The 278,544-nt window shown below is 39.7% G+C and overlaps 32 protein-coding genes across 44 annotated transcripts; 19 read left to right on the forward strand and 13 right to left on the reverse strand.

The window, feature by feature from the left end:
- Window positions 1-11,942: 11,942 nt before the first annotated feature.
- On the reverse strand, window positions 11,943-12,426 carry LOC108069886 (uncharacterized). The gene has a single exon (XM_017160148.3). The coding sequence runs from the start codon at window positions 12,351-12,353 to the stop codon at window positions 12,003-12,005; it is 351 nt and encodes a 116-aa protein (XP_017015637.2). The 5' UTR covers window positions 12,354-12,426; the 3' UTR covers window positions 11,943-12,002.
- A 337-nt stretch (window positions 12,427-12,763) lies between these two features.
- On the forward strand, window positions 12,764-13,599 carry LOC108069885 (uncharacterized). The gene has a single exon (XM_044395171.2). It carries the CDS (start codon window positions 12,919-12,921, stop codon window positions 13,465-13,467), a length of 549 nt encoding a protein of 182 aa, XP_044251106.1. The 5' UTR covers window positions 12,764-12,918; the 3' UTR covers window positions 13,468-13,599.
- A 9,036-nt stretch (window positions 13,600-22,635) lies between these two features.
- On the forward strand, window positions 22,636-41,460 carry LOC108069901 (MDS1 and EVI1 complex locus protein EVI1-A). The gene is made up of 2 exons (XM_044394873.2): window positions 22,636-24,260; window positions 39,328-41,460. The coding sequence occupies exon 2, from the start codon at window positions 39,539-39,541 to the stop codon at window positions 41,153-41,155; it is 1,617 nt and encodes a 538-aa protein (XP_044250808.1). The 5' UTR covers window positions 22,636-24,260; window positions 39,328-39,538; the 3' UTR covers window positions 41,156-41,460.
- An 830-nt stretch (window positions 41,461-42,290) lies between these two features.
- Window positions 42,291-43,072, reverse strand: LOC108069875 (odorant receptor 67a-like). Its single transcript, XM_044395015.1, has 2 exons — window positions 42,561-43,072; window positions 42,291-42,501 (listed from the first exon to the last, which is right to left on the reverse strand). The coding sequence occupies exons 1-2, from the start codon at window positions 43,070-43,072 to the stop codon at window positions 42,291-42,293; spliced, it is 723 nt and encodes a 240-aa protein (XP_044250950.1).
- Window positions 43,073-47,181: 4,109 nt separating this feature from the next.
- Window positions 47,182-50,490, forward strand: Irk3 (Inwardly rectifying potassium channel 3). Its single transcript, XM_017160163.3, has 5 exons — window positions 47,182-47,580; window positions 48,106-48,304; window positions 48,794-49,189; window positions 49,260-49,366; window positions 50,031-50,490. Exons 1-5 carry the CDS (start codon window positions 47,351-47,353, stop codon window positions 50,425-50,427), a joined length of 1,329 nt encoding a protein of 442 aa, XP_017015652.2. The 5' UTR covers window positions 47,182-47,350; the 3' UTR covers window positions 50,428-50,490.
- Grip71 (WD repeat-containing protein Grip71) lies at window positions 50,429-54,226 on the reverse strand. The gene is made up of 4 exons (XM_017160162.3): window positions 53,896-54,226; window positions 53,544-53,838; window positions 51,372-52,222; window positions 50,429-51,316 (listed from the first exon to the last, which is right to left on the reverse strand). The coding sequence occupies exons 1-4, from the start codon at window positions 54,083-54,085 to the stop codon at window positions 50,709-50,711; spliced, it is 1,944 nt and encodes a 647-aa protein (XP_017015651.2). The 5' UTR covers window positions 54,086-54,226; the 3' UTR covers window positions 50,429-50,708.
- A 130-nt stretch (window positions 54,227-54,356) lies between these two features.
- On the forward strand, window positions 54,357-58,716 carry Faf2 (Fas-associated factor 2). Its single transcript, XM_017160159.3, has 3 exons — window positions 54,357-55,019; window positions 55,802-56,866; window positions 58,090-58,716. The coding sequence occupies exons 1-3, from the start codon at window positions 54,897-54,899 to the stop codon at window positions 58,294-58,296; spliced, it is 1,395 nt and encodes a 464-aa protein (XP_017015648.1). The 5' UTR covers window positions 54,357-54,896; the 3' UTR covers window positions 58,297-58,716.
- A 599-nt stretch (window positions 58,717-59,315) lies between these two features.
- On the forward strand, window positions 59,316-60,451 carry Jwa (PRA1 family protein Jwa). The gene has a single exon (XM_017160160.3). It carries the CDS (start codon window positions 59,638-59,640, stop codon window positions 60,262-60,264), a length of 627 nt encoding a protein of 208 aa, XP_017015649.1. The 5' UTR covers window positions 59,316-59,637; the 3' UTR covers window positions 60,265-60,451.
- Window positions 60,452-61,036: 585 nt separating this feature from the next.
- On the reverse strand, window positions 61,037-62,533 carry LOC108069882 (RWD domain-containing protein 4). Its single transcript, XM_017160142.3, has 3 exons — window positions 62,326-62,533; window positions 62,149-62,258; window positions 61,037-61,631 (listed from the first exon to the last, which is right to left on the reverse strand). The coding sequence occupies exons 1-3, from the start codon at window positions 62,431-62,433 to the stop codon at window positions 61,211-61,213; spliced, it is 639 nt and encodes a 212-aa protein (XP_017015631.1). The 5' UTR covers window positions 62,434-62,533; the 3' UTR covers window positions 61,037-61,210.
- A 444-nt stretch (window positions 62,534-62,977) lies between these two features.
- On the forward strand, window positions 62,978-65,246 carry LOC108069893 (protein phosphatase 1E). The gene has a single exon (XM_017160157.3). It carries the CDS (start codon window positions 63,159-63,161, stop codon window positions 64,428-64,430), a length of 1,272 nt encoding a protein of 423 aa, XP_017015646.2. The 5' UTR covers window positions 62,978-63,158; the 3' UTR covers window positions 64,431-65,246.
- On the reverse strand, window positions 65,219-67,097 carry LOC108069892 (H/ACA ribonucleoprotein complex non-core subunit NAF1). Of its 2 annotated transcripts, none has more exons than XM_070216764.1 (2): window positions 66,850-67,097; window positions 65,219-66,791 (listed from the first exon to the last, which is right to left on the reverse strand). In XM_070216764.1, the coding sequence occupies exons 1-2, from the start codon at window positions 66,989-66,991 to the stop codon at window positions 65,272-65,274; spliced, it is 1,662 nt and encodes a 553-aa protein (XP_070072865.1). In that variant the 5' UTR covers window positions 66,992-67,097; the 3' UTR covers window positions 65,219-65,271. The 2 variants fall into 2 exon arrangements, with proteins under 2 accessions (XP_070072865.1, XP_044251026.1); XM_044395091.2 differs by having other exon boundaries at window positions 65,219-66,794.
- A 121-nt stretch (window positions 67,098-67,218) lies between these two features.
- LOC108069902 (RUS family member 1) lies at window positions 67,219-72,187 on the reverse strand. The gene is made up of 5 exons (XM_070219146.1): window positions 71,926-72,187; window positions 71,723-71,830; window positions 68,910-69,700; window positions 68,025-68,358; window positions 67,219-67,963 (listed from the first exon to the last, which is right to left on the reverse strand). Exons 2-5 carry the CDS (start codon window positions 71,787-71,789, stop codon window positions 67,902-67,904), a joined length of 1,254 nt encoding a protein of 417 aa, XP_070075247.1. The 5' UTR covers window positions 71,790-71,830; window positions 71,926-72,187; the 3' UTR covers window positions 67,219-67,901.
- A 3,122-nt stretch (window positions 72,188-75,309) lies between these two features.
- LOC108069895 (protein SERAC1) lies at window positions 75,310-81,456 on the forward strand. The gene is made up of 4 exons (XM_017160158.3): window positions 75,310-75,695; window positions 78,054-78,600; window positions 78,663-79,332; window positions 80,128-81,456. The coding sequence occupies exons 1-4, from the start codon at window positions 75,616-75,618 to the stop codon at window positions 81,189-81,191; spliced, it is 2,361 nt and encodes a 786-aa protein (XP_017015647.2). The 5' UTR covers window positions 75,310-75,615; the 3' UTR covers window positions 81,192-81,456.
- Window positions 81,457-82,734: 1,278 nt separating this feature from the next.
- LOC108069881 (protein TIPIN homolog) lies at window positions 82,735-83,871 on the reverse strand. Its single transcript, XM_017160140.3, has one exon. It carries the CDS (start codon window positions 83,762-83,764, stop codon window positions 82,841-82,843), a length of 924 nt encoding a protein of 307 aa, XP_017015629.2. The 5' UTR covers window positions 83,765-83,871; the 3' UTR covers window positions 82,735-82,840.
- A 634-nt stretch (window positions 83,872-84,505) lies between these two features.
- msl-1 (male-specific lethal 1) lies at window positions 84,506-89,437 on the forward strand. The gene is made up of 2 exons (XM_017160150.3): window positions 84,506-86,165; window positions 86,226-89,437. The coding sequence occupies exons 1-2, from the start codon at window positions 84,921-84,923 to the stop codon at window positions 88,377-88,379; spliced, it is 3,399 nt and encodes a 1,132-aa protein (XP_017015639.2). The 5' UTR covers window positions 84,506-84,920; the 3' UTR covers window positions 88,380-89,437.
- A 402-nt stretch (window positions 89,438-89,839) lies between these two features.
- Window positions 89,840-96,879, reverse strand: LOC108069889 (hydroxylysine kinase). The gene is made up of 5 exons (XM_017160153.3): window positions 96,739-96,879; window positions 96,600-96,682; window positions 94,780-95,099; window positions 91,170-91,294; window positions 89,840-91,115 (listed from the first exon to the last, which is right to left on the reverse strand). The coding sequence occupies exons 3-5, from the start codon at window positions 95,082-95,084 to the stop codon at window positions 90,295-90,297; spliced, it is 1,251 nt and encodes a 416-aa protein (XP_017015642.2). The 5' UTR covers window positions 95,085-95,099; window positions 96,600-96,682; window positions 96,739-96,879; the 3' UTR covers window positions 89,840-90,294.
- Window positions 91,190-93,852, forward strand: tos (Exonuclease tos). Its single transcript, XM_017160151.3, has 3 exons — window positions 91,190-91,306; window positions 91,389-92,351; window positions 92,405-93,852. Exons 2-3 carry the CDS (start codon window positions 91,548-91,550, stop codon window positions 93,773-93,775), a joined length of 2,175 nt encoding a protein of 724 aa, XP_017015640.2. The 5' UTR covers window positions 91,190-91,306; window positions 91,389-91,547; the 3' UTR covers window positions 93,776-93,852.
- Window positions 96,880-97,592: 713 nt separating the features above from the next.
- Window positions 97,593-99,303, forward strand: LOC108069883 (uncharacterized). 2 transcript variants are annotated; one of them, XM_070217955.1, is made up of 4 exons: window positions 97,595-98,359; window positions 98,441-98,604; window positions 98,657-99,027; window positions 99,086-99,303. In XM_070217955.1, exons 1-4 carry the CDS (start codon window positions 97,665-97,667, stop codon window positions 99,221-99,223), a joined length of 1,368 nt encoding a protein of 455 aa, XP_070074056.1. In that variant the 5' UTR covers window positions 97,595-97,664; the 3' UTR covers window positions 99,224-99,303. The 2 variants fall into 2 exon arrangements, with proteins under 2 accessions (XP_070074061.1, XP_070074056.1); XM_070217960.1 differs by lacking the exons at window positions 98,657-99,027; window positions 99,086-99,303 and having other exon boundaries at window positions 97,593-98,359; window positions 98,423-98,561.
- A 77-nt stretch (window positions 99,304-99,380) lies between these two features.
- LOC108069878 (uncharacterized) lies at window positions 99,381-101,169 on the forward strand. Its single transcript, XM_017160136.3, has 4 exons — window positions 99,381-100,169; window positions 100,235-100,398; window positions 100,453-100,838; window positions 100,897-101,169. Exons 1-4 carry the CDS (start codon window positions 99,505-99,507, stop codon window positions 101,074-101,076), a joined length of 1,395 nt encoding a protein of 464 aa, XP_017015625.3. The 5' UTR covers window positions 99,381-99,504; the 3' UTR covers window positions 101,077-101,169.
- Window positions 101,170-101,229: 60 nt separating this feature from the next.
- Window positions 101,230-103,006, forward strand: LOC108069879 (uncharacterized). Its single transcript, XM_017160137.3, has 4 exons — window positions 101,230-101,972; window positions 102,026-102,186; window positions 102,246-102,640; window positions 102,837-103,006. The coding sequence occupies exons 1-4, from the start codon at window positions 101,302-101,304 to the stop codon at window positions 102,924-102,926; spliced, it is 1,317 nt and encodes a 438-aa protein (XP_017015626.2). The 5' UTR covers window positions 101,230-101,301; the 3' UTR covers window positions 102,927-103,006.
- Window positions 103,007-103,128: 122 nt separating this feature from the next.
- On the forward strand, window positions 103,129-108,379 carry LOC108069880 (coiled-coil domain-containing protein 170). 3 transcript variants are annotated; one of them, XM_017160138.3, is made up of 5 exons: window positions 103,129-103,610; window positions 105,570-105,695; window positions 105,763-106,587; window positions 106,643-107,518; window positions 107,726-108,379. In XM_017160138.3, the coding sequence occupies exons 1-5, from the start codon at window positions 103,458-103,460 to the stop codon at window positions 108,281-108,283; spliced, it is 2,538 nt and encodes an 845-aa protein (XP_017015627.2). In that variant the 5' UTR covers window positions 103,129-103,457; the 3' UTR covers window positions 108,284-108,379. The 3 variants fall into 3 exon arrangements, with proteins under 3 accessions (XP_017015627.2, XP_017015628.2, XP_070074044.1); XM_017160139.3 differs by lacking the exon at window positions 103,129-103,610 and adding an exon at window positions 104,733-105,008 and having other exon boundaries at window positions 107,726-108,377; XM_070217943.1 differs by lacking the exon at window positions 103,129-103,610 and adding an exon at window positions 105,332-105,340 and having other exon boundaries at window positions 107,726-108,375.
- A 6,986-nt stretch (window positions 108,380-115,365) lies between these two features.
- Window positions 115,366-157,083, reverse strand: MESR3 (misexpression suppressor of ras 3). 2 transcript variants are annotated; one of them, XM_017160155.3, is made up of 4 exons: window positions 156,591-157,083; window positions 141,744-141,775; window positions 127,708-127,737; window positions 115,366-116,938 (listed from the first exon to the last, which is right to left on the reverse strand). In XM_017160155.3, the coding sequence occupies exons 3-4, from the start codon at window positions 127,708-127,710 to the stop codon at window positions 116,096-116,098; spliced, it is 846 nt and encodes a 281-aa protein (XP_017015644.2). In that variant the 5' UTR covers window positions 127,711-127,737; window positions 141,744-141,775; window positions 156,591-157,083; the 3' UTR covers window positions 115,366-116,095. The 2 variants fall into 2 exon arrangements, with proteins under 2 accessions (XP_017015644.2, XP_070070148.1); XM_070214047.1 differs by lacking the exons at window positions 127,708-127,737; window positions 141,744-141,775; window positions 156,591-157,083 and adding an exon at window positions 118,093-118,167.
- Window positions 123,824-126,050, forward strand: Cyp310a1 (Cytochrome P450 310a1). Its single transcript, XM_017160154.3, has 6 exons — window positions 123,824-124,615; window positions 124,674-124,790; window positions 124,854-125,035; window positions 125,096-125,326; window positions 125,391-125,660; window positions 125,730-126,050. The coding sequence occupies exons 1-6, from the start codon at window positions 124,125-124,127 to the stop codon at window positions 125,918-125,920; spliced, it is 1,482 nt and encodes a 493-aa protein (XP_017015643.2). The 5' UTR covers window positions 123,824-124,124; the 3' UTR covers window positions 125,921-126,050.
- On the forward strand, window positions 155,615-160,712 carry IFT46 (intraflagellar transport 46). Its single transcript, XM_017160145.3, has 4 exons — window positions 155,615-156,131; window positions 158,647-158,748; window positions 158,816-159,225; window positions 159,642-160,712. The coding sequence occupies exons 3-4, from the start codon at window positions 159,019-159,021 to the stop codon at window positions 160,704-160,706; spliced, it is 1,272 nt and encodes a 423-aa protein (XP_017015634.3). The 5' UTR covers window positions 155,615-156,131; window positions 158,647-158,748; window positions 158,816-159,018; the 3' UTR covers window positions 160,707-160,712.
- Window positions 160,713-162,527: 1,815 nt separating this feature from the next.
- On the forward strand, window positions 162,528-166,211 carry Atac2 (Ada2a-containing complex component 2). Its single transcript, XM_017160135.3, has 5 exons — window positions 162,528-163,007; window positions 163,067-163,218; window positions 164,261-164,432; window positions 164,500-165,758; window positions 165,821-166,211. Exons 1-5 carry the CDS (start codon window positions 162,598-162,600, stop codon window positions 166,174-166,176), a joined length of 2,349 nt encoding a protein of 782 aa, XP_017015624.2. The 5' UTR covers window positions 162,528-162,597; the 3' UTR covers window positions 166,177-166,211.
- Window positions 166,212-166,868: 657 nt separating this feature from the next.
- LOC108069900 (probable ATP-dependent RNA helicase DDX23) lies at window positions 166,869-169,574 on the reverse strand. Its single transcript, XM_017160164.3, has 2 exons — window positions 169,327-169,574; window positions 166,869-169,267 (listed from the first exon to the last, which is right to left on the reverse strand). Exons 1-2 carry the CDS (start codon window positions 169,491-169,493, stop codon window positions 166,972-166,974), a joined length of 2,463 nt encoding a protein of 820 aa, XP_017015653.2. The 5' UTR covers window positions 169,494-169,574; the 3' UTR covers window positions 166,869-166,971.
- A 934-nt stretch (window positions 169,575-170,508) lies between these two features.
- On the reverse strand, window positions 170,509-170,949 carry LOC108067616 (uncharacterized). The gene is made up of 2 exons (XM_017156726.3): window positions 170,754-170,949; window positions 170,509-170,689 (listed from the first exon to the last, which is right to left on the reverse strand). Exons 1-2 carry the CDS (start codon window positions 170,925-170,927, stop codon window positions 170,510-170,512), a joined length of 354 nt encoding a protein of 117 aa, XP_017012215.2. The 5' UTR covers window positions 170,928-170,949; the 3' UTR covers window position 170,509.
- A 902-nt stretch (window positions 170,950-171,851) lies between these two features.
- On the forward strand, window positions 171,852-177,829 carry LOC108067649 (solute carrier family 12 member 9). Its single transcript, XM_017156780.3, has 7 exons — window positions 171,852-172,239; window positions 172,326-172,460; window positions 173,132-173,466; window positions 174,650-175,917; window positions 175,978-176,169; window positions 176,231-176,410; window positions 176,498-177,829. Exons 1-7 carry the CDS (start codon window positions 171,972-171,974, stop codon window positions 176,937-176,939), a joined length of 2,820 nt encoding a protein of 939 aa, XP_017012269.2. The 5' UTR covers window positions 171,852-171,971; the 3' UTR covers window positions 176,940-177,829.
- Window positions 177,830-180,438: 2,609 nt separating this feature from the next.
- Window positions 180,439-181,883, forward strand: amos (absent MD neurons and olfactory sensilla). Its single transcript, XM_017156740.3, has one exon. It carries the CDS (start codon window positions 181,160-181,162, stop codon window positions 181,754-181,756), a length of 597 nt encoding a protein of 198 aa, XP_017012229.2. The 5' UTR covers window positions 180,439-181,159; the 3' UTR covers window positions 181,757-181,883.
- Window positions 181,884-183,479: 1,596 nt separating this feature from the next.
- Window positions 183,480-188,156, reverse strand: LOC108067651 (regulation of nuclear pre-mRNA domain-containing protein 2). Of its 3 annotated transcripts, none has more exons than XM_044394876.2 (8): window positions 187,679-188,156; window positions 187,495-187,621; window positions 186,268-186,718; window positions 186,051-186,209; window positions 185,221-185,991; window positions 185,040-185,163; window positions 184,869-184,976; window positions 183,480-184,809 (listed from the first exon to the last, which is right to left on the reverse strand). In XM_044394876.2, the coding sequence occupies exons 1-8, from the start codon at window positions 187,830-187,832 to the stop codon at window positions 184,247-184,249; spliced, it is 2,457 nt and encodes an 818-aa protein (XP_044250811.1). In that variant the 5' UTR covers window positions 187,833-188,156; the 3' UTR covers window positions 183,480-184,246. The 3 variants fall into 3 exon arrangements, with proteins under 3 accessions (XP_044250811.1, XP_070074079.1, XP_070074075.1); XM_070217978.1 differs by having other exon boundaries at window positions 185,221-185,994; XM_070217974.1 differs by having other exon boundaries at window positions 185,040-185,991.
- A 24,965-nt stretch (window positions 188,157-213,121) lies between these two features.
- Window positions 213,122-259,161, forward strand: Pde11 (Phosphodiesterase 11). Of its 6 annotated transcripts, XM_070219738.1 has the most exons (18): window positions 223,557-224,048; window positions 242,856-243,376; window positions 246,520-247,000; window positions 248,591-248,737; window positions 249,168-249,603; window positions 250,349-250,488; window positions 251,679-251,829; window positions 253,149-253,304; window positions 253,637-254,158; window positions 254,400-254,576; window positions 255,575-255,661; window positions 255,720-255,887; window positions 255,949-256,058; window positions 256,119-256,307; window positions 256,371-256,587; window positions 256,646-256,729; window positions 256,797-257,054; window positions 257,129-257,275. In XM_070219738.1, exons 2-18 carry the CDS (start codon window positions 243,187-243,189, stop codon window positions 257,141-257,143), a joined length of 3,528 nt encoding a protein of 1,175 aa, XP_070075839.1. In that variant the 5' UTR covers window positions 223,557-224,048; window positions 242,856-243,186; the 3' UTR covers window positions 257,144-257,275. The 6 variants fall into 6 exon arrangements, with proteins under 6 accessions (XP_070075837.1, XP_070075839.1, XP_017012232.2 ...); XM_070219736.1 differs by lacking the exons at window positions 223,557-224,048; window positions 242,856-243,376 and adding exons at window positions 213,122-214,156; window positions 219,980-220,051 and having other exon boundaries at window positions 256,797-259,161; XM_017156743.3 differs by having other exon boundaries at window positions 256,797-259,161.
- Window positions 259,162-259,570: 409 nt separating this feature from the next.
- Window positions 259,571-275,341, reverse strand: LOC108067648 (peroxidasin homolog pxn-1). The gene is made up of 9 exons (XM_017156778.3): window positions 274,642-275,341; window positions 265,006-265,586; window positions 264,203-264,938; window positions 263,411-263,686; window positions 263,130-263,347; window positions 261,535-263,067; window positions 261,063-261,471; window positions 260,182-260,335; window positions 259,571-260,120 (listed from the first exon to the last, which is right to left on the reverse strand). The coding sequence occupies exons 1-9, from the start codon at window positions 274,677-274,679 to the stop codon at window positions 259,881-259,883; spliced, it is 4,185 nt and encodes a 1,394-aa protein (XP_017012267.1). The 5' UTR covers window positions 274,680-275,341; the 3' UTR covers window positions 259,571-259,880.
- Between the last annotated feature and the right edge of the window lie 3,203 nt (window positions 275,342-278,544).

A 278,544-nucleotide genomic window follows, 5' to 3' on the forward strand; every position in this document is an offset into this window, starting at 1 on the left:
ATCTTCCCATTTAACAATCCATAAAATCCCACCTGCCAGGGTATTCCCACTTCCATCCGCTTGTGCCTTTCATGAGATCCCCACACTTTTTGCTCTATTTGCCATGGCCATTAATTTGTTGCTCTAATATTTTGTGTAGAAATTGGTTTGGCTCTGTGGGGCAGCTGGCTTCAGCTGGATTCACTTTTTAATGACTGCGTGGTGTGGTGGTGCCGTGGTCCAGCTCCAGTTTCAGTTCCAGCTCCAGATATCCTCCGACCAGAGACCACCACCCCCTCCCCAAGCCCGATGCTTGTTGTTACACAATTGCGGATATGAATGAGTAATCCGTGGGCTTTGGCCTGATATATGTCCGTTATACATATTCAGATAGGCTGACACAAAGAGTGAAGGACTGAATGGGATGGAGAAGAGGGTGGGGGCGATCATACAATGGCTGCACACGTGTCGTATACGTAACGCAAATTTGTTTGACGATTCTTATCGACCACGTGTTTGGTGATTGCCGCCTCAACGTCCATCGCTGCGTTTATTTGTTTGTTTGTTTGCCTGCTGCTGTTTGCTAGCTGGTTATGTAATTGCCCAAGCGAGCCTCTGTCGACTCATTAAGCCAACTTAATTTCGTGCAAATTTTTAACAGCTTCATGCTGAGCCAAGTACCTCGGACTCAGACTGAGGCCCAGACCATGTCAGGCCAATCACCCACGCGTCCGTCGACGGATGATTCATGGTGTCACGGTGTCAGTTGCTCCTACTCCATCCATTCCAAGCGGCAGGCTGCCATTCAAAGATCCCGCTCACCTAAAGAAAAATCTATGCGATTCTATGTTCAAAAGCCGCAAGCCAAGATACAAATACAATTATGGGAAGCACTTAACGGTAAAGTGCCAAAAACTATTAAACACTTTGTGATAAAGAAATAAAAAGTCACTTTAGTCACATGCTATTTCACAAAATTGAGTAAATTCCGAAAATTTTAAGATTAGAAAATACATAGAACAAAAACTTCTTATCGCAGAATGTTTGTATAATTTGTTTAAAAACGAAATTAAATAAACGGCATGTTTTTTGTAGCTCTGATATTTATTTGACATTTCTTGTTATCTAAACATTTTTTTTTTTTTAATTTAAAAACATGGAAAAGATTTAAATATCTTGCAAACTTATAAGATAATAATAATCTAGCATCCCTTACAATAGTTTTTTTTCTCTGTAAGCTCGTTTTAGAATTCGGTAGTCGTTAAACCCTGTTCGCTGAGCATCAGCAGCCAGAGACAACTTCAACCCCAAGTTGAGCGATCTTTCGGCTTCAGTTTTCAGCTCTGTAGGTGATCGTAAAACCGCTCCACACAGATCTTGCACGCCCATAAAAAGCGACTACAAAAGATCGGCTGGCGTTTAAAACTGCCGACGGCATTTTAAATGCCCATGTGGTGTTATATTATATCTTTTTGCCATGCGTGTTTTTCTTTGCCTTTGGGTGCGTTGGGTTTTAGGGCTTTGTTAATAGCCACTGTAACCGAGATGGCTAAGTAGCCTCAGGCCAGGACAGCTGAAAAAATGTGGGTGACTTGATAAATCGAAAGTAAGTGACATAACCGAATTCAATGAAGGAAGGTGGAAAAGGAGTGGGAGGAAGAGATTGTTAATTGAGTTGATCCGCAGGTGATTTCTATGGAAATATAAAATTCAAGGGAGGCAGATTCCAGGTATATTCATATGCTGAGATAAGAGTGAGTAGAGAAAAATAATAAAAAACCCATTTTTTGCATTATTTGCTTTAGCTAAAATAAGTTTGACTCTGCTACAGTTTATAACTGTTCAAACAAATATTAAAAAATCATCAAATGTATTTGCTTCGTTATAACACGGCAACCTTTTGCATAACATTCTTCGTATAAGCCACTATGAGGAAGTACATATTTAAAATTAATAACATCCATTAGGCCTAATACCCAACGCTATACCCACAAAAACCTATAACCCACTCAGCCCGATCCCATAAAATCTTTTAATAGCGTATTAATAAAAGCAGCATGCCATCCACACTAAAGATCCAACGAGTGAGATATGAACTAAAACAAGATATAAATTCACCGCTACAGCCAACTCTGCCATATTGAAATACAAAGCGATTAAATAATTAGTAAGAATTTGCCAATTGCGAATAGAATTATTGCACATATACTAAATGCACAGGCGCACAGAAGACGCGTGATAAGAAGTCAGGAAGGCGGCAAAGTGTTTTATAGGTATATATGAGCAGAGATCACATATATATATACTTATAGGCAACTTAGATCAGACGATGTCGCGCTACAGATAAAACAGTAACAACGAGGTGGTTCAAGAAAAACCAGTGCACTTAACAAAAATCGCGCAAAAAAATAAAAGTTGGAGCAAAAAACATCGTCTCAACAAAACGAAAAGTGACAATTTAATTGCGTCAAACGCAGCGTTCGATTGGCGGCGATAACTAGTGGGAAAGAGAGGTGGGGATACTCGACACAGAGAGGGATGCATCTATATAGACAGATATGTGGATATATCAGCGATGTCTGGCGACACTTTGCTCGAAGCCCCGACGATCGCGGGCTCGTTTAATTGAGAGGAGCTCATAAAAAGCGCTTATGACTTGTTTATAAGCAGGCGATCGAATCGGATCGGATTGGAATCAATTGCTCTATTCAATTCGGTTTCGGATCGAGCTGGGAGCATTTTTGGGCCGGTATTGGGGGAGATGTCGTCTGGCCACCGTAGATTGCTTGTAAATTATAATGAGATGCCAGTTACTTTTCGATATCTGTAACCTTCCGAGGTCTGACAGGCCGAGCGATATACTCGTACTTGCTGAAAGGCATTCCTAGGCCGGCAGCGGATCGGGGTGATACACTTAATGCATTCGATGTGAGCTACCTCACATTTTTGATTGGAGGTATTTTTCAGTCAAATGGCAGTGCTTGACTTTGCAACAATTATGTTGTATCCCTTTTAGTTGGACACCTTTGGTGAAGCTATAAAAGCTTAAGGATATAAAGCTTAATAATCCTTTTATAAAAATGAATAAACACATTCTGGTTATTATTTACTAATTACTATTTTTAAGGATTCCATAACAATGCGATTTATTGTTAATGTTATTATTCATTAAGGTCTACTTCTTTTATGCTCTTTAACCTTTCAAAACACTTTAATTTAATTACTACGAAAAGTATAACACCATATAAGAGTCAACACCCACTGCTCTAATTGAATACCCTTTTGAAAGGTACTATCTGAGGTCCGTAACACACGATTAATGTGTTATTTATTTTATCTCAGTAGATATAAATTTAAAAAGCTGAAAATTACACAACCTAAATCTTTTTTAAGACATTATTTTAAATGGGATAACAAATACAAAGAATAATATAGAACTTACAATGTAAGATAAGTAAATATAAGCAATGAATTTGAATCGTTTTTTTAAGACATAAATAAAGAAACATAAACAAATATAAAGAACAATATAGAACCTATAACGTAAGATCAGTAGTTATAAGCAAGGAATTTGAAAAAATATATTTTTTTAACAAGTATTTGGTGAGGTCGTTGTGTTTTCTTGTTAGGGTATTCCGGTATCTGCTTGATTTTGCAGTAAGGCTCAGACTCTCCTTAGATTTTCCACCGGCAAGGGTGTAAAAATCGCTTGCACGTTTTCATCAGATGCCTTTGCACGCTGGCCGCGTTTTTCACTCTTGTCCGCTTGTATATTTGACTCGGTTTTGGTGTGCTTTTATTGATTTATTTGCCGGGGCGACACAAGTTGGCATCATTAAGTGCCAGCACACACCGTTCTCTATTAGCCGACAAATTCTTGGCCTTCCCTGTCTCTTGGACTCTCGGCTGTTGGCTCTTGGCTGGCCTGGCAGATAATTCTTGTTCACAATCTAAATGGCCGTCTTGACACACCTTAGAATTTGTGTGTTACAATTTGAAGTTGTCGACAATGGCGGCAGCGGCAGCAGCAGCAGCAGCTCGTTGGCCCGAAGCTGACCAACTGCAGCGGCGGATTGTGAAAGTATCCGATGGATACGAACGCCGGAGGGTGGGGTTGGCATCCCAGTTGCCAACTGAAACTGGCATCTAGCATATAGCAACTGGCAACTATCAACTGGCGCATGTGCCACACGACGTATGCTTAATTACGAACAAGGGAAAACAAAGAGTCGGGCCAAGTTAAGATTTTGAGCCTGCCCAGGCTCTGTGAAGATTAGTCGCAGTGGGTCGCACATTTCGTTTCGCAATCGATTGCAACATGCAACACGGCAACAGCAACAACAACACCAGCAACAACAACAGCAGCAACATCAACGCGAAACGAATGTGGCTAGCTCTGCTGCTCTAAATCAACGATATATAAAACTAGTTTAGGTGGGTCCAATGGATATTCTTTTACTGCTATTTTGTTGCAACTGCTGCCCCGACTTCAGCTGAAGTTTGCTCGGTTTTTGCTGATTTTTTCAGCGCTTTTTTTTGGTGCATTCTAATGGCCGCCCAATATGACTAAGCACACTCATCGCGCACTCCTGCGTCCAACGTGTATGCAAATCAAAACCAGTTTAAGCCGCGGCAAGCAACAACAACAGCCAGCTAACTTTATATATAGCAGAAATATGGGTCGAGATCTGCAAAATGCAGCTGATCGAATTTTTGCATTAGGCGCAGCAGCAGCAGCAGCAACAGCAGCAGCAACAACTGCCATCCGGCCAGCTTGGAGCAACTGAATCGCTAGTCTGAGGCTGCTGCCTGATTATCTCTCAAGGAAGGCATGCCAGACTTCGAAGGAGGAGTTCCATGGGGGGTTTCCGCGGGAGGAGGGGCGGCCTGCAAACTGCAACTGCAACTGCAGCCGGCACCGGGCGAATATCGAATGCTATCTATATCTAACGAAGCAGGGCCATATAGCCAACATTTCGCTATTAGCCGCCAACAGAAATACTAAACACTCGTACACACGGGGAAAAGGGGAGTGGAAAACGTATTTTAAAACAGAAAACTCATATCCCTACCAATCTGCGTTCAACACATTGATTTTAATGCGAAAATTTGACAACAAATTCATAAAGCTTCTTTTAAAGGGGTACGCCTAATAAGCGGAGATGCGGAAGACAACCATTTATTTAGACCTTTATTCATTTCATAACAATGTCAAATTTAAAATATTTTCAGTTTTCCTTTTTCAAAAATATTGCTATTTTTACTTGCGTACACAAAGTTCATAAAAAAAAGGAAAATTCGAAAAACAATTACCAATTTTTTTTAGGTATTTTAAATAAAAGTCGCTGCTAGAATGATTCTGTACGTCCTTTATCATTGTTTAATATTTCCTATATTTTTACCAAATAGTTATCATTCCTAAAAGTATCCTATTCAAAAAGATAAAACTATTTTCCCCGGTACATTCGCAGACATATCTATATCTAAGTCTGGCCCAGGCAAACGCAAAGAAACGTAACGTATAATCTAGGAGGCAGCACAGCTAAAAAAAAGCGCGGCGGCTGCGCAAAATCAAGAGTGTGTCTAAGCCGTGGTAAGGCAACGGGCCACCAGAGCCACCAGGCACATGGGCAGTGGACCAGGCAGGCGGGCAGCTGCTCCGACTGCTGATGAAATGCATTGTGAGGCACCACCGCCGCAGTTGCAGTTGCACGTACGTGGCGTTTGCTTTCGGGGCGGCAGACTCAGCAGCCCAATGGTCCAGCAGGAAAAAATTAGGGCAACCAGTAACGAAGAAAAAAAAGGATTATCAAAACAGTTTTAATTGCTTTAATAAACTTAAAAAACAAAATTATTATCAATGTATTATATTCTTTATTTAATACTTTGTTCTTATTTAATGAGACTTAATCTATGAATCCCATGCTATATTCGATTATATTAAAAATCAAAATAACTATTGGCTTCCTCTTAAAGTTTACATGACTATTTATAACTTTAGGCCTAATTCCCTCATACATTTCCAATACCATTTATGGAAAATATAAATTAATTACCAATTTTGGTGATATTTTTCCCTGTGCAAATAGTGCAAGTCAAACTAAAACCAAAGACGAAAATATGCGATGCGATGCTCGCTGGACCCACAGGCCGCTCAACCCCAACTGCAAAAAAATCTACATTTGTCCAAAATACCACAAAATGCCAGCTGGGTGGTTGGAGGGGGAGGGGATGAGAGGGGTGCAGCCAGGAGAGGCTGCAACTGCGATGCTGTGTGTTGCATAAAAGCAACGCTCCAAATTGCTAACTGAGCGATCCAGTTTAAATTGCAATTGCTCGTTAATGGGCACTAAAACGTGCTAGTGTCGGTGTGAGTGTCTTTCTGAGTGTATGAGTGAGTGCGAGTGCATCTGTGTGCATTGCATTGCATCGTTTGCTTTTTTTCGGCATTTTTACAACTCGGTAATCCGAGCCGAAATGGCTGTCGTGTGGCATGCGAGGCGTATGCGCAACGAATCAGCTCGGACAACGCGCATACGCACAGTGACACCGCCAGTGACGAAGAACGATACAGAATCGATTTCTATAGAAAGGGAAATGCAGAAATTATATAATAAATTAGGATATTATTATATATTATGCAATTTAATAATCTAAACTTTTTAGTTAAATTTTATAGTAATACAACTAAAGAAAACTGTATCATAAGTATATGAAAAACTTAGATATCTAAAAAATGTATTAGCAGTATTAGCATGTATAAAGCAGCTCGAATGACAGTTCATAGGAGTCACGCCTATTTTACCTTAAAATCATATTACATTAAATTACCAGAACTTGTAAACTGAATTATAAATATATGAAAACATCAGATATATAAAGAATCTTTTAGGGAAAATAAATTAGGGGTTAAAAAATCAGGTCGAATGGCATTCATAAAAGTCACGCCAATCCACCCTTAAAATCATAACATATTTATTTACCGGATCTTGAGAAACATCTTATGGGCCGGATAATTTTAATAGTCACATTTGTATAATTAAATAAAGAATATAATACGAAAAAAATATTTTATGATCAAAAATATTTTATACGAGGCAACAAAAGCCTTTATTAATTAAGGTTGTTAAAGAATTCCGAGTGAATTTCAAAGAGCCAATCAAATCCGTTGGGATGTATTTTGGGTCTCATAAGAAAGCTCCTTCAATCGTACTCCCCCCAATCGTTACTCATTCAAACGAAGTTAAATTCCTTAGCACAATCGGAACATTGCCTTTCCCAGATCAAATAGAAGTGAAAATTCCCAGTGCATGTATGTACCACGCCCCCTCCATTACGCCGCCCCCGCATTTTGCGCAGATGCCACAGCCCTCGGCTAACTGTACACACATTTGTCGCATCGCAGCGGCAGCAACAACAAGTTAAAGCATAACAACATATTTTACAATTACGAAACAATTCGGCCCACAACTAAATACAGAAACCTCAGGCAATCGCAGCTCTTCAGCCAAACTGACTGAACAATGGACAAAAAATAGAAAAAATAGAAAACAAATACAACAAAATAGAAGAAAAATGTAGGAAAATCTGAAGCAGAGCTCGTAAAGATCAGCAGACGAATAGGCGTAGACGCCAGACCAAGAACCGTGTCTCCAAAACGCGGCCTACTGGGGCGGCATGCCAGCACTCACACACTCGCACCGATTGTGGCCAGAACGAAACCAGATCAAAAGCCTATAGCCTATAGCAATAATTATGAAAACACTCCGTGTCGCGGCGTCGTCGTCATCGACGTAATTTTCCTGTTCGTGCCTTAATAATCTGCGCAAACGGCGGCCGCATATTGAAATTCCCCACAGTAATAATAACAATAATCGCGCGGCAGCAACATCTATTAAAATATCGATGGAGCGACTGACTGACTGACTCTGTGACTCCCTGACTGACTTTGGTTTTTTGGTTGCTTTTTTGGCTGGTGAAGCGATCAAAAGTCGCTAAAAGCAAACGCACACTGACGGCGTTATTATTGATTTAAACATCAAGATAAATTACACCGGTTCCCCGCTAACCATCCGAACCTCAAACTCCCTCATGTTGGAACCTTTAGGAACTCTAGCTGAAACCCTGGCTGGAACTGAAGATTATACACTGGGAAAACAAAGCATACACTAGAATTAAAATTAAATCTATTCTTAATAACGTTTTTTGTGCAAACTATTTATTTTCAAATATTTAAGATTAACAACATACAAATTTACAAAAGTAAAAGAAAATATTTAAAATGTACAAGTTCGAAATATAAAATGATCTAACCCTGTTCTTGTTTCTATATAAAACAATTTAAAAATGTTAATCATCCAATTTAAAAATCGAATATTTTAAATTAAAATTTTGTTTGTAATCTGATCAACAAAAAATGGACACTAAAAAATTGAATGAAAAAACTTTACAATATGTATATCGAGTTTATTATATTGAAGAATAAATACAAACTTTTATGTCTTTACCCTTGAATGAATGAATTTATAAGTATTTTTTGAACTTGCAGCGTTAGGAAGAAATAAAACCAAAATTAAATTAAAATGCCTAGCTGTTTTTCCCAGTGCACTTTTGAGGCACCACATTGGATCTCTTTTTGGCCACTAACGAAGTTTCCTTTGGCCTGCGTTGTTTTTGTTGCTGTTTCGTTATTGTTGTAATTGTGGGTAATTGTTGTTGCCGTTGTACTGGCTGTGGTTGTTGTTTTTGGTGTTTTGGGCGCTACAAATTTCCAAACCCACTAGGCACATTTGAACTGGCGCACGATCGCAAAAAAAAACCGAACCGAAAATCCAATGAACGGAGCAGCAATTGTAACATCAACATGAGATGTGCCCTGGCTCCAAAAAGGAGCAACGTGCCCGAAGATGCAGAAAGAGATGGGCATAGCTGGATAGAAAGAGATGGGCTGGGAAGAGGTGGGAGAGGGATAGGGAGTTAGCTTGTGCCCGGGTCTTTTGCTACTTTGACTTGTCGCTCGTTCCAAAACGTCGAATGCGTCTAATTTCTTGGCTTGCTTTTGGCTCTTTTTGTGCCTATTTCTTTTTTTCGGGGTTTTTTTCTGTCCATTGCCTGGGTGAGCAGGGGGAGTTCTCGGTGGATGTCGTGCCACGGTCTCCAAAGTCTGGCTCCAAAGTCTTGCGATCCATTCGCCAACGTCTGCTCGCCGGCTGCCGCGTTTGTCGTTTAAATCGTACCACCACAGGCGACATAAAAATAATGAAGTGTGCGGGTGTGGTCGACTCGCTTTTGGCCAGGTCTGGTCTTCAGTCCTCAGTCCTCAGTCTACGGTCTACAGTCTTGGCTCTTTGCTCTGAACCTGGCTGGGCCTGGATTTCAGTCCGATTCGGAGACTGACTGGCCGATCGGGGCGACTGTCGACTGTCGAACGCTGCTACGTTTGCAGATTGCCGAGTCGTGTTTAGCCCAGCGGTGCGGTGTCTGCGGCCCATAACCAAATCAACATTTCGCGGGAGTAAAGGTTTTGGTCGGGGATCCCTTTTTGGGAGTTTTCGAGGGGAAATGGCAGCCTTAGTTGGCAGAAATGAGGTTGAAGAAGAGTAATTTGAATTTGGTTAACAAGGCATTAGGCGTTGTTAAACCAAATATTAGTTTAATATAAGAATAGAAGCGTTTGATAAATGTTATATATAATTTTTCACAGCGAATTTATTAGATAAAAAGAAAATCAAGAAAATTAGGGGACGAAAGTTATAAATATCTAATGAATTTCGTTTATGTAAAAATATATTAAAATATTAAAGTAATAATAAAAAAAACACTGATTTAATTTTAAACAATAATTTTGCCACATTAAAACCGATTTGTTCTCCTTTTACCTTTTAATTTTTACTCTATAACGATTGTTTTCAACGAAATTATAATCAAATATTTCTGCTGCAAATGCTTGCTGGGTAATTTGCTGAACACACGCCCAACCAACTGCAAAAATATAACGGTATCCAAGGTTGTGCTACGCTTAAAATGTAATTGTTCGACTTAAAGAGCCAGAGCAACAACATCGGGCAACAGCAAAAACAACAAACAGAAACAGCAACAACAACAAACAGAAACAGCAGCAACAACAGCAACGCGATCAAGTTTGCCGCCGTCGCCTTTTGCCGTCTAATCAAATACCAGACCAAGACCCAACGAAAAACACCAGAGACCGAGACTCTGAGCTACCCACCTATTCTGCCTCGGATACGTAGCGATATCCCATAACCACGAGATGCAAATATGCAGAGAAAATAATATGAATCAAATTGATCATCAATTCGACACTTTATCACATCCAAATAGTTCCCATCTTAAGTTTTAATAATGTTCTAAGTAAAAACGATGAATATTTGGTTAAAAATACAGATATAGAAAAAAAAACCAAATCTAGATCATAATTTTTGAAATAGATACGCGCAAAAAAAACACGCTGGGATCAAATCAACATGCGCATGGTAAATTTCTGGAATTTATACCATGTAAATATATATTCACCATGTAAATAATATAATTTTGACGAATCAGCGTGCAAAAAGCAAGTCCTTATAATTACGTGATTATTGTTTCATATCAATTTTTGTTTTTGTGTACTAAAATATAGGTATCACAGTTAACTTATTCTCTGTATATACGAACTATTTTAAAGGGCTAACATTAATCCACTTACATTGACTAGCTCTTAAATATTTTATAACAACACATATATATTTTTTAAAAATAGTATAACAACTACTGACTCATCTCGATAATAAATACTTCCGATACCATGATTTTTTCGAAGTGTCGATGCCTGGCATGCATGCATGGGCAGAGAGACCAACCAACACATGGTCGGATCCAGATTCAGATTCAAATCCAAGCTCAACGTCATCGAAGCGCCGCACTCTGGAGGACTCTGCGCAGCGGGTCTTTGGGGCTGGGGCGAAATTTTCACTTGAATATTCGACACACTTTGAGCCCGGGCTCACACAGCTGGATGTCGGCAAAGGTTTTCAGGATTTTCAGATTCAGGGAGGGGCGCCACAGCGCTTGGCTGTCTCAGCGATTCTTGGGGCTATGCATCATCATCATCATCAGCATCAGCATCGGCGGAGCCGGCGTCGAAGTTGGAGCTGCAACATGGCAACATGTTGCAATCTGCCAGCTCTGCATGCATAAAATATTATGCAACATTATGCCACAGACACAGGCCAGACGACACTCTTGGTTTTATTTCTATTTTCATTTTTTTGTTGTTTTTTAATCCCCTCTCCCAGTTTGTTGTGGGTTATTAGTGCCTGGATGTTGACAGCGTTTAGATCTAATTGAATCGCCCGGATCGCAGATTTTTGGGGCGGCCGTTTTTTGTTTTTGGGGCCCATAGAACATTTGGCTTGGCCCGCTCCCATTTGGCCCATAACCCATAAATCTAACACACCGGCGCAAGAGATTTATAGAGTTCAGATTGCGAAATGCGCAGAAGCACAGCGCTCGGAAAATCTTGAAAAATTAAAATGACTAGTGCCGGGGCACGATCAAGACCGAGCTGCCGTCTTGGAAGACAATGGCAACTCCGGAGGAGATGGAAAACCAAAAGCGAAACCTCAGCGGTAGTCAGCATTGGGGCGTCTGCAGTTCAACGTTCAAGTGGCACAGTACGCCCTAGAAAAATGAATTGATTCGATTGTTTTTCGCCGCAACTCGGGCTCCTCAACTTTATCTGCGAGTGCTGAGCGGAAAATATCTGAAAATGAACGAAAGAAAATCAGAGGCAGAGAGCGCGCCCCGAAAAGTACTGATGATACAATCGCGTTTTTGACTTTGAAAAGTCAGCTTCGAGTCAGCCAGGCTATTGTTCAATGGCCCAACTGCAGCAGCAGCGGCAGCAGCAGCAGCAGCCGACACTGATTGTTATGGTTTATGAGATGAAAATGCACTCGAAACAATATTCTGGGGCCAATGCAATTTGCGATTTTTAATCAACTCCTCTCGGCAGCAGGCAGCACTCAACAGCAGAAGAAATCATCGTATTTGGCCCCTGATTGCAGCTTCCACTTCGAGAATCGTGGCTCCGTCATCTGGCTTTTGATCTTCTCCCCGTCCCCAAGATCTTTCCCTTGGCTCTTGGCCAGCAGCCACTCGACCATCGCCTGAAGACCAGTCTCTGCGCCCTCCAGTTCGCCGCCCACTTTGCGGCCACAGTGCGTATGCGCGATGTAGCCACACACTCCCAGCTCTGTGGCTTTTTGGGCCACAATTGGCAAGAGGGCCGCAGCGGTATCTTCGGGTACACGCATTTCGTAGGTTATTAGGTATACCTTCTCCGGCTCAGACTGGGGCACCAGTTCCAGCGACATTTTTGTGAATTCAGGTTGGGATTTTTGAAATTTGAAGGGTAATGAAAATAAGACACTCTGATGATTCAAGTGTTATCTGTTAAATAATATAAATAACTATACAGTTATAAAACAAATATTCCAAAATATTCAACCCAGGACTGTGAACCATTCCGGAACAGAGTTACGGTTCAAAGCATTTCGAATAGAATATTTTTCGTATTTGAACCGAATCCGAACCGGATATATTATGTATTAAATCATCTTTGGTTTATGAAAAATGATACTTTTTCCGTGGTATTTTCTACCAATTGATAAACACTATTACTATTATAGCTTCCAAAAACTTATTGCGTGGTTCACGTGTAATTAAATACAGTATTATTATAGTTATAATACTCATACTGTGCGTTTTCCTTCATTTTTTTATTTTAAAACATACAAAGAAACCAAAACGACAGTCACATTTAAATTAAGCAAGCAGAACAAATACCATTTTACACAAACCAAAATTGTTACACTTAAATATTTTAATACTTTACCATATTTTATACACGATTTTTGCACTATAAAAACCAAGACAACAATGACTAATAATATTCCCAAAAATTGGACATTTGACAAGAATACTCGCTTCACGATTGAGTTTCAGCTTCGCAACATACTGCCAGGTAATGATTTTCGAGTTCGAATAGTCCATCGCTGCCGAAGAAAAGAGATAAACGGATATATAATATTCACCGACGACGGACAACGAGCTTTTGGGTTGATGGATGGAACACGGAAAGATTTAAACAGTATGAAGGACTGGATCTTGAGTTCCTGCATTCCGGAGCCCTTTGCCCATCGAGTCCATTTCTCTTTCTTTGAGTTGAGCTTCAGTCCGAACAAAGAGCCTTTTCATGTAAAATATTCCGTCCCCAAAAACGCTAAATTCCTGGGAGATGTGTACGAGAATTACTTTCGGAAGACCAAGTTCGATAAAAAACCTAAAGTGGAAAGGGAAGAACTCGGTGAATATGCGGATTTCTATAGCCCTCAGTTGCTTAACGATATTGAATCGGAATTAGACTCGGAAAACTATGATTACGAAACCTCAATGCCCGAGGATGATTCCAGCGAGTCATTTCTCTGAGTGTAGATGCGACTCGTGCTGTCCATTGTTCAACACTATTTGCGCTGCTCAATCTCTTAATTAAATATGCGACTAACTGGCAGCTCGAAGGCAGTCGAAGAGTGGCCCAGACATCGTCGTTTAGTGTCGAAATTGTGCAAGTTTTGATTTTCCTTTTGTTGTTATGGAAGTCGCTGGTTTTTTTCTTCGGCTTGGTTTTCTTGGTCTCTTGCTGCTGGATAATCACAGGCCCGGCGAACAGACGGCAGAAATTAAATCAGCCAAGGTTATCGCATTAATAAGCCCCCTGGTTTGGGCTTTACAGTTTTCTGAGCTAGTCAATTATTAAATTTGCAATTTCCGTAGCTGAACTTTTGGGGTCAGTAGACTGATTTAAATCAAAACCGTAATTGAGCATTGCCCGCGAGCAAGAACCAATCGCACCAAAGCCAAATACCAACCTCCGGGCAGGAAAATTGACAAATGTTTGATCGCCACTTCTTAGATTTCTTGTTTCACATACTCAGTTTTCAGTTTTCAGCGGATGTGGGAAGGCTGTGAATCCGATTCAGAAAAGTTAAAGAAAAAAATACAAATCGAAAACTCCCAGCTAAGTGGCTTTCCATGACATTTTACTGACACTCTTGCCGTTGAACTGGAAGACCTGTTTTCCCTCTTAGCGCAACTTAACACATTTGACGAAGATGTCTATGCCAGCAAATGACGTGTCATCAATGGAGCCCGCACTCCCACATAAAGATGCACAGCGTCCTCAACTCGATCTCGAGCCCCAGCCACAAATCCCCGGCACTTGAGTCGAGAGATCTGTTGGGGCTGTTGTATTAATAAGCCTGACATTTGAGCAGAGCATCCACTCGAAGCCATCGAGTTTCGGTTTTGCGTGTAGGCGTCTGAAAATAATAATTAAAAAATCGTTTCTAATGCGGAAATCTCGCGTTTTGGGCTGGGGTGAGCTTAATGCCGAAGATGTTAGACAAATATATCAGATTTCGGTTTTTTTCTCTGTCGCGCACTTCGGTTAATCTTCAGCGGAGGATTGTGGGGGGAAAGGCAAATGGTGACATGGGTAAAGATGGATCGATGGAGAAGCAATTGAATAGCAGTGACTGTAGCTGTAAATTGTGGAATTATATAAAAAAACCCTTAGGAAGTGATGGGTGTTGCTTTATATTTTTAATTTACAACCTCGACTAATCAGATAAATAAAATATATTCAAAGCTTTAATTAAAATACGTACGAATTTGTATTTACTTACTTTAAGGAAGTTAACTTTTTTTTCTATTTTTTTTTAAATAGAATGGCTTACAAAAACGTTGTAAAATTAATTAATAAAAATTAATATGATTACAAGTTAACGGAAGTGCTTTGTGGTCAATTGCTGTGTTTTTAAATATCTTACATTCCATAGCTATTATAAGTCCGTAAATTGTTAAGTCTAATAATCAATCTGATGTGAATGCTGTTAGCAGAAGGTGTTCTCCTCTAAATATTATTTAAAACCATTCGTACACAGCACTTAATCCAGTTTAATAGTTAACAATTAAACGAGTTTTTACAAAGAGAGATGGACACGGATTCGTCATCAGATATTAAGGCCAATAGGTTGGTCATGGGGCTGGGCTGTGGCCAAAAGCATTAGGCCAAGTGTCCCGGCCCGCCCAAGAATTCAAAGGCCTGGCCCCCGAATAATTAAATATGTAAGAGGCAAGCGCCCAAGTTAATAACAGCTGCTACCACAGAAGCCTTTTGCCGGCCAAACGCTGAAAATTTAATAATCGCCTGCGAGTATAAAGCAGCCAAATCCATTCAGGGGCCCAGATACAGATACAGATGCAGGCCCGGGCCCAGATGCAATATATTTTATATATACCTACTAGTACAATATACTCGAATGCAGGCTCTGCGAGAAGGTCAGACCCCGCACGTTTCATGGCTCATAGCGCTCCTATCGTATAATTAGAAACGAACGACGACAACACGACGACAAACAACGGCCACAGTTCGCCTTCGTATCCGTATCTATACCTCTGAATGTATCTGTATCTGGAAAACAGGGGAACCCAGCGGGAACATTCCTCTGGAAAATAACATATTTTCAAGAGGTTTCTCCATACAAGCGGAAGGGACAAAACCTCATTCACCCCTTACATTTCTTCCGTCTCTGGTTTCAAAATACACGGGGGTGACACAAAAAGTAAGGGGGGAATGAGGTTTCTATGTGGTTTTCCTTGGGAATTTACATTTTCCCTACACCGTCGCCTGCTGAAAGAAACAGGATTTCCAACACTTTCTGCTAAAAGGAACAGGATTTTCAGCACACAAAGAACCACCTTCTTACTTTCCCGGTGGGAAGGTCTCTGGATACGCAGCAAACGATTCTCAAATGAGCCAATTGTGGAATGCTCGGCGCTGTGAGTGTGTGTATGCTTTGTCTGTTTGTTTACATTAAGAGTGCCAGAGATCTGCAGAAACCGATAGCTCGTGTTTAACAAGAATAGAACAGTCATGAAAGATTTGACGTAAAAGAGTTCCTGGGTGATTTTAATTTTAGGTCACCTTACCCAATTGTATTTTTTCCAAACGACAAAAGTAATTGATGTCTTTAGATGCTGAAGGTTTATGAGCACTGGTTCGCATAACTGTGCATATACATATGAAAAAGAATTTAAATAGCACTGCCAATATCAAGAATTGCGATTCCAAAATCAATTTTTGTTTTGACCATTCATTTGGTCATTATTATGAGGTTTTAATATAGCAATCCGCTTGAAGGCTTTAATTTAAGGACCCCCAAAAATTGCATTCTCAAAATGTTAAAGTTTTTTGGGAAAACTTGTGTTAAACAAGAAAGGAAGCTACCTTCGGCCAGCCGAAGCTTATATACCCTTGCAGATAAAAGAATGCTCACTCCGTGCAGTTCCAGGGATTCCAGATTCAGCGTTTCTATTTATTTAAATTTTGTTTTTAAGTAGTCAAGAATCAAAACGCCTACTTCCTACAAAGTTACAATGAATTTTCTTATATTTGTTTAAATATTCCTATGGGAGCCCTAAGATATAGTGGTCCGATCCGGCTCGCTCCGACATATGTACTACCTGCAATAGAAAGAAGACTTTCGGGAAAGTTTCATCGCGATAGAAACGGACAGACGGACAGACGGACAGACGGACAGACGGACAGACAGACAGACGGACAGACGGACATGGCTAAATGGACTCGGCTATTGATGCTGATCAAGAATATATATACTTTATGTGGTCGGAAACGTCTCCTTGTTTGCGTTGCAAACATCTGACTGAAATTATAATACCCTCTACAAGGGTATAAAAATGTCCAAAATTTTTTTCTTCTGTTTTTTATCTAGGGTCCAGGAACTACCATTATCCTCCTTGGTGTATTTAAAAAAAATTATTTTGTAAAGAAGTGTTATACAAGGCCCGATAAAAGTTAGCTTTTCAACTGAGGGTACATTAAGCTTAGGGGAATATTTGTCTCTGTAAGTATTCTTTTCTTTTATGTAATTGTTCTTTAACTGGCTTTAGTATCGAACTCTGGCTACCAATAAAATTAGTTTAGTCAAAAATTAGTTGATAAGGACCCTGCCGATAAATGAATAAAATAAAAATGAATAAATAAAAATGAATAAATAAACCAAAATTGCATTACCAATTGTTTTTTCTTACTTTTCCATTAAAGTTAAAAGTGTTGGGGGCCATAAAGATAGCCATGTTTGTTACGGCTCGTCTCCTTGCCTCCATTCCGCATTCCTAGCAGATAGCCACCCAACTGAATCTCCTATGGTGGAGCACGCTCTCCACTTTAAAAGCCCAGTGGTGCAATGTGGAACCGACAACGATGGTGGTCACTGGCGCATTTACATGGTCCCGACCTCCATCCACGGGAAAAAATGGTCTACTAATTTAAGTTTCACAAGCCCAAATCGTAAATAAAGAATTTTAATTTCTTTTTGTTATTATTATATAAAAATATTTTATTAATTATTATTACAAATCTGCATTGACTTGATTTGCAGTAATTTCTTTAATAATTTTGTAAAGTAAATAAAGTATTTAGGGCAATTATTATAAAGGTTGAACAGGAACAGTACAACCAATATTACAATGTAAATACTTATTAAAGTGCCTAGGATGTATTTCCCCATGTGTACGATGCCATAGCCCGATGTGCCATGCGATGGTCGCCGGCCGATCGACCGGCCATGCAAAGTCTCTCGGAAATAGTGGATCGGACGGGGGGCACTACGAGTATATGGGGGATCGGATCGGGGCACTACGAGCGCTCTGATACGTCGACAACATTGCCGGGGAGCGCTTCGTTATATGCTCACTTTCGATGTGTTTCATTTTTTCTTTCGTTTTCATTCGCTGTGCGATTTGAAAACGTTTAAACAAAAAAACTCGCCAGCGGCAACAGCAACAACAACAACAACATCGGCGGTCCAAAGGCGGGCGGGTCTTCCACACACACAGGTACACAATACACACACTGACACACCTGCAACAAGTATACGAAAAATAAATGTTTACGATCGCTTCATGTTGTTGTTTCTTTTTTTTCCGTTGCGGGCCAATTATGTGCAGCAGCTGCCGTTGAAGGGTTAAAGGGGGCGAAAAGGGGACAGCGGTGGGGGCGCCGAGGTGTTAAAGCTCTCCTAAACGCTCCTAAATTTTTTTTGCTTTGGCTCATTTTGCTGCTCGATTTTCGCTTTTATTATTTCTCCGGCTTTTTTGTCGCAGTTCGCATAAATTTATCAAATTGTTTATTTGGCTTTACTGTTGTCTCGTTTAGTTAAAAGGTATAAGCCATAAACTAAACGTTTATTTAGCCATTTAACAGCGGCACTCTGCTTGTGTATTTGCTTATGGCTAATTATTGTATATGAACAATTTAATTATGCATAATCTCCATGGCATCGTGCCTGACTTATGGGAATCGACTGGCCTTATGCTAATTTCCTGTATGTATGGCTCCCAATCGGAGCTAAGCGGTGTTTATAAATATGTTGGTATTTATGTACCTGCTCGGCTGTCAATGGTGTAGCGATTCCCGGGGCAAAGTTAATCAGGAAATTCTTCACTCCATAGAACATGATTTGTGTGTTGACAAGGTTCGAAACATGGCGATCATCGATGGGAGTTACTAGGAAAAACTGAGCAATTAAATACTTAATTATGTGGAGATCGGACTGAGGAATTTTCTCAAGGTGTGGTGCACTTTGTTATTGATGCAACATTCCAATTAATCGATATTTTAAATATTTCTCGTATTTTTATATAATAAGTTCGTTGTAGAAAACGCATTAAAATAAAATTTAGGTATAGATATAACTTCAAGCTTTTCATACTTCCTAATTAGGTTACTCCCACTTGCTTTTCAACGTATAAATTCCCTTTTTAATTTAATTTAATTAAACTAACTGATTATTTAATACGAATCCTTTTAAAGCCTTCTCTTGATATATTTCTTCGCCAAGCAAACACTCACTCAAAGTAAAAGATTCAACATTCCACCGTCAATCACCTGCACATTCCACCACCCGATCGCAATCACGGCACAAAGGATGCCCCAATCAACCCACCGGATTCCAGAGCTGACCCACATTCCCCCGCCACGCTAATTAATAAAAGATAATCTTCAATTGAACTCATTTGCAGCACTGACCATCATAACAATCCTTTGCTCCACAGGGGCCTGGACCGAAAATACAGCCCAACCGACTTCATATTATCAAACCATCAATCAAGCGAAGACAACAAGGCGCTTCCTTCCCCGGAAAAAGCAAAAAGAGAAGAGGAAAATTCAGGGGGCATCGTGGAAAGCGGGAGCGGGAGAGCGGGTGGAAAGAAAAAGCCATTAAGGAAAAATAGAAAAATAGTTTTGAACTCATTGACTCAAATAAATAACCAACGACCGTGGCACGCGGCTGAAGAGATCTCGGCCTTCGTCTTCTGAGCTTCCTCTTCGTCGGGATGAAGATGATGGCAGATCATCAGCTAGAATAACAAGAGGAGAACAGCTACAATAACAGCTCAAGACGCTGCGAACCTCGAGATTTGCAAATATCTGAGCCATAAAGCTGCCAAGTGTTGGCCAGGCCGATCTAGGGATGTCAAATATTTTAAAAATATCGTATCGCTGATATATTTTCTTTAAGAAAAATATCAATATGATATATAATATATCGCCAAAAAAACATCGATATATCAGATACTTTTGATATTTTTTTTTCAGTTGAGTTTCAAAATTTTAGCCGCGTAAATAAACTAACAACAAGGACTTTAGCCCTTAAATTAATGTAAAAGCACTAGAAAAGTATAAACAATATAATTTCTTATTTTATTAGTTCCACACATAAAAGTGTTTGTTTTTCAAGTGGGATAACATATTTGATGTATTCCCACTTGTTTTAAAAGTTTTCAAACAAAGTTTGCACTTAGTTTGTATTTCTTAATTTCACCGAAATAAATTTTAACACGCTTCATTTTTTTGTGCACAGATGAGAGAGTTTAAAAAAAATTGATTTTAATTTTAATAATGGGCTTTTCTATTTACTCTTCCCAAGCTCTATTTTGTGTAAAAATATTGATTTTGTTCCATTTTTAGTTTTTAAGATATCGTTAAAAAACTGCCGTATTCGCTCGGCACAAAAATAGAAGTGGATTTCGGGAAAGTTCATTCAACAACAGAATTTAGTGAATTCTGATGAAATATTTGAATGCGATTTTTTTTAGAATGTTGTCCAAACATGTCGCTTTGAAATGGTTTTGGTTTTACTTAAAAATTGTTGCCGTTTTTTTTATGCAGTTTCAACCAGATTCGTTTGGGACATGTCGCTCGGGACTTTTTTCTTAGCGTTTATTTCTTAAAGGTGTATTTCTGTACCTCTATCCCTTAATTACTGGCTGTTTTGCATTTAACTTAATAGTTTAACATGTAAATTAAGCATTCAGTACAGAATAATGTCACATATTACCAACTGAAGACAGGTCCAAAAAATAATACAAAATAGCTAAAAACTAATTTTTGCGTATATTGGTGGGGTTTGCCAGAAAAATAATCAAACTGTACTCAAAAATTTTAGTTAAGCTCAGGATCAAACTATTTAGAAACTAATATCGGGGCAAAATCATGTGGAAATATGTTTTTTTCAAGTTTCAAGTTTTTGACTTGGTGGACCTTTTGGTAGAAGTGCCCATATGCAAATATCAAATAATATCGAAAAATAAAATATCGATATTGTGATATTTGGCTAAATAAATATCACGATATAAATATATTTTTTTTTGCAAAAAATATCGATATATTGATATTTTGATATATTTTTGACATCCCTAGGCCGATCATCAGCATGATGGCAGTGGAAAATGGACAACGGACAACGGACAGCGGGCATTGGACAAACGACCTGATGTGCATGGGGTGCGCTGTACCTGTAACGGTAAAATTTCTACAAGGGAATGTGCTTTCATTTTGAAGTGTTGTATGTCCATGGACTTGGACTTGCGCCAAAAAATCAAAGCAGCCAAGCTACTGTTAGACAGCCGCAGCAGCCGCGGCAGCAACATCAGCAACTTGCAACAGCAACAGCAACATCAGCAGCAGCAGCAGCAACTAGCAACGGCAGCTGGCAGTTAGGCAGTTAGTCACTTCACAAAGTCATTTTTGATTTGATCGATTTCGTGCAACAGCAACAGCACAAGCACAGCAGCAATAGCTGGCATCAAGAGCTGCAGTTGCTGCTGCATTTGCTGCTGCTGCAGTTGCAATTGCTGTTGCAGCTGTGTGAAGTGGCCAAGAAGAAGGCACATGACATGGTCTTGAACATGGACATGGACATTGAAAATGCCCGATTCCAGTCTCGTGCCAAGTAGGACACACAAGTTTAAGACTAGAGACCCTTCTCTGACCGTATGTTAATCTGCGATCAGTGAAAGAACCCGTTGAACTTTTCCATTCCCCCAAAACAGTTTGCACCAAGAGAAATTATGGGATATTTTTAATCGAGGTGCTATTCAGAGCTAATCATAGAAACAATTGAAATCTAATGATATTTAAGTATGTTATGATCGGGAAAATATTAAATAATTTTCTTGTTAAATCTAGAGAAACTATCTAACCTTATCTAAAAATTTCTTTTTCGTCTTTTTGTAACATACATAGGTGTAGTTAAAATCATCTCAAAATTTAGAACTTTATAAACAAAATTCGGAGAGAAAATAAAAACCAGATTTTTAACATGACCAGACCCACAAAAACTATATATTTTTGAGGTTTTTAAAAAGACATTAGCCTATAATTACTTAAGCCATAGTGAGAAGATACTAAGATAGTAAGATCAACGAAACTAATCTTATAATTTTTGGAACAATTTTTCTATTTTACGCGTTATTAACCTAACGACTAGCTATTTCTTTCTGTGCACCTCTCTCTTCCCAAATTACTAGAATGCTGTCCGCTTGTGGCCCGTTCGAGCTTCCAGCGGTGACTGCTTCACGCTCACTTTTCAGATACTGTATCTCGGAGTTTGTGGAACCCAAGTGGAGCGGCTTTGAGATCGGCTCCGATTCGGATTCGGCTCTGAAGCTCGGCTCTCGGTTCGTCGATGGGGCGGAAGATCTCCACCCAGTTTTTGGATGCAGGTCTAGCGCTTTTGGAATTTTCATTGAGTAAAACCAGGCAGGATGCATCTCGCGGATCGCTCGGTTGGCGGCCCCTCATTTACCGTTCGAAACTCGTCTAGGCCAGAGTATCTGTGTGTGGCTGAGTATCGGAGTGTGTGTGAGCACGTTCGCTGGATCGCTCTACATTAAGAAAGAAGTGTATTAGCTTCGATTTATTGCATCGTTGCCTTGCCTCGGTCTCTGTCGGCGTCGCTGCCTCTGCCGGCGTCACCGTCGACGTCGCTGCCGACCGTGTGGATTGTGAGTCTCGTGTGGAATCATCACTGGGGATCGGGATCGGTTTTATATCGTTGTATATTCATTCAGAGCACCCATACAGTCGCCGAAGACGTCGTCTATTTTGCGTTTTTTTCCTTCTGTTATGTTTCTGAGCTGTGCTGCTGCTCTTTTTTTAGCTTTTCGTTATTAGGAAATCGAAAACTGAAGCTGCGGCTGCGACTGGGTCTATCATCAGTCCGTGAGACGGTCTCAAAGCTATTGGTCGTGTTGTCGCTTTTGTCGGAAAAACAGCAGCACGTAACGCTGAGCAGAAGAGATCCACTACGTAAAGCGGTCGAGACGTAACGCCATGCGATCAGTGATAACGGTAAAACATTCAAAATGAAGCGTTACCGTTTATAGTGAAGTGAAGAGAGGATCAACCGAGGATTACATCCTGATTATACAAATTTATAATGTGTAAATTAAAAATATATACTTAATTCCTAACTGTGTGAATTCCTCACTTTCATCCTAGAAAAAAAAACAAAAAACTATTCCCAAACTTCAACTTTCCTATAGACAATAAATCTATCCAACTTTGCTTTAAATCTCCGATAAAACTTAGAATTTATGCTTACACAAATCAAATCACAAATTGCTAAGGAATTTTATGGACTACGCCCAGTAGATGATGTGATATTAAAAAACACTCACACTCCCAGGTGCACAGAGAGATGCATATCTATGGCCTATATATACCAGAGATCGGTGCTAAATCAATGATAACTACCCGCTTAGATCCAATTAATGCAAATTGTGACAGCGCGTAAATGCAAAGTGAGCCGAGCTGCACGGAAATCAACAACAAATGCCACTGAGACATGTGTACAGGCTGATGATTATGGGCAGACATTAAACAGACAATCCATAATGAAATTATAAAATTGAAAAGATTATAGCCCGGGCCGAGCGATCGTCGAGAGGAAACTGAAACGACTGGGAAGTGCGGAGAGATTGGATCGAAGCGGCTTGGCCGGGGATCGATGTCAACTCCGGGGAGAACTGCTCGCCAATTAAACCTAATTAAATAGAGAAATATAATAAAAAAGTAATTCTACTCAACTTGTATCATAAATCAGACCACGCTGACCAGCGCCAGTGATTGTAAAAAGTGTAAAAATATCAGTAAAATATATATCTCAAAGTGGCAACTTCCCTCGTATATACGTACAACTAAAGCTCCTAATTACCATAAATCTAAAAGTGTTAAATACGATAATTTATTAAATTCATTTAATCAAAATCTTTAATCTTTGATTACTGTTTAATGACGAATATTAACAAGCAATTGTAAAAAGCCTTTTTCCTGCAATAACATAAGAAACATTAAAAAGTTACAAAGCAAAAGCCTAAAAACCTTATAATATTTTAATCAAATATAATACCGCCTCAAGACTTTTTTCAAATATTCAAATCCATTTGGAAAATACAACCGCTACGTTAATTCCCACGCGCCGTCGGCTACCTTAGCTGGATATATGCAATATATCTTATATCTTGGCCCGATCACAGGATGACTTACGCTCCACAGCAGCGACAACAGCCAGCTGAAGCAACAACTATAGCCGCTAGAAGATCGAATTTGTATAGCAGCCAATGCCAGACGAGTTATCAACATCCGTAAGGCCGAGAGAAGAAAAAACGCAGCAATAGCCGAACGGTGCTCAAATGGTGATTTCTTCCTGCCAGCGGCCAACGGATATCCGTGCGGATTTTATACCAACAACCACAGCCACGACAACAAGTTGTGCAATTAGAGCAAAGCTGCTCAATAAACTAGAAGAGGCTGGCAAATTGATGCTACCAAAGCGATCAGAAAAATCAAGCATGTAAGTAGAGAGATCTGATTATGGTACAGAAAAATAAACCAAATGAGTGGTTCACTAAAATGTGAAGCACAATAAATAACCAGAAAATTTGAATTTAAACTAATGAAAAACAAAGCTAATTTAATTAATAAAAAGTCTTTAATACTACTTTTATTGCATACAATATATATAAAAATGTATCCTTCTCAAAAACGATCTAAAAACTCTCTTTCCTAAGACCGAAAATTTCCATACCCTTTTATCAGCCTTCAATATATGTTTCTAAAAATTAATCTCACAGTATCTAAGAAATTTAAACACACTTAGCACCATTTAGCCTAGTAAATGGATTCTTAAACTCTAATGAACCACAACGGCTTAATTTAATTGATTACAGTAAGCACCATCACAGGATCAACAAATATTAGACTTAATGTCAACTGAGGAACATTTACCACCAACAAAATTGATAGATGAATTTTAGTTTTTGTATCTTTTTGCCCCGATCCGCAGACCAACAGCGACACGTATCCAAAAGATTCAAGGCTTCCACCGCTCGAAACTGTATTTTTCTTGTATTGTAATTGATGAATGAATGAAATTGAAGTTCGAGTAATGACGCAGCGATTTCGTTCGGCGGCATTAAGATTTAGCCAGGCCAAAAGACGAGGCGAGCGAAATAGAGTTGTCCGCGCACACAGGCACACTTTTTAATTTGGCAATCAAAAGAAAAAATAAATTATATAATTTTTCCCTTTTGGCTACGCCTAAATTCACGCACTATTGGCCCACCGAAAGAGTGTGGAATGTATTTTCTATAAATTCGATTGTTTCTTTAGCCAAAAGAAGAGTGTTTTTTTTTTTTGGAAAGTGATTAATAGGTTTGACATGTTACTTTTACGCTAATTGAGCGATCAAAATCGAATCGAAATGGTGAAGGGCGAAAGGGTAGCAGCGGCGATAATGATAATCCCCGAACGGAATAAAACTGTCCAAAAGCGTTTATGCGTTAAATGCACGGAAATCGGCCGAATGTATCCGCCAGATGCAGATACATTGAATCCATAGGCATTGAGGCGATTAGTAGCGCCTTTCGATTTTTTTCCCCCGTTTTGGAGTGAATGTTTTGGGCGCGTCTCGTGCAGAGGAGGAGGAACCAGGGGGTGGGGGCAAATTAAGCAGGTTAATTTAATTTTAAATAGAAGTCGATGGTCGGTCGGTCGGTTGGATTTTTTTATTTTGGGAGTGCGGTGGCAGATGGGCGTAAAAGAAGCGCCCGAAACAGAAACATTAGATCATTAATTAAACGTTTGGAGGTTAGTGAGTGGCCAAAAAGCCAGACAGGTTGATAGAGCCAGTCCCTGTTCCAGAGCCCCAGTAATGAAGTCGCGGCTGCAAAGAGATCATTAGGCGAAGAACACGAAATAAAGCGAAGAGGTGACGAATCAAATGGATTGCGGACAGTTCAATGAAGTTCTCAAAAGGCGAGGTCCAATTTAGATTGTGTGAAGAGATCCATTCATCTATTTCCTATTACTAATATTGCTAAAGTCGTTTAGACAAGGAGATCTAATAAAAAATAATACGTTTTTCGAAAAATAATTAGAAATACTTTAGGTTTTTTCTATCATTAAGACATTGGTCGAAATGGATCATACATTTTATTAATATGAAATTTATCTACCTTGTTTCTTTTCATCTGTCTAAATTTCGTTTATCATATGGCTAACATAATACATTCCTTACAAACACATAACCTTCAATGGAAACATCTTCAATCGGATGTGCGAAATGATTAAAGGCGAGAAAATGGCAACAAAATTACCATAAAACGAGCATTGTTAAAGACCGTGAAAAACTTTCAAACCAATTCTCTCACAGACCATTTTTATGAGGTGGCGAGAAGAAATTATGACACTTAACCGTTCGGAGGCAGCGAGAAATTTGTTTACGGCATTAAAATGCCAATTAAGGAGTGAGCAGAAAACGCTGAAATGCTGGTGGCCCGAAAGGAAGTAAATCGAGTGAAATGAAATGTTTCAGAGATAATCTGCGAAATGATGACCATGACGCTATATATAGAGAAGTCGGGTCTGGGACGGGTCCCCGAACGGGCACTACAAAGCCTCAACCGCCAATTGCAATGGGAATCGCGTGGGGGGAGGGGGGAGATTGGGTTGCCCACTGGCAAGAGCGTAATCCAAGGCAGTTAATTGCGCCTTAAACCGGAAGCGATGGCTTTGATTGCGTTACACATTTTGCTTCGGCCGGAATGTGCGCTGATTTTAGCTGCCCTCTCTTTCTAGCCAACTCAGGCCCTCTCTCTCCCCCTATGCTACGTGTATTTTTCAATTTAAACTCTATTTTCGTTGGCTTTTCGATGACGACGATGACGGTGACTTCGATAACCGCAGAGCGGCGCAATCTGAAAAACAAATCACTTTGGGCTATACAAAGTCTTGGCTCGGAATACACTTAATCCACATTCAAGTCGGGGAGGGGAGGGGCCAAAGTGGCAGGGACAATGAAAGTTTGTAGAGCCATTACCGCTGCCCGAAATACGCAAATCGATTAAATGAAAAGCTAAGAAAAATCGGGAAAAGGGAAGACTAAGAGCTAGGCTCCCAAATATAAAGTATAATATTTAGTTGTTAATCAAAAGTTAGTAAAAAAACCATCTATAAAAAACTAAAAAATATAAAATGAAGTAACAAATAACCTATAATAATAACCTATAATAACCTATTTCTTTTAAAATATTTTCGCTATATACATTTAAAGTCCTGTATTAGTAAAAATGTGATAGGTAAAATTGACAAATACGATAAGTTACGTAAAAAAATAAAATAGTTGACTTCTTTTAAAAATAATAACGTATATTTCGTTTCTGCTTTAACTACTATTTAATAATCCTATTTTGTTGTTGTAAAAGTAACTATTTCTTGTTTCAAATAGACAATTAGTTGGTTGGTTATTTTATCCATTCGATTTTTTTGAGTGTGCATTTTTACCGGCGCTGTAAAAGATTTGCGAAGAAATCCAAGACCGTAGACAACTCAATAACAGAGTCTTATATAGATGCCTCGCCCTGACTTATGTAAGGCGCAATTTGCAATGCAACAATTTGCAAATGCGGCCCAGGAGATGAGTTGTATTTTAATTGGAGCGACAGTCAGCCAGAGCTTAAATGGATCGCATCGGCAAAAATAAAAATAAAAACAAACACAAGCAACAAATGCTAAATAGCTCCAGATATACTATTAGTACTTATAATATATGCATAGAGCAGAGATAGTGAACTATCGAGTTTGCCCAGGTCTAAAGGCAATTGTTGGGAACAGGGAAAGGTCGAGAAAAATATCATCTCGAGCAAAGTTGAGCAAATGAGTTACTAAAAGTCTATTTGGGATGGGTAATTAGACAAACTGTACGGATATTACAAAAAATCATTCAATTTATAGCCTATTTGTAACGTTATAATAATATTTTCTTTTTAAATGAAACAATCTAGTCAATTAAAAAGAACGATTGATTTAAAAAAAAATTCTTAGAAAATCCACACTGCCTTCGTTTCTTAATAAAATGGTCTTCAGATCAAATTTAAAACCAAATACCTAATTTCTTGATCACCTAATCACATCCATTCTGTACACGACTCCTATTATTACGCATACCCCTTCCCAAATCGCGCCATCGAAAGCCCAAGAGCCACCGATGAGATCAGATCATCAATTTAAATCACATTCTAAATGTGTTCGAGATCAATCACAATGCCCTGGCCACACCTTTCGATGGAGCCAAGCTGCCAATCATCGATCCTATCTAGCTGCCATCTCATCGGGCTTCTGCAACTCGGCGGCGCTAATTCTCTTTCTCTAGACACCATTTATATAGGTACATATATACCGAGCATTTTGTCGAGATCAAAACCTTAACGGCGCAGAAAATCTACTTAAACAACTTAATGATTACCCCACCCATTTGCAACAACAGCAACGCATATTTTGAAAGCAAAAGTAAAGTGTTTTGAAAGTAAACTACACTAATTTAAAGCTGTAAATTAACCAACTGAACAACACAGCGCTTCCAAAGATAACCTTGAATGCAATGAGAGCTTTAATTAATTGTGAGCGAGTGTGTGTTGGTGATAAAATAAAAAGGTGTAAGAAAAAGAAGTGGGGCTAATAGGCAGAGATTTCTAGCTAACCATTCTGAGGCTAAGAAATACCTAACGCATGGAATTTGTATAATAGAAATAACCCAACTAATGGGGGCAATTTTCATGCCTTTCAGATCAGTGACCAAAAATTCCAGCCTAAGGGCAAAAGTGCATTATTTTCGGAGAAGCGTAACTTGTACTTGAAAATGAGTTGACCAAATAAAAAAGGTGCTTCAAACAGAAGAAATAACAATTTTGGAGACGTTGTTTGGCTGATGATGAGTAAACACAACCGGAGCGGCGCGTTGATTACAATAGGAAATAATCCCACAAATTGCTTTAATATTCACTGCAAATCAAATGAAACGCCACCCCGCCACCGCCGAAAAAATAGGAAAAAAAATCTCAAAATCCCAGACAAAAGTCACCAAGTTTTGTGTCTTTCTGCCTTCTTTCTCGGCTCTTTTCTTGCTTTTCAGCTTCATTTTCGAAGCATTTAACCTTGGACCATAAAACTCGGCAGACAAAGGCAGCAGCAACAACGAAGACAACAACAACTGCACATAATATGTAATCACATCGCATTGAATCTTAAACTCCCTCCCCCCGCCCATCGCATGTGTGTGAAAATTCGCATTTTTCAAGACGACAAAAAGAGCTGAGCGCAAAAAAAAATTACAGAAATAAAAACCGTATATCTCGGCCTCTGATAATTGTATCGCATTTAGCTTTTGGCATATTGTTTAGCAGACGATGATATATGGGAACCCATTCCGCACAGACAGCAGGTGTACTATATGGATATGGCCAGCTCCTAACTTCTCGAGTTTGTGAATTTTACCTTTGATGCCGGCGACTTACGCTCTAGATATTGGCATAAGAGTCATAGAAGATGTGGTTCCATTGTCAGATCCTAAGTGGGCTAGTTTGTGGGCAATTTCGGAAGAATTCGCGTGGTTTGCCTTTGCCTTTTTTTGGAGTGTGGCACGGTCTGAATTATAGGTTGACATGGAAGTGCCTCGTTTGCGGTTACGAGATGTCCGAGGGGGAGTTTTTAGCAGATGATGAGTTGGTGGAATGAATTAAGGCCTGATTTGGTATCTCGCCCTTGACTTGAGCAAATTTTAAACGATTTTGTTGTGGCTTAGGGAAGATATGTGGTTTCCGGTTTTAGTTTCGGCAAAAAAAAGTGGTTCGGAATGTTATCATGTGGGGGAAATAAATATTTAATAGAGCGACATGAAAACTTGAAACCTTAAGAAAGACTTAAGAAATTAATATAACAAATTTTATAAAGAATATTTATAAGAAATATTTTTTAATAGAATATACCGTTTTTTTTTCCTTTCCATAACTCGTTAGCTTCTTAAGGAAATATCTTAGTTAGTTTATGCAAACTCTAACAAATCCCCCTTTATTGAATAAATTGATATGCAAATTAGAGTGTTCTGCCATGAGTCGAACCAAATCACTTAATATCCAATCACAAACATCTCCAGCCATTACAACTTAATGCGCCCTAATGTATGCAATTTTCGATGATAACCAGCTTCAGCTTCTTTGCATCTTGCACTGCAACTTGACGCTCACCAATTAAACAATCGCCGTTCGGGTTTTGTTTTTCCTTTGCGTTGACCGGAAGGAAATCCCATTTTGCTCACTAACAGAAATCTTGAGGCTGAGCTCCTCAAGCAATTGACCAACACTGGAGCCGTCAATTGTGATTGCCAGCGAGCTAATAGCGGCGCACTTGAAGCATCCAGTCATGGCAATTATTCCGCAATGTGCGATGCACTGAAAAAAAGTTAAGTGAGTTTATTCAAGTCATAAATTGTGAACAAACGAAAATTAAAATATCAGATTCATATTCGAAGCTGGTCAGTGTGCTGGTTAGTGTGGCCTTAATGTGTGCGAAAGAACAGAAAAAATGATTTTATGTTAAGTGTGTAATTTTTTCCTGTGCATAAAAAGAGTGGGGTTGGGTGATGAGATGGATGGATGGATAGGTGGTTAATCGCCTGGGTGGCGTGGCTTAGAGGAGGGTGCAGCGTGGACACAAACAACTTGTCAGCGAGTTTGCAGTGACTGAAAACCGAGGAGGAGTCAAGGCACTTGGCCGCATCCGCAGATGAAGCCGGGGTCCAGTCTCTCCTCAGTCCCAGCCGCAGCCCCAGCATCGTTGGCTGCATCGGCAATTGGAGCACTTTCACTTTAGGCCGGCAATAGCCAAAGCCAGATCGGTATTTGCTCTTTGATTGGTACTGTTGTTAGAGGGGCTGCTGCCGTGGCTACTGATGATACACTTCCTTGGAGAGAGTGAAGTGGATGCTCGTATGCATATTAAGATGCTTTGATAATGATTACGGCTGCTGTTGAAGATTGTCTTTTAAGTTGTTGAAAATTTAAAGAGGAAATAACAGAAGCAAAACCACTTCAAGTTAAAGCTACCTTTTCTTTATTAAAAAAAGGATTTATATTTTTTTGAAAACCATCATTGATTCTTAAGTTAAAATTTAATGGAAATATTAGTTTTAAGTTTTTAGTGACTAAACTATAATAGTTTTTCAAAATACTTAGTGATTTTGGTATCTCGCGCAAGTGGGTAAACTTACAATACTCTCAATGATTTTATTTTAAAAGACAATATTTTTTTTTCAAAAGTGTAAAATAATTTATTGTATCATAGGCAAGTTTATATTAATCTACAGTGTTTTGTTAACTTAGTCGAATTCGTCCTCTTGAGTCTGTTTAAACATTATTTTCTTTTTTATGAATCAAAGGAACCTTTTTATAAAATTTTAAGGATGGAAATTGTTGTTTGAATGCTGATCTTGCTCTAAGAATTTCTATCCAAGACCTAACTAGTGTATTGCAACTTCGTCCATCCTATGTAAAATCCACCTTCATTCTCTTGGCCAGGCTACTGTTTTTGTTATTGTTGTGGCTGCCACTGGTTGTCGTTGTTGTTGACTGTTGCCAGTTGTTGTTGCTGCTGTTGCTTGTTGCTTGGTGTTTTGTGTTTGTTGTTTTGTGTCGGGGCGCACGTGTTTGAACGGTAGCATGTGTCAGGCAATGATAGGTTGGAGCTCAACCTCCTCTCGGATCGGATCGGATCGGGCTGGATCGGGTCGGATCGGCGGCAATATAATTAGGCCTGCAGCGGATCGCTCCGACATGTGGACACTTTGGATGTGCGCAATATTTCATGCTTATGACCAAAAAAAAGGCGCTCGTTGCCTGCCATGTTACAGTTAGGTTTCCTTTTTTTTGGTCTTACCTCCATTGTTCCAACGCCCGCTAGATCGGAGGCTCCTTTGAGTCCGGCAGGCAGTTATATATATAGGTATAGATTGCAATATATATATAGAGTTATAAACAAAAAAAAAGAGTCTTGGGGCAGCGCAGTGCAAACACACAAAAATGGCCAAGACAACTTTCTTCTTCCTCTCTCAGGTGCAAACTGGTTTACTTATGATGTGAATGTTGATATGGTTTCTTTTCAATTTTTTTTTTCTTGCTTCTTTCTTTGGCCCCTGGGCTCCTGCTTCTATTTCGATGGTTTTAATAGAGCTTATATGACAAACGAAAAAGAAAAAAAGTAAACAGAAACTGGCCGAGGAGGAGTTGCAGTTCGGCTATCGCTTTCAACTAGAACAAGCTTGACTGGCTTGGATGTGTCTGCAAATGTTGGCTTATAAATAATTGTATCATTTGCCCGGGCTCCAGTGTGTGGTAATAAATCGAAATCAAACGGCTCACATGGATATATATATATACGTATGAACACCCATACAGACACTTTGCCAGCTGGCTGGATGAAGAAATAAAAATCTAATTAATTGCATCAAAAATGCTGAGCTGTTGAAAACGTTTAGGCAATCAAATGGAGCAGTTTATTTTCCCCCCTCTCTTATTTAATTTTATTTAGCCTGATTTGTGAACTGCTCCACTCCACTCCGCTACGCTGCGATCGATAAAGTCGTGAAATGTGGCATTATTTCGTGGCTGCTTTTTCAATTAAATATTTGAATACCTTGCCTGGATGAGTGTTTGTACTGTGTTTTAATTTTTTCTATTTTTTTTGGCTCCGTTGTCCGTTAGCCTGGTCATATGGGCACTTTCAAAAATTTCGCCATTCACTCTTTTGGCTCGGTCTGTGGTTCGGTGGTTGGATGTTTGGATGTTTGGGTGGGTGGATGTCGCGCTGCTTGCCGGCTATACGGATGCACATCTGGTCAAAAGGAGCTTTTCCTCCATTTACTCTTCTTGTTGACTTTCAATTAGTTACAGAGGCTTCATTAGGCTTCATTAAGAGTAACGTATTCAAGACAGACAAATAAAAGAAAACTATTGGGCTAACATTCAGAGCGCCCTTAAAAATACCCATTTTTAAACTGCTTCAAACATATTTTCCTTATAAAAATAAAAGCAATATTTGCATATTTATACCCCATCATAAATATTATTGCGCACCAAAGCTCAAAAATCTATTAAAAAATACATTTATCCTTTTTAGTTTATTTTAACAAATAAACTTTTTCTTCTTTTGGAAAAACCATAAACCAAGACAAGAAACTATTTCACAGAATGGCAAAAGACAAGCATTCCACCTTTGAAAGTATTTTCTTTTATCGCCCCACATAAGATAAAACATTGAAAATAAACTTTATCGCAATCGAATCATCGGAAATCCTAAGCCTTAAGCTCTGGCAAATATTTAACCCAGGCCAATCGCTATAAATCAATCCCGGCATCCGATAATTACCGAGAGTGGCCATTGATTATCTCTGGGCTCTTAACTGGCACCTCCGAAATTCAATTGAGCTGTATTTCATGCATTCCAAACATTTGCCCAGCGCACTGGCCATAAAAATAAAATCCAAAGACCCGCAAAACACGAATTTATGGGCTCCAGTGTCCGTTTGCTCGTCACTTACAAATGATCCGGAGCCCGAGCTTACAGGGACATAAAATTACCCAAGACTGGCTAAAACTAAACTGATTTTTGCACCTCCAAAAAAGCAAAAAAAAAAAGAGCAGAAGAAAATCTCAATTATTTAGTCTGAGCATTTAGCTGGAGTAGAGTTAACTGGTTGGTCGTCTGCATGTGTGCTAGTTATATAAAGATAAAGTAAGAAATAAAACATCGCAAACTATAACAAACAACAGGATGCAGTCAGCCAGCGGCGAGGCAGCCAACTGGTCTGTGTTTTAATTTTTGCCTTTTTTTTCTCTTCATTTTCCCCTGCGATTTTTTGGAGCATTGGGAAAGCACTTGCCTGGCATACGTAGAAAAATTGTTTTCGATACACTTTTCGACATTCATTCATTCGGCGGACCAACGACCGACCGGCTGGCTGCTCAAGTTGCCGATGACGATGGCAATTGCAATTGCGGCAACTTTTAGCTAGCTGCTAGTTTGTTGGTTTCGTTTGGAAAATTGAAACAATTTCCGATGTCACTCTCACTTTTTATTTCACCTGACGACGAGTTGCAGCCAATCTAGACAACCAGATATGTAACGGCGATGGACGACGACCACGGCAACGCTGGCCAAGACGTGATTTGGAGATGTGTTTGCTCTCTGTTGCAACTGTCGCTGCTGCTGCTGATGCTGCTGCTGCACTTGTTGTGTCCAGCGAGGAAAAAGTGGTACAGATTGCACTAAAGTCCCAGCTACGGCATCATCATCATTATCGCCGTCGTCATCATCTACTGACTCCCCAAAAACGCATCCACGGCAAACGACTGCAGCATCTGGAGCTGTGCTGTTGCATGTTGCTGCTGCAGAAGTTGCTCTCGTTGATGAGTTGCCTAGTTCGCCACGGCAACTCGGACATCTTAGGGGTTTTCGTGTGAGGAGCACTGCTCCTGACAAGCCATCAGTTATGCCTAGGTTAGGGAGCAGATTTAGCAGAGGACTTTACGAGTTGCAGGTGGAAAATCCCAGCATACGGAGTATAATTTAATATTTTGCAAACTCTATACTTTTTACGAGTATAAGTTTTAAGCTAATTTTTCCTAATTTGTCTTAGGAATATTTCGTTTTTATATTACCTAAAAATGGGTTAGGAGAAATAATATTATTTTAGTTAAGATATACAACAATGATTAAGTTTACTTCATCCATTACTAGTCATCAATTAGGAGGTAATAGGTAATAGGTAGGTAATATCATTTCATAATGTTAATTGTAGAACATGATTCGATATTGCTTAATTCTGTTTTATTTTGTCAGTTCGCAATAAATTAAGAAACATTTGAAAATAAATTGGTTACCATTTCTACTTCCATTTTCTATGGGCAGAATTACTCACTCTAACTATTATATTAAAAAACTTTTCAACTGTGCATTAATGGTACTATAAATATAGACGTTTTAATAATTCCATAAAAATATTATAGACAAATTCACAAGTTAATCCATAATTTTGTCGATGCCATCGCTCGTATATCAATAATTTTTGGTATTCCTCGAATTGGTTAAATATTCAATCAGCCAATAAATGCCACCACTGATCTTGTGAATGATCTTTGGTATTAATCTCTTCTATCTGAAGCATTTCGCATTAGCTTTATTGCCCGTGCGTGTCTGTCTCTTTCCTTTTCTGTTTGTTTGTTTGTCGCTGGATGTTTGTTGTGACGCTTTTGGTATCAGGTTGCCATTGCCTCGTTAGAGAGTCTGTGCGAATGTGTGTGAGCCGCTATCCTGCCAGCGAATATTTGTTGTCGCCGCATCGCAAGTTGCAAGTTGTTTCTGCTGCTGCTTGGACTGATGTAACAAGGTTTAATTTTCCATTTCAGTGAGCGGCTTGCTTTGGAGATTTTTACTCTCGTTTTTCATTGTGTGTCGCCGGCTTTGGCTTGGTTTTCCTTTTAGCCAAGTCTTAGTCTTGGCTTTGGTTGTGGTTTAGTTGCGCTTGATTATGCTTTTGGCTCTTGCTATTGCCGCTGCTGAAGCGCGACTGCATCCGACGATTGTCATGATTATAGCGATAATTATGCGGCCAGCATTTAATAATCATCATGCAGCTGCTGCATGCCAAAGTTAATTTTGGGGCTGCTCGTAGGATTCCTGCTCTATAACTAGGCTTCAGTTACGGTGCAACACTGGGGAAAATTCACAATTGAAATCCTCATAAAATGTGGTAGTACAATTTTATATTTCCTTTATAAAACTATATATTGAAGAAACATTTTTAAATTTTCCATTATGCGGACTATATTATTTAAACTTTTAATTTAAATACAATTATTAAATATTTTATTTATTATTTACAATGTAGCTTTAATCGCATATCTGGGTGAGGAAATTGTTATTTCCTATGGCCATTACTACACACAAACACGTCGTGGTCAAATCGATATGCGCATGGTAAGTTTCTGGCTTTGCATACGCATATTGTTTTACCAAAATCTCTCTCTTGGAGATTCTCTGACTTCAAAAAAGAGAGGAAGAAGCAATGTGGCGACTTAAATTACGTGGGAGTGAGTAGTACAAATTCTCTCAAGAAAGACACATTAGATTTGGGATTCGAATTGAGGAAGTCAAAATAACATCAAATCGATCATAGTTTCATATCAATTTTTTTTGGGTGTATTTTTTTAAAATTTTTATATATTTAAAAGAAGATAAGATGATTAGCTTTCTAGATTGATTAAAAAAAAAAAAACCAAGTAAAAATGTTTTTAAAAAAGTATTAGCCACAGGACATTTCCTCAGTGCAGTTGCAATGCCGTACTAGCAACATTGTCAACGGCAACAACATCTCCTCCGCTGGACATTTTTGCCAATCTGGAGCGCCGTTTTCCATCGTCGCCATCGTCTGTCTGCCTGACTGCGTTTTTCGCGGTTTTACAACTTTGATTTCACTTTTCTTTGCAACATGCGACGCCGCTTGCGGGATTTTATTCGTATTTTTCGTACTCGCATTTGTATCTGTGGCTTTGGCTGTGCATCTGCAGCCGTACCTGTATCTGAATCTGTATCCGTACCTTCACCGTCCGTTTCTTGAACTGTTTGCTTCATTGCTCTCGTTGTTGTCGTCCGCTGTCGCTTGGCCTAAACTTTGTTACTCTTTAATTGGTTTTTTTTTTACTATTTTATTTTCTTCTTGGCTTTCGCAGGCATCCGCTTAAAGGTGATCATCGCCGCGATGATCGCGTCTCTGATGATGATGCAGTGTCGTCCAGCTTAAGAGTCGGCTATAATTGTCAACCGCTTTGGCACGTCGGCAACAAATTAAAAAACACATCGCGGCTTTTTGGGCAGCTGGAAGAGCGGTCTGGGATTTTACTTTTGACAAGCAAAAATCATATGAAAGGTGTTGACGCTTCAGGTGCAACATGAGTTTAATTGGCTTTGTCATTCATTTTCTGGGATTCCACTCGCCATTCTTTGCACTAGAGCTGGTAAAAACAAATACTTTTAGCCACCGAAAATGTCTTTGTATTTGTGGGACTGCCTTCAAGTCGATCAAATAATTTCTATCATGTTTTGCCAGCTCAAATTTGCTCAAACTCGTTTCCCTTTAATTGAACATCAATAATTTGCCATTTGCCAGCTAAGAAAATATTTACAAACCTTGTTAATACAGAAGATACTTACATTTTTATGAAATTGGTATCTAAACAACGTAATGTTTACCTTATAGCTATAAAGTTGTGTGATGATGTGACAAAATATAATATTGGCCACAATAATAATTCCATTTATTTAAAGACTAAATAATACTGAAGTTCTGTAACTATATTCCTACTTTATCTTCCGAAATCTCAAAGTAATTCCCCAAGAACCTCCCATTATAAACCACCTGATTGCTGCGTTTATAAATGCAACAATCTTTCATGAGCTCTTAAGCTCTAATTACAATTCTGTAACAATAATTTTCAACTTTATAACACCGCAGACAACAAATCAAAGGCAGCAAATGCGGCTAATTAACTTTTTGGCAACACGGCCAGCCAGCAACAACAACAAAAAGGCAATTTGTTGTCGCCAGACGATCGCTAAATGCTGCAACAACAACAACAACATTGCAACAAAAGTAACAGCAACATCAGCGACGACAGCAGCAACCCACGAAAATGTCTCATGAAAAATTCTGTTCTAGATAGGAGAACAGAGCTCCATAGATCAACGCGCCCACCTGAATGCAAGTTGTCTGTTAAAGTTTTTGTTGTTTCTGTTGCTGTTGCAGTTGGCAAATATGCAACTTTTGTTGCTCTTGCTCTTGCTGTTGCTGTTGAGCTCGGTTCACATGATGGGTTGAGGAGTTGGGGATCTCTTTTAGGTCTTTACTTGGCGTGCCATCTGCCCAGAGTCGAGCTTAAGTTGATGCACAGCGAGAAAATCATTTTAAGCTTAGGTAAAGCTATATTAGACCCAATGTAGATTCCATTTTTTGAATTTTTAATTTTTCTTATTATACCCTTGTAGAGGGTATTATAATTTCAGTCAGATGTTTGCAACGCAGTGAAGGAGACGTTTCCGACCACATAAAGTATATATATTCTTGATCAGCACCAATAGCCGAGTCTATCTAGCCATGTCCGTCTGTCCGTCTGGCCGTTTCTATGCGAACTAGTCTCTCAGTTTTAAAGCTATCGCGATGAAACTTTTCCGAAAGTCTTCTTTCTATTGCAGGTAGTACATATGTCGGATCGAGCCGGATCGGACCACTATATTTTAAGGCTCCCATAGGAAAATTCAAACAAATATAAGAAAATTCATTATAATTGTAGGAAGTAGGCGTTTTGATTCTTGACTACTTAAAGACAAAATTGGACTTCCTGGAACAGCACCGAGTAAGCATTACTTTATCTACAAGGGTATATAAGCTTCGGCTGGCCGAAGGTAGCTTCCTTTCTTGTTTTTGATAATATATTTGAAACTTATACTTTTGCAATAACATGGTGGATTAAGATACATTTTGTCATCACATTCTTAATTCTACGATTTTATATTAAATGTTTCGTTCATTTGGAAACATATTTTTGTTCTGGTTCAATTGTAGATATTAGATATATTTGAAGAAACAAATTTCGAATTTTTTTATTGATTTTTTTGTAGTATTATTAATTATTATTAATTGATGACTATTATACATTTTGATCTTGGGATGTTGATTGAAAAATTCAATCGTTTATTTTCGTCCAGTGTAACCCGCCCTCCTCCTTTCGGCCCACGCATTTTCCGTTGCCTTGCACGCACCTTTAAGCGATGTCGGACGACCTCCACACGAGGTGCCACTGTACCCCACTTCCTACCTATCAGCTCCCCCCACCCCCCGCTCGAGGTGTGTGTTTAGATGTTTGTCTGCACGTCTGTTTGTCTTACATAATCGTCACTCTAGATACCGTTAAGTTTTTTGTTAATTTTCATGACTTCTTTTTCTTGTCGGTTTTCAAGTATTTTTCCACCCTAAAACAACAGACAATAGAACAATTGTTTAAACATTTCGGAGGCCCCCCTTCCTTTTCGAGGTTTTTGGCATTACGGCAAAAGAATTAAAAAAGAAAAAATTAGAATAAAATAACCAAAAATGGTCCAAAAAGATGTTCTTTGGGTTGCCGAACAGTTGGCACAGTACTATTATTAGTTTGCTTGGTATGTGGACAGGCCCATTATGACGTAGGTGGAAAAACCGCAGACATATAGAACATATAGACCTATCTGGCACAGCTGCGAAAAGTCGAACTCTGTGACGCACCCCGGGAACTGGGTTTATTTGGCCAAGGTCTGGATTTTGGTAATGGGTGTAAAGGCAGTTGTGATCTTGTAGGTATAAGTAAATAACACTTTTGAATGAATTTAACTTTATCCCAAGACAAGTTGAAATTACCATTTAAAATTCAAATTTTTTAAGTATTTTTAAACGATTGAACAAAACTTTGAGCTAATCATGTCACCTCTGCTTTTGCTTTCAGGTATATAGAAACTGTAAAACGAAGGCAAGCTTAAATCAGAACAATTTGGAGCGTCGTAAGCAGCATAAACTAAAGCGGAGAACTACAAACCTACAACCAGCAGCCTGGGCAATCACTCGAACCGCCAATCAATCAATCAATCAATCAATCATTCAAGCGGAAAGGTTCAGGAAAACGGAGAAAGAACTCGGTTACGGCCCGTGAGCGACTTATGAGAGTTATGAGAGAGAAAGACCACTCACCAAGAAAGATGCTTCCTAGCCCGAAACAGGGCTGCGTATACCCTGCCTTAGGATTAATACCCACATCGTATATATCACACGTACCTTATGATCTGGCCTCCTCGGCGGCGGCAACATCCTCAACGTCCTCGTCGTCCTCCTCGCCAACGACAACAACAACGACCGCTGGCAGGCTGCAACATCAACAGTCGCTTCAGCATTCCCACCAGCAACATCAGACGTTGAATCACCATGCCAAGGGCAAGAGAAGAGGCAGCTTCGATCAGCCGCTGGATCTGCGGCTGGCCCACAAGAGGAAGACGGATCTGGCGGACCAGGGACCTCTGGAGGATGAGAACAGCAACCTGATAATGTTCGCCAGCGAACTGGCGGTGGCTCAGCAGAAGGAGAAGGAGCTGAACAACAATCATATAGCTGCCTCGTTGGCCGATCTGGGTTTCGATATGAGCCGGAAAATGCTGAGGGCCTTGAGGGAGGGTGGAGGAGGGGGAGGACCACCCACTGCGCCGCCCCTAACACCACCGCAATGTTCGATTCCCGCCGTACATCCCACACTCCTAGAAGCCATGACCAAGAACTTGCCCCTGCAGTATCGCAATGTGTTCGCCGGGGTTTTGCCCGGCAAGGTGACGACGAGTCCGGCGGCCTCCAGCAGTCCCACGGGATCCGACTTTCCCTTCCGGCATCCGCTGAAGAAGTGCGAGCTCACCTGGCCACCGCCCACTGAGCAGCTGCAACTGGAGCTGCCCCTGCCGCATCCGAATGCCAAGTTGTCGCCGGTACTGCCGCATCCGCAGCTGCAGGACTATCAGACGCGGCGAAAGAACAAGGCCAGAACGGCTGCCACGGCGGGTGGCAATGCCACGCCCAATCTGCCGCAGCGCAACAAGGATCGTTACACCTGCAAGTTTTGCGGCAAGGTCTTTCCAAGATCGGCGAATCTGACGCGGCATCTGAGAACCCACACGGGCGAGCAGCCTTACAAGTGCAAGTACTGCGAACGTTCCTTCAGCATTTCCTCGAACTTGCAGCGCCACGTGCGGAATATCCACAACAAGGAGCGGCCCTTCAAGTGCGAGATATGCGAGCGATGCTTTGGCCAACAGACGAATCTGGACAGGCACCTCAAGAAGCACGAGTCCGATGCCGTGTCCTTGAGCGCCCTTTCCGGGGTGAGCGAAAGGATGCACTGCATACGGCGGTTCTGCGAGAACCCCACCGAAGAGTCCTACTTCGAGGAGATACGCAGCTTCATGGGCAAGGTCACACAGCAGCAGCAGCAACAGCAGCAACAGCAGCAACATGATCAGCTGCAGCAGCAGCAGCAACAGCACCAGTCAACAGCAACATCGGCGGCCAGTTCGTGTTCCTCGTCGCGTGACACGCCCACTTCCTCGCAGGAGGAGGCGGCGGCGGCGGACAACACGGCCGCACCCACTTCCTCCAGTAGAGACCAAGAGGAGCAGGAGGAGGAGGACTCGCAGCCCATTCTGGAGCTCAAGAAGACCCTGACCTCCAAACTCTTTCCCACGGCGGCAACGGCAATCACGCCGCCAACAACATCCATCAAGGAAGAGGAACCCTAACTACAGATAAAGAGCAATTTCTACAAGCAAATTTCCTATAGCAGAGCAGCCAGCAGGAGATCCCTAAAACTATGTCTAATATCTAGCTGTAAATAAGTATGCCTAAAACCCTAAATGTTCTACAAACGTGTAAATCGAATTGTACAAATCGAGAATTGGCAGATCCATAAATATATGTAAAAATACGAACGTATGTGCATAACTATTATTAGATTCGTCTTAAGCATTGGTATTCTTTTGTACATATACACACACGAGCGTGACACGACGAGAAATGTATGAAAAATAATGACAAACAAAACAACGCGCCCACTGTTTAAATAAAAAAAGTTACAAGTTTTTGAAATTAACCAAAGGGCGAATTTTAATGGGTTCCCTCGGTTATCTACATTTTTTCTACATTACAGGTAGAATGCTTTAGCATGGAACCAAACCTATGTGGTGTGTGCCTGCTAAATTTAAACCTTATCGGGGTAATCATTTCAACCATAATCCTTTATGGTTGTTACGTACATCCAGTGGTATAGCCAGGATTTATTTGAGGTGGGTGGGGCTTTCAGTATAAATTTTGTGTAGCATACTTTTGAAAACCATATATTGCATAGGACTGAACCGTCTATGGGTGGAAAAAAGATTTTTTCCACACCAGTTGTATAGCAAAAAACCTTTTTTAATTTTTTTTTTGTTTTTCTTTAAAAAGTTACTCTGAAACAAAACAAAACAAAACAAGTTTTACCTCAGTAGCAACTATTGGGTACCAGGAATCCGTATCCTCCTTAACATAGTTAATTTCAAAGTGTTTTGTTTCTATTTTACTTATTTACTGGTACATCATCCGGACAGCGCAGAAGAATTTATACGATACTTGCAGAAACTAAAATAACGATTAAAAGTAGAATACATTAAATTTTCCAGACTATCTTAGTTAACTTACCACACTCATTGTTTTAACGGACACGTTCATCATTACCGTAGCTTTTAGACAAATGGGCTTCCGAGCTCTCATAGATAGAAAAATGAGCATTTTTCGAAATTTTGGGTCGGCCTCTGTCCAATTCATATCATAGACTGCCAGCCTCACGTCTTCGCTCTGAAAATACTTAACTGCATAGAGTGAAAGAACTTAGACAATAGCTTAACAGACCGCATTGATCAGCATCTGACTGAAGCAGCACAGGAGATATATCTCGACCAAAGCGGAAACTAGGAGTAGCACCTGCTTGCAGAAATGTTCGGGGCTGAATTCGATGGTTAACTGAAAACCCACAAGGCAGACGAGCCACGAGGAGGCCAGAAAGTTAAGCAGCAACGAAATACCAAAGACCGCATTCATTATATCGGTGAGTCTACAAGATATATGTACCTTAAAATAAGAAACTGTGAGGTAAATTGACAATTGACCAACCCGAGTATTTTGATGTGATAGGCAATCAGTGATCGGAGCTCCTCCAGGTTCTTGCTCACTCCATCAACCTCGGTACGGTTTAGGATCCTGAACTCCCTGAGAGCCCTGGACAGCCTGTCAAAGTACATGGTGACCTGAAAGACCACGGCAAAGATAATGAGGTCGGCACACATGTTTCCACATGTGGCAGTATAGCCAGAGACCACCTGCATGACGTAGGTCATGTAGAATCGCCACGATCCGTGCCAGTTCCATAGCGCCAGGTCAACAAAGGGCAGAGATTGCTTGGCATCTGGGGATCGGAGCCACAATCTCTTAAAGGCGTATATAACGATGGCGGTCAGGCTGTGTGTAAAAAGCATAATCATGAGGAGTCCTGCAAAGCCTTTCGAGAAGAGTTGACAGCGTTTCAGGTAATTCTTCACATCATACTGCTCCTGCTCCATTTTGTTGAACCGTGGGAAGCAGGACTCTAGCCCACTTACTAAAGTGGACAATTTCTTTTTCTGCATCTTTACAGCAATTAATTTTAGCAAGCCCGTAACCGTAAAAGCAACGTATCCGAGCATGATACATCCCTCAAGAACGTTATCGTTCTTTTGGAAGGAAATAAACGCAAATAGAACTGCCGTTGTCAATTGTATGGCCGCGTTACTCATTAACAACAGAAAGTATAAATGCAACCATAAACCGGGAATTTGGTCAGTTTCGTATGGATTTATGCCCAAGGTTTCGTAAAAGATCACGGGCACTCTTAGGAAGTCACCGACGACGTAATACTCTCTTTTTAGCTTTTTTGCGGACTTAACCGTTCGTCCAAGAAATTTCTGTTTAACAAAATGTGCAATCATTTCGTATTTGATTTCAATACACAATGCTGTGTACGCAAAAAAGGTTCGAGCTTTTATAGGCTCTTACAAGCACAGAAACCACAAGCTTTAATTAATCCCTTCAATTTATTACACTTACTAAAAATGTTTTAAAAGCCTGTAAAGGGTTTCAAACTTAAAATTATAGTTTTTTTATGCACAAAACAAACTTTTGAAACTCAAACTTGCAAAACAGTTATTTAACATACGTCTGTTTTATATATGGGCAGTGCCCTAATGATATATTCTATATCGATTTATCAAAGACCGCGAATTCTTAGGAGCAAGAGGATTTATTTGTGTGGATCATACATAACTTAACTAAGAAACCTAATGGTATTTTATATATTGATTTTTCAAAAATCGCGAATTCTTTAGAACAATAGAAAATATGTTTTTGTGGATCATACAAATTATAATTTGAAGAAGTTCAAACAAATGTCGATATATCGTATCCTTTAATTTTAAATATTATATACAAATAACCATCTTGATCTTAAGAATTCGCGACGGGTCGATGAGCAGTGAAAATTGTGACCATCGTCTTATTTAAAAATCAATATGGGCACTTCCAAAATGTCGCTCGGGACATTTAAAGTTGAAAAAAAATTGTAAAACAATGGATTTTAATTTTAATTATGGGCTTTTCTTTTCACTCTTCCAAAGCTCTATTTTTGGTAAAAATCTTGATTTTGTACCACTTTTAGTTTTTAAGATATCGGTAAAAAACTGCCGTATTCGCTCGGGACAAAAATAGAAGTGGATTTCGGGGAAGTTCATACAACACCAGAAATTAGCGAATTCTGATGGAATATTTGAATGCGATTTTTTTTAGAATGTTGTTCAAACATGTCGCTGTGAAATGCTTTTGGTTTCACTCAAAAATTCTTTGCCGTTTTTTTTTTATGCAGTTTCAACCACATTCGCTCGGGACATGTCGCTCGGGACATTTTTTCCGACTGTTTTGTAAAGCGGATTTCTTTACCTCTATCTCTCAATTGCTGGATGTTTTGCTTTTAACTTAATAGTTTAGTATGTGAATGAAGCATTCAGTACAGAAAAATGTCACATATTAGCATTCCTATAGGATAAATTAACAATAGAAGACAGGTCCAAAAAATAACAAAAAAATAGCCAAAAACTGATTTTTGCGTATATTGGTGGGGTTTGTCATAAAAATGATCAAACTATACTCCAAATTTGTAGTTAAGCTCAGTATCCAACTAATTAGAAACTAATATCGGGGCAAAATCGTGTGGAAATATGTTTTATTCAAGTTTCAAGGTTTTTGGCTTGGTGGACTTTTTTTGGAAGTGCCCATATATACATAAGAAAGTTCTTGCAATAATTATATTCTTTTATTTTCAAAAAGGAACCCCCGTTTTTTAGTCTGCAGCTTTTGTTGAAAACTTTTGTGGTTAGTCATATGCGTTCTATTGGCAAAACAATTTCAAACGAACTTCTTTAAAAAGTATCCATGCTACTTGAGTCCTTGCAACCAACTGTTCCTGGTATAACCTGCAATTGAAAGACGATTTTTGAAAAGGTTTTATGCCGATAGGTTTAAAACTGTGACATGGCTTAATTGACTTGGTAAGTGATTCTGATCATGAATATAGGTATGTACAATGTACATATCAGCAGGTCGGAAATGCTCCCTTGTACCCGTTTAAATACTTTCCAACGAATACTCTATGAGAAAGACGTATACAAATAATGTTGACTTACTTATGTTTTTCTAAAGACGAACTTAAAAGCGTCTTCGTTCAGTCGTTCAGAACGACTTATAATGTAAACTGAGAGAATCTGGGACTGCAAAGCTTCTGATTTATTTTTAGACTTATGGGGTATCATTATGTTTGTTATCTATTTTAAGCTGGATAAATGAGGTCTGTTTAAAAGGCAATGTTATAACAGGTGCGAATGAAAGAATATGGTTAGAAGTGTGTAATGTAATTATATATCATCTGAAATGGTTTGGATAATGTTTAATTAATTGATTGAATTGTTCAGATTTTGATCTCCATTAGGAATGTAAGACCACGGTTGGCACTTCAAAAATTGTTTATGAGCCAAAAAAGGTTAAAAATGAGCCCATTTGAATAAAAAAGAGCCAAATTTTTACCATTTACCAAATTACCATACCAGCGGAACAATTTAGTTTCGATCTGGCACTTTTGGGTTTCAGCCATTAATCACTTTTAAAATTGCAAAAAAAAAAAGCATTTATACAAAAATGAAATCATTTTTTTCAAGTTTAAAATATTTGTATTGCTATTAGCAAAAAAAGAGCGAAATTCAATAAAAATGGGCCAAAGAGTCAGCGCGAAAAAAAAGAGCCAACCGTGTGTAAGACCGATAACACAGGCCGACAAAAAGTGACATGGGTCGGTGTCCAGGCCTGCCACCATTTTATTTCGATAAATGAGGCTTTTCTAAGCATAAGTTGCCACTACGCCATAGTCCATCAGCTCTGGTATTTGCGGTATCTTTAATTTAAGAAAATCACAAATTTTTTTCGTCTTTTGGGATATATCTTCAAGAGTGGTCAACCAATTTTGGTAATCTTTTCGGAATTAAATAGTTGCATGTCTCTTTTATACGGTCGTTTTGGAAAATTCAATCTAAATGAACCACAAGAGAAGGTGGGCGCATTTAAAATTTTAAAGTCACAGCGAAGTTTAAATATCTTCATTTGTGAACAGCGTTTAAAAATTAAATAAAAATATTTTCTTCTACAATGCATTTTTGATCCAAAGACACCTTATGTCCTTAATTTTTAGGACACTCATCAGGTTTTTGTGAATTGTTTTGGAATTTTTAAAATTGTTTTTCTTCCTTCCATCACAGTGACGATTTACAAACAGTGCCCAAACCTGTCACAATTTTAAATATCATAATTCTAAACGATCTAAGTAGTTTTGCTTTGAGTATAAGCACATGAGCGTAGCCTACTAATCTTTGGGGGCTGAAATGCTTGAAGTGTAATCCCCCTCCAGCTTTTAGCTTACGCCCATGTATATTTTTATTTAATTTTTAAACGCTGTTCACAAATGAAGATATTTAAACTTTGCTGTGACTTTAAAATTTTAAATGCGCCCACCTTCTCTTGTGGTTCATTTAGATTGAATTTTCCAAAACGACCGTATAAAAGAGACATGCAACTATTTAATTCCGAAAAGATTACCGAAATTGGTTGACCACTCTTGAAGATATATCCCAAAAGACGAAGAAAATTTGTGATTTTCTTAAATTAAAGATACCGCAAATACCAGAGCTGATGGACTATAGGCGTAGTGGCAACTTATGCTTATAAAAGCCTCATTTATCGAAATAAAATGGTGGCAGTCCTGGACACCGACCCATGTCACATTTTGTCGGCCTGTGTAATGAATGCAACGAAAGTGACAAAATTAAAAACTAACCGGACATTATGGCAAACAATAATTCTAGTCTTAGCCAAGCAGCACTATCAAGATCAGACTGCCTTCCTGGCGGATAAAGGTAGAATATTTGTTAGACTTAGGGCAATATTTGATCGTTCGCAAAATAAATACACTGATAACGGCTAAATTATACATTAAATCATGGGGCACATTTCGAGGCACTAATCTCAGCGGGACAACCTCCGTCGGACAAGCGCTGTCATCTGCTCCAATATCCAGATAATAAATAAATCTAAATGCACATCTTCATGGGGCGATAGTAGCCCGACTTAGTCAGTGTCAAGCGGTCAGGCAATCAAGTTGAGCTCTCTCTCCATCGCCATCGTCGGCCACTGCAGCCTAATTCAATTAAAATTAAAACGCAGATCTACGCGACGGAGTGAAATTGCCCCAAATTCCCGACAATTATAGGCCACGCTCGTCAGTAATCCCGCAGCTGCGTAGAATCTCGGAATAGAATATCAGAATTTTGGTCATGCAATCGGAAGCAATTCCCCTGGGAGCTGCTGGCACGGAATCCCTACCCATGCACCGATCTACATCTATGCCCGTGAAACCCAAGCCTCTGGAGCAGAAGCCCCTGTTGCGATCCTCCGAAAAGGAGACGGTCAATGCGGCGGACTACTATCCAGAAAGTCCAGGTTTCGTGCGGCGCAGAAAGTCGAAAGCCACCGGGGAACAGCTGGAAACACGCAGCGAACAGAAGTGAGTTGAACCATAAAATTTAAGACACTATCCAGGCCGGAACATTTCTTGTTCCGCTATCGTTTATACATAAATGTTTTATTACTTAAAAAGACTTAAAAACAAGAAAGGAAGCTAACTTCGGCCAGCTGAAGCTTATATACCCTTGCAGATCATTTCTATTAATTTACAAATCGCAAAATTGTTAAATTTCCTATTATTTCTTCAGCTATATGATATAGTGCTCCAATTTTTTCTGAATTTAATTAGAAATTCATTATTATTTGAAAAATAATATTCACAAGAGTGGAAGATTTTTTTTCCGATCTATAAGATATAGTTGTCCGATCCGGCCGATTCCGACTTATATACTACTTGCAATAGATAGAAGACTTTTGGGAAAGTTTCATCCCGATAGCTTAAGAACTGTTTTTATAATTGATTTTCTCCTTAGATCAAATTAAATATACGGATATCATAGTAATATGTTATATAAATTTTCTTAAATAACGTAAACTAATCATATGTTTTAAAAACTAACCTTAGCTTCCCATATACACACGACTGGGCCGGCAGTACAATAGAGCTAACACCAGATGTTGGCTCCGGCCAAGGAACCTCCTCCTCGGATGGACTGAGACGCAGCCTACACCGGGTAATGGAGAAGAACGGCAAGGAGAACGTGGTGTTCCGGCGAATCCCAGAGAAGTCCTGGCGCTATATGCGGGATCTAGTCACCACACTGGTAAGATCCTGGTTCGGCAACAAGAAAGCGACATCGTCTCAAGCCGATGCATCGCGATCGGATGTCTATAGCATAACGCCCAGCATACAACGCAGACTCGATGAGTTGGCACATGAGCCACCGCACCTGAGTCCCCATCTTTCGAAGTCTAATCCCAACCAGAGCGAACGCGTCACGTTTAGCATTTAGATTTTAAAACATTAATCGATCCATGGCTCAGTGAAATACTCATACATATTAATAAATACTTATTAACCAACCACATATTCGCTTGCATTGCTAAACTGGGAATTGTAGGGAAATTGTCGAAATATTTAAATGGGGCTATTGAAATATTACTCATTACCTCACCACTTACCATTTTCTGAAGTCTTGTTAAGAGTGACTGTCACTGTGAACGTTGTAAAAGTCCGAAGTAAACATTTCTAAAATGTGTCGACACTTTAATCTTAAAAGAGGTACAAAAGGCTATTTTTTCGAATCGCACAGATGGAACTGGAGTGGAAATATATGCTGACTTTGTTCTTTGGAAGTTACTTCTTCAGCTGGCTGCTCTTCGCCGCCCTCTGCTACGTGGTGGCCTACTCCCACGGAGACTTCATCTTTGATCCTGTGACTGGAGCACGGATGGGCGAGGGCGAGGATCCTTGCATTTACGGAGTGGGTAACTGGGTGGCCATGATCATATACTCGGTGGAAACGCAGACAACTCTTGGATTCGGCGAAAAGTACGCCAGTGAAGAGTGTCCGGAGACGATATTCCTGTTCGTCATGCAGATGATGAGTGCGGCCTTAATTGAGGGCATAATGATCAGCGTGATCTATGCCAAAACGGCTCGTCCGGCCCGTCAGCTTACCAAGCTCAAGTTCAGCGATAAGGCGGTGGTGAGTATGCTCCCCCGACGGAAAGGAGCCCCTGATTTCAGCAACTCCATCTACCGATTATCTCACGCAGATCTGTTATCGCGACGGACGTCTGTGTTTGCTCTTCCGCGTGTGCGATCCCCGCGAGCAGCAGTCCATTGAGTCCAAAATACGCGTCTACATTATCGTGGACAAACGGTGAGTCACTAAGTCACTTTCGGGAAATCACTGATCTCTTGGCTTATCTGTAGACTCGTAAATAAAGATTATGTCATAAGTTGACTAAAATTAAAGATTATTTTATGTATTAGGGAATCATATCTAATAGTAGGATAAACCAACTTAAACGTTTCACACAAATTCATATTGATACAAAGATAGTTAATTTATTTTTGAGGTTTTATAGTTACTATAGAGCCCTGCGTAAATCATTCAATTTTTGTTTTATCATAGTTTTTACCATGAAATTTCAGATTTGTTTAATTCAATTCTATGTGAAATAAATTGAATGATTTTTAATCATTTTTATGAATTTTTTGCATTTGGCAGTTTTATTGGTGCATTCTTTTGAGAACAAAAAGTGAAAAATATTTAACAAATCAATTCTATTAAACTCAAAAATCAAATTCATTCCATTCCATTAAATTCAAAATTATAATTAATTCATTCATATAAAACAAAAAGTTCAAAATAATTCATTGAATCCATTCATGCAGGGCTCTTATAGAAACCTTGAATACATTCTTATAAAACCCATTCACAACTGAAAAAATAATTGACCTACAAATTAGATAATACTTGCAGCTAGACAAGACTTGCAATTAACAGATACGAATCCTCATCTTATCTATTCCGCAAACAGCACGCGCGAGGGTGAGATTATAAAAACTCACGTGGAGCTGAAGCTGGAGGGAAATGGAGAACAGATAATTCTGTGGCCCGATGTGGTGTGTCATGTCATCGATGAGACAAGCCCGCTGTACCAGTTCACCACGGCGAAACTCTTCAATGCTGCCCAATTCGAGCTGTATGTGTCCATTGTTGGAACTTCCCCTGCCACCGCACAAATGACGGAGGCCAAGACTTCCTATCTTCCAAGGGAGATTTTCTGGGGCCAGAGGTTCGTCAATATTATCCATTACGATGCACAAAACGAATGCTACATCGTGGACTACGAGAATTTCAACAGGACCATTTCGGTGGACATGCCCATGAAGCTGTCGACCAATGATCAGTTAAAGCTGGAGTACAGAAAATGAATTTTAAAAGTATTACTATATTAAAAAGGGCACTTTTGCCTAGTGCCTTACAGATTTATGCACAAAATTAAAAAGATTATAATTTTATCACACCGTTTTTGACACATGTCTTTATCCATTTACGTAAGCCTCAGCTTTTAAATTAAATTTCATTTAATGCCTACAGCTTTTTTCTGTTTTTCTGGAATCACAATTAACAATCGATTAACTAATACAATACTAACATTAGTTCAATAAATTATGGACAAAATGAAAACTGTTGTTGCAGTACCAAATGTCTCTTATTCACCGCAGGATTCCGTTTGCTCTTGCTCCTGATAAAACTTTAATTTAGCCCTCAACATTTCGTTTTCGTGCTGCAGGCGGGAAAACTCGCACATGAAGCTGTCTCCTTGGAGAAGTAAGGCTAGGGCGTCGCGGATTTCAGATGAGTTCTCCAAATGCTGTTTCATGAAATTGGTCATCTGCGCGACCATCTGCCGTCGATTGCAATAGCCAATGTATTCCAATTCCCTCTCCACCTGTCCGCAACGCTGGTCGACGAACTCTTTCAAATCGCTGAACTCCTTGCGCCAGTCCGCATCTACTAGGGCCGACAATCCGCTGGAGGATTTGGCCAGCAACTGCTGGGGTTTCAACTGCGGATTGGACGATTGCGGTGTGACATTGGCATGATGCGGCGTACTGTTTCGACTGGCCGAAAGCAAGCGCAGCCGACGCTTCAATTCAGTGTCAACTGGCGGTGGATTCTCCTTGTCGCTGCCCGTACTGCTGGCCACGGAAATGTTGGCCGACTGCTCCTCGCTGTGCTCATCTGTCTCGGCGATCTTCATGAGTTTTCCTTCGCCAGACATGTTGCTTCGATCCTTGAGGGGTCCGCTTAAGGTTTCTGCAAATAATATTCCATAAGCTTGTTATTTAAAAACGCAATGTGACGGCCTTACGCTGTAGCGACTCCGTGGTGGAGCTGTTGCAGGAGTTGTCCACCGAGCTGAGATTAGATCCCACCGGAGGGCAAAGGCTCTGGCGGTGGGCATTATCATTCTGTATTGGCTTCCGGTTGAGGGACTCCCAATCAAAGCTGTCCCTGTATGAGGTGCCCAAACGCGTGGACATGCGATCCACAGCCTTGGGACCTTGAGCGTCCAAAAAATCGCAGAAGGAATCCCGGCGAGCAGTCGCCGGAGTCGGAATGCCGAAGCCCATTTTGCTTATGTTGTTCAGCTGCTGGTTGGTACTCAGCAAATTAGCGGCTATGGATTTGCGAAGCTCATCGCTGGGAATGCGCTCCACACGTGGAGTTTCCACGTCCAATCCAGTTGCATTCCCCGAGCTATTTATGCTGCCGTTCTGCTGGATATCCCCGCTGGGCATCGGCACAAAAGCCACCCTGTTCACAGCCGTATCGTGCACACTCCTAACGGCCAAGGGAGTCTTTGTGGTCCGCATATCGTACGCAATCAGCTCGCCCTTAAGGTTTCCAGCACAAAGGTAGGTGCCACATTCACTTAGTGCTACCGTTGACAGCGGCAGGGAGTAGGTCAAGCGATCCGTGGAGGCCTGAGCGCGATTACGCCGGATGTCGAAGATGTTTATCTTGCAATCGTAGCCCACGCTGACCAGCAGCGCAGGCTGGGATGCGCACATGCTGATGTCCCGGCAGGGAGCACTGTGCGCCTCGCTGGCGTGGAATATCTTTCGCATGCCCTGCACATCGTACACGGTCACAGCGCCCTTGTAGGAGGCGATCGAGAGGTGAAAGCGCTTGCTCGGACTAAAGCGTACCAGGGTGGAGCTGGAATAGACCGAAAAATAGAAAGATTTAACAAAAATCGACTTATAATTTTTATTATCTTGGAACAAGATTTTAGTTTACTGATAATATTAGTTAACAAAATAATTTTTTAGAAAATACACCAAGAAGGATGATGGTAGAGGTTGACACCTAGACCAAAACTAAACAATATAATATTATTTATTTATTATTATTTAACTTTGCCGAAGAAATGTATGGGATACATTGAGTATATTGTGAGCTACAGGTCGGCATACATTACCAATTTGAAAGTGTTTTTACCATTTTTGACTGTAAGGTAGTTTAACTGTCTGTTAAATTCATAAAAACTCAAAAAAATTGTTATTTTTAAAGTTCAAAAACCTTAAAAAAAAAATGAATCCATAAAAAAATTTTTGATTTCGTTTTTGTGATCTAGGGTTTGAACTCTACCACGAACACAATGATCCTTATATTTTAGCTGTTAATTAGTGTAATTAAATCACATCAGAGTGAAAAAGTCACATAAACATAGTTAAAAACAAGAGAGAACGCTATAGTCGGGTTGTTGTCCCGACTATCTAATACCCGTCACTCAGCTAAAAGGAGTGCGAACGCTGTGTAGGGTTGGTGTCCCGACTAATAATCGTAACTCAGCTAAAGGGAGTGCGAGGGAGATAGATATATAATTTTTGATTGCGTATAACTTTTTAATGAATGGTCCGATTTGAAAAATGTCTTCTACATTTCGATAGGTATAAATATACACAACAAAATTGCATTTTTACTTTTCGGAAATCTTTAAAGATGTGGGCGCAGGACCCTTTTTAAAATCGTTAGTGGGCGATTGTGGGCGTTAGAGGGGGTGTGGCGCTCGGCTAAAATAAACTTGCGCTGCGTAGGAAGCCAAAGAATATGTGTGGGAAATCTCAACCTTCTAGCTTTTGTAGTTTCTGAGATCTCAGCGTTCATACAGACAGACAGACGGACAGACAGACGGACAGACGGACAGACGGACAGACGGACAGACGGACAGACGGACATGGCTAGATCGACTCGGCTGGTGATCCTGATCAAGAATATATATAGTTTATAGGGTCGGAAACGCTTCCTTCTACCTGTTACATACTTTTGCACGAATCTAGTATACCCTTTTACTCTACGAGTAACGGGTATAAAAATATGAAAATTTAGTCAAAACAATAATGCATCATGTAAAATAGTTCAGAACGGAGTGGAAATTGCTATAATTATATTCTAACATACATATTTAATTTTTGATCAGCCTTTTTGAACCTTAACCTAATTATTTAAAAATGGCCAATATGTCTCTTTAACTCACTCGCCATCGATGGTGAAGGTGTTGGTCTTCTGCTTGGTCTTGGTGCCCAGGATGCTGATGTCCCCGCCATCGCCGACGGCGGCTATATACTCATCCGTGTTGTTGTAGTCCATGTAGAGAACAGTGCTTCTCTGGGGATCCGCTGGGAATCGGTGGATGAGCTGCGCCGTCCGGAAGTTGTAGAGCTTGACGCAGCCGCTCTGGCCCACGGCGATCTCCTCCAGGGATTGCTTGGCACAGGCCACACTGTAGGCATTATCGATGGTCAGTTTGCGGACTCGCTGAATCTCGGGAGCTGAAAATGGCGGATTGTAGCTTCCAGCGGGAATTTAGTTCCTAACCTCGTTCCTACCCTTTCCCTCCTTCTTCTCCTTTATCCGCATCACCGCCAAGCCCATTTTGTTCACCTCCACAAAGACGCGCCGCTGGCCATTGAACTGGAAGTCGGTCGGTTCTGCGCTTTGGTGCACATACTCAGACGTCGTCTCCAGATCCGCAAAGTCGGACAGAACGGTCTTCTTCGAGGTGGAAATCACATACATTTTGCTTTACTTCTGTTGAATGTCACACAATTCAAATTTGAACGCTATGCTTGTTGTTGTTGTGCGGAATGTCGAGTGTGACCGCCGCATGTTTCGCTTAATAAGTTGAATGTTGAAAGCTGTTTCCACTGCAAATACTTTGGTTCCACTAAGTGAGCAGTGGATACAATTTGCATTTCTTGTATCTTGTAGCTCTCAGTAATATTATTTCAATTGTCATATATTTTTTAATGCTGTTTGCTATTCAACTATTTTGTAGTAACCCATAACATTTCCTCTTTTCCTCTCTACTCAGGTTTTGACATAAATTCCAGCAATATCAATGATTTTGTACCGTATTTTACCGCATCAAACTTTACGTCCAAAAGGCATTAACTCGGTACTCAATTAAGTGAAGACAAATTGTTAGTGGGCACTTGGCTGCTGCAGTCGCAGTGTGAACGCGTCGGCGAGTGCGGTCACTCTAGTCATTCACAACCAAATTTATCGGATCATTGGCAGAAGGGCAAGAAGAAGAGCGAGCAATCACCTGCGAAAAAGAAATAAATTGCCGAGAAATGTTAAAGACCTTGTAGTGCGGCTGTTTGGCGTGCGTGAAATGATTCCTGGCGACCAGTAGAAGCATTTAGTGACCACGCAACTCATCTCCCATCCCCCCGCTGCAGCGGTTCAGCCACTGGACAAAGGCCAGCGCCAGCCTACAACACCACAGCCAATTGGCACCCACACCAACACACACACTCACGCACACACTGCGTAGAAGACAAAAACAACAACAACTGGGAAACGGAGGCCTTCGACTGCTGGAAAAATGGAAGCGGACGGACTAACCAACGAACAGACGGAGAAGGTGCTCCAGTTCCAGGACCTCACCGGCATCGAGGACATGAACGTGTGCCGCGACGTCCTGATCAGACACCAATGGGATCTCGAGGTATGCATATGTTTATATGGCCGCACAGTCGCGGTCGGAATAAAAGGGACACGGAAGATGGTAGCCGGCGTACAGTGATTACTATTAAACAATGACTGCTTAAAAAAAAATGTTTTCTACTTTTTAAAATTTAGTTACAATTTTTGTAATTTAAGTTATTTAATTTCTAGAGCTCTTCAGATTATTAGAACTTTGACCAAACCCCTTTACTGGTTTTTCTTTATTTTTTTTATACTTTTTAAATTTATTTACATTTCTTGTAATTTCAATTATTTAATTTCTAGAGTTCTACAGAATATTAAAACGTTGAATAAACCCTGTCCTTGTTTTTCTTAATACTTCTTAAAATTTAATTACAATTTTTGTAATTTAAATTGATTAATTTTTAATTTTTGTCCTTGTTTTTCTTAATACTTCTTAAAATTTAATTACAATTTTTGTAATTTAAATTGATTAATTTCTAAAGTTCTACAGAATATTAGAACTTTGAACAAACCCCTTTCCTTGTTTTTCTTTATTTTTTTTTGTATACTGTTTAAATTTGATTAAAATTTTTGTAATTTAAATTATTTAATTTCTAGAGTTATCAGAACTTTAAATAAACCTTGTCCTTGTTTTTCTTTATTTTATCAGTTAAACTACATACTTTCAAATGATCTAAGATACATTAAACCTGGAAATTTTAAAATTCAAAGCTCTTTTACCACGAATCACAACCGACTTTCACTTTGTAACATTATTTCTTCAAGTTTCTAAGGATTGGCTTCTTTTCCCCTTTTCAGGTGGCCTTCCAGGAGCAGCTCAATATCCGCGAGGGTCGCCCCACCATGTTTGCCGCCTCCACGGATGTGCGAGCGCCCGCTGTGATCAACGACCGCTTCCTGCAGCAGGTGTTCTCCGCCAACATGCCCGGCGGAAGGACAGTAAGCCGGGTGCCCAGCGGCCCAATACCCCGCAGCTTCACCGGAATCCTTGGCTACGTGATTAACTTCGTGTTCCAGTACTTCTACTCAACGCTGACGAACATCGTGAGTGCGTTTGTAAACCTGGGCGGCGGTAACGAAGCTCGCCTGGTGACCGATCCGCTGGGCGATGTGATGAAGTTCATTAGGGAGTACTACGAGAGGTACCCCGAGCACCCAGTCTTCTACCAAGGCACCTATGCCCAGGCCCTGAACGATGCCAAGCAGGAGCTGCGCTTCCTGATCGTCTATCTGCACAAGGATCCCGCCAAGAATCCCGATGTGGACTCCTTCTGCCGCAACACACTCGCGTCGAGGTCGGTTATTGACTACATCAACACACACACCCTGCTGTGGGGCTGCGACGTGGCCACGCCCGAGGGCTACCGGGTGATGCAGTCGATCACGGTGCGCAGCTACCCGCTGATGGTGATGATCAGCCTGCGTGCGAATCGTATGATGATCGTCGGACGCTTCGAGGGCGATTGCACGCCCGAGGAGCTGCTGCGTCGCCTCCAGTCGGTGACGGCCGCCAATGAGGTGTGGCTAAGTCAGGCGCGTGCGGATCGCCTGGAGCGTAACTTTACCCAGACTTTGAGGCGGCAGCAGGACGAGGCCTACGAGCAGAGTTTGCTGGCGGACGAGGAGAAGGAGAGACAGCGGCAAAGGGAGCGGGATGCCGTGCGGCAGGCTGAGGAAGCCGTGGAGCGCGCTCGCCGCGATGTGGAGCTGCGCAAGGAGGAGATTGCGCGACAGAAGATCGAACTGGCCAACCTGGTGCCATCGGAACCGGCAGCGAATGCGGCCGGCGCCATCGCAGTTGTCTTCAAGCTGCCCAGTGGAACGCGCCTCGAGCGGCGCTTCAACCAGACGGATTCGGTGCTGGTAAGCTAAAAATGAGGCTGATTGTTCATTTGAGGAATTACTCACCTTGTTATCGGCTTGAGCAGCAATTTTATTGCCTACCTATTTTTTTTTAGTATTATATATATAATAATATATATATATATTATTAATATATCTCGATTTGAGCTCTGCATGAATGGATTTATGAATCATTTTCAATTTTTTGTTTTATATGAGTGAATTAATTAGAATTTTGAGTTAAATAGAATTGAATGAATTAATGGAATTAATTCCGAAATAATTCAAACAATTTCTTTTGAAGAAGAAACCCCCATCATTTTGTGATTAAATCTGCCTGAATTTCATTTATTTACTAAGCAGTTAACATTGATTTGTTAAAAATTTTCCACTTTTTGTTCTTAAAATAAAACACGAAAAAAAAGGACAAATTCAAAAAATTTATAAAAATTATTCATTCATTTATTCAATTCGAAATTAATTAGAAAAACATTCAATTAATTTCACATAAAATTAAATTAAACAAATCAGAAAATTTCACGGCATACTATGATAAAACAAAAATTTAATGATTCACGCAGGGCTCTAATCAGCAATTTTATTGCCTACTTATTATACCCGTTACTCGTAGAGTAAAAGGGTATATTAGATTCGTGCAAAAGTATGTAACAGGTAGAAGGAAGCGTTTCCGACCCTATAAACTATATATATTCTTGATCGGGATCACTAGCCGAGTCGATCTAGCCATGTCCGTCTGTCCGTCTGTCTGTCCGTCTGTCTGTCTGTCTGTCTGTCTGTATGAACGCTGAGATCTCGGAAACTATAAAAGCTAGAAGATTGACATTTTGCATGCAGATTCTAGGAGTTCCTACGCAGCGCAAGTTTATTTCAAAAGGGTGCCACGCCCCCTCTAACGCCCACAATCGCTTATATACGATTTTAAAAATTTCAATATTTTGGAAAAGTAAAAATGCAGTTTTATTGTGTTTATCAATACCTATCGAAATGTAGAAGAAATTTTTTAAATCGGACCATTCGTTAAAAAGTTACGGCGGATCAAAGTTTTTCTCCATCTCTTTCGCACTCCCTTTAGGTGAGTAACGGGTATCTGATAGTCGGGGCACCCGACTATAGCGTTCTCTCTTGTTTTTTTAAATCTGGTCTGCTATTTTGGTTCGAAAAAATTTTATTTCTCTCGATTTTAGTAATGATTTTTGAATAACACTATCACTTTTATTTTTCAGGACGTTTATCACTATCTCTTTTGCCATCCCGATTCCCCGGATGAGTTCGAGATCACAACGAATTTCCCGAAGAGGGTGCTCTACTCGAAGGCGGACGTGGACGCCGCCGAGGGAGCAGACACAGCCAATACGACGCTGAACAAGAGCCTGCAGGATGTGGGACTCAAGAACCGCGAGGTGCTGTTCGTGAACGACCTGGAAGCGTAACCAAGCACCACCTAGAAATGATAGCATCATCGTGTTACCAGCTGCAACGCATTACCAAAACTTGAACCAAGTTTTAAGTAGTCGTAGTCAACGTCCAAGTCGGAGGATAAGCAGAGAAACTATTCCTAATTTAATCATGAATATTAATATAAATAATTGTTTAACAATGTTTAGGTTGATTCTCTTGTAATCTACGCACCACCACCACCCACCCGTTCCTTCCTCAAGCATTCACACACATAAGTAAAAGTCTTTTCCAGAATAATTTTCGTAAGCCACACTTTTAGTTTCCTTTCACCAAAGGATTTTTGTTATGTTTAGCTGTACTTATACTTCCGTCTATTTAACCAAAATAGAGCCAGAGTCTTGTTATTTGACAAAGAGTTTGAATTAAATCTGAATGTGGTCGAATTGAATAAATTGAAGTTAAAAATAATCATTTTCGAGTGATGGCGTTCAAATAAACAGGGGACAGTTGATCAATAAAACGTAGTTATTTAGATACTACTATTATTTGTTTTATTGTTTTTGAAGAAAGAAATATATATTTTTATTTTATTGTTTTTGAAGAAAAAAATCAATATTTCTGATTTTCTATAGAAATCTATAATTCTATTATTATTTGTTTTATTGTTTTTGAAGAAAGAAATCAATATTTCTGATTTTTACTGTGGAAGTAAGCATTTAATTTTAAAACATCGTTATCTAAGAACTGAATAATAAATTTAAATATTTGTATGGCAACGTCATCGCCTGAAAACATCGATACATTTTGGTGGTGAGCTTTTGGTTTGGAACTATTAGGCACTATTAGGCACGACTCACGCACGCTTAATTAAAAAATAGATTTTTTGGTTTGTCAAATAAATTCTTTCAAAATTTGAACTTGCAGCACCATGAAATTTGAATAAAAATTTAAATAAATATATATTCTTTATAGAAATTTAAATAAATATATACTTTAAGCACTCACGACAAAAAGCACGCTCCCATCTTCGGATTCCCATAGTCATTTTCATTGCTTGTTAGTCAGCACGAATTGTCACGACCGAGTCGTGTGAAAATCAAGGATTTACGCTGGAATTTCGGAGCTTGGAGGATTATAGTGACCAAGAAGACAACTGCGACTGGTTCACCGACGACGAGAAGAGACTTCTGCTGCCCGGGAAGAGCGGGAAATCAGGAAACTCTGGGTTGCGGCCGAAGATTCGGCAATTGACTTCTAATCTGCTCAACGTGGAGGAGGTTCGTAACATTGCACGTAGCCTACGTCAACCGAACTACCAGAAGCTCAGCCAGCAGGACAAGAACCACCAGGACACTCGCAAAAACCCAAAGACCATGTCAGCACCTTCGACTTCCTCGGTGGGCGATGCTGCGGCCGCCCTGTCCGGCAATCTTCAGCTGCCGCCGCTCCGGACCCTCGATGACTTCATCCTGGGATCGGCCCGATTCCAGCTGCCCAATCTCAAGGATTTCGAGAAGTGGGGCAATCGTGTGGTGAAGAATCTTCTCTACTATCAGACCAACTACTTTCTGCTCTTCCTTACCATCTATGTTTTGATGATATTCTTCAATCCCTTGAAGATTATTACTGGTCTGCTGGTACAGGCCTTGATTATCGCCGTCATCTGGCAGTTCTTCAGTGGCAAGTCGAAGAAGAACTTCATCGCCAGTCGTCTGACTGGGGGAAATGCCAATGCAGCCGAGCAGAATGCCCAGCAGAAGTGGTACATCCTGGCTGGAGCCCTGCTCGGGGGATATCTGCTCCTCCATCTGCTTAGCGCCGTGCTGCTGACAGGTTTCACCGTGCTGCTGCCCATCGCGGTAACCTTCATCCACGCCTCCTTGCGTCTGCGAAACATTAAGAACAAGCTGACCAACAGCATCGAGAGCTTTGCTCCCTCCACGCCCATGGGCTCCTTGTTGGATGCCCTAAATGTTCGGGCCGACGGGGTGTTCAATTAGGCTCAGCCATACTTGTCACAATTGGAAGTGCCGTTTTTATCGCTAGTTATCCTTGTCAATGTTGATCCTTGCTAAACAAAATCCCTGTATTATTATTATCGATTTGATCTTTATTTTTGTATTGAACTATGATTTTATTACCAATGTACGCAACTCTTACAAATGTCAATAAAGTTTTCCCAGGAAATTCGCCCAGTTGTTCGTTTATCTTATCTATAAGGGCCAATCCTTGAACTATAATTCTATTATATTTAGTGAGACATGTATATTGGTGATTTAACAATAACGACTCATTCATTCTGAAATTCCCCCAGCTCACGACCTATCAAATAAGTTAATCATAGCTTAAAACAAATTCATCCTATGGATACAAAGACTATCTATCTATGTATAAGGCCAATCCTTGAACTAGTTATCTAAATAATAATTATATAAAAAAAGACTAATTTATTTTAAAACTCCCCCATCTTTTGAAAAAATACCCATACGAAATAGAGTTATTTCTACCTTATTTCATATCAACAAAAAGCCGACATAATTTATGTCAAATTTAAGATTCAAACATATCTACATGATATTTTATCATATCATAAAAAATACCGAATTTAGTATTTTTTGAGCAAATAATATAAAAAAAGATTAACATAATCTTTATGCATATCAAAATGATATGAATAACTTGATCTTAAAAAAACCATTACCATTTTTTTCTGTGTATAAAATTAATTAATCTAAGCTTAAAACGAATTCATCCCATGGATACAAAGACCAATAAAATCAAAAGTTTTAACCTTTTAATAGTTAGTAAACATAATTCTGGGTTCCATGACAGACTTATTGCGCTAATTCGCCATTATCTGATCACATTAAAAATAGTATTGGCTTTTGATTTCGATTAGATGTTTTCTCGTTGTTGTCTTCTCCTCTTAAGTGATTAGGGTTTTTTTTAGTTGTTCAGGGGATGCAGAGCTGGAGCGTTTGACGCAGCGATTTCGGCGGCAGTTGGGGCATCATCGTGCTTTCCACCTGTCTGCGATAAATGCTTGACGAGATCCACCCAATCCCAGCCACGTTCGCGATCTCCTTTGTGATCCGTTCGCTCCCACTGCCGGCGCTTTTGTGCCTTGGTCAGCTGTTCCTTCTTGGGTTCCTTCTTCTTGGCATCTCCATCGGGATCGGAGATCTTCAGAGCACCAACGCCATCGTCTACGGCTACCACGGCGGGTGCGGATTCGGGCTGGCCAGCTGTCAGTTGCTCCAGGTTGTCCTTAAGGCATTCAAAAAGGGTGTAGGTCATGCCGCAGCCCAACCATTGAGTGGCTTCCGTATTGAGGGCGGTTTGGATCTCTTCCTTGACAGCGGGCAGTCTAAAAAGAATCAGAAAATATAGAATAGGTTTAGAAAAATCCGTTCAAAACTTTATACGGTTTTGGATAGTTGATTTCTAAGCTAATTTAATTCTTATAAAATTTTTAATCCGGCGTAAGATATTGGAAAAATTAAAAGGCAGTCTACAAAAAATTAGAAAATCGGAAAATGTAGAATAGGTTTTAAAAAATCCATTCAAAACTTTACACGGTTTTGGATAGTTGGTTTCCATACCAAATAAATCCCTCTAAAATCTGTAAATATTGTTCCGATTAAATTAAAAGGCAGTTCTTTTAAAAAGAAGTCTACAAAGAATTAGAAAATCAGAAAATATAGAAAAGGTTTTGAAAAATCCATTCAAAACTTTGCAGGGTTTTGGAAATTTGGTTGCTAAGCCAATTAAAGTCTTAAAAAATCTGTAAATATTCTTTTAATCAAATTAAAGGACTGCCTTTTAATTTTTCCAATATCTTCACACGGAATACAGATTTTCTTGGGGAATTCCAATCCACTTACAGATTCCTATTGTAAAATGTATTCATATTGATCGTTGGCGCCTCGTCTGGATAGTTTTCGCCCCATTTTAGCTCCACCAGAAAAGACTTGTAGTTGTCCTCTTCGCCGTACTGCAATTTAATTTATTAAGTAAGAAATTTGAATATTTCTATGTAATTTTTTATCCATGTGGCTTACTTTGTATTGAAATGTGACGCTGTCTATTTCCTTAAAGTTCGTGTCGCCCTCGTAGATCGACTGCAACGCCTCACGTTCATCGGTTTGCTGTTCCAGTGGCGTGGACATCTTGTGTTATTTAGAGCAGTTTCTGTTTGGGGCTTGTATCATATTTTGTTTTAACTTTAAGGTAACACAAAAATCACAAAACGTTTTGTAACAAAAACAAAAGCAACAGCAACAATCAGCTGGCACCGGTGGCATTGCCGTAGTTTTGGCAACAACATAATGACTTGTTTCCACTTTTGTACTCGACTTCCACTGTCGCATTTGCGTTTTTATTGTGGCCCACTGTATCTGGATAAAAATAATAAATAATTTGGCTGTTTATAAAAGGCAACCTAATTTATTTAAATTTGCTATAAAAACAAATAAATAAAAAATTATATAATTTTAAGTTTTTTAAAAGTATGCGGTATAAAAGTGACTGTAGTGATTAATTAATAAATTCAATAAAATAAATAAAAAACTGAATTGACCATAAAACAGCTCAAATTGTTTATTATGCTCTCTACTAGTAGTAAAGTTTTATTTATTGCAACGAGTAAAACGCAATAGAGGTGCTGGTGTGAACACCCTGGATGCACTCTGATAGGCACCGTGAAGTCACCCACTGTTATCGAACCAGTACAGTTCAGTACAGAACAACATAAAAGAACGCAAACAATAACAACATAAAAACACATAAAATGCCAAGTGCGCGGGTGAATCATCGTTGAGCAACAATCAAGAGTGATTAGCGCATGATCGCGCGACGTCATTAGCAACAACAATTGGGATACCCCGCGAGAAGTATGTCGGCAGATGCGATTCCCGCGTCGGAATGTGTGCACCTGGTGGAATTCAAGAGATTTCTCGCCTCGGCGGCGGAAAAGGCGGCCGCTGGCGAGGAGGTGGCCAGCCGGAGTTGTGTAACCCGCACCACCAGCGACACGTACAAGGTGTCCAGCGAGGAGCGTCATGCGGAGTTGGTCTCCTCCATTTGGCAGCAGCTAGGCTCCCGCGGCTGTCCGGAGCTTTTTCGGATGAAGCTGCTCCACCGGGCCACGCAGCAGCTGGAGCAGGATCTGTGCTTCGCCAAGGAGTGCGAGGTGGTCACCGTGGAGGGTCCGCCGCAGTACGATCTGCTAAAGCTGCAGAAATTTGTGGCCAGTGAGCTGGAGAAGTTCCTCCTCAAGCTCACCGACAACTCGGAGATGGAGCGGCTCAAGGATTTTGCAGATGAGGAGGAGTGCCACCTAGCCAAGGAACCGCTGCACACTTCCTCGGCTGTGAAGAACAAACCGAGGAAAATGGAGGACCGCTGCGTTTGCCTGGCTCGATTTGGCGAGATGTACGGCTTGCCGGATAGAAACACTCGCTTCTTTGGCGTCTTCGATGGGCACTCCGGTTCCTTATCAGCCAGCTATGCCACCAGCCAGCTGCCACAACTGCTGGCCGATCAGCTGAAGGCGCAGTCCGAACCCCCCGACAATTCCCCCGACTTTTATCGCAATGCCTTCGAGTCGGCCTTTCTGCTGGCCGACGAGCGTTTCACCCAGAAGAAGATCACCAGCGGCACAACCAGTGTTTGTGCCTTGATCACCAGGGATCACCTGTACATAGCCTGGGTGGGTGATTCCATGGCTCTGCTGGTGGGCAAAAGAACCCAATTGCAGCTGGTAAAGCCGCACAAACCGGAGAATCCAGATGAACGCAAGCGAATAGAAACAGCCGGCGGCACTGTGCTCCATGCGCAGGGTCAGTGGAGGGTTAATGGCATCCTGAACGTGGCCCGTTCCATTGGCGATTACAGCTTGGAGGCAGTCATCGCGGAGCCCGATTTTGTGGATGTTCCGCTAAGTGAGGCTCATGACTTTCTTGTCCTCGGCACCGATGGCCTGTGGGATCATGTGCCGGAGTCCCTGATCATCGAAACTGTTTACGAGTCCCTGGCGGATGCCACAACGAAGCTGGACGACATTCCCAAACTTCTGATAGAGGCTGCAAAGGAGCGGGATTCGCAGGACAACATCACCGCTGTGGTGGTCCTGCTAAAACCTCGCCATCAGATCGAACATCTTTAAAAGTTTGAGTCTGCGGCATTGGAACTCCAAGCAGCGAATTTTTTTTTATTGTTATTTGGGTTATTTTGTACAACTTACGAGTAGTAGAAGCGAAAAGTAATCTTGAATCATCTCTTTTTGCATGGGATAACGTATAAAAATCATATCAAGTTTTATATATTCAAAAGAAAAATGTGCCAAATAACTTTAAACATTTAAAGAACGCATTATTAGTTGGCTAAACAATACAAGAAATATCGTGATTTATCGTGATACAACGAATATTTGGTAGAACTAAAAGAAAGATCCCCGAAACCTTGCCCAATTTAAACCGATAGATATATCCAAAGATTACTTTCCGAAGCTACATTTATTAATCAACGATTAATTAACCCAAACCGGCCCGCATTGTTGTTTCGTTTACTTTATTGTTGTAATGTAAATATCTAAATATCCTTTATTGTCACATTCTCACGTGCCTACGTGGTCCTGGAAATGGCGGTTCCCACTCCCGGTCCACTTGTTTGGTTGCTCGAATAAGCTCAATTTAAAAAATATACAAAAAGTGCACCCGTACGCACAGAAACATGTTTATATATATATTTTAGATTAGCCTGCAAGCATATTTATACACATTGAAGTTGTTTTTCCTGCTGTATGATAATAAGCAAAGCCAGGTACACAAACAAATATTATAGACCTAGTACGTATTTACACCTGTAAACCATATTTAATGATCCCCCACAGATTAAGTACCTTTTTATACAAATCTAATGAACCTTTCATGCATTTTATCGAACAACCCAACACACATTTTAAGGAGATTTTTTATTGGAATAATAAAAATAGTTCACAGAATATTCTAGCTGGGTGGCGGTTGTCCTTGATGGTTGTTTGGAGGAGGAGGAGGATGGGCGAAGGGCGGTGGTGGCGGGTACATGTGAGGATACATTGGCGGCATGGCGTAGGGCATTCCGTAGCCATAATTGGGCACTGGGAAGTGCTGCTGCGGCGGCATATTGAAGTTAGCGGCTGCCTGATGGTAGTTTTGATAGTAGTTCGAGTGCCAGCTTCCTGGATTATAGCTGGGATGGTAGTTGTACTGTTGATCGCGAGCCTGATTGTGGTTGTCCTGCGAATTGTTGGGTCTCTGGTTCTGCCGGAAGCTCTCCCTTTGTCCGCGACGCCCGCGCTGGCGAGGAGAAGGCGAAGGAGCCACCGAAGAGGCCTCCGTGGCCGTTGTCGCCACTGAGGTTACCGTATCCACCGAGTCCGTAGAGTTTGTCCTATCCCTCTGACGGCGTTTGCGCTGCTCCTGCCTGGCTTCCCTTTCCTCATCATCATCCGAGTAATCTATGTAGCGCGAAGGCGGTTCCACGTCGTGCTCCCACGAGGCATCCGATCCTCGAACTTGCATCAGCTTGGAGAGGATCACAAACTGGGTGTGTTCGGTTTTCGGGGCGCAGTAGACGACATCGCCGATTTTTATGCCTCTATCCAAGATCTGTTGGTTGCTGTTGAAGCGGACGCAGTACAGCGGATCCGCCACCTGACCCAACACATCGAACACCTCGCCCAGAACCTTGCGACCCTTCTCCAGGAACAGCACCGTGTCCAGATCGAAAAGCATGGAATTGGGCAGCACGGAAACGAGAACGAGCTGATCCACAATGGACTGAACCTTGCCCAGCTCAACGCACTCATCCTCGGGCACAGTAATCTCCAGCTGATGGATGGGCGGCAGCTCATCGAGGAGCATTTCCCCGCGCACTTTTGGCGGCTGCCGACGCCGGGAACGATCCCCGGTGGCTCCATCTTCGTCCAAATCCTCGTCATCCTCATCGCACTCCACCGTGTTGATCCTCTTGTCGATCTTCTTGCGCAGCACAGTGAGGTATTCTCCTTCGGAGTCGGAATCCGAGTCGCTGCTGCTGCTGCTCTCTGAAGTTTCACCGCCCGAACTGACTGCCACCACTGGACGGTAGGCGGTGGAGGAGGCGGTGTCCGTCAGTGGAACTTCGACCACTTCGTTGTCGCTATCTTGGAGTGGGGTAACTTCCTCCACATCCGAGTCATCGGCATCGGAGCTGTAGGCAGCCAAAAGACTAAGGCCACTGGGTTGAGGATCTGGGTTGGCATCTGGAGCGGGCTGCACTGGAGGAAGTGCTTCACACTCCATTTCTTGAGGAGATTCCTGCTCCCCTGCTGCTGATGCCTCGCACTCCATTCCTGCAACCTGTTGGTCATTTTTAGGACTTCCAACTGAAACTGGAGAATTTTCCTGAACAGAAATCGATGGGTTTCCTTCTGTTGACTCATTGGCTGACTTATCCTCCACTTGGTGCTCCATTTGTACAGGTTCTACGACTGCGTTTGTGGTTTCTGCTATGGAATTTCGAGTTTTTATTGTGTTTATCGCTTACAAAGCTCATAAGCTCACCTGTGGGCGTTGTTTGCACCTTATCTGCTGATGGGTCTCCTTCCATGGCGCTATGTTTTCCGCTTTCAATGGGTGTTTCGCTGGATTGAAAGTCTTTAATTGAAGCTGAGGAATTCACAGCCGTTGGCTGCTCACTTTCCATAACTATTCAACTTAAATCTCGCACTAGATTATGTTGAAAACCACCGAAATTGACGAAAAACAAAACTCAACTGAAATACACGTTGAATGCGCGCACGTGTTGTCTTCTTCTACAAAAAAGACCATTCACTGGAATGGATACCAACTATACATTTCGTGGTGAATGGCTAAATGTCTATTCGCGGGCTGAATTCAAAAATATTAAAAAATAAATATTTAAAATTTAAGTTTTCTTAAAATTCAGTTTATTCATTTGTTTCATTAAAATCATTTGCGTGATGAGACGGTATGCACATAATTCATATTTTGCATTAATTGGAAAGCATTATGGTTAAGCTAAAATGGACGCCAACTTATTTCATAGATATTCGAAGCTAATAACTAACATAATATTGCACATTTAGCATAAAAGAAGCCTAAAACTTTGTACACTTTTTGCCTGTTTTTTTTCTGTAGTTCGTTGTGAGATTTTCATTGGCTATAATCTAAAAAAGTACGGTAGGCTCTCGAAATATCGAGATGCGTACTTACAATAAGTCCTTACAAAATAGATTCTTGTGTTTCCATCCGTTTCCCTTCTAGACCTAGTAGCAGCTAGTAATTGAAATAATGTCGTCCGATAAATTCATGGGTAAATGGGTAAAAGCAGGGGTAAAATATCTTATCAAATATCGGTTACAAACATTACTTTGTGCTAAGGCAGAGTTAGTTGGAAGATGTTCAAGTGCGAACGAGTTTCACAAAGCTAAATCTAGGTAATTATCAATAGCACTTAGTTAATATCAATGTTTTTGCTCTTGCTCTATGGTAGCCATGTGAGATATGTGAGAATGATAATGAAGTCCGAATGAAATCAATTGTTCAGGTCATAGCAAGCAAATCAAATTCAGCAATTAAAGTTCAGAATCGTCCTACACCTTCCAGTCCAAACGGAATTCGTCCACTAATAGCAAATGCTGATGGATAAGCCAACCTGTAGGTAATTGAAACAGTTATTAAATATTAAAATACATATTAAATGAGTTTATTCTTACCCTCCTGCTGCGCCAGCGCCAAGAACTCCTGCCACTTGGTCTGTATGTCCCAGTACTTCTCCTTGATCTGATTCCTATCCTGCAGGTAGGACACTGCAAAGAAGTACGCCTTGAGCACATCCTGCGGTCTCGTTTCAAAGTGCAAATATACGCCCAAGCATTTCTTTGTCTCCGCTATGATAAAGTGCTCGTGGGGATCGAAGGAGGATACTATGTTCTCGATGACGCTGCTGCTCTTGTACTCGTCTATTAAATTTTTTACGCTCAGTCCCAGCTTTATGTTCAGGGAAACGGAAACCGTCTGTCCAACTGTGACCCGTTCCATGGCGTTTACCTGAAAATAATTCCAAATTTACCGATTAATTGTAAATTATATAAAAATCACAAGAAACAAATGAAGTTCCCAGTCAATTTTTACCCAAACGACCCAAGTCAAATGGGTTTCAAGTAGATCAGTTCAAGTTTAGGGTTACCCAAAGAAAATAAAATTTATTTTTAAATAAGACGATGATCACAATTTTCACAGCTCATCGACCCGTCGCGAATTCTTAAGGTCAAGATGGTTATTCATATATAATATTTAAAATTAAAAGATACGATATATCGACATTTGTTTCAACTTCTTCAAATGATACATTTGTAGGATCCACAAAAACATATTTTCTATTGTTCTAAAGACTTCGCGGTTTTTGAAAAATTAATATAGAATATATCATTAGGTTTCTTAGTTAAGTTATGTATGATCCACACAAATAAATCCTCTTGTTCCTAAGAATTCGCGGTCTTTGAAAAATTGGTATAGAATATATCATTAGGTTTCTTTAGTTAAGTTGTGTATGATCCACACAAATGTATCCTCTTAATCCTAATAATAATCCAACTAACCTGCTGCGGACTGAGCATTCTGGACGACCTAAAGAACTCCTCCAAGGCAATCAAATAGCGCGACTCGTTGAAACTCCGCAGGCAAACCGCCCGTACCGCTTTGAGATTAGCGTACAAATGCAGACTGACCACCACGTAGAATATGGTATATAAAACAGCCTGGCTCTTGATCAGCGTGAGGAGATATAGTCCCACAAAGGAGGCCACCAGATTCACGCACGTCTCCTGCGAACTATCCTTTGAGGCCACATCCGCCAGATTGCCCCGCAATGCATGGTGCTGGGTCAAAGCCGATCTCGTAGCTCCTCCGGCCACGCCCACAATCGCCTTTAGCAGGGTGGAGCAGCAGAGGATTTGGGTGCTGAAATGCGGATACTTGGGAAGCACATAGATTTCGATGCCCATGGCCAGATCGTTGAGGAAATCGGCTCGCAGGCGCCATTTCTTTGAGTCCACATCCAGTTGGGAGCCCTGCCACCAGGCAAAGAGAATACGGCCCACATGTCCGCTGCCCTCTTTTAGAATCCAGGTGACTGTGGCGGAATACGCATTGATATTCTCGCTTCCCACGCCGATTCCTTTCAGGATGGCATGCGTGCAAAGGGTTCCACAGATCGTGCTGCAAAATGCCTGGGCCGTGTCCCAGATCTGATAGGCCGCATAATCCTCGCTCACACTATCCGGATAGCCCTTGGGCAGGAAGACCTTCTGCAGCACGCGGAACAGCAGGAACTTCTCCTGGATGACCAGCTTGTCGCCGCGCAGCGGGACCCTCACAATGTTGCTCTGATCTGGAATTTGAGTCGTTATTCAGTTAAAATTTCTTTAATCCTTGCAGAATTTATTTTCTATGTGGTACTATTTACTATTATCTATTATTTATTATCTATTATATACATTTTTATTTGTATTTTTTTTAAGTAAATAAAAACTAGCTATAACAAAAAAAGCCAGAAATTAAACTTTTTTTGAACTTTCACAGGTTGTACCTCCATTAATTGCGACCCGATCACAACGAGTAATAGCTTTTCGGAAAGGTGTATCTATTGCCTTTTAAATAGTTTAAGTTACAAGTTTATTGGTCTAATGGTTTTTAAGATCTGTTAGGTTTTATAAAAAAAGTGCCAAAATCTGGATTTTTGCAAATATCTCCAGAACGGTTCTTTGGGAATTTTTTTAATTTGTTCAGCGTGATTAGCAACTCAAAACTAATCAAAAAAAATTTTGTCTCAATGCTTACTTTTTTTGCTGTAAACTAGTGTTATTTATTACACCAGTTTACAAAAAAAAATCGATGAAATATACCATGAATGAAACCTTTGTTTTTCGGTAAAGAACGTCTTCCTGATTAAGAAAATGGCACTTAAAATTTTTTTTTATGGATAAAATTTTTTTTAAAGTGTAAAAAACGTTTTTGACCCTTTTTTAATTTCTAACTTGAGTTTTGGTTTACCGATTTCAACCATAAATCACTCATTTTACAGGTAATAGAATGCCCTCCAACTTTCTTATACATTGCATTGAGTTCAATTCATTAGTTTGGAAGCTACATTTCGTCAAAGTTGAAAAAGTTAGAAAAAATGCAAAAATGCTGGCATAAATGGCTTCGTTAAAAATACACGCCTAAAAACCCAAATTATTTTTATGACTTATTCTTAAAGATACATTTTTCATTCAACTAACAAGACCATCAACAAAAAAATCATTCAATAGCTCGATTTTATATCAAGTTTTTACGTTGGGAAAAACGGGTATTACAGCCCTGTTAGGTCAGTTAACAGCGGTCAGTTAAACGGCCAAAAAAACACCGTTGTCGCAAGCTTCAAAAATGCATATCAAATTAATTTGCTGGTGGATTCTAATGATCAATAGCTTGTTTCTTTTGTCAAAGCACCTTCTACCAGTAGAAGTTATAAAACTAATTTCGGTTTTTAGGCGTGTATTTTTAACGAAGCCATTTATGCCAGCATTTTTGCTTTTTTTCTAACTTTTTCAACTTTGACGAAATGTAGCTTCCAAACTAATGAATTGAACTCAATGCAATGTATAAGAAAGTTGGAGGGCATTCTATTACCTGTAAAATGAGTGAATTATGGTTGAAATCGGTTAACCACAACTCAAGTTAGAAATTAAAAAAAAGGTCAAAAACGTTTTTTACACTTTAAAAAAAATGTTATCCATAAAAAAAAATTTTAAGTGCCATTTTCTTAATCAGGAAGACGTACTTTACCGAAAAACAAAGGTTTCATGGTATATTTCATCGATTTTTTTTTGTAAACTGGTGTTATCTATATATTACTATTTACAATATTCTATTTTATTGTAAAACATGTTTTCTCTTATTTTTTATAAGCCTTTTGTAGGAAACTTTTTTTCGTACATAAAATTATGCTTTTTTTTATTTAATTATAGTTTAATCCACTTCAAGAATTGTAAATTATTAAGAATTAACAAAAAGTGAGAGAAATAAAACATAAAATAAGATTCCGATATCAATATTAAAATTATTGATTTGAATTTCTAAGAATGATATTAAAGTTTCTAAAAATGCTAATCATGTTGATAAGACAAATTTCCATGTCTCTCTATAAGAACAGGTAAGGCCAACTAATCAAATTCAACGTGGCAGATTGGCATTTAATGCGGTTATAGGGAGATTAGCTGATACTTACACAATTGGGGTTGAGTTAACTTAAAATTACTTCATTCCTTGAATAGTTATAAACATTTTAATCAAAGTCTACAGCTGCCATAGGAATAAGGGGTCTGCAAAGCTTGGTTTGTTGCCTAGTCGGTTTGATCGATTTGCTCACCTGCTGGCGTCACATAGAGGATTTCTTCACCCTTCCTGCCGTACTGTTCCCGAAAATGGATTTTCATCTTTCCCGTGCGTTTTTCTTTGCGGTGGTGTAGTGTGTTGTCTGGAAATTAAGTTTTATTGCCTTTCCGGGGCTGGCTGGCGTTTTCCCTCCAAGCTGCTTTTAGGGGGCTCCAGCAGCAAAACACCACCACCCACCTGGCACCACCCACCGCTTTTTATTTATGTCCGACGTCGGGCTGTCTGTCTCAAGCAAGAAATCAGCAAAAATCCATCGGATTATCCGCTACGGCAACTAAACTCGAAACAATCAACGAACGCGGCGCTGCGAATCAAACTCTAGAACATTTTACAAGCAAGCTGATGGGGCTGCCTTCAATTAAATACTAGCAACTAATTGTGGTTCAAAATAAATATACCCGAAAAAGAACTTCTCCCCACGCCAATGATTTTCCGCACTCCCTCCCCTTTGTTATCAGTCAGCTGTGAGCGGGCGCGCTTCGTTGTGAGTGCCAAAAGTTGAATGGTGTTCTAAAAACTCTGCGAAATGGTCACTCTTAAAATTTAAAAATTTTTACAAAAATAAACCGATTTATTTATGGTTAGTCTAGGGAGAAACATGGCCAAAAAAGCCAGCATTTGTTAGGGCATATTTTTAGTCACAAGTTTTCATTTCAGATATTTTAAGTGTTGAAAGTGCGATGGTCATGGTCTCCCTTATTTTCTTATCACTCATTGGGTTTTCTCTTAATAGCCAACGTCTCTTCATCTTAATCTTAAAAGAAGCTGTGCCATTGTCTGATCAGCTAATTGGGTTCTCCCATTGCTGGCCCGTGCTGATTTTGGGGACGACGACGACCACAGCTATCAGAAAGTATTCTCAAGGCAAATCGTTCGGTTATTTTCCATTAGCGAAATGGTTCCTTTAAATATACTGATCTTTTTGATCATATTCTTGCTGAACCTGGCTCAGCTTTTTGCCCGGCCTTCATCGGGTATGTACATATATATTTGTTAATGTATATAGTTGTATATAGTTGATTCAGGAAGAAATAATAGCTAGGTATAACTTTAAAGACGAATGTATTTTAATTTTAATTTGTCTGTGTTCTGTATTTATGTAAGTACGCTTCAAACGGTACCAATATCATCCCAATCGAACCGCGTATTCAAAAGTATATTTTTTGTAAGCTTTTGAGGCAATAAAAAAAACCAAATAGCTTTTGTTCGTTTTCACGAAATTTACAAAAGTCCAATGGCATGCGACAAACACAGTAGGTATTTTTTTCGACCACCAGGTCAAAATTTTTGGTTTTTAAAAACATTTTTTGACAATCGTAGCTAATTCGAAATCGTAGCGAAACTAAATCGATAGCGCATTTGAAAAAGACTCGCCCAAGTTTGGTTATAAACATTTATTCATATTTCAGCCTGAGGATACATGAATTTAATTTTATAATTTCATTTTAAGGTGGAAATGGCGTCGACTGGCATCAATGCCCATATTGTCGCGGCTAACAACCAAAGATGATGATTTATCGGGCTGTAATTCCTATCGCTGCCTTAACAGAACCCTTTTACTTCAAAATCAATACCTTGTTCTGTAAAATATGAACTTTATTGAATCATAATAAATGTAAAAAGCGATAGAAAAGTTCAAAGAAAAGTCAAGAGTTGTTTTAATATTTAAAAAAATAACTGGATATTCGATGATTCAAAACAAAACCCCAATTTTAATAAAGCACATAAATTACACTAGCTTACAAAATAATAGTTTTAATGTGCTCCCCAGCAATTGATGGCAAATTCTGTTAGTGTTAGACCCCTATAGCACGAGTATACCACTAATTTTTTTTTCGATGGCACAGTTTTTATACCCTTGCAGAGGGTATTATGATTTCAGTCAGAAGTTTGCAACGCAGTGAAGGAGACGTTTCCGACCCCATAAAGTATATATATTCTTGATCAGCATCACAAGACGAGTCGATCTAGCCATGTCCGTCTGTCCGTCTGTCCGTCTGTCTGTTTCTACGCAAACTAGTCTCTCAGTTTTTGAGCTATCGGGATGAAACTTTCCCAAAAGTCTTCTTTCTATTGCAGGTAGTATATATGTCGGAGCCGACCGGATCGGACAACTATATCTTATAGCTCCCATAGGAACAATCGGAAAAAAAAACTTTAAAAAATTCTAGCTTCGGTGTTTTTTGAAATATTACCTTCTACTTTTGGGGATGTTATTTTTTAAATATATCTGAATTTTGAATTAATTATTTAAAAAATCGGACTACTATATCATATAGCTGCCATAGGAACGATCGGAAAATTAATGGAAAAGTAATAGGAAATAAATTCTAGCTTCTTTGGTTTTTATTGTATTATCTTCTACTCTAGGATATGACTCTTTTTAAATATTTCCGAATTTCAATTTTAATTTAATCAAAATCGGACGACTATATCATATAGCTGCCATAGGAACGATCGGAAAATTAATGGAAAAGTAATAGGAAATAAATTCTAGCTTCTTTGGTTTTTATTGTATTATCTTCTACTCTAGGATATGACTTTTTTTAAATATTTTCGAATTTCAATTTTAATTTGATCAAAATCGGACGACTATATCATATAGCTGCCATAGGAACGATCGGAAAATTAATGAGAAATATTAGAAAATTGAACATTTTTGCGATTTGTTTATTAATAGGAATGATCTGCAAGGGTATATAAGCTTCGGCTGGCCGAAGCTAGCTTCCTTTCTTGTTTTTTTAAAGTTTGAAATATTAAATTTCTGACTTTTTTCGAATTTCTTCTTTTATCTCGGCAGATGTCATCCCGATTGGGCCAGTTTTCGTTTTATTTTAAAGTCAATAGATCAGAGCTTGACTTTGCCATACAGATCAATATGATTAGATAAGTAATGGCAGCGCAGCAGGAAATATCTGATTTAGCTATTTTTTGAGCCTAATGCCATCACCACTTATTTTTGTTTACATATCGCCGCCTGCGATAAAACTTAAATTTTAACTCTGTCGACTGAAACAAGTTGAAAAATTCGAACTTTAAAAATCCACCATAAATCCAATTTTCCATGGATTTAGGCCACATCTGGCTTGTTTTATTTGGTAGGATGTAAACTTTAGGTTTGTACCCATTTTGATTTTTCAAAGGATTTATTTCGAGTTTTTACGATATATAAAAAACACATTTTTCATCTTTGTCAAGCTTCTGCGCTCTCTTTACTTATCCAATCATATAATTCGAAAAAGTCCGAAATTTAACATTTCAACCTTTAAAAAATCATAAAAAAAAAAACTGTGCCATCGAAAAAAAAATTAGTGCTATTTTCGTGATCTAGGGGTCCAAAACTAACAGAATTTGCCATCAATTGCTGGGGAGCATTTCGGCTGTAAACTAGTGTTATTTACTCCTATCCAGAATTCCTTAATATTCAGGCCCTCCACAAATAATTTCCTCACCCACCCATGAATTTCCACCCACTCCCCTTCCGTTTTCAATCAGCTGTGTGCGTTTCGCTGCGAACGGCTTCAGCTGAGCGGGAATTGGGTCACACTGCGCAAACGGTCTCACCAACGGAGAAGTTTATAAAAACGAGCGTCCCGAAAGGTTCGCCAGCAATAACAGCTCAGCAGACCAAACAAAAGCAAACCACAAACTATAAACAGACCCAAGTGACAGCTATAAAGCTAAACAACAATCGCCCCAGTGATACAACTTGTTAGGGGCCAGTGAGTGTGATACAACCGTCTAAATTTAAAGTGTGAGAAACTGAGCAAACTTTTGGCAGCCGATTGAAAGACAAATTCCCGTTAGTGTGTGCCGAGTGCTACGCGAAAAACAAAGGAACACCAAACAGCCATCAGAAATCAGGCAATGTCATTGGAGGATCTCAAGTCCAAGTTGCGCCGTCATCCCAAGCTAGTGGGCCTTGGAGGAGTGGGCCTCCTTACTGCGTAAGTAAACCCAAATCACGCCATAACAACCCAAGAGAAACCAAAACCATAACAAAGTTTCTGGAGCAGCTGCTACAGGTCTCAAACATACAGAAAAAACGGATCGAATTATGTTAAATCTTGATATAGTATTCCCTTGCACCATTGCTAATAATAGCCAGTGACCCATTTATTTTTTCATTATTTCATTCTTAGAAAATATAACTTTTAAATGTTTTACATTAAAAATTTAATTTTTAAAAATTCGCATAAAATAAAATATTATATATCAACTTTTTCTTTCTATGCAACAACAAAGAAAAACTAAAAAAAAACAACTTTCAGTGACTCACTTACAATTTTTACATAGCTTACTGTGATTTAGGGGGCTCGGCCGCACACGTTTTCTTTATTTTGTTGTTGTCTTATTTTATATGGCGCCACATGGCTCTCTAAATAAGTCGTACGATCTAGATATACTATATGCATATATCGAGAAAAACAAAACAACAACAACAGATCTTGTTTTCCGCATTCCCTATACTAAACAGGCGTTGTCGGCACATGTGACGTCATTTGTTTACAACAAATTACGCGATGAATAATCAGGCTATAAGCTGAAATTCGTAAATGGAAAACTGTTAGCAAACAAAGGGTTTTTGGTGGTGTGACTTAAAGTACAAAAATTGATAAGAACTATAAGATTATTATAGAAGGTTTTAAGAAATTATTAATAACAATAAAAGTTTAAAATATTCAGTTGATTAGAAAAATTATATTTACCCTTAAAGAAACTTTAGATCTATACTTTAATTGTATAATTAATAAAATGCTTGATGGTTATTGGCTAATTATACATTTTACACCAAAATCCTTAAGATTCTTTCAAAAAAGAATTATGTTAAATTAAAAAATAAAATTAAAATAATTGATTGATAGAAGAAAAAAACATCCCAAGGAGAACTATAATTTTTGTAAGTTCACTTTTGATTAGAGTATTTCCATGGTCTTTAAATAACCCATATTGCTTGACTCTTTTATTTTCTCAGCAAAACACGATCAAAACAAAACGTACGATTTTGTAAAAGTGAGATAGCAAGCTGGCCAAGTTTTTTCTTGTTTTTGTTTTTGCCTCTGCTTCTTATTCAGCGTGTGCGTGAACAGCTGTTCAAGGCCTCCCCCCCAAAAAAAAGAAGCAGTGAAAAAAAAAACGGTTGCCAAAACTATCATGGCGCCATAATAGTGCGCAGTTTAAAATTATTTGCAAGTACCCCCCGCGAGCTTATAGTTCTTCTTATCACAAGTGATAATTTCGTTTTTGTTGTTTGTTTGGGAATTTTGCCACTGTGGCGCGTGTTTTCGACTTTTGGGAAATGGGGATAATGAAATAGTTGTTTTTGCAATCGGAGGTGACGCGCCCACTTTTTAAAAATAAACAAACTAGTCTTCGGTTTCGTTGTTGTTGTTTATCTCACGTTTATCTCAATAACAAATAGTTGGCAGCGATAGGTGTTGTTGTTAAGGTGTTGTTAAGGTCAATTAAACAGAAAAGAGAAGAACAGCAAGTGGTATAAAACGGAAGTTAAGATTGATAAGAATTTAAAAGCGCTTTAAACTAAAGGGGATTAACCACATTTTAGTACGAACTTCTTCAACTTTTAGGATAGAGATTGATTAGTTTAAAACGCAAAAATATTTATGCAGAAAAGAGAACAATATCAAGTGGCATAAAACGGAAGTTAGGATTGATAAGAATTAAAAGGCTCTTTAAAGTTTAAACTAATAAAATTCTAGCATAAACTTTCTTTAACGTCTGGGATAGAGGTCAATAAACTACACAAAAAAAGCACGTTCCCGTAAAATTGATATGGTCATGTAAATTTAAGGTCATGCAAAACCCATATCGTTTTTACATGAAATACTCTTTTCGATCAGGTCAAATTTACCTGGCCTCATATCAAATTAAAATTAATCTTAAATAATAATTATTAGTTTAAAAAACTTAAATATTTTGAAGCGCACTTTAAGTACGGACAACATGCTAAATAAAATTGTAAACAATAACAAGCTATAAATAATTGTTTGTTTCACTTTTATTGGAAAACAAATTTTTGGCAACTGCAATTGCTATGTGAATAGTATTTTATTAAATAACAAGTGAAATTACAAAACATAAAAAATGGCTAAAACAAACAAGTTTCAGTTTGAAATGAATTTTTAATTTAAATATTTAAAAAAAAAATATTAAAAATTCAAAAATGAATTAAATTTGATGGGATGAAATGGTGAAAATTATCTTAAAATACTTTAAAATCAATCGAAATCACTTATTTATCAAGTATTTATATTAACACACAAATCAATTATTTCCAATTGCAGTGCTGGTTTTTTGCTGTACGAGTCGCCGCAGGTTCGCCGCTTCCTCGCCCAGTATGTGGACAAGAAATCGCCGGAGCCGGACAAACGTCGTGCCGAGTACATCTACATCAAGTACCACATCTACCGCGAGTCCATGCGCAAGCTGAAGCAGAAGGAGGAGGACGAGAAGAAGTGGATCAGCGTGATCATCAATCCGATTGGCAAATGGTGGAAGGCGGCCAAGCACTCGGTGGCCTGGCGGCTGCTCAATATCGCCCAAACGGGAAGCCAGCCGGAGCGCCTAAAGGCGGTGCAACAGCTCATCTGCATGGATCACTTAAAGGACTGGGATTTCCGGCATCTGGCACAGATCTGCGATGCCCGCACCGCCGTCTCGTTGGCCCGCTGCAATGCCGACACACGTTGGTTCATGCCCGTCCACCGACGCGGCTGCATCAAGAATCCCAAGATGCTGCTCTCCGAGCTCCACGTTATGTTGGCTCGCCTGCGTCCCATGTCCTGCGTTGATCACTTCTTTAGCAAATACTTTCCCGAACAAGATCCCATTGTAAGTTTACTTTGTCTAATTAATTTTTCATTCAACTAAAATCTTGCTGTTGTTTTTTACAGGAGGACATCCACGAATACTTGACCCAGGAGCAGACCATTGTTCTTTCCACAGCCGACACGGATTTACTCAAGGAAATCATCTCTTTCCTGCACCACATCACCAAGGATCCCGAGGCCTCGGCCAGGCTCATCAGAGACGGAGGTCTGGTGCATCTCATGGAGCTGCGAAAGATTTTCAGCGATGACAACGAGACTCTATCGACGCTCTGCAAGGTTTTGGCCAATATGTCCCTAGTTCCCGATGCCGTGGAGCATTTCTTTTCGTCCGGCTGGGTGGGAGCCCTCGCCGAGTGGCAACAGTGCCCCGATCTGCGTCTCCAGGTGATCTCAGCCAAGACGATGGCCAATCTGGATCACGACGATCCGAATCAGTGCACATATCCACCGAATGTCTATCCGCTGCATCCACGAGTTCGCACCCGCAGGAAACCAAAGGCTGATATTGTTTTCGTTCACGGATTGCTTGGCGGGGTTTTCATCACCTGGCGGCAGCGGGATCGAAAGCCCACGGAGCTGGGCCTCTACGGGAAAAATGCCTTCTATACCAGTGAAACGGATGATGTGTTCCTGGTGGGCGAGCAGAAGAGAGTTAATGGCGGCAAGCAAAAGAAGGAACAGGGCGAAGCCTCCAAAAATGGCAATGCTATTCCCAAGACGGAAGCAATCAAAGGTAAATGATTATAAAAACTAGACCTCGGACTTTGCATATTTGTAGATTTTTACCAAAATTTCTAGGTAGGTGTCATATTTTTTAAAGGTAATAAATTCGGATGCATATCGGAAATATGCAAAATATAAGCATAAAATATATCCGAAATGCTGGAGGCTCTAATTTTTAACCTTTAGTAAACACGGCGAGCAATTTAAATGAGCAGTTTGGCCGATAGGGCCAAAAACTATTCTGCCCCTTTTACTATTTTTGCCCCCTTCTCGCCTACTCGTTGGAAATATAAATAGGAGTTTCCTTAAATTTGGGAAAAAATTAGATATCTCAGAAATGTCGAAAAGGAACAAACAATTTTCAATCTTAAATATATAAATATTTTATTTTATATTTTTCATATTTTATGCATATGCATTTTATGCAAATATGCAAAAAAAATAAAATATGCCATTAATTTCAAACTATATTTTTATTGAAACGAACTTTGGTGTTTTTTTCCTATAAAAATATGCAAATATGCAAAATTCGAGGTCTTTTGATAGTAATAACTAGACATCGGATTTTAGGTGAAATCGTTTTTTTTAAATATGATTTAAAGGCACATTTGATTGGTTAAAATTTTTTTTACAAAAACCTCAATGAGTTTGGCCTAAATCTAATTATAACTTAATAAATAAAATTTGTAACTAATCAAATGTGGCTTTAAATCGTATTTAAAGAAAAACGATTTCACCTAAAATCCGATATCTGGTAATAACTCTAGTTTCTCCTCAACTAATTCTTTTTCTTCCCCAACTTTAGATCCCGTCTTGAAAGCCAGCAAAAAGGTGGAGGAACAGCGGCTGAACATTAGCGATGCGGCCACCATGGAATTCGTCGAGACCCTGAGAAACGAGGCCGAGTTGGACTCCGATTGGGAGGTGGTTCACCCGGACGTTCCGCTAAATGCCAACGAAGAGTGCGTCGGAAAGTTCAGTGTATGCGGGAGTGAGTGGCGCAACCAGGACACCTGTGAGGAGTACACCAACTGCTGGCCGATGGAATGGCTGCCGGATGATTATCCGGACTCTAGGATTCTCGGCATTGATTACACTTCGGCGGTGACCGAATGGTCGGCCAACTTCACAAAGTACTGCCCGTGTGAAAAGGGACAGGGCCACATTGATGTGAGGGCCAGCACTCTGCTCGACAGGATCTCCGCTTCGGACGTGGGCAACGATCGTCCGATTGTGTGGATAGGACATTCCATGGGCGGCCTGCTGACCAAGCTGATACTGCTCAAATCCCTGGACTCGCAGGAGCCGAAGGTCCAACAGCTGGCCAAGAATACCAAGGGCATTGTATTTCTGGGTACCCCGCATCGCGGTTCACCCATTGCCAAATGGAAGCAGCACATGCAGGTGATACTATCGCCCTCGATTGAGGTCAAGGAAATGGAGGAGAACTCGCCGAAGCTGCTGGAGATGCATCGCCGATTTATGGGCTGCCTGCACACCTTCCTGCGCCATGTGAAGGTCGTTAGTGTGGCAGAGGGATCGCCCACCATGCTGACCACCTTCAAGTTCCCTTTACGCATTGTCACGGAGGAGTCCTCTAAGATAGACTTCGGGGATTTCTATCTGCTGAAGGATGACCATCTGAGTCTCTCCAAACCGATTTACAGGCAATCGTTCCTCTATCAGAGACTATTGCATGTGATTCGCGAGGCCGTGAAGGAGAAATCCGATCCCAAGGATCAGGATGGCCAGTCACAAGTGGCTCCCAATCAAGAGGTTGTGCTTATGAACATCGTGGCTGTTCTGCTGAAGGGAGCCAAGGGTCTCTTTGAATCGCTGCCCAGAGTCGCCCTAAGATTTAGCACTTAGGGTGGGCCCATCATCCCGCTACACACCAGTACCTAAATAGTATCCCGATTAGTCTAAGAAGACTTGCAAAGTATTTGCCCATACAGAGCTGAGCTCACAGTACGGGTTGTTGCTTTTCCCGCACGACGCATCACCATCATGACCAGGTCCTTGTAAATACTCTCGCACTCCATGTAGTTTCTTACACATGAATCCTAACTTATTTCCCTCGGCCTACGACTTAAACGTTTAAATAAATATATACATGTTTTACACTAGCAAGAAAGTCTTTTAATTTTGAGAAAGGATTAAAGTTGGAACTCATACAATGGATTTCGATCCCGAAATGGGCACTTCCAAAAAATTGGAATGAAATGAATTTTAATTTTAATAATGGGCGTTTCTTTTCACTCTTCTTAAGCTCTATTTTGTGTAAATCTTGATTTTGTACCACTTTTAGTTTTTAAGATATCGTTAAAAAACTGCCGTATTCGCTCGGGACAAAAATATAAGTGGATTTCGGAGAAGTTCATTCAACACCAGAAGTTAGCGAATTCTGATGGAATATTTAAATGTGATTTTTTTTAGAATGTTGTCCGAACATGTCGCTGTGTAATGGTTTTAGTTTTCCTCAAAAAGTGTTTGCCTCTATTTTTTTATGCAGTTTCAACCACATTCGCTCGTGACATTTTTTCTTAGCGTTTTGTAAAGTGTATTTCCTAACCTCTATCCCTCAGTTACTGACTGTTTTGCTTTTTTTTTTTTGTTATCAGTTAAAAATCATGTGGAAATATGTTTTATTAAATTTTCAAGGTTTTTGGCTTTGTGGACTTTTTGGTGGAAGTGCCCATATCAGTTATTTTAAGGGGGGAGATACATATAGAACTGCAGTTTTGTCATGTTTTTCGTGATTTTTTTTTACCAATAAGGAATAGTGCTGGGATTTCATAACTTTGCATGTTGATTACATTGTTCTTATATAATTTTAACCAATTTTTTTTTTTTTTTAAATCTTTCAAAATGGCGGCCGTGGGAATTTTTTTGTCAGGCTATATTAAAAAAAAGTAGTATGAAACCAAGTTTATTTTGTTAAGAAATAACGTAGAAACTGTCTGAACCTAACTTACATAAAATATCTGAAAAACTCTGGTTGTGGCACTCTTTCAAAGTCAAAAATATTTTTTTTCAAATTTTTTTTTGTTGTTTTTTCTTAACAAAAAATACTTAACCGTACAAATTTGTACATAAAGTAGGTTCAGACAGTCGGCAATTTCATTACAAACATTTTTGTAAAAGCAGCATGATGATCGAAGCATTACTTTTTGAGATACACGATCCGCAGCTACGGAAAACATGGTTTCGAGAAAAACGCATTCAAAGTAATGAAATATATCTACTGCACAAGGAAGGTGGGTGGCGTCATCCTGGTATAAGTTCCAAAATAGTTCGAATTTCTTCGTTAAAAATTCATAACAAAAAAAATGGAATTTTTTTTTTGTCTATATGTATCTCTCCCCTTAAAGAAGAATTACGCCAAACCTGTAAAAAAAATGCAGTTTCCAAATTTGCTTATAGAATAGATGTATTTTAAAGTATTACCCTTGTAAAAAACAACATTCTTAAAATTCTTAACATAATAAATATTTTTTCGGCGCACAAGTTTCATTGCTTTAGCTAGCATTCTGAGCCTCCTGCTGCTGTTTGGCCTTCAGTCGCTCCTGGGCCAATCTCCGGTTTTCGGCAATCCTGGCCATCTGCTCGTTGGACAATTTTTTGGCCGCCGGCGTTGGAGGCTGTGAGGGAGGCAGCGGCTGGCCATAGTCACTCATGTCAAGCGCAGCAATCGGAGCTCCATTTCGATCGAACGTTGGAGCTCCATTTCGGTCGAAGGTGGGAGCATTTACCGCCGAGTATGGCGTGGACATCACCGCATTGCCACGTGAAAACGAGGGAGTAACCAGCGTACTGTTGCTCGAGGCAGTGGACATTTTCCTCTGATGCGGCGTGCGTGGCGCCAGTCTGGACATGGCAATCTGTTCGCCCAGCAGGGCATCAAACTCATCGAAGGGCTCATCGCCAGCTCCGTCCTGCTGATCATCTTGTCCCTCCTCCATCAGCTCCGCCTCGTGGGCCCGGATCTCCTCCAGCTGCCCGAGACGATAGCGCGCCATGTGCACCTGCAGCGGCTTCTTCTTGCCCAGCCGCTCTATGTTGTTGAGCACATCGTCGAAGGTGTATGTGGGATACATCCGATGACCCCAGTGCTGCAGGCGACGCAACACCTCGTCCAGATCGGTTTTTTCGTGCCCCTTTCCCTTGAATTTTATGTCCTTGAAGTAGCCCTCGATGGTCTGGATTCCCCGGGGACCGCGAAGGGTTTCCACTGTAAGCCGGGGACGCGGATTCCTCACCGCCCGCTTCTTGGGCTCCACTTTCTGGGCATCTTGGCTACCCGGCTCTCCGTCTCCGGCATATTCCTCATCGTCTGCGAACAGTTTCTCGTCTTCGCCATCGCTGGGCAACTGATCCGGGTCCCTTGGGATATTGTCATTGAACAGGTCATCCACGCCATCGTCGCCGAACAGGGACGCCATAAAGGACTTAGTTGTAAATCAAGGGGCAGTCAAAACTAAACCACAACAAAGAAATCTAACAAAATTTTGCCGCCATTTTCTTCTTCTTCACCGTCTGGCATTCACAGGCAACGCTTGCATAAGTTACAGGGCTGCCAACTGAATGGCTCTTTGTTCTTTTAGTTTTCCCATTACATAACTATTTGTGTAATTTAAGAGATTATTTCGTTTAGTTTGGACTAATTTTCATGAGTGGGTGGCGTATAAATGGTTTTATACAAGCACCCGGCTTTTGCATTGGTGGCAAGCAGCCAATAGAGATGGGAGCGTGACATATTTTCCAGGCACGGAACAAGCCAAGCCCGAAAGAAATGTTGGTTTTGTTTTTATGTAATTTTAATATGTAAAAAAACAAATAAGGGGTTAAAAAAATTATATTATAAATATATAAATCATATTATTCTTAGTTTTTAACTTTAAAGCAAAAGGGCCATACATACATTTATCATAAAATATTTAATAAAACAATATTTTTATGCTATTAAGTTTTTAAGGGTAAAGATTTGCCTCCGTATCGTACTTTAGTATCTCTGTTTAATATATTTTTAAATCAGTTTTACCCAATAACTGTAACTATAGTTTAGATTTTGGCAAATATTCGCTATAAATGAGTACAGTTTCGTGAAAAACGAACTACCATAGGCACATCGTGATTTTCGTGCGCTTCACGACCAACTCCCACCTCTAGGGCCCAAAGCAACCCTGCAGACGAGGCCTGGCAACGCCACCAAAAACGCCATACTTCCAAGAGCATTTTTCGGGGCGAGTTTACATTTTGCGGATAATTGTGGAAAAAGCGGTAAAAGAACGTGCAAACACGAACCCAAAAATAGCTGCCTAAATGTGGTCACCACGTGCGATAACAGCGCCACAGTCAAAACGCTAAAAACCATCCGTTCCTGGGCGAAAAAAGAGCGGTTCTTTTGCGAGGGCGCTGCAGAGAAAATTAAGTGTGGTGGGAATCGGAATCGGAATCGGGATTCTACGCATTGTACGGCGTATCAGCTGCCGAAGATTGTGTGTGCCCCCCAAGCGAAACCAAAACAAAACAAATTTGCTTGGCCAGCAATGAGATCGTAGTACCGACTGCTGCAAGCGATTCAATTCGACGACCGCCATGGACAAGCGGTTCAAGTGGCCGCTCAAGCAGCGGGCCAACCACTCGGAGGCGCCCTATCACCACAATCCGTCGCGTGGTGGCTACCCGCGGCATCCGGCGGGTCATCCTATGCAGCCTTCGCTGCATCCGCATCCCCATCAGCTGGGCCATCCCAATCAGCATCCCGGCAAGAGAAACGCGCGCCAGCACTACGGCTACAAGGGCTACCGCAAGCCGCTGCCGCCGCCCCCGCCTCCCATGCAAGCGCAGATGGAGCAGATGGGGGGCGGGGCCATGCCGCCGCCGCCTCCTTCGTCCGGCGGATCAGTGGGTGCCACCGCCGATGTGGTCACCGTAATCGTGGAGAACAACAACCTGAAGCGCATGATTGTGCTCCACTTGAAGCTGCTGCAGGAGCAGACGGACAGTCTGACGGCCAAGGAGAAGGAACTCGACGAGCAGAGCGCCAAGATGGGCATGGTGATGGCGCAGAATCAGGAACTGAAGCAGGCGGTCCAACAGCTGGAGGCCGCCAACGAGGAGCTGCGCAAGCAACTGCGAAGAAAGAACCAGCGGCGGCACGACGATGATGATGATGATGACGATGATCACGCACTGCCACCAGCTGTTCCGCAACAGAAAATCATCCGCTGCCATGCAGAGACGCAAACTGTGATCAGGGAGCGGGAACAGTGCACCCAGACAATGGAGGCGATGGAGCCACAACTGGCTGAGGTGCAGCCCAGGATTCTGAGTGTGGAGGAGCTTCCCCCTGTGCCCCATCTAGTTGCAGCGGTAGCCAATCTCCCAAGCGGCAAGCGCTCCGAGAGCAAAGGCCGCGGCGAGTTCAATGGCAAGAAAGTGAGCACCTTCATCCTGCAGCGCATGAACCAGGACTCCAAGCATCACATCCACGAGGAGCAAACCCAGGTGGAGGAACAGGCGCACGAGGAGCAGCTGCAGCTGGAGGAGGTTCAGTTGCAGATGCAGGAAGTCCAAGCTGAAGAGGTCGTCGGCGGCGATATCTTCCACGATGCCTTGGAAACCTTCGATGTGGAGGTGGTCACCGAGGAGCTGGTTGAGTTGGAGGAGCAAACACATGCTGTGGATGCCAACGGCCATATGGAGGAGGAGGAGGATGAAGAAGATCAGGACGAGGAAAACGAAAACAGTGAAGAGGACGACGAAGACGAGGACGATCAGTCGGTGGATAGCGAGACGGACGTACACTTTCGAAACGAGGACGATCTCTGGCCGAACCAGGTGAGTTTGGTGAGATTCATCAATGAAAAGATCATGTCAAGCAAACTCATTCATTTGCAGATAAACTCCATGGAGTTGGACACGACGGCGGAGAAGGCGGTGGCGCCTTCGGCCCACTCAACTCCCAATCATCAGCAGAAGTATCTGCCACAGGCGGAGGTTAGAAAGGAGCCGCTCCAGGAATGGAAGCCTGAAAAGCGGCTGCATGAAGAGCCTGAAACAAAAGTGGATCAGAAAATAGAGGCCGCTGACCAAATGGAGGTGGACCGAGTCGAAGAAGCTAATCTTGCTCTTAAGACCTTGCAATTCCTGAAGGAATCGGCACTCAAAGAAAAGGAGACGGCTCAGGAAAAAGTCGTGCAGCTGGCGGAAATACGCAAGGATGAAGCGGCAATCAAACAGAAGGAGAAGGATCACGAAAAGGTCGTGGGGATGGCCGAAATACGTAAAGAGCCGCAGAGCCATCTGTTTGGAGCGGCCAACAAAGAGAAGGAAAATGATCAGGAGAAAGGCGTGGAGTTGGCAGAGGAAGCGGCAGCTAAACAAAAGGAAAAGGTTCCGGAAAAAGGCGCAGAGTTGACGGAAAAACCTAAGGAACCACAGAGGCATCATCATGATGGAGCCACGGAAGATCACAAAGCAATAAAGAAGCAAGAACCAACCGAGGACGATGTACGCATGGAACCGGCGGAGGATGCACTCAAGGAGCAAATAGAAGCACCTAAAAAGCAACGCATGGAACAGGCGGAGGATGTACTGAAGGAGCAAGCAGATGCACCTAAAACGCAACCACAGGATTCACCTAAGCAGGCGGTAAAAGCGGCAGTACCCAAGGTAGCTGCTGTCCCGAGTCCATCTATTGCAGAAACCAAGTTGCCGAAGGCAAACAACGCTTCTTCTAGTGCTCATAAACCTGTAGCCAACCATCAGTCCACCAAGACACAAACAGAGCCGGTGAAAAAGAAGCGGTTGCAGGTTAATCTCAGACAGCATGAGATGTTCTCCGGCAATAAAACCAACTCCTCCACCCCGCTCGATCCACGAAAACACAAGAACAGCGATCCAGCCGCAGGGCCCGAAACTAAGATCGCAAAACAGGCGACTGTCAATGATAAAAGGACTGCTCCGGAAAGGTCTCAGCCCGAAGATCAGGACTTGGAACAAGTGGAGGCCGTGAAACGCAAACTGCATGAACATTTGCGAAAGGAGCTACTTAGCCAGAGTCAGCTCAACCAGATTGCGCTTAAGAAAACGACAGCAACAACAACGATTAGGGAGAGAACAGTCACAAATCTAATCTATCCACCACCCAGTGCGCCATTATCCTCCACCACAATAACTCCAGCGCCCACGCCGTCGACGACACCAACGCCTACATCCTCAATGGAAACGGAAACGTCTGCATCGAAATCGAAGTCCAAGGCAGCTGAACAACAAATAGCCACTCCTCTGACACCGCAATCCAATAGCAGTGTCAGCAGTAGCGCTTCGACAACGCGGAAAACCCTAAACAACAACTGTTCACCCCACACGTACAGCAGGGCAACGGCGAGATCGGGAAAATCCAAGTCCAGGTTCCGCACCGCCACTTTTCCGTACTCCACAAGAACGTGGGAGGATCAGGACATTCACTGTGACAACGAGTTCTTCCTGGAAGAGGCCGACGAGCTGCTGGCCGATAATCCCAGCCTGGAGATACCCAAGTGGAAGGATGTCCCTGTGATGCCCAGCGAAGATAAGAGCGGTACAGAGCCACTGGACGATGCTGTCTTCGAGCGGCGGCATCAGAAGTATGTAAAGGATGAGATTGATCGCAAGTGCCGGGATGCACGCTACATGAAGGAGCAGCTGCGGCTCGAGGGGCTGCGGAATCGTCGCAACCAGGACGAGGTGTTGGTTACGCTGGATCCGCTGCCAACGTCCACCTTCTACCCGCTGCCCGAGGACATCGAGGGCGTGCAAATTGTCACCGAGGTGACGGTTCAGGCGTTCGGTGAGAATATGGTCAACATGGAGGCGCGTGATGATTTCGGCGTCGCCTGGGTGGATGCCGTCGAAGCGCCAACCTCCATCGCCAGGTCGAAGGCACTGGCTGAGCCGGTGGCCACGTTGGCCAGCAAAAAGCTGCCCACGACGGCCGCCGAGGCGAGGCATCAGGAAAACCACTCCTCCTACGTGTTTCCCAAGCGACGCAAGCGCCAGAAGAATCGTTAGCCAGGAGTCAGCCGCTCCTGGAGGATCTGCTACGGAAGCTGAGCTGGCGTTTAAGCGGAAGACGTTGCTGATGTTTTTCATTTACTAATTTTTAATTATTTCCTAAGCGTAAAGTGAAAGCACCAGAGTTAACAGTAACGAATCCCAGAGATCGTCAAGATGTCAAGTAATCCAGATCAGACAAAGTTCATTGTACATATGGTTCCAAAGAGCTGTCCGTGTTTATTAGTATAATAAAATAAGCGGAAAGATGACTTCTGGAACATTTTGAAAATTATTGTTGTTCAATCAATCTATCAATTTTAATCGTTCGAAATTTTGTAAGTTAATATCAAAGGCAAGTAATTCGAGCTGTATTATTTCAATTGAATTGATAATGTTTTTATTTCACGAAAATACAAGATTCGAATCTTTGTTAAATGCAGCTAAGATATTTTCAAATTTGTAATCTGGTCTGGAAACGATTAGTTTTAGTTAACCTTTTGCAATCCATTGAAATTCGACAGAGTTTCACTCTAGCTTGTTTCTAATTTACGAAACTTTACTTAGTCTCACCAAACATTTAATCTAATCCACTCGCTAAGTTAGATCGGATAATACATCTCAGCTTTATCCCCTTTAAGATCGCCCGCACTGAAGTGATAAAGAAACAGAAAGGATATAATGTTCAATGGGCTTTTTTCTTGGCGAAACAAATGAAATTCGTAGACTTCTATTTTTAAATATTTTTTTTCCTAGCTTGTATTACCCTTTTTTTTTCTTTATTTATACTATGTTATATCATGATGATGCTCTAATGTGGACAACGAGTGTGTTGCGAAGAGTTACTCAGGTATATCTCTGATAATTTTTGTCATTTTTTTTTTTGAGGGTTTGATTGTGTGTAAAAATTGTGTGCGAGTTGTTGTCTGCTTAGAGTCATCTAATTTTACATTTTACGCATTGTTTTATTTTATTAACTTCTAATAACTTGTTTCATGTTTACCAAAAAAACAAAAACAAAAACCGTCGAGAAACACAAACAAGATTTGAAAAATAAATATAAACCTGAATCCCAAGCTGTAAACATTTTTGGCCTCACAGGCGCAATATATTTTCCTTTAGCACGTCTTCTGTTTGACTTTCTGTCGCACTGATAAGGAGCCTGCCAACGTCCGGTGGAAATCAAATCCCCAGCTCGCCTTCGAGTGGCGGCTTTTGTTCATTTCAGTAGGTGTTAAGTCGGTTATATGTAATATAGCGTTAAGTAGACACGGGTATCCCAAACGCATAGAGAGATAATTATAAAGTAACAAAAAGAATATGATACATTGTACATTGTCCAGGAGGAGGAGAGTTCAACACCCTTTTTACACCATTCAATGTAATTAGCGTTAATTAGTTCAATTTACTGAAGCTTCAACTGAAAATCAATTCGAAATTAATTGCCACCACTGTAGAGCCGAAAACAAACACACACCTACTCTAAGAATAAATGTACTACATACAATGTATTTGTATTTGTTTAACAAGTTTTATTGTAAAGATAATGATAATAATATACCGGATAAAGTAAATTGTAAAGCAACAAAATGCAATCAATACTTGGACTTGCAACTTATTTTGCACAGGTGATATGTTCGTGAAATCCTAATAATTGACATAGGGGATTAGAATCGCTAGTTATCAGTCCCTTCCGGCTTTTCTGGTTTTCATAGTTGCCATTTTATACGGAAAATATCCATTTTACCTAAATCTAATTGGTTGAAATTTCATTGCACATGTATAATCATATTTTATATTGGCTGTGACAAATTCTGACATTGACTAATACTTATGGAGAAATATAACATATGTAAATTTATTTTATAACCAGAACAGCTCAATCCGTTAAAATATCTCTTTTAAAACCGGAAAAGGACAGCTAGGTTCTACATTATTTATTGCTCTGCGTCAAGTACTGATGTCCGGTGGTCGCCCACAGCTCATCCACATCCTCCAGGCTCTCGCGCCACAGCTTCTGGAGCAGTTTCCATCCCTGTTCCTGGGTCACCAGCAGGTAGTCGTTCGTGGGATGCAGCGTGTGGGTGTAGAGACCCATTACCAGGCTCTGAACCAGTCGGGCAGCCACGCAATATTTAAGGTGAGCCAGCTCGGAACTCTCGATGGGATTGCCACTGGTGTAACCGGCCAAAAAGATTCCTCCATTCGCCAAATCGTTGGCCTGCAGGATCATGTAGGTGAGGGCGATTCCGACCTCGAAAATCAGCGGTGATTTGCTCGTATCCCCGAAATCAATAACCCCATTGATCGTATACTCGGTCTGATTGGGGGCCTGTTCCACAACTATATTCTGTTCGTTGAAATCCCCGTGAATGATCTGTTGCTCTAGGGTGGGCAATATACTCAGAACCTTCGATTCGAAGGCATCGATGACTTCTTCGCAGATAAGCCGGTGTTCCTGATCCTTTACCACGTACAGAAATTTCCTCAGTTCCGGAACACTCTGCAGCATCCACAGGGTCTTGTGCGATTCGTAGGCCTGGTGGGTAAAATTCTTCAGGGCCCGATCCAATCTGGCCAAGTACTCGCCACTGCGGTAAAGCAAATGCTTCGTTATCGGCACCTGGTGGAAAATTTCCCCAGGTATAAATTCCAACAGCCGCACCACATTCGAATTCCCATTTAGTCGCTCCACCGAGTAATACTTTCCAGTGGCATTGGCTATCGGCCGGGGGCACTTTACACTGTGCTTTCCTAGTTAAAGAAGATATTAGTGGAATTTCAAATTGGTAAGATGACCATAGTTACCCAAATAAAGCAGCAGTTGATTTTGGCCATCCACAAAGTCCTCTTTCTTGGAGTCCAATGAGTTCAGGATCTTGAGGACGTAGCCGTGTGGACAATGAGTTACAATAAGAGGGTTCTTTACATTGCTGTAATGTATGGTAAAAATAGATAAATATTTTTAAATATCCGTTTGATTAATTTTAACGGTTAATACTTAATATTTAATTGGCTTAATTTCAGTGTTGTGAAATGAAACACCCTCCGTGAGAATGGCAATTTGGCGTTTTTTAGTTGCTCACTTTGGCCACACTATTTCATTGGCCATGCATTTTGGCGCTAAAACCTGTGATTTTATTGATTGTTTTTGTGTTTATTGTGTTATTATTGTTAGCCCAAACCATGGGCATCACCGGTTTGATACCCTTCGTGGGCAAGGCCTCCTCGCAATTGCAGCTGAAGGACATTCGCGGCAGCACCGTGGCCGTGGACACCTATTGCTGGCTGCACAAGGGAGTCTTCGGCTGCGCGGAGAAGTTGGCTCGTGGCGAGGAAACGGACATTTACGTCCAATACTGCCTGAAGTATGTGAATATGCTGCTATCCTACGACATAAAGCCCATCCTGGTGTTCGATGGCCAGCACTTGCCGGCCAAGGCGTTGACCGAGAAGCGGCGGAGGGACTCCAGGAAGCAGAGCAAGGAGCGGGCGGCGGAGCTCCTCCGATTGGGACGCATCGAGGAGGCGCGATCCCACATGCGCCGCTGCGTGGACGTCACCCATGACATGGCCCTGCGGCTGATCCGGGAATGCCGCAGCCGGAATGTCGACTGCATTGTGGCGCCCTACGAGGCGGATGCCCAAATGGCCTGGCTGAACAAGACCGATGTGGCCCAGTACATCATCACCGAGGACTCGGATCTAACGCTCTTCGGGGCCAAGAAAATCATCTTCAAGCTGGACCTCAATGGCAGTGGGCTCCTCGTGGAGGCAGATAAGCTTCACCTGGCCATGGGCTGCAAGGAGGAGAAGTATCACTTCGACAAGTTCCGCCGCATGTGTATTCTATCCGGCTGTGATTACCTGGACTCACTGCCTGGCATAGGATTGGCCAAGGCCTGCAAGTTTATACTGAAGACGGAACAGGAGGACATGCGACTGGCGCTGAAGAAGATTCCCAGTTATCTCAATATGCGCAATCTGGAGGTACGTTTCCAATCAGCTCTTGAATTTAGTAATTTAGAAAGCATTCCCCACAGGTAGAAGACGACTACATTGAGAACTTCCTCAAGGCGGAGGCCACCTTCAAGCACATGTTCATCTACAATCCCCTGGAGCGTCGCATGCAGCGCCTTTGTGCCCTGGAAGACTATGGCACCGATGAGCGCTACTGCAGCAATGCTGGCACCTTGCTGGACGACAGCGATCAGGCCTTGCACTTGGCCCTGGGCAACTTGAATCCCTTCTCTCTCAAGCGTTTGGACTCTTGGACACCGGAGAAGGCATGGCCAACGCCAAAGAATGTAAAACGCTCCAAGCACAAGAGCATTTGGCAGACGAATTTCCAAAAGGAGAACCTGCCGACGCCGAAGAAAGAGAATCCTTGTGCCTTGTTCTTCAAGAAGGTAGATTTTGTGAGCAAAACCGTCGACGAGGAGATCGAGGCTAATCAGCGATTGGAAAAGGCGAAGCACACAGAGGCCCAGGTGTTCAACATGTATAGTTTTAGATCGAAAAGGAGAAGAAGTCCGAGCAGGGATGAATCTTTGGACCGAGAACGCACACCCCCACCGTCGCCAGTGCTAAAGAGTCGCCACAATCCCTTTGCCAGGGAAAAGACTGCAGAAGAAGCCACCCAGCGATCCCCGGTGGTTTGTGAGAATGCCTCCTTGCTGCGTTTGCTCAGCCCCAAGAAGCCGAGTCCCTCAAGCGGAGGAGCCGATGATAAGAGAATAGCTTCCCTGAAAAGAAGCATTTTTGCCAAGGAACAAGTGCAGGTGCGAAGTCGATTTTTTGCCTCACAGGATGAACAGGCAAGGCTTCAAAACGAGCAGCCGAAAGATCAACAAAAGGATGACAACGACGAGCAGGAGCTGGGCTCAAGCTCGAGCCATAAAAAATTAAGACTAGCAAAGGGAGACATTCCAGGAGAGCAACAAGAAAGACGACGTTCTAGCTCGCTAACTAGTGAGCTTGAAACAGATACAGAAACCACTGCCTCTTGCCTATTGGAATCACAAGAAAGTTCCATTCCTTCGTCGCTAGAATCTCGAGAAGATTCCGCCAAATCTGAACCACAAACACCAACAAAAATACGCATTAAATCCTTGGACCTACTAGTGGATAACAGCCAAACACCCAGCGATTCCGACGGGAACAACAACGAAGCCATAATTTTGCTATCCGATGACAGCTGTAGTTCAGAGCAAACAGCGTCGTCCATCTCAACGTCTAACTTTCAACGCCAGAACTCACTGCCAGCTGGAAAACGAAGAATAGGACTGAGCAAACCCGCCACTGCCAAAAAGGGAACTCCCAAATCGAAGACAAACGGCAAACTGGGACCCGTGGATCAAAATCAAACCAAGCTTAGTATGTTTGGCTTCCAGAAGAGACCTGTGCTTAAATAGATTGCTATTTCTAGGTTGTAAGCTTTTTTGTTCTTTAGATTAATCTAATTTATTAAAGTGAAGACCTCAACTGACTACATCAGTGCTGAATGCCGTGAATCAAGATAACAATTGCGATGCTGGCAAGGTGACTGTCGACTGCGTCACACTCAACTGCCGCGACTAACAACTTTAATTAAACGGGGTATAAATAGATGCTATACCCCGCCGCATTTCTCCGGCGAATTATCATTTGTTTTTGTGTTGCACAGTCGTGCTTGGAACTGCAGCTAAAATTGCGGTCAGATTGACAGCACGGGGAACAAGTTCAGAATATTTTTTATAAAAATAATTATCAAATCTTAAAATTTGTAATATTTGTTTGTTGAATCTTGAACAATTCCTTGTAAAATCATTCAACAAATATCTTGATTTACTTTAAAATGTTTTGATCTTTGTGATTAACAGCCCAGGGAACAAGTTCTGAATATTTTTTATAAAAATAAATATCAAATGCTAAAATTTGTAGTATTTGTGTGTAGAATCTTGAACAATTCCGTGTAAAATCATTCAACAAATATCTTGATATAATTTAAAATTGTTTGATCTTTGTGATTAACAACACAGGGAACAAGTCCAGAATATTTTTTATAAAAAGAAATATCAAATGTTAAAATTTGTAGTATTTGTGTGTAGAATCTTGAACAATTCCGTGTAAAATCATTCAACAAATATCTTGATATAATTTAAAATTGTTTGATCTTTGTGATTAACAGCACAGGGAACAAGTTCAGAATATTTTTTATAAAAAGAAGTATGAAATGCTAAATTTCGTGATCTTTTTATGTTGAATCTAGAACAATTCCGTGTAAAATCCTTCAACAAATATTTTGATTTAATTATAATTGTTTGATCTTTGTGCTATTGCTCTGACTGCAATTGTATTTTCAGACTATCTAGTGTCTCCGGATGTAGTGATGTCTTGAATAATGGTGTCAACGAGATACTCCCTTCGTTTTGCTTACCTATCCTCCTTTACGAAGAAGTTGCGATCATCGTAGGCGATAATTTCCTTAACCTCGCTTATCGTGATCCCATAGAGTCGTCGCAGCAGGCTCTCCACATCATCGGGCTCCACTTTTGGACGCACATCCGATCCGGGCTTGAGAAGATCTCCTTCCACAGCTGGGTTCTCCGAACTGGTTCCATTTCCATTCGAGGACGTCGGATTGTTTTCCTTGTTCAACTTCTCGGCTGCATCGTACGCGTGATTCAGAGTGTACGACTTTTTGGACATATTCGTCAGCTCCACATTGTTCCACTGCTCCATTTTATTTTTGGGGCTCTATCGGAGACGCAAAAGATCAAAGGCCAAGAAACCGTAAGTAAACAAATATCAATTAGAAGGCGAATAATAAGAGCAGAGGTGGAAAATGTTTTCGGTTGCGCGTTCTCCAGCGAAATGAATTGTGTTTCAGTTTAAGTCTCAATTGAAACGAGTTCGTCGACGTCTTCTCCATATCTTATTCGCCAGTCTGTGTGCGTTCGAGCACAGTCAAGTATCGCTCATTTGAACAATTTAACATTTAACATTACCAGAATACGATTTTGTTTCTAATATTTTAGAAATAATTAGAAGTTATATTTCTTTGACCTATACTTTTAAACGTCCTTTATACTTAAGAGTTTTTTAAGTTAAGGACTTTTAAAACTTTTCGAATTTTACAAATACAAAAATAAATATTTGCGTTTCAAGATAAGGCAATTTATTATTATTATTTTCTTAAAAGTTTTTAAATGAATACGTTTCGGAAATATGTATTACTAATTGTGATACGATAAATAAAAATAATAATGGTATTACAATTTTACAAATAGTTTTTAATAACCTCTTCATTAAAAACTATTTGTAAAATTTTAATAGGGTTTATAGGGTTTTTGGCCCAAAATCCGTAGCTTGGAAAAACGCGGAAATAACTTTTAAAGACTTTTAAAGATCGAATTGAAGTTTTAAGAGTGTAATTTAGATATTTAAAAAAAATTTTAAATAAAAGATTTTTTATTTAACTCTTTTACGAGTTTTGACTGTATCTGCGTAAGATTCTGTCTCGTGAGTTTTATTTCGTGTAGGCGAGTGTGTGAGCCTCTGTCGCCACTTGCAGCGTTAGCTTGGCTATTTGCTTAATTTGTTAAAGCCAGGTATGTTTGCATTTTGATTGTGACTTCGGTGGTGCAGCGGACAGGCTGTATTTTCAACATTTTTCGGGTCTTATCATGGGTTTCATAGGAGACAGTGGTTGGCCAACCGTGGAAAAGTAAACTGGTTGTCGTGATCGGTTTTGGTTAACGCTCCAGTTGAAGGCACATCAATTATAAAGGCATATAAATCGTACAGATCGCGGGGATTACAAAAACGAATATGGGTTAGGCAGAAAAGCAAATAAAGTTCAGGTCATAAATTCGATTGTCAACGGAATGTTTTGAAGAACCAACGGAAGATTAGCAGAGATTAGTGAAGAAATAAATACATTGGAATGGAGAAAAGTGGAGATGTTAGTTGAAGCAAATAATTCTCAAAGTTAGCCAATCGAAAGCCAATAGTTGACCTTGACTCAATTGCAGTTTATTGCTCATACGCAACGATGTACGTAACTACGATTTTCTGGGCTCACACACACAGATACGGGAGCTCCCCGCTCACAGACACACACACTCAGTTGGGGGTAATTAAAAGCCAAATATATTGTGCATGTGAGACACGCAAATATGCACAGCTGACTGCTAATCAAGCACATAAACAAGCCGCCGAATACACAAAATATAATAAAACCCAGCTTATATTTACCTGTGCTCGGCAATGCACCTGTGTCTCTGGATCGGACAAAAAGTTCAACTAAACTGAGTGACTTAAAGCGAAGCGGCTGAAAACTGACCAGGCGTAAAAACGATTAGTTTTAGGCCCTTTTGTAATGGCACTACCTCACCTTCAAGTTGGCTTATGTAAAGGACAAACTTAGCAACTAACTTTGATAAAAACAATAGTAAAACACTTGAACAACAATGAGTAAAAAATAACAAACGAACACATTCAAAAACACAATTCAAAGCAATGTGCAGGCACGTCGACATGGGAATGGCAACTGTTGCTGCTTCTTTCCACCGACCATCAGCTGTTCCTTTATTTACACTGCTTCACTGCGTTTGACAACACTAGATGGCGGGAGATTTTAAAATTATCAATGTTTCTTAGAAGTCTTTAAAAACAACGCAAAGTTTTCTGCAAAATGTGATAAACTAATAATTGAATTAGTTGCAGGGGAAATAGGCAAAAGAATAGAATATTTAATATTCAAGGGTCTACAAAACAATAAAAGTACCTACATTTATAATGGAGGTTATAAGACCTCCATTAAATAGTTCTAAAACTGAAATAAAATGTGTCATTCTTTTGATTACCTTACTATTACCACATTATTCTTAATCTAAATCAAACAAAAATACCTCTAATCGAGGTAAAAAGGGCGTGACGATCGCACCTTTAACATACACAAGTTCTGATATCAACTTTTATGACGAAAAAGTATTATATATTCGACTAAATAAATACACTTTCTAAAATTCAAAATAAAGAAAAAATTAAAACTGAAATTTATTTGACTTCAAATTTTTTAAATTTTATTGTTTTACTTTAATCTGGACTGGACTTGAACTTTCGTCCAGACTGATTATTTATTTTTTACCCAACACCATTAAATAGTATACTTAAAAAATAAAATATATATAGAATGTAAAATAAAATAAAATATAATAGAATGTAAAATAAAATAAAATATATATAGAATATAAAAAGATACCCACAATAAAGACTTCAAAATATAGCTAAAATAAACAAAAAATAAAACACAGTAAAATGTCCCATAAAAAGACAAAAATAGACGAAGAGGTCAATCAGGATGGTATTAGGGAAGTCCTATCAGACTCAGACCCTTGGATGATTCCCTTTCCCTTGCCGGAGCACAAAGACCCGTCGATGTGCCGAGACGAGTTCCTCAGCTCCTTTATAAGGAAGCACGAAGCCAGGGCGGAGTCCCTAAGGCCCAGATCGACAGTCCGCGTCGCTTCGATTCCTGGAGTTCTGGAGGCCACGGATCCTGGGAACCCAAAAGGGGCCGAGGCCATGGTAGTGCTGCAGCTGGCCAAGCAACGCCAGGCAGGGACGACGAGGAAGACGGTCGAGGAAGTCATGGCTAGCATTCGAATGAGATCGACCCTATTGGCCGAACTGAACTACCAATGCCAGAAGGCGGCCATCGAGTTCCTATCGGTGCGTCTGCTGAAGCAATTGCGCCTCTTTTCGAATCCCTGGCCGGGAGAACGGGAGGGGGTGCCCCACAACTTGTTCAGTTGGTCGTTGAATGACTTCCTGATGCGCCTGCAGATGAAGCAGATCTACCTCGACGTCCTCCATCGGGAGCGAAGTTCCGAGGATCTCGACTGCGCAAAGTTCTGCAGGGATCTTAGCGAAATCGAACTCCTAATATACGAAATCCGACAGAATTACCGCGACGATAAAGATCTCTGCCAAAACAGCATCCAATTGTTAAGGTAACTTGATTTTCATTAATTACTTCATTCATTATAAATCATGAGTGATCTTAAATTGAATAGATAACATATAATTTTCAGGAATGCACAGTACACCATACATGCGCCATGGGTCAAGACCCTCAAGTGGAATCTTCAAGGCATGGAAGACCACACAAGAGGAGTATCGACTTTTCAACGATCTAGCGCCTTTAAGATGGATTTTCGTCACAGATCCGTAATGGGTGACTTCGAGAATGCATCAGGTGAGTGGGGTTATTAGATCGTCATTTGTCATCATATATTTTCCGCACTTAGCTTTGGATCCCATCGAGATGCGTTATCAAATCAACTGGATAAGGAGCTCTACGGATCAGCGTTTGCTACGCTTGAATGGAAAAGAGGAGTCGATGAGGGACGAACTGAGGGAAATGGAAGAACAAGCTTTGCAGGACGAATCTGTGCAGCATTCATGCGAGCTTATGTACTCGTTGGAGTTGGGAAAGCTTAGAGAAAGCATTAAGATGTGGCAGGATCGACTTGACACCGATCTGGAGAACGCCGACGTACTTTGCACCGTAACAAAGCTCGCTGTGCAAAAGGTAAACGACGATCTGAAGTTCTACATGGAACAGAAGGAAATGTATCTAACGAGATTGGACGAGGTGCAAGCTCTCATAGCCCAGGAGGTAAGTGCTCTTAAAAAATTCTGGTTTTCAAATCTTTACTAGATGACAAAAACACTAGGAATTTGCCGCTAATCGATTGTCAAGGAGGTCTACAAGGAAATCTGAGATAAACCCAGGGACTAAGTCTAACAAAATTTCTGAGAGGAAATCTGAAAAGAAGCCTAAAAGGAAATTAAGAAAATCTAAAGTGCAATAGTATATTCTTCGATTTGGACCATTTTACTTAGATATGCTTGTAATTTATCAAACGGAACATTAAAATACTTGTTTAAGTAATATATAATTTCTTAGGGGTTGGGTGGATGTAAAAAAAAAAAGTACAAAGCATGCAGGAGTGTTACTACAAATATGACACATTTACAAATAGTACCAAAACCCAAAAACACCAAGTAAAATCAAGACAAAAGCCTAAAAAAAAAACAAAAAAATATCTAAAACAAAAAAATCATAAAAGGTTCCATTAAAAACCAAACCATAATGAATGAGGCTAAAGAGCAGAAAGAAACAAAATTTGCACCCGATCCGTTTGAGATAGGTTTCCCGTTGCCTGAGCACCTCGATCCGTCCAAGTGCCGTGATGAGTTCCTCAGTACGATCATCGAGGAGCACGAGCGCCGGGTGAGTCCGCTGAGGCGATCAACAGCTAGGGACTCGTCGGTGATCGAAAATCCTCTGGAGGATGAGTATCGGGAGAGTGTGAAGGGGGCAGAGGCTATGGTGGTGCGGCAGATGGCCAGGCTACGCCAGAAAGAGACCACAAGGAGGACAGTTCAGCAGGTCATGGAAAGCATTAAGTTGCGGTCAAACATGATGTCCGAACTGTATCGCCAATGCCAGAAGGCGGCCATCGAGTTTGTATCGGTGCGTCTCCTAAAGCAATTGCGCCTCTTCTCGGGTCCCTGGCCGGGGGAGCAGGAGGGGATCCCCTACAACCTCTTCAGCTGGTCCTTGGATGACTTCCTGATGCGCCTGGAGATGAAGCAGCTCTACCTCGACGTCATCAATCGGGAGCGAAGTGCCGAGGATCTGGATTGCGTCAAGTTCTGCCGGGATCTCAGCGAGATTGAACTCCTAATATACGAAATCCGAGAGGATTATAGTCAAGATAGAGATCTCTGCGAAAACAGCATCGAATTGTTGAGGCTAGTATTTTTGATCTTTTTTTTCTTAATATTATAGTAACATTTCCCGTTCCTTTTCTTTATAGGAGCGCCGCATACAATATGAATGCACCGTGGGTGAAAAAACTCAATGAAAATCTCAAAGACATTCAAGACAATAAGTTGACCGCATTGTTATTGGCGCGAAGTAGCTCTTTTAGGATGGTTTTTCGTCAAACAACCGTCATGGGTGACTTTGAGAATGCATCGGGTGAGTGAGGCTACTAGATTCCCATATGCTGTCTAGCCGAACCTCTGCCCGCAGCTTTGGATCCCATCGAGATGCGTTATCAAATCAACTGGATTAGGAGTTGTGCGGATCAGCGTCTGATGCTGATAAACGGACGGGAGGAGGCGATGAGGGAGGAACTGAGAAAATTGGAGGAACAAGCGAAGCAGGACGAATCGGTGCAGTATTCCTCCGAACTCATGTACTCATTGGAGTTGGGAAAGCTCAGGGAAAGTATTACGACTTGGAATGATCGACTAGACAACGATCTCGAGAACGCTGACGTCCTTTGCACAGTATCAAGGCTTGCAGTGCAAAAGTTAAAGGACGATCTAAAGTTCTACACGGAAGAGAAGGACACCTATCTGAGGCGATTGGAAGAGGTGCGAGCTCTCATGGCCCAGGAGGCGATAACCCGTGGAGTAAGTTTCTACAGATCATTTTCTAATAACAGTGACTACTAGTTCACAATTACTATAGGAAATTACCTCTAACGAAAAGCGATTGTCGAGAAGGTCTGTGAAAAGGTCTGAGATAAAGACTCATATAAATCCTGAAATAATTCCCGAGAGAAAGTCTGAGAGAAAATATGAACGAAAATCTGTGAGGACATCTGAAAGAAAGTCGGAAAAAAAATCAAGAAATTCTAAAGTGCAATAGTGTGTTCAGCGATATTAATAATTTTACTTATGTACAAGAATATTTACGTTTGCAATTTACCAAAGTGAAAATTAAAAAGCTTGTTCAACATGACTTTCTACTTTTATTCGTTTATTAACTAACAAAAATCAAAAAACATACAAGCATAGGAGCCAAATTTTATTAAAAATGTGACACATACACAAAAACCACTGGAATCAAAAAAAAATAAAAAGAAAAAAAAATATGGAAATAAATGAGGGTAAGGAGAAGAAGGAAGCCACCTTTGAGTCCGATCCGCTTGAGATTAAGTTTCCCTTGCCGGACCACCTCGATCCGTCCAAGTGCCGTGATGAGTTTCTCAGTACGATCATCGAGGAGCACGAGCGCCGGGTGAGTCCGCTGAGGCGATCGACAGCTCGGGACTCTTCGGTGATCGAAAATCCTCTGGAGGATGAGTATCGGGAGAGCGAAAAGGGGGCTGAGGCTATGGTGGTGCGGCAGATGGCCAGTCAACGCCAGCGAGGAATCGCGAGAAAGACCGTGCAGGAGGTCATGGAAAGCATTAAGTTGCGGTCAAACATGATGGCGGAACTGAATCTCCAATGCCAGAAGGCGGCCATTGAGTTCCTATCGGTGCGACTGCTCAAGCAACTGCGTGTCTTTTCGAGTCCCTGGCCTGGAAAGCTGGACGAGATGCCCTACCGCCTGTTCAGCTGGTCGTTGGATCACTTCTTGGCGCGACTGGACCACAACCAGATGTACCTGGACGTGATCAATCGGGAGCGCAGCTGGGAAGATCTCGACTGTCTGAAGTTCCGAACTGATCTGAACGAGATCGAACAAATTATATACGACATCCGAGAGGACTTTCAGCGGAATGAGGACCTCTGCCAAAACAGCATACAGTTTATACGGTGAGAGTGTATTTTCTGAATTCAATTTAAGGTTCAACAACTATTATTTTCAGTGATTGCAAGTACATTACAGATGGTGGTTGGATAAAGGGTCTCCAGGATAATCGCCTGGTAAAGGAAAAGCTCAGCCGTAAAAGTCCAGTCGAAGAATCTAGCGTTCTCCAACTAGAAGACCGTCACAATGAGCTTAGGTTAAAATTTGAAAATGCCAGCGGTATGTGGAGGATTTCCTAGTTGTAAACGTCATCATTTATCAGACATTATTTCCCGCAGCTATTGATCCCATAGAGGTGCGTTACCAGATAAAGTGGGTAAACAGCTGTATGGATCAAAGGCTCATGCTTCTGAGCGATCGTGAGGAGATGCTGGCCAAGGAGCTGAAGGATTGGGAGACCAAGCTGAGCCAGGACCAAATGGTGCAACGCAACTCGGAGATAATATACGCCTGGGAGGTCGACAAGCTCAAAGTAGGTTGCAAGGAGTGGCAGGTCAAGCTGGATAATGACCTGGAAAACGCCGAGCTATTGTGCACGATAAACAGACTTGCTCTGCAGAAAGTCAAGGACGACCACAAGTTCTACTTGGAGCAGGAGGAAATGTTCCGGCGAAGAATAGCCGAGGAGAAAGAGCTCATGGCTGCGGAGGAAAAAATTCGACAGAAACAACAGGTGGGTTTACAGTTATGAGTTAAATCTATTGGATTAAAGTGAGGGTTCCTAAAATAAATAATAGAGTTTTCAGTTACTTATACCATCTTAAACACGTTACCAGAGTTTTAAAATGGCATTAATTAAACTAATGCAAATAGAAATTATTCAAAACCTTAAAATATCAAGTAATAACAAGTTTCTTTAATTTTTCTAGGTAAAACCGATGGACGTAAAAGCGGCAGTGGAGGCTATAGAGGGGGTTTTCAAGCCAAATGAACCCAAAAAGAAGTCAACGAAATTCTAAAGCTCATCAATACTCGACAAAATGTATTTATGTTGGCAACCCAAACAAAATAATCAAAATCCCGTAATGCATGAACTTAACCCCCAAAGGGTTGTTGCCTTCAAAGTCACTGTCAAAGGAGCAGGCAAAATGGGGGCGTTTGTTGGGTGGGAGAGTGAGTGGGAATTGGGTTTTCCGCTCGAAGTTAAGGCAAACATTTACCATATTCATTATTTTGGCGGGGACAAATGAAATTATAGTTTGGCTATTGCGAGTGGGCTCCCCCGCATGCCGATTGCAGTTTAGAAAATCGAATTATGTGCAGTTTAGTCGCCGTAGTAACACACCGGGAAAACCCCCTTCCAATCGGGGAACTAATATAGCCTCATGCATAGTTATTTTATGCGCCGTGGCAACCTGAAAGTTGCCGCATAACTTTGTCCATGCTTGTTGCCTGGCTGGGTGTATTATTTACGCTTAGAAAATAGAGTGTAGAAATTTTCCAACGCCAGTCGAAGGCGGATCGGGCTTACCCAGATAAAATCCATTGGAATGCCAACAAATCCGCGACCAACGACCAATGGCAATACTCCGGAGGACTGGCAGGTGTTTGAGGTGCTGTTCGGTGCTGATTATGACACGAAAACCAGAGCCGACAGGATGACCACAATGTCACCTTCGAGGCAACCACTTCCATCTTTCCAGGTAAGCAGTTTGTCTGTCGCTAAGGTATCCAAATCTAAAATTAGTCTCGCAAAAATCGTGCGCCAAATTGCCATTTAAACGTGTAGACATCATATCAGGCTAGATTTATGTGAGCTCGCAATTGAATAACGACTTTTGTTCGGTGCTTTTTATGTTTCAAATTTATGCGGTTGTTAGGGGAACTAATGATGTTTGTGGGGGTATTTGCATAAATTCGATGGGCCTAGGGGATACAGTGGTTGGGATTGCTAAAAGGATCGGGAGAGGTGCATAATCAGTGAAGAAAAATGTGCTCGATGTTAAAAAAGGGTTGTCATTTGTTCAAGAATAATTTGTGAAAGTAAAGAAAACAAGAGAGAATGCTATAGCCGAGTGTTTCGACTATCTAATACCCGTTACTCACCGAAATATGTGTAAGAGAAATGGAGATATGCAAACAGCATAAAAAAAGTGCGAGGGAGCTGGAGATATGCAAGCAGCAAATTAACTGCATTCCATTATTTTCTCATAACTTTTTAATGAATGGACCGATTTTTAAATTTTCTTCAACATTTCTATAGGTATTAATAAATACATTAATCAAGTTTTATAAAATCTAAAAGGATGTGGATTCTTTTTAGAATCCTTTAGAATACTTATTTATGACGATTTACAATTAAAAACATTTTTAATCATTTTACCTCACCCATAACAATTTCCTTCCAAAGCCAAACCCAATTGCCTGCATAATTAACTTGGCCAAGCTTATCGAATGTTCAACACATTTTCAGTTCCCATTTGTCTTCGATGTTGCCCCCTAGCTAAAGTGCAGACAATTGGCCAAAACTTGCACACCTCATTTTCCGTTTCCGGCCAGGTTGAAAATTTCCACCGTAGGACCAGTAAGCCACCCAAAAACCCACTCCTGTGGCATCCGCATTCGCGTGCGTGAGTCCGTTGTGGATATTGCATTTGATACCTCGCCACTTGGCACCATGTGAATGACCCAAATAATCCAAACAAACTGCAAAGTTTTCCGAATGTGTAAACGTGGCTACAATGGTGTAACTTCACCCGAGTCCGGCTCTTTCCCCTGGAACTCCCTTTGCCCCTGCCATTGAGCTCGTTTTCACTTGGAGCATAAATTTGAGCATTGTGTGATGTTATGTTGAGGTAAATTCCTTGGTGCCGTGCATCGGACAACCCTCAGTTGTTAGGTGGAGGTTGTTAGGCTGCCCGAAAGGAGTTTCTCCCGATTCAAAGCTCAGTTCTCCGACGGCTTTGACTGGGAACGGTTGGTTTGGTTTTCGGAGTGGTTGCAATCCGGAGTGCGAGGCTTTTAAAATGCCCAGTGAAAATCATCTGCATCACCATCATTTGGGTCACAGTGGTGGTCTGTCGCCGCATCATCATCACTTGGTGGGATACGATTGATAAGTGATAAGAAGTGAAATCCTAAATTAGACATAAAATTAGGATATTATTTTTCTGTTTGGAAAATGATGAAAAGTGCCAACATATAGGTTTACTTAAAGAATTATGAACAAAAAAAATACATTTTTTCAAAAATAATAAAGTTTCTTCCATTTTATTGTCAATTCTAAATTTGTTAAAAAACACCTTGAATATTATATAAAAAGGTTACAAAATGAAGGAATGGTTTTAAAACATCTATAAATACTTAAAATACGAGTTTTGAGTTAAAAATGGAAACTAAATAAGGTTTATAAGAGGAAGAAGGATTAATACATGTATTTTATATTCTCGTGGCTAAACGGGATAAACTTGTTTTCAATTTGTATTAAACAACCTATACAAAAATATTTTTCTAAATATAATACATTCATACATACAAAAATTTATATTTTTTAGAAATTATAAGTGTTTTTTAAACTTAAACTTGTTTTTATAAGCCGAGTGGCGACTTTTTTTGTAAAAACCTAGTTAGTTTCGTTATCCTAATATATGTGTGTGTTCCAGCTGGACACATCCTGTGGCAATGCGGGAATCACAGTCACGGAACACCATCATGGCCTGGACATGACCACCACTTTGCGCAGCGAATTGGCTGCGTTGTCCTACAAAAAGGAGCGACTTACCGGAGAGGTAAAAACTAAGAAGATTTCTTTTAAGAACTTAATTAAATGAAGAACACCTCTGTTTCTCTATACAGCTCGCTGAAACTCGCACTGCGTTGTGCAGCAAAGAGGCGGACATTGAGAATCTGCGCTCCCAGGCTGCCCGGCAAACTGCTCTCATCGGATCCCTCCAGAGTCGTCTGCAAAACTCCGAGAGCAGGGAGCAAGCCGTCCAGGCCAGATGTGATTCCACCATTCAGACGGTTCAGCGGGAGAAGCGCAGTTCCGATGAGCGGAACAAGGAGCTGATCTGCAAGATACAACACCTGGAAACCCATGTGGCCAGCGAGGAGTCGCAGAAGGATCAGCTCAAGGCCCAGCTTCACGATCTGCTGCGCCGGCTGAGCATTGGCTTGGGCATGGAGGTGTGCGATGGCAATCAGAATTCCCATGCTACGCCCGAGTGCATCATTTCCCGGGCCGAGGAAGTGATGGTCGAGCTGCAGAGGACCAAGGCCAAGGTCAGTTCCACCTGCGACACCCTGAGCTCCTGCGAGAATGAGCTGCTGAATATGAAATCGCTGGCCAACATCGAGAAGCAGCGGCTCACTGCCCAGCTCGATGGGGCAGGGAATCACAATCACGAGCTGGAAGGACGGTGTCGCCAGTACGAAAGGGACCTGCAAGTCCAAAGGGATCGATTAACCGAATCGGAAATCAATGGGGAGAAGCTCAAGGAAGAGTTGCGTGGCTTCGAGTCGCGTTGTCATCGCCTGCAGAACAACCTGGACAGGATTCAGGGCGATCGTCTGCAGTTCTTGCGGGGATTGAGCAATCTTTTGAATGTGCCCGAACCTTGCGAGACGCTCATCAAGGACAAGTTGCGGGAGACTCTGGCGGAGAATCAGGCCATGCATGCGGTAATAAAAATCGTTTAGCCTTTTATATATTATATTATAGCTTTCCCCATTCCAGCAAATGCATTCACTGCGAGATCAGCTGAGCACGGAGCACGAAAAGCTGAAGGAGACCCAACAGACCACCGAATGCCGCCTCCGTTCTGGGGAGGCTCAAAAATGCGAACTAACCGAGCGGCTGGAGAAGTGCCATGCTGAGATCCACACCCTGCGCAAGGATCACATGGGTCTGTCCGAGTTCCTGCAGCGCCTGGCCAATGCGATGAACTGGAGTGAGTGCTCGGCACCTCCGGCCCTGGGAACCGATACCAATCTGATGGCGGAGAACTTGCTCGAAAGAGCCGAGAGACTCACTGCCCACTGCGAGCACGAGGTGTCCCACCATCATCATCATCACAGTCCGGAGAAGGGTTGCTGTGATCATTCACATGGTCATGGTCATGGCAAGCTGCGCAGGGAGAGATCCTGCCACGACATTCCCCTGAAGGAAAGCAGCAGTGTGTACAATCTGCAGCGACGAGTCCGGGTTCTCAGGGAGCAAGTGCAGCGCAGGGATCTCCACCTGGAGCTGCTGCGTCGCAAGTTGGCCATCATAGAGGATGGGGCACGGGGCAAGTGCATGTTGCAGGGCGAACGGGACGAGGCCGTCTGCCGGGCCAAGAAGGCGGCCAAGCAGGTGGACAAGCTGAGTGCCCAGCTGGCCGATGCCCGATCTCAGATAGCCGAGGTCAAGGCCCAGTTAGCCGAGGCCGTGGAGTACAAGATCACCTCATTGGAACGGGCCAGGAAGATTGACGAGCTGACCACCCAGATATGCGATCTGGAGGACGAAAAGACCCGGATGCTTTCCCAATTAAGTGCCCTGAAGGAGCGACTCAAGTCCTCCTGCGAGTCCAATCAAAATCGTAGGTGTCGCGATGAGGCACTAATCAATGTAAGTACACCCAAAAAAATCGATATGAAACGTAGATCGATTTTACATTATTTAAGATCCATTTTAATTTGATATGGGGGCAGGAAAAGGGTATTTCATGTAAAAGCGACATGAAATTTACATGGCCATATCGATTTTACGTACATTTTACATGCTTTTTTTGTGTGTATGCAAAATACGTAAACTAAATCCCACTCTAAATTTCAGTCCATGCGCGATGATGTCAATCGTCTGAGCTCCCAACTTTCGGATGCCAATCAGCGCCTCTCCCATCTGCAATCCTTCCGCACTTCGGTGGCCAGGACATTGCACCTAAGGGATCTGCCAGAAACCGATCTTTTGCATCGTCTTCAGGCCCTTTGCTCGGCCCATCAGGAGTTCACAATGCTGTCGAAACGCTATGAGACAGCCTCGCCCGTTGGGGATCATCCATGTCCTCGCTACGATGATCCCGTGCCACCATCCTCCCACTGTCGGCCGCCAAGGGAGCTCAGTCCTCCGCCAGCTTCGTTTCACCATAAGGCAAGCAGCCATCACCCACCGTCCGAGCATCACCACGGCTCCAGCAGCCATGTCCACAATCACCACGGTCATGGACATGGACACGGATCCCATTCGAGACGACAGCGGAGTAAAAGCCGGGACAAACGGCTCCACGATGAGTGCTTCGACACGGATGTGCACCGACTGCACCACGGCTGCAAGGAGGAGCTGCTGGCCACCGGTTCCGAGGATGACTACGACTTCAAGAGCAAATACTGCTAGAGTAAAATAACCTTCTATGCATTTCTATTTTTCCGAACAGCTAAAATAAACCATTATTCCTAAATGTCATTGTTGCTTTTTTTAGAAATTTTTAATTTTTTTTTTTTCTAAGTTTTTTATTTATTTTCTGGTTTAAAATTCTTAAAAGGGTTTTTTTAATTTTGGTGTTTAATTGGGTTAGCTGAGATAAGAAAACAAGAAATCGTTCTCATCAAATTCCTCGAGCCGTTACAAAAACCTTAAAAATAAAAGCTACGACTTAGACAACTATGGACTTTGTTTCCGTTTTCTTTTATATAATTTAATCACACTTTCCTTTAAAAAGTAATTTCCATTTCGTATTATATGCAGTGATTCCTGCACATTATATTTTTTTATTTCCATTATTTTTATAGCTTTTTTTTTGTGTAAAAACTGTATCAGCACTATCTACATATGTATATTGCTCAAGTCTCCAGAATTAGCCGTAAGAGCGCTGCTTAGAAATAGTTTGAGGAATGACCGTAAAATAGAGAAGTTTGGTGGCGTAGAAGAGTATTTGAAATTGTTTTTGATGTTAATATGTTTTATAGATTTTAAAAAAATTATACCTATCAAAAACAACGACTTTGTTGCCCCTTTGTTGCTCACCTGCCGGACACAAGTAACCCGTCCATTGCAGCCTTGGTTGATTGACTCCTCTGGCCATTATTCGCAGTTCCCACCGGTTCCCTGGACCATCAACGGAATTATGCAAATAGGAAAAGTGTCAAACGCATTGTACCGCCTGCCGCATCACGCGTGCCTGTCAAATAAATCAAAATTGACTACACTGCATGCAACCTGTTTTTCCAACCAAGTTCAGGCCTAGAGCAAACGGTGGCGCCTGGAAATGTGCAATTAATCAAAAGTTCAGTAAACGCTTTTAATACGAATCCATGGCAATCCGAAGCGAAGAGTCAACGCCAATCAAGATGCATATTTTTGCATGTTCGAAATTACACAACACATGAGCTGTAAGTAGTGCCCCATCATTTTGTGCCGCACAGACTTGCCACAGACGACACCCAGAGCAATGAACTTGGACTGTCGAGATCGCCTCGGTTGACTTCCCTCCTGGTTCCCGAAGAAAGATGGGAGGAATCTCGTCTGCAGTCAGAACATAAGCACTTGGGAAAAAATCAATGGCAATAATTTCAAAATTCTATACTAGATTTAAACCAGTAATCTCAAATCTGAGAAAATTCAATTCAGTTTTAAATTAAAAAATTAAAGAAAAAAGTTGGTTTTTAAAACTGTTTATTCAATTTGTTTTAAATTTAAAAATTGTGTACTTATATAACTATATACTACTAGCACTAGCACTAGCACACTACTATATAAATAATTAAATTGAGTTCCAAACTAATCAATACTATTATTCATTAAACGTCATTAATTTGTCATCAATATGGATATTATCGTCTATATTACTCATACGTATTCTTAAATTATATTTTACAAAGATTGCTCAAGAATTTTTTATGACTGAATTGTTTTTTTTTTCCAAAGTTTGTGTTTGTAATCTAAAAACCTTTTTGTTTAAACAAATAAATTTTTTGTAAGTTTATTGATTGTTTTCAATTTTATTTTTGGAATTTTTTCTAAGTGAAGAGAAGACAAACATATCCAGAAAACATGTTTATAAGGGGGTCTAGCGGGTGGTGCCGGTTGCCACATGTGTGCCTGTATGCCCCTGCCTCTTAGTTTCTGGCTGATCTTGCCACATGAGCCGGCAGTATGAGTTGCTAACAGCGGGGAGCGCATTTCGTTTCGTTTTGCAATTGAGTTCCTTCTTCCCCAACAGGTTTAACTCTTTGATCTGGTTCCTCTTTTTCCCGTCTCCACACCTCCGGGCGACTTTTGATCTTTCGCTTCGAGGAGGAGGAGGCGAAGTTGGGGCAGAAGGAGTTCCACGGTGGAGGAGATGCGGCCATTAGAGTCGCAGTCACTCAGGTGTGGTATAAGCTGCAAGAGAAGCCAGACTATAAATGGGGAAGAAGAAGACAGAGCCTAGCCCATAATTAATATCGTTGAGAATTTGATTTAACACTCTACGTTCTTAACAAATTGCCCGTGTGTCAGGCACTTAATTGTGTGATTGGAAAGGTATTCAATCAAATAGTAATCAACTTTCAGGTATGATGTGTATATTCTAAAATGTAGCAAAATAGGATAACAAATTCCAAAAAAAATTATATTTTTTGTCTATTTAAATTATGCACAACCATGGTTTTAAATATTAGACACTTGAATCTACCCTCTTCAACATTTAAAACTACAAATTTGTGGTTATTCGACTAATCCAGCTCAGTTATTTCTGAATATTGCGAATCCAATTCAGCTAAATCAACAGCAAATAAAAATAGTGAAATATTAATGAAAAACGTGGATAAAAATTGAAGGCTATTCAAATTAAATTGGTACTTTCCAGAGCAGTTGTTCTATTCCGATGTCAGGGAGATAAAATTCAAAAGGGTCAAATAGTGGTTGGATTTTTGGTTATATTTGCCCACAGGAAACTGCCATTTGAATGCGTGGCCAACCAAAAACTAGGACACAAACTATGGAAATGCGGACAAGTTTAAGTCCACAAAGCCAAACACGATGCGTGTGGTGTAGGGTCCAAAATAAATATGTATGCTTATGCTCGGCACAAAGGTTGGATGAGTGGAATAAAGGCGGGCGGGAAGGTCACAAGTGCCTTTGGTGTCACATCAAATTGTTTACAAATACAGAACACGCGTTGAAAAGCTGCCATAAAGAATGGCAGCGAGGAAAGTGAAGAAATGGATCTGAAACCTCTGGCAACGCCTTACCTTGAAGCAAAGCATCTACTTTTCTTTGGGATTTAATGGTTTTTTCTAGCACAAAAGACTGAGTAGCAGCATCATCCCCATCCACATCATCATCATCATCATCTGGTGGGCGCCTGACTGGCATCTGAGATGATTTTAATGCTGTTGATTGTGGGCTTGCATCGACATTTTAGCCAACTTGCCTTCACCCTCCTTGTAGTTTGTCGAGATTTGCCAAAGCCACAAGCTTCCGCTTATTGTTTGTTGGTAACAATTAAGCCACACTTTTGCACCAGTCAACTAAAATAATCAAAATGTTTGCGGCTCACCCATGCACCCACAACCAAACAGAAATAGGAACTCATGCACTCAGAAAAATATTAAGTATTTTATAGTGTATTTTAAAACATTGGTAGAAAATATTAGAAAAATTGAAAATATTTTAAAAATGAAATAAAATTTAAGTAAAAGATTTTAAATTACTTGGAAATATAGTATTTTGTAATAAATGCATTTAATGTATTTTAGAAACGTAAATGGAGATTGGAAATTTTTAAAATATTAAAAAGTTGTATGTTGTGAGAGGACAAACCTCGATATAATTTTTTTCTCCAACTGCATATTTGCGTAGGGGTAATCTCCATTTCGAAACCGAAAGCAAATGCAATTTTTGAATTTTTCCACAGAGTTGAGAGTTGAGTTAGGAATGGCTTTGTCCATGAATTTGCATGTTTCGGCAGGGATCAGTTCTCTGCATAGGGGAATGGCAGCTGCGGAATCATGGGGATTGTTTTGCCATTAGTCCGGTTGCTCCGTTTGCGGACAATGGCCATACGAGTCTTTGGCCCCATCAAAAATGCAACCAGTGAATTGGCTATTACACACACACATCGACCAATACAAAGTTGAATGCCAAACTGAATTTTTCCGGCTTAGCTTGTTTTTGATTAAAACGCTTTGGTTTGTATTTGAATGGATTTCGGAGGAGTATAATGGGTCGAGGGCATTCGCATAACCACTGAGTGCGAATAAAACCCAGGAATGACGAGCGAAATCGATTAAATTTTTAGAGCCTTAAGTTGTTATTATGAGCTTTGTTTTTTGACAACCATTTATACAGGGACATGTAGGTAAAAGCACGAAAAAGAAACTCTTTGTCGTAAGAGCATTAGTTTACGAAAATAAAACTGAAAAAATTAAGAATAAAATTAAAAAAAAGGTATACATTAGTTTTACTTTTAACTGATTGGTTTTTGGAAATACAATATAATTCTAATATTATTAAATGCGGTATATGATATTTATCAAATAAAAACACCTCTTAACGAGGTAAAAAACTAGTGACGATCGCACCTTCAACATACAAAAGTTCTGATATCAACATTTGTGACGAAAAATTATTACACTCGTCATTAAATAGACTTTCTAATATTTTCTCATTCGGCCCGCCCTAGCAGACTATTCCAGCCTTTTTCCCTTCACAGGCATTTTCTATTGCAGCGTGCCGAATGAAAAAATATTAGAAAGTCTATTTAATGACGAGTGTAATAATTTTTCGTCACAAATGTTGATATCAGAACTTTTGTATGTTGAAGGTGCGATCGTCACTAGTTTTTTACCTCGTTAAGAGGTGTTTTTATTTGATATCAGAAGTTTTTGTTTGTTTACATTTGCTCTCATAGGAGCTAATATATACATTTAAATTTAAATTGGTCAATCATAATTTGTAAGCCATTGTATTTAAACAAATTAAGTTAAAAAGTATTTCAAAATACCTTTTAAACGAGGTATGGCACATGTCTGTACCTTTAGTAGTGTAGAACTTACAAACTAACGAAATTTAGTCATTTTTACTTTTTTCCCGCTAAAGTAGCGGCTTTTTCCAAAAGTCGTAGAACAAAAGATTCCTATATGGAACTCTTAAGTGCAAATTTACTGATTCCATGACCCTAAAATACAGTTCGGATACCCTCACACAAAATTCAATACTCAGGAAGCTTTAGTTGTTCGAGCTGCCAAAAGTGGCTATTTTCGTATAAAAATAACTTTTAAACGTGACTTTTTACAGTAATGTGTTATATACCAAAATTTAAGGAATCTCAAGGGCTATACAGTTTAAAGTTTTCAAGGAAATCATTAGAGCCGTTTTTGAGAAAAATAAAAAAAAGCTAAAAAAAAAGTTTTAAAAAATTGTCTTTTGTTCATATCTTTTTAATTATTACATTTACACAAATTGCATATAGATGGCGTTTATAGCATTTAAAAATACCTTTCAAACAAGATGCAGCACAAGTCTGTAGCTTTAGTAGTATAGAAGTTAAGGCTTTCCGGATTTTTTGCTATTTATAGCTGTTTTCCCGCTAAACTAGCGAGTTTTTCCAAAAGTGGTAGAACAAAAGTTTTTTATATCGATGGGATGAACGTCATATTAAATTTTCAAAACTTAGGAAACATGTTTTGGACAAACTGACAAACTGACAAACAGAATTAAATTTTCATTTTGGGAAGAAGAGGGAAATCTTATTTTGGCTATAACTTTTGAACGGAGCGTCGGATTTTGACAAATGACCCCTCATTCGACGGGTATTTTCAAAAGGAATACAACTAAAACATTGCGAGGGGGCATTTATCCCCACCGGCCCCAACAGCTCCAAATTTCAAAATTTTCACTTTTTCACTTTCACCGCTCTCTCTCCCAAGCCAATTGATTTTCTTATAGTCTTGGTATGCAATCCTTTAAGTTTTTGCAATACCTTTCGATTGGTGTATTACTCATTACGATCGGACTATCACAGCAGATTTTCAATTTTGCGGCTATATACACTCAAAAAAAAATTTTAGAAAATCGCCTATGGATTTGCTTTACTGGCGATTTTTTTCTATATTTCTGGAATATTTCTTGAATTTAATGAATTTTGATTAATTGGAAGAAAATTTTCTTTACCAGTAGAAAATTTTTTTATTTTAAAGAAAAAAATCGCCAGTGAAGCAAATCCATAGGCGATTTTCTAAAATTCAGGGCGATTCATTTTCTGAGTGTAATAGTAGTCGCCTTCGCACACTCTCCTGGTGCGCTTCATCACTACATGGACTGCCGTCCATAGTGATAACACAGAAAGTACCGCCTGAGAGCTGACCCATAATGCCACTTGATCTAGAGACTTGGCTCCCACTTCATTCACTCTAGTGTTTAACCCATTTCCCCGCTTTGTTGCAATTCCCTTGCATTGTTCGCACTTAATCAAGGTCGGCAGTTAATTAGACTTTCTGCTGTGGGAATCAAGTGTCGCCTGGCAGCGAAACAATTGCGTTTCCATTGCATCAGAGAGATGGATGCTCACTTTATTCATTTGGGCCGCCTGGGAGTCGGAGCTGTTGGCCAAGCCGGCATAACTGCACACATTATTCAACGCGGCAAACAAAAATTGTAGTTATTTTAATTGTCCAACATGAAATAATAAATGCTCACCATAATAGCATTAATAATGGCGATGCACACATAAAACAATAAAACGAAAAAGCGACCATAAAATGCAAGGCAGGCCGCAGAAAGAGATTGTCCACCGCCACTCTTGGCTGCCACTCGATGTGTCTTAATTAGCATAAATATGCAGCCTGGTTGTGCAACTGGCCAAAAGGGGAGGTGAGTAGTGGGCGACTGTCGGCCGAGTGCACCGCAACATCATTTATGGCTGCCATCGGTCAATCAGAACCAGAATCAGCTCCCGTTTCGGTCCGGATCAGCATCCAGCATCCATATGTCTATATATACATATGAGTACATCCCCTGGCCCCATTATTATGCGGGCTCACTTCTCCAGTCGTAATGGCTTTAATTGTTATTGTAATTGCCAGTGCATTCAATGGTAAGTAATTGAGTCATGGGGGTAAATGATTGAAGTTTGATATGCTAGATTATGTCATTGAATTTGGAGAGGTTACAAAAGAGCTGGGATTAAATGGAGCTGTCGGGAATTGATCTCACTTGATTGCTATGGTATAAGCCTTTTTAATCAGTCAATAAATACGAACATTGGAACTTTTAAATACTGCAATAATTAGTTATATTTTTCCCACAGAGCTACTAAGCTAAACGATCTGTTTTAAATCTCTGCCATTTGATTATTTCCTTCATTGAATTTAATTTTCGTAATTAAATTAGATAGGCAATAATCTGATTATTTACACAATATATTTTAAAGTGAAACCTAATTAAGTGAGTGGGATTACCTTTAATACATACCAATAAACAATTAATTCCGCAAATTATTTTGCTTTTTTTCTGTCAGCTTTATTTGATTCTCGCGTTTGTTTTTTGCACAGGCAAAATTTGAAGTTCAGAGATATACAGACAAGTGGCTATGATGCTTAAAGCTATATATAATATATAGATAGGTGTAATATAGCATATATATGCATGTGTATAATATGATACATAGATTTCAAAAACAGTTTTTGTTTCTTGTCTGGGCTTAGTCGTTAGTCCGATAAGAAAACAAGCATTTTAGGTATCAAAAATCATTCGCAGTGCTTGCAAATGTGGACATACAGATTACTCGATAGATATCAGGACTATATGGTACGAATATAATTATGCATAAGGTATATGTGTCTATGCGTGATATTAGAAAAGGTTTTACAAAAACTCGCTTATTGACAAGGGTTAATCGTTAAATATGTTGTAATAACTTGGAAAAGTTCTCTTTTATTTATTATTTACTAACTTTCCTTTAAAAATGTTCTTTATCAAATTTCTTTTTTAGTTACCTCTTCTAAATTAAAGACGCCTAAATCGTATCACAGATAAATGTGTTGGCCGAGTTCCAAAACTCGGATCGCACACATTGGCATAACTTAGGCCTATAACAAATGGATCTACATAACTAGGAGTACGAACTAAGGGGGTTTTGCTGGATTTTTTTTTGCTCTTGGGGATTTTGGCTCAGTTCTGCCACCAGAGGGCGCTCGTGTTCCAGATCCACGCGCCCGACCCTACTCAACGATGCTGCTGGGGATTCGGGGGTCCGAAGGCCTGCATGCTGTAGTACCGCTCGCTGTCCTCCTTCACCACACTGGTCACGTGGTGGAACTGGCACGGATGCGAAATCTGCGATTTCGGTGGCAACGGAGCCGGCTTGGCCCGCTTCTGCTTCTTCTGCTTCCGGGTTCCGGGCACGGTCAGGGCCTCGTTCTCCGGATTGCAGACCAGACGCTCCACATGCTGCCACAGCTCACGGGCCGCATCCGTCGAGTCGAAGCTGAAGCCAATCATCTGCTGGTGATTGCTTGACCGGCACATGGTGTGAAACGAGGGGCCCGCAATCCGATAGTTCGAGAGGTTGTCAATCCGATCCGACCACAAAGCGAAGCAGGAACCCCTCTCGGCCAATACCAAAGTAACTCTGGGAATGGATCTGGCCTTGGAGTTGCCCTTGTCGTGGAGTATCACCGGTATGCCGGTGAATACCAAGCGCCAGTCGCCATCGTTTCCGGTTCCCTCATACAGATTGGCCAGGGCGCCGCTCACGAAGATCTCAGTGCCCAGTCCGCCAAAGAAGCTCTCCACCTGGCCACGTTCATAGTCCGAGAGATTTGTGTTGCTCGTGGTGTCCGTGCTAATGGTATCCGCATCGATATCCGAGGCATTGTACAGGGATGTGGTGCCATGGGCGCTGCTCCTCTGCGCCGACGAATGCGAGTGGGCCGACCAGTCCGGGTGAAGGATCAACTCGTCCCGCGGCTCCGAGGAGGAGCCTGTGCCCTCACTGGACTCCGAGGGAGGCGCCGAATCGCTAACGGAGCCCAAACGGCGACGTGTCTGCTGCAGTTGATGCGACATCTAAAAAAAAAACAGAGGGGAGAACGAGAGTGCTAAATTAGATTTCTGTGGCAAAAGCTTTTCGGCTGCGGTTTTGCTTCAAGTGGAGTTAATGCAATTCTCTTTTGCCATTTCCCGGCACCTCGCAAAAGTTGGCAACCGAAAATAAAACAAAGGGATGGTCGAAACAATAAAAATACGACTATGAGATACCCGGTAACATACGTTAAACTAGTTAACAATTAATACTGATTTATTAATGAACTATTTTAAATATTTAAATAAACGAAACACTGTGCTGAACAATATTAAGTCTTTTAACGGACCCTATTAAATTTTTAAATAGTCTTAAAAATAAATGTATCAACCAATTTGAAAAATCCGTCTTCTTTAATAACCGTCAGAAATAATTAATATTTGGTTTAAAACAGCCGAAAGCTTAAAAAATATATATTTGAATGGCTAGACCAATACAATATACCCTCGAACTTCAGAAATACCAGGCATAACAATTTCCAGTCCCAACACGAGTTTCAGTTTCGGATTCTCTGGCTCTCTAATTTGTTATTTACTTTGTTGCCCTGCTGCAATTGCTGCCAAGTAAAAACAACCGAAAAAATATATATACAATTTCATTGTGGTCGCTCTGCTGGAAATTAAACACAATCAATTTCCGCTCCAGAAACTTAAATCGTAAACAAACAATATAATCCGCATATTTATGCTCAATGAACAATTTGCCAAATTTCATTTATTTAACTAATTTGAAAATGGTTAAATAGAAATTGACAACGTGGCTGGAGTTAAGTGAATATTTATTGAAGAAAAATGTTACGATGGCTATTTTTGGTGTTTAGCTATAATTACTCATACGCAGTGGGTATTCGTAGCAGTTGAGCGATAGACCAACACCAACTAATAGTTTAATTATATTTTTGACATATTCTCTTTACCATTTCAAATAAATATTATTTTACTACATTTTCCGCCTGTTTTCCACCTTGACAAGCTAATTAAAGTTGTAAGCAAATAAAAGCAAAAATCCAAAACCAATTAGGATTCCAGCACAAAATGATACATTTGCATGCCCTCGTGTAAAAATCTACATATCAAAGAACTCACGTCCTATGCAAATACCTTTAAAAAAGTTGTAACCGAAAACTACGTGTACTTACAGGCAAACAAATTCGGAGGCAAAGCGCATAACTAATGAATATGGAGCGTTCAAATTTTGTTAGCTTCTCTAACTCAAATGGCAGAAAAGTTAGCCGAGGCACGTGGACATTGGCACGTTTTAATTAGCGCCGCAAATTGCAGGTCACGGCGTAATTAAATTATTTAAATTGCTAATTTTCCCAAAACAGGGAGGAGGGATGGAAGTGAAAACCGAACAGCAAGTGCTAAAATGGAAAGTGCTAAACACTTGAACGTGTCTTTAAAGTTGTCAATGCGACGACGATGACTCCAATAAATAATAATCAACCAACAGTCTCCTAACATTTCAGCAAGGAGAATGGCGAATTTTGTCCAGCAAAACGCAGGAAGTTGCTGTGGAAATGTATCGCGTATCCGCTGAGCTTCTTTGGCACACTTTCAGGCCAATTTCTGGCGGAGCCAAAAACTTTCCTCAGGCAACTTTGTTTGTTTGGGGCTGTCCAGGAACATTTTTGGGAGGGGCGAGAAGAAAAGACGGCGAGGCACTGCAACATTAACACGGTTATCTATAATTTACACGCACTGGGGGAAAGCGGAGCCTCCTTAACTGCGGTGATTTCTGGCTGCCTGATGCACATTTATTGTGCTATTACTTTTGCGGCCCGTGGATGGTGGATGTCCCCTGCCCATCCCCAAAGGCAAACGACTTTCCTCCCTTGAGTGTTTTTTTACGTGTCCTGGTTTGGCGGCCAAAAAAAGTTTTCAGCTACAGTTATAGTCGAAACATTAGCAATCAAGCTTTGGATAATATGTATACTCACTAAAAGTTTACTAATATTAATTAATATTATTAAACAGAATTTCTTTTTAAACTTTAATTAGAAGATTCAAATATATTTGTGTAAAGCTTTTTCCACGTAGATTGTTAAAAATTGGTACTACATAAATCAGCCATGAGATAATTACTTTGATGTATGACTATAAATATTTTTAATTTAATAAATAACACTTTAAATGGTTTCTACTATTTTGTCCTTTGCTGTACACAAACTTTTATATATCTTCCAGCAAAAGATTAATTGCCTCACTTCCCCAGCTCCCCGAACTTGGCAAATATATTTAGTGCCGAGATTTATGTAGCTTCATTACGACCACCCATCACCGTCCCTAGGAAACCACCCCGAAAGAAATCCCTCATCCCCCAGGGAGCAGCGGGACGTTTAGTCTATGTATATCGAACATTTTGGTCAGACAATTAAAAATATTGTCCCTCTTTCGCTATATCTTTTTGTCCCTGTTGGGGCCACTTTTTATTGTTGTCATGGCAGCCGACTGCCAAATGAATATTTAATGTCACCCCCAACTACGACCACCCTCTCACCCTTGAATGGCCTTCGGGATATCGAACGGCCAACAGCAAGTTCAATGTCAAGTTGGTCCCGTACCAAGCGACGTATGCGTAATTTTTGTTCTGCATGTTTGCCTTGAGTTCGGCTTTTATTTATGGCCTCGTGGGTATTTTGAGCTAATAATCGGGAAAAATCAACAAAACAGCAAACAAAACAGGGTGAACGATAAAGAATGCAAAAGGCTTGCTGTTATTGATGGCAATTATATTTGCCCATAAAATTTTGCCAATTAATTTTCGCAAATTTGTTCTGTGGGGACATTGTCGACATGGGGTGAAGAAAATTTATTTAAATATTTATCAGGAATAAAACGGTTGAAATATGGGCGAAAATCCAGAGGAAATAAAACGAAAGAAATGAAAGAATGAAAATAAATGTGTTTAAATTCCAGAAAGTGAAATTCGGTTTAACCACAAAGAAGCATTTGCAGGTCAAGCAGCGCCTTCCAAAAGCCCCGGGGGTTTTTTGGGAAAAACATGGTTGAAGAACTGTCACAAAATTTCATTTTTCACTTTATTTGTGTCAGTTTGCAAATGTTTGAAATTGACAGCCATGAGAAATAAACCAAAAAAAAGAAGGTAGGTGGTAAAATATAATTTAAAGTATCAATGCTATGTAGAAACATTGCAGTAAAGAAATGGAAAATTTCTAACTAAATTAAATAATAGAAATTAATTGAAATTTAATTCGACCTTAACCGCACAGAACTGTAAAGAACATGGTTGGCTGAGTAATTGTGACTATTAAATCGTTCGCCAAAGAAACCATCAATCGAAAGCCGCATAGAAATTATAGGGAACAAGTAAGAAAAAAACTCCATGCACTTTTCTCTCTGTGCCATAGAAGGTTGGAAAATCCCACTCACTGCCAGTCTTTTCATCGTGGGACAGGTCAGTGAAAATGTTGGACATGTCAAAAGAGGCAGAGAGAAATCAAACAAATTGCTGTGGATGTACTACAATTGAAACCGTTAGCTCGGGGGCGTTGTGGGCGTGGCCCCTAACAATAACAAGTTGGATAAAGTATAAAAAAAAGAGCAACAGATACAGGTTGGTTGGTTGACTTTGAGGCCTTTATGTTAATTTCTGATTCATTTCCAGTTTGTTTTTCCCCCCGAATCTGCGCTTTATGGAAACTCACTCAAGTGCATCAGCGCAGGAGTGGCAAGCGTAAGAGCAAACGTGCTGTGATTTAATTTTTCTGTGACGGTCGGCGGCAAACAAAATAATTCCACATACGGGCCAGCAGCAGGAAAATGTGGGGGGAAAATTCAATTAAAATGCACAAAGCCTCTCGTCTCGCCTGACCTCTCGTTTTGCCTGCTCCTTTCCTTTCCCGAGGACAAGCAATTATCGTTGTTGCTTTTCCCCATGTATGTGGATCAAAAAATGCTCCAAGTTAAATTGAATTTGTTATTAAAACCCAATTTTACATGACGCATTTTGATGACATTTACGAACATGTCCTCCTCCAGCTCTAATCGCTAACTTCAATTTCAAATGCAGACGAAGGAGATAAGTTGACGTGGCCGCAAATCGCGAAATTCCATTTCCCCGCTCCTCTAACACATGGCAAACGAGAAATTTTCATAACAACAACCGAATATTTTTTCGCATAAACATGCAAATTTCTCACTCAAACCCAGATGAGTATCCCCCTCCCTTCTCCCCGTTGCACTCATCTGCTCAATGAGTAATTTGCATGTAAAAAATATATATATAGTATTTTTCCTGTTTGCTTTTTAGCATTTGTTCATGAACTTCGCAGTTGACGAGAACAACAAACTGTCATACAAAGCTTTGCCATTGTTCAAGGAAATTTTCGCAAAACGACCGAGGGGCGGTGAAAGGAGCTCCAGACTATTGCCTGTCAAGTGACTGACTAACAAGTTTCGTTTACGTCGCATCTACACTTGAACAAAAATTTGTTTTTTAGGTGTAGATAAAGAAGTAAACATAATAATCCAACTGTGTAAACTAAAAAATGTATAATTGATAAACATTTTCAGTAGCTTAAAAATTTGTTCATATTTCAATATTTTTTCTAGAAGTATTTCAGTTATATTTCTCTACATGCATTACGTTTCTCACTCAAATTTCATTGCGCTCAGGGGGCCATGTTTTGATTTATGACCAAATTAAAATAGCGAACAAAATATTTACGTAATAATTCTGTGGAAAAACGCACAGCAACACCGTTTATTTAGGTAAAGAAATATATACAGCTATATTTCAACGAGTCGTGGAATAATTAAATTTTGTATGTGGGAAAACGAACAGCACATGAAAGTGAATCGACACGTGTTTGTCGGCTATAATGCAAAACAAACACCTTATGACTTAATGTAAAACAAATTCTCAATGACTTCATATACGTGAACATTATGAATCACAGGCATTATAAGCAGTTGTTCATTTGGGTGACTAAAAGCCAATAAGTCATAAAAAATATTCAATTTAAGGCCGGAAATTAATAAAAGTAAGAAAGAATAAGTAAAGTAGTTTTAGAAAGTACTTAAAAATCAAAATAGTTAGTGTTGTATTTGTACTCCTAATTGTTGTTTATGTTAGTTTATTTTGCTTAATAAGGGGAATAAAAAAATAAAGGACTTTGCAAATATTTTGATTTATCAACAGGTTTTACAGAACTATTCCTACTTTTTGATTTGGGTTTTATCTATTTGCAACTCTTTAATTGCCTGTATTTATTTTCTTGTTTAAATAGCATGTAATTTAAAACCTTTTGTGCATGAAATCATCGTGACTCTTTGTCAGAAGAGTTCTTTGCCGTTTTTGAATAATTATTTTCTTAGAACATTTTTTGCTCCTACAGGATCTGTCAAGTCATTCGTCGGCCACAAAAAAGCCCCTGCAGTATAGTAGATGTATTTGCCAACTTCATTCAATTTCTGGCATGACTTGCCGATGTTGCTACTGCGACTGTTGCTGGTGCGGCTGAAGTTGCTGTTAGCCATGTTGCTGATGAGCCATGGCAACAAGCTGTTGCTGTCATGAGTTGGCAGAAGCCATCGCCTGGAGCCTGCCAACGCAATAAAGCAATATTGAAATTGCTTTTGGCAAACACTCAATTGAAAAGGACCAATTGAATTGCCCACCCAATGATCTCGTAACCCAAACTGCAACATAGTTGTGGGAAATTGTGTGGAATAACTTCGAGTAAGATATGTACATAAATGTGCGAGAAAAAATACGGGCTCATTTAAATCAAATTCCCACAGGTAACGTCAATTATGTGGAGCAGCAACAAGTGTTTACCTGTCCCCCTTTTCTCCATGGCAGTGGAAAATTGCCTCCGGTGCGACAACAGCAACAACTGCAGTGCATTTTTAGCCTCTTTTTTCGCTACCTTTTTACACAATTTACATTTTTTGCAACTTTGGCATGCAATGGGCGTGATTAACAACTTCCCTTTTTGGCCGAGGAGTGAAGTGGATGAAGGCAAATTGCCTTGATTCACTTGGTTAGGCATTGAAATTGACACTTTCGAGGCAACCTGGCTAAAACGATAATTGGCCGACAGCAATGGCAAAAAGAGACTACGCTGTGCGTAATGGAATTAACGATTGGCACACAGATCGTTATGAAAGTCTGCCGCCCAACATGAAAACTAAAGTCTAAGATTACAAAACAATAAATGGAAGGAAGTGAGTCAATGGGAGTGGTTAACTTGTGGGTTTTCTTTGATTGATTTTTTCCTATTTTATTAAACGTGACTGGTCAGGGATTTGTATATCTCAATACACTTGGAATTATTTATTTATATTTTATTTATTTTGGAAAGAAAACTATAGAGTTGGTATTATAATAATCACTTTTCACATAGCTACCCGGAGATGCGTAACCGCCTTGGAAATCAATGCCCTAAGTTCCATTGATAAAGCTTCCAATCGGGATCCAATGAAGCGAAGCCGATGACGCGGCGATATTAAAATAGTACAAAGCCTTATCAACAAATATAATAAATCAGAAAAGATTTTTCAGAAAAGAAAGTAAAATAAGTGCAGATGGTTGCATCAGGAACTTGCGAACAAAGGAATTACCATACATAAACTGTATAAACTTCATAATTCCTTTTAATTTGTTCTACATTGTAAAATAAATTGTAAGAGACAAATTTGATTTTATTTTTCTAAACCTCTTTGAGGCCTAATATACCCCTCCCTCATAAGAGGTATATTTTTTGGGTACAAAAACTTGCCCGAGACTTTGATAATAACATGGTACAGCACCAGCGGCTGTATAAATTACTATCAGGACGCACAGAGCAGCCATAAAGAGAGACAGAGAGATAACTGAAACAGTATGTGATAGCATGCCCGGAATTTTTTGGTCGATTTTTTTCTCCCGATTTTGTTCGAATTCTGCTTTTGTTATTTTGGTCAGGCAAGATGGACTTGCAGTTGTCAGTTGCCAGACGAGAAGAGCGGTGTGTCGATCGCCACTTTTGATTTCGTTCGGCCTCTCCATCATTATCATTATCATTATCATTATCATCCTCACTGGGCCTGCCAACTCGCAGTAATTATCTGCATCGGGGCAGTCGTCCTCAGAATCGGCTCTAGTTTTTCAGATTTTAAGTACCAGTCTGTCAAGGCCCGTCGACGTCGCAACATCATCGTCATAATGTGGCTGCTGTTGCCTATTCTACTGTACTCGGTGGTGTTCCTCTCCGTTCGGCACATTTACAGCCACTGGCGACGCCGGGGATTCCCCTCGGAAAAGGCCGGGATCACTTGGAGTTTCCTGCGGCAGGCATATAGACGGGAATTCCGTCACGTGGAGGCCATCTGCGAGGCCTACCAGTCGGGCCGGGATCGTCTGCTGGGCATCTACTGCTTCTTCAAGCCCGTTCTCCTGGTGCGAAATGTGGAGCTGGCCCAGACGATTCTGCAGCAATCGAATGGACACTTCAACGAACTCAAATGGGACTGTGTGAAAGGTTATCGCCGCTTCAATCTGCTGGAGAAGCTGGCGCCCATATTCAGTACCAAACGATTGACGGAAATGTTCGGGCAGGTCCAGAAAGTGGGTGATCATTTGATTCGCCATCTGTTGGACAAGGAACTAGTTCAGGGTGGTCTATTGGAAGTCGATCTTCAACAACAACTGAGAGTGTAAGTAAAATTTTGAATATAATAACAATAAATATATTTTAAATATTCTTTATTTTAGTTATTCGATCAACATCATTGGCAATCTCATTTACGGGCTTGATGTCAACAACTTTGAGCAAAAGGATCACATCTTGACCAGCTACCTGGGGCACACACAAGCGTCTATTCAATCCTTGTAGGTATTCCCAGCCCAAGTAGCCACTCAAAATATATAACTATTTGCTAATCCTATCCTCAGCACTTTGGGTCGCCTGCCCCAGAAATCTTCGTTTACCTACCGCCTAAGGGATCTCATCAAGCAAAGTGTTGAATTACGCGAAGATCATGGATTGATACGAAAGGATGTTCTCCAATTACTAGTCAGATTTAGAAATGGCAATGAAGTTAGTGGCGAAAAGTGGCAGCTGGAACCGAGTGATGGTAAGTTCTGTTTCTGAAGATTAAATGGGTTGTAAATCATATTTATTTCCTAATCTATAGATCCAGACAAGCTTTTATCCATTAAACGGCTTGCTAAAGTGGCTGAGGACCTTTTAAAAGTATCCCTAGATGCAGTGGCTTCAACTATCACCTTTACACTCCTGGAAATCCTGCAGGAACCATTAATAGTGGAGAAACTTCAAGCGGAAATTAGGGAATTAAGCAATGAGAATGGACAGCTTATGTTTGAAGAGCTGGATGGCCTTAAGTATATGGAAATGTGCCTGAAAGGTAATTTAATAGATTTTAATGTAAATGTGTTTTATAATATTAAAGTGCTTTTAATCTTTAACAGAGACTGTCCGCAAACATCCACCTTTACCGATAATTGAACGCATTTGCCGCAAAAGTTATTCTCTGCCAAATTCCAAATTCACCATAGATGAGGGAAAGACTCTAATGGTTCCTTTGCTGGCCATACACAGAGATGAAAAGTATTTCAGTGAACCAATGAAATATAAGCCTCTTCGATTTCTGCAATCTGCAAGTGAAGTGGGGCAATGCAAAGATAAAACCAAGAGCAATGCATTTATAGGATTCGGAATTGGGGGAGCTCAGTGTGTGGGTACGTAAGGAAGAATAATTTGTTTTGCTTCAACATATTTTAACTATATTTGGCTCTTCCTAATTACAGGTCAGAACTTTGCCAAGTTGGTAATTAAAGTGGCCCTGATCAAACTCCTGCAAAACTTTCATTTGGAATTGGATCCCAACCTGGTCAAAACCCTCGAAGTTTCCCATCAACCAGCTCCCTTTATTCGCACAAAGGATGGACTGAAAGTCAAGTTGAAGAGACGCGAAATAAAGCCAAAATTTTATCGCTAAACTATGTTAGGTTAGGTATGCTCTTTAAGCTGCTAAGTTCTTTAATTTGTGCATCTTTTTCAACACTTTGTCGTCTGTGCGCGACACCTGGAATTATGCTATAAATAAAATTCAGTATATTATGGTCACAGTTTTCCCTTATTCTCCGTTTTCATGCTGTTGTCTCTGTCTGCTCTTGTTTGCTTCGCTCGCTTCGTTAACTTTGCAAAATGCCAAAAGGTCCTGGGGCACACGGTGCGTATACGTAACTTGACACAACGCCAAACTCGACGCATTAAATTAGTCATTCCTATGTGCCTCTGTTGTTGTTTACGCCAACACGGATATAGAGACTCGATGCTGGAGAGGGAGATATCATCTCGGGCGGAAAAGACATGTGCTTCCATTTGAGTTTATCATTAAATTTGATTTGCTTTGTTGCCAATCCGACATGACAGCCGCCTGGATACCGATAGCCGAGCCTCTGCCTCTTCTCTTGCCTTCCAAAATATGCCAAAGTCAAGTCCGTCTGTCCATTTCAAGTACTCATCTTGTTTGGCCCACACTTACAGAAAAGGGGGAAAAGTCTGAGGAATTTAGTGCCCAAAATGTAACCTTAACTCATGTAACCTTAAGCGCTATGCCGCTCTATTTCGAATTGAGGAATTAGTTTTTTTTTATCATTATTTATAATTAGGATATAAAAATATTTATTATTAAATTATTATCACGTAGTTTAAGTCGCCATATTACTTATTGCTTTCATTTTAAAGTCAGAGAATCACCGAGAGAGACAAATCGGTATTTCATTGTAAAAACGAAATGCGTATAAATACCAGAAATTTATCATGCGCATATCGATTTGATATTTTGTTTTTTATTAGGCTCTCTCTTCCAAATATTTAAAAAAATATATGTTATATTGCCAACAAGTTTCTTTTCCTCAGTGTGCCAATCCAGTTCGAGTAGGTTTGGAGGAGTGGCAATCAGGGCCGAAAGGCGCCTCTAATGATGCCGCAATTAGGCCGCATTATGGACACATTTATCATCCACAGACCGGGCCGGAGAAACGGAATGAGAGATAGAGATGTCACAAACAAATGACTCTAATGAGTGCGTAAAGTGTTTTACATTAATGAAAACTTTTCGGCCGGACCCCCCCAAGCCGAGCAAAAATACCCATAAAACTAATTGAGCCCGAGCTGGGGCTAAGCTTTCGGGGATAAATGACCTGGAAAGAGTCCGAAATCGACAGCAAACTTTACGACTCTTGCTCTGGCCAAAGTATTAAAATTGAAATTCAATCAAACGAACACAGGGGTTGTGAGAGTCATGGGGCAGCCCGGAAAATTTAAGGCCCGGGCACCGACAGCTAGATAAAATCCACCGGCACGACTACGACTACGACAACAGGAGCAAGTGGAGCTCTTCACATGTTTTGACCCAGTTCGCAGGCGAGGCAAGTGTCGAATATAAATTGCATGAGATGGCCCGAGAGAAGGCGATGAGGATCCGGTGGCAACTCCCTTTGGCGCAATCTTGGCTGCCATTGTCCTGGTTACATTTAAACATTACTCATTCCACAGTAAGCGGTCAGAACGGCAGCCCCATCCGAAAAACCGCACAAGTCAAATTTATAAAGTAAGCACAAAGTTGCTTTCATCGTTGGGCATAATTTATGCCCCGCGAAAAGCGTACAATTTTCATTTCTCCTCGCATAAATTATGATTTATTTCACCCATGGTACATTCTCCAAGTACTGCTAATTTCCATGTAAACTTGTTGACCAATTAGGGTTATTAACTTACCATAATTTCAAGATCGGTTTTCGGGGTTAACTGCAAGGAGACAGAGAAAAAAGTTCGAATTAATCAAAAGTACATTTATGGAGTTGTGTTATTGAACTTTTGCTTTAAAAATAAAACCAGATTGCAATTGATTTGAAAAACAAACTTGTATCGCAGCCAAAGTGAAAGATAAATTTGTTACAAGCAACAAACAGACTGACACAAAAGGTTATCGCTGCAGTCGCCTTTAATTAGCCAATTGACATATGACTTTTGCTTCGGCTTTTATTGTTTTTGCCAAGCCAAAGTTGTGCAACACTTTGGGCTGCTTAAATAAAATCACTTTAAAAGCATTTAAGTGGCTTAACTAAGGGAAGTATTTGTTATGCGGCAGGCAAATAGAAACTTGAGCGTTTTGTTTCGTTCAATTTGAGCCCACAAATACATTTGCGGATTATTTGCATAATAAAAACGACAAATTTCTTTACATAACAAAGAAGGTCTCATAAATTATGAAGGTATTATTATATTCATTTTGAATAAATTAAAACAGTTTTCTAATGCTAAGCGTAAAATTACGTGAGTAATATATAAAAAATGTTTTTAAATGTACAGCTTATCGCATTTTTTTCACATTTTCTTACTGCAATAAAAACAAGATTACTACCAAAATATTTCTTAATATTTTTGCTTTTAATTTCATAAATTTCTTCCATGTTTTTTTGTTAACAGCAATTATCTTCGCTAATTGGATGGGAACTTTTCTTGTCCAAAAACTTTCCCACTTGCAGTGTGGCCAATAGAAGAATTTAAGTGGCGGTCATCTCGTGTGTTTATATGTGGCTTCTTCACACTCTTCTCCCCCTCATTTAAGAATTCTCCCAACTGTGCTCCAAAAAAGATAAAGTAACAGACGACCTCAGAGGGTCAGCGGTAATAAAACTAAATAAATGTTTGGCCTTTAATTGTGCTCTCTCTGTCTCTTGGGTTTTTTTTATGAATATTTGTTTAACAATTAAAGTTGGCGGTGGTGTAAGTGCGTGTATGTCATGTACGAAGATTATGATCATCAAGAGCTTGAAGAATAAAGAATGGGGGAAATTTCAAGAATACTGTGAGAATAATGGCCGTTAAAAATGGTCTTAAAAAGTGTTTCTTCCGAATTAAGGAAAATAAGGAGTAACATAAAATATTCAAAATATTTTATTTTTTTATAAGCTTAGAAAAATTGTCCACAATTTTTACTAAGATTTCATAACAAAGCTTTATAATTTCACTTTTTAATACAAGTATTTTATGTAGCAAAACAATAAATATAAAACAATAAATTTGTTATATATTTTTTAGACCATGTACAGTTTCAAGTTCTAATTAAAGAAGTCACACTGTCTGAGGAAAATATCTTCATGGTTTGACTTAAGCTGGGTGGCAGTGGGTTCAGTTGGTTTACTTTTTCAATTTGTGTGCGCTGCATTCACATAATTGCCACATGGAGTTGCATGATGCGAAGATGCATCCGCCTGCCGCCCTTCAAACTGCATGAATATATACATACATATATAGATCATATGCAATGTGAAGAGATGAGATGGGAGGAGGATGTTTGAGGATGCCGCTGGTGTTTGCGTGCAGCTGTTTATTGTTGTTATTGGCGGCTGAGTGCAGTTGCTTTAATTATTGTCAGCCAAACTGTCGAGGCCACCAGTCGCATGAGTAATTTGTTTGTCTGCCTCTTTTCATTTCTTTTCTTTACTTCGGTCTGCTTCGCTCACTTTACACTATATTTTTATCTGTTTCCGACTTTTAATTAATTTATGTGTCTGTCTTTTTACCGGGTGCTTAAATAGTGCGTTGAGTTCTTGTGTTTTCGTAGTGGGCGGTTCTTTAATTATTTCAGTATCTCAGATCAGGATGGCGCGTTAAAGGGGCTACTGGGTTTTGTAAAGGAACGCAAACTGTTGAGTCAACCGTGTTGACCTAGTTATTTCTTAAATGGCATTTATTATATATATTTTTTTATAATTTACTAATTAATTGTACTAAAATATTTTTGGAATATGACATAAAAAATATTTTTTTTATAATGTTAATTTACTGGGTACAAGGATTGTATCATATACATTTACAAAGTGAACCACCTAGTTCCTTAATACGGAAGTCGTCTTCCGAGTTCCCATTTTCTCTGCTCAGTAGCGTAACCTTCCTAATGGCCAAAATCATTTAGCCTTCATTTTCAATTACCCGGCGTAACGAAGCGCCGAAAGCATTTATCAAAATGCCAAACTAGATAACTTAATTAAAGCCCGAAAATCAATCTGCATATATATGCAGATAGGGCCTGACAAAATCAAAATCTGTGCGGCCCCGCCCACCGCTACCATACTTATCCGCCCCACAAACAATGGGAAGCGGCTAACAACAACATCCGCTTATCGCGATAAATCAAAGCCACGAGTGTTGTTAATTTTCCAAGGAAATTTCGGGTATACAAAGTTTTTGGGGGATAAGGGCGAAAAACGTGCGTGAATGTGCGTGGTGGCAATAAAAACAACTTGAATTTATGTTTTCACGGCGAAAAAAATGATCTGAAGCCAGAAACGGGGGAACTGGAAGACCCTTGCTCACTTTGGGGGCCAACAGCATGCCAGTCATGTGTGAGTACATTTCATTCTTGCGGCCACGACGAGCGACTTGCTAATTCTAATTAAAAGCAACAGCAACAGCAACTGAGGGAAGTCTGCAACACACTCAAGCAGAAAATTATCAACTCCGCGGAGAGATCCGTAGATGAAGATATGGGGAGTTAACTAAACTTCTGCTTGGCTAGACCAAAAGATGTTTCTTGAAAGCCACATCAGGAGGGAAAAAAACAGGGGAAAAATGAGCAAACCCCTGCCACCGCAGGCCAAAATTAAATTGTGCACATTTCCGTGGAGCGGAAATTGCCCAAGTTTGTCACTCGGAATGAATACATACAGAATCTGAGATGTACATAATGGAGTCAGCCGAAAAGAGCGTTCGCCATTTATGTGCTTCCTTCCCGCAAATTGAAATTCATATCATTCACTTTAATGCTATATTTACCTCCCTCCAGAATTTTCAACAAAACACGCACCCGCACAGGTGTAAATTATGTATTGAAATTTATGGAAGTTTCGGTTCACATTTTAAAGCCCCGAAGCGGTGAACAAAACGCTTTGCCAGTCATAATCATTTCCATTGCATTTAACCAGAAATTAGCGGATATTGTGACCTGTGTGCAATTTGCACTGATAATTAAATTAAATGCCTAATTAATTACCATTAGGGCCGTGCATCAACTGCAAATGTGCCAAATGTAATCCAAATGAACATGTCGCCGCACAGTTGCGCACGAAGTTATTTAATTTATGATCGAATATAAATCAAATTATAGGTGAGCTAAATTACAACAATACACCGGATGACCCAAATGCAAATTGGGTGTAAATATAATTCGGCGTGTTTGGAATATTAAATTTTAGAACTATGAGTTGGTGCCCAAGCTAAGTTGTAGTAAGAGTTCACTTAAAAATCTAATTATAATCCCTAAGCAAAAACCTGGGGAAATGTTCTCTCCAAAATGTTCTTCTTCTGTGAAAAACGTCACTATTTAAAACTGAAATTAGGTGCTTCACTTACAGGCTAAACCTAGCTCTCCTCTACCTTAAATTCCGAAGATAACGCTATAAAATCCAGGCTAGTCATCAAATTGGCTTCTTCATCGGGCTTAGCTCTTCATGAACCGGATGAACCTTTGACTACCTAATTCCGGTTGCAGTATACATACTGCAAATATCTATTTCCCACAACCGGCTCTGCAGCTGATCCTTTGGCTGAAAATATTCACAACTCCTCCGTTGCCTTCTCTAATTTACTTCACTGTCTGCTACTCATAACTCAATCCCTGGCTCTTCCTGCTCCTGCATGGGTATGGATATGGGTATGGGTAACCCTTAAGCCGCATCCAGATGCATTGACAAAATTTCACTTTGGATGAGAGATGCTGGTCCCTGCTGCTGTGGATTGCAAATGGCAAGGCTTTGGAGACCATGCGACTGCAGTTGGTTGCAGTTTGTAGCTGGCAAAAAGTGGGTGAACGTTGGTGGGAGCTCTTCTTCTCTGCCCTGTCACATGCCACATTCTGGCAACTCTTTTTATACAGTTTATACAGGGTATAACAAATGTGCTGGGTAGTACTAGTTTCATACAAATTAATTCCACGGAAAAGTTCTCTCAGTTTTCTAAATTACAAAGCTTTTAATACTCATAGCAAGTTATCCAAATTCAATCCCAAAAATATTAAGGGATAACCCAAAGTCGACTATTCAGGTCTGGATAGTTTTTTCTTGTCGGCATGATTTTCGCAATCAGTGGAAAGCAGCTTGAACCGCTGCAGTTGTTGCATTTGTTGGTGGTGCATGGTTTGGCGTGACATTTGGCTTTGGATGGGAAACGGAGAACGGGAATCGGGGAATCGCGGATCAGAGAAGAGGAATTTGGTACTGGGAGTCATCTCCCTCTCGACATGCAGCATAATCTGGCGTAGCTTTATGCCCTGGGCTTTTTCTGGGTTTCGATGTCACACGAAATGTAACGTCGTCGCCAAATGATGCGCAATTCACAAGTGAAACTAATTTTCCAAACTACAAAGTCAATTTTCCATCTAATCCGATGGGGGAAAAAGCGGGTGTGCAGTACAATGTTTATGGTTCTATCGCCTTAAACTATGTCAAATGCCGTTCAATTAAGTTTTCGCTTGCACAATGATAAGGAAAACCTGCCCACCTCCATTCACTCCACTCTCGACTCATAACAGTGACGCCAAAGGGTATTAACACGGGCTTGGGCCGGGGGTTTTTGGGGCCAATCGAGGGGCGTGACTGAGGGGCTGGGGCACTGGGGCATGTGGGGACATCAGATTGATAGCGTCGCTAAACAACACACAACAGAAAAGACCCCAACGGGCTGGTCTAGCTCCCTACTTCTAATCAAGCACGTAAATAAAGTTAAGGTTTACGTATATGCATGGAAGGGACACAGAAATACAAAAGGGCAGCAATTTATTTAGGGAAAATGAAGTTAGGATACCCTAATTTAAAAGAAGGTGAGTATCTTACTATAACTATAAAAATATCTAATACTTTGAAAATTAAAAAAAAAGCAGAATATTAAATCACCCATGAGTTCCAATAATATTTAAGATATAATAAGGAAACATTATATTTATGCGTTGTTCATATTTGGTTTGAGTATGTGTTACATTGTGTAAATAAACCGTCTTTATAAAGTGTTAAGAATTATTCTAAAAAAGAATTAAAATTAAAAATAAAATATTTAATTTATTTTCTTCTTTCTCTCAGCTTGTTTCCTAGAGATATCCTAAGTGTCATATACCCTTAACCATGAGCACAACAAATTGTTAGAATCTCGCTGGCGGGTCAGGATTGCCTTTGGGCTAGTCATCATCAGATCAATGGGGTTAAAACACACACACGAATCCGCCAGCACACACACAGGGCGCCCTCAACAAAGGCGGCCAAATGACAACCTCAGGTTCTATTCTCTCTCTATATATAGAAAGGTATAAGTATGTGACGGGGATGTTTGAAGGGTCTGATGGGCTACTGTAGGGATCCGCCGTTACTGTTGCTGCCCGGCGGCAAAGTACAATAAAAACTGCTCCAACGTTGCATGTAACATTTGATTAGCCTGTGGAAAGGGACACAGTGCGGTCGGTTGGTTGGCCAACAGAGGGGCTCAAAAAATGAGCAGCATATTGCCTTGCCGCTTGGTGCACTTGGGGCAATGGCAATTAGAGGTTAACTTGAAGTACTCTCGCCCACGCCCACATACAACCGCTTCCATCTTCTTCCAGTTCTTACACAACCACAGTTCCGGAGTGGGAGGCAGAACTGATTCAAGTACAGTCGAGCTTCTATCCTCCGAAAAGTATTTAATCCATAACAGCAAATGTAAGAATAAATGTCTCTATGAATATTGGGAACAAATAAAGCAGGTTAATGATGTAAATCTGGCTTAGTGTAAGCAAACTATTTGTTTATAATGGTGTGAGCATGAAATATGTAGAATATTATTTCAATCGTTAGTACAGCTTTGAAAATATCTATTTATTCAAGACAATTCCAAAAATCAGAGTACTTTCAAAAAAAATAATTTGTTTTTTATTTTAAAAACTGTGTTTGGTTTTTCAATCGCAGAAGTTTGACTGTACTTTGCCAGGAAGCTGTAGAAGTAGATGCGTATATCGTTAGTTCGGTTAATATACGACATGTTCCGTTTCGGCCCATTTACAAGCCAAGCACAATGTTAACTTGGTGATACGCTCCCCAACATTCTTGCGGAATTTACTTGTTCCTCCAGCAAAAACTTCAACTTGGCTTGTGTTCAAGTGCAGTGATGTATATTGGAATGAGGGTGGTGGGGCGAGGACGGTGCTGTGATTGTAGTTTCTGCGGTCACAAGCGAAAACTTGGAAGTTGCGTTAAATATATTTGTCAGCCATGTTTATTATAGAAGTTTGCAAACTTAAAGCTGAGGAATAGTTAACTTAATCGGTAGATAAATGACGGCAGACGTAAAGGGATTTAAGCTTTTGTAAAGTAATAAAATATTGTGTTAGCTTCTAGTAAAGACAGCACAAAATAACTTGTAAATAATACTAAAAATTTTAAATTGAAGTCAAAACATTTTTTATATTTCATTAAAGTAAAATAAAATAACAGGATTAGGTAACAGGACTCAAAATAAATTGTATTCAGGTGGTAAAGTCATATGCAAACAACGTCGCTTTGTTTTCTCGTTTATTTTAAGACATTTTCAAACGATTAAATCAATTGAAAAATCCAATTTATCCATGGCCAAATCCGTTCTTACAAATCAATAAAGCAATCCAAAAAGGAAGCGCACTCAGCTTTACCCCAAAATATTCCCTCAACTCCCTTAACAATTTACCTCCCCGTTACTCCTATTTACTCTCGCTTTTTCCTCACCCCCATTCACCGCAATTTCTCACAGCAGACGGCTCAAGTTTTCCACGTGAAAAATGGCATCATAAGAAAAGTTATTGTCTCTGATGTTGCCCAATTCAGCTGAACTACAGTGAGTCCCCGCACCAGCTACAGTGAACCCTTCGGCTGCAACAGCATGGCAGCATCATCAGTGGCAGCGTCGAGAGTTTATTATGCAATGGCAAAAATTTAGTGCCATTTGTTGTCAACGCGCTGAATGCAACAAACGGCGAAACGAAAGGAGTCAGTGATGAGAAGAGTTTGGGTATATAAAATATACACATAAAACAAATAAGATTCGATCTAATTTATCTAATATATTAATCCAAAACTGAGATCCTTTAATTTAAATAAAAAAAGACATCTGTCGATAAATATTTTAAAATTTATGTCTATATTCGTAACAAGAATGATTCACAGAAAACAGATGTGAAATATTAGCCTCTGTCTCCGAAAAGTGTTTTGTTCATGAAAAAAACAGCTTTTACCCAGATATGTATATCGGAGGTACCTTAACTAGGTAAAAATAAATTATATCTTTTACCATCACTGAAAACAACAACGAAGCAATGAAGTTTTGCCATTACTTGGAGGGTAGGAGGCGAGTTCGTCTGGGAGCTGACTGTTCACATTTGTGCAGCCATTGCTATTGTAATGAGTTTGGAAGCCAAGTTAAGAGAGACAATCAAAAGGCAAGCCAACGTCAAATGTTGCAACATGTAAAATTAACATCGCCTTGGCTGTGTGGAGGGGAGTTTGCACGATGAGCGAAAGAAGTTTTGGCCAAAAAGTTCGGAAGCCGAAAAGTGTCTGCTTGGATGAATGGCATGCAATAGTATTTACTCCCACTTTTAGCCATCTGCACTAAAAACTGGTTACAAATTTGCCACTAATTGCCGCTGACGAGGATTCAAAAAACTCATAAAAATAAAACACGAAACGGAAACCAATTTTGTTTGACAATGATGATGACGATTGTGTGCGATTGATTGACTGATTGATGACCAAATTAAAGTCTCGAACGAAATCTATGTTAATCAAAGCCATCAAAATCAAATTTTTTGTGTTTGGATCGAAAACAAAAGTGAAATTCCATAGGCAGCGGTCACTGTGATCTTTGCGGTTTTACCTTCTGAGTTTTACCACCACCGACTTTTGGGAGAGACAGAGAGATCAATGTTCGGAGAAGAGTGAAAGTCAAGTCCAAACATTATGTTTTATGGACTCGGACACCTATTTTTTCGCCAGCTGACTCTTTCTTTGACTTGTTGTCTCTGTCCAATTATTCACGCTATGCGTTTGAGTTTATTTAAATTTTGTAAAAGAAACCACAAACAATTAGCTACACCCACGTCGGGGGGTAAAATTATACTCAGTTTGAAGAAAGGGTGGAGTCGTGTCTTGCAAAATAATAAGATAATAATAAAGAAAAAAGTTGTATTATATGAATAATTAATTTAATGATTTTTTGTAATAAAAGGTAATACAGCTAAAATGCTAAATATAATTGGTTTGATTTTGTAACTTTTGAATAGTTAATATAGCACGGAATTTTCAGCGTCTGCTTTAATTAATTGAATTAATTACTAATCGAATTAAGAAAGGTCCCTCTTAATCACAGCCAAGGCTACGCCTTTGGCTTGGCCCAAAAATAACTTTCTTTTGCACGCCTCCATAAAATTAAAAGAAGATCTCATTGTGTGGCCTCCCCTGTCACCGACAATAAAACTAACATAAAAAATTATAACACAATATAAGAAATGCTTCAAAATCAGACAATGCAAGTCGCACAATGGCCCATCCAAGTACAATTAACTTAAATTTTTCTGCTTCTTCAGCTAGACCTTCAAATTGTTGAAAGCGAAACTCAAAAAAACTGCCGAATGCCAAAAACATTTTGCCGACCATTGGAAAACACCTCCAAGACCAATTGTCTGGGTGGGTGTGAACTTAACTGTATAGTATATAGTATGTTGGCCAAATGTTTGTAAGTCGCTTAAGCTCCCCGTGTCAATCCAAACAGCCATCCATCAATCATTCCGCCAATTCCTAATTAGCATGCAATTCATGGGAACAATTGAAAAGTGTTGGTCAAATTTTAAATGTCATGCCCGCACTTGTTTTCGTCTTGGGGGTTTCGGATTATATAGACATTAAATGGACTGGTGTTCAAGGGCCCCAAAGCCCCGAAACGTGAGTCGAATTTCAGACTGCGAAATCACATTTTACTAAGGTCGCCAAATGTTTGTTTTGCAAATGCCGAATTAACATTAATTTTGCGTATGTAAAAATCATTTTTATTTCCGATAAAAGTTGAACTTTCCTTTTAGCGGGCCTGTGTGAACAGGAGAACAAGTTCTCGTTCACCTGCCACGCCAAAAAATCATTATCATCGAAGAAAACCTGATTTCAGACGCGTGTTTCCTGTTCGCAAGGCCTAAAACAAGTTTCCATTTTTTTCGCGGAGAGGCATCGCATAACTCAAAAGCGGCAGGAAACATTCCTTTCCTTTTTGGCCAACACTCTCCGAAAAATAATTAAAAACTCTTGCTGGAGATTTATCAGAAGAAGAAACCAATCAAACCGCATTCCAATCAAATAACTCGATGATAAGAAAGAACATTTGGGGATAACACAAAAAGTTTCAATTTACTTGCCAACGCCAAAGACCAGCCAAGCCCGAATTTTATTGATGTTGCCATGATATATGTGTAGGGGAAATATAAATTTCGTGACAAAAGCAGCAAAATTGAGTTTGACTTTCATCAAATCACGTGACATGCCCTGAATATGGAACACCGAAATTTATTTGGCCACATCAACTCCCAATCTATGCAAATAAGTAGAGCGAATGCGAATACATTTTTGAAGGCCTTCCCATTTTCCTCCCCAAACCACAGACAAGATTTATGCGTTTTTCATATTGACAACGCTTAAACAATAGACTCCCCATCAGTCGCTGGTTATTTGCGTTTGCTGCCATGGCAACTGTCGTTTATTACACTTTGACTTTGCCCTAAAAAAAATGGTAAAAAAATCGATTTGAAAAACTATGATTAATAAAAGGTTGATTTAAAAAAACCGAGGAGTATGCACCTTTAATATTTGGAAAGAGCTTTGCTGTCATTCTGCTTTTAAAAAGCTTTAACTAATAACTTTTTAGTATTTACAAGAAGGAAATTATGTCAATATTGCTTCCTTTGTAGAACTTTTTTATTGTCAACAATTCCCGGTCATTCTAAAGTTTTTATTGAGCCTCAAACTTCTGTTTCGAACTAAGCTACTAAGTAATGAAAAATAATCTTGACTGCTCAAAGCTAAAAATTCATAAAAATACTTGTAACATTTAAAAAGTGACACAAAGCCATGAATAAAAATAATTTTCGCTTTCTGTGCTGTAATTTCAGGTAATTTAAATTGGGCTTGATATTACCAGCCAACGCATTTCGTCCATAATCTGCCAACAATTATGGTATAGGCCAAACCTAATGATAGTCGCCGGCCTGAACAATTTCAAAAGAAAATCGTGCCGCAGCAGCAAATCTTGGCTTTAATTAAGGTTCCAGTCGACCAAAGTTGGGACAACGCCTTTACACAGAAATGTGCATAGAAGCGATCATAGATATAGATATGGGTATATATAAGGCCCATTCAAGTGGACGACTTTCGCCTTGTTCATGCAATTTGTATAAACTCTAAATGATTATTGCGAATAAATTTACCAAATAAAAAAAAAATAAAGACACGTACAGAAAATCCAAAAAACTGGTTGGGGTAGAAAGCCAGAAAAAACATGGGACACCGCCCAAAGTGACCACCACTTATAGACCCAATATCTGCGGATGATATGTAACCCAAGTGGCAGACGACAGACGTAAACAGGTAAAAGTGATTTGTCTCTCGATGCCTAGGCAAACATATATACCGACATATATGCACACGAATAATCCAATCGTGTTTTGGGGCATGTTGCGTGAATTGAGCACCGGCTTCCGACAGCTTGTCATGCAAATGAGCTGGTCGATCCTTGTGGGGAAAAACAAACATGGAAAGCCAATATGACACACGGAGAAATTAAATCGGCAGCATTGGTCATCAATTCGTTATTAATTGCCAGGTAATAAAATAATAATATAAATTTAAGTTTATTAGCAACATAAAAATATAACTTGAATATATTTCAATTAATTAACATCCCATAAATAAAATGTAAAACTTTTTTCAATAAAAATGGCAGCATTAATCCACTAGATGAAAGTTTTATCAAATAAAACTAATTTTATATTTTTAACAAATTATACAAACATAATTATTTTTGTTAATATATTGCAGGTAAAAGAAATATTATATGGCCATCGGCTATCCCCCTAACATTAATTTTTTCTCTGTATACACACTTTCTCAAAGCATCTTGCGATTCTCCCACGTTGACACCTAACCTTACAGCAAAGCAAAATAAACAAATTAGTCGTAATGAGATGGGGCCACTAGGGCCCAAAAGTAAGTGTAGTCATCAGCATTCGGTCAGCTTTTCCACACTTTTCACTTTCACGCTCCGGCGAAAATCTTCGACCCACTTGTATTCTTGATTACCGAGGCCTGCTTTCATTTTCATTGAGCAAAAAGCGAAAAACAGAAAAATAGTGGAAGTGGATCTGGTGACAGATACACCAACGGAGGCACAGAGACACCTGGCCAGTACAGGTTGCTTAACCCAATTTTCGATATCTGTTCATCGCTGGTTTGTGGGCTTAGCCAGCTACGCAACTGTGTTTTTTTTTTGCGAAAAAAAGACTACAGCCTTATTGCATTGAGGCGGCCTAAACGCATTTTTGCGGCAAGCTTTACAAAAGTCCAACAAAAACCAGACTAAACTAAAGCAGCACTGGGCTATGGATATGGATTGCACCTGTCGGTGGGTATCTGAAAAATGAATGTTGCATTACTTTTTAAATCGGAAAAAATGGGAAGTGCGCGAAGAATTGCACACCCTTTAAAAACCCTTAATTATACTTAATTTATCTGATTAACAAAACTGGTATTCATTGAGACACAAAAAACTATTTAGCTTTTCTCCTAATTTCAGAAAATTTCCTACAACTTTAAATATATGTTTTTCTTTCTTATTGTGTTTTTATTCTTTATTAAAAAATTATAACGTATACCATCACACGGGACTACCATCATACCCAATAAATAAGCTTAAATTGTACGAATGCTTGTGGTCTCTGCACAGACACGCGTCGTATAATTCAATTTTGGGCCTGTCTGACTGCCATATTAAGCTTGAATAAATTGGTTTTCGCAAAAAACAGACACAAATTTATACAATGTTTATATTTGCTAAATCGTTGGCTTTTGTTTATAATTTTAAGCAAACACAAATTCAGAATAAACGTTGTGTTTAAATAATAACCCTTCTATGATTACAACGCCGCTGGCTAAAAGCGACCACCCAAAATAAATACATTGGTGCTCCATAAATCAAAGATTAAACGCTTAATTAATCTTGCTCATTCCCAAAGCGCAAAATTTAATAAATGATGAGTCAAATAAAAAGCTCGTAAAGCGTAAAATAAATAAATTAAATTGTAGAGAATAACAAAAGGAAGTTTACTGCATTTCGGCTGAATGATGTCATGCCGTGGAATAGGGAAAGGGGAAAATCAACAAAGCCTTAAATAGTAAGATAAACAAAAATAGCAGAAAAACGAAAAACCTAACTATGCAACTTGGCGGCCAACAAAAATAACGTCATCATGATCATTATAATAATAAGAAATTCCCATATCAATGCAAAGTTTTGTTTCCCACCATCAAGAACCCAGAGCTATCCAGCTGGAGGTCACATGTGTGCCTTTCGGATGCGCGATCAAGTTCCAAAGAACCAGACAGAAACCGCCTTAGAACCCAACCTCCTCCGCCGATCCATGCCACGTGACTCTAAACTTGACTCAACTCAACTCATTTACAGTTACTTGCAAATTATTATTGTGTTTTTAAATATATCTATAGATAGATGGCACAATGTGAGTAAGTATTTCTCGGATACAGTTGGATAACGAGTGAGAACGAGTGTATCTTCCATCTTTCAATTGTATAAGCAACTTAGGATTGACACGCCAATGCGATTGCATAAAGTGTTTTTTGTAATATACCTGCATTACGAGAGAGAACAGAGAATTGCATGTGCAATCAGTGGAAAGCAGCGCAAAAAATAAAAATATTGACAAGGAATAAACAGTATTTTTAGTGGTATGAAGGTGACACCATATGGAAATGAAATGGCAATGACAATATCAGCTTAATTTGCTTTGGTAATCTCAAACCGATCAAAGCGGTTTTATTTACCTCTTTTATTAAATTGTCTCATTAATAACAATATATATTATGTGATATGATTAATACATTCATTCTAGAGCCCAACACGTTTGATAGTGCAAATATTTACCTATATATCCCCGCTATTGTTTTTTTAGCCATTTCCTTTAAACTTTTTCTCACAATTTTTAAATCAAACCATAAATCAGTCTGTCCCCCTTCTTGGGTTTTGAAAAGAATCTGCTACTCAATATGCAATTTAAAAATTCTGAGAATTTTTCGACCGCCAGGTATAAGACAAATCTAAAAGTGTTTTAGCAGCAAAAACCACCATGAAGCCAAAACAAAGAGCTACAAAAACTTTTAAGCATCGTAAATTATTTCAGAGAGTTAAACTACAATTAGAACCCCCACAGAGCGGGATGGGGCTATTAACAGAGATAGGGCTAGAGGGAGATGGAGTAACACTCATTTGAGGATTTTTAACGAGTTTCCAACTCGTTGCCGGCTAATTATTATTAGAGCCGTAAACGGAATTTAAGATCATGTGACTTGAAATCGCAGCGATAATGAAAATGAGTCGCACATAAAATTACGCAATAAAACTTCAGCTTTCAAGTTTAAATTGCTCGAAGGCGGAATTGGGTTAAGCACAACATGTCAAATTATTTTTATTTGGGAACTTACGTTTCCGGTCGATGAAGAAGTCGAAGAAAGAACTGCAAAGAGAAGAGCAAAAGAATACAAATATTAATCAAAATTTGCTTGGCGAATTCCGTAAAAATAGGCATAAATATAAACTGCGACTGGGCTGAGAAGTTTTATCTGAGAGAAATTGCGCATTGTGCGAGAAAAAAGCGGAAGCAACAACAGCTTTTAAGTTGAAATCAACTCAGTTGCTTAGTATATTTTCCAGGCCCACAAACTCAAATCAAATGACGACATTCGCTAGACAAGTTCAAGGTGATTTAGTCTGACTTTTTCGCTCGTTTTTTAAATTTCAATTAAATTCATGGAAAATTTAAGAGTTCACTGGGAGCAAAATTGAATCGTTTGCGCTTCGGTGGGCTGACCTACCGCAGTCGAAAGCCCCCTCCGTCGCATTGCAATCTTCTCTGGGTATTAAATTTCCAACTCATTAAAATTTTGCACACTGTCTGGATGGAGTGGCAGGACGGACAGGAGGACCTACGGACTGTATACGATTAAGGGTTGTCCGGGCCTCCACAACCAGCTCCTGCCTTCATTCCCCCAGTTTGCCCTTGCGCTTTTTTCTGGCGGAGAGGAAAAACGGGATGAAGGCTTGTCATTTATAAATGAAGTGCATAAAAATGCCTTCAACTGATGTGAGAAAAGTGAGGTCCCGACGACTTTATAAAGAGCAATGCTCTCTTTTTACCCCAACCAATAACTCATGTCTGAGCTTAATCAGAACCTTTTGACTTATCAATTAGGAATTCTAGAGTGATTCACTTGCCGCACTAATTGCTATCAATTGTTCAGGTTCCGGAAGGTCGGCCGGCAACGGAAGTCGGAATTATTTACAGAATCTTATCTTATCCGCTCGCAATCTGCGTCACATATTGTTGGCTATATTCTGTAAACTTAGTATACCCAAAATATCGAACGCTTGCGTCAGTTTGGTCAGCCCACGCCGCGTAAACAGTAAACAATAAACAATGAAACGAATTTGGCAAAAACAAAACACAAATTGCGCCAAATTGAGTGAGAGAGATACTCACTCCAAAACCTCATAATTGGAGAGGTTCCTACAAAAGGTCAGCCAAGCAATTGGCGAACCACTCGAACAAAACAACTGACGGAACAAAAACAAACTGTTGAAAAAATAAAAACAAAAACCCAATGACAAAGCGATGCAATAAAAATTAGAAGTTTGTGGCAAGATTAAACGTTTTCTCAAGTGCCCTAGGGCAAAAAGGGTGTTCCACGACTTCACAGGAAGTTTGCAATAAGGAAGGAAATATTGTCAGATATTAATCATAAGTTAGTTGGCGAACTAAATTAGTCAGATTGAACCTAATTAAATTCCTATTTTAAGGTAAGGTTGTTTTATGAAACATTTTAAATCCCCGAAATATAATAATAAGCAATTTGTAGTATTACAATCATATCAACTTATATTGAAGATTGGAAAGATTAAAAAAAGGAAGTAATTTATATTTTAGGCAATCAATTGATAATAAATAAATGAATTGTACTATTTACTTTTTGTAAGAGTATTTTTTTAATTCCAAGAATTTTTTTTCCTTTCCCTTCCATTTTCTTGAGCTAGTTTTTCTCAGGTTTTCCAAGCATTTTACTCGTTTGTTTTTAACCACGACGACGACAAGCCCTTTTTTGCTGTTGTGCGTTATTTGGCTTGTTCTTCTGGGGCGTTTATTCTGGGTGGGAAACATTTAACTTGGCTAAAAGCGGCATTAGTGCGATGTATGGGGCGTGTTACGCCCGAAGGGAAGGCAGCCAATTAATTTTTTAATGGCTCAGTCGAAATGACTGACTTTGGGTTATTACAGAAGGAAAACGACAAAAGAGCGTTGAAAAAGTTTTTCTTTTCCACTTGGAAATTGTCAATTAGTAAAGTGCCTGCCCAGAATTGGCAATTTTTAAACTCCTTCGGGCCACGCCTACGCCGTCTCATTTTTTTTGGGGTAGGATCTAAGTGACTTGGGACTAGCATTTTTATGATGTTTAATCTAATTTCTATTTTACGATCTGGGCATTTTTTACGGTCGTTTGCCTAACGACCTGAGCGCTGAAATAAGTTAACCGCAAAAAGATTTTGCCGCTGGGTTTGGTCGGGGATTTTTTTTATATTGTTGTGGTATACTTTTATTTATTTAAGAGCGGTGGACTATGGGCTCTGGACCAGAGCAATTTGTTTTGATTGAATGAAATATCAAAAACGTGACCTGGCCGTGCACTTTGAGCAATCCAGCAAACCGAAAAGAAACAAATATATAATGCAGGCAATAATTTAGGGAAAGAGAGAGGTATAGAGTGGTCGAAAGAGATGGATGGAGAGCAATGTTCACCGGCTAAATGAAATGTATGCAAATTGAGCGTGAACAACAGCTTTAACCCGCAAGCACGTGCGAGTGATTGAGCTGATAGAAAGAGAGAGGTTTAGAGTGGCAGAAGGAGAGGCGTAGATTGGCAGAAAGAGAGGGGCTAGAGTGGCAGAAAGAGAGGGCCAGAGGCAGAGATGGTTCTATCTAACTGAGCGCGACTGACGTTCATTGCCCGATAAGTGTTCAATGATTAGCAATCTCAAAATGTTCCGCCTGCATCTCAATAACTCACTTCTGGCCATCTCACGCATATATCTGCAATCCTCTATCCCTTTCACTCTTAATCGTGTTCAAGTGGCCAGTTAATCCTGGCAGCTTCCTGTGCCAAGGAGTTAAGGAGCAAGTGTGCGTAAGAGCGTTTTCAGTAGCTGGTTTGAATACTTCATCATATTCATGACTTTTACATGCATTGCACTTCCGTGAGTGCTTCTACTTTGCAACGAGGGCTGTTGAAGGAGTTGCAATAAAGAAGTATTTGATTGGTCTAAGTAATATAGCGATTACTAGAACTTTCTAACTTTAACTTTCTATAACATAAACTTTACAATTGTATTGCAAACTTAAAGAGCATATTATATTTAAGCAATATATAATTACTCTAAGATAGAAGAGGGTCATAATTATTTGAAGCTTTAAATTTTAGCTCCAAGCCCTACTAATCTGCTCCCAAAATCTCCTCAACTAACCCAGTCTAAACTTAATTTATCTCACCGTGGCATACGGGTTCAACTATCCCTCGTGTTTATCGACGATAATCTACATCCTTTTGGCAGGTTATGCCAACACTTGGCGAAATTTATTCATCTCCAGCGATGATAACTTCATTGAACCTCCCACGCTGCCTGTTTTTTCACTTTTTTGCTAAGCTCTCTTGGAATGCTTTTGCCAACGCCATAACTTTGCCCTAACACCCGCTACAGCGACCACATTTACTCTTCTCCCCAACCATCCACCATCTGACCCATCTGTGTTGGTTCTCCAACGCCATTTTTTCATTTTTTTGATGCACAGAAAAAAAAATTGACCAAATTGATTAGAAACCTTTTCCATTTAAATTTGAAACCAATTTTCGTAGACTTTTAGTAGAAATATCTGCAAAAAATATTTCTATACCGTCCTAAAATAATATTTATCATAAATCATAATAATGTGATTAATTTTAATACTTTTAAAATATTTAAGGGATCATAAAAATCTCAATAAAACCATTTTGAATTTAGAATTTTAATTTATATACAGATATACATACATTAGTAATTAAAGTTTTAATAACTTTTAGAACTTATTTTGTTCTCTGTACACCTCCTGCGGGTCTCAGCTGCGGTCACACACAACAACGAACGAAATCTTTACCGCTGCCACAATTGGCAGGCAGTTGGAAGTCCGGGAGCGGTTAAAGCGGGGTGCGGGGAATCGCGGGCTTGGGGCTTGGAGCTTGGAGGACCAGAGAACCGGACCCCGGGAGGCGTAGCAGTTGGAGAAGGCCACTTGGTCGCGACCACAGAAGTGACTTAACTCGTTTTAAGCCTTCTCATATGCTTGGCGTTTTTTTTTTTCTTTTGTATATCCACCAGAGTTGCCTGCATCTATTTCATTTTAAACTCCACTAGACATGCCACAACGATGACACTTGACTGAATATTTATGGCCACAAATGGAGCGAAAATAAAATCGCCAAGTCACGGGGCCAGGGAGAGAAAAAAATATAACAGAAGAGTAGAAAAAAGTGGACACACATGGCGATGATTTTTAGATGCGGATGGGTTGCTGCTCCATCTCCGTGGAGACCATGCCCTTTTTTGGGGCGGGCTGTAACCGTTAGTCCGACCGACTAAAGCGGCTACTAAAGTCTTATAAGACCAGGTCTGCATCCGACTCTAAATCGGAGTTTGAGTAAGAGTCCGATTTGGCTTCCAAATCCGATTCTTACAGAGAAAAAAACGTGGTTCGAAAAATCATAAGTTCAAAATATATTGTTAGTTAAGATATTTTTATTTTTGTAGTATTTATTCACAGTTTTTACTTTAATTTTTTTGAAGTTGAGTCCAAAATATTGACTAAGAAAAAGGATTTTTCTGTGTTTCGTCTATTAGTTTCTTTCGAGTTGCCTTTTGGCTATCTCTATCTTTATCTGCGCTTTTATGTGGGCACATGAATGTCTGCTCTCGTTGCCAGTCTCAAATATTTGCGCTTATTTATGTGGCTTTTGTTTTATCAGCTTGTTTATTCAATGATTATAGGTTTTTGTTTTTTTTTTTGGTCGAGCTGAGTCGACAAAAGCGGGTTCGACTACCGTGTTTGGTTAGGTTTTCGGGTTGCTAGGAGAGCACGGAGTATTTTTGCTTTAAGCCTATCTGTATGACCGCTATGTACTCGCCGGCAAATATGTAATGAAGCATAAGCAATTATGATAATGTCGTTTGAGTTTGTGTTCCGCTTTCATCGCTGCTTCGCTGCTTATCAGCAGTTGGGTGGCGGCTGGGCGGTGGAAGACACTAACAGCCTCGAAAATGTTGACAGAAATGTAAAAACAAAAAAGCACGAGAAGATTGCTGGCTGATTAGAGTCGAAAAATAAATACACTGACGGAGACCCCAAGAAAGGTCAAATGAGAGGCTTTACAAATATTTTAAGGTATTTTAATTTCTGCGAAATTTTAATGAATAACCTTGTGTAATTAACATTTCGTAGATATTTGGATTAATTTTTTAAGTCCTTTTGAAATATATATTTATTCTGTTCTCACATGAATTTTGAATTTAGAATATGAATATTGTTTTGTAGCATTTTTGATGTAAATAAAATTGTATTATTTATAAGTTTAGAATTACACTATGTTTACGTACCATTTATTACAAAAATAAGTTAGGTAATGCCCTAAGAAAATTCCCCAGAATTCATTGAAACTACCTAAAATTCAGAATATCTACCATCAAAAGCAAGGTATAGACGAAAACATTAGGGAAAATATAACGAAAAGTATAGACGAAAACATTAGGGAAAATATAACGAAAAGTGTGTACAACTGACTCACACAAAATGGCTCTTTCATTTATCAATTTTATTCATATTTCTGTAGAAATTTGTGTTCATTGGACATTTTCTCATGAATGTCACGTTCACAGTTGAAATGCACAAATTTCTGTTGATATTTACGTTTATTTTTTGTTCGTGGCGCTTTTGAGGGATTGAGTTGTGTGCTCCAAGCCGCAGGTCGAAGCAATTTGAGTCAAAGTTTTGCCAGGTGGGAAAAGTTGTGGTAGTTTGAACAGCCCGCAGACCCAGCGGCAATTTATGCAAATCAAAATGGATCTAACCGAAGAAATAACTCCATCGAATGAGAGAAAGAAGCTCGAGGCGAGGCTAAATTAAAACTCTCGCTTTGTGGCACTTTTCACCCATTGAACCTCAACGATAGTTTGACACTCGACACCGACTGGCATGAACGTTTATCTAAAGTTCAACAACTTATGCAAATAAAGCCCGGAGACGCATTGGATTGAGTGTGTGCCTGGGATGAGTGTGCTTCAATCAATGCCAATGCCTCATGTAGAAGCACTTTTGTGTGCAGGAATTTCATCCTATCCATCGTGATTACCAACCGCAATTGTAATTCTCTATGTGCTATCTTCCATCTTCTCCTTATTTCTGTTCCTTCTCCGCTAGTTTTTCTCTTGATGATTAATATTTCCCCATACATGCGGTCATATTTCTGAGGCGATTAGTCATGAGGGCTGTCTTCAATGTTTTTTTAGGTCTAAGCTGCAAGGTAAATCAGCTTAGGTTTCAAACGCAAGTGTCAAAGGTTAAAATAACATTTGAGGTCTCAAAAATGATGGTTAAATCTTCATTTGTGTGCCCGTTGAGAATGGTAAGTATGTAAATATTGGGCTATCGGTTCATGCCAGTTGGTGGCTTTTTGTTTAAGATGTTGAACAGAATGAGTACATCTCACTTGGAAGCACACATGTTGAAAATTGATAAACCAAACACCGATAAAACACACATGACTTCAAAATAATCAGCGTTCATTTGAAAAAATGGTTTTTATTATGAGTTTATTAAAATTCCCAAAAAACCCATATCAAATATTTGGAGGCTCCCTAGAGCTGATAAAATTAAGAGCCTTTTCTCAAGAGAGCTTGCTTATCGCAACTTTTTGTTACTGAACAACGAAAAAGAAGAAATTAAAAATCCCCAGAATAATTACAAACTCCCCACATCTCCATAAATATCATAAACAGCACGTTCACTCGACGAACCGATAAAAATACATAGTGCTTCAACAATCAGCAAATTAAATGTTCGTATTAACCTCATAAAAACTCATTATAAATAGAAGAACACTTGTCTAAATACAGTCGAACAAGCAAATAATTAAACTATAAATAAACAACAGAAACAGACGTCAACGAGTGCAATTGTGTGGTTTTAATTCACGTTGAATTACTTCGAGAGTATAATAAAAACATAAAGAAAATCCCACTTTGGTAATTAGAATAAAGTGGGGAAAATTCTAGGTTGCTGCGGAATTAATAAACATTTAATAGGATATATAAGTGCACTGAAAAAAATATTAATAATATAATACATGTTATTCGACTTATAAAATCCACTTAAAAATAATATTTATTTATAAAAAATTTTAGCTGTGGAAGTTAAGTATGTTTATTGATTTATTTTCAAAGCTCTAAAGTGTCAGAAGAAACTACTTTTCTATATTGCAACATAATAAGTGAGAGAACTTTCATTAAAACTACCATATAATCGTATTCTTAAAGTAGTTCCCATTAAATTTCAAAAATATTTTTCATGTTTTACTTTTCCCAGCTGCTTTATACTAGAACATCAAGACTTTGTCTCTGATGCAACCAGTTCGCGCTGACTGAACTTGACCTTTTCCCACCGCATCTCGCCGCAGTGGATGCACGTTGGCCGCTTATGTCACCATCGAACATCATTAGCATAGCCGTTGAAACAATGCCGGTTGCTAAGTAGCTGATGGTAAGCCGCTTACCCCTGACATGCTGTTCCCCTTCCCTTGGCAACTGTGGCTGCAAGTGGTTTCGATTCTCGCCGCTCGCGGTCTCGTGCCACATTGCGACCCAATTTCCTTTGGGGCACGTTTCTGGGTTGTGCAACCCGCGACTTTTCCCCCTCGCCGCCCAACATTCTATAATACAACTACTAATTGGATTAATAATGACAGACAAACAATGGGGCAGCAGCGCCATGTGCGAGAAATGCTCAACGGCCAGCGGGATTATGTAAGGCTCATTGGGCTGCCTTTTATGGCCAACGGAGAGAAAGAGCTGTCAAAATCTAGTCTTTGTTAGCTGCTGGCCAGAAATTAAACAAGGCAAGACAAGACAAGAAGACAAGGCATTTGGCTGCTCAAGTGATCAACTTTCGATAGGGTCTATGGCCTGATAGGCAGATCTCTGACTAGATATTAATGGAATGTGGATTGGGGGAAGTTGATGATGTTGATAGGGAAAATAAATGTTATATTGGGAAAATGTTTATTTTGAATTTGTAAATAAATATTCAATTTTTTAATAAAGTCCAGGCACTAATTTAATTTGAAATTTAATTTAAAAATCGAGAAACCGAATTTAAATGATTTAATTCGTTTTCTGCACTTGTCTTCTACATTTCTACCCCCAAAACTCCAACTTTAATAAAGACCAAGACAATGCAGTTTAGAAAAAAACCCCAGTTCCTAACCCCTTTCTTGTTAAGTGAACTTCCTCACAAAAGCTTATAAATTAATCTCTCCCCTCTGCCAAAAAGACAATACCGAATACCCCTTGGATGCCCCATCAAATCTTGTGGCACACAGCTGGCGGCAAGCTCACTTTGTCGTAAATAAAATGCATCCACACCGAAACTGAGTTCACTTGCCAACACTTTCGCCAGGAAAAAGGGGGGCATTGCAGATGTTGGACGAATTTTTCCTCATAATTAGCCGAAGCGCCTAAAAGCAGGCTAAAGTGGCAGGGCTGAGTGAAAGTCGCGCTTTGTCTTCTAATGAGCAAAGACAGAGAATGCGAATCAGTGTGCTGGCCCTCGAGGGCCAACTTGGATGAGAATATGAAACTAACTCGCTGCAAAATGCCATGCCATTATGCCAGACTATATTTTATACAATATATAAACTGCATATATTGTTGGGGGTCTCTTGGAGGGGCTGACCCAATTCGAGGGGACAAAACCGCGCCCCAAAAACTAAGCATAATGAATGGCAACCCTCTAGCCTCTATCCCTGTCTCTTTTAGCTGCCGTCATGCCCTCTCTCTCGCTCTCTACTCCGCACGTGCTGCCAAATATATTATTTTGGAATGACTCTGCCTCGCCATGTGGGCTCGTCTTTGTGTCTTGCTGATTCAAGGGTGTTTTTTTGGTTTGGTTTAAAAAATTTGGGTCAACGGTGCGTATGATAATTCCTGCATTTGTCTGTGTAAGCCGCAGGCATAACAACAGCAGCAACAACAAATTTGATTGAAATATGCACGAACAAGCAACGGGAAGTGCTACATAAAAATACACAAGTGGGAATCGGTTGGAAGGCACTGTAAAGCTATTCCACACCCTGAACACCCTTTAACATTTAAAAATGTAAATAGAAGAAATTTTGAAAATAATAAAATAGGTTTAATAAAATAATACAATTTATATTGGCTCTGACATACATTTTTATTATAATTACTACTTTAAACCCAAGACTGTTCAAATTGAACTTTGTTCAAAATTTTGAAAATAATAAAATAAGTTCAATAAAATAATACAATTTATATTGGCTCTGACATACATTTTTATTATCATTACTCCTTGAAATCCAAGACTGTTTAACCAACTTTGGGCATCATATCGATAAGGTAGCTAATTCAACCAATATCAGCTAATTTCTGGTTCCGCTGGCCGGAAGTTGGCTCTCATCGCGTTGCCAAGCACAATGACAAACTAAATTTGCCGTTTAATTGTAAGGATGTGAAATAGGAAGCCCAGGGTACGTGCATCATGCTGACAACGCCATCAGCGAATCCTGACAGGATAACAAAAGCATACCTACAGCAGCTACAACAAGCCGTACGACAACCACCACACTGACGTGTGACATGCACGTGCGTCAAATTCATCATACGCCCTGGTGACACACCCAAATGGCAGGCAGAGCGAAAGAGACGGCAGAGGAATAAGGACTAAAACATGTTACAATTGAACGTCCACCTTTGAGCAATTATGGAATTTGTATCTATTTGTTTATGCTAATACGGCAAAATGTCACGCAACAAGAAAAACCAGATAAAAAGCCAACTGCATGCGCATAAAACTTAAACTTTTTTTGCTATCTTGCAGATACTTCAGCCCGCTGCAACTTTCGACGCTTTCAATTTGTTCTTCCTAAAGTTTTTCAAACTTTTCCCAGATACAAAACACACACACAAACAATTTGGCACGTGTTGACACTCAGTCACCTCCCAAACCCCTCGCCCACTTTATCTATGCATCTTAATCTTGCTCTTCTTTTTAATAAACAATTTCCAAAGGATTTTAAGCGATTTTTAATTAAAATTATGGTGCGACCAGCTGACGCCTCAACTAACTTGAGCCAAACAACAAGAATGGGGATTTAAGAGTGAAGAAAGAAAAAGGTTTCATAAGAAGTAAACACCGTAAGACGATTTTTTATGAGCACAAGAACCCGCTCGATGACATCAAAATGATAAAAGTCGAACAGCAACAAAGGCAGCGGAAAGAACAGAACGTTAAGGAACTGACTCAGCGAAGAGTCAACAACAACTGACTGCCTCAACAAATTGCAAAATAAAATAAAGGTTTGGAGAATTGAAAGCAGACCAAAAAAAAAAGTTAATGTATAATATGAAAATATTATTGACTTTTTCTAGTTCAAAACAAATGGCTGTTAAATTCAACTTATAGAAAACATATTTTTTTTACAGTCAATAAAATAATAGTCATTATACTTATTTTGTTTAAATGAATTGTTTTTTATCCTACATTTTTTTCCTGTGCATTAGATTTCGCTGATAAGTCCTACAAATAAAGCTAAGTATTCAAATCGTTAGCGTCAACCTGTCCAAGCCATTGATGAGCTCATAATTTGGTGGAAAAAATAAATATGAGGGAATCGAAATTAATCGACAGCGATTTCTTTGTATTGCCCGGAATCAAAATCGGAAAGCCCAAGGGGATTGGTATTTAGAGGGGGTTGGCTCTTTTGGTTCTTATAGATAGGCTATCTTAGGCAAGCACAGACCCCCGTACACTTGACTAGGCCACCTCTATTGATACCGATACGCATACGAACCGAATTCCATTTCCAAGTCAATATATTTCCTTTCCTCGCTTCTAACTGTTCTTTATGTTGCTCCATTTGACTTTTTGCTGATAAAGCAATCGCCTTGCGGTTGGCACAGAGTAGTTATGGAATATTGTTTGAGCATGTTTAGTAATCGTTTTTGGGGTCAGTAATTTGGTAATTGAAAATCACACTAAGTATATATAGCGAGCAAAATGGGTCAGCATAATAACAATCATTCGGTGGCGAAAGAAAAGAACAAAAAGCGTTAAAACTGTTTATTGGAATGCCACGGAATGACAAAGCGAAAATAGATATGATAGAGCAGAACGATGGCGAATCGCAGACAACTCAAAAGCTTTGCTTAGAAATTGGTTATTAACAAGTTCCAGACTAGAGCAGAACTAGCAAAGAAATGTTTTCTTTGGCAACTGTGATTCTAGATTGTTTTTGATAAAGTTCGTTTGCGGTTATGGATAGAAACCCATTTAAAGAAGAGATAAAGTTTGACGAACTTGATCTAGTTTTGATAGCGCATTTATTGCCTGGTTACAAGGGTTAATTTTGAACACTGCTTAGACTAGACAAATACTTTTAAGATTCAATCTATTCGTTTTACTTTCTGTTCGAAATTTAATTCAAGTTCTTAAATTCAATTTAACAAATGTTCCCCCATTTTAGAGTCAATAAACATACCTCGCCACTTGGCAATGATTTGGAAAATGCATTTAATATTAATTGTCACCTGAGGAAATGCTTGGCGCCTTTCCGCCTTTTGAATAATCAATCTCATTGACAACTTGAACGGTTTCCGCCTCTGTGGCGTTGATAGCCCCATGATAACTTCATCACCTCCAACATAATTCATTTCACTTTTCCGTTTTCACAGCCTTTGCCATGTAAATGATATTTTTGGTGTGCAAGCGGTGATAAATGATACAACGACTTTGAGGGAGATGTTTCTCCAGCCGGAGATGTTTACCAAAGTTATCTTTGAGTGGTTGGGCGTGGATGTTGTTTTGAATTGGCTTGGGAAAGTTGTGTGTGCTGGTCGGTCCCCCCTCGGATCCCATGGGATTATGCTGATGAGAAAGAGACTCCGGACTCCGGGTCAGCCGAAAAGGTTAACGAAAAAAGTTTGTCCGACAATCAAGAGATGTGTGTTATTTGCTGTTTGCCAAACTTTCCATGGGCTATCTGATGTGGATCCGAATTGGCATTTAATAAACTGTCATTATTACTTGACTCTCTTGAAAAGGGGTGCTCTGACACTTGGAGGGACAATAAAAAAGAATAAGCAAAGAGTAATGGAACACCCAAAGAGTTTTCGACAGCAGTCAGCGTATGAAAACATTTGCTTGCTAGACAGTAAAAATCATGTGCAATTTGTCATTGATACGAGACACTGAAATCGGATTCCCCTGCCCCCAAAGCCAAAGCCAAAGCCAACCATATTGTTTATTTATTCGAGTCTGGGGCTAAACTTCTGTGGAACTCGTTTGGGGTTCGGGGACAGCTGAGTTGGCCATAAAGGCAAAGGAAGCCGCCTCAAGTTCTCAATCTCGGGCCGAAAATCAATTTCTGTATCCTCTGTTTTAACACTTCAGCGAACATTGGAGACTTCGCTTCACCCGAAGGAATCTAAAACTAATTTAAATAAAAACCAATCTGGCATAATTCGCTGCCTCTGCGGGTAAACGACAAACTTTCAACCGTAGAACGATTTTCATTTTTATGGTGACCCTCCTCCATGTTTTCGCTTTCGCTGAACTTGAAGAAGATTAGAGGAGGAGGAGAAGGAGGAGGGGCCATGTGGCTCTGCATGCTGATGACTATCCAAAAAATCCAAGAGCGAATCCTTAAGCCCCGACACCCATCAGCAGGGCCCAGAAACAAAGCACAACACACATAAAAATGTGTAGGCACAGAGATAAGCAAACATTTTGGTTGCCTTTCCTTTATTTTCTTTTTCCACACACAATGAAAAGCGAAAGTGGAAGTGTTCGCTAGTGTCTGCTTTTGGGCCTTGGCTGGGAAACGTCCAAAGCACGATGCGCACAATAGAATCACTTATATAGGTCGAAGTCGCCAGTCGCTAGTTATGGGGCCAAAAAGAACCATAGCTGGACCATAAAAAATTACAATAAACAGCAATAGCAGCAGCCGACCAGACCGCAAGTACAAATAAAAATGGCAGAGAAAACTCGAGGAATTTATATTGGCCGCAAATAAATGGTATGTACAGTGCAAATTAAATAAACTAAGGCAGAACAATTTTTGTATAGGTATTAAAGAAAATTAAGCAATTACCAATAATAAAAGTCCAAAAACCAAATAAGCAAAAACAAAAAAAAATTATCTTCATTGAATTAACAAGTTTAATTAAATTATGAAATCTTTTTTATAGTATCTTCTTGTCTTTAAAAACCCTAATAGAATTTATTTTTAATAAACCTTTTCTTAAAATATTTATTTCCAAATATACCTATGAAACGCACTGTCCTTTAGTACCTCCTCCTTGTTGATCCAACAGCTACATTCAGTTCAACGTCTATCTGTCTGACTGTTTCTCACTCTCTCGTTTTGTCGGGAAATTAATTTGCGGCGTTCTATGGTTTACGCATTTCCATTTACTGAATGGAAATTAATTGGCCACGCAGGGCTGTCGAATGCTGGATGCGGTTGGCCAGCTAATAACGACGCTCCCGACTTGGTCAAGAAATTAGATTCTCCTCGCTGCAAATGAATCTCAATATTGGCTAAAGGTTGCAATTGAGTTTGGGGTAAAGGGAAAGCGCAAATGATGCCCTTCAAGACGATATTAATGGAACCGGGATTTTCGGTTAATTAAACCTAACTTTTGTATGTGAAGTATATTAATGTTGCAAAGTAAAGAGCTTATAATTAAGTTATTTATAAAGATACATATTTCAAGAAAATACTGTGAGATCTAGCTTAGATATCAGGAAATATTTTTTGTAATAACAAGTATAAATAAAATAGAAAACTAACAAAAACTGTAACTTTTTTTAAGTTATTAATATATCTTTTTAATTTTTCCAAAACATTTAAGTACAAATGAAAAACACTTTATTTTCATAATAAAATATTTTAATTTTATATCACTATCAAGAGTTCTCCTTCGCTGCAGTTTTCAGTGCATTGACCCTTTTTCGAGTTTGCATACAACTCTTATCGGGCGTCGACAAAGCTGCATATAGAAATGATAAACTGGTCGTTACTCCGCTGAACTCTATAAAACCTTTCGCCAATTTGCAGAAACCACAACACCCAGCCCAAAAACACCCCTTCGAAATTCCTCACGCCCAACATATGGCCCCAAATGCGGGACAGGCGTTGGGAGACCCTCGTTTTATGGGCTGATAAAAGGACTTTGCAGCAATCAAAAACCGCAAACATGTTAACCGTTAATGCCCCCAGACACCTATAAGAGTGCTCAGTCCTTTTCCGGGTCCCGAGGTCCTGGCCATAAATGCGCCAAATATAAATTATATTTAAACAAAATAAAAAAGGCATCACCAGAAAGGGACCATCCGGTTGCAGGGCGTTCTCTTTCAGATCTCAATAATTCAAAACAATTTCGTTTTATTGCCGGCAACTTTTTCGGGGCCTTTCATTGTTTGGCTCGCTGGGAAAGGGGCGGTAAGTGGGTGGTAAATGCGAGGTGGGATTTGTATCCTCCAAGAACAGTTTAACCTCAACAAAAGCATATTGACCCTCGGCACATGGTCAACCCTTTTTAACTCTTGCGAGGGTTGCGTGAAAAGCCAACACATAAAACGGATGAGGAATTGAAGGTGTGCACAGTGAAAAAAATAAATACAACTCTTTCTGAATTTAATGTAGTTCGTGTTAAATCCAATGTATAAATGCTTTCCAAATTAAATTAACAGTATAATAGAAACAGTACTTATAAATAAATTGTTATAATTATCATTTGGAATACCACAGAATGAATAATAATATGACGAACTAAAAATTGTTGATATTTACCCTCACATTTCTTATAAATCATGTTATCTTCAGTTCCATATTTTATTATTATTCTTTTTTTTACGTGTGATAATGAAAATGTATGTGGGGGAATCCCCGGCAACTTACCGCTATTTGGTCCGCTGCTGGTCTGATGAAGATGAACGGGTTCGTAATCCTTTTAGCGCCGGTTTAATGAGAAATTCCTCCACAGCCACTGCACACACACTCACTCCACCGGAAGGACACAGACAAGCAAACACTGTCCTTTTAATTATCCCAAAAAAAGGAGTGTGTGTTAAGAATATCTTTTTGGCACCCGATCAAATTGTTTTAATTATCGCGCTGGTCCGGCTTAATTACCGTTAATTGCAGATTGCTATTGTATTTTGTAATTTAATTCAATCAAAAGTCGTACAGATTCAATTGACACACTCAGACACTTCAGCATTTAATTAGTGACCAATGCTGCTGCTGTTATCGCTGTTATTGAGATAGCGTGATAAAACGGCACCAATGTACACGCACCCGAAAGACGAAACTCGGATCTGAACACTTGAATCTCGAGCCACGAGAAATCTGAGATACGTAACGTCCGCACACCAGAAGATACAAAACACGAATGAAACCCAAAAGATTCAACAACCGAATGCCGATGTATGGCGACGCAAACAACTCCCGCCGCTGTTATTCCACGTTAACAGTATGTTAACAGAATGTTGGCCAACCGCTCTCTCGTTGCACCCATCAGTCGTAAGAAAAAAGGGTATATTGTTTTCGCTGGAATTATGAAACAAGGAGAATTATTTCTGAAACCAATTAGAGGATAACAAATTGGAATTAGACGAAGGGCAAAATAATTTTTAGTTCTTACCCACAAATCGTAAGAAACGGTAGAGTTTGTACATCAAACCTTTTTTTAAACTAACTTACATAAATCTTGAAAGTGGTCATTATTTTCTGAAAATTGGGCTATTACTTAAAGTACCATATATTAGTGCTATTGAAAGTGATGGTTCCTAAGATACGCTAAATTTTAGTTATTGGAGTAGAGGGTATGATCTCGCCTATGTTGCTTTTTCATGTTGGAATTGTTTTTGCTCGTGAGCAAGAGAGAGAGAAATGAGTGGGAGAGCGCGTAAAAAGTGTGAATGAAAGACATGGACGTAGTTAAAAAGGCAATGTTAAGGAGGAAACTATTTGTATTTTATGACAGACTTCTAATAGATCCTTATAATGTTTCCTCAATTAATAAAAAAAAAATATACCTAGATTTGAAAATATATTTTATTAATTTAATTTGCATTCTAATTAAACAGATTATTTTTTTAAGCTGTTCAATAAAATTAAGTAAATTTACTTCTTGGTGTCTTACAAATTTGTTAAGATAGCATTTATTCTTAAAGAATTTGTAAATAATTCTTATCTATTGTTTTGTTTTTCCAACTTTTTATCTCCTAATAATAAACTTCTATCAGCATATCCCTTCCAAAAACAATGCTGTATAGTACGTCCAACAAAGACTAGATTATAAAATGTGGAAAACATTCTTGAATATTCCAAGTGATATCTAAAAAAAACCCACATATGTATAAATGTGGAAAATATTTAGAAATTTTCAGGAAAAACTGTAGCTGGCGCCTTATGTTTATAAAAACTGATTTGGTTAAGCCTTTCATTGGCCCCTTGAGAGGTGAACAAAATTTCACATGTTCATTAATAAATCGCCGCCATAAACCGCCCTTTAAACAGTAGCTACAAATTATTTAAATGGACTCAGACCGAACGGCGAGTGATGGTAAATCGGTTCAAAAATTGAATGTAATTAAAACCCTGGCCCATAACAAAGGCCACTGTTTCAGCTGTAAATGTTTTCGCAGGCCAAAAAGGATATGACAATAACAACCACTCGATACATTGAGAGAAAAATGTTTTAATAAAAATATATAAAAAACACTTAAAACCTGAAAGTAAAATAAGTATACTTAACAAGAATACGAGGGAATTACGAGGGACATAATCAGAAAGTAAAATGTTAATAATAAAATTATAATTTAGTGTTAAATATGATTGCAGTTTTATTTTCTATGCTATACTTAAAAAATAGTAACAGATCCCTTTCTGATTTATAAATTTAATTTAAATATTTTTGTAACGATTAACAATTTAATTTTGTTGTATTTAGGGACATAATATTTCTCCCAGTATTTTCTGGGTTGCGTTGTCAAGACGACCACATCGACATCGACACCGGCATTGGCCAAAGCAATTGACAACTTTCCAGCAGGTAAGCAAGTAAAGGTAGACAAAACCAAACGGAAAACGTTGAAAAACCCGAATATTTTGTGATAAAGAAAACTCCGCGCCGAAGGAAGGAAACAAGGACGAGGACGCAGCACCTGCAAAAGGAGCGGAAAATTGCAAGACAAGTGTTGTGCGGATTTTCGCGGAAAACCAGGAAGTGGGCAGGAAAACGGGCGAAAGGAAACTGAATAGCTCGAGAGGACTCGCAGCTGGAGAGCTATTTGAATCTGAGTACGGGTCCTCGCAGCTGGCCATGGCCATGAACTTCTACGATGAGGAGATCACAATCAGCGGACCCGACTCAAAGCATCTGAGCAGTGTTCAACTGGAGCCGCGAAATGGTGGACCAGGAGGTGCCAGGGGGGGTGTCGCAGAGGGAGGAGCAGTGGGCGGAGAAGGAGGGGCAGGTGGCGCCACTGGAGGTGCACAAAGAGCAGCCGCGGGCAGGCATCGTCGAATGGTGAGTGGTGAAGAATTTTATTTGGTAAATTCCGCAAATGAAAAAGATACATATATAAATTTAAATTGAGACTGCCCCGAAAAATTCAATTTCACGGAAAAAGTCTTATTGATCTAAAGTTATTCTTCTGAGTAATTGTATAGTTGGTCAGCAGACTAAAGATTTCCGTAATTTTTATTATATCTTTATTAATTTGATTATTTTCGGATTTTATAAAGTTAGTACCTTCAAACTTAAATATTGCATTAATTGGATTATTGTAAATGTATTCTTTGGATTTTGTTTAAGGTAGTTAAATATTTTCATTCTTTAGGGGACTTAATAACCAATAAAAAAATCGTTTTATGATATTCTTCTGTCTGTTAAGTTATAAAAATTTTAAAATCCTTATTAATCAACATCTTCTTCCCACCCAGCAATTCCAAAGCAACTCGACGGATGACGATGGCCTTCTGCAGGACATCATCGACCACGATGACGAGGCGGACAGCGATGATGACGATGACAGCGAGATGCAATTGCCGCAGGGAATGACCATGGGTGTGGGGATGACGGGTCTGGTGCCGGGACCCCATGCCCAAAAGCGGCCGGGAAGCAACCGGAGTTCCAAGCCACTGCCTGATGACACCATGAGTTCCGGAAGCGAGGAAGCTGCCATGGGTGGAGGAATGGGATCCGGAGGTGCCAGAGGTGGTGCCAAGCTGCCGCACCATAAGCTGACTTTGCCCATGAGGAGCAGTGCTGGTGGCGCTGGCAGATCCGAGCGACATGAAGAACAATCCTTTAACATGAGTCCGGATAAATGGGAGGAATTATCCCTGCCCGGAGAACTCAAGGAACTGTTTCCCTATATCGTAAAATACACCCCACAAACGATCGATACCCCGTTTCATCTGCAACCTTTTATCCCCGAATTTGTGCCCGCCGTGGGCGATGTGGATGCCCTTCTGAAAGTTCAGGCTCCTCCGCTCCTGCAACCCCAGCGGCAGAAGGAGTTGAATGATCACTTGGAGAAGTTGGGCCTATGGCTGCTTGACGAACCCTCGGGAACTCAAAGTGAACCCAGTCTCCTGAATATGAAACTTCGATCGGTACTAAGCGGTAGCATGGGTCGTAATCCGCGGCATGCCTCCTCCGCTTCGCTAATTCCCACCGCCCGATCGGGCAAGGATATAGACAAGTGGATCTCTGAGGTGGAACAAGTCCATATGACGCAATCTATGTACGATGCCCAGCCCCGAAAGGATATAGACGTTCTCTTGGAGGACTGGCCGAGATCTTTTGGCGATGAGGAGACTAAGAATGCCTTAGATCAGGCCTATAGATCCTGCCTGCAGCAGAATATATCATTAGCTGACTACGTGAGAGTCCTTTGCGAGAGATTTGGAGTGGAAGGTCCCTTAGAGTCACAGGCGGATTACATACACAATGTCCAGACGCTCTTTGCACTCTACTTGGCCGCCAGTCAGGCGTGGGAATAGAATGAACACAGGACTTAAAATATATCAAATGCATTAAGAAAGATATATAATATTTTTGACATTTCAATGAAAATTTTTAAACTTATTAAATAGTATATTTTGGTGCGATTTAAAAATTTATTAAATATATTTTACACAAGGCTTTTTTCTCAGTGCATCGGCTGGAACCGGCCCCACTAATAACGCTAATGGCTTCGATTAAGTGACAGCCAGACGGCGTTTGTTTGCCCCTCTCGATGGGGATGCCTCTATATTTTTCCCTTGCTTTTCCGCTTCGTTCCAGCGGTCAACCCATAACCTTGTTGTATTCGATGTCATGGGAAGGGTCAAAAGGGTGGTACTAAAGGTGAAATAAGTCTGCTGATTGAGTGCAAAATCGGTTATTGTGAACAAAATGGGTAGCCAATCAAATACTTACCAGCATCACATCTGTAAATGTCATAATCAGTAAGAGGGACTATTCAATTTGTCAAGCTTACTCGAGAAGGCTGTCCAGCAAATAGACTTTGAGTTCGAGAACATATTTTTACGTGGATTTCAGGAAACAAATGTTGAATTGTTAACCCTTTGTATTTTTAATCTTTGGGATTTTGTATAAATAAAATATATATACATATCTTTACTCATAATTTACTCCTTGGTCTCTTTAGGTCTGGTACTGGCTGCCTGCAAGAAAAATTAAATTATTTCACCATATTTTACGTTTTTTTTATTTGCCAGCGGGCAGTCGCGAATGAAATGAAAATCTCCTCAAGGGCTGTAGACTGGCAAGTTGAATGGATTCAACTCATTCAACTTAACATAAAATTAAGGCAGTGGGTACAGAATTTAATTGCAATGTTATATTTAAGAAAACATCGAAAATATCATCAAAAAGCGGAAAAAATCATTTCAAAATAAAGAAAATTAATTTCTAAATAAGAAATACATTTTTTTTTAAAACCTTTTAAATTTACAACCTAGACAAACAATTTTTTTCACAAATCTGTAAATCCATATCTGGCGGCTGAGTATCCTGAAACTCTTTCAACCGCTGCATACTTATGGGGGCTGGGAAAACACGGGCGGCGCAGGTTCGACCATCCCACTTGAACCCGTAAACCAATCATGCACTTCATCAAACACACAACAGCAGCAGAAGCAACAGCTCCAGCCGAACAGAACAGCCGGCGATGCCTAATTAGGCCCGCTTAAGACAACACATTGGCCAGGCCAAAAGCATGGGCCCAAGTCTAAAGCCCGAGTCTGCCGGAAACGGCCTTAATTATGCGTAAGCCGTAAAGAGCCCATTAATGTCATTTTCGTTGCATTGCCAATGAACGGTGGTCGGTGGGTGGAGGCGTGACAGCCGCATGTTTGATCAATCGGCCATCCTGTACTGCACAAATCAAGGAGATTCTGTGTGCGAAGGGAAATTCGGACTCTTGTTCTTATTAATTTTCCTTTAGGTAATTATTTGTCTTATTTTTTTATTATTTAGTATCATATTTAAAACCATTTTTTATTTAAAGTAAACAGTTAACAACGAATTATCAAAGTTGAAATTTTCCTGAATGGGATTTAAAGTTACTATGTAAAATTTTCTATTAGTAATTAATAAACTTCAATTTACTGGTATTGTTATTCTTCTAAACTAAGATTAGAATAAATAGAATGGAACATTGTTTTGAATTACAAATATATCTTATATTCAAATTTCCGTTCAAATACGTTCCAATTCCCACCCACCAGAGGGCCCTTGACGGTATTTTCTTAGTATTTAGTATTCTTGACTGGGCCTATCGATAGATCCCCACACATAACGCCGAATAATATCGATAACTAGTGTGTTTCTCTAAATTTATAAACAAACTGTTGATTTCCATAATTTCTTTCAAATTAAACACTCGAAATGAATCGGCCCAGCGATTGGGATGATCCCCAAGGACCCTGCAGATACTGCGAAATGGCGGTGGAGGATGACAACTACCTGGAGTGCCAGCAGTGCCGTCGAATGGTGCACATCAAGTGCCTGCCACATGCGAGCACGCCCGGGGATCTTTTGGGCGACATATTTTTCGAGTTCACGTGCGTCAAGTGCGTGCTGGACAAGGCGCAAGGATCGGCGGTGCCCACGTCCCTGGAGCCCATCAAGGAAGTGATACTGCGCCAAAGGATTCCCTGGCTACTGGTGCTCACGCTAACGCTATACAATCTGTCCATCAAACAGAAGGGCTTGGGCCACCACGGTTTCTTCCACTGGCGCACCCACATCATCAGCTTTGTGGACAAGAACTGGAACTTCATATTCGGACCCAATGTGTAGGTGGTCGTAAAATAATTAATTCTTGATAAAACCCTACAAAATTCATATTTTTTAGTCGCCGCCGGAAGCAATGGACGGGTTCTGTATCTGGAGCCCTGTCCCACAACAGTCCGGAGTACTTTCAGTCGGGCCTGGATGTATTTCAGGAACACGGCTGGTGGAAACTGGCCAAGCCCTTCTTAACGCCAAGAAGTGTCCTCAGGGAATGTAAGTAAAACAATAAAGTCTTTAAACATCCTCCCACCACACAGAAAAAAAAACCGATATGAAATAGAGTTATTTCCAGGGACCCTAAATAATCATTATTTGAGATTTTTATTTATAGGCCTACTGAGGTTTTTACAAGTTTTAATCACCAATTTAACTGGTTTTAATGCACTTTATAGACATGAACAAATAACACTTAATTTGCTTTCCAGATTTGTTGAAATGCATATACTTTGTGGACAAGAGTAAAAAGAACGTTATTTTTGACTTCTAAAACAAAATATCACAGTAGTCTTTTTAAAATAAAAAACTCAAATAATGATTATTTACGGTCCCTGGTTTTTTCTATCTTATTTCATATCAATAAAAAGCCGATATGATTTATGTCAAATCTAAGATTCAAACATATCAACGTGATATTTTATCATATCCAGGGACCGTAACTGTTATGAGTTTTATGTTAAAAATCACATTTTAACAGTTATTTCCGGATTTGTAAAGTAAAACTCAAAGAATAACTGTTATTTTTTGAGTTTTATAATAAAAGTTGACAAATAACAGTTATTTGTAGTGATTAAAAATAAAACACAAACTTGATTTATGGCGATTTTCTGGGTAAAACAAATTAAAAAAAAATATAATTATACAATATGCATGGTTGGCTTTTTTTTTAAAGATTTTTAGTAAGTTTTATAAAACACGGTTAGCATGTTTCTTTTAATTCTTTAATTTAATTTAATTTTTTAATGTCAAGAGAATAATTGTTATACATAAAAATCAAAAAATAACAGTTATTTTTTCAGTTTTATTATAAAAATCAAATAAATATAAATTATTACGGATTTGTAAACTACAATGGCTAACAAAAAAATTGGCGTATTTAAAAAAATTTTAGGACTCTTCTAAGTGCATGATTTTTTTGGTAAGAAAAATTTACATAAAAAAAATTAACATAATCTTATTCATATCAAAATAATCATAAAGTGATAACTTGATCTTTAAGAAATATCAAATTGACCATTACCATTTTTTTTCTGTGCAGATGAGAAAAAGCAACTGCAGCGGCAGCAATTACGGATTGAAAAGCGTTTGCCCGCCGCCGATGAGACCAGCTGCAGCAGCGAGATCTCGGTGACCGATCATAGCCAGGACACTCAGCTTATAAAAGTTGAACCCGAAACAAACAGCTCAGCAGAAGGCTGTGCCCGTACCATGTATGTCTCTTAAAGAATTTCAAACAAGTTCACTGTACTTATTGTACATATCTTCCCCTTTTTTTAGTCCCTATATGGGTTGCCAGCCCAAGGTGCAGGCACCACCTGTAGCCGCGCCACAGGAACCACTTCCGACGCCATTAGTTCCCCAAGAAAATACAGTCCCACCCCCTGAGGAACCCCAGCATCAACCATTGAGCATGGTTCAAGCTAGTCTGATGGATTTCCTGGCTGAGAGTTTGGGAGGCGATGATTTCAGCATGTTTGGTAGCCTACCAGGCATAATGCCTCCTCCCCTGATTGGCGCGGGTAAAAGCGATTTTTTCATGACCGAACCTCTGCTGCAGGCGCCTTCGAATAGTGAAGGTCTATACGATATGGATACTAGTTTTGGTTTACCAAGTAGCACCAAGGAAGTCAGGGGAACGAAACACATCAAAGAAGAGGTCCAAGAGGAGTCGAAAACCAATTCAACAGAGGAGGCTTGCACCGAAAGCAGTGAGGAGCCAAAAGATGGCGAGGAAGAGGATGACAAAACGGAAGAAGAGGACGCACAACAGCCACGCATTGTGCAGGTCACAAATTACCAGGTGCAAGAGGCAAGTGAAGCGGTTAAAGAGGAGCCAATGGAAGAGGAAATGCAAGATGAAGACGATACGCTACAGGCTGAAACGCCGTTTATAGAGCAGTGCAAACCAAGTGGATTTGTGAGACAGCCCCGGAGAAACTGGCCTTGGCTGCAGGAGGCGCAGGATTCCGATGACCTGGCCATACCCAGCGAAAATCTTCAATTGATGAGCGTGTACGAGGAGCAGAAGTTGTATCAACGCCTGCATGGAATTATCTCCTTAGAGCGGCAATGCCAAATAACCATACCCGCCTATGTGCGGCGTCTGTATCGAAAGCTGTCCTTGCGGAAATGGAAAAGGGACCACAATCGCCCCATATTTAACCTCGATGAGCATATAGATCCCTTGGGCAGAGCGCGCCTAAAAATGCTGGGTCATCAGCAGGCTCAAATACTGGATAGATATCAACTTTTGGCCCATTCGCGGCAGGATGCAAGGAGTTCCTTCCACGCTCGTCTCGCAGGATGCACTCAATACGAGCTCTTTCAGTCGCCCTACTCGCAGCGAGTTCTCCACCCCTTCATCTTCCGCAGCGAAACGATGGCTCCGCCCTGGCTAAAACTCATGTGCGAGCTGCAGCACCGAGTGAACGGATCGCATCCCACGAGATCCACTGTTGACTTTTGCTTTGTGAGACCACAGCATATTCCAGCGGTGAATGCATTGCTGCAGAGCTCCTTTTGGCCGAATATTGATGGTGGGTTGTGTTTCTAAATTTTAAATTTTCCTTTATACTTATATGACCCCTTTTAATTCCAGTGAGCGAGTGCCTCAGCTATCCGGACTACAGTGTAGTGGCTTTGTATAAGAAACTGGTAGTCGGCTGTGGATTTCTGGTGCCCGATGTGGGCTACAATGAGGCCTACATCTCGTTCATGGCCGTGCGTCCCAGTTGGCAACGGAGTGGCATCGCCAGCTTTATGCTGTACCATCTCATCCAGACGTGCAGCTCCAAGGACATAACGTTGCATGTTTCCGCCACCAATTCCGCAGTGATGTTGTACCAAAAGTTCGGTTTCAAGATGGAGGAAATCATTCTTGACTTCTACGACAAGTACATGCCGCTGGACTCGAAGCAGAGCAGAAATGCGTTCTTTTTGAGATTACAGAGATGAGAGCTGTGTAAATAAACGCTACAAAATCTAAATTTTCCTATTTTTATGTGCCAAACAGTGCTGCCATTTTGTCATTTCTCCGGACAGATCTGTCCTTTTTTTAACGGCTTTATCCGGAAGAAACTTCAATCATCCAATGTCCGGAAATCTGTCCTTTTTTCGAAAACAAGTTTTTTAATGTTAGTTTTTCTAGTCGTTGGTATTGGTTGGGATTTTATAAAAAAAATAAAAAATAATATAAAAAAATAATTAAAAAAATTAAATACCTTTTCGATTTTTTCTTTTAAAACTGGTTAGATGTAATTAATACAAACCTTTTGCATATTATTTTTATAATTTTTGAATTCCAGAATTTTTTTCGATCTGCTAAAAAAAAATTTGACTTTTCGTTTTAAGAAAAAGGGTTAAATGTTACAAAATAATAAAAATATCTTTTCAGGGGCGCCGGTTTTTTTTATACAGAAAAATGTGCGATAAGTTTAGAAACGGTCGGATGAGCAATAAAGAAATTTAAATTAGTAAAAAATTTAACCTATTAACTAAAACACAAAAATATTGAAGAAGTAACTTTTGTCCTCTTTTTGTACTTTTTACATTTTTTTTCCTTTCTTTCCCGCTTTTTTTTTTTGGCAGATCTTTCCTTTTTTTAAGCTGAGTGATGGCAGCACTGGTGCCAAAGTATCAAACAAGTATTTAAAAATGAAAATTTGGATGCCAAGGAATAGCTTTTGGCATATCCAACTTTATTAATTTGTAGTGTTAGCCTAAAGTAGTTCCGCTTAAAATGTGCTGATTTTAGGCGAATATTTTCTCCTCCCTTCGCTTTTTGGTGACCACCGTGCCCGGTTTGTGCTGCGCCTCCGGGTGATTCGTTAGCTCCGGCGGACAGGTCGAGACAGGACTCGCAGTTACGCACTGCTTCAGGTCGTAGAACAGAGCACTGTCGTCCTTGGTGACGAACGAGATGGCACAACCAGTCTTGCCAGCACGACCCGTACGACCAATACGATGGGTGTAATCCTCGATGGTCTTGGCCATGTCGTAGTTGATGACCAGGGACACATCCTTGATGTCGATACCACGACCAGCCACATCGGTGGCCACCAGAATGTCCTTGGCGCCCGATTTCAAGGCAGCCAATGCGTACTCTCGCTGCTCCTGACCCTTGCCGCCGTGCAGCGTGCAGGAGTTGTAGCCCAGCTTCTCCAGTCCCTTGGCCAGCACATCGGCGCCCTTCTTTTGATTGACGAATATAATAACCGGTGGATCGATCTTCCTTGATAAAATTTCCATGAGCTTCTTGCGCTTGTCGTTCTCGCCCATCATGTAGACAATTTGTTCGGTTCTCTCTGTCGGCTTTCCTACGGATCCAATGTAAACCGTCGCCGGTCGCCGGAGATATGAACGAGCTAATCGCTCGACAGCCGGCGGCATCGTAGCCGTAAACATCACGGTTTGGCGGTACTTCTTTTTGGTGTAGAAGTTCTCCATTAGCTTCGTTTCGTCCTCGGCCTCCTCGGTATCGGGCTTTAGGTTTGTAACAGGCATGTATTCCAGGATCTTCTGGACATCGGGCTCGAAGCCCATGTCTATCATGCGATCGGCTTCGTCGAGAACAATGTACGTACATTGGTTGAGCACCAAGTAGCGATTTTCCAGCACATCAATGAGACGGCCGGGCGTGGCGATGACAATCTCGCAGCCCAAACGCAGGCGGAAGCCCTGCTCCTCTCGGGACAAACCGCCCACAACGACCACCGTTCGTATGCCCAGGGGCTGGCCGAATTTGGTTGTTTCCTCCTCGATCTGCTGGGCCAACTCGCGCGTGGGAGCCATGATGATGGCATAAGGACCCTGATCCACATCCTCCAGGCGTTCGATCTTGGGCAGCGACTGAATCCACGAGAGCAGGGGTATGAGGAAGGCCAATGTTTTACCCGAACCCGTCTCGGCCACGCCAATAATATCCCTGTTCTGCAGGCCAATGGGAATAGCTTGCCGCTGAATGGGCGTGGGTTCCTTGTAGCCCACCTTATCGATGATGTCGATGATCTCCTTGGGGAAACCGGACTCATTCCAGCTTCTAATGGGATTGGGAATCCTTCCACCCTTGATGGTGATATTGTAGTCCTCCCTGAAGATGCGCCAATCGCGTTCGGTCATCTCGTCGTTGTCCTTTTCGGACCAGTGTCGATCATCCCACTTTTGTTTGTCTTCCTTTCGCTTCATCTTCTTTAGACGCACCTTCTCCTGCTCCTTCTCCGCCTCCGTTCTCCTTTTCTCTAGGAGATCTCCATAGAATTTGCTCTGCGTGCGCTTCTGCTCTTTGATATCGATGCCGGCCACGTTTCCTCGGCCAAAGAACTGAACATGATGACGTTCTTTATACAGATTGTTGTAGTCTATGGAGGTATCTTCCCCGGCGTCCCAGTCGAAAACGAATTTGCGATCGTTGAGCCGGCGAACGCGACGCTTTTTCTTGATTATGCCCAGGTAACGCTCCCTAATGGCCTCCAGTTCCTTCTCCTTGTCCTTGTGGGTGAGATCCTCGGCCCGCTTGTCATCGCCTCGCTCTCCGCGATCGCCCCTATCGCCCCGATCCCGCCCGCCTCCTCTTTCCCGACGCTCCGGCTTGGGTGGCGGTGCCATGATGGCCGGCGGCGGAGCTCCCGAGGCCATGGCCGTGCCCATGGAGATGCTGACCTTGCTGGCGGCAGCCATTTGCTCACGGGCCGCATCGTGGGCGGCTCGCTGGCGCTCCACCTCCTCCTGGCGCCGCTTGATGGCCTCCAGAGCGCGCTGCTCTTTGGTCAGGAAGACCGGCTTGCTCCTGGCCTCCTCCTCTCGCTTCTTCTTGTCCAGCAGCTCCTCCAGCGAGAGCGGCTCCTTCTTCAGCTTGCCATCCTTGTCGTCCCGCAGCTCTTCGTCGTCGACTATTAAGGGTTTGGGTGGAGCAGCATCGCCAGCATCCATTTTGGCCTTTTTTTCAGCACCACCAGCTGATGGAGCTCCTGCTCTTTCTCTGGACCGCTCACGGACATTTTCCCTGGGCCTCTGACGTTCGGGCGACCTTCGCCTGACGCGATCCTCCCTGGAAAACGAGAGGTTGTTAGTCTGGGGAGCACATTTCATCATAATTTGAAAACTCACCGGGAACGCGACCGCCTTTGGCGTCTGTCCTTCTCCCTCTCGTACTGCCTATCCCGCTCCCTCGCACGGTCTCTGTCCCGTTCCCGATCGCGCGGATTCCCCACCGCCGGCCGATCCTCCCTGTAACGCTCCCGCGATCGTGAGCGACGCTTTTTATCGTTAACCATTCTTATTTTCCAAATTAATTTAAGATTTGTAAACTTTTTCGGCTTCAAGAAGAAACAGCTGATGAAGACGATAAATCACTAACGCCTTACCTATCGATAGTACCATGTTTAAATTCATACCAAACAGTAGTTAGGCGCCCCTAGTACGGTCATACTAAAAAGCAACGGTTTTTTCGTAAAATATCAATAACAATAATAATATCTTAAGTTGTTGCGCTCCTGAACTCAAGTTCAGTCCTGGAAGAAGATTAACAATAATAATTAAACAAGAAAACAGAGCGTTTTTGATGTGCCTAGGTATGAAAATGAAAAAATACAAATACAGCTCAGATTCCCAAAATTCATTGCTTGTTTCCTTAAGAGCTCATGGACCAATATTCGAATATGCGAATCCCTCAAACATTTTAAATATGACAAGATATTTTTTTGAGATGTCAACATTTCAAAGTCTTCAAAAAGCAGTGCAACTGTCGATCTTACGAAGTCTGAGTCCAAGGATGTCTAAATATGGCTTTTATAAGTAATTGTATTGATATTGTCTGGAATTGTCTAACGACTTCTTCCAATTTTCTTAGATTTTACTTTTTTGCTACTCCTGTCAAGTGAGAGTAAATGAAATTATGAAATAAATTTGTAAAAAATTGTAAGCGCAATACATCTTCAACATTATTGCAACTCTATAACAGCAAGTACACCCAGAGATCGAAAATACTGAAGACAACATCGATGAGAACTTTTTTTTTCTCGATGTTTTTATAACTGAACTCAATATTTACTATGACAATGATATATTAGCTAATAACCTCTGTAATCCAAATATTAATCCTAATACGAGTACAATATGTATGTTACATTTTGACAAGCTAAAAAACCTTTATCCTCTTTATTAACTAAAGATGATTCCACAGTCTGGTTGCCACTTCTTTAAATATATTTATTTGAAAAGAAAAGAATTTGCGAACATTATTTTTTTTATATTTTGTTATATTATAATCCATGAAGTGCGCCGGAGCATTTTAGGCATCGACCCAGAATTGGGCAGTGACGTTGATTCCTTGGGATGGCTGGCTTGTGACATTGACTGTGGCGTATGAATAACCAATACCACCCAGAGCTATCTTGGAGACGGGACCCGAGCTGTTGGTGAACCTATCAATTATACTTATGTACCGAATAGTTTTGGTGTTGGTCGTGCCCTGTTTAAAGAAGAAGTACGTTTAAAATACTTATTAATTAGGGGTAAAATATAAAGCTACTCACCGCCACTGGGAAAATAATTTTTACGGTCGCATTTACATTTGCCTTCTTGTGGATGGTTACGTTCTGGGTGCTAGCTAGCTTACTGCTGGATAATTTGGCGCCCCAACTGGCATTTGCAGCCAAACCAATGGCCAAAATGGCAGAAAGGACAAGAGCGATTTGCAAGGTCTTCATTATAAAAAAACTTACTTTACGTACTGAGGAATTGCACGGCTAAGGTGTCAGTTTTATACAAAAACACCCCCAAGAAAACCCAAACTTATCTATTTGAAGAGCAATATTTTATTATCAATTCCTTGATATGCCGACCAATTAACTATATACTATACTTAGAGACAATGATGCCTTATCATCAAACGCTTGGTCATCCATCGGTGATTCCTATTTTAAATTTCGCTTTTAAGTACTTTTTTTTTTAAATATTTCTTTCATATGAAAATGTAAAAAGATTTAGAAACGTTTGGATTTTGCGATTTCTGTGTTTAAATGTTTAATTTATTTAAAGGGCTTTTAGTTATTATCGCTGGTACGGAAAATTAATTTCATATTCACAAATGATTTTCTGCTGATTAGATTACCTATGGAGCATCCGGTAAAATCGTCAAACAGACACTTAACGCTGTAACGGTGCAAAAAAGCTTTTATATTAATAAAATGTCTTGTGTTTTTAGAAAATATAATATTTTTTAAGACTTTGTTTCTTTTAGCTTTAAGTGCACGACGTTGTAGACAATATTCGCGCAGGTTCAGGGGGTTTACAAAATAATTAAAAAAAAAAGAATAAATATTCAAAACATTTGTCCAACTATCGCTATTTATGCGATATATACTGAAAAAAGATTTGTTTAGTTTAGTATATTTTTCACTACTTTGTAGTATATTTGAGAGTGATGCCATACTATTAAAGTTCAGTGGCGTAGTGGGGGTTGAAAGCTCCAACACCTAACAATTTATAATATTTTATGAACAGAAATATTCAGTTTAAGAACAATAAATGTCTTGTTATTTAAATATTTTACACTTTATATGACTTTAGGGGTGATTAAAGTAGTTGGCATTATCTTTCCCGTGAATAGAACCCCGTTGTCGCGTAACTAGCCCCGCCCGTGATTGTGATTATTCTTATTGGATTGGTCTGCGACAGCTGGAAATTAGAGGCGTTCGCTTGGACGTTTTCAGTGTTTCCGGATTTCTCGCACTCGCACCACGGACATCGAGATGAGCGCTTCCGCGGAGCAGGAGACGGCTCCCATTGCAAATTCCGGCAACGGTCGCTCGGGAAGCGTTTTCCGCAGCTTCGGATCCCTTTTCGGCGGCAGCCAAAACAGCGGAGACCGCCCGCCCACGCCGCAGGATGGCGATGGCTATGTGGAGTTCGGGATGCAGGATCCGGAACGGAATAACGGACGCACACTGGGCACATTCGCCGGAGTCTTCAGTCCGGTGGCTCTGTCCATGTTTAGTGCTTTGGTTTTCATCCGAGTCGGTAAGTTCGGCGGTGACGTCACAAAACACTTGTTGTGATGGTCCATCGAACTTTTCCACTATATTGTATCTCTTTTCTTTGTTAAGGTTACATTGTTGGAAATGCGGGCCTGTACATAACCCTGCTGCAGTTCCTCATAGCCTACGCAATTCTGCTTTTCACTGTGGCTTCGGTCTGCGCGATTTCGACCAATGGAGCAATAGAAGGAGGAGGCGTTTATTGTGAGTTGATAGATTTTTTTGTTATATCAATTTATCTCGGATTTTACTTAAACAGAAAATGTAATTTAAGCTTATGATAAATCTTTAAAAACAGTGTTTCCCACCGCAGTTTTCTTGAAATATAATGTTTTGACGCGAATATATAAGTACGTATACTTAAAATCCGAGGTCTATTGATAAACATTAAAAAACCACAAGATGTATAAAACATCATGATTAATATACCCTTAAATATAAATTTTATTTAATTCCGTTGCCAACTCCTCATAATCAGAAAATAAGTACAAAAATTCAATATAATTATCTGGTTTATTAAACATGGAATTCATTGCCTTAAACCAGATAAATGTACAGTAAAATGTCTTGAAATGAACTTCCTTTTTAATGCAACAAATATTTCAAGTAATAAAAGTACACTTACGCTCAAGTGAAATATTTTAATATATTTTATCTGACTTGTGGTCATTTATTTTGCGTTGACTGCCCAGTCAATCATAACTTAAAGTCTTGTCAAATATTTCATGCGCTAATTTTCACACTTTTCTAACGATGAATTGTTATTTAATTTTTTTTTAAATATTTTTATTAACATCTTTTAATTGTTATTTAATTTTTTTTTAAGTATTTTTATTAACATCTTTTAATCACAATTTTATCACATTTTTATCTAGTCATGATCAGTCGCACGCTGGGCTTAGAGTTTGGTGGCTCGATCGGAACCCTCTTTTTCTTTGCCAATGTGGTGGGATCTGCGATGGCCATTTCCGGTTGCACCGAGGGTATCATGGATAACTTCGGACCGCGTGGGCACTTCGGCTCTCCTTTTGAGGATGGCCCTTGGTGGCGCTTCCTTACCAGCAGCTTGATAAATACCCTGCAGCTGCTGGTCTGCCTGGTGGGTGCCGCTCTGTTCGCAAAGACGTCAGTGCTTATTTTGGGCACCGTGACCGTTTGCCTGTTCGCCACGTACATCAGTTTCCTGGTTGTGGGCGCCACCAATGATACGGTAAGATATCTTGTAGTACACCGAAAAAAAATGTCTAATTCTTTTGCATGTAAAAAGTTCTCGTATCGATAAGTAATTTTCCAAAGAAATGATTTTATGATTAGACAAATTATATGTGGAACCAAAATGCTAGAAAATTTAGTTTATTTTTATTAGTATTATTTTCAATTAATTTCAAAATTTGTTTAACTTTTTACATTTTTTCTGTGTACCAATTGCTCATTTAGCAAAAGCCCTGTCTTGCTTATCAATCTACACACAAAAAAAAAACTTGGTAAAATCAACTGTAATAATTGTCAAACAGGCCCCAACCAGCAAAATTGTCAATTCTACTAAGTAAATTGTCATTTCACAACAACAAAATACACACAATTAGCAAAGACACAAACCCAAAGCAAAAACAAAATACATGTAACTATTTTAATAGTTACGTAACTATCTTTGTTGGTCAATTTTACCAAGCAAATTTTTTTGTGTGTAGATGTGACTATCAATATCTAGGCTATCTATGGCTCAATTTGGGTTTATTTTAAATATTTGTTCAAGGCTTATCGAAGTTGATAAATATTCAGTTGGAGTTGGTCAGAAAAACTATGCAATGCTGACTCACAAATATTTATTAAATTACTGTCTTAAAGGGGTTTACCTAAAATATTTTTCACAAAATTACAAGAAATTTATGTTTGATTTATAAAGTAGTAATTATGAATGAGTAATGTGGCGATACATCCTTTTTGGTTCAGTTAGCCATTGAAGTTGTTTTTAGAATGTGTTTCCCATATTAATAATCGTGAGATTTCAGACTTATCACAAAATTAGATTTGTAAATCCCCTAATTATTTGAACTCTTTGGAGGTTCTTCACAAAAGACAAACCTATCCCTAAAAATTATTGCAGTTGGTTTTGCAAAACCCCCTTTTAAAGACAAGGTTCCATTACCAAAATAATCTTCATTTGTTTTGTTTATTAAATCCCCTATTCTAAATACATATCAAAAACAAGACAAGGCAAAGTAAAACTGATAAGACTGTTTGAGTCATGAAGAGAGCGTGCCGATTGCATGCTATTGTAAAAAAAGCATAAATAAAAAGTACTTGATTTTTTATACATGTTCCTATTTTATACGATTTGTTAATTGCAAGTTTTTAACGTTGCGATAACAAAAATTATATTCCAATTTCAGATACCCGTACCCGGGGACAATAGTTTATCAAACACTACACAATTTCTGGACTATACGGGTCTCAATACCACCACGCTGCGGGATAATCTGGGATCCCACTACGGCCATGATTACACTTCGAATGGAAAGCAAGTGGATTTCTCCACTACCTTCGGTGTGCTGTTTTCGGGAGTTACTGGAATTATGGCCGGAGCGAATATGTCCGGGGAGCTAAAGAACCCATCGAAGAGCATTCCCTGGGGAACACTATCTGCGGTGGCGTTCACATTCGTCTCCTACATCATCCTGTCCTTCCTGATGAGCTGCACAACTCCGTACCTCACCATGCAGAATAATTATCTGTTTTTGTTGCCTGTGAATCTGTGGCCCCCATTTACGGCGATTGGAATTTTGACCGCTACCTTTTCCACCAGTCTGAGCAACCTGATTGGTTCCAGTAGGATTTTGGAGGCCTTGTCTAAGGATCAAGTCTTCGGAAGCCTGCTGAACTTTGTGCTTCATGGAACTTGGAAGGGAAATCCCATAGCAGCGGTTGCAGTGAGCTGGTGCCTCGTGGAGTGCATCCTGCTGATAGGATCCTTCAACATCATTGCCCAGATTAATTCGGTGCTTTTCATGCTGTCCTATTTGGCCACCAACCTGGCTTGCTTGGGCATCGAGCTTACGGGTGCTCCAAACTTTAGACCGCTCTTCAAGTACTTCACCTGGCACACCTGTCTGGTTGGATTACTGGGCACCCTGATCATGATGTTTGTGATCAACCCCATTTACGCCTCGTCCTGCATTATTTTGTGTCTCATCCTTGTGATTGCATTGCACCTATTCTCGCCGGCCACTCAAGCAGCTCAATGGGGCTCGATTTCCCAGGCCCTGATGTTCCACCAGGTGCGAAAGTACTTGTTGATGCTGGATCCCCGCAAGGATCACGTTAAATTCTGGCGTCCGCAAATCCTGCTGTTGGTCTCATCACCCCGTTCCTGCTGTCCCTTGGTGGATTTTGTCAATGACCTGAAGAAGAGTGGTTTGTACATCATTGGTCATGTGAAGTTGGGTGACTTCAAGGGTGTGGAAGATGCCGAGGAGAACCAGCAGTGGTGGTCGTTCCTGGATCACATGAGAGTCAAGGCCTTCACGGAGGTCACCTTGAGCCGGAGCATCCGGGAGGGAGTCCAGCACTTGATTCGCCTGTCGGGAATCGGAGCAATGAAACCGAACACAATTATTTTGGGATTCTACGACAACGAGGCTCCCCGGGATTTCTTTCAAAAGTACGTAAACTATTATGTCTTTTTATACCACATCACTTATTATGTATTAACTTATTGCAGCGGTTCCTCCCCCTATAAAACGGATGACTTTAACAACGGCGAAATCCAAAACTTTCCCATTCGGCGTGATGGCGATCCTAAGCAGTTCCAAATCCAGGAATACGTCCAGATACTTTGCGACACCCTTAGGATGAAGAAAAATCTGTGTCTTTGCAGGAACTTCCAAAGATTGGACAAAAATTTTATATCCATGTGAGTGGAAGATTTTATTTAAATCTTATGGGCTCATTTTAATTTACATTTTAAAATGCAGAAGCAAGCATGTAAAATACATAGATGTGTGGCCCATCAATATGTTTAATCCAACATCTGGAGATCCCTTCGACATGGTGTCCTTGTTCATGATGCAATTGGCGGTGATAATGCTGGCCAAATGGAAGCATCTGCGAGTAAGAATTTTCCTGTGCGAGGCCAACGATGAGCGAACAGTGGGGTAAGTTGAAATTATATAACATTATGTATACATTTAATAAATTATTATATTATTATATTATAAATTATAAATAAATTATCCCCCCAGCACTTTTGACACTCAGGCCCCTCAGATGGAGATCTTCTCCAAGATGAAGCTGGAGCAATCCCTCAAGGAGCTGCGCATCACAGCCGACATTGTGGAGATCCAGGAATGGAGTCGGGACACCGATTTCAGTCGACATGCTGCCACTCTTAAGCAGTTTACCGCTCAGGCGGATAATGTATTGCTGGAGGATGATGACGAGGTGGGCGAGGAGACTCTGAATCGCTCGCTGCTCTACATGCAGCGAGCCAATCAAATCATACGCGAACGCTCGGATCAGACGGCATTATCGTTCATCTATCTGGCCGCTCCGCCGAAGCTCTCGACTCCAGATTTCGCGCAACGCAGCGCCAGCTACATGGAACTACTAACCGAACTGACCGCCGAGTTGCCGCCCACAATTCTCGTCCATGGTGTCAGTACGGTGACATCCACGACGCTCTAGACTTGGACAGCGAGATATTTGCATTTTCATGAGTGATAAAATCCGGAGTGTAACCGGATTAAACCAATTGCGAGGGGGTCTTTGATCATTGTTTGTGTTTTAGTGCGGTGTCGCAGCTTTAGGCATCGAGAAATATAATCCATTAGGGTGAGACGATTCGAAAGTGAAAAATATGAGATTACCATATTTTGTATGCTGATATAAATTCAAACATATTCCTATATATACCTGATTTTATTTATATTTTAAAGAATTTGTAATCGTAATCTTGCAGACTCTAAGATCGCTTTAAATATTTTTTATCTGATACTTTTTCGGTACAGTTTTAAAGATTATATCATGCATATCGTCTCACCCTATTAGAAAATTATATCTCTAGTACATTAATTTCATGTTGTAGCTATTTTAATATTTATTCGCACAGACCCGCAAAACAATTAATGTCGTAGAAATCTGAATCAAAAATGTCATATCAGAAAACTTATGCATACATTTACAAAAACCAAGCGGACCATTTCGCAACCGATGAATAATATCATATTTGAAACTCATCCCCAACCGAACTCACACCGATATTAACCTCTTTGTGATTGAATATAATTATCTTCTACTAATTCACGATTAAACATACAGCCAGGCAAAAAGTATTAGATAACCGCAGTTGATTGTGGTTGTAAAATTGATGATTTCATATTGCACCTAGTTTGTAAGTAATAAGACCCTCACAGTTTGGGTGGGCATTGATGGAATGTTTTAGACAAATATTTTATTTATGTGTAAACTTATTGAACTGTGACTAACCGTATAATATAATTATAAATCACAGCATTCATTGTAATCGGTTCTTTCCAATAATTTAAATAAAGACTTAGCGATATGTATTTATGTAATTGTGGGTCTTTAATTTTAGATATAACAAAGTAACAATTATTTTTATCTCATCAAAGAGGCAAACGGAAATATTTGCCAGTATATCAAACGATATCCGCTCCATTGTTTCCTTATCAAAGCATCCATTAACACTTTCCGCTTTCGGTTCGGTTATCTGCCTTTAACTTTGTTTGTGAATCGTTTACCGCTACCATTAACTGCTTATTAAGATATCAGAGCGGGTCACGTGTAAAAGAGGACACTGATTGACCAGCAGGAGCATCGTGAAAATCAGGAGCAACGGCAGACGGCCAATAGAGTCATAAATGTCACCCGGGATGCAGTTGATCCTGTTGTTGCACTATTTATGTGATGACAATTTATGATACCCATCAAGGAGGGTCGGCGTCGCACTTCAACTTGGCCCTGATTACCTGCCCATGTCCTTGCGAGGATCACTCTCTGTTTCTGTTACTGTTTTTATCCTGATCACCGCTCAAGTGTCAATAAATTCCCATAAACTCTGGCAATTGCCTGACACTTTTTCAGGGCGCTATCCTTGGCAGCCTAACGGACATTTTGTCGATAATAAGGGTTAGTCAGGGTAGGAGAAGTATCCTTAAAGACCCTGAAGTGTGTCTAAGTTATGGAATGAGTTTTGTGGAATTTGTCGCATGCCCCAAGGGATCTAAGAAAAACATTTAAATGGTTATAAATGTAACCAATTTTACTAAGAAAAACATTTAAATATTTATAAATGTTACCAATTTTCCTGTTGTGAACCATTTTATTTAGCCGGTCTTAAACTTTGCTTTCTTGGGCCTGAAAATAATTATACTTTTAACGCAAATAATTTTGATATAACCAGAAAATCCCACTTTGAAATTCGGAAAATTCCTATATTTTGAAGATTGCCTTACATTTTAAATGTACGTAAAAGAAAGAATGATGTAAATTTTCCACAACAATTTTTCTACTACATTTAAACTTACAATTTTCACGCAATTAAACCTCTTTCTAAGTCCTTGGCAGACATGCTGTCTGGATATTTTTGGGCACCTGTGTTTTCTCAAAAATTCGAAGACCACAACAAATTTACTTGGAAACAAACAAATCGTTGCATATAATAATTCATAATTCCAGATTATTACATGGTAATTATGCTCGGCACAATGGGACTAAAGTCGAATTCATTTCTGACCAACAATGGGAACAAAAACCAGCATATATCGATCCATTGTTCGGCATTGTATACCAAAGAGTGGGATCGACAAGTGTAGAGCAAGAAGTGATTCCCATGGAATTCCTGGAGAGTCCAGGACTCTGACTTCTAATCGCATTTTCGCAATTTAGCGCCAACCACTAATCCGCAAAACGAAAACGATTAATCTGGCAGGGAAAACCCAGGAACATGCAACCGCCTGACGCAGCCGAGGATTATCATCAGTTGACCTATTGTTGGTCAGATGAAAAGAAACGGGTATAGAGAGAGGGGCCTACTTTCAACCAGAACCGCCCACAAACCAACTACCTATTGTTGCTATTTTGACAGGCCCAAGGAAAAAGAACGGCTCGAAATCCCAGGTAGCGCAGAAAAATGCTAATTGGAAATCCCAGATCCTTTTCTTGAAGGCGTTGCCGATCTTTAGGTTATCCGCGAGCCTTTCTCCCGAAAATATTGCAGCATAATGCCTGATCTGGGCCAGGATTTCCACTAAGCTGCGGTCGCGTGGCACTCTTAACAAAGTCGATCGATCGATCCATCAGCGATCATCATCACCGTCAAGATCAAACGTCACGTTCCTTTGTCGGCTCGGCACTTTGTTTCTTGACAATTTGTGTGAAATATCTGGGCCATCTTGCAGTGGCATCATTTGTACTCTTTATCCATGCTCGGCGCTTCACGGGCAGTGTTTTTCAATTGTTTTAAAAATTCTGTTTCTGTTTCTTTAGAAATTCAGCGAACTATTCGAATTGATTTTCCTTCTAATGCTGCGAGTCTGTGGAGTTAATTAACCTTTCGATGCGGCTACTTGAAAGTGGGCTTGAGCAGGGCAGGATCTTAAAATGATTACGATGAGGAAAGCAGATCTTTCAAATGGATGTTCAAGGGCGGGGGAGTAACAGACTGTTTCAGAATTTTAAAGAAAATTATTTTTTTTTAATGTGAATCTAGATTGTTTTAAAATGTTGAAAATTTGAAACTTAATTAATAGTTATGTATAAGGATTTCTTTGTATCTACTTAGGGTTGATTTTTCGTGCGCATGTTAAATATGAAATGTAGAGTTTACTTTGACTACACATAAAAAAAAACTTGGTAAAATTAACCAATATAATTGTCAAACAGTCCCTAACCACAACATTGTCAATTCTACTAATCAAATAGTTACTTTCACAACAACAAATACAAATACAAAAACAAAAAGACACACACCTATTTAATTGGTAGAATTAAAAATGTGTGTGGTTTGGGACAATTTTTTACCAAGTTTATTTTTTTTTTACGAAAAAGCAGGGTTAGTCTGTTTGTTTAAAGTCAATTGATATTTTAGTTTATAAAGTAAATGTATATATAGAACCTACATTTTACTTTCAACAATTTTCCTTGATAATCTTACAATATTTGTGAACCTTTAACTAATTCTCGGTTTGTAAGCCACAACTCCCTCCGTAAAAAGCATGTCTGGGAGTTCAGAGAAAGCCACTTTAAACGCCTATTTAAATTTGACCCAATAAAGTAGAGGTACAATTGACTAAAATCGAAAGTTGCAAACCACACAAAACAAATTGTTTCTTCTTTGTTCTGTCCGAGAGCTGGAAGCCCCAACCAAGCCAACACTTACTAGACCACAGACATGCAAGGAAGATGATCCGTGAGGGATCCTCGATGGACGCAAAAATTGTGGAAACGATTCCCACATGACCAGACGCCGTTGTTTGTTCGCATTCTGACCTTGGCAACAATTGTTTGACTATAAAAAGTCAATTTCAGCGCATATAACAAAAGAGGTATGATTACAGACGGTAGCCAAATGACAGGTCAAACAAAGGGAGTCGACCTGTAGCTTGTACAGTGAATACCTGGGCGAAAGAGGGAGAGAGCTGCAGGCAAGGGACAATTAAACGTTTTGACCGCAAGCCAATTTAGGGCACGGGCTGTGTTCTTGATCCTCAAGAGGTAGGTATTTGGGTACCTGAGAGGATCAGATCAGTTCGAGACAGCGAATCAGGTAGCAGGGCACACAAACTGAACCAATCACGTCAGAGTCTGGGTTTCAGCAGGCAGCTATATAAAGACCGATCATCATCACTCCACTTCAGTTGTCCCTTGAGCCTGCAAAAGTAAACATGTTGACCAACAACGAGATAATGGAGCAGTTCTACTTCCCCGACGAGTCCCCAGCGATTCCCGAGTTCCTGGGCAACGATACCTTCCAGCAGTTGGAGCAGCTGATGTACCAGCAGGAGTTCAGCACCAGCGATAGTCAGTCAGATGGAACTAACAGTTGCTCTCTGGAGATGTACTACGATACTCCGGCTGTCCTGGAATTGGAGCACATGCTGAGTGCCCAGGAGCAACAGCAGCAGCAGCACCAATCGAATCCTTTGGGCAAGATCCAGGGCAGGAGCTCAAAGTACTGGAACAAACAGCAAAGGAGCAAACCGTACGACAAGCTGTCCACCTCCATGTCATCATCCGCATCCTCCGCCTCATCGACTAGCGGATCCTCCACGGGATTCGGCGGCGAAGTCCTGAAGAAGCGGCGACTGGCGGCCAATGCCCGCGAACGGAGGCGCATGAACAGCCTGAACGATGCCTTCGACAAGCTGCGTGATGTGGTTCCTTCTCTGGGCCACGATCGACGACTGTCTAAATACGAAACTCTGCAAATGGCGCAGGCATACATCGGAGATTTGGTCACGTTGCTCTCCAGAGACTACTAGACAGTCGGACGATCCTTCATCCTTCCCTCAAGCGGAAGTCCCTTTGCGGACTGTGTTGCAGCAACACTTTCGACCTAGTGGAAAACTTATAAAGGCTGTTAGATTTTAGTTTATTATCGTAGTTGTAAATAATTGTATGCAATAATTGTCTAATAAAAATAAAAAGAACATAATATTTAAATTTTTCAATTGGAATCCTATGGAAGGTAAATCGGGGGAAATTGTATACATAATGAAATAAAATAGTTTTGGTCCTTCAAAATATTTCAGAAATAATAATTTATCTATTAATTTCAAGGATTGCCAGATAACTAAGAGAAGTATTTTAGTGCAGTAAATGTGCACATATGTATGTTAAAATAATCTTTTAAATTATATACATAAATGGATAAAGTCGAATGCCTCGACTATCAAATACGAAATGGATAAAGTCGAATGCCTCGACTATCAAATACAAAAAATGGATAAAGTCGAATGCCTCGACTATCAAATACCCGTTCCTTAAGTAAAAAAGTGAGAGAGATATGGTAATACACAAGCTGCAAATATTTTTGGCTATTGATTCTGATCAAGAATACTTGTCGAATATCAAATTATAAATAACTAATCAATATAATATAAGTTAGATACATATGAACTACACATTTTATATGGTTGGCGGTCTCAGAAAATAAATTTAAGTAAATACGTTCTAAATAAAAAGCCATTAATCAAACTCAATTTCTCCCCAACATTTGTTTACATTCGCCACACTTTCAACTCAGCCAGAAAAGGGTATCTTTGTTATCCTTAAGAGATGAGAGCGGCTTGGCTATGTAGGGAGTGTGCCACACCCACGAACCCAAAGTAAAGGTCAAAACATCAGTTACCAACAGGGAATTAATGAGTTCCGACTTCCGACACAAAGTGAGGGAACTCCAAAACAGAAGTGATTAAATGCTGCAAACGTCAACAGGTAAACACTAAGGGAAAACAGTCGCTGCCTTAGATCCTCCGAATGGTAGATGAAAATTGATTTAAATATACTCATTTGTAAATGTATGGGAACTGTGGGTGGATCCAGAATCCCAACCGGAAGACAGTGTTCGTGAAAATCAAAAGCCCCGCACGTTAATATTTAAATTTCAAATATCACATTGATGTTTGTATTTATACAACTAAATACAGGGTACTAACTTATCTTACTATAACTAGGTTATATTGCCAGAGTCCAAAATAAATCTCAGAAAAATGCTCTTCACTATGTCTTTGCTTAATATTGAATTACATTTTTTGTAACATAGCTGATACTTTGAATGCAATTTTAAATAGAGACTCAATTTCTAAATAATAACAAAAATTTATTTAAAAAAACAACAAATATAAGCTTGAAAAAGTTTCCTAAACAGTAAAAAGCGGGGTTCACGGTTGTTTTCTTGTTTAGATAACTTTTTTTAAAAAACTGATTTAAAAAAAATATTTGTTTATACCCTAGGATAAGCCTATTAAGCTTATAAATTATTAAACAGTGGGTCCGCTTGTTGTTATGCAGTTTACTCGCAAAAATAAACGCTAGAAATGTTTGAGAAATATCGGATAGCTATATTTTATAGCTGCCAATCTTGTCAAAGTTGCAAACAACCTATAGTTTCCATTATAAGGATCAGACCAAGTTCAACGAAAAGGCCTTTAAACTTCGGTTTTCCAAAGGAAACTTTTGTTCGTCATGTTCATTGCCACATAGTTAAGTAATAAATTGAAACTTTGATATATTTGTAAAAGATAATTATCATTGACAATTAGTGAAGAGCATAGCATTTCTTGAGTTATGGTAACAATTAATTTTTGGACTAATTTTATAACTATTTACAATAATTGATATTTATGATTAGCACTAAGAACTATAAGCGAAGGCGCACTAACTAATTAATAGAGAATATATAATTAATCTAAGTCAACACACTAACATAAGATACGCTGAAAGTGTAAATTGTAAGTCTTTGCAAGTGTTTGTCCTAGGTTCTCCCCTGGATGAAGGCTAAAGACGTTGGCTTAATAACGATGGATTATTGCAGAATGATTTGCCATAATTTATATCAGAAAATAACTCAACCACGGCTGACGTTAATTTTATTTAAGCTTCGTTTATAAATTGTGTTTCTTTTTGCTAGGAAATCTGTTTAGTTTTCTTTTATCCTAACGCAGAAAAAGTCCAAAATAAAATTGAATTACACAATTAATATACTTTTTAATTAATTTTACAATGAAATATTTTGAAAACCCGCGGCTTAGAGTAACGATCATGGGCAAGTAAAATTATACAAAGCAATGTACAATACTTTCTGTCAACGTAATCTGCCCACCGCCCAAAGGGAAACCAAGACAACTGTTTGGGGTTAATGTGTTATCTGTTCTATACAATACACTTTTTTGTTAAATTAAATCAAAGTGAGATAGGTGAAGTCTAAAATTAGGGATTCTCTCTTTTTTGTAGAATTATAAAATACGTAATTACATCATCCAAGCTTTACCACGCATGCGCCCGCGTCCACGCATCGGACCGCCGGGTCCTCCTCCCCTTGGAAAGAATGGCCGCGGTCCTGGGCCAGGTCCATCGAATCCTGGACCAGGCATCCGTTGATAAGGCGGTCTAAAAGGTCCCGGTCCGGGACCGTTCCAGCCCCGTCCTCTGCCACGCCCGCGCTGCATGCCATCGGGACCGTTCATCGGTGGACCAGGGAAACGCTGAAAGGGCGGGAAGGGTGGTCCATATGGAGGTCGCGGGGGTGGCGGTGCCCCCCCTCCTCCCATTTGCATGGGATTCATTTGGTTCCAAGGCGGCTGCTGCTGTTGATGCTGGTGCTGCTGATGATGTTGCTGCAGCTCTTGTTGCTGCTGTTCATGTTGCTGCTGCTGCTGCTGATCCTCGTCATCGGGCAATGGTGGTCCCATAAAACTATTGTTCGTCTCCCAAGGATTAATAAACTCAGCCGGAGTTTCCAGCAAAACCGGTCGCGAAGGCGTCAGGGCGCCATTGGCCTCGGGATCAGCTTCCCCATTATCTTCCTTGGGTTCTACAAAGTAAATTTTAGGCAATTATTACTACGAATTATCTATATAGTTTGACCATTACCTCTTAAAGTGTCATCGATGTCATCATCCGACATGTCCATATCGATTACCATGTCAGCAGGATCATAGCGTGCAGCGCCATCCACACGATCCGATTCAGATGAGGAGCCTGTTTGAGGAAATATATTTGTGATTTGGTTTTGTGAATTGATATACTACTACTCCCACTTACTGGCATTGGATTTAAGCGGTGAGCTGGTCTTGTTTTTGGCATAGTTATTCCCAGGGGGAGCCATGATGCCTTCATCACTGGGATTTGGGACAATGCGGTAGTCAACATCGCCGCCAGCAAAGTCCTGCAAAAAGATTATATTATAAGCAATAAATAAAATATAAATAAATATTTGTTTTACCTTTTCTGCTCCGCCCGGAGAACCAGTAAGCGATATTAAATTCCTGTGATCAATGTCCACTAGCTGCCTGGACTTGTCCTTGCTCAAACCAAGCTTTGCACCGAAATCGAAGGCCGGCGGCAGCTGCAGGGTGCGATGGTCCACATCCTCGGCGCCCAGCGCTGCGGAATTGGTATGCAAATGCTCGTTATATTCGATGGGGGCGGCCGCGGAGTTGCCTTTCCTGTCAAAGTGCGGCGGCGAGTGGGGAGTGGATTGGTTCGCATACGAGGAGGAGCTTGCTCCGCTGCTATTTAAGCTAGAGTCCAGCGGCGTCCAGGACATGCTCATATTCCAGGTGCTGTTGAAATCATCCGCTGATCCACCGGAGGGTCCAAGAGAGGGTGGCAGCGGTGGCGGCGGCATCGGCGCAGGCGTATACTGGTTGTCCTGCCCGCCACTGCCGCCGCCGTTTCCGTTGCCACCGTAAAGATGTGAGGGCGGCGGCGGGACATATTGCTCTTGGCTGCTCGAGCCAAACAAGGGCGGATTGGGAGTATATTCAGCGGAGCCACCGAGGCCCGGTATGGAGCTGCTGTCGGAACTGGAAATGGCCTCGGGCTTGTAGAAATTGGCACTCGGCACATAGGCTTCGTCATCCGATCGCGAACCGATCACTTCGATGGCACTTCCCCGATCCTTCGAGTCCCGCTTGAAGTCGTTGATGTCAAAGGGCAGCTTGCCACCATCCAGATAACTTGTGAAGCCATTAAGACCGCCACCGAAAAGGTTCTGCTAAGGAAGTAAGTTGATCAAATTGAGGCAAATATAAAACTTATGTTTATAGCTACTATGGGCAAATTATTTTCATCGGGCAACTGGAGATCTGCATCGCGCTCGGGCGAGGGCGCATTTACGTCCGGCGAGGGTATGGGGCTAGCCAGGTTGGGTATGGTCTCGTCCAGCTTTCTTTTCACTATTTTAATGCGCGTGCCAAAACTTTTATAGGCCTGTAAAACAATTAATTTTAGACCTTTTTAAAATTATTACCAAAATTAATACACTTACACTGGCCACCACCTTGACTTCTTTGCCCTGGTGTTCGTAGAACTTTTTTGCCGCCTCAATACTGGCCAAAACCGCCTTCCGACTCTTAATCTCGTTCTGGAGGTTCTTGTTGTAGGCATTGATGAAGGCCACACACCGCTCCACCTCCTTCTCGATGTCCCCGGAGTGGCTTTTGTCCTTCAGCTGCTGCTTGATCACCTCGATCTCGAAGGTTGGCGGCTTGGGCAGCTTCTGCATGCTCTTGTCGGTGGTCTCGGCCAGTTCGACGCACTCCCTCACCTGGGCTATCAGAGTGGCGTTCTGGAACTCGTCACTCACATCGACCTGGGACTTTTTGGGCGGCGCTATGTTGAGCAGGCCGCTCAAGTCGCTAAGGTACTCCTCGTTGTAAATCTCACGCTGCTCCCAGATCTTGAAGATTCGCAGGATTTTGTCTTTGACGCGCTCGTCGCTGAAGGGGAAAATAAAATAATATTTAGAGGTAAGTTTATATTTAAGTAGTGGTTTTACATTGATGTTTGTTTGTTCGTTGAAGGGTTTTTTTTAAATTCCTTAATTAATATATGCATTTTTATTATGATATCAGGGTGTAATTTGATATGATAAGCGGTACACATATAAAATAATTTCAATACTTTCATTTTCTTTTAAAATAATTAAGTTAGGGGAATTTTATTTAATTTTAAAGTATTGATATATGATTATCATTTATTAGGGATCTTAAGATAATAAAAATAATTAAATAAAGGGAATTTTAAGTTTTGTTCTCCAAAGTATTGATAGGTATATGATTATCATAGGAATCTTAAGATAATAAAAAGAATTAAATAAAAGGAATTTTAAGTTAAGGGATCTTAAGATACTAAAAATAATTAAATAAAGAAAATTTTAAGTTTCGGTCTCCAAGTATTGATAAATGATTATCATTTTTTAGGAATTTTAAGATAATAAATATAATAAAATAAAAGGCATTTTAAGTTTAGGGATCTTAAGATAATAAATATAATAAAATAAAAGGCATTTTAAGTTTAGGGATCTTAAGATAATAAAAATTATTAAATAAAGGGTATTTTAAGTTTCGGTCTCCCAAGTATTGATATATGATTATCATACATTCAAATGATACCATGTCAAGAACTACCAAGATCTTTAAATTTTAAACTTGGTTGAGTGAATTCTAGTATCTAAAAGACAGATACTGCATCCTTTCCGCCCGGAAATACATACCGCACCATGGTGGTGGCTCTTTGAAGGGCTGTGGCCCAGCACTCTACGAACTCGTAGCGCTTGCGCTTGCTGTACTGGATGACATCGTTGGCCAGGTAGAAGAGCACCAGGCGATGGTCCACGCGAACTGGGAATATTAGGATCGTCATTAGCTTGGGCACCGGGGGAAGCACTTCAAACTCACCCCTTTTGAAGACGTTCAGCCAGCACTGGATGATCTTCTTGTGGTTCGAGCGGTGCTGCAGGCACCAGTTGGACATCTGCTGGATACCCTCCTGCGTGTCCTTTAGCGCCTCCAGTCGCGTCTCGAACAGCTCCTCGTCGAAGGTTTCCGTCATTTTGATCGATCCTTTCTGGGCGGCTATGTCCTCAGCACATTACAATTGTTTACAACGTTTTTTGCCGCTGCTAATTTTCAGCGTTGTATTTCCACTTTTCTTCTTCTCCCCACACGCGCACTCACTGAATTTTCGCTCACTCTGCTTTTCCCGCTCGATTTTCCATCAGATCTTTTACATTCTTAAGTGGATAACTTGATGCCGCACATTTTCCCGACCGTTTTCTATCTGTTTGGCGCTTGTTTGTTACATTAAATTAACAAATTCGGTTAAAAAACAGAAAAATCGTGCCCACTTTGCCTAGAGGTGAAACGTAAACGGATACTATCGATTGTTTCTGTTGCAACGCTTATTGGTAGGAGTACTCGCTAAGAGAACCATCGATAGTTGTCTAACCGGCTGAAGGTTGATAGCTTGAATAGGTGGTGGAAAACTGTACTATAAATATTTAAAAAATATTTAAATTAAAAAATTTGAACATTTAAATAAAATAAATAAATATTTATTTTTATTGACAATTTAGGCAAAAACTTCCTTGATATATTAATATCAGCGTAAGATTTTAGAGATTAAAATAAATCTTTAAAACATAGATTTTGTGAATCCGTCGTTTTTGCAAAAAAATATTTACAGCATAGGCAACTATAAACATCAATTCCATAAAACCCTCTTCTGAATACTCCCCTGACAAAAAGAGAGAGAGAAAACTTAAGAGGGAGCGAGTTTTTCGACGGCTTTTTAGGAGAGCGAAACCTATATAAGCAAGCCGCACAATCTCAGATATCCTGTAAGGACTCGGACGCGGATGACAGAATCCGGACAGAATCCTTATTTTGAATTTACCTACGTCATCGCAACTCTCGTAAATTTTGCCGGTACGGTGTTTGTGTTTGCTTTAATTCATTGATAACAATTTGTGTCTAAATGCGTGGGAGATTTGTTGGCAATTGTTGTTGGTATTGTCTTAAGTTGCCGGCATATGGTGTCCTGACTAGAGATGAGCAAGTGAAGATTATAGTTAAAAATAAGTTTAAAAGATTCATTAAAAGTCTTCGTAATAATTTAAGATAACGGTTAACTATAAAACATAAATTATGTTTTTTTTTCTAAACTGTTCCAATTTTAATTGTAGCTCAGTGTTTCAAAATCTATGATTTTCCGCTTGAGCTAGCAACAAGTGAATCATGAGTCGTGCGTGAATATTCGTGTCACGTTTACATCACTTCATGGCCTACCGCCTGCGGTTGTTTTGATTTTGTTGTTGTTTAATTTTATTTCGGTTGGACGAGTGAGCAACAAAAACTAATCAAAAAGTAAGGATATTGTTTTGTTGGAAAGGGGGTGTAAAGGAAAAACACTGAATATTTGTCATGGATCTGTGGGATCTGCTTACGAATAAACACAAATAAAATCAAAGAAAATAACAGCATTTGTCCTTGAGCCTTCTTATGCCGTAACGTAAAGATTTGCTAAAAATACTAAGAATAGTTTGAGGTAAAATTAAATAAATAAAATATTATTACAAAGGATACAATTTTTGCAACTGCATGCAAATTATTTCGTAGGCAGCCCAATATTCCCCAGTCAATTCCTTGCCAACTGCGAAATGAGAAAGAGCTCTGCATTTTTTGCCAGCTCCTCTGCCTCGTTGCCATTAGGGCCATGTAATTATTCTGATTACTTGGCTCAGACTTACAGACAGGACACCAATCACAGCGGCAACAGCAATAACAACGGCAAATCCCATGCTGCGCCACTGACCCAGTGCCAAGATACGTCGGTGCCATCCCCAGTCCATTCCGTCCGGACTTTCTCCGTCCGGCTTGGATTCGGTTTCGGTTCTGGTTCTGGCCATTTGACCGGCGACGCCACACGGCCAAGGAAATGCGCCGTAGCAAATAATTACGCTTCAATTGCTGCTCTCCCTTCAAGGACTTTCGTTTTGATTGTGTCCGGAGCTCAATAAAAAAATTAGATAAACTAGAACGGAATTTCGAGTGGTAAAACGGAAGAGATAAAAAAAGCCCGGAAAAAACTAATAAGGTTAGTTCACTTATTTTAAGCACTTTATTTAGTACCTAATTAGTGGCAAATCCAAGATTTGGTTGTGGGGAGATTTCAGAAGAAATTTCTTGTTGCATACTTTTTAAATACCCAAATTTCTTTCATTTTTCAACCGAGTGGGGAATGGGATTTATCCATCCATTATCTTAAAATTATTCTAAAACGTTTTCAAAATGCTTCATAAAATGATATAACCCAAATATAAATTTTACAAATATTTTAAGCCGTTGAAATCACTATTTATTTCTTTTATAAAAACAAATTTTTTTTATTTCTAAACATTTTGTAAGAATTTTTAAAATAGTGGTCCAACTTGGACTTGAAGACTTGCTTGTTAAATTGTTGGGTAGTTAAATTACAGGATTACTTTTTGATTGCACTTCCCAATCCCTGCTCTCTGACGTCATTTCCCATAGCTTTAAATGTATGTTCGCTTGACAGCTTCCCGTAACACCCACACAAGCTCAGCGATAATCACAATTAGCCCACACCTTTAGCGCAACGAGAAACAATAAACACTAATTAGAAGGCAATTCCGACGACGGCATCGCGCATTTGAAAAGCGTTGGGTTTTCCACTCGTGTAACCTGATTTTCCGGGCCCAAGGGCCTTCGTCCTTATTCACACACACCCACGGGCGTTTGTCAATTAGTTGCTCGTTCGCAGGGCAAAGCTTTCCCCTGCGGGTTTCCCTCACTTTTCCACAAACTCCACCGATTGCGTCGCAGTTTCATCTACTTCCGGCGAAATTTAATTTCAATTTTTCCACAACTCGGAAATTGTAGCTTATGATGAATGCACCCTCAATCAAATCCATATATGCACAATTACACATTTTCATTTGCATATCCCAGCGCGTTTTGCCACTTCAGTTGCAATCCTCAACTTTTGATTTGCACGCCAATCAATGTCGCAGCCATAAAAAGTTTTGCATACAACAGAGCGCATGGGGAGAAAATGTGTCAACATTTCCGGAGGAAAAAGAAGATAGGAAAAACTGGGTAAAGAGCGAAATAAATTTCAACCTGTGTTGGCGGAATCGACGTCATCGGGCAGCATCCCACGTTCTTGGAGGCAAAAAAGGGAAATCGGCGTAAACAAGTTCCTGCGTCACCATTAAATTAGTTCGATCAGTCAGGACTAAGTTAGTCATCGCCTACCAACTAGATTGTGAGGTGTACAAGGACTTTATTTAAATAAAACAAGAGATAACGCTATTGTCGAGTACTTCGACCCGTTATTCATCTAAATGAAGTGCGAGGGAGATGAAGATATGCAGTCGTCAATACAATATAGCGGCTGTTTCTATTTTTATACCCGTTACTCGAAGAGTAAAAGGGTATATTCAATTCGTGCAAAAGTATGTAACAGCTATTCAGGATCACTAGCCGAGTCGAACTAGCCATGTCTGCCTGTCTGTCTGCATGCACGCTGAGATCTCGGAAACTACAAAAGCTAGAAGGTTGGGATTTCCCACACATATTATTTGGCTTCCTACACTGCGCAAGTTTGTTTCATCGAGGTGCCACGCCCCCCCTAACGCTCACCATAAAGGAATTTAAAATGTAACTGGCGGCCACATCTTTTAGGATTGTCAAAATATATAAATGCAATTTTAAAGTGTTTAGAAATACCTATCGAAATGTAGAAAACATTTTTCAAATCAGACCATTCATTAAAAAGTTAGGCGCAATTAAAGTTTTATATCTCCCTTGCACTGCTAGCTGAGTGACGGGTATCTGATAGTCGGGACACCTACCCGACTATAGCGTTCTCCCTTGTTGATCATAACTTTGTAGTAAATTTTTCGATTTTGAAAAGTTGTTCTACATTTTGGAAGGTATTATTAAACGCAACCAAATTAAATTTACTCCTACTCTACGAGTAACGGTTATAAAAATCTTTTAAAAAAAACTTTGCCATCGAAAAAAAATTAGTGGTATTTTCGTGATCTAGGGCTCCAACACGAACAGAATTTGCCATCAACTGTTATTTAGCTTTATTTATCAGTAGCGTGCTGTATTTTCTAAGTTCTTTTTAAGAGCCACTGCCCCTGAAGGTGCATTACCTTTTGTGGCCGCGGCAGAAATGACAAATTGAATGCATCGTTTGCCAGGGGACACATGATGGATGGCCACGAGTTCCTTACCCACGCAATTGTGCGACACACAAGCCACCCAGCCAGGGAAAGAGTCAGAAGCCACTTTGGCTGCTTTCTTTTTTCATTTGCATACATATGTGAGAACGACAACCCGCAGGGTCGCACAACCAACAAAAACGCAGGCATTCAGTGACAGCTTGACAAAGGACATGCAGGGCAGGATCAGGATATGGGGAAAGCACACAGGACGCGGGGATACGCTCCCGTGGATGATGAGAAAGCTGCCGTGGCTGGCACTTAATAAGTCAACATGGCTCTGCTCATTTATGATATATGACAATTTACTTTTGCCCCTCAGATAAAGTAAATGGCTGGGAGTGGAAAAAAAGAGGGACAACGTAATGTATCACATGACTTATTAATCGTGAACACTTTGAGATAGGTTTAGGGAACTGGAACCATGGTGGTGTGTTAACATACTAATGTGATTTTTTGTATGACAGGAGCATTTAACTAATTAAAAGCGTACATGACCTTTAAGTACATATATTTTAAATTATTTTGTTTTTTCTTTAAACTGAAATCAAATAAAAACACCTCTTAACGAGGTAAAAAACTAGTGACGAGCGCACCTTCAACATACAAAAGTTCTGATATCAACATTTGTGACGAAAAATTATTACACTCGTCATTAAATAGACTTTCTAATATTTTCTCAGTCGTAGTCTTAAGTGCAAATTTACTGATTCCAGGACCCTAAAATACAGTTCGGATACCCTCCCACAAAATTCAATACTCAGGGAGCGTTAATCGTTCGAGCTGGCAACAGTGGCTATTTTCGTATAAAAATAACTTTTAAACGTGACTTTTTACAGTAATGTGTTATATACCAAAATTTAAGGAATCTCAAGGGCTATACAGTTTAAGGTTTTAAAGAAAATCGTTAGAGCCGTTTTTGAGAAAAATAAAAAAAAGCTAAAAAAAAAGTTTTAAAAAATTGTCTTTTGTTTATATATTTTTAACTATTACATTTACACAAATTGCATATAGAAGGCGTTTATAGCATTTAAAAATACCTTTCAAACGAGATGCAGCACAAGTCTGTAGCTTTAGTAGTATAGAAGTTACGGCTTTCCGAATTTTAGCTATTTATAGCTGTTTTCCCGCTAAACTAGCGAGTTTTTCCAAAAGTGGTAGAAGAAAAGTTTTTTATATCGATGTGATGAACGTCATATCAAATTTTCAAAACTTAAAAAACATGTTTTGGACAAACTGACAAACTGACAAACAGAATTAAATTTTCATTTTGGGAAGAAGAAGAAAATCTTATTTTGGCTATAACTTTTGAACGGAGAGTCGGATTTTGACAAATGACCCCTCATTCGACGGGTATTTTCAAAAGGAATACAACTAAAACATTGCGAGGGGGCATTTATCCCCACCGGCCCCAACAGCTCCAAATTTCGAAATTTTCACTTTTTCACTTTCACCGCTCTCTCTCCCAAGCCAATTGATTTTCTTAGAGTCTTGGTATGCAATCCTGTTAGTTTTCGTAATACCTTTCGATAGGTGTATCATTCATTATGATCGGACCATCACAGTAGATTTTCATTTCTTCGTGTATATATAGTAGTCGCCTTCGCACACTCTCCTGGTGCGCTTCGTCACTACATGGACTGCCGTCCATAGTGATGTGGGTCGTTAAATAAAATTGAACCCTAGATGATATTATCAAAAAGTCTTGGATACATACCGACCTTCGGACTGATGTTTAAAAAATTAGTAGGATTGGTAGTTTTGGCTGTTTATGATTCATAATAAAATAAACCTGTTCTTCTTTGGTACCAAAAAGACCTATGGTTCATCCTCTTCTATTAGGTCAAGTAATAATCTACTCACAGGTTTTAACAAACAGATCTTAAGAAAACGCAGATTCATATATTTGGTGTAATTTTTATCAAATAAAAACACCTCTTAACGAGGTAAAAAACTAGTGACGACCGCACCTTCAACATACAAAAGTTCTGATATCAACATTTGTGACGAAAAATTATTACACTCGTCATTAAACAGACTTTCTAATCTTTTCTCATTCGGCCCGCCCTAGCAAACTATTCCAGCCTTTTTCCCTTTACAGGCATTTTCTATTGCAGCGTGACGAATTAGAAAAGATTAGAAAGTCTATTTAATGACGAGTGTAATAATTTTTCGTCACAAATGTTGATATCAGAACTTTTGTATGTTGAAGGTGCGGTCGTCACTAGTTTTTTACCTCGTTAAGAGGTGTTTTTATTTGATATCAGAAGTTTTTGTTTGTATACATTTGCTCTCATAGGAGCTAATATATACATTTAAATTTAAATTGGTCAATCATAATTTTTAAACTATTGTATTTTAACAAATTAAGTTAAAAAGGCGTTGAAGTATTTCAAAATACCTTTTAAACGAGGTATAGTACATGTCTGTACCTTTAGTAGTGTAGAACTTACAAACTAACGAAATTTAGCTATTTTTAGCTTTTTCCCGCTAAAGTAGCGGCTTTTTCCAAAAGTCGTAGAACAAAAGATTCCTATATGGAACTCTTAAGTGCAAATTTACTGATTCCATGACCCTAAAATACAGTTCGGATACCCTCCCACAAAATTCAATACTCAGGGAGCGTTAATTGTTCGAGCTGGCAAAAGTGGCTATTTTCGAATAAAAATAACTTTTAAACGTGACTTTTTACAGTAATGTGTTATATACCAAAATTTAAGGAATCTCAAGGGCTATACAGTTTAAGGTTTTAAAGAAAATCGTTAGAGCCGTTTTTGAGAAAAATAAAAAAAAGCTAAAAAAAAAGTTTTAAAAAATTGTCTTTTGTTCATATTTTTTTAAGTATTACATTTACACAAATTGCATATAGAAGGCGTTTATAGCATTTAAAAATACCTTTCAAACGAGATGCAGCACAAGCCTGTAGCTTTAGTAGTATAGAAGTTACGGCTTTCCGAATTTTAGCTACTTATAGCTGTTTTCCCGCTAAACTAGCGAGTTTTTCCAAAAGTGGTAGAACAAAAGTTTTTTATATCGATGTGATGAACGTCATATCAAATTTTCAGAACTTAAAAAACATATTTTGGACAAGTGGACAAGTGGACAAGTGGACAAACTGACAAACAGAATTAAATTTTCATTTTGGGAAGAAGAAGAAAATCTTATTTTGGCTATAACTTTTGAACGGAGAGTCGGATTTTGACAAATGACCCCTCATTCGACGGGTATTTTCAAAAGGAATACAACTAAAACATTGCGAGGGGGCATTTATCCCCACCGGCCCCAACAGCTCCAAATTTCGAAATTTTCACTTTTTCACTTTCACCGCTCTCTCTCCCAAGCCAATTGATTTTCTTAAAGTCTTGGTATGCAATCCTGTTAGTTTTCGCAATACCTTTCGATAGGTGTATTATTCATTATGATCGGACCATCACAGTAGATTTTCATTTCTTCGTGTATATATAGTAGTCGCCTTCGCACACTCTCCTGGTGCGCTTCGTCACTACATGGACTGCCGTCCATAGTGATAAATAAATATAAAAATATGTATTACATTATAAATTCATGTAACATTTATTAAAAGTTGGAAATTTTCCTTTTAAACAAATTTTAAATGTATTCAACAAACTTAATATTTAACTCATTTTTTCAAGCATGCAACAAGATAAAAGCAATATATTTTGTGGCTTGTTTTTTGGTCGCTTCTCCGAGTTAATGAGCCAGCTCTCATTCATCCTGCAAGTCATCAGCAGAGTTATTCCGGTAATTCATCGCCATGGCCACGCCCACTTGGGAGCCGCCCCTCACGATTCTCCACGTGGCATCACTTGGCTTGCATAATTAGCTAATTGAGCGCTCAGCGTTAATGATTCGCATGACAACAAGAACGGCATCAAGAATAGGGAAATTTGTAAACCGCATACTGGCACAGAAATTGAAAATGGAAAAACCCCGACTGATACTTAAAAAGGCATTAGCTGAGAAATGGTTTCACTCACTAGGTCTCTGGGATCTACTAGGATACTTTCTCCAAACGCCCCGTTCAGCTAATAAGCGTTCTGTTGTATGCTCTTGTGCCACGCGGCGTATACGCAACCTGCAACGAAAATGTCTGCTACGTGATTTGAACACCAGAATCGAGATACACGTGGCTTCCTAATATTCCATTTCTATGCCGACTTTGTTACAAAAAGGTACACTGGAGGAGAAAAACCTCGCATTATTCTATTGTTTATTATTAATTAGTCTCTCGATCCGGGTGTTTTTCGACATATATCCTACCTGCAATAAAAATAAGATTTGAGGGCCAGTTCCCATCACAAAAGCTTTAAAACTGAGACACGGACATGGCTAGATCGACTCGTCTAGTGACACTGATCAAGAATATATATACTTTATGGGATCGGAAACGTCTTCTGCAATTTGTTCTGAAACTTCTGAAATCATTGTACGTTATGAAATATATTTAAATCGATTTTCAGTATGGGTGATTTTTTATCTGTGTAGCTGACATTCTTTACTTTTGCCCCCACCATATCTGTTGTCTGTTTGCCTTGGTTTTTCCTTATTCTCGCCATTGTTGTCGCGACGCTTTTTTGCCGCTGCTGTTGACTTTCGAGTGCGTACAATGGCCGCGTCTTGAGATCCTTAGATCCTGCTCCTGGTCGATTGGCAGGAGTCGTCAGGCCCGGCGCTTTGAGCACGTTTTATTTTAATAGCGCTCTAGTGGCGCATTTCCTTACTTTAGTCCCTAGCCAACGATTGTTTGGAAAAGGGCTCTCGGAGCCTTGACAATCCCTGGTACTCATCTTTTTTTCTGAAGTTGCATTTAGTAGCTGCTTTCTCGGCACTTCAGTGAGGGAAAAGTGACAGGTGGCCACTGTTTTGAACACACAAGTCGAACGAGGCAAGTTTGTGTGACTGGAAAAGCGGTTTGAAAAGCGGGTGAAAAGTTGAGTTTACAGAAAGTTCCATGAAAGTAACTCGCGAGCTCAGATGTGTAACAGTTTCATGTTAACATTACTACATGTATTATTTTGGAAAGTCTAAAGTCCCTTAACTGACAAAGATTCAGTTTTATGTGTTTACTTTTAGTTCGTCTGTTCTATATTTATAGCTCGAATTCACTTGTTTAACATACCCAATCAAGTAAATTAATTTACATTTAAATATCTTCCAACTAAACATCTCCTGTCATAGCTTATTTATTCTGCCTTTATTCTCTAATTTGATTATTCAACTTGAAGTTTCTTGGCTTTAGCCTGTCCAGTCAAGTGTTCAATGTAACACATTAAGTTCATTACATTAAACACTGATTTATTGTGACCACTGGCTGTATATAGAGGTCTACTCTCCTTCGACTTTTCCTCCTGTCTTAGTACGTGTCTTGTGCAGAATGTGGCTTGGTTGATAGAACATGAAATATGTGAAGATTCTGTTTGATTTGCATACTGCGATGCGAGTGGCGAACAGAAAGAGACCAAATGGAATGGTATGAAATGCAATTGTCGAGTGCCAGGAGGAAGAGAAAATTCCATTGTCACTGGCATTTTCAACTGCTGCCATGTGCTGCATTAATCATAGTTTGTGCTGGCCATCCGACAACTATTGCTGCACCTCATATTTCATGCATCAGCTGACACGTCATCACAGCCATTGAACCCGCAAGGACATTCAGGACTCAACACTCACATCGAGGATGGTCGCCTGAAATGAAACCCACACTTTTTGGGGGTCGATTTGGTATCCATTTCCCAGTGCTGCCACAAAAGTTTCTCTTTTGTTTCCTTTATTTTCACTCATTGCCAACCTTGATTTGGCAGGTCCATAAAAAATCACTTCTACCAATTAGTTGGACTAATCTTTTGTGTAGTTCTTCCAGTTCTTTTACTTTTTCTACTGAGTTTCCCCACATCTATTTTTTCTATCACTCTTGGTTTATTTGTTTGCCTTTCCTGACGTTAAACGCTGAAGCAGACTATGAAAGTTCACGCACCCAAATGCACAGAGAGAAAATAAAGAGATATCTATCGAGAGATATATACAAAAAACCTAGCATGCTAAAATTTTTTTAGTGGTTGTAATGACACTTTCAAATGTGTCTTAAAGCCTGCCTGACAAGCTACTTTTTTATGCTCTCAGCTTTTATAAACTTATAAAATAATTTGAAATAAAATATTTCAATACTTTGCCATAATTATATTTCAAATTTTAAATTAACACAAGTCTATACAATATTTTATACAAGATTTTATGGGGTTAAATTTAAGGAATTTGGTTTTCCTCAGCACACCCAACTTCACGCACACATGGATAAAAACTGAGTGGAAAAGTGTGGGTGTATCACATTTCCTTTTTCCGGTGATGCCAAGGTGCTGGCCATTATAATTAATCATTGTGTCGAGATACAACGTCAAAGGGAGCTTGTGGAATTTTGTTCATTTTGATGCATAATTTAACTTTATTACAAAAATGCGTTGCACACACTTTTAGGTGACAACCTACATGATGGGGGCTCATTTGTCTTTTGAAGAGGGGTTGGAATTTTATCAAAGCTGTTTGTGATTTCAGCTGTCGGCCTAAAGCTAAGTTTGTCAGATAATCCAAAATTATGAAGCATATTAGGTAAAGGGATAGAGTTATGGCTTTCGCTTGATTTTCAGACGTTTTGGAAAAAAACTTCAGTTCTTTTTAAGTCAGATGGCAAGTTAAACATTAAATGAAAAATGTACTCAAACTGCCTTTAGACAAATGACAAATGCGGAAGAATAACACAGAGAAGTGAGTGGAATTCATAAGAGTAAAAGTAATCAAAGAACGTAGTCGACTTAGGCTGCCACATTTGGTGCCTTTTATTTGTCATTAGACAACTTTTTGACATTATCCTTTTGGCTGGGTTGGTGACCAAAGTTTTTCAATGCTGCACCAAAAGACACACACTCTCAAATGAGATTTGTAATTAGCCGCGACTGGCTTTCATAAAATGTGCTGTATTTTTAATGCTAATTGCTTTTTAATGCGCAGCTCGAAAGTTTTTACCAACAATTAGGCCGCAACTCAAAGAGAAGCAAAGTCGCCGGCAGCTAAAAATGATGATTTCACGCACCAGAACGCAGGAAACTTTCCCCCGAAGAACTTTCACATGAAATCCTTTGGGATTACTTGTAAATTATGCCCACAATCCTTTTAAGCCGTCACTTTTATGGCGAATAATTTTGTGTTAAAATCAAAATGGCCCACACGCGCTGCAGGGCATAAAAAGTGGGCGGCTGGCAGGATGCCTGGAATCGACAAGAAAAATGCCAGAGACAATTGCTTTTGCATAACGAGAAAAAGCGTATCCTTAAAGTGGAAAAGCGGAGCTGGGAGACCTGTTTACAAATGCCACACACGAGATTGCTCAGCCCAGGACGAACGTACATCCATTGATATCCTTGACATCTGGCCCAAAGCCAAATAAGGCATTCCTTTACTTTCCTTTACTTTGTCCTGTGTTTGTAGTTTGCTTAGCCTTCGATCGGGGAAAACTATGCACTTGAGGGCAGAGGGGAGAGTTAACAAATAAAGGTATTTGTTGGAAATGCCTTCTAAGCAAATATGTAGGAAAAGTTACTCACAAAAGATTGCCCTGTCAAAGGTCTGCAAGCTATCTAAAAAATTGACTTTTCTAGCTTACCCAATGTGATTAGGTGTAAGCCTCTCTTAACAATCAAAAATTAAAAAATCCTTAAATGAAGGAGAAATGATCTAAAAGATGAAAATACCACATAAAAATGTAAATCTAAAAATGTATGAATCTCTTAGCTAATTTTGTAGACTTTTTCCTGAAATATATATGTGGAAATCTTATATTTTAGGTCTCTATCATTAATATTTAAATCGCTACTCTTAAAAGGTAAAAGTTTAAGGTCACTTTGACTTCTGGGTGCATTTCACCCATTCATTTAAATTAAATTAACCTTTGATTTAATTTGATTAAATGCCGGTAAAATGCTAAAATGGTTTGCCATCAATTAGTCTTACAGATAACGAGGGATAACAACCTCGTTGATAATTGTATTTATCTATTATAATAGATAATTATCTATCGATTATTACATTTTCATATTAATTTGATGCTTTATTGATAAGATTAGTTAGCAGCTATTAAAGGAGTCCCCAACCTCGGTAGTATATTAAAAATATAGATACCTAGTATTTCTAAATGGTTTATTGTATTATCGTACTTTTAAATCATATAGATCATAAGGGAATATTATAACTTTTATGGTTCTTAGTTTTTGATACGCTACAAAATTAATACTATTATTCGAAGTTATACGATTTTTCATGCAAACTTTTCAACCCCACTTTGTAGGTAGTATAAATGTACCTGCACAGGATTCCTTCTGGCAATTTTCAATTTCATTGATGTGTTTGTAGCTGACAAAGGCAGTATCTGTTCTCCCCACTTTGCCCCGCCTTTCACTCGACGAAATGAAATTGTTTTGCCTTTTACCCAAAATTTACAATACTTATCCCCTATTCCGTTTTGCCGGCGCGTGTGTGAATTTATTTATTTGAATTTCATTTTGTGGTTGTCCTTTCCCCAGCTCTCCCGCCTTGAGTTATTTTAACACTGTTTTGGACAACTTTGCATTACAAATTTTCTTGGCTCGAAATGACGTGCGAAATGTTTTCCTTTGGCTGCCTTTCTTCGCAGTGCTTTCTTCTTTCAAGTGCTAAAAATTAACGTGACTTTTGGTCCATTTTCTCGCCATTCTCTTTTGTTCTTCACACATTTTTTCTTGGTCGAGCTTAAATATTGCCGGTTGCCTCGGCCATTTGCATGGAAAATCCATTTGGAGGTTGGGGAAAATGAATTGCGTTTGTTCTTTTCAGTTTTTTGTAAGCACTTCCGCGCTGACAAAAAAAATTATTTGGCATTCAGGATTTTCGGGGGACTTGGCGGGTGCGTGATATGAGGTGGGATTTATAGGGTTTATAAAGGGAGAGCTGGTGGAAGCTTATAATGAACTGAAGATCTAAATACTTCTAAGGCGGATGAGATGTAGTCTTGTAACAATCAGATAAAAATGAGTCCTTGCCTTTTTCCTTCTTAATATCAAGATAATTATATAATTTAATATTGTAGAATTATCTTGATTTTTTCTATATCTTATTACTAGATATGTATTTAAATTGTACTTTATTTAAACGGTTTTATAATGTTACCGTGTGTATAATTTCAGTTATTTCTATATTTGTTGTATTTTTTAATTTTTTCATATTTCTGTTTGCATTTGCTATATTGATATATTATTCCCAAACAAATGAACACTGCACATATGCTGGCTACTGAATATTTTTCATCGTTTTTATTTGTGGTTTTCCTTGTTTTCATGGGTTGACTTTTGTGATTTATGCGCATAGTCGTGACTTTTTATCAACACTGAATTTACATAATAATGTTTACCTATTTTTTTCTCTGCCTGCCGGGACTGGTAATTTATTGATAAGCGGCTCGTGCCTCCACTTCAGTTCCCTTTCATCGAGAATACACATTGGCTTATTCAATATGTTTGCGATTAAGTTGGTTGCACATGGGGCAAAAGTCAGTGGAAGAGGAAAGAATAACCGGCATTTTCATGGGCCAATGATGCCGGGATAATGTGATCCCCCATGAACTCCACTCACCTGTTTTCCAACGTGATAATCCCGACGATGATGACGTTGATGATGAGGTTGGGGCTACGGATGAGAATAATGAAGATGATTTGTTGCTGTGCCGCAAATTTATGGGCTCTGCGGCTAAACATCCTCGGGAGCCGCGCCATCATCAATAAATTAACCTGAACCTTTTTTTCTTTCTTTCTTTTTCCGTAAAAGCGACTGGTAAGTGATTTTCCATGTCAGTTCAGGTTGAGGTCGGGTCAAGTTGGGCAAACTTTCTCACTGAAAATGAGCTGTAGGTGTTTATTTTCCTAGTGGTTAATTGGTTAGACCACTGATTTTCGCCTAAGGACTCGTATTTTTAAAAAGTATTCACTTTAAGGATATATTTATACCTAAGTTACTAGACTATCTTCAATCTGTTTAGGTAAAACCTTATCATTTTAATTTTCCCTTAACTTATCCTTGAAAAATGGAATGACTTAGCTTAAATACTATATATATTTTAAGACTTTCCGATTTAATATATTCCGAAACCCTACCCGAAGCGTACTTAACATTCCATCCAGCTAATCGATAGCTTCTCCTCCAATTTCCTACAGCTTAATTCAATTTGAACATAAAAAGTTTTTCCCTTGCTTGACCACTTTTCTCGGTCTTCTTCCCTTCCGCCTGCGTAAGTCGTGGCCAATTTTCCAGTGGCTATTTAAAACCACAAAGGAGCAAGTTGCTGCCAAGTTGGCTGCGAGATAAATTGAGTGGAAGTTTCGATTGCCAATGCGAGATCGAATAAATCGAATGCAACAGGGAAATGGTGGGGTCAAAAACTCAACTTTTTATTTGGCCCCCATTGAAAAAGAAAAAACGAGTCCCTGCTAACCGCAATGGGTATACAATTTATGAACATCATTCTTATACTCCATTTTTCGTAGCAATTTGTTTATTGAGCTGCGTTGGAGGCAGCTTGGTTGATCAATTAATTCAAAAGCATTGGGGCTGAGGGAAAAACATCGGGTTTATTGGTCAAGGCTTTTGAGTTGAGTTATCGAAGGCCTGTCATTTACATGTCCGCCAGTGAATTGTGTTCGCTTATGGAATTAAATGGATCCTTTGGAATCAATCCATAAATACCGTTCTTGATAGCTTAATCGACTTGTATTTATTGAAATGGAAATGTTTTTGCGTTTGTTTTCATTCATTTGTTTTAATGGATTGGATATTAAATTGATGGTACATATCTATAAATGTTAGAAGAATGAGATAATTTTTGAAATGTTTGGTAACATTTAATTAGATTTTTAATGTTCTGAATTTAAATTAATAAAAAACTTGTTTATGTTTATTAGCATTGTATAAAAGCATATATTAAATGTACAAACAATTTTAAATGATTCCCTCTCAAAGATTCACTGAATCCCCCTCAAAAGAGCCAATTTCTTAAGTTTAGCCTCAGTTCAAGAAGCAAAACTTTTTCCAATGACTCATTTGATTTTATTTGACAATTTAACGGTCACTGAACTTTGGCAAAGTTTTATATTTTCATAAAGCTATTGTTCTTGAAAAACTTGTTGTTAGGTTTGGTCATCGATTCGATAATCACAAAATTATGCAACCTTACGGTCGACGCATTGCAAATCCTTCTGGCCACATTTCTCTGGTTACACTGCTCTGCAGTGATTTATGTTCATTTGACTTTTCAGCCTGGGCTATCGAATGTCCTGTCATTTGTCCTCGTCTGTTGTCCTGGGTTACAGGCAACGCTCTCTGCCGGCTTTGGCCATAAAAGTTTTTCCATGTTCCCTGTTGTCAAGCGGCCAAAAAAAGATAGAAACGAGTGTGGGCAGAGAGAAAGAGCGCAAGATGGAATGGCCATAATATTATAACTTTTAATGAGAATTTATGCTTTTTTTTTTATCGCATCCTTTGTGATGAATTATTGATACACTTAACTGGCTTTGATTTTCAAAAGCCAAAAAAGCCAAACCAGAGAGAAATAATTGAAATCAATCGATGTCAACGGAAAATCGTATCTGAATCAGTGCTGCCATCACTCAGCTTGGAAAACAGGACAGATAAGCCAAAAAAACTAGGAAAAAAGAAAAAAAAATTAAAAAAAGGACTAAAAAAAGGACCATAGTATATGCGCCACTATTTTTCTGTTTTTGCCAATGGGTTATTTATTTACTTAATTTAAATGGATTTTATATTAAATTCAATTATGTAAAGATCTACTACTTTATCATGGTAAATTTTTGTGCGTATACGTAATAATCTAAAATTATTAAAATAGTAAAACATTTCAAGTAACTATATTGGTAATACAAAAAAATTCAATATCTGCGTCAAACCCGAATAAGAGTCGTTCAAATCTGAAATTTTTTCCTGACAAAAAAGCAGTTGGTAAAAATTGAGAAATTTTTAAAGTGTTTTCCTCTTTTTTGCTACAGAAAAAATCGTACTATAAAGAAAATCCATCGACTGCTTTATTTTGTAAAAAGAATTATTATTTTAAGTTAAGAATGATGGTTAAAAAGGCGTTTTTGCATATAAAAACAGGTTTATACACTTTCGACTAGCAAAAATAACACTCAAAACCTTACTTTTGAAAAAAGGACAGATTTCCGGATAGGGGATGTTTGAAATTTTTTCCGGATAAATCCGTTAAAAAAGGACAGATCTGTCTGGAAAGAGGACAAAATGGCAGCACTGATCTGAATTAAAATTGTATAAACCAAAGTACTAAGATAAGCAAAAATTTGTTCAGTTAATCCGATTGCAATGCGAAAAACACATTAAAAAAAACAAAGAATTAAATGGACAACAATGGAATTAAGAGAACCCTTTCAGTGCAATTTCCTTTGATACAATTTCCATTTATGAAATTCATTTAGTGGCTTTCAACTTGCGGCAGCGTATTATCTCTACATAAATCCATATATACGCTGTGAAAATTGAATTAAAAGTCCGGACCATAAAAGCAAAGTTCTGGGCCCGAGGGACCCAGCTGAAATTGAATCAGCTCCTCGCTAATTGACCAGGCTAATTTGTAGCATAACAAATAACCGCATTGGGCTGCCCGCCCGGCAGTAGCCGGCGAACAACATGGTCCGAATAAAGTTGGTTAATAGCGCATTAAGTTCTTGCGAGAGGGTCTGAGTGGGTGGTTGCCAACCGCCCGCTTCCATTTGCTTTTATGGCCTTGTTGCGAGAGAGTTGCTCATATGAAAAACCCATAGGATGGCAAATACTGAAGGTCATGTGTGTGGGTGAGCGATAGCAAGCTGTTTACCGGAGGTATCCAGGCAGAAGTGAGAGACTCTTGAAATTGGTTTTGCAATGATACAGCAGCATTTTCATATTTAATATTCGGAAATTGAAAATTCATACTGAATGGAATGTATTTGGAGAAGTAGGTTCTGTGTAGACTACTTGAAGTTTGTACTTTGGAATACATATTCTCTTCTATGAATATTATTATTATTATATTATATAATATTACAATTATTATTAATTCCGTCTTACATACTTATAATGTAGGTATATATTTAAGGCGACCCTACCGTTGCTATTGCTAAATTATAACCTTCTATTGACTATAACATTTTTTTTTAAACCGAATTCCCTTATTTATGATCCTAGCTAATATTAATTTACTAAATAAAAATAAATTTTTAAAATTTCAGAGTAAAAATAATAAGGGCAATCACAGTTAAAGGTTTATTTGGTTTAAGTATTAACCTGTATTCAAAATTTCCTTGGCATTAATTATAAAATATTTTGAATTAAATTTAATGTAATTTATTAACCTCTTCATTTAACGTGAATCAGAAAAATTTCCCTGGAAATCGATCAACTTTATCGCGTACCACGTCTACCAATCAAATTGAATGCAAAACAAGCTTTAATTAAGAAAAAGCTGAGTGCCTGTTAATACCACTTAATAACACAGTGCACAGGGCTTTTCCCCACCGAGTTTCTCAGAATTTCCCATAGTCTACTTATGCGGGCTGTGCCATCGGAAAACGCACGTCCGACAACTGAGCATAATTTAATTGTCGTAGTCTTGGTAATCGAAATCAAACAGGCTTTCAGTTAAATCAACGAACGCCTTGCAATTAGCACTTGCCGCACTAATGATGTTCTATGTGATGAAGATTTTCAGTCGCTTAATTAGCCAAGGCCAAGAAACACGCCCAAGTTGGTTTAATTGAAATTATTCTCCATGTGAGTCGCTGGCATTGTGTGTGTGGGCTGGCATCTTGCTGATGGAATTAATTTGGCATAACCACGCCTATTTCGCCCATTTCCAGTATGTGGTCAACGGCTTTATTGAATTTCCCGCCTGGGGAAGGCAGCTGCAGCTGTTGACCAGCCCTGTGTATTAAAATATAACAAAAGCAGCTTAAAGTGCTTTTGTTTTTGCTACAGATTCTGCTGCTGAGTGGTTGGGAGCTAAATGAAATGAAAAAGAGAGATGGAAAGTTTTCTGGACCACAAAAACATGTATAACGAAAAGGAAGGGAGTTTCCGAAGACAAAACTAGGATTTATAAATGTGTCTGTACATACTTTAGATTTTGTTCACAAAAACATTATAATGTGTAGAATTTTTTAAAATTGGTTCTTATCTTATGTCTTAAAAATTGTTCAATTCATTCTTAAAATTCACACGCTAAGAAATCAACTAAATCAAATTATGTCCGAATGGAAATACTGTAGCTTAGAAATTTATAAAATAAATAGTAATAACAATGCTCTGAATTACATATTTTCGTAAAATACCGAGCCCTTATTACTATAAAAAGTTTGTCTCCTAAAATGTAATCTTAAATGTTTTGTAATGTTTGCATATTTTTGGAAATTTATGTTAATTGTTGGGCCATTAAAAAATGTGCCACTGCTCAGTTTTCATCGCCTGTTATATGCATATTAATTAGTTGTTTGACAAAGTTTTTGACGCAATTTGGCCTTGGTAAGCGTTTGATGTTCGCCTGGCTAAAAACGGGGGCTGTTGAAGAGGAAGAGCCTGGGGAGTGTCTGCAACAAGTTGCGGCATTCATCGGCAGTTCAATGGCCCCTCATCTGGTCCTTGGCTCGGTCCTTTGTGGCCAAAGGAATTTCCTTGAAGCGGGGAGAAAAGAGCAGAAGCGAGTGAATCTCAAGTGCCTCGTAGAAGGTGCAAAATAATTGGCCATTTAGCATTTTACAACAGCGAGATCAAAAATTTGAAATTGAATCTCTCGGCAGACGCGGCAACGAAGTAACAAAATGAGACAATAAACATTTGGTGAACATTTAAGAATGTATTTAACTTTATGTGCAGCATTTATTTTGCTTTGGCCTCCCTTTGCTGCTGTTTTATGGCTATTATCTGGGCTTTTGATTTTCCTCTTTTTGGATGCTCATCACGACGGCCACAGGTGGAAATCCTGGGCTTGAGTATTCAGCTTATTCGGTCATCTGGCGGGGTCACTTTTTGGCTTTATGGTCACGTAGATGTAGCCACGTTTTTGGGGGTTTGGTGGCGGAACACTGGAAGTTGAATGACTCCTCGTCGAGTGTGTAAAGGACTCGAAAAGCGTGAATATTGGATTTGCATAAATGCACACATAAAAGGAGAACATTCCACACATAAAAATGTGCTTGTGGTGTCAGGAAGTTCTGGCAAATGCATCAAATTTGTAAACATGAAATTCTGAATTGGGCTTCATATTTAACACATGTTTTATCTTTTTTTTTTATTTTCGGTAGATTTAAAGTTTTTCACTTAATTATAGAAATACATTAGGCAATTTTTCATGGTTAATAATACAATTTAAATACATTTTTACAATAAAAGGTATCGATGATGGTGAGCAAATTATTTTAGTACAATTTTTTACAACTTTTTTCTTTAAAAATAAATTTTATAAATAGTTTGTAGTTTTTAGTCAATATAATAATTTTCCAAACATTTTTTAACCCATAATAATAAAGCTGCACAATATTGGTCATCGGCTTACGTTATTGATGTTACGTAGTGGTTTGTGTCCTAGCTGAAACGTAAGCAAAAGCTTCTTTTGAGTTAAATAAGAACAAGTGACGTAAACGGTAAAAACTGCGTATGAGTGATGTTAACGGTGCGTATGAGTAATGAATTGCAAATAAAACGGGAATTAGTTTCGGATTAAAGGAAATAAAAAAATATAGTAGTTAATCTGTAAACAAGTTTTAGAATGATTCAGAATTGCATCTAAATGGAATGGCATCTCGAGAATTTCCTGAAACGCGGACTCCTCAAAATTAGCATTCCGACAGAGCATAATTCCCTCACTCAACCGTGCTGATTTGACAAGCATTCGCTACCACATTTGTCGCAAAGTTATTTTAATGACTTTAACTTGTTCAGTTGTCAGCGCCTGTTGCATTCGTGTTTTGTTTTCTTTTTATTTTTGCGTCTCAACCGATTTCCGTCATTTACGGCTCAATTAAGCGTTTGACTCGTTTTTCTTTGCTTAAAAAATTTGCATGTGGCAGTTCAATGCTGGTCGCGCTTTTCGGTCACCGTTCGATGATCCCTGGAAGCGTTGAAAGGTTTTCCAAAGGTCAAACCTACTGACCCTATTGCACATTAGCTGACCAGTTCATGACCATTTAAACATAAATAAGTGTTTCACTTTTTTGCGTTTGCTTCATTTATTTTTCAGGTGCAGTAAGGTTTAAAGTTTTACCTTTTTAATGGACTGTCGTAATTTTAATAATATTAAAACAATAATTTAAGGTCAATTTTATTTCATAAAATAAAAAAAAGGTAACGAAATTAATTTTTTTAAATTCCTAAAATTTTTTTTTTGTATTTATATATATATTTTTTAATACATTTTTGAATTTTTTTACCTATACCTAAATATACATTAAATGAAGAATTGTACTGTAGTTTTTAAAAGCGGTGTGTTTTTAATGTTTTCCCGTGTCGCCCGTTGCGCATTCGATTAACACCTCATCTCGCTTATTTACCTGCTGCAGCTGCTTCTTCTTCATTGAATAATTCCTACTCGTTGTGGAAGATTTGCATCACAAAAGTATCGCTTTATTTTGTTTTTCATCGTTTTTTGTACTGTTTGTCGTTTTCTCAATCTTGATTATCTTGGCTTTAATTTGCTGCTTCCTACGAGTCGGTTTGTGTGTGTTTTTAAGGCAATTGTTAGGCCATTGTTGATACAACACTTATACTGTGTTTATACGATGCCGAATTCACGCTATCATTTCACGCTTTCGGCCAATTCGTGCTTGTATAAACGCCATTTCGTGAATTCGGCAACACACGAAAGTTGACTATGATTTCAGCCCAAAAGCGTGATTTGGTGATATGCAATCTGGTAACTCTGTAAAAAATGATCGACGTTGCCAGATCGCTAGAAATTTATGGCTTTTTATAGGCCATTTCTCTAATCAGTGGTATTAAAAATTAGATATTTTTACCGGTCCGGCATCCCTATCAGCTGAGAGTGAATAAAAGCATGAATTCTCGGCTGTCGTATAAACAGGGGCAATTTCTATATCGCGCTTTCAAGAAATCGTGATTGCTATCGTATAAACATAGTATTAGATAGCACTCGCCATTACAATGCAGTTTTGTTTGGCTGAAAAAGCGAAACGTGACCGTTATTGACAGCGGTGAGAGATTTTCTATTGCGGTTGTTTTGTCAACAAATGTAAATGATAATTAATAAATTTTTGCAGTTGCCTTAAAAGGAATGAAAGCATGTGTAACTTAATGCTCACACTATCCAGCGTTCATTCACTATTTTTTGGCAAGCAGAACAAAGGCCTAAAATTCCCAGTCGAAAATGTTCATTTGATCTACCGTTCCCCTTGGTTTCTCCTCTGAACGGCAATCAAGCGAACCAGTTTTTTGATTTCCCTCTTTTCAGTGGAAATTTGCACAATTCTTTTGCATTTCCGACAATTGGCGCACGTTGCTTTTCAATGTGTGCTTTATTTTTAATGGCGATGATGTTGATTCCTGTAATGATGATGGATTTAAAGGGGCGGCGGGGTTGCCAAATAGTGTGACGTTGATGCAGTTGGGCGTGGTCAGTTCGTGGGCTGGTTTGCGTTTGCTTTACAATGTGCAGTATTTTTCCAAAAATTACAACAAGGTTTTACTTTTTTGGGAGTTGGGAAATGATAATAATTTAAAACTCTTAATAAAAAATAACTTATTTAGGAAACATTATTTTGATAATTTTACTTTTAAATTCATGAGTTTTTAAAACCACTTTACATTGTTATTTATAACCAATAACATAGATAACATTCTAGAAAAGGAATTTATTTGGTAAAATTGAGTTTTTAAAATTAATTAATATTTTTATTTATTACAAATAAAATAATTGAAGAATTCATTTCAATTTATTTCGTAAAATTGTTACATAAAGGTACTTATCTTCTCTATAGATGACACCTAATTTTGTATTTATTTTGTATTATTACATTTGATTTAAGTATCGCTCAGTAAAATCCAATAAATATGCAATTCGAATGCAATTCAAATGCGATTGGGAGGCGATAACAAGTCATATCACGCTGATGGTAATTCGTGGAAATTGATTTGTGAAAGCACAATTGCACAATTAATGGGGTTTATATTTGCACATATGAGAAGGGCTGACATTGTTGTAGAGCAGCAGTCAAATGGAGTAGATTTATCTTCCGATGCGGAGTTCTCACAGTAATTTTCCGGTGTTGTGCACACAAAAAAAAGCACGTCGCCGTAAAATCGATAAGTCCAGGTAATTTTCTGGTTATTCCTACTCATATCGTTTTTACCTGAAATATTCATAAAATTTACATTAAATAATATCGTTTTGCCGAATTCTCTCTCTCGGAGATTCTCTAACTTCGAAAAAGAGCGCAAGAATCAATATGGCGAGCAAAATGACATGAGTGGAAGCGAGAAAGACTGATTCGAAATTCGAACTGACGTACTTCAAGCATGTTTTCTCGCTCGCACTAGTGTACGTTTTGGTCAGAAATAAGATTTTTTACATTTCGAACATATCACATTTACCTGGCCCCATATCAAGTTAAAAGTTAATCTTAAAAAAGGTCAAATTGACCTACGATTCATATCGAGTTTTTTTGGGTGTGTTTGATAATTGTCTTTTGCCGAACACGAGCTCATTGCCTGATTTAGTTGAAATTTCAGCTATTTGTTCTTGATTTGTTCTGTTTTACTTAGCGACAATTGTGTCGGTTTTTGGGGCTTTCTTTGGCCGCTCGTGTTTGGCTTTCGTCTGGCGCGGGGGGCAATGTCAGAGTCAGCAGCTTCGGCCACATGTGCTGTCGTTTTTTCTGTTTTGTTTTTTGGCCATTATATAGACCACCAAGAGCAAACAGGTATGAGTGTATGTACACATCACATGTGCCGGCCCACTAACCTGGCAACCGAACAGCGTCGTTGGGGTGTTTTCCCTTACTCTTTTTTCTATTTTTTTGGCATTTTACAGAATGCAAATAGAGAAACAAAAGTCTAACAAATCGCCACCTTCGATTGCCAAATCGTCTGTGACTAATCGCCCCGAGTGCTGTGAGGTCGCTAATTGGTAGTATCAACTAATATCCCAGAGCGGCTGTGAACACATCCACCATATGTTGGGGCTCTTAAGTATCCGACTATCGGTCTATCTGAGTTTCTGTGTATCTGTGCAAACGAACACAATTCCAACTAATCAAATCACGCGAGCGTTTCGGGGCTCTTGAGTTGCGGTTTCGGTTTAGAAATATACTTTTTGGTCATTTTGCAATCACTGCAATTTTCGTTGGACTCGGTTTGGTGGTTTCTTGACCCAAAATAAAATATGTCGACACTGCAGAGACTCTAAAGGTTAAGAGCTCAACGAAATCTTTAACGAGAACGGAAAATATATTTTTGGTGCAGTGAACTATTAATGCTCTTTTTTTGCTTTCTTTTCGGAAGGGAAATTTTTATTTGAGCCCAGTATGAGGCTAATATTATAACGTAAACATATAACTAATGTTAATTGTTTGAACTTTTCATTTTTTATTTCGTTTTTATCTTTAAGCCCTAAAGAAATAAAGCCCCGACAAATAATTAATTATTAATTAATTATTAATTATTTTCCTTAATCCCGTGATACCATTTATAGTGTCATTTGAAATCTCGCAGACGTGATACCCTCCGCCGATCCTAGGGGAATGCAAAGCAGAAAGCGCAGTGCAGTGCGAGAATTAGTTTCGGTTAGCACCGCCGATCTCGACGAACTAGTCAAACAGGGGTGCCGTGGGGCGGGGGTCTTGAGAAGGGAGGGCGCAGTGGAGTAGGGAGGGGGGCGGCGGAAGGTGTGAAGGCAAACAGCAGACGGCAAACAGAAAACAGAAAAACTGAAAACTGGATGCAGTCCCGAATGCGAATACCTTTCGGATGCACATGCACTCGCTCTTGGACATGGACTTTGTACCCGTTAGCTGCCAAAATGAGAAGAGATTAAAAGGGAAGGGGGCTAAGACAAAAACAAAAAAAGAACTTTTTACAACGTGGGATCCAAATGCTCCAGCTGGCTCTCTTTCTCAGCTGCTGCTGCAATCTCCCTCTGCCAATTGGTGCAGAGGGTTATAGTGATGTCACAATTTTAGGTTTAAAGCAAACTCAGTTGCTGACAAAATTTCATAATTATTAGAAATACAAAATACTTGAAATCCAAAAAAAAAATTTTAATCATAGTTATGTTTATGCAAATATGTACATTTATCATGACTTGAGTAATGTATTTAGGAATGCTTTCGTTCAACTTAAGATCTTTCTAAAATATAAAATTTGCCAAGATTATAATGTTTTGTTTCCTATTATTGTCATGACATCTGATATTTAAAGCTGAGCTTTATAACTTATTATTTAGAATTAATAATAATATATTTAAGTTATATTATATGTTTCCTATTATTGTCATGACATCTGATATTTTGAGCTGAGCTTTACAACTTATTATTCAGATTTAATAAAATTATATTTGAAGTTATATTTAGTTGTATTATTTACAAAAAATTTAATCATACTGTCATAATTCCATTGACATTTTTTAATTTTACAATTTAGTCTTAACTTCTAAATTCCCATTTTTTTTAGGTAATTAGTAAATTCTTATAAAATGGTTTTGTTACATATTTAACTATTCATCCTGACAAATTTTCTTCTAAATTGTTGTATAAAAAATGATTTTTTTTGTGGAATACCAAAACCAAAATAACTAAAATTTTTCAACAAAATTTTTTTTTTTTAATTATTATTTCTTATTTTTATGTTGGGTTGAAATAGCCAGATCTACAGCACTGCGGAGCGCCAACCGCGAGAGGTCCGTCGACGCCAACGTTGGCTGCGCTGCTCCACGATCGCTGGGCCGCTTTCCGCTTTCAGCTTTCCGTTCAGTTCACGCTCACCGCTCGCCGCGCTCAGTTCTCAGTTCTCGGATTCCCGGTTGTGAAGGATTCTGACCCGATTCGACTCGATTCGATTCTCGCCGAAAGTGGAGGCAGAAGCTAAAGCGAAAAGAAATAAATGTACAACCAGCCTGGATGCGGATTATATTTTTGGGATCAAGATAATGATGATCCGATCGGGCTGAACGTGTTGTGCGCGTGTGTTTCGCTTTCAAAGGCTTTTTTAACTGCGGCGAGAGATTCGAAGTCGTATACTGTGAATCGGAAATCAAGGGAAATTTCAGAACCCCTAGAAGTTCCCCCCTTCAAGCAACAGTGAAGTGTATTGTTTAACAAAAATAAAAAAAGGCCGAACCGCGAGCAAAGCAAGGCGAAAGAGCTGAATAAAAGAGGCGAAGAGCAGAAGCAGAAAGAAGCAGAATTTACCAATCCAGAGTCTGATTTATAGCTGCGTTGGTGTGTTCGCAATACGTGCTAAAACATAAAGGTGCTTTCCGAAAAAAGCCATCCTAATATATGCTAAAAGAAATTGTTGAAAATTTTTAACCAAAAGTATACAGATTCTCGGGCGAGATTTATAATCATTTTCTAATGACAACGGCCGTACTAAAAACAGGCAACAAATTATTTGCCGCCGTCTCAGTTCCATACATCTTTTAATTTATTATAAGCAGTGACAGTGTTTTTTCTTCATTTTCTGCCTGCCCCGGTTCGCTGGGAAAGAGACTGGGCGAGAAACAAAGGGAAAAGAAACGAACACAAAAATAAAAAATACAAATTAAACACGCGAATGTTTCAAACGAAAGTCGAAGAGAGTTGAGTGAATTAATGAAATATATATGCACGCAAATAAAATCTATATACGCGCGTTTTTGTGATATATTAAATAACGCTCCAATAAAAGCAAATTTATTTCAATTGCTAAGTCGTCGGGAAAAGGCCAGCAGATAAATAAGTTAACAAATTGAGGAATATCACAATACACCCTATAAATTTGGATTAATTGGGAAAACCCTCAAAGACGGATAAATACAGTAAGTTTTTGAAGGGTAATGGGGGAAACAATAATTGAAATTATTTGTGAGGGATCTAGTTTTTGTTTTGGAAAAATTTGAAACAGGTTTTATTCAATTTTTGTTAAGGTTTTATTAAGCCTTTGTTTTGAAACTGTTTCTTACTAGAAACTTTCTATTCTAGACTCACACGTTTTCCCTTGCCCATTTCTTTTTTAATACCCGTACACTTGCTCTAATTTTTTTCTTTTTACGATCCTTCTTTTAATTGCATTTTATGCTTACTTGAGCAGTTTGCTTGTGCTATGAAGTGCCCGCTTGAGACTGTCAAAAAAGAAAGAAAATAAAATAAAGTGAAATAAAATAAAATAAGGCTCGAAGAGATTTTGCAAGCTCGTTAGCCGAATAACGGTCGAGGTAGAGAGTTACCATGTTATATGGTCATGAGATAAGACACTTCAGACAGCACTTGATGTTTATGGCGTGCCTTCTTCCTCTTTTACCGTTCCCGCCCCTTTCGGCCCCGCCCCCACGGGCAGTTGCTCACCTGAGCCGAATAACTTTACGTTCGGTGAATGACAAGCTGTTGCCCTGGCAGATCATCTAGTTTTACAGTTAGCTAATTAATGGTCAGACTTCAACTCCGCCCTTTGGCTTTAATTATTGAAAAAAAACGCCCTAATTGCAGTCTGAGTTGCTTAAGCCTGAAACGTTTAATTATTTAAATTATTTTGATATATTAGGTGTTTTTTTAAATTTTCAGATAAATACATATTTATGAAGCTCCAAAATCTGAATTTTTTTGCGTTGAAAATACATGTGTAGTTCTTCTTTGAGTTTTATTACATTAAAATTAGTTTTTCGCATATTAACTTTACAACATCATTAAAAGAATGTCAATCAAATGGAAGTTCTCCTGTATTTTCTTTTGATTTTTTCCTTTAACAAATTTGTTGCAACCCCACACAGTACCCGCGATAAGTATGCGAGCACCCTGAACACACAAATAAATCGTGCATTGACTTCCCCATCGAAATTTCGCTCCGCTGGTTCTTCCTGTTCCATATCAATCACGTCGTTAAGGTCTCCAGTTGACATTTTTCCTCAGTTTCAATCGCTTGGCAGCCGCTCAACGTGTTTGGCATTTTAACTATCAAATTAACCGTCATGTTTCGTTATTGTTCTCCGTCGCTGGCACATAAAAGTGTGTAATTAACTCAGGTGGGAGATAGAGATGGTGATGATCATGATTATTGCTATGAACGTGTGTGGGCTCTCCGGAGCGGTGAGAACGAGCATTTGTCTAGCTGTCAGAAAACTGGAGCAGCTCCATCGGCCACGTGAATCAGATAAGCGCCAATATTCGTTACATTTTGTGGGACAATTTATTTGTTTATCAAATTTTCAGCGAATGACCAGATAAGTTATACTTTAAAAAGATTCCTTTATAGATTTCTAAAATATTTTGAATTGGGCTGTTAAAAAAATGTTTTTAATATGGATATTTTCGCGAACCGGTTGAATATGTGTTGATTAACTTATTTTTTTGGCATTCATAAATTAGTAGTATTGATATTAAAATTAAATTCAATAAATAAAACTAATGAAGCAAATCATACGAGGCTGGTTTTAATTATCATGTTTAGCAGATTTATTAAATTATGCATAATCGTAAGTTTAGACAAATGAATATATTTAATTAATTTTAATATAATTAAGAAATGAGAAGCGGGAAAATTCCCTAAATTTCGCATAGCACTGAACTCTGGCTAAATAAATCAAATTTAATCATGTGACTCAGGCACTTATCAGCGACTAATTAAACTTTGCATATTCATTAACTGGCAGGGCCTTTTCCAACTACAGAGATAAATATTCCCCTGCAAATTCCAGGTGACTCAATTGTCAGGTGTGTGGGGCGCGATTATAATATCACTCCCCCTTTTCTGTGGATTAATGCATTTGTACTCCATCAACTTTTCTTCCTCAAGCAACCAGAAAGCCCACAAGTGACCAGAAATAACTCGATATTCAATCGGATACGTCAGAGGTTTCGAGGCTTGCGTCACCTGAACGATGCACGTCACCAAAGCAGAGCGTGGAAAGATTTTTGGTTTTTGCATGAAATCGTTAATTAACTGGTTCGACAGAAAGATTAAAAACCGCGGCGATGTCGCCAAGTGAATCACTGCATTTTTCCAGCAGCTGGCAACAAAGGGAGTTCCACTTCTTAAAATCTATAATAACGTTAAATAATGTGTTGAAAAGGTGCTGGACGCGAATGAAATTGACTCGCTTAATCAGCACGCTAATGTTAATTCGAAATACGCGTGGCTTTTAGCAATGTGACGGCTCGGCTTCCCTTTCCTGCCATTATGCCACTCTGATATCAACGCTTTTATCATCGGCAACAAATCTGCTCAAATAACAAATATGTGCCAAGCACACACCGTAGTATATAATATACTCTGCTTGGTGGTATGTGCTATATGGCCATGTATTATCTTATCTCCTCACGGCATGCATGTCAGCATTTAAACGACGCATTAGCCATTACCCCTAAGCCAACTCCATGCACTTTGCTTTATCAAGTCACCCACCAATCAGATATGAAAGTTTGGGCCGAAGAGGAAATTGTTTGGCATGCCGCACAGCCACGATGAAAAAGCAAACAAACACATCTAAGTTTATGTTTGTTATGTATGCCAAACAATTATCAAAACTTAAACAAAAGAAAGCACACACTCTTGAGACTCTAGAAACTTACAGATAAATTTATGGATGGATTTCTGATGCTCTATGAAGAAAGGTCCCAACAAGAATAAAAAAAAATGTCTTTATTATTTAAGACTACCTATAGTTGACAATGTAGTTAAATATTTTATCAGCCTCGCACCTTTTATCTTGAAACCTAATGAGTTGGGGAAAATGTTAAGTCATTTTTCTTATATGGGGCTTAACTGCTGACGAGCTTTATTAACATGCTTAAGATCTCATTTAACTGGCACTTTTACAGTTTATTTTTTATGGCTAGCAATACTTTATTTTCAAATATGGCGCTGGCCCTACAGCAACTCTATTATAACAGCCTTATAGAGTGTATACACAAAAAGAGAAGACAAAGGAAATAAATTAAGATTGCAAACCGTCATCTTAGTTGGCAGCGCAGACATATTAAAAATGCCGAACAGGTCTCAACTTTTTGTTATGTATTTTTTGGCTGATTGATTTGTTGCCTGTCGCATTGGCCGCTCCACCCACAGCTCCATTATTTATTTTGGGTGTGGGTGCTGGCCATATAGCGTTGGAACGCCCCGCAGATCTCACCTAGATTCGCTGCGCTCTCCTTTTTATTTTCCATTTTTTGGCCCGGCCAATTTGAGGCCTCTGTTTGCCAAGTTGCTTCGCTCGTGTTTTATTGTTTACCGGGCTCTCTAGCTGCCTGTTGTTTACCCATCTTCAGCTGCTGTTTGATTTGCAACAATAATTTTTGTTTACGGTTTATGGTGCCACAGCGAACGTGGATTGTTATTATTTAGATGATTACGCATTTTATAGTCGCAAAACGGTCAGCGTTTGCGTGATATGCGTTTCGTATTAATTATGAATTATTATTCCTTGGCCACTTTATTTTTTGGTAATTTTTGATGGTTTTTTGAGAGGGTTAGTTGCGAAATTGATTGGGCAAGTGTTGAGTAGTCCAATGACGATTTCGAGGGCATTTTTAATAAGGGTAGGGGCTTAACTTTTTAAAACATAAGGAAAGGCTCAAAACAAAAAAAAAACGTAGTCAAACAGAAGTTAAAATAAAATTTTAAAGAGTTCAAGCAGTAGTAAAAATATGTTTAACAAAAAAAAATACGAACAAATAGTAAAGAATAAAAAAAATTGTTTTTTGGTGATAAGTGTTTCCAAACAAACTATCGAGCCTAAAATAGTAAAGTCGGCTGTATATAAAGCCGTTACCTAATTATAGTGCTCTCCTCTCTCTAAAATGCCGGGTTATCTAATGACTTTTTTCCGTGCCGTTCTAACTGTTTGCATTTCATTTAATTTCACCATTGTCTTGGCAATGTTTTTTGTGTTTTGCAACCACTAATTGCAAATAAATTGTGCGCAGTTATAATCTGTGGAAACGGGCCCTGTCTCGGCCCCCTGTTACCCCCTCAACACTATCTGGCCCGTCCCTGCCGACTAATCTTAAACACGCTGATCGACTAATAGGCGCCAACTGACAATGAAATTTCATAGAATTAAATTGACAGCCCAATAAATAAAGTAAAAGAAGTGCACAGGAAAAAATCATATAAAGTTGCTCAAGATATTCTTTAAAAAAATTAATAAAATATTTTTAGGTTATTTTTAATACATTAGCAATTTAATATATATATCTACCAATTAATATTTGTTGTTAAAAGTCAGACAATATTTTTCTGAGTGCACGCACATGTGTTTCTATGATTTATTTAATAGAACGGTACATTACGTTTGCATTTAATTGCTTATCAGGAAATAGAAAAGCGTAAAGCGTGTAACCAAAACAAAAACAAATCTAGTTCAAACCCTCTTGGTTCAGTATAATTGAATTTGTTGCTGTTAAATGTATTAAGAACCCTAGCGAAAAGAAATCAATTCAAATCGAATCGAATCGAATCGAATCGAGAAACCTTCCAGTAGTCAGCCGCGATCGCTTGCCGCTCGGTTTCAGTTCATTGACTTTTCCACGCCTTGGGCGACTGTTTGAGTGGCGGCGCAGATTGAAAAGTGGCGTACTAAACTGTGAGATATAAAGTCAAGGTCGGCCCGTTCTGTTTTCCGCTGATAAGGCGAAGGCAGCAATGTGTCGCGATAAGAAAAACCAAACATGAGCCAGCAGCAATGCGCAGAGGAAAGCCATAAAGCAGAGCAATCAACAGGCACTTTTGTATGTACGAAAACGCAAACAGTCAGAGGAAAGTTCCTCTATAGGCATGGAATTTCATTCAGCAAATTTGGCAATATCACTTTTATTGCCGATCAAGTTTTGACCGAGAGCCAGCATTGTTGTCTTAACAAATGTTTACTCGGTTCTTTATTTGATTTGGCTCTTTTGAAATCGCTGCGTCAAAAGCCTTTTGTTGACCTAATGAATATTTCTATAATTTCCAGCATTGTTAAAGTGAGTTCAAATACTTGAATAATTTATGCAAAGCTCTTAGATGTCATTTGTTTAGAGTTGGTCAACATTTCATGGGACATTTTTAAAATCGGATTAAAAACCTCTTTAGTTTTGTATGTTTCACAGTACCAATAGTAATAATGAAGCTTTGCTTTTTATAACAATTTTCTTTCTAACCCATCCTTCAGTAGGGAAAACTATAAATTATGTCTTCCAACAAATATGTCTCAAAATTATTTATGATGGAAAACTTTGCCGGACTATGGTATATATTTTGTTTTTGCTCTGCCAACTTTTGCATATTTTTTGTAAACATTCATAAATAGTCTAATGATGTTGCCTGGTCTGCTGACTCCATTAATCAAAGCTTGTCACTCAGTCATTCACCCATTCAGACCGGCATTCATTCACTGCTTTTTTGCTGGCGGATGTATCTTGTATTTCGGGGTGTTCAATATTATCTTAGGGTTTTTTTGTATTCTTTTTTTTCGGATTTTTTTGGTTGGCAATTCCGTGGCCCTCATGAAAAGTTTTTGCCGGATTCGTGGCTCGAGGGTTTTTCCAATGAACCATTTGAAACGGTGCCGCAATCAATCAGGCAATTAACTGATGTAGGAAATTATAAATGAGTTTCTAGGTAAATCCTCTAAGAGATATGAAATAATATTTGATCTCTTCAATTGCAGATTTAATTGGAATGGCATCATCCCCGAACAATGCGGCGCCGCCTGTTTTATGGCGGGCGAGACGTAAAATTGGTAAGTTCTCCTCAAAAGTTTTGTTCACATTTTTCCAGCTAAGCAATCAGCACTGTTTTGAGTCATTAATTTTTGACCAGATTTATGTGCTTTATGCTGAATTTAAAGCCAAACGGCGTCAAGGTTCAATGTAATTTGTGCATGTCAAAATGTTCATTATCCTGCTTGCCGAAAAACCGGAGGATGGGCGTAAAATCTTTCTTTGTGTTCGCGCCATCAAATATTAACGAGACAAGGCAGGATTTTAAGTAGCGTAAAATCGAAAACTTGAATTCCAACGGAGGCTTATGAATTTTTGAAAAGCCCAAGTGTGTCTGCAATTAGTAAATACATTTTGGATCAAGACAGAAATCAATGGCAATCCGATTTGCATTTTTTTCCGTGCTGATGAGTTGGTTGGGGTCAAGTGGGGTTTTGGGGCAGCACTAACCCAAACTTCTGCCCGGCTGAAAACAATCACATAAAGTTTTAATTAATTTCAAACAAACGGCCAAACAAACAGCGGGCCAGCCAAACAAACAGAGCCAACCGACAGAACTAGAGAACTTTGCACAATTTATGGTCGCTGTCGCGTGGCTGCCACGCCTCCTTCGCCGCCCCCGTTCCCGTTCCTCGTTGGTACAGTGAGTCCACGGCTGGAGGATTCTGTGTTTGCCTTTGTAATGGTAACAAGAAGCTGCGGAATGGCTGTGGAGAAGACTTTGCACGCTTTGTCAACACTTTTCCGGAAGCAAAAGTCGCTGATGTCGTCGCTGTCACGCTCCATGTGGTTTATAGGGACTCCCGTACACATACACACACTTCGGTGCCGTCATTTCCGTTTCCGTTTCCACAAAAAACACTGGCAAACAGAGGCCAAAACAAAATGAGTTGAAAGTAAACTGAAATTATGGAGAGAAATACTAAGAAAATCCGGTAATTTATATACTCTTTTTGAGTCACTTTTATAAAGATTACTAGTCAACGAAGCTGGCTTAAGCAAGCAGTAGATTACACAAGTTTACAAAAGAAAATCGTCAACTTTGATTTTCCAGTAAAGATTTGCTCCCTGCTTAAAAAATGGGCACTTAAATTTTTTTGTAACGTGTCAGTTTTTGTTATACCCTTGCAGAGGGTATTATGATTTCAGTCAGAAGTTTGCAACGCAGTGAAGGAGACGTTTCCGACCCCATAAAGTATATATATTCTTGATCAGCATCACAAGACGAGTCGATCTAGCCATGTCCGTCTGTCCGTCTGTCCGTCCGTCTGTCCGTCTGTCCGTCTGTCTGTTTCTACGCAAACTAGTCTCTCAGTTTTTGAGCTATCGGGACAAAACTTTCGCAAAAGTCTTCTTTCTATTGCAGGTAGTATATATGTCGGAGCCGACCGGATCGGACAACTATATCTTATAGCTCCCATAGGAACAATCGGAAAAAAAACTTTAAAAAATTCTAGCTTCGGTGTTTTTTTGAAATATTACCTTCTACTTTTGGGGATGTTATTTTTTAAATATTTCTGAATTTCGAATTAATTATTTTAAAAATCGGACTACTATATCATATAGCTGCCATAGGAACGATCGGAAAATTAATGGAAAAGTAATAGGAAATATATTCTAGCTTCTTTGGTTTTTATTGTATTATCTTCTACTCTAGGATATGATTCTTTTTAAATATTTCCAAATTTTAAATTTTAATTTGATCAAAATCGGACGACTATATAATATAGCTGCCATAGGAACGATCGGAAAATTAATGAGAAATATTAGAAAATTGAACATTTTTGCGATTTGTTAATTAATAGGAATGATCTGCAAGGGTATATAAGCATCGGCTGGCCGAAGCTAGCTTCCTTTCTTGTTTTTTTAGTGAAATAATTTTTTTTTTTGCTGGTATTTCGATAATAATGAAAACATAATTATAGAAATTAAGCAAGCATAAAATAAATAGTTTTCCAAATAAGTTGCAAATAAAAGATAAAAATTGCGTTTACTTTGCTTTGTTTTGATTCGTAATATTTATACTCCACTCCAACCCCGTTAGCCGGCAACTTGGCAATGAGCAAAAGTTCAGTTCCGGACTCAAAAGGGGCGGCCAATATCGTATGTTTTGAGTGTGGAGGGGTTGAAGCTTTTTATTGGCGGAGTCAAAGCTGCTGTGAAGTTTATCGAAAAGTTTAACTTAAACAACTGCAGTCGAAAGCCAACTTTGAGCGATTTTTAATTTATTTGTTCCCCTCTTTTGCGATTTTTGCTTCGTTTTTTTGATTCTCAAAGCCGGTTCTTTTGTCCAACTGACTGAGAAGCACACAGATACACTATGTCTGCGTATTTGTGGGCTTTATAGTATTTTCCTTGTCCAACTAACGGTGCATTTATCGAAACAATACGATTCGATTCGCATCGGTTTTGAGTCATGTCACATAAATGATTTTTTCTTCGGTGGAAAAGTTTTGGAAAAGAAAAACAGCTGTTGTCTTTGTTGGATAGTTTTACTTCCCACAGCAGGCAGTAAAAGATTTTTTTTTCGATTGATTTGCTTTTATAGCTATCTTAATCTTCTTTTTAATTCAAGCTTATGCGTGCTTATATTTGATATTGTAAGAAATAAGAATGGTAAATAATACACAGAGAAAAAAACGGAACAATATGGAACTGATATTGTTTCATATCAATTTTTCCATAACAAAATGGTATGATTTCATATCAATATGGTACAAAATCATATGTTCGGAAATATCATTTTGATATGAAAACAGATAGGCCGAAATTGATATGAAATAATACCCGATGGATGATTATTTTTGGTATTTTTTTTTCTCTGTGTATGTGCACTTGCTTAAAACAACAGAAAAATATAGTTCTTAATAATAACAGGGATTTGAAATCTATAAAATCTGTGAAAGAAATCTAAAACAATTTTATAATGATTTTTTTATGAAACTAAAACTTGGCTAAAACTTTTTGGCATACATTTTAAAATAAATTAATATTTAATTTTTTAAATTCAAGAACAGAAACATGTTCAGCTCGGTTAAAGATTTTTGTTTTTCGAAATCTATTAATTGTTCTATCTGCAGGCAGCCGCAATCAATTACGGCCATGGTCGCATTACCGTTAACAGCGACAAAAAGAATAAAAAAAGTCGCTCATTTCCCAGGTCACAGAACACAACACAGATACAATTTGTTTTCGCTGATAAGAAATCAGAAAAAAGGAAAAATTTAGCGCTATCAACAAGTTGAATGCGAATGCTACCGCAAAAAGAATAAACGATAAACGAGCGGCGGAGAGCGAGAACAAAAAAAAAGAGGGACAGAGAGAGGGAATCAAAAGTTCATTAGTCGCTCGCGATAAACTAAAAACGGCAAAAGTAAATAAAAAGTAAAAAAGAAAGAAAATCACTCGGACTTACGCACACTCGCAAACGATTTGAGTGACTTCGCTTTGTTTATTTTAGGCGAATTCGCCGCACTGGTTCTTCGCCGCGTATCTGCCAGCTACGTTCGCCGCTCACATTTCGCCTTAGTATCGCTCAGATATTCAAAGCGTTCGGTTCGCTCGAAAAGAGAACGCGCGACAAAAGCGGCCCGAAAATAAATTACATTTAAATACTGCCCCACTGGCAGCCCAGAAAAATAGGAAATCGATCTGAAAACCATATATTTCAAAATCGGGCAGAGTTTTGTGCGTGTGTGTGAAGAAAAAAAGAAATCCCCAAGGAAAATCCCAAATAAAAAGTACAAAAGTAATCATTTTGAGATGAGCCAATGAAACGTTTTTTATATGCGATCAACGGTCGCGTGCTCAATTCGCCTGTGTATGTGTGCGTGTCTGTGTGTCGCCAAGGTGTGAAAATATACCTACATATATACATAAATATCTTAACCGATACAACGAAAAAGTATCTATATACACAACTGCATAATAGCGGTGCCACAATTAACGCAAGCCAAATAAAAGGCGTAAAATTAAGCACAGCAATTTGAATTTCTAGATCGTCCGCTAAGTGGCTGGGTAAACTAAATGGATTTTGTGATCCAACGAATTTTTTCGCAGAGTATCGTATCTCGGAATGAAAAAAAAGAAGATGCATTTTATTCTTTGCAGCTGATCAGCGGCTCTCTCGCTCTCCTTCTACAATGCCAGTGTTGCCAGCTTCGCTTTTTCTTTGCCCACTGTGCTTATCGCCGTTTGTGGGTGTGTGTGTTTTTCGCTATTTTGTTGTTTATTATTTGATATTGTCGCGGCGAATTTGCAAAGCGTCGTCCAAGCGTGCAAAAAAAAATGTTTAAAACGGGTCCCTCAACAAAATTTAAACAGTAATTTGTAATTTAACAAGTAGTTTGTCTTCTCCCCGTTTTTGGGTATTTTCTCAAGATTAAAAATCTTTTAGCGTTCGGTTATCTAGGGCTGTAGTTACTTAATCTTGTCGTTACATATTTACAAAATGTACTTCATTTCTTAGATATTTTTAGTTAAATACTTGTTAATTGAAACCCACTAAGCATTGAATGCTACAAAATATTATTGTTGTACCTTTTGTAAATTTTTCTTAAGTTTAGGTAATTTATATTAGATGAAAATTTTTTAAACTGTTTTGAAATAATTATTGCATTTAAGAAATATGGTTCATATTGGTCGGTTTTATAAGGTTTTTTTGCGGATATTGCGTTTTTTCTGGCCTAAAATAATAGACGTAAAAGAGGGAGAGCGAACGCGAGAATGTGAGAAAGAGAGGGGAGCGTGCGCAAGTTTATAGGCGATAAGCTGTCTGGGCAGCCCTTTACCCCCTTTTCACCCCCTCGCAGGCAGACAGGTGCGTTCACCGAGTTCAATTCGCTTTTGTTGTCACTTTGCTTTTATTGTTGTTTTTCTCGCTCTTTTATCAAGAGAACACGCTCGCATATGTTTTCCGTGTGACTGTATGGGTGCTCGGCAAGTTTAGTCATTAAAGTCTTTTGCCTGTAGTTGTTGTTCTTATTGCTGTAACGGAAGTGGCTTTGTCCCTCTTATATAGTTGTTGCCCTTTTTTTTGACAGTTTCTGTAGTTTAGTGGCTTAACTTTAACGAGAATTTCACCTCAAAAGAAATAAGAATTTTATTCTTAAATTGCTTAAATTATTTAACCAGATAGTTTTTAAAAATAATTTACAAAATAAATAAGGCCACCTTATATGCATGTGGTTCTAAATTGAAATATTTTTAATTTGAAATATGATTGCTAAAATAATGTCTATATTATTTCATTTCAAAACCAACTTCTTAGCTTGTGATATTAGTTATTATTATTATAGGCTCATCTTATCTTAAGGAGACCCAGGCTTTGATACACAAACATATCACAGCCTGCTCCGATTTGAATACATAATTTCTATGGAACCCAACTTGAGAACACATCTTGTCCCCCGAAAACCGAATCAATGCTAACCAGCTGCACACACACAGACATATTGGGTATCCCCCCCTCTGCTCCACATTTCCCACACGACTTTGTTGTTTATGATTGTCATTATCAGAAGGAATTACCATTGTTATCCAGCTAAATCTAGTCATTACTCACTCACGCGCTACTCATCTCGCTCGCACCCACGGCAACCTTATCAGTGGGCGCCCGACTCGTGCTTTTGATGCTGATAATACGCCCTGACTTGGCCTACCTGTTCCAGTGCTCCATTGGGGCTACGGCCTATCAGTCACATTGGAATGATGCCGTCACTTGGCCAAAATAATCATTGACTGGTCATTGTTGTTGACCATGTGGGGGGAATTTCCTGATGGCAAAGTGGGGTAGTCTTGTGAAACATTAACTCCGAATTATGTAATGCCAGCTATACTTTGCACACTTTCTTAAATTGAACAATAGTAATTTTTAGAGTCATCAAAGAAGAATAAAGAAATACGATTTGTAAGCTTAACTTAACACCATTCTCACCCCACACCCAAAAAAATATTCAAAAATGTAAATATCAAAAAATCTTTCTTAAACACTTTGTGATTCCCCCAACATTTTAATAATCTGTTAATTTTGAACATCAAAATTATAATGGCCATCATAAAGACGTCATGATTATAACACTTCCAAGAACTGTCGTTCCCCAATGGTTTTCTTCAATAGATATTAAGCTCACTTTGGACTCAATTGTTTGTTTGGAAGTTTTTGCTTTGACTTAATGAATACTCTTCCGATATCAAGTTTTTATACCCTTGCAGAGGGTATTATGATTTCAGTCAGAAGTTTGCAACGCAGTGAAGGAGACGTTTCCGACCCCATAAAGTATATATATTCTTGATCAGCATCACTAGACGAGTCGATCTAGCCATGTCCGTCTGTCCGTCTGTCCGTCTGTCCGTCTGTCCGTCTGTCCGTCTGACCGTCTGTCCGTCTGTCCGTCTGTCCGTCTGTCTGTTTCTACGCAAACTAGTCTCTCAGTTTTTGAGCTATCGGGATGAAACTTTCCCAAAAGTCTTCTTTCTATTGCAGGTAGTATATATGTCGGAGCCGACCGGATCGGACAACTATATCTTATAGCTCCCATAGGAACAATCGGAAAAAAAAAACTTTAAAAAATTCTAACTTCGGTGTTTTTTGAAATATTACCTTCTACTTTTGGGGATGTTATTTTTTTAATATTTCTGAATTTCGAATTAATTATTTAAAAAATCGGACGACTATATCATATAGCTGCCATAGGAACGATCGGAAAATTAATGGAAAAGTAATAGGAAATAAATTCTAGCTTCTTTGGTTTTTATTGTATTATCTTCTACTCTAGGATATGACTCTTTTTAAATATTTCCGAATTTAAATTTTAATTTAATCAAAATCGGACGACTATATCATATAGCTGCCATAGGAACGATCGGAAAATTAATGGAAAAGTAATAGGAAATAAATTCTAGCTTCTTTGGTTTTTATTGTATTATCTTCTACTCTAGGATATGACTCTTTTTAAATAATTCCGAATTTCAATTTTAATTTGATCAAAATCGGACGACTATATCATATAGCTGTCATAGGAACCATCGGAAAATTAATGATAAATATTAGAAAATTGAACATTTTTGCGATTTGTTAATTAATAGGAATGATCTGCAAGGGTATATAAGCTTCGGCTGGCCGAAGCTAGCTTCCTTTCTTGTTTTTTAATGATGTTTCTTTGACGCACTTGGGACCAGTTATCCATGATATTATACAAGCCAACGAGTGTGAGTGTGCGGTTAAAGAGTATATGATACAATATCAAGTAGTCGCCGTGCTGTCCAAATTGGTTCTCCTTTCCCGTTCCTTCCTCACCTACTCAGGCCTTATTCACAAGAGTAGAGGGGGCGGTGAAATTGACCCAATATAAGTATAGTATATACAGTATAAAAGATCTCAAGTTGATTGCAATGGCAAAAGTTACACACATATATGGTAATTACGCCCGGATTATTATGGCCAAATGCAGAAGGTGGTCCATGGAGGTTGTTAGCTGGTTTGGCCTGACTGCTGGTTTTAGCTGCATGTGACTGGCTTCCTGCTGCCCACATCCACATTTGGTCGGATTGGGCCTAGCTCGCTGGAGGCCTTCTTCGATGTGGGTTAACCGTTCTTGGAGGAATTCCAATAAAATTGAACAAAAGAATCGGACAGACACTTTTATGCCTCCTACGTTTGCCGTTGCTTTATTAGTGCCTTGTGATTGAAAATCAATGAATAAATGCAATTGTTAAGGTTCGGCAAATGAATTAATTTTGCCGTTTAAATATTAACAAAATTAAAATAACTCTTTGAAATTAGAAGCGACATTCATTCCGTTTGTCTTTTGTTGTTGTCTTTTATTTTAACACAACTAGGGCCGTTTAATCGTCCACAAGTTAATTTTAAAGTTCGATATTTATGTATCTTCTACATATGTATTTATGAAACATTCATTTTTCTTAAGTTTCTCTTTGCCTTATTATTAGCTTATTAATATAAATTCATCGGAGCTCTGCATTTTCTCTTTTTTGAAAACATTTCTTAATTATTAAAGAATTTTATAAGATATGCTTATATTCAGAAACTTATTTAAAGCACGAGCTTATCCAGAATTATTTTCTTTTTTCTTTACACTTTGTTTAATTTATCGAAATCAATAAATGCATTCAAGTTTTTTATACAAGCCAATATGTTGATATGAAGAGTTCTTTATGGACATTTTATGTTTATTTATCGCTTCTTCGCCGAGTCTTTGAACCTTTACTTGGCTCGCTTATTGTTTGACACCTTTTGTTGTTCGCTTCATTTTACTTTCCATATGGTTGTTGCCGTCTCGACGTTTGTTTTGTTTAATTTTTATTGATGTTATTGCTTTTTATCGGGGAATGCCAAACAGCTGTTTTACTTATTTTTCGGGTGTTTCAGCCTCAGTTGTTGGAATTCGGCACGTGTCAGCTGGATGTATTCTAGTTGTATCTTCTGCTGTTGATCTTGCGGATATATTTTATTTTCTTTTATTCGGTTCGTGTGACTGTTGATTTATTTAATTCGCATCTCGTTTATGGTTCGTCAAAGGCGCTGAGCTCCGGCGGGGTTTTTTCGGGAGGTAGTTTGCTTGCCAAACTCGTTTGAATCCCTCCAAATTTAAATCATGTGCAGTATTTTCAAATTAATTAGTTAAATATTCAAATGCCTGCGCTCTTTCGACGGCGAAATTCAAATTCTTTTTTTTCGGTTGATTGATAAAAAAGTGGTTTGTTTTGGTTTACCTGAAAAAGCATTATCATGGTAATATGAATAATTAAAAAGTAAATGGGCATAAAAAGTTTAGAATTTAAACAAAATATTTAAAGCTTGGCGAGGGTAAAAAGTCAATTAACTTGTATAAAGAGTTTTGTTGCAAATACATTTTTGCAAGACTGCTTAAAATAGACTCTTAAGATATTTTCAGTGTCATGGCAACAAATTGTTAATCCGTTTACCATACGGAAATTTCCGAGCATCGCTTTAATTTCTTTAATTGTATGTTTATTTTTTGTGCTTCTTATTTATGTCGCTCATATGATAAAAAATCATGGGACTATGACGGGGAAAAGATTTTATTTTATCTTACACAATTCCCGCAACTCGTAAAATGTCGAAAATATTGCCTGACTTTCGTCTACAAAAGTATTTCACTCGTACTTCTGTTTATACATATGCGCATATATAGCTCATTCGCAGTTCGATGCCTCAAGGCTAGACCTCAAAACATACATATGTAAACATATTCAACAAGAGTTTTTCACGTTTGACAGCATTTTCTATTAATTAATGTGAGTCAGTTAAATGCATTTTAATGTTTCTCAGAAAAGAAATTCCCGAGCATCGAAAATGTATTTTTTTTTTTGGGAAACCCATTTGGAATTGACTCACATCATAGGCATTTCCTCCTTGCGAGGGGGTGTGTGCTTGCGTCACAATTCGATGGACAAAAGAAAAATGTGTGCCAATTGAACGATTTAAAATTCGTATATGTACATATAGACGCTTGCGTATATAAAATACGATCGGGAGGAATCGAGGCAGCTGCCCACACACGCGATCTGAGGGAAAAAAGGGGGAGTGTAGGGGGTAAACTGTCGTCATACTTGGGCTCTCTCAAGAGTACACTTTTAAAATAAAGTTAAATTCAAAAAAATATATACAAATTTTAAATTATTTAAAGTAAAAAAAATGTTGCTTGACTTTAAATGTAATTGTTTGTTCAAAGTTTTTTTTAATCTTATTGTTCTCAGTATCATAATAAATTATATTCATAATATTTCCAAGTATTCAAAAATTTTTTTAAAGAATATTCGGATTACAATTATTGATTACAAAATGGTTAATGCTTTAAACATATCTGTATATAGCATATCTGTCAGATAATATATGTAGATATATTTTAAAAACATTAATCATATTCCTGCTTAATTCTAGAGTATTTTATTTGTAAGCAGTTTTGAGTAAAAACCATGCACGGATGCACAGGGTGATATGGACATTATACCACCCTCACTCGGGCAAAAAATTAAAGGAATTTTGGTATTCAAAAAGTATGCGACAAAACAATTGTTCTGATATCACTCCCCACAACGAAAACCTACATCCTCCACTGGTTAAAACCGAGGTATTACATTCAATTTAATTTTTAATTGTGTTTTTATATTAATTTATTTGTAGTGTTTTTTTTGAGTAGATTGAGCACCGCTCTTTTCGCCAATTCGCCGCAAAGTGAGACGCGCAACTCTGCTCATTTCCCCCTCGCTTATCACTCGTTTTTGTGGTTCTCCCCATATTTATTTGTTCGCTGTCTCTTTTCGCATCAATCTCCCCTCTCTCTCGGAGTCGAACTAAAAGAAAAATAACCTTTTCAGCAGCATGTTAATTAATATACTTTAATAACATATATTCTGCTCGCTTAACTGCAATTAATCTTCGTTTTGTTTATACAAATCAAACAGATTTAATTAATTTATATCAGGCATATGCTGAGCTGCTCTCTCTGCTGTTTGTTTTGTTTACGTACCTATGTTTTTGTTTGCCTTTATTTTGTTTTCCTGCCGAGAGTTCTGGTGGAAAATTTTCCAGCGCTCAGTAAGTGTATAGAATTAAATTGATTCCAAAACCGCTAGAAAGAAGGGGGTATATCACTGCAGGTGGGACGGGGCTTCTGGGGTTGGCGCCAGCTTAAACGCCTTTGTTGTTCTAGGCAATTGCATTTTTCCCGTTTATATGTCTTTTTATCTAGTTTTTTTTTTAATTACCCAAAGGGGCAATTTGCAATTGTTGTCCGACCGCAGTTCTAGGGGGTTTGTGGTCGGCAATCAGCCCTTTAGACCAGGGAACGTAACTGTTATAAGTTTTATTTTAAAAATCACACTTTAACAGTTATTTTCTGATTTGTAAAGTAAAACTCAAAGAATAACTGTTATTTTTTGAGTTTTATAATAAAAGTTGTCAAATAACAGTTATTCGTCGTGATCAAAAATAAAACTCAAACTTGATTTATGGCGATTTTGTGGGTAAACAAAATTTTAAAAAAATATAGGTATAAAATATGCGCGGTTGCCTTTTTTAACAAATTTTTAGTAAGTTATAAAAAGCACGGGTATCATGTTTTTTTTAATTATTTCATTTTTTCAGAAATGTCAAGGGAATAACTGTTATTCATAACAATCAAAAAATAACAGTTATTTTTTGAGTTTTATTATAAAAATCAAAAAATAAAAATCATCACGGATTTGTAAACTACAATGGCTAATAAAAATTGTGGTGTATTTAAAAAATTTTTAGGACCCTTCTAAGTGCGTGATTTTTTTGTATGAAAAATTTACAATAACAGTTATTTTCGTTCCCTGCTTTAGACTTGTTGGAAATCATAGAAATTACAAAGCCACAAATGAGATTGTCTAATGTGCAGTAACCAAGTTACTAGTGCGATTCAGATTACCCAATTAAGTAGTGGAAAAGGGGGTTTAATAAAAATACAATGTAAAATTGTAAAATAATTATTATAATTACAGATAGGCATTTTTTCAGATGTTTATTTGTATTTTATTCCATTTGCACAACATATCAAGTTTACCTCCGATTACCTAAATCGTATTTCCAAAATTAATATTAATGACTAAAAAAAAGCTCGTTTCGCCTGTCAAAAACATTCGCCAACAAAAAGACAAAAGCATCTTCAAATGAACAGAAATTATTTATGATTTCATTAGCCTGCTCATTACCCTTATCAGACAAGACGTCAACAACATTTGCAGTTGAGTTTTTGCAGAGTTTTTGAACTTCAAAAGAATTAACCTTTCCACCGTTGTCAGCTGTTCAGTCAGCTCGCAAAGAGCTTACATTGAATATCGTTTCGATTTTCCCAATTTCCAAGAAGACACAAAAGTTCGCCGGAGTTGCCAATTTGTGCGGATGCCCGTTCCAGTTTATGTTTACTTATTAATGTGCAATGTCGTGCAATATTTTGATTATTGAATACCATTTTTTCTGCGGACCGCCCAAGGCTGAGACACAGCCAGGCATCGTCTTACAATTTATGCTGCTGATGGGTAAATAACCAACTCAAACCCAGCCGACATCGTCTTGCCTTTCTGGCTGGAAATTAATATCCAAGATACACACTCGTGTCGGTGTTTATTTTGAGATGCTTTCGGGGAACCACAGAATCGAACCTGCCAGAGAGTTGGAAAAGTTCCTTTAAAACTGTTGACCCAACTGATATCGATATTGATCCTCGTTAACCGATTCTATTTACGATTTATGGCTTAAGCCAAACAAACAAGTGAATCGCATATATGTATTTATTCGGAAACTTTTCCAGTCACCGTATTCCCCGCACTAAATCAACAAAATATCAAATAGATATCGTATATATTTGTTTGGTTTATGGTAACGGAGCATCGAGTACGGGCGATTCCATGTTAATTATTTGCTCCGTTCATTCCCTTGAATTAGACTCCGTGACAATTTCAAAATTCGTTTGTAAAAAAGTTTCCATTAATGAATAATATTTGTAAAGATATTTGTATTTATTTTCGGTGTCATTCTCGGACATTGCCAGATCAAAGTCGAGCGGTAAATGCGACTAAGCAAATATTGTCGCAGACGCTACGTAATGTCTGATCGGCGGCTAATTAACACTTTGCTAACACGATTGGACAGTTGTCAAAAGGTAGATCAAAGGGAAATGAAATGGTTTTTTGTAAAATAAAAAAAGGGGCATTGGGAATTGGCCTAGGTTCAGGTTTGGCCCCAAAGGGCAAAGGGAAGTAATATTTGCCCTGTCTAAGTTGTACTAAATGCTTACATGATGAGTGGGAGAAAAACAAACCATATATTTAAGGCGTAGTACATCCTAATGTACAAATTTGCGACTTAAAAAATAAATGCATCTTAAATTTCCATCACTTTTCCCTTTTGATATCCGATACTGTTTCCAGTCCATACTTAGCCAAATTATCTTTTGGCGCAGAACTTACCTTGCCCACTCATAAATATTTGCCCTCCGTTTCTCGACGCTCGCCAGCTGGCAAACGTTCAAGATTTGGCCACCAAATTTCCATTTATAAAATTAATTACTTAGCTGCAGATAAAAATGTGTTCAAATAATAAAAAAATCATCTGAAAACTTTTTCAATTCTATTCAACTGTATTCAACATTTAAACTGCTGTTTGAAAGGCGAGAGAAGATCGTGTGCGAGTTGATTAGATTTTCACACGTTGGTGAAAAAGTGTTGCGAGCATTTTTCACATATTGCTAATTGTTGGATTCGATTTATGCAGCGTGGTTTTTATTCTCTTTTGATTGATATTGACGTCAATTTTCTTTGAATCAATGACGCTAATACTCTTTAACCTCTTGGTCATATGGCGAAACATTCATACTTTTGAGTAACAATCAATTTGTCACCAGTGATACAAATCTATTCGCGGCATGAGTAATATTCACTCATGTTTTTGTTTACCTGGGTAATTTGTATTTTATTTTTCTTGCGTTTTCCATTGATGATTGTTTTGAACTGATTTTTATTGACAGCTTGTTCGGTTTTTGTTTTCGAAAATGACTTTAACCTTTAACGATCCGTTCACATCTGCCGATGGTCCTGATGTCTTCAGTTGTGCTTGGGTTGATTGCACGCGCTGATGGCCAGCAAAGTCAGCAGGACGTCAAGGTGTGGCCGAAACTGCCACAGCGGTCAAGGAAAATCATAGAAAATTTCCTGGGAAAATTGCTTCAAATGTACTTAGGTTTCAGTGAATCGAAACAAGTGCTGGGTGGAAATAGTTTTAAAGTGGCTGAACTACATTTTACTTGCTTCTCTCTTGAGTGTTTTTTTTGGTACTGCTTTAAATACTGACTTAAATCACATTATTTATAGTCTTTACAAATTAATGCACTTATCATATTGCGTATACGCCTTGTGTAATGCCGTCCTAATTAAAATGTAATTTAAAATGCAGCACAATTTAAATTATTAATTCTTTTTCGCTAATTAGACGTCGAACATGTTCGATTTTGGTTTATTGAATCATGTTGATAATTATATCAGTTTAATGAGAAATTATTGTCGCATGATTGGTTTTCTCGTTCATTGTGTCTTTTCGTGGGTTGCGAAAATATGTCAATTTTACGACTTGACATTCGCAACATCTGCAGCTATAAAAATGCGATTCATATTTCATACGTACATATATACAGCTGAAATGGCAAAAAATTAGCAATTAATTTGACAGATTAATTAAAAATCTTCGCTCTACGAAAAGATAGAGTTAATTGCCGAGGGGCGGGGTGGGGTGGAGTGTGGGAGTTGACGGCTGTGCGTGAGTGTGTGTGCAATCAGCCGGTTAATTGAACTGCACCCAGCCAAGCTCACACTCTTGTACACACAACAAGCACAACACACTCCTCAAAGGCAAATGCAATTGAGGAGGGGCAGCCACAGTTGGAAAAAATACGATAAAGTTAGTAGATATTCAGTCACCACAGCATGGTATACTCTTCTTTTATTCTTAAATGTATTTTTACAAATAATCTAATTTTTTAAAATTGATAAAATATAAGGTAGCTGAATGAATTTACTGAGTAGTAATTTAAAAGATTTTTTATAAATGTTGTACAAATATTTAATATTTCTAAAATAAATTTTAGGCAATCAAGAATAGTTCTTTAATTTTTTTGTATTTTATTTACCAAATATTTCATATATCGTGTACATTATAAACGGTTGATTTTAGGCAAATTTGGCATATTAGCCAACAAACGTTTGATATACTGCCAAGTTAAGTGCTATGAAAATTATTATTTTATACATATCAGGACTACAAATATGTATTTAAAAAATCGGATTTTTAATATATAGTTCCCTTTGCTGGCAAGTTTTCAATACCTTTCGGCAGGGAAGACGACGGCTCCTCGCTGGCGACTCGCTTGGCCATGAAGGCGGGACCGGGACGGGACCAGGTCCAAGAGTCAGTCACAGAAATTGCTTCGGCTGGCGTCACAGTGTTGTTGCTGGCCGGCAATTATAAGTGCAACAACAATGGCTGCTACAAAACGTATTATTTTCTTGTTATTGTCTTGAAACTGGCAGCACTGAGCGCCGAATGAATGAACGACTGAGCGAGTGAATGAATGAGTATTTGAAAAAAGTCGAAAGAAATGACACGATAATCAAACGGCCACGGCAACGGCAACTCATGATAGTCTTTGACTTTTGCCAACACTCTTTGCTCGGTGCGTCAATTTTACGTTTAGTTTCTTTTCGCCTTTCCATGGATGTACTTTTTTGTTTTGTCTCTCTGCGTTTCTGTCCCATTGACGCGCGAGGGGTTCATTGACTGTTTTGTTGATTTTTATGGTCGGATTGCTGGAAAATCTAATGTATGTGCATGGAATCAACTCGCATTTAGTGGAAGCGAAAGCAGCAACACCAGCTGCCGGGGTTAATGTTGCCGCTGTCTTGAAAACGGAGGACTACAAACAATGCTGTTGCTGTTGTCACACACAATTATTCTTAATTTATCCATTTCTAATTTTTATTCGCATGTCGTTTTTACCATGCAATACTGGTAAAATTGATATTAAATAAAATGATTTTGCTGATTTCTATCTCTCTATATAAATGTATTTCTTATAATTTTATTTGAAAATGTTTTTTTAATTTCTGATATCGTATATTTAACTCGTTTTAAAAGCTGCTAATTTTTTACGTTATATAAATCAAATTGAATAATCACATTTTTTTCATGAAGAGGATAACATTTCGTTGAAAACGACTTGGACTGGTCTGTGCGGGCATGTAATGCAGTTGAAAGAAAGTGTTCTTGGAAAAATAAAATTATATTTATTGTGATTAAAAAACTTTGATTGAAATTGGATTTGCCTTTTTTTGTATGTTTTTCATCCGAAGCCTTAATTGCTATTGTTCCTCGTGTGGTCAAAACAACCAGTGCTGTTTTTGCAGCTGCTTTGTGTTGATTTGCATATGTGGTTGCTGTTATTTGGCCAACCTTTGTGTTTCTAAACCAATATTTTTCTTGTCATGCTTCAAAGTTCTGTGGTTGATGCAGATTTTGCTGTTGCAACTGTTTTAGCTGTGCGGTTTTATCACTGCTGCTGTCCCTGTTGCAGTTGAAGTCACGTTTAATTGCTGGTGAAAAGCGGGGCCCAAAGAAGACTTTAAGTCCTCTCGGGCTGGCCAACTCAAGTCTTCTTCAGGTGCATCCACTTGCTGACTCTTTGGGTGCAGGCATGCATGTGTGCTTGTGCTTTTGCCGCATAGTATGCAACGGTTTCTGGCTTCTCGGCCAAAAGTGCAGAAGGCAGGCCTTAGAAGGCAGCAGGCCAGAAGACCTCCAGCAGCAGCCTTCACCACTTTATCTTCTGGCCTTGACTGGCACAAAACTATTTTGTCTTAATTAGAGCTGCCGACGCTTTTGCCGCTTCTACGAGTTTTCCGACTTTTCCTCTTGACGTCATGCAAATGCAACAGCAGCAGAAGCAAAAACAACCAGACTTTCCCTGTGGTCAACCATTGTTGTTTCGGCTAATTTTAGCCGACAAACAAAAGCATTGAACTCGCTTTGTTTCCTCCATCGCAGGATGGTAAAATTCCACACCGAAAATAGAGTGTTTGCTTAGCTCTATCAACTTGACTGGTCGACCGTCTCCAAAAAAAGAAGACCTCCCACAGGAAACGACCGTCAGACTTTTTTTTCCATTTGATTTTATTCCACTCGGGGGGTGTGTTCTGGCCCCATTCATAATTTTCCTAGGCACGGGTGTATCTAATAAAATTTATTTTCTACTCTTTTATTGTCAGGTAATTTAATTAATGATTGTTCAGTTGAAATTGTTCAAATATTTGTTCATTGAGTGCGTGGCTGGAAACAGGCCAAGTGATATGGGAACTTTCAAGTGGTTGCAAACTTGAGATAATGGTTGGGTGCCATAAGGAAGTGGTGTGATGGAAGATTATAGGGGGGCCTAATAGAAATTATATGATACTTTTGTGCCTTTGGCACTTGAAGTGTGGACTCTGCATAATTTTGTTCATATTGAAATTGAACGAATAGTTAACTCTTGGCATTTAATTTAATAAAATGTACAATTTAATTTAGACATACAGATCATCCTTAAATTATATTCTCATATTCAAGAAAACAACTCAAATCCCTGCTCCCAATGCAGCCGGGGTATTTCCCAAAGTCCCCACGGTGTATACTCTATTTTCCTTCCCTTTTCTTTTTACTTGTCTTTTGGCTGCTTGGAAGATGAAAATAGTTTAATCAAAATCTCAAATCGAGCATTTAAATTCTTGGCAAAGCTTTGACTTCCTACTGCATGGCAGAGCACGCAGAGATTGGCCACCTCCACTCCCCTCACGACCTTTCTTTCGATAGACAAACAAACAAACTAATTTTGCCCCGCTCAGTCATGCTGCACCATGTTGGAGTGGACATGGCTCTGGGAATTCGGCAGTGGGTTTTTGGCCACGAGGTAGTGGAATTGGGAGTGGAGTCTCCTAACCGAACATTCCGGCGACAAGCGCAATCAGCGCAATAACACTGGGGCACAAGCAGAAGAACAAGGCAGTCACTGGCAGCCTCCGAATGTTTGACCTTCATTGAGGGCTGCACAGAGAGAAATATTGGTAGCTTTAAAGACAAAGGTTGTGTGGAAATTCCATCTCTTTTATACTTTTTATATATCTATCAGGTGATTTAAGTCAGAGAATCTCCGAGAAAGAGAAATCGGTACAATTTACCATGCTCATATCGATTTGACCCTGGCGCAACAACTTGAAATATATTTTCTCCCTGTGTAGCGTTGGCTTTGGGGATGAGTCTGGATGTGGTCGTTTGGATAGTCAGGGCACGTTTGTCATTGGTAATTTCGAGCATGTCATAATGATAACTCAAACAAACGGGGGAACATATGGGAAGGAGGCGGAGATGCAAAGAGGCAAATGTTTGTTTATAATTTATTTTTAGACCAAGAGTCCTGACCTCTTCCTGCGTTCTTTGAGCGACCTCAGCTATTAGGCTGAGACCTGTGCAAATATTTATCCAGCGGCTCACGTAGTTCACTTCATGTAATGGATAAAAGAAAAGCTTGGGTAAAAAGGCGGGCGTCAGTCTGCGAAACAATTCCTCGGGCTGTAGACGGAAAATGAAATTAAATTCCTGGAAAAGTATCTTTGAAGTGGTTCCGTTCGGCTAACAAATTGTCATACAGCATTCAGCAATATATTTTTATTAAAAAATGTTACATAATCCGCTCCAGTTCTTGGGTGGAAAAAAAGCGTAATAAGTTAGCCACAAAGGAGATTTATGATGGGAACTAACTGGCGACGCCTTTTGCTCGCGCATACAATTTCAATATTTCTTCATCAGGCTAACAAAGTAAGGAAAAAGGAGGAAAAGGCGTCTGGGGTTTCCCTTAGCCAGTGGAAGTAAATTGAAAATCTTGCTCAAGTAGCTGACAGCATTTTGTAGCTGGCTTCTTCCTTTCTTTTTTTTTTGTGTCTGCGGATGCGTTCAAATTGGAAATGCGATACGCAGCAAAAAAGCTCGGGGAGTTGGCCTGGCACGAGAGAATAGAAAGTTGCTCATACGCCCCGTGGTCGGCTGGTCTTTAATGTTTCGCTTAGCCATTAAATGCGAGTGGGAAATAAATAACACTTGCATTCGCGTCATAAAAGCTGACTTTAATTAAAGTCATTCGTTCGAACAACATGCAATTAGATAGTCTATCCTACATTTCTCTCATCTGCTATTGGGATTACGAGGGGCTTAATAAATTGCTTTTATAGCGCAGAAAATACAGTTTCAAAATCATTAAAAGCCAGGTAATATGTGTTTAGATTGGGTTGGCTTCAATTTGGGTTGGGGAAATTAAATTCGAATGCATTTATTAGTTTAAAATACTAAAATTCAAGCTAAATAAATTCTAAAAGAATTGTTTAGTTAAATGGTTTGGTTACAAAAGTTAATACTTATGTGAAAATTACGAATCATTGCTGTTTTAGCTATCAAAATTATAAGGAAAATATTTCCCAGCTGTTTGCAATTAAACTGTTCTTTGTTAAATATGTTTTTAACTATTTTAATGCTCTTTTCGTGTATGCTAACTAGTTTATTTGCCTGCTGCGTAATAGTGGATCCCACCAGTTGTATAATATTAATGTTTTGCCATATTCGCCCCTCAGAGTTTGCCTTTTGCCGCCAGATAAATGAGAACCGTTTATGGCTGCCATTTGGATAACTTTTTCCTCTCTGTGACCTTGGGGCCATGCATGAATACGCGTAGTTTCAATATGCATATGTACGTTCATATATAAATAAACTGTGTATATTAAAATATTGACTGCCAATAATAAAAGTGAGCAATAAGGCACATATGTGGCTATGTGTGTACTTTATATCTCTGGGATATTAAATTACGTTTTATACCTTAAATTTTGTATATTCCTTACTTTTAATCTAAGTACAGTTTGTTATATCAGTAGCTGCCTTTTTTGATAAGTTATCAAACGTGTGTGAAACTTGAGCCCATCAAGTGCGTGGGGGTGGCCTTTTCCCCCCTTTTCCCTTTCACCCCTTTTAACTCTCTCCCCACTTTTCGATGTTTACCAAGCTGATAATATAATTGAACACACGAGCCACATGTGATAATGAGATTTATTTATTTATTCAATTTAAATTGCCAGACTTCTCTCTTTCCGCTCTCTCGCTCTTTGTTTTTCGTGTTATGTGGGACAAGTAACATAATTCACAGGCAAATGCTAAAAAGTGTAATACTGTGGCATTTCTCTCCTGCTATTTATCCATCTCTTTGGCCAGCAACAGGTTATTGATCCAGGCCGGCAATTCGAGCACTTCCAGAATGCAAATACCATTTCGGTTCGGTTCGGTTCGTCCTTTTTGCCTGTTTCCTCCACTAATCGACTTTGGGTAGTTCATGACGCGCCAACGCCGCCGCCTAATGACAGTTTTTCCCGCCGTTAGCCCGCCTCCTCCAGCTTTTCCGCTCCGCGTTGGCTTACGCCATCTTGCCCCCGCTTGTTTGCATTGCCACAAATACCCATGAAAACTGGGCGAACACAGATACCCGGCGACGGCCACACAGACACCGATATACGCGTAGATATATATAGTATATGGCTTTGTTATCTGTTATCTGGCCCGCCTTTTGTGCCACTATCAACGGTGTCAGCCAAATGCAGACCAAACCGAATTGAGTTTCGCACAAATGGTGCACTTGGAAAAACGTAATTAATTATTTCAAACATTTTTAAAGGCGGTAAAGTTTTTATAAAAATTCCATATTGTTAAAATGTTTTCTTAGGCATAATAAGTAAAATAAAAAATTAAATCCTAATTATTTACAAATTAAAGTTTTCTATAAAGAATTATTTTTTATAATAATAATTTATTTTTACTTCAAACCTCACTAAACCATTGCCATATTTTTCTCTGTGTATGGCGTGCGCCACTAATGAACATCGTTTGCTTATCCAGACTGACCCCACAATGCCTCCTCCTCTCATCACAATGCCCTTACCTATGCTATTGACATATACTGTGTTTATACGATGCCGAATTCACGCTATCATTTCACGCTTTCGGCCGATTCGTGCTTGTATAAACGCCATTTCGTGAATTCGGCAACACACGAAAGTTGACTATGATTTCAGCCCAAAAGCGTGATTTGGTGATATGCAGTATGGTAACTCTGTAAAAAATGATCGACGTTGCCAGATCGCTAGAAATTGAAGGCCTTTTATAGGCTATATCTCTAATCAGTGGTATTAAAAATTAGATATTTTTACCGGTCCGGCATCCCTATCAGCTGAGAGTGAATAAAAGCATGAATTCTCGGCTGTCGTATAAACAGGGGTTATTTCTATTTCGCGCTTTTAAGAAATCGAGATTGCTATCGTATAAACATAGTAATAATGTAAGCCAGTGAAGTCTGTCTGTGCGAGAGTACTTTTTGTTTCCCATTTGCTCCCTTGCTCTCGTTGGCATAAAAATAGTTTTTGTCATTTTTTGTTGGTCCTCTCTCCTTTGGCTACCAGTTGCTAGGTGTACAAAGATAGAAATGCAAAAAGGATGGCGAAAAATAAAGAGAAGGAACAACGGTGCGTATGGTTAACGGCGAGACAACGTTGCGTATGAGCAATGGGACATATCAGGTTGATCAGAGCGAAAAAGAACATATGAGCCACAAAGAATTTAATATGAACTGAGCTGAGCAATACTTGCCATCAATGAATTTTTTATTGAGAATCAGCCATGATTTATTTGTTGAGGTTACCATGAACGTAATTTCAATTATTAAGTCGGGAACAAACATTCTTTTAAATATTTAATATTACATCTTTTTTTCCATTACTTATATGTTAATATCCTTCAAGCTGCGTTAGCAAAACCAACAGTTTCAACACTCAATTGTAACTTTTCCCGTCAGCAGCTCAAACTCATTGTCTATTCAAATGCGAACAAAAGCAGAAATATACATAGTTTCAGTTACAAGTTGTGCAATCCTGTCACAGCCTTCACTTCCCAGCTGCCAAACGCAGCACGATGATTTTCCATTGTTCCAGAACGGAAATTAAATCATTTCCGCTGTCAACTATCGCTGGCCCCTGTCGAGTAACAGCTGTCAAATGAAAAGGCGACCAAAGTTGCGTGAGCGAATAAAACCGAATCGGTGAAGATCTGCTCATGGCAAGTTGCACTCACTAAATTCAATACCAAAATTGTCGAGCCTGCACATTGTTTGTCGTGGGAGGAGGAAGTTGGTGAAAAGCGGATGAAAAGTGCACGAGAATTGGGCAGACTATTGGTGGATTGGTTGCCAAAAACAAACATAAGTGAGTGGGAAACTCAATGCCATTGAGTCGAATTGTGGGAACGTACGGTACTCAAACTATAAAAAGAAGTATGAAACTGTATTTATTTTATATATTAAAATTATATTGATATAATTAAATAATTTATTTTTATCAAGACTACTTTGAGTTCACTTTTTTAAACCTTTTAAAAATGCTTCACTTAATTTATACTGCTTTTTAATTCCAATAAAAATTTGCTTCATCACGAACCACTTCAATCACTGTGCAAATACTTATGATTACAAGTACAGTTTTCAGGATAATAAATACATTTGGCTAACAAATTAAATGGAAATCCAAAGAGCTTTTTTCAATTACTTAATAAATACCTATTCGCAATTAAAATCTGCTTGACCGCAGGCCACAACAATCCTTTCAGAGCATTCCCGTCCATTTATCCTTTTTATACCCACTCTCGTCGCATTTTCCTGCCATTGTTTGCCATTAACTTTTCGGTATTGGTATTGTTGACGTTTCAGCGATGGCAGGCGCTTTGGTCTTGTTTATTTTACTTAACTGACATTTTACTATGGCCTACGTGTGCTTGTGCTGCACTGTGCCATCTGTCCAGCCGCCGCTCGAATTTACCGCGACATTTTGGAGTCTTGTTTGTTCATCAATTGGCGGCCTGTCTGTTGCCCCCCTTCCCGTTCCCCGCTCCCCTTTTCACGACCAGTTGACTGTTGGCGACCCCAAAAGCGTTAATTGAATTGCCTCTCCCGACACATGGGAAAATCGTCGCGTAAAGCTTTAAAAACTAGCAGGAAAATAAGATAAACTCTGGTTGTTTTGGGTGGAAACTCTTGAGTTACCTACTCTGCGAAATAGTTGGGCGAAAAACTTTTAGTCTGAAAAGTTTACGTTGAGCACGTGAACTTGGGGTCATGCATAAACATATTTATTAAAAAAACGAGATTTCAACAGGTCTTGACAAAACTTTTACCTCTCGCTAACTGAATAATTGACAAAGTAAATAAGTTATTATGAAAGTGAAACAGAGTGAAATACACCGAAACACAAGCGATCGGAACAAAAGTGTGCAAACTAATCGAAAATTCGACAATTTCAATTGGCTGACATCCTGCGGCCTTTTGGCGGCAGTAAAATCAACAAAATTGATTCCTCAACTTCAAATACAACAACAACAACAGCGGCCAAAAAATACAATTTACGTTACGCGGCTGAATTGCTCAAGTTTGACAAAATTCAATTCATTAAAACGGAGGGTTTAACATTCGCATTGCTGGCGGGCCCCATGGGCCAAGCGGCAAGTATGTGTCGATTTCGTGGTTGTCGCTACAAAAATAAGAACAAAAGCAGCAAGCAACAACAGCAACAGCAGCAGCAGCAACAACAAGAGCAACAGCAACAGCAGCAACAACAACAAACACCAACCCACAGTCCTCAGATACAGCATCATTCTGAGATAATACCAGCTACAACAGGTGAGAAAGTGGCGAAGAGGAAAACTTTTGGTCATGTCCCGAATTTGCATAAATATTTTGTCACACAAACTTCAGGGGCAAACCAAACAGGAAAATACCAAGAGACCAAACAACTGAAAGAACAACAGTGCTTATTTCATACCCAGAAGCTTTTCTCCCTTCCCCACACGACTTCCGCTTTGCGTTTTTCCGCTTTCAGCCTTTCAGCTACCCAACATCGATCCGAATGGCAGCAAAAAATTGTTCTCTTTTGCACATTTGCCAACTTTCAATTTGCATTTGGCTGCACTCACAGGCAACAATGCCATTTACACACTGGTCCATATATGCAAGCGAGTACATGCAAGATATATGGGGTATTGTATGTGGAATCATACTCTTTATATTGCTGTCTTACCAGTTCGATCATAAACTGGGGATTTATTGCAAACGAAAAAAAAACGCCGGGATAAATTTTGGGAATTTAATAAATAATAATCCATATAGCGACATAAATTACGTGATTGAGAGCGATAATAACATATTCACTTAATTCGAAATAAGGCGGGATAGCGCCAAAAGTAACATGAGTGGAGCATGTCAAGTCAAAAAATTAAGTTATTTTTTGTGAAGGTAATATTAACAGAAAAAAATCTGTATGTAGAATATAGAAATATTTATTTTTAGCATTTTTACTAAATAGGATTTACTCGTAAATATTTTAACTCCCAGCTCTGAAAATAATATTTGAGATAAATTACAAATTTTAATTGACTGACTGTCATTCCTTTTTAATAAATGGAACAACTACTCCTGAATCGAGATTACTCAATTTCAAAGTTTAAGTAAAGCTAGAATTGTTTAAGAATATCATTTACCCTTCAGTAAGCTTACTTCTATTTGCCTTTACAATGTAAATCAAATTAAAGTCAACCCAAAGAGTATTAAATTTGTTATCATATCTCAGACAACTCTTGATCCTTGCTTTTTCCTGCTAAAAGTAAAATTCCATTACAAATGTTGTATAAAAATTTGCCACTCGTCTGACACGAACGGGGGCGGCGGAATGGGATTCGGTTGGTTGAGGGGCCATATGAATGTCTTACATAAAGCTGACGCATCAAACCGCAGCAAAGTGTTGGCGGCAGCAATGAAAATAGGAAACTGGCAGAAAGGGAGGTAGGTGGCACAAACACCTCCCACACGACTCTGTCAACTTGTCATTTGACTTCGAGTGCAGGAAATGGCCAAAAGGAATTCAGGGGGGAGTGGAAAAGTGCTTGTGCTCTGTGCCAAATGCTTTGCAGCAGCTTAAGCATGTTGCATGTTGGATGTGTGCAAGGCAAATGCAGCTTAAAAGATTAAATTCCCTCCCTCGAAAAGGGTGCATAACATGGGTGGCATGTGTGCGCCAGTATTCTAGTCTCTCCATATATAAATTCCCCACTGCAACATAAAGTGGCCGACTTTCAACTTATTGGCAAGCTTGAAAGCGAAAGACCAACGAAAAGTATCTAGAGCTCCAAGGAGGCAGAGAGGAGAAACCTTCCAGATGCTTAACATCGAAATTTATGTCTGCACAGGGAAATTCTTGGGGGTACAAATCATGGGGGAAAAGCTGAAATTAATACTAAAGTGAATATTAAATGGCAACGCGAAAGCGGCCGCAGGAAAATGATGATAAAATAAATTCCAATTAAATTTCGCCTGCTATAAATTCCAATAAATAATGGAGAGCATTTCAAAGAAAAATCTGGTATGCCATTAATATATAGATTGCGGAAATGTTAATTAGTTTATAACGAATTCATATATTTTACTTTTTTGCGAATAATATACATTTAAATCCTACAAAATCTGATTTAAAGTTATACTATTTTATACTTAATATAAAAGCAGGCACAATACAAAATATTTCCTTATCTACTCTAGACAAAAATAGACTACTCTAACGTATTTAGGCAAACAAAACATCCTTGGCTTTCATTGTATAGCAGCTTAGCCCGAAAGTCAAATTGTCAAGCGACAGGAACAAGTCGTTTGTTTATTTCTTTTGTTCGAGTCCGAAAGCTGCACATAAATCATATTTTCTATAGAATAAATAAGTGAGACACAACGAAGGGGGAAATAGAGCGGAGGATAAAAGGATGGAGTCCTCCCTCGCATCCTTGAGACATTCGTCAGTGGGTTACTCGTTGTCGTATTTATATCTATTTTTAGCACTTAATCAGGCCCTCAATGCTGCCATTACAGACGCCAGACACTCCCTCACATGCACACACGGAGTCAATATTTCAAGGAAATTGCCAATATTTCCGGTTAATGTTAACTGAAACACTTTGGGGGGCCGCCTCAACTGTCAATGTTATTTATTGCGTTACGCATACGCCGCGTATGCCGTTTGCCATGTGCTACATATGCACACATCTGTGTGTGAACGGCTGAGTGAATTCCCTTAAAAGTCGCTCCTTGACACTTAATTGTTCGAAGAAGGACAGAGACAGCATCAAATTGATGAGCTGAAAAAGCAATTGAACAAATTTATGTGATTTGCTCTTGCAGCCAAATTGCTGAAATTGAAAAGAAAGCAGCGGAAAAGCTGCAAAAAAGGGGCGTCGAGAGGGGGGCGTGGCCGCGGTCACGTGCCAAGTGTGACTTCCCCCAAAGAATATGACCCATTTGCAATGCAAATGCTGCGTCAAGCTAGAAAGAGATGGCAGAAAGCTCATAAAACTGTCAGCACATGCAGCAGGCAAATTACATACGGTGAAAAAATGGGTCTTAAATAGAGCAATATACAAATATTTCCGAATAAACACTATATATTATTAAATATATGGTAAAACAATTAATATGAATACTATTCAAATGGGCAAAAAATACCAATCTATAAATATTATTATTTATATTATTCAAATGTTTGGTTTAAACCTTGAAGGACTTAATAATTTAGGGTTTCAGAATTAAAATAATATTAATCATGAAAAGAAATACAGTTTCCTTAATATTTAAAAAAAAATCTCCAATTCGTTCTTGAAATATATCCTATATTATTTATATCACCGTGCTGGGCTATCAAATGTGGGGGCTGTAAAAATCCAAATTTAAACTCCTTACAACACGAATAAAATATTAATTTTTCCATTACTCCTTCCCCGTTGCAGGCCTGCATTTGCGGAGCATCGAGGAGCCAGCGACGACGCCGCTCCAGTTCCAGCCGGCTGGCAGGATGAACGCGGAGCAGGGGGGCACGGGGTACGGCGGTTACGGATCCAGCGAGCACTCGCTGCTCATCGCCACACGCCACGCCGGTGTCCCCCTGCCCCTCGCCCAGCAACAGCCACTCCCCGCCCACTATCAGCCGCTGAGCCACTCCGGCCCGGCCCCACCCTCCTCCTCCTCCGGCGCCACATCCGCCTCCAACGGATCCTCCTCCTCCGCCGGCGGCGGACCTCCCTCGTCCGTATTCCCGCAACAGCAGCAGCAGCAGTATCAGGTGCACCAGCAGTACCAGTACCAGTACCAGCATCACTATCACCACCCGGGCAACTCGCCACAGCACCACAGACCCTACGATCCGGAGCACGCGCGGATGGAGGCCTGGTTGGATGAGAATCAGGAATTTGTACAGGATTATTTTATAAGGTGAGTCGGGGTTTTGCCACCTAAAGTAAAAGCTTAGTCAGAGAGCCTCATAGTTTCCAGATTTTATTAATTAGTTAGGGTAAAATTTGTTAAAGAATTTAAAAAGAATCTAGGATCATTGTATTTTTTGGGAATTATTAAATAAATTAATGCCCTGCTATTTATTTAATTAATTTCAATGAAGTATTTCATCTTATAATCCGGAAATGCACCGAAGTACTACATAGTTTTAAAGTTCAAATCAGTTTTCAAGCCCCAACTAAAAGCCAACGATTTCGAGCTTTTCTTTAAACATCCCAATATCCCAGCAATCGATAACTCTTCTATTAGCCAAGACAGACGGAAAACTAACCGAATCCTTGTAGAGACATAAATTGCATCTGCCTACAAGCGTTTTCGATGAACCCATCGAGCCAATAATCTATTTTGCCCATCGAACGGATAAATTCTTAAATTTGAAAATGCATTGTCAGTTGACCCTGCCACATGGCAAACAATCGTCCATATTTATGGCCGATGGAGATGGTGAGGATTTGGCCCTGGGCGGGAACAGCTCGTTTCCGCTATAAACCGGAAATTGCCTTTGCCACAGCAGGACATCTAGGCCAGCCCGGGGCAAAGTGGCAAAGCGGGTTAAGGGACGTCGGTTGTCTATGACACATAATAAAAATCACTAACAACTAAAAGCATAAATTGGGCTTTATTTTCATGGTCGAGCGAAGCAGGCCAACGTCCGCCTTCCTTCCTCGGCTCCACTGGTCCGACTCTTTTTCGCCTGCGGGGCGGTCATTAAACGAGGCTGAAAAAGGCTTCATTCTGTTGTGTGTGTACTTTGCATAAGAATATGCCGCATGTCCTAAACAGTCCTTCCATTCTGGAAGTCCCTTTCGGCGATTTTTTTTGTGCGCCCCGTTCAAATGGAGTTATTCGTTTATTTTCAAAAGGCTTAAAATTAAAAGGAGATTGGGATTTTGAACATATATTCATTAATAATAAAGCTTGAACAAATATAGACAATTTCTCGATATTTCATTTGTGTTGGATATTGTCAAAATATCGATAATATTGACAATTTTCCAGCTTTAATTTTTAAGTATTTCTGAGAGACAATAATTTCTTATTAATTTAAAGTTTTTAATAAAATAGCGAATAGCTTCAGTTACATTACTATAACTTTTTCTTAAAGAATTACATCAATATCTTTGTTTTTCATCAATATATATTTATTTAATAACATGGTTAGAGTATTTAAAGCTTCGGTGCCGTTCCCTAACTTCCCCTAACTCGACACTCCAAAGAGTTGTGTGCTGTGATTGCCCGATGTTTTGTGGGGTTTGGAGAGGGTTTTATGCCAAAAGCGCGTGCCCAAAACGACACAAGTTGGTCAGCAGCAGAGGAGTAGAAGCAGATGATGCGGGGCGGCCTCGCAGACTGAATATTTATGAGTTGGCATTTTATTAGACAATTTTATGCGGCACATGCATGTAGAATGCGCGCCGTTGGTCGCCCGCCCATCGGATATTCATTTGCGATTTTTAATAAGGTTTTAATGTGTTTTGTGACTGTGTTTTTTTTCGTTATTTCCCGCAGGAAAGCCACACGTCAGACGGTGGATGCCTGGCTGGTCTCACATGCCACCTCGGCGGGCAACGATGTGGTCAGCAGCACCTCACCCACCCATGCCAACGGACAGACGAGCTCCTCGAGGGGCGGATCCGGAGCCACCACACCAGTGCGGTAAGTAATCGAGTAGGGACTAATATAATTATATATTGAAAGTAAATTTAGCAAAGATAAATTATTAAAATGGATTATTGAGATTTTTTCCTAGCTAAAATAAACATTCCATAGTCATTCTTTTAAATTTGTAAGCTTTTTAAATATTCATACAATTGTTCTAAATAAATAGGTATATATTTTTCTTTAAATTCAAAGTAGCTTGTAAATATAGCAAAATACACATTCCTCCTTTATTTACAATCATTGTGAGGTTTTAGCAGGATATCGTGAAAACTTTCATGTAAATATTAAGTAAAAAACTTTAAAAAAAAATTAAAAAGGAAAAAAAATGTTTTTAAAATGTTCTAAGTTCCTAATTGTTTTAATTTTAATGTTTCTTGGAAAATATAATTAAAATATCGAATATAAATTGCATTATTTTTTGTAGAAAAATCTCTGCTCACGAGTTTGAGCGCGGTGGTCTGCTGAAGCCGATTGTCAATACAATCGACGGTACGCCCACTTTCCTGAGCATTGGTCCGCCGATGGACAATGGCGGCGTGGGCGGCAGCTGCGGAAATCTGCAAAACGTCGGAGGAGTCGTGGCCGGCCAGTATCAGTATCACCATCAGCAACACCACCACAACCACCAGCATCTGCACCACAGCCAGCACAGTCATTATCAGGCGGGCGGAGCCGTTGGCAGCAGCAGTTTGGGCATTTCCAGTGGCCCCGGTGGAGCGGGAGGAGCACCTGGAATGGGGGGCGGCAGTGGAGCCGGAAACGGCCATCAATATCAATATTATCATTACCACCAGCGACCACAGCGGTTGTCACGCAACGAGCTAAAGCAACTGGACGAGAAGGAGTTGATTTTCGAATTGGTAAGTAAAAAGATTTTAAAATTCAATAAATAAACTGCACCGAAAATGTTTCTATAATAAATAAATAAAAAGTTATTCAGCTTAAAACAATTTTAAATATAAAGTTCACGCCATTCAAAAATGATATGACACACCCCTTTCCATATAAAGTATTAAGCAGGGACCGTAAATAATCATTATTTGAGATTTTTATTTTACAAAGACTACTGTGATTTTTTGTTTTAAACGTCAAAAATAACGTTCTTTTTACTATTGTCCACAAAGTATAAGCATGTCAACAAATCTGGAAAGAAAGTTAGCTGTTATTTGTTCATGTCTATAAAGTGCATAAAAACCGGTTAAATTGTTGACTAAAACTTTGTACAAATCTCAGTAGGCCTTTTAAAATAAAAATCTCAAATAATGATTATTTACGGTCCCTGGTATTAATACTATTAAGTGGTTATTAAGCAAATGAATGAGTAAAATTTCCCTAGAATGCATAACCATTAGATATCAAATTGATTGTTCGCGCGAATCTCGATAGTTCGTCAATGACTATTTGTTGAGTTCCGCAAACGTGTTTGTTTGTTGGCCCTATTTGGCTTTGTTGTCGGCCCATTGACGTTGTTATCGGCAAACACTCTAAAGACGTCAGTCACAGTCTGTATTTCCCCATAGCACTCTCTTTCTCCATCAATTGCGACAGCTTATTTAAGCTTATCAGTCGTGTAAATAATCGGACTCTGTTTATCACCGCCTCCAGGTAAAGGACATTTGCAACGAGCTTGAGGTGCGCACTTTGTGCCACAAGATACTCCAGAATGTGTCCATATTGCTGAATGCCGATCGAGGATCTTTGTTCCTGGTGCAAGGACGATGCAACGGACCCGATGGACTCAAAAAGTGAGTAAATACAAAGAGAATACTTTATATCTTGTGAAATTCAATCGTAAGTTTTATATAAGTTGTTCGTGATTTGGGGCTTAAGAAGTATCTAAATAATGCTAAATGATGGTTCATTTGTGGCATGGAATTTTACGCGTCTTGTGATCGTTTTCTATTTTATTTACCAAAGGCATTTAAAAAATGTAATAATTTTTTATAAATTTTTAATATATTTTTAATTTTTTTTTAAACATATATTTTCTCATGCATTTTTAATAAGACCCAAATTATGATCTGGTTAATTTTTTATTCATAATTTCTTTGAATTAAATGTGTCTACCATTTTGTTTTAAATTCAATGATAAACTGTTTCTATAAAACTTAAACTCAATTCTCGGAATCCATTATTTCAGTCATAGTTTATAAATAGAACTGCAATGAAGACACACATCTATCATAAATCAGTCGCATTCTATTTGACCAAAAGTGGGCTGGGAGCACCGCAAATCGCAATCAGCCAAGTTGCTCCAGTCCTCCTCTTCGTACACTATTTTCAACAATTTGTTGATGACTTCATATAGCTGCATTTTTGTGGACATTGTGGATAGTGCACCCCAGTAAAAGCAGAAGCAGCTCAGCTTCAACTTTGTCTTGGCAACATTTTTATGGCATTTATTTTTGGCATTTTATGAGTGCATTGCGTGGATGCTGCGACTCCTTTTCCCCCGAAACTCTTCCCATAAATGCCATAACCCCGGCAGGAACCTGAAGGGGGCGAGAGGGTTCAGTGGGGCATGTCAGCCATTTTGTATGCATCGTATGACGCCATTTTGCTGCCAACACTAATTGCAATTGTCTGCACGCGCATTGGCCAAATGCATATTGTTGGGGAAAAACTTTTTAAGGCCAAAGGAAAAGGAACAGGAAGGCAAGAAAAGTAGGCAACACACTGCAGATCCAATAGTTTTAATGAGAACATATTTTAGTTAAAATTTTTAAAAGTACTATACGATTTTGTATTTTTTTTAAATTCAAAATTAGTTTTTAAAATAACTAGTTTGTTTTTGGTTAAGTAAATATTTTTTTATCATACCTGGTTGTTTCTCTCAGTGGCGTAGCAAAAAGCCAGCACTGTGTCCGATGACAATAGACGATAGCTGCCTTCTGCAACACAATTTATAATTTTCCACTTTCTGTTTCTCCTGCAGATGCCTCGTCTCGAAGCTGTTCGATGTGTGCCCCCGGAGCACCGTGGAGGAGATGGAGCAGCAGGACGAAGTGCGGGTGGCCTGGGGCACGGGAATCGCGGGGCATGTGGCCGAGAGCGGGGAGCCAGTCAACATACCAGATGCTTACCAGGTCAGTACCGGGTGCCAGTACCAAAAACAAGTACTATCTTCGGGCAAATTTGACAAATTTGAATGCCAACTGGGTCATAAATCAACCTCAGCTGTGAGAGTTGGAGATTATTCATTCGATTGTAAGATTTATGGTGGCAGATACCAAAGCGACGTGTGTGTGTGTGCTCTTTAAGTTTTCAATATTGCTCAGTGAACTCGGTGGCGGCGGACCAGCACTTTTCACATTTCCCAGCTTCCGACTACCGACTGCCCACTCCCAATTTTTCCTATTTTTTCGGCCGTTTTTCTTCGGCCTGTCTGCCAATTGGAGCGTAATTAATCTTACGCCAAGACAAGGCCGTGTTAGGCATGTTATATCACCCAGATATGGAGTCCCAATGCTTTTATACTTTTTCTGCTTTAAGCCGGTCGGCTAACGATAACAATTGCGGCTCCTTGAAATGTTTTCCCAAGTCATACTAAGCCAATGAGTGTAGATAAACTCCCCGCAAATACGTGACGCACAGACAGATCGCTTGTACTGGAACTCGTACCCCGCCGTAGATCTCCTGATTGTTGGCACAATTAATCAAGGCCTAAATTTGACACTTGCGTCGGTACCAGACAGCGCGACCAGCAGACAGAGAATCGAGCCCAAATTTTTGGTGCGAATGAGCCGCATTATGGCTATGGATACACCGGTTACGCTCGGGTGCAGATCTTTCAGTCGATCCCAGTGGACTTTTGACTCGGCTAAGTAGCTGGCCAAACAAATGTCAGCCGGCAGCGACAGTCGGAGGCGTCTTGGAACTGATAACCTCCCGATTTTTGGGGGGAGAAAGGCAGATAGATCATGGGGAATGTGTGCCAAGTGGGCCAAAAATAGACTGGCCAAAAGGAGGAAGATTGATAGGGAACATGCTTTTGGTAGAGCATTATTATCAGTGGAAATGGGAAGATAAACATTGGAGAAATAACTTTGAAAAGAGGGGCAAATGGAAGAGATTGAGAAAATAATATAAATAACGCACGAAATAATTAAGTGAGAGGAGATTACGTAGTTAGGTAAATAAATAAAATAAAAAATAATTAAAAAGTTTGATATACATAACATCAAGTAAATAATAATAATTTTATTTTATTTTACGTAGTGTGTATTTATATTTTATGCAGTATTAAATCTCCTAAAAGTATTCACCAGAACAACATTAAAGCAAATAAATTAAAATCATTAATAAAGGCTTAGGTACACAAGGATAAAGCTAACAACGAAAACTCATTTAAATGAGAAACTAATTCGTGCACAAATTAATTTCGTTTCCCCCGATTTCCCCACAGGATGAGCGATTCAATTGTGAAATTGACTCGTTGACCGGCTATCGGACGAAGGCCTTGCTCTGCATGCCCATCAAGGATTCAGGCGGGGATGTGATTGGCGTGGCGCAGGTCATCAACAAAATGAATGGCGAGTGCTTCTCCGAAATCGATGAAAAGGTGAGTGGTCTGAATGGGAACAAGGGGTAAATGCGGAAGCGGGCAAATGGGGCCATGTGGAGATCACATGACGGGGCAGTCCGATGGTTTCTTTTGTTCCGAATAAAGCCGCATAAGAGCTGCTGCACCCACCCTGGCAAATTGCATTCATTATTCAACAAAGGGGAAACTTGTTAAGAAAGCTTAGCAGAATGTCAGGCAAAACGCCATAAGGGATTATCCGATGCGATGTGTGCCTGCCGCTGGGACTCTCTCATAATTTTATGGCATTTAGCAAGCTCTATTTTTCTGCTGTTTGAGTAATGCTAATCCCCTGCGGTAATTCCTTTCAGGTCTTTGCCTCGTATCTGCAGTTCTGCGGCATCGGGCTGCGAAATGCACAGCTGTATGAGAAATCTCAACTGGAGATCAAGCGGAACCAAGTGCTCCTGGATCTGGCCCGCATGATCTTCGAGGAGCAGAGCACCATCGAGCACATGGTCTTCCGCATCCTCACCCACATGCAGAGTCTCATCCAGTGCCAGAGGGTCCAGATCCTCCTGGTCCACGAGGCGGACAAGGGCAGCTTCTCGCGGGTCTTTGACTTCGAGGCGAATGACCTGAGCGAGGAGGAGGCCACCTCCCGAACCAGTCCCTACGAGTCCCGGTTTCCCATCAACATTGGAATCACCGGACATGTTGCTACCACCGGGGAGACCGTAAATGTGCCGAATGCCTACGAGGACGATCGGTTCGATGCCAGTGTGGATGAGGGCTCCTGCTTCAAGCATCGCTCCATTCTCTGCATGGCCATCAAGAATTCGCTGGGACAGATCATTGGTGTTATCCAGCTGATCAACAAGTTTAACGAGTTGGTAAGTGAAAATAAATACTTCCAATCGTTAAGAAATATTTTTCATGAAATTCAATATAAACTATTTTATTTAAGTAAAATGTTTACATTATTTTAAACTGTAAAACAGGCATTTCTCTTGTAGCTCATAATTTTATGATAATGAGTGCATAAAATTCTTGAAAAATATTTAATAGCAAATCCTTAAAATTCGCTTACCACAGAGAATCATTACTTAAAACTGCTCTTATCTGCTCCCTTAGGACTTCACAAAGAACGACGAGAACTTCGTGGAGGCGTTCGCCATCTTCTGCGGCATGGGCATCCACAACACCCACATGTACGAGAAGGCCATTGTGGCGATGGCCAAGCAGAGTGTCACCCTGGAGGTGCTCAGCTACCACGCATCGGCCACCATGGACGAGGCTCATCGGCTGCGGGTGAGTGTTCCCATCCGCACTCGGATATTCGAGTACTCAAGTAATCGAGTACTCTCGTATTCCGTTCCGGATTAAATTGCCCTCCCGGGTGCCGTTTGGCGGAGGCCAGTGAAATGCTTAATTTTATTTGCACTCACTTAATTTGCCCGAGGCCAAGAGGTCGTCCACTAGTTTGCTCTCTTAATTTTTACGCAGAGCCATAAATTAATGTGTCCTGCCGGAGACCCACTTTGGGTGCTTCCCTGTTGCATTGTCTTCTGTGTTAGCTTCACGGTTTTTATACGTTTATTATTTCTGTGTGACAGAAACAGCAGCAACAAGCTGTCGCCTCTCGCCATCCCTGGCCTGCTGCCCTCCTGCCCCCGGGAAAAAGCTTCAACGTGTTGACAGTTGTAATTAGTTTGTTCGCACAAGTATGACAAAAAGAAACTTTTCTACTGAATCGTGCGACTCCACGGCGCTCGCTCTTCATCGCCGGACACTCTCTGTAATTATGCTGGGAAAATTATGACCGCCTGTCGAGCTGCCAGCCAGACAAAGATGCTGGGTTATTAATTTTAATTAAAATTATGCCATACTAGGCTTTATTCGTACAACGAACGGAGGCGGAGAGACGATTATGGCATCAAGCTGGGAAACCCTTTTTTCCGGTCCGCAGTTGGCCCCCGGCGGGGATTTCCTTCGCACACTTGCGGGTGCCTTGGCGGAAAAATGTCAGAAATTTTGATAAACTTCTCAGCTTTGGTGGCTAATATAGCACCATTTACAGTTGCTGACAGCAAACATATGAAGGTCCAGCGGGAGATTTCGTATTTTATTTATTTTCTTGGGACTGTCTTTGTTTTGAACACGTGCGGGTTTCTTGAAGTGGTGGAAGTGGAGAAGTGGATCTTGTCCAAAGTTTTAGAAATTGTGGCTATCTAAAAATTTGACATTTTTATAGGTTTTTAGAGTGCTTTTTTGAGGTATTCTGAATATATATTATTATTAATTTATAGCGCCTTCGGGTTCCTTCGGCTGTACACTTCCGACTACATGACTTTAAGTTCGATGACATACATTTCGAAGATGATGATACATTGAAGGTAAGCCTGGGGATTATTCGAAATCATTTTAATTATATCTAACTAAATTATTTTTTAGGCCTGCCTGCGCATGTTTTTGGATCTCGATTTTGTGGAACGTTTTCATATTGACTATGAAGTTCTGTGCCGTTGGCTGTTGAGCGTCAAGAAAAACTATCGCAATGTTACCTATCACAATTGGCGGCATGCCTTCAATGTGGCCCAAATGATGTTTGCCATTCTGACTGTAAGTAAAAAATTAAAATTATATTTACAAAATATCTAAAACTTACATATCTTTATTTAAGACCACTCAATGGTGGAAGATCTTTGGGGAAATCGAATGCTTGGCGCTTATTATTGGCTGCCTTTGTCACGATCTCGATCATCGAGGGACCAACAACTCCTTCCAGATTAAGTGAGTATAGAAACTCAAGGAAAACCAGAAAAAGTACTTAATTATAACATCACTTTTTAGGGCCTCATCGCCGTTGGCGCAGCTGTACTCGACCTCCACCATGGAGCATCATCACTTTGATCAATGCCTGATGATCTTGAACAGTCCTGGAAATCAAATACTGGCCAATCTCTCCTCCGATGACTACTGTCGTGTTATAAGGGTGTTGGAAGATGCCATTTTATCCACTGATTTGGCAGTGTATTTCAAGTGAGCTTGGGCAAAATATTTATTTTCCGAGCTGCTTTTATAATGGGTCGGTTTAATCAACAGGAAGCGAGGTCCTTTCTTGGAGAGTGTGGATCAGCCGGTGAGCCATTGGGTGGCCGAGGAGCCGCGCGCACTTTTGCGTGCCATGAGCATGACTGTCTGTGATTTGTCGGCCATCACGAAGCCGTGGGAGATCGAGAAGCGTGTGGCCGATTTGGTTAGCTCGGAGTTCTTCGAGCAGGGCGACATGGAGAAGCAGGAGCTCAACATAACTCCTATTGTGAGTTTCAAAAATTTATCTAAAAATGGAGAGTTTATAGGCTAATTTTTATATTTAGGATATCATGAATCGCGAGAAGGAGGATGAGCTGCCCATGATGCAAGTTAATTTTATTGACTCCATTTGCTTGCCAATCTATGAGGTTTGTATGGGCTAATTTTGTATGATTTTATATTTATTTTATAAATAATATTTTTATTAATTTCCAGGCCTTCGCCACCCTCTCCGACAAGCTGGAGCCTCTTGTCGAGGGCGTGCGCGATAATCGCGGCCATTGGATCGACCTGGCCGATGTTGTGAAAACTAGTCAGGATCAGGAGCCGGAGAAGGAGAAGTTGGAGGAGGAGAAGCAGAAAAATGTGATATCGAACGGTGACTGCAAGGCGATGAGTGATGATGATGTGGCTGCGCCGGAAGCGGAAGTGGAAGTGCCAGTGCCGGCGGACTCCCAGTGCGAGCAAGCAAGCGTAAATGGCCCAAACGTTGCCAACAACAACAGCACCACTAATAAGAACATTGCCGTCGCTTCTCATCCCACCAGCACCCAGCCCAGTGAAGATGATGATGATGCGGAGGTGGAGGTGAATGCTGATGCTGAGGAGAATGGTCACGATGCCGAAGTGGAGGAGGCCTCCTCCTGTCGCTCAAACAGCACCTGCAGCTCCTCGACCGCCTCCAGTCGCCTGTCCACGCCACCACCCACCGGCGAGGATGACAGCACGCCAGTATCGCCCTCGAAAACCCTGCAGGCCAAGCTGGTGACGGCCAACTTGAATGCCCTGCAAAGGCAGACATCCCATCAGGCTCAGACGCAGAAGCAGCGTTGCAAGAGCTGCGACCATTCCCGCAGCGGGCTGCAGGTTCGCAAGACGAGCTCCCTGCGTGGCGCCCAGGAACTCGAGCTGGATGTCAAGGGAAAAAACGGAACAAACGCTGCTCTCTGCAAAAGCACGCCCGTGATCAACAACCATAGTCATAGTCACAGCCACAACCATCATCATCATCATCACCATCACTCGCATCACAATCATAGCCAGCATGGGATCGGGATTGGCAGTGCCAGCATCGGCGGAAGTGGGCTAATCAGCCTGGCCACTCCGCTGCTGGCGACGGATAGTGATAGGATACCAAAAATCGTGGGCAAAATTGGAAATCTCGATGGCCTGCCCTTTGCCAACGGCATTGGAGGCCCACAGAATGGTCATGGGTTGCCGTTGCCCTTCGGCAGCTACCAGCATCATCATCACCACCATCATCATCATCATCTCCTGGCGCGTCGTCACTCGGAGACAAACAGCAATGGGGCCACCGCTGTGGCGGCTGAAAAGTAAATACATCCCAATCTGGTGTGTTCCTAGAAACAAGGATTTAATTAACTTATACCGAAAACTCTAAAACCATATTTGTGATGTCTGAAATTATGCAAGCCACTTGTATTGGTTTTAACTCTTCAAAAGCGTATTCTAATCGAGAATTCTGGATCACATTAGCATATCTTCAATATGTACATAGTTCTATCGACCTCATCTCTATCGAAACACACAATCAACCACTATCATCTTGTATATAACATCCACTTTGAGCAACAGTATCGCCGTGCAGTAGGAAAGGATAATGAAAGGAAAAACACATACCATAAGCAAATTGTGGCACAGCAATTTAATAGCCTACAACTAAAACTAAATAGAAAAAGATTCCTATAAACGTATGTAAATCGTATATATACTTATGTATGTGTATTTTTTGATCTGTGTGTGTTTGTAACTTAAATTTTAGTTCGTACCCTCAGCGTTAGTTAATGATAATGCAAAGAAGTCAAATTCTCTAGATGTTTAAGCACCAACCAACAAAAGAAACAAAAGAAAAATTGTACCAAAAAATGGCAGAGTAGTGGATTCTCCAATTGTCGTTTGCTTGCAAGTAACGCTCATCTTCTATGGAACACAGCAAGGATAAAAGTATTGTAATGTCCCGAAACACATACATATACGAGTACGATAACACTGTATAACCGTAAACGTTAGTTGAATTATCTCTATGGGTACCAAAAGTCTAACTTTAGTAGCATTAACCAACCGCTTAGTGATGATGTTAGCTGTCGAGTAACGAAAAACCGAACCGATCGCGAGCCTAGATTATAATAACCACCCTTAATACACCCGCAACAAGAAACCAGAAAACAAAACAAACACTAGGCGCCTTGATTTTCCCCGTCTCTGCGCTCTTTTCGAATTTAAATAATTGTAATGTTATGCGATAATAAGAAATGTATTTGTATCTACCTATGTACTCGATGGCCTCAATGGGCTGGCGTAATAAGCAAAACCCAGGCCATCTTGGAAGCATCTGCCCTTGGAACAGCACATCAGCACGTCTAACGTTCTGTGTGTCCCTCGGCCCATGCAGGTGTGTCTATATAAATTCATATAATCCTTCTTTAGATTAAATTGTACTTTGTGAGTTTTGTTATTTATTGTCGGCATTATAGAGAAACCTATCAAAAATACACAAAATATTTGCTGTAAAGGACCATGTTCAACAAGGCAAAACTAAATAAAGCAACATAATATCTAACCACTGTGTTTTATTGCAAAGATATCTTAAGATACTTACATTTGTAGATTAACCTAAAAGTGCTGTATTCAAATGTTAAACATTTACGCCCAATATTCAACCATCTCAAAAAGACGTCCAAAACAAAAAGCCTTGTTTAATAAAGTCCCCCAAATTTTGATACCCTCGCAGAGGGTATAAAGGATATAAAGAGATTATCAAAATATATAATCGCGAAGAAACGAATGAATTATATCCACTTTTTTAAAATATTTCTTCGATAATAGCGATATTTTACTTTAAATAATTTTAGCTATTTTAAATATCGTTCTATAAAAATTACGTGGCTTTCGATTCCATATCCCACTGAAAAGCTGAGACCCAAGCTTTCGATCCTCTTTTTTTTATAAAGCAAAGAAAATCCAACCAGTTATTATTTCACTCACTACAAGTGTTTATTATAATTTGTTAATAGTTATGCTGTAACTTTAATTAGGATATAGCTAGGACACTGCCGATGGCAGGTGTCTGATGATGGGGCCGAGTGTTTTGTAACTTATGACGTACAGAACTGGCGAGTATATGTATATAGATCTCGCTTATGCATTGGACAAGTCTTTAGGTAAGCAAACAACAAAGAAACTTATGTACAAACGCAAGAGCTGTTCACAAAATGCGTTATTAGAATCGCTTCTGCTTACTCCTGCGCACTCAAACTATATTGATTGGCCTCCTCCGCTTTACAGGGAAGCAATGAAGGGCGTCAGGTCGGGGAACTTGAAGAGATTCTGGTTACGGGATCGGGTGACACGTGGCTGAGCCTGACCCTGTCGCTGCTGGGGATTGAAGCCACTGGCCTGCTGGCCGGTCAGGTAGATGCCGCACTGCGAGTTGCACACCTCGTCGCGCAGAATGGCCTCCTTGGGCCACTGGCGGATCAGCTGGCCGCAATCGGTGATGCGCAGGGAGGCACACTGAGCCTAAGTTCGGAAATAATCAAGTTTAGAAAGAGTTTTACTTTAGGGATTATGTATAGCTTACCCCCTCCGCGGAGCAGACGCAACTGGTGCAGGGCGAAGGGAAGGCGGACTCGCCTACACGGACATTGCGGTTGCCAATCTGACAGCCCTGGACATTTTCGCGCCAGGCGTTCAAGTCAATCTGGGGCATCGAAGCGCAGGGCACACGTGGGTTTCTAATAAAATATTCAAGAAAATTAATCAATAAGCTGTTAATAAAACAGTAACACGCAAAAAAAAGCATATATCGTTTTTACCTGGCCCCATATCAAATAAAAATTGATCTTAAATAATGTAAAATCGATCTACGTTTTAAATCGATCTCTCATCAAATTAAAATTGATCTTAAATTATGTAAAATCGATCTACGTTTCATAACGATTTTTTATCAAATAAAAATTGATCTAAAATAATGTAAAATCGATCTACGTTTAATATCGATTTTTTATCAAATTAAAATTGATCTTAAATAATGTATAATCGATTTACGTTTCATATCGATTTTTTATCAAATTAAAATTGATCTTAAATAATGTAAAATCGATCTACGTTTTAAATCGATCTCTCATCAAATTAAAATTGATCTTAAATTATGTAAAATCGATCTACGTTTCATAACGATTTTTTATCAAATAAAAATTGATCTAAAATAATGTAAAATCGATCTACGTTTACGATTTCTTATCAAATTAAAATTGATCTTAAATAATGTAAAATCGATCTACGTTTCAGATCTACGTTTCAGATCGATTTTTCATCAAATTAAATTTGATTTAAATAATGTAAAATCGATCTACGTTTCATATCGATTTTTTATCAAATTAAAATTGATCTTAAATAATGTAAAATCAAAAATACGTTTCATATAGATTTTTTTTTGGGTTCTAGTGAATATATACTCACAGGAAGTTGCTGGGCAAATCGAAGGCAGCACGCTGCATGTCTCCCGTGATCTCCAGGTTCTCGCACACAATCTTGGCCAGCGTCACCTTGCGGACCTCAGCCAGCTGAGCCTCCGTGAACTTGACCTCCGGGTTCTGGTTCTCGTACCAGAAGCGATCGCACTTGCGCAGCTGCCTGAACTGGATGCCAATGATGCAGGCCAGCGTGGGTCCAACCAGACCGCCCTGCAGAGGACGCTCCGTCATGGCGCCAGGGAAGAGATCGATGTCGTCCACGCTGGCGTAGACCTTCTGGAAGCGGTTGATCACCTCGGTGGGGATCTCGCGGCTCAAATCGTTCCAGTTGGTGGCGCGTTTCAGGTTGCACAGGGCACGGTAGTTGTTGTACGAGGGGATTCCATGATCGCGAGCTAAGGTTAAACAATGAAGGTTATATCTTTTATAGAAATATCAGACTTATGTGGTAGACCTACCTCTCTGGATATTCAGGGCGATCAAATCGATGCCGGAGAAGGGAATCTTGCGGTCCTCGAACAGATGGTTGGTCACCTCGCCGGTGATGAACTGATCCAGGGTCTCCATGGGAGTGGCCACCAGACCGCGCAGGATTTCGTCAATGATTCCGGGCTGCAGGAGGGCGTCCATGCGGAAGAAACCGTCGCGCAAAAGTAGTGGCGGCTCCACGGGCTGATGCTGGACACTCAGCCGGGGGATGTGGGGACGCAGGAGGGAGTGGCCAATTCGGAAGGCGGCGGCCGCAAATTCATTGAAGACAATCGGCGAGCAGGATGGATTGTAGTCCTTGTAGTATCCCTGGGGCAACAGCTTCAGGCCATACAGATTGACGGCATTCCAGCTGAGGATGCGGGGCAGGAACTCGTTGAACACGATATGTTGCACCTGGGCGCCGACAATTTTACGGGCATGATGGAAGAGCTGCTCTCCGTTCCAGTGGGGATTCACTCCGCGCAGACCCTCGACAATGCGGTTGTGCTCACGCAGGAAGGCAGTGTGGATGGCGGTCAGACCTGGCTGCTCGGAGGCACGATCGTCGCCGCCAAGGAAGCACAGACCGTTGCGGGACTTGCACTCGGGATGGGGTCCCAGGGGCAGCAGTTCCTTGCCCCTCAGCTGGGTGCTGTTCATGCGTCCGGAGAATCCGCGCAGCTTGCCCGACAGACAAGTGGTCTCGCCATAGACCATCGAGCCGTCCAGGAAGTGGGTGTTCTGGTTGATCTGGTCGCGCGGGCCCAGAGACTGCTGTCCCGGCAGCGATCTCATCGAGGGGAAGCAGAAGCGCTCGCCACTGGTCACATTCACCTCGGGATAGTAGAAGTCGCCGGCGGGCACCGGGAAGGGATTGCACTCGGGATGCACTGTCTGGCGGGAGTTGCAGGGCCGGCAACTGGGGATGGACTCGTGGAAGCCCTTGTGGATCGGAGTCAAAGTCAAGTCGTGATCGACGAACTGGGCGAACTGCATCACCATCAGCGAGTAGCGAGTGTGCAGGTTGGAAATATCCGGATGGATGGTGGTGGAAATGGTTCGGGGATTGGGCAACTGGGTTCCAGTCACTCCGGTGACCCTGGGCGCCGAGATGCCGTCCTCGTACTGGGCGGGCAACAGGCGGGAGAAAGTCGTGAGCGACTTGCCCCAGTTGGGATTGCGCAGATTGTTGCACTTTCCGGACAAAGTACGGAACGGAGAGTTGGCATCGCACTGCTGATTCGGCTCCGGACACTCGTCCAGTGGCTTCTGGGCACCGCCAAGCAGGCCACTGATGTCCACCGTTTGCAGGGTATCGGTCAGTTCGTTGCGATTGAAGGCATTCTGGTTGGGATTGAAGATCTGGCGCTTGCGCCTGGTGATGTGGTTGAGCGTCTTCACAATCTCGTTGGAGGTCAGCTCGAAGATCAGCGAGGAGTTGGCCAGGTTCAGGGCGGCCAGATTGGCCTTGCTGAAGGAGGCGGCCGTGCCGTCGGGGGAGCGGGCACTGATGCCGCCCTCTGGAAAATAAATTAGTTTACAATTAATTTTGTTATATAAAAAAATTCCATTTAAAACCTACTTGTTCGCCACACTTCGTACTCGAAACGCTTGCGTTCCTCCAGTTCCTGCTTGGCACGTTCCACGGCCGCCTCGATCAGTTCGGGACTCAGCTCGGCAATGGCTTCCTTGGTCGCTGGTTCCACTTCCACGTGCTCCACATGAACCTCATCCTCGGGGTTCACCTGCCAGGGCTTCAAATCAAACTTGGGCAACTGGTCGCAGTCCAAAATTGAGTTCCTAAAAAAGGGTAACAGCTCTAGAACTTGTGGTCTCTGTGTAAAGCATCTCTTGGTTACTCACAGGTAGTTGTCCTCCAGAATGAAGGCCTTGGACTGGGCAGTGCTCACTTGATGCGATCCGCACAGCAAGCCGGAAAGGGATGTCTGGCGAATGCTCTTTAGCTGGTCCAGGGTGAAGGAGGAGGGCGGGATCTCGTTCTCGTACCAGAAGCGATCGGTCTGCTTCAGTTGCTCGAACTGCAGGGTCAGCAGACAGCTGATGGTGGGTCCAAAGAGGGCTCCAACCACGGGCTCTTCCAGCAGGGCGCCCACCAACAAATCAATGTCCTCAGCGTTTCTAAAAGGGAAAAGTTAAATATGTATATGATTGGTTTTTAATAAAGATTAAGGTATAAAAAAAATAATATTTCCATATATTTTGTACAGTGTAAATATATAGATAAGTTAAATTTACTCATATTTGGTTTAATTCTGAATATAAAAAGAAAACTGTTACTAATTCCAAATTTATTTTAATGCTATATTAAAATCACTTAAGAAAAAAAGGTAAAAATATAAATATATAATTGGTTTTTAATAAAGATTAAGATATAAAAAATATATATTTCCTAACTTTTTGTACAGGTTAAATATATAAATAAAATATGCATTTCTTGGCCACACATTAATGTTACTTTATATTTGGGTTAATTCTGAATATAAAAAGAAAACTGATACCAATTCCAAATTTATTTTAATGGTATATTAAAATCCATTGAGATGAGTATGCAAAATAAAAACTGAAGCAAACCGGTATTTAAAAGGTTCGGCTCCAAACGGGGTTCCATAACTTAAGAGTGCCATTAAAACTCACTGGTAAATGTCACGCAGATTGGTGATGTACTCCTCGGGAATGTTGGACGCCTGGGCCAGGGTATCGAAGCTCACATTGGCAGCACCCTGATCGGCGTAGCGACGTTCGCAGAGATCCAGGGCATGGACATAGGAGGCCACGCCGTGGTCACGACCCCGGTGAACGGCCAAGGCCAACTCGGACCAGCCCTCGGCATTCGTTTGACTCGGAACCAGTGACTTTTGCAGGGCGGCAATGGACAACAGTTCGTGAGCGGACATCTTCTTGGCCAGCATCTCCGGCGGATACATGCTCCAGAAGGCGGGCATGGCGGCGGTGGCGAACTCATTGTAGATTCCTCCCCTCACCGAGCTGGAATAGTTGCTCGAGTGCTTCTCTGCGGTCAGCCGCAGACCCTCCTTGGCCGTCGTCTCCTGTCCCAGGACGAGGGGCAGGAACTCGTTGTAGGTGATGTGCTGAATGGTGGCCGTGATGATGCGCCTGGCCTCCAGGAACACATCCTCCTCGGACCAATCGGGATTGATGTGCGCCAGTCGCTCGCCAATGTTGTTGTGCTGCTGCAGGAGGGCACGATGCAGGGCTCCCGTGGCTCCGGCCACCTGGCAGTACTTGCAGGACTCCACCTTGACGCCGCCACTGATGTAGGTGCGCAGCTGGTCGAACTCATGGCGAGTGGAGCCATAAAGTCCAGAGCCATCGATGTAGGCCGAGGCGATGTTCATCTGCTGGCGAGTGTCTGCAAGGGGGAAGGAGTTGGATTATAGATACTATTATATTATATGGTTAAAGTCCCTTAAACTTACGTTTCTGGCACGCCTCGGCATCGAATCCTGGCGCTGATCGCTTGTACTCCTTGCAATCGGGACCCGCCCGAACGAAGCACTGCTGCAGCTCGCTGGGATCCTTGACGGCGGAGTCGCGTTCGCAGCACTTTCCGGAGATGGGCAGTTGTCCTACCTCGACCAGGTCATTGGCCAGAAGTTGGCCCCAGGCGGGCAGCATGGCAGTGATGTGGGCGTGGCGCAGCTCGCCCTCCACATGGCGCTGGAGGTGCTCGATCACCAGTTCGGCATCGGGCAGAGCATGGGTTCCCTTGGAAGTCCTTGGCTGACTCACACCATCGGCGTAGTCGGCCACCAAGAGGCGCTGGAAGATGTCCCCACGGGCTCCCCACTTGCGATGGGACACATTGTTGCACTCGGCGGTCGGCTGGCGGTACTTGCTCGGCGGGCAAACATCGTAGTCACCGGCCACACTGCCTTCTCCCTCCTCGGAGGACCCGCATTGGGTCAGGGAACGGGCACGTTCGGAGCTCAGGGCATTAATGGCAGCATTCTCGAGGTCCTCGGGGATACGAAGGGTCAGACTGGGAGCGCAAAGGCACCTGAAAATAAAAAGAACGGGGATTAAAAATTATAAACATATTTAAATATCATAAATAAAAAATCTTAATCACAAGATGACCTTTAAAAAGACCAATTTTAAGAGCTAAAACTTGATGTCTTTATCCCAGGCTTTTGATAATTAATTTAAAACGTCTAAGTTAATTTTAGATCTTTATATTCTCGTAAATAAAAACTAGTTTTCATTAATAAAGGCGAATAGAAAAATAATGTCCGTTTTATTCTTCTCATTCATTATAATGAAACCAAGCCATTGAACACACTTTATGAATAGAATACAATTAAACCAATCGTTAATAGACTTTAGACGATTGCTGAATCATCTAAACAATTATTAAATCAGGTACTTTCTTTCCTGGTAAATTTTCCCGATATAATCACTTGCTCAATCAGTGCTTGCTATCCTGTTGGCTTTACCCAAAAAAATGTTTTTCCTGCTATATCGTTATCACAACTAGGTTTACCCCAAAAGCTTCGACCACGTGTTTTTAATTTGCTTGGAATCGTCTCCGTTTTTTATTCATTCATGGACTCCCATTGCATTTTCCGGCATTTAATTACCAGTTTTCTCACATCGCCGTCGTTTGCTCACACTGTTAATTAAACGAGGCACAGACAGCGAAAACTGAAATTGAAACTGAAAACTATGCATATAAAAAGGTATATAATGGAGGAGGCGTAGGTCTGCGATTTTCTGCCTAACCGGATATGAGAAACGTCTGTCGAACTAATCAATTTCGAATTATGAACAATGACGCCGACTGCCCCCAAAAGGCTTTGACTGGCTGACTGACTGACTGAGTGGCTGATTGACTGAGTGGCTGAATGGCTTATTAAGCCGCACTTTGTTGGCCTGTCATTATGCTATTCTATTGATTTCGGCCAGCCGCCTCGGCTCACGTGACGGAGTTTCTTTTGTGGTTGCATTGACATTATTTTCCGAATTGAAGTCTTTTGTCAACAGCAACAATATGCAATTTATTTGCGCTTGACGTCAAGATCCGAGATTATGCAACACTCTGCAATCTGGTGGATGTGGGCGTAGAGGATCCGCTTCTAGAACCCGCCTAATGAGCTCATTTCAATGTTTTGGGTAAACGTCCTCACCTTCCCCTACATAAATTTTTGCCAACTCTACTGATACAAAATACAAAATGATATTCGAGCAGAGTTAACTTTCTGGTTTCGGTTTAATTGGTTTTATTTTTGCTTATTTTATTGAGTTATACTCGCGTATATTTTGTTTAGCACTCATTTAAAAGTTGAACGTAATTTGTGGTATTTCGTTCGGGTTGTTTAGACGAATGTTCAAGGCTTTTGTGTATTTTTGGATACTTTTAAGTGACCGCTTGTGGTGTCTATCCTAAAAGATTCCAGTCGATTTTAATGATTTAAGATAGCTATGTTTTGGGCTATGAACTTGTCGAGAGTTCAAGAGCCACATAAATCTGTTTTTTGTGTGAGAAGACCGTAGGAAATGATTGGGTTAATTATGGAAAAGTTTTCCTAGGTTAAGATACAAGTAATAGGTGTGGCATCCTCAACGGACAATCTTGGCTATTATGAGGTAATTTAGGTCACCGCTGGTGTTTCTCAAAAAACCATTACAAAGTGTTATTCATTATTGCGATTCTGGCATAAAAAAAAGAAATGCCAAATGAAGTAACGATTACCGAAAATAATTCGTAATGCGATTACCCATTACCCATTTGCCAGGTGCGTGGCTGCCCATTGGGGCCAGTCGAATGCGGATTCATTGGCCAATATGCAGGCAACAGTCGGCAGGCAATTGGCACACATAAGTTAATTTATTGCCGGGCACGAGTAATCCCCTTTTAGTTTTAGGTACTTTTGCAGAACTTGACTGCCGTCACGTCTCTCGAAAAACGAAATACTTAGCCGAAACTGAGGCTGAAAGCGAAAGCAGAAGTGCTGGCAATTTACATTTGTTTGTTTATGGCTTTTATGCGGCTCGGAGCGGGTCGTCTGGTATTTATGTCACCAGCTGAAATGCAAAAATGTGTGTCATGCCTCACCACTGATGGCACCCATGAAACAACAAACAAACAAATAAAACAGCGGTCGAAAAAACCGCAAATAGAAATGCACGGCACATGCCGCGTATACGTTATTTAACAGCATTATGACATCAATAGTTAGCATTTCTTTTTTTCTATTTTTATCGAGCTTTATCGTTAGTTGTAATCCAAATGGTTGAACAATTAAATAAATCAAATATTGAAAAGGAAAGTTTGTTGTGGGATTATCAATCAGTCCATGGGCAAACGGAAGCAGAGATCGGCTTTAAGTTGTCATAAGCCATTGTGCTGGAGATGGGGAATTTTGCTGATTTTTCTGATTTGCGTAGAGGTTGCTTGAACTTGTTTTCGGCGAAATTTATTTATTTGTTTGACATTTATATGGTTTGCTCAGCTGACTGGTCGGCAAACGGAAACAGCGCCCAGTATGGTAATCGCAGAGAGATGATTTTATAAGAACTCGCTTGAGTCAAATTCCTCGTAAAAATCGCACTCGATTATCGGTCACATCGACATCTTTCGGGGTAATTGTGTTCATATTATTAAGATGCATAAACCCATTGTAAGCAGCAGCTCGTGGTATTTGCATTTTGTTTACAGCCGTTTTACAATCGGTAGTTAGTCATACGGCCGATCGATTGGCAATTACAAAACACGTGAGTAAGAACTGTAAAAATACCAAATGGCACATGTAACAAGTCAAACCAGTTGGCGTGAAAATCTGATGCTGATGAACGCGTGCCAATCCTAAAATAGTTGACTTTTGTCTGGCAATCAAGCGGCTTGCATAAGCCCATCACCAGTGCTTACAATAAATCATTGTTAATTTGTCTTATTTAATAATGCATATTGCACAAGCGATCGCTGGCTGGAAATTATGCTATTTTGCGATTTGCATAAATTCCCGGCGATGCCGATAAGCGATTTATGTTCAATTTGCAAGTGCTGATGGTTCGGTAGCTGTGCGCAATTAAGAGTCACGAATTAATTGTCTGTGCAAATCATGAATTAAGTGGCCTTAGATAAGCAACTACCCACATATGTAGGCGAATACTTAGAAACGGAAAATTTGCGAACACCCCCAATCGCTTTTGCGCAATCGGCGGGAAAACAAAAGACTTAGGCAACAAACTTGACTCGCTGCCAATTGCCAAATCATGCAGCAATAGCAACAGCAGCCGATATAAAACTAACTTATGCCTCCGCAGAAGGCTTACACAAATGGGTTAGTGTGGCACCCAGGAATAATAACAAATAAACCCGATTGCGGAAGCCATCGAGTGTTTGGTATGCGCATTACTCATGCGAACGGCCGTTTGACGTCGTTTTTTCATTATCAACAGTCCGCAGTCGCTGCCGCCTGGCCAAATATGCAGACGGGCCGGGCAAACACATATGTACGTGCATGTGTCTATATCTTCATCCGTATAGATATATAGCTACCTATATCTTTATACATTTGCACGACTGTCGGTGACTGGCAACACCCCCGGGCATCCATGTCTTTCTGCAATTACTCGAAAGGCACGTAGCGTCATCGTCATGTGACTTTGCACATGATTTCCTACCACCAACACAGGCAGCAGGAAAATCAGCAACACCAGCGACAGCAGCAACACTACCACACAAGCAAGAAACAAAACAAGAAAGCGAAAGTATTTTCCACCCAAGTCGAGTCCTGCATACTCTACTGCTTCAAATAGAGTATTTAAAAGTTTTCCTCAGAATAACAAAAGCAATGGCAACCTAAACAAATTATCAGCTATTATTTTAAAGTCACTGATTATCAGATTCATATATTAACTTTAGTAAGTCGCTAGATTTTTTAAAGAAATTTCACAACTTTTGTGTTATTCCATTGTATTGTTCTGATGATCCAAATAAACATTAGGTTTATATGCAAATGCAAAACTTAAAGGATTTTATTTATTTAATTTTGGGTGCATCCCAGCCGGTGTGATTATTTTTCCAAACCCAGTTCAACTCGACCATTTTCCTGGCATCATGTGATGGTCATGTGATCAGCCATATACACTCCCCAAACACTTTTTGTTTCACTCTGGCGTCGTGGTTTCTTCGTCGTGTTCGTTACACAGCCAGTTTCTCGGCTCTGAACATTGCACAATGGGTAGGAGAAGACCGGGCCGAAAAACTAGACAAAAGGCTAGGAAAATACTCGTGATTGAATACATTACGCCCTCATCCAGTTTGTACTGCTCTTCTCTGGACGGATGAGGAAATATGCACGAAAAGCAGGCCAACTGAAGATCTGCATACAGAAATTTTCAAGTGCACTTCATTACCATAACGATGATCATTGGCAACTTTGACGATCAACCGACATCAACGTCGAATGCAGGCATGATGCAATTTTCATGTTTACCTCTTTTTTCAGTGACGCTCATCGATGTGGCTTCGAATATTGGTTACATTGCCAAGTCTGTAGTCTGTAGTTGCGGCTGCAGATGTTGCTGGTGAACGTTGGCTGAACGCTAACCAAGAGGCGTGAAGATCATAATTCTATGCCAGTGTGTGTCCCCACGGGGCCGTTGCTTTTTACGGCAAGAAAGTGTAAACGCTGGCAAAGTCACGCGCCGCAGACAACTATATGGATATACGTATAAACGAATAGCGGGGCGTAACTTTCGTTTTCATTGCGAAAGTGCATACAACTTGATATTGGTAAACAATTCGAGGAGCCGCTTTTGGCCCCCATATCTTTCCATCTTACAGGGTGTTGCCTGCATGCAAATCGACTGGGAGTTTTCATTTGATATAGTTTGCTACTGGCATCAAGGTCGCAGATCGTTGGCCAACAGCCGAACCATTTGGCGAAGGGAAATTTTAATAGGGCCAATTTCAGGCCGCGAACTCTCTAAACGGTCCATTAAGGTGACAACACCGATATGATCGCCGTGTAATCATCGTGTAATTTACCATAATTGACAACGCACCCAGGTGTGAGTGGTGAAAATGTTTTTGGGTTCCCTCGCCGGCAGCCAAAAAATGAGAAATCTTTTCGGGCAATTTGAGGTGAAGTGTGAGAAAGTTAAATGATTTTTTGGGCATGGAAATTAAGATAAAAATCTAAATGGTTAAAACAGAGGACAGATACGCAAATCAAGTGAGTAGATAAGCGGAGAATTTAGGAATTGGGCTCGTTGAAAGTGATTTTCAACCAAACATTTAATTTTCTTAAAAAATTAAAATCACTTTTATGGCTTATAAGGATACGACAACAAAATCAATTATTGTTTGGAAATTCCCTACCTAAAATATTCGGAAAACTCTTTAAACTCTCTCATCTCATAATTATCATCATCTTCATTGCCATCCCCATCCGAGTTATGTAAGAAGGCAACCTGTTGCAGCACCTTGAAATGACGGAAGACGCCGGTTGCTCTCAGCAGGCAAGTGTCAAAAAAAAACCTCTAAAGGCTCTTCAAACTTTATTTGAAGAGCTGGGCGCATTTACAAATACTTAGTTCCGTTGCTCGACTGCCAAATTACTCAAAAACCCGAAAAATGAGGCCCAGTCAAGCCTGTTGGCCACTTCATCCTGTTGAAGTTGATTACGTCTTTCGATGGAAACAACAAAAAATTTCACTTTCGTCTGTTTGGCATTTTGCTTCAGATTTTGTTATTGGGCTTTTGAATTTTTTTACAGACGCCTTGTACCGTTATCTCTTTAAAAGGGGGGAGCTCAAGCCGCATCCGAAAAATTTCTTTTTAACCCAAATAAACCAGTCGCAGTCAAGATGTATGCATGGGTATACATATTGTATATGTTTTGCGGTGGATTGTGTCACATTTTAGGTATCGAAGGGAAAGACGGCGTACCACAAAGTCAAAAAGACAATTGGCCCGTTCCTTTTAGATTTTTTTCTTATTTTTTTGGTTCCAGCTGCTGTGCATACTGGTCGATATACTTTTATTTTATTCGGGTTAACCCGTTTTTTGGACCCATGTGTGTAGAAATAAACAAAGTGGTCAGACAGGCGCTGCCACAGTTGGACACTCGCAGAAATATTTGTGCGCTTTGAATTATTCTTGGCGGAGCAGAAAACAAGTTGAGCAACGGCTTCTTGATTTATGGAATCACTTGGAGTTGGCCAACGACAGAGTTATGCATGCGATCTCTCAGGGTCAACAACTACACCGATCTCTAGTTCTGATTGCCTTTCACCAGGAAGCCCGAGGAAGAAAAGGAGTTCTCATCCATCTACCCACAAGCTGAATGACAAAAAGGTTTATTCAACTTTTCACTGGATCAACTTTCGGTGCTTGGATCTCTAGCCCAGACAAATGGTGATTAATTAGTCAATATATTAGACTTAGACATAAACAAAAAACGTGTCTCAGACTTGGCAAACAACGAATGAAATAAATATGATAAATGGCAGTCCATCGAGAGACGGGCAAAACTTGCAAATTAAATTACAAAAACACATAAAAACGAATTCTCGACTAAGGGAATTCGGTTTCATTTTCAGATTGGGTTTCAGCCTTGAACTCGCCGTTCTGTTTTTGCTCTCTTAATTACTTATTTATCATATACACGCTGGCTAATTGATTTTAAAGCAGTTCTAGCCAGCAAAAAATAAGACAAAATCTTGACTAATTCTATCTAAAAAAAAATGTCTTAGCCGATGAGGCGGCGCCAGTTTTAATTTAAATTTAAGTTTTACTTTTTGGCCAGGTGCTAATGGCTGTCTGTGAAATAGATTAATCACAGCCAAAACACTTAAATGATGATGAGAGAGCTATGGGAAAATGCGGAATTGCTTGCTAAGAATCTTTTAATATGTGTTTTAGTTTGCCATGTATGGCATACATCTTTTTGTATCTGATCAAAGATTGTTATTGAAATATACCCCTGAGTTAGTTATAAAATATGTTCACCTCAGCTCTATTAATATTTATAATAATATATCTACGAGTTCCTATTTAATGGAACAATCATTAGTCTTCTTTAGTTCATCATACTATATTCTTTTTCAAATGCTTGGCCTTCGGAAGATTATCCATCCTCTTTAAAGGCACGTGTCCCATCTTATTATCCCATAATTTACACCCACATCCGCATTGGCCTTGCTACCGTTGAAGCTCTCAGACTGACTGTCAATTCAAGTTCGTTGCCTAAGTCTTTCGTTTCAACCCACGCAATTGCTCCAATTCACTTACAATATTTCGCTCGCAAAAATCACAATTATGAATGTCCATAATTTGGCGCTTTCGGCGAGCCGGTGACATCGCTTTAGGGGGCGCCAAACCTTGACGCCGCAGTCAATAAAAAAATGTCAAAAGTGTTTAAAAATGTTCGTATGCTGTAAAACACTCGAGAAAACTTTTAGCAAGAATTCTACGACATTTAAGTGACTTAAGTGTGTCAACTAGACAATGTCAGCATCTGGCAGCGCAGTCGGCAATCGGCAGCACTTGTGCTTAATTTGCCTGAGCAATCAAGTTGCTCGGCTGCATTCTGAGCGTCGCCGCATGACTAAGCCAAAGAAGTCACAACTGGCCAAGGCCTCTAAAATAGTAAATCTGGTGAGCCCGGCCTGGTCCACCAATGTCGCCAGCCGGCGAGGGGATTATCCAACTCCGAATCATTGCATAAGCGAAATGCTAACGCAGCGTTCCAATTTGCATAACTTACACACACTGATTAACACAAGACGCCAAATTAATGCGACCGGAGATAGGAGAAAACTTTCTACACTTAGCGGCCGACTGTTAAATTTACGAAAAAGTCTGTTAATTAAAACTAGGCTTCAGCGCTGAGCTTCTCCATCGATAAAGCCAGATTAATTGCAGGCCTATGAATCGGATACGCCTGAAAATTATGTAAAGTTTTATGCCTCGGTTTCTTTTTTTTTGGGATGCCTACGCTGGAAATTATGTCAATGCGGTTAACACAAGACCGAAAAAAGAGGCGAAAAGCGCGGACTGAAAACGAAAATAAAGTCATGATTGTGTAACCGTTCCAAAAACCACCTGGCACGACACACAAACATAAAAAGCGAAAGAGTCTTTTGTTGCCGCTGACAACTTTTTCTCTTCGATTTGCCTTGGCATCTTCCCAGTCAAGAGAGGGAAAAATGAAAGTGAAACTTTTCAAATTGATTTTTCACCGCTGAGCAAAGAAATCCAATTCGGATCGATATTACATGATCGTCTTGGCTTTGATCACTCCTCAACGAATAAATATTCATATGCAGATATAATCAGCCGATTCCACCTTTGTCATCATGCAAATTCTTGAAAATAGTTTTCGACTTTGCGAAGAGTTAATGAAATGCCTCAAGGACCATTAAAACGGGGAAGTCGAATCGCTCAGTGATAAGCTGACTGACTCTGTCAATCTCCGACTTCCGTTGACGCTTCTTGTTGAACGCGAGGCGAGTAGAAAATTCATGATTAATGATGCTCTCGGCCCGACCGAACATCCAAATTGTATTCGCATGCCTTACAGACTATAATTTGCCTTAATGGCCATCTGCGTTTCATGTGTGGCTCGGTGTAGTAGGCCGGCCGCTTGGTCATTTGGCCTAAGCTCTAATGCTCCAAGCTAATGCATAAATAAAGTCATAAATGCAGCTGAAGTCCGCCTTCAAAAATATGCCAAAAAAACTTGTTTCTAAGGTTAAACATTTAAGCCAAGATTTACAAATTCTCGCAATAAAATTAACAACTACAGGAATGATGAAATACTAGCTAACAATAATTTGAGGATTCTCTAAAACACGGTATTATAACATTGGCTATAAAACTGAGTCCTTGTGCACCAGTACTTTAATCCTTGAATAAAAAAGAATTAAATTCCATTTTTAAGCTTAAGCTGAAGATCAGAAAAATATCTATTTATCATTTAAATCTAAGACAATTAAAAGGACCCGCTCAAATCGCACATTGAGCAAGCAATGGCTATTTTAGTTATTCACTCGAACAATATCACACATTAAAATTTACGGCTAATTAAGAATGTTCAACTCACCATAAAATTAAACTAAACAGCATTTCTGGCTTCTTCATGTCGAAGCCAACGGCTGCTCCTTCGGCAACTTTCTTTGTTGTGGCTTTTTATGAGGATTTAAATTAAACGACTTACTAATTTATATAGTTAAGACTTATCAGCTCTTTGTTAAACAAAATAAATAGATTTAAATTATATTTGGCACGTTTTGCAAATTTGTTGATTGATATATTTTGTGTTAAATAAATATATATGTAATATATATGTGTTGCTAGCTATTCTCCTGGCTGTGTATCTCTTTATTTCTAGCGCTTATTGGCGGGTTGGGCACCGGGCGAGGAATTTGTCACCAGCGGTGCGACGGAGTCTTGCCAAAGAGATTGTAACCGATGATGTATGCTATGATTTGTATCCTTTCGGTAATTAGCATAACGTTGGCAATGCAGAGTACAGCATTGACCCGAATAGCAGAGCGACGAGCCTATCTTGGCCACCAAATAGAGGTATTATATATATCTATATATTTAGTTGTGTGTTTTAAGCCGTGCTCACGACTCGATCCGTGCGAACGCGCCAACGAACTGAAACTGAAACCGAAACACACAAACGAAACCGAAAACGAAACCGAGACCAAGATCCAAGATCTTTTCCAGACCCAGACCCAGACGATAAATCCGACTCTGACTCTGAACGCGGCAGAGGCAAAAACGTATCTGAAAGCTGCCAGTCCCGGTGGCCGGGCTTAAAAGGCAGGCCACACAGACACCAAAACGGATCTGCTGTAAGCCAAGCTTCACCCCATAGCGAAACCGGTAACACAGACACGAAGCTTCGCTCTCTGGGACCTGGGCTCTCTGGGCCAACACCTCGCTCGCTCTCTTGGCGTCTTTCTTGAGCTTCAGTTTGAGTTTGAGATTGAGGGGAGAAAGTAAAAATGATGCGACTGGCGTACACTCAACTACACAGCATGAGACAGGGCCAATACCACCAATATTGACCATACAAAAAAATCATATAAATGTATATATATAAGACCCACAAAAATCAGGCCAAAAACTCACGCTTTTGTTTCGTCTGCGGTCAGAGGCTCTTTTTTAACACCTTTTGTCTGCACTTTTGATTTCAAATCGCATCTTGTGAAAGGAGTCACGCGCTTTGTAATTTGCACAAGAAGCAAAAACAAAGGTTCCCCAAAAAAGCAGACGAAAAGTAAGAAGAAATAAGAGCCGAGTGAGGAGGCAAATATTTATTGCTGGCAAAGAGTCGAGGGGAAACAAGTTTCATCTTATTGTGGGACGAGTCTCTCGACTCTGGGGTCTCCTGCTGTGATGTAAGCACCAAGGCACCAAAGCACCCAAGACCCCATTACCCCGGCTGATAGACATTCCCAGACCCAGTCTCGATCTGGGGGTTCCAATTCCAATTCCACTCTAAGATTTAGACTCGGAGGCAGCTGCAAAGGTCTCTCTGCCATTGGGCAATACGGCTCGTTTAGAAATCGAATGCAGCGATAGGGCATCCCCCGCGATGCCCAGACACAAAAGCTGACTTGGCCAAGTTAATTATCTGGTTAAACATTTCGGTTAGTGGTCGGGTGCTAAAATGCCAGACAAACACCGCCGACAGGTGGCGCATGTCCGGCAGCCATAAATTGGACAGCTAAATGTCATCAAAAAGGAGGCTGCGCCTCGAAAAAGAAAAAATAAATATTAGGCTGACACTTGAATTGCTAATTGAAATCAGCCAAAAACATTTAGACCTCTGAATTCGGTATACATTTCGGTGCAGAGAAATTTGCATTGATTTTGATGCAACCGGCTCACGTGAAGTATCTATCCGAAAATCTATTCGATATGTATATTTATGATTGTTACCCAATAATTTTAAATGCGTCACAGCTTAGCCTAATTTGAATAATTCTGTTTAAAAATAGCATCAACTCTGTTTCACGGGTAATATTTTACTGACCGGGAATTCCCCAACATTTTGGAAAAAATAATACAAAAACTTAAGCATTGAGCAGTCTTCTTTGCTCATCAAAACGTATTAAATTTTATTTAAGTATTTAATTTAAAATATTTTTATAACAATAAGGTACATCTAAATATAAGAATTATTTTCCAATATTTTTTTGTTTTACCACAAAAAAATATTAAATGTAAATATTAACAAGGTTTGTTGGAATTATTTATTTATAATTTTAAAATTAATATTTCACATTTTAATACGGAAACTCCTTAATATTTTTCATAAATACTAAGGTCAAAGCCCAATAATAAATCAATTCCCACACTCTTTAACCCAAATTGTAACCAACTATAAACATGTGTAAAATATCTTTCCAAAATCGTTAACAAGTCAAAAACAACATCAACATGTTCCCTTGTAGAAAGTGCATTCTGACATGAGTCCCCACCTTTTCGTGTTCATTTTCGGAATAATTTCATCATTAAAGACATGAAGAAAACAGTGTTGTGTTGAATTTGCTCAGGCCCGCAGGCATGCAGGTCAATGTATTTATCGAGAGCTGGAAGATGCGCATTTTCATTTGCATAATCTCACATTAGCTGGCATTATGTTTTCCTCATTTCAATGATGATGATGATGGACAACCTTAACTTTCCAATCAATCAGCGCACGGGAGCTGAAATGCACGGCGACAAATGCCGCGACATTTTACTTTTAAAGATCTGCAGCCGGTGTCGTTTGATTTGTTGCCACTTTTCTGCTGCTGTTTTACCCTTTGATGTCTCTTCATGGCTAATGGACGCCCCTCACATGACCTTGCGATGGGGCCTTAATTTGTCACCTCAGTTGACCAAAACAAAAACTGAGTTTAAATTACATTTAAACGACCATTTCAGCGGCCGCTCGCTTAATTACAGTAGATGTGTCGACAAACCTGAGCACACAGAGAGGCATCATTTCTATGAAGATATTTCTCTGAAAAACGAAATAAAATAAAATGGCATCACAAGATGGCATCACGTGCTTAATGCTAATCTCCATTTTGATTTTTTAACGTTTTCGACTTCGTGGTTTGCCCTCTGCAGCTTGACTTCAGCATATAGTAGTAGTAACAGGAACCAAGCCCCAAAGCTCTAACTAAAGAAAACATCGAAAACTCGTACCAAAGTTGTTTGCTCATTTGTTTTTTCTTGGGTAGACGCCGTTGTTTTTGGTTAGACTCATGTGATCTGTACGACGCTAACGTCGAGTGGCGACGTTTTTTTGGTTAACAATAATTAATAAATGCAATGGCGAGGCATACACATTATATTACTTTCGGTTTTGGGCAAACACTTGCTAATTGTCAACACGGACATGCGGGGTTTATACGCCACATTCGACCCCCAAAAGATCCTTACTGCATATCTAAAAGATATCAAATTAATGGGAATTTCTAAGCCGGTTCTTTGCGCTAGTGACTGGCGCCTAAGTTACGAACTTGAATCTGGGATTTTTGTCGACTCTTTTTTTATAGGTTTCGGTATCAGAAGAGCCTCTCATGTGTCATAGAGCGGCCGTTGTCCAATCTTCAGCCTCGAGAATATCGTGTGCCTGGCACTAAATCGATTTTTTTACTGCTCTTGAAATGGCGTCAAGATCTGCCAAGTCTCGAGGTCCGGTTTAACGTATTACGTAAAAGAGACGCACACAGAAAAATAAATAAATATCGCTTTAATGATATTTGAAAACAATTTATATACAAAATGGGGAAAAAAAGAGTAAAAAATTCCGTTAGTCAAAAATAATAAAAAATAAGCAAAAGCTGCCTCCGAAAAGTCGCTCAAGTGTTAAACGTGTTGTTCACGTTATGTCAAACTAATTTCAATAACTGAGAGAGGGGGAGAAAGGGCTGGTCTGTAATTTATGTATCGTTAAAATTTAAAATTACAATTTATAATCGGCAAACAGAAGACA

This window comes from Drosophila takahashii, chromosome 2L, assembly GCF_030179915.1.
Source record: "Drosophila takahashii strain IR98-3 E-12201 chromosome 2L, DtakHiC1v2, whole genome shotgun sequence".
Lineage (NCBI taxonomy): Eukaryota > Metazoa > Arthropoda > Insecta > Diptera > Drosophilidae > Drosophila > Drosophila takahashii.

What these genes read in the sequence shown, in the direction of transcription:
- LOC108069900 (XM_017160164.3), bottom strand. Translation starts at nt 169,493, where the DNA reads ATGGTTAACGATAAAAAGCGTCGCTCACGATCGCGGGAGCGTTACAGG. An exon ending in CAAAGGCGGTCGCGTTCCCG is followed by an intron (nt 169,268 to 169,326) that starts GTGAGTTTTCAA and finishes CTCGTTTTCCAG; the next exon opens with GGAGGATCGCGTCAGGCGAA.
- LOC108067651 (XM_070217974.1), bottom strand. Translation starts at nt 187,832, where the DNA reads ATGACGGAAACCTTCGACGAGGAGCTGTTCGAGACGCGACTGGAGGCG. An exon ending in GCTGAACGTCTTCAAAAGGG is followed by an intron (nt 187,622 to 187,678) that starts GTGAGTTTGAAG and finishes TAATATTCCCAG; the next exon opens with TTCGCGTGGACCATCGCCTG. An exon ending in AAGTCAAGGTGGTGGCCAGT is followed by an intron (nt 186,210 to 186,267) that starts GTAAGTGTATTA and finishes ATTGTTTTACAG; the next exon opens with GCCTATAAAAGTTTTGGCAC.
- LOC108069901 (XM_044394873.2), top strand. Translation starts at nt 39,539, where the DNA reads ATGAGAGTTATGAGAGAGAAAGACCACTCACCAAGAAAGATGCTTCCT.
- LOC108069895 (XM_017160158.3), top strand. Translation starts at nt 75,616, where the DNA reads ATGTCATTGGAGGATCTCAAGTCCAAGTTGCGCCGTCATCCCAAGCTA. An exon ending in TTCCCGAACAAGATCCCATT is followed by an intron (nt 78,601 to 78,662) that starts GTAAGTTTACTT and finishes TGTTTTTTACAG; the next exon opens with GAGGACATCCACGAATACTT. An exon ending in CAAGACGGAAGCAATCAAAG is followed by an intron (nt 79,333 to 80,127) that starts GTAAATGATTAT and finishes CCCCAACTTTAG; the next exon opens with ATCCCGTCTTGAAAGCCAGC.
- LOC108069881 (XM_017160140.3), bottom strand. Translation starts at nt 83,764, where the DNA reads ATGGCGTCCCTGTTCGGCGACGATGGCGTGGATGACCTGTTCAATGAC.
- LOC108069878 (XM_017160136.3), top strand. Translation starts at nt 99,505, where the DNA reads ATGAATGAGGCTAAAGAGCAGAAAGAAACAAAATTTGCACCCGATCCG. An exon ending in AACAGCATCGAATTGTTGAG is followed by an intron (nt 100,170 to 100,234) that starts GCTAGTATTTTT and finishes TTTTCTTTATAG; the next exon opens with GAGCGCCGCATACAATATGA. An exon ending in TGACTTTGAGAATGCATCGG is followed by an intron (nt 100,399 to 100,452) that starts GTGAGTGAGGCT and finishes CTCTGCCCGCAG; the next exon opens with CTTTGGATCCCATCGAGATG.
- msl-1 (XM_017160150.3), top strand. Translation starts at nt 84,921, where the DNA reads ATGGACAAGCGGTTCAAGTGGCCGCTCAAGCAGCGGGCCAACCACTCG. An exon ending in ACGATCTCTGGCCGAACCAG is followed by an intron (nt 86,166 to 86,225) that starts GTGAGTTTGGTG and finishes ATTCATTTGCAG; the next exon opens with ATAAACTCCATGGAGTTGGA.
- LOC108069880 (XM_017160138.3), top strand. Translation starts at nt 103,458, where the DNA reads ATGCCAACAAATCCGCGACCAACGACCAATGGCAATACTCCGGAGGAC. An exon ending in AGAATCAGGCCATGCATGCG is followed by an intron (nt 106,588 to 106,642) that starts GTAATAAAAATC and finishes TCCCCATTCCAG; the next exon opens with CAAATGCATTCACTGCGAGA. An exon ending in GCGATGAGGCACTAATCAAT is followed by an intron (nt 107,519 to 107,725) that starts GTAAGTACACCC and finishes TCTAAATTTCAG; the next exon opens with TCCATGCGCGATGATGTCAA.
- LOC108069893 (XM_017160157.3), top strand. Translation starts at nt 63,159, where the DNA reads ATGTCGGCAGATGCGATTCCCGCGTCGGAATGTGTGCACCTGGTGGAA.
- amos (XM_017156740.3), top strand. Translation starts at nt 181,160, where the DNA reads ATGTTGACCAACAACGAGATAATGGAGCAGTTCTACTTCCCCGACGAG.
- LOC108069882 (XM_017160142.3), bottom strand. Translation starts at nt 62,433, where the DNA reads ATGTCCACGCCACTGGAACAGCAAACCGATGAACGTGAGGCGTTGCAG. An exon ending in GCGTCACATTTCAATACAAA is followed by an intron (nt 62,259 to 62,325) that starts GTAAGCCACATG and finishes ATTAAATTGCAG; the next exon opens with TACGGCGAAGAGGACAACTA. An exon ending in ACATTTTACAATAGGAATCT is followed by an intron (nt 61,632 to 62,148) that starts GTAAGTGGATTG and finishes GATTCTTTTTAG; the next exon opens with ACTGCCCGCTGTCAAGGAAG.
- Cyp310a1 (XM_017160154.3), top strand. Translation starts at nt 124,125, where the DNA reads ATGTGGCTGCTGTTGCCTATTCTACTGTACTCGGTGGTGTTCCTCTCC. An exon ending in CTTCAACAACAACTGAGAGT is followed by an intron (nt 124,616 to 124,673) that starts GTAAGTAAAATT and finishes TCTTTATTTTAG; the next exon opens with TTATTCGATCAACATCATTG. An exon ending in CAAGCGTCTATTCAATCCTT is followed by an intron (nt 124,791 to 124,853) that starts GTAGGTATTCCC and finishes TCCTATCCTCAG; the next exon opens with CACTTTGGGTCGCCTGCCCC.
- Atac2 (XM_017160135.3), top strand. Translation starts at nt 162,598, where the DNA reads ATGAATCGGCCCAGCGATTGGGATGATCCCCAAGGACCCTGCAGATAC. An exon ending in AAGAAGTGTCCTCAGGGAAT is followed by an intron (nt 163,219 to 164,260) that starts GTAAGTAAAACA and finishes TTTTCTGTGCAG; the next exon opens with ATGAGAAAAAGCAACTGCAG. An exon ending in CTTTTGGCCGAATATTGATG is followed by an intron (nt 165,759 to 165,820) that starts GTGGGTTGTGTT and finishes TTTTAATTCCAG; the next exon opens with TGAGCGAGTGCCTCAGCTAT.
- LOC108069886 (XM_017160148.3), bottom strand. Translation starts at nt 12,353, where the DNA reads ATGTCGCTGGAACTGGTGCCCCAGTCTGAGCCGGAGAAGGTATACCTA.
- LOC108067616 (XM_017156726.3), bottom strand. Translation starts at nt 170,927, where the DNA reads ATGAAGACCTTGCAAATCGCTCTTGTCCTTTCTGCCATTTTGGCCATT. An exon ending in AAATTATTTTCCCAGTGGCG is followed by an intron (nt 170,690 to 170,753) that starts GTGAGTAGCTTT and finishes TTCTTTAAACAG; the next exon opens with GGCACGACCAACACCAAAAC.
- tos (XM_017160151.3), top strand. Translation starts at nt 91,548, where the DNA reads ATGGGCATCACCGGTTTGATACCCTTCGTGGGCAAGGCCTCCTCGCAA. An exon ending in TCAATATGCGCAATCTGGAG is followed by an intron (nt 92,352 to 92,404) that starts GTACGTTTCCAA and finishes CATTCCCCACAG; the next exon opens with GTAGAAGACGACTACATTGA.
- Pde11 (XM_017156743.3), top strand. Translation starts at nt 243,187, where the DNA reads ATGGGCCAAGCGGCAAGTATGTGTCGATTTCGTGGTTGTCGCTACAAA. An exon ending in GATAATACCAGCTACAACAG is followed by an intron (nt 243,377 to 246,519) that starts GTGAGAAAGTGG and finishes TCCCCGTTGCAG; the next exon opens with GCCTGCATTTGCGGAGCATC. An exon ending in TTTGCTTGCCAATCTATGAG is followed by an intron (nt 256,730 to 256,796) that starts GTTTGTATGGGC and finishes ATTAATTTCCAG; the next exon opens with GCCTTCGCCACCCTCTCCGA.
- LOC108069885 (XM_044395171.2), top strand. Translation starts at nt 12,919, where the DNA reads ATGACTAATAATATTCCCAAAAATTGGACATTTGACAAGAATACTCGC.
- LOC108069875 (XM_044395015.1), bottom strand. Translation starts at nt 43,072, where the DNA reads ATGCAGAAAAAGAAATTGTCCACTTTAGTAAGTGGGCTAGAGTCCTGC. An exon ending in TATCACATCAAAATACTCGG is followed by an intron (nt 42,502 to 42,560) that starts GTTGGTCAATTG and finishes TATATCTTGTAG; the next exon opens with ACTCACCGATATAATGAATG.
- LOC108069883 (XM_070217955.1), top strand. Translation starts at nt 97,665, where the DNA reads ATGTCCCATAAAAAGACAAAAATAGACGAAGAGGTCAATCAGGATGGT. An exon ending in TGACTTCGAGAATGCATCAG is followed by an intron (nt 98,605 to 98,656) that starts GTGAGTGGGGTT and finishes TTCCGCACTTAG; the next exon opens with CTTTGGATCCCATCGAGATG. An exon ending in AAGCTCTCATAGCCCAGGAG is followed by an intron (nt 99,028 to 99,085) that starts GTAAGTGCTCTT and finishes CAAAAACACTAG; the next exon opens with GAATTTGCCGCTAATCGATT.
- LOC108067649 (XM_017156780.3), top strand. Translation starts at nt 171,972, where the DNA reads ATGAGCGCTTCCGCGGAGCAGGAGACGGCTCCCATTGCAAATTCCGGC. An exon ending in AGAAGGAGGAGGCGTTTATT is followed by an intron (nt 172,461 to 173,131) that starts GTGAGTTGATAG and finishes ATTTTTATCTAG; the next exon opens with TCATGATCAGTCGCACGCTG. An exon ending in GACAAAAATTTTATATCCAT is followed by an intron (nt 176,170 to 176,230) that starts GTGAGTGGAAGA and finishes TTTAAAATGCAG; the next exon opens with AAGCAAGCATGTAAAATACA.
- LOC108069879 (XM_017160137.3), top strand. Translation starts at nt 101,302, where the DNA reads ATGGAAATAAATGAGGGTAAGGAGAAGAAGGAAGCCACCTTTGAGTCC. An exon ending in AAAATTTGAAAATGCCAGCG is followed by an intron (nt 102,187 to 102,245) that starts GTATGTGGAGGA and finishes TATTTCCCGCAG; the next exon opens with CTATTGATCCCATAGAGGTG. An exon ending in AAATTCGACAGAAACAACAG is followed by an intron (nt 102,641 to 102,836) that starts GTGGGTTTACAG and finishes TAATTTTTCTAG; the next exon opens with GTAAAACCGATGGACGTAAA.
- LOC108069889 (XM_017160153.3), bottom strand. Translation starts at nt 95,084, where the DNA reads ATGGAGCAGTGGAACAATGTGGAGCTGACGAATATGTCCAAAAAGTCG. An exon ending in TTCTTCGTAAAGGAGGATAG is followed by an intron (nt 91,295 to 94,779) that starts GTAAGCAAAACG and finishes CATACATTACAG; the next exon opens with CAATGTAAAGAACCCTCTTA. An exon ending in TCAACTGCTGCTTTATTTGG is followed by an intron (nt 91,116 to 91,169) that starts GTAACTATGGTC and finishes TTCTTTAACTAG; the next exon opens with GAAAGCACAGTGTAAAGTGC.
- Faf2 (XM_017160159.3), top strand. Translation starts at nt 54,897, where the DNA reads ATGGAAGCGGACGGACTAACCAACGAACAGACGGAGAAGGTGCTCCAG. An exon ending in GACACCAATGGGATCTCGAG is followed by an intron (nt 55,020 to 55,801) that starts GTATGCATATGT and finishes TCCCCTTTTCAG; the next exon opens with GTGGCCTTCCAGGAGCAGCT. An exon ending in ACCAGACGGATTCGGTGCTG is followed by an intron (nt 56,867 to 58,089) that starts GTAAGCTAAAAA and finishes TTTATTTTTCAG; the next exon opens with GACGTTTATCACTATCTCTT.
- IFT46 (XM_017160145.3), top strand. Translation starts at nt 159,019, where the DNA reads ATGGCCATGAACTTCTACGATGAGGAGATCACAATCAGCGGACCCGAC. An exon ending in CGGGCAGGCATCGTCGAATG is followed by an intron (nt 159,226 to 159,641) that starts GTGAGTGGTGAA and finishes CTTCCCACCCAG; the next exon opens with CAATTCCAAAGCAACTCGAC.
- Grip71 (XM_017160162.3), bottom strand. Translation starts at nt 54,085, where the DNA reads ATGTATGTGATTTCCACCTCGAAGAAGACCGTTCTGTCCGACTTTGCG. An exon ending in GGAGAAGAAGGAGGGAAAGG is followed by an intron (nt 53,839 to 53,895) that starts GTAGGAACGAGG and finishes CGCCATTTTCAG; the next exon opens with CTCCCGAGATTCAGCGAGTC. An exon ending in ACCTTCACCATCGATGGCGA is followed by an intron (nt 52,223 to 53,543) that starts GTGAGTTAAAGA and finishes GGTCTATTCCAG; the next exon opens with CTCCACCCTGGTACGCTTTA.
- Jwa (XM_017160160.3), top strand. Translation starts at nt 59,638, where the DNA reads ATGTCAGCACCTTCGACTTCCTCGGTGGGCGATGCTGCGGCCGCCCTG.
- Irk3 (XM_017160163.3), top strand. Translation starts at nt 47,351, where the DNA reads ATGCAATCGGAAGCAATTCCCCTGGGAGCTGCTGGCACGGAATCCCTA. An exon ending in AGTTCAGCGATAAGGCGGTG is followed by an intron (nt 49,190 to 49,259) that starts GTGAGTATGCTC and finishes TATCTCACGCAG; the next exon opens with ATCTGTTATCGCGACGGACG. An exon ending in TACATTATCGTGGACAAACG is followed by an intron (nt 49,367 to 50,030) that starts GTGAGTCACTAA and finishes TTCCGCAAACAG; the next exon opens with CACGCGCGAGGGTGAGATTA.
- LOC108067648 (XM_017156778.3), bottom strand. Translation starts at nt 274,679, where the DNA reads ATGAAGAAGCCAGAAATGCTGTTTAGTTTAATTTTATG. An exon ending in CTGTTTAGTTTAATTTTATG is followed by an intron (nt 265,587 to 274,641) that starts GTGAGTTGAACA and finishes TTTTATTTTCAG; the next exon opens with GTGCCTTTGCGCTCCCAGTC. An exon ending in GCGTCTGCTCCGCGGAGGGG is followed by an intron (nt 260,121 to 260,181) that starts GTAAGCTATACA and finishes TTCCGAACTTAG; the next exon opens with GCTCAGTGTGCCTCCCTGCG.
- LOC108069892 (XM_044395091.2), bottom strand. Translation starts at nt 66,991, where the DNA reads ATGGAAAGTGAGCAGCCAACGGCTGTGAATTCCTCAGCTTCAATTAAA. An exon ending in GGTGCAAACAACGCCCACAG is followed by an intron (nt 66,795 to 66,849) that starts GTGAGCTTATGA and finishes GAAATTCCATAG; the next exon opens with CAGAAACCACAAACGCAGTC.
- LOC108069902 (XM_070219146.1), bottom strand. Translation starts at nt 71,789, where the DNA reads ATGAAAATCCATTTTCGGGAACAGTACGGCAGGAAGGGTGAAGAAATC. An exon ending in CCTCTATGTGACGCCAGCAG is followed by an intron (nt 69,701 to 71,722) that starts GTGAGCAAATCG and finishes CTCAAATTCCAG; the next exon opens with ATCAGAGCAACATTGTGAGG. An exon ending in GAATGCTCAGTCCGCAGCAG is followed by an intron (nt 68,359 to 68,909) that starts GTTAGTTGGATT and finishes AATTATTTTCAG; the next exon opens with GTAAACGCCATGGAACGGGT.